The sequence below is a fragment of the Delphinus delphis genome, chromosome 11 (assembly GCF_949987515.2).
Source record: "Delphinus delphis chromosome 11, mDelDel1.2, whole genome shotgun sequence".
NCBI lineage: Eukaryota > Metazoa > Chordata > Mammalia > Artiodactyla > Delphinidae > Delphinus > Delphinus delphis.
The window spans coordinates 70,533,876-70,822,233 of NC_082693.1; the positions used below are offsets into that span (position 1 = coordinate 70,533,876).

Here is a 288,358-nt window from a genome sequence, read left to right on the forward strand (position 1 = left end):
ATATTTGAAAGAATATTATGAGAATTAATAATATAGTTATTAAGAATTAATAATAATAATACATGTAATTCACTTAGCATATGCCTACCATGGAGTAAGCACTCTATAAAGTTTTGCTATTACTGTTGGTGTTATTGCTGTTTTTATTTGCAGAATCACAATCAACATATAACACTTCAATAAAATATAACTTTTGCTAGAGATAAAAGTTATTAATTATAGTATTATGGATTTTATTATAATTTAATATTCAACTTTAGAAAAATACTAAGGCTTGTTAATTATTACATGCTCTAATCTGTTTTTCTCCTTAAAAAACATTTTGTTTCATTTTCTGATAGACTGTAATCTTGTTAAAGACAGAGATTGAGTCTCCTTCATTTGATTCAGCATCCTTATCGCCTACTGTGTGTCAGCCATCATTCTAGGCTCAGAGAAATCAATAATAAACTAAAAAGAAAAAGTCCTTACCTTCATGATGCTTTATTCTTAAGGATAAAAACTGGCAATAAACAAATAAACATACAATATGTATATTATATAGTTAGTGGGATATCACCAATACCTTGAATAGGAACTGGTTCAGAATAGGCACTCAATTAATATGAATTAAATTTAATTTGATTATGTTAAATTATTTTATTATTACATAGAGAATATGCAGAGGTGTGCTGGAGTGAGTGCTTTCCAGCTCAGGAGAGCCAGTTGTGTGCATTCCTTCCTAATTCTGTGTTCAGTGACTTCAATTTGGTAGCTTTAAATCAACCATGGTGAGAGTTTTTACACTACAGAAATCACCAGTGCTACAGACTGAAGCTGTTTTTCCTGAGAATCAGTTGTCAAACATTTATCAGCACATCACTGGATAAAGAATGACAAAGTGTGGAATCTGAATTTTATGCACTTCTGAAAATAAGTAACCCTTAATACATCACATTAATACATTAACATATATTAATATAATAGCACATTAATATGTTAATGTTTCAGAGAGTCAAATTTACAAATTATATAACACAATGCTAGTCTGAAGATGATTCAAAAATATATACTTAGTTAAATGGAGCTATTTTCTCCCAATAATGAGTAACCATCTCTTGATTATTCAGGCCCATGCAAGAAGCAATAATGTGGATAACCCATAAAATCAACCAACTAACAAATGTTCTCTCTATAATTTTAAATATAGCTTTTTGGTAAAACAATTTGCAATTTGAATAAGAATTTATTTAGTATGATGAAAGAAATTTTATATCCTTTAAACATAACCCACTAGCTATGGAGGGAAAAAAGAAGCTTCTAGATGTCAGGAGGGAGCAAATTTGAAATTATTTCCCTGTGGAATGCAGAGCTATAGTGCCCTGGGCTAGAAATGTCCCGGGGCCGCATGCCTGGGGAGTATAAATTATTAAATCATAATTTAAAAAAAACTAAAAAGGAATCTTTTAAAAATTCTCCTACAACTTATGACTTGGTATTTAATTTTTAATGGTATAATGTATCAAATTTATTTCATTCTTATTGTGTTTTATATATATATATTCCTATTAAAATTGGATATAGATTTGGTTTTGAATCAAAAATATAAGAAAGGGAAACATTTCTGCATCCTTAGTTACCAGATCTCATAGGAAAGGAGCAAGTGAGTCTGAGAATTACCATTCTGTTCTCAAAAACAACTTCAAACTGTATTTCTAGCCTATGCTCCAGCAGAAATATACAGATTTTATTATACTAAGTTGCTGTTTAATATCAGGCAAAGTAAATATCACATTAAGTCCTAAGAGTATGGTCACATTATTTCTATTATATTGATCAACAAGTAGTGGTAACCTGTCAGATAATTTCCAGTAATAATAAATGAGTATCATTTATTGAAAACCACCTCTATCCCAGACACAACTCTTAGCACTTCATATATTATCTCTAATGCCCATAACAACTCTATCAGGAAGGTGTTATTACAAATGAGGACATTTATGCACAGAGAGACTAAGTATTTCCTCCTAGGCCAAATGACTAGCAAAAGGCAAAGCCAGGAGCCTAAAAATGTCCTCTGGCTCCAAAGCTCATGTAAGTTTATTGAACTCCTTGGCAATTACCTACTCTTCTTGATAATCACCCTTAATTTGTTCTGTGGCAGTTTTTCCCTGGGGGAAAGAACATAAATATCAACTTGGCAATAGGGACAATTATCTTCACAAACACTACCATCCAAAGCCAACCCAAAGCAGATTGAATTGGAACCAGAAGTTCTCCCAGCCTACTGTGGATGATCTGTTCTGATTAGCTTGCAAATGGTACAAATTGTCCTGAGTTTATGCCAGGAGCAAAGTAGAAGTTGTGGCTTTTATTTTTTCAGGCAGTTTAAACTCCAATTTGTGACAAAATAATTGTAAGTAGAAAGAAACTGATTTCCAGGTCAAATGGCAGCCTCTGGTAAAAGGAGCCAAAATTCATTTTCAAAGGAAATGCTGTCTATAGAAAACTTTTCTTAAAGATAGCATAGATATGTCCTAAGATTAGAAGTGAAAACAAGCTATTTGGATCCCTCAAGTAAATCTAAGAGGATTTAGGTAAAAATGTATAATAGTCCTATTGTAAGATAAGAAGTTATTTACATCAAAGGAATAAAGGCTTTTAAATAAGAGAAATAAAACACAGCCCCTTAAGTGATAAATGCAAGAGGACTAGTGCCTAATTTTTATAAATGTGCCCTTGTTTATTTGGAAAGTATATTTAGGGGGTTCTTGTGACTTTAGGAGTGGAACATGCTTGCCTGTCCCTCTTCCAGCCTTCCTTCCTTTACCCAAATATTGGCAAGCATAGCAGTAAAGAGAGGTTTATCAAACTTTTCATTCAGTGGTACATTTCTAAGTATTCTATGACTCATGTATACATTCAGCAAGCAGTTTTTGTAGAGTTTAGGTTTTGCCTGTGCCATTGTGTTTGACTCATTTGAAATTTACTTGTGTAATATTAGGGATCCATTGTCATTTTTTTCTTTAGGGATACTCAATTTCCCAAAACATTTATTTAATAACCTCTTCTTTCTCTACTGATCTACAATACCATTTCTACCATATGTCAGATTTACATAGATAGGTAGGTTGGTTTTCTAGGCTCTCTGTTCTCTTCGATTTTGCCTCAGATATCATAATAATGTCAATATTATGCTGTAGCAGATATAAAATATAGTTTTATAATATTAGATAGCTTTAGATCAAATCGTGATTATATGACAGGCAAAGCCCCACACTTTATTCTTCTCTGTTGGTAGCATCTTGGTTATTCTTAAGGCTTCGGAATTTCATATTAGTTTCAGAATAAGCTTGTCAAGTTTCATGAAAAAAGCCTGTTAGGATTTTGATTGACATGATATCATGACTAGGTCAATTTGCAGACAATTGACATTTTTTTAACATATTGTGTTTGTCTATAGCATTTCATTTACTTTTTTTAGGTGTTGTTAGAAACTTTCATTAAAGTTTTATAGATTTATGCACAAAATTCTTGCCCATTCACGAGTCAGTTACTTAAAATAAATTTCTCTACACACACACACAGACACACACACACACACACACACACACACACACACACACACACACACACACACACACACACACACACCCTATTGGTCATGTTTCTCTGGAGAACCCTAATAAAAATTTTGGTACTGAGAGTGGCTCTATGGGAACATAACCTAAGGATATGTTTTCTGAATTGGTTCTAGGGTTTCTGCCCTTGGATCTCTAATCTAATTAGTTTTAAAGGCACTAATTACTCTATTTCTAGCAGTAGAGAATTGATAATTAATGGTGTGATGTGGCAACAGAAATATGCAAAAATATCACCATTGGATACTCATAGTCAAACACTTCTACGGGGCAAGGATCTAGGTAACCATGTATATGATACTTCTGAGCATTTTTGTCAAACTAACAAATATAATGAGATGGGCTGGTTGCTCCTAATGTCACTGAACAAAATGAAAAAAGAAAAAAAAATGAACTCAGGAAATTGGATATTTAAAAACAAACAAACAAAAAGGAACAAAGAGTACCACTCACCGTCCAGTTATACTAAGGGTTAAGTCTCAACCCACCGCAGTCACCCACTGACAGAGCATGCCCTGAGAGGAATTCAGGATGGAAGAAACAGGATGAGACATTCTGAGCTTTGGAATAAACAGACCCCTAGATAGTTAGATATATATCTCAGGAAGAATTTCAATAATCCCAGATTCTTGCATCTTCCCATATATAGAAAAGCAGTAAAATCATTTGTTCTTTGTGATTAGCAGTAATCTTTTACTAAGGTATATGCATGATTGATTACATTTTTTCTAGCCAAAAAATTCATATATATATACTGGCTTCTCCCCTACTTCTTCAGAGCTGGTTACTCAGAGGTACTAAGAAGCTATCTCCCAGGTGGTAGTCCTCAGTAAGACCCTGAATAAAACTTAAACTCACAACAGTCATGTGCATTTTTCTTTACATTGACAAATTCCTAGCTCATACATCACATAGAAAGTGAAACCTGAAAGTTTCTATGTCTGCCCCGAAAGAAGGCTCTTTATTTGTCATAGGCACAGGGTTGAGAATGCTGGAAAACAAACCTAAAATCTCATCCTGGAGTGACTGAATTACAATGCAAATTGAATTCACAGGCTCACAGGGTATTTACTGTTACAATTATGGCATTGATTGCGAAGGAACATAATCCTGAAAGTTGAAATAGGAACATATAGGAAGACTTTGATGAAACTGGGAACCATGAGGAAGTATGCTACACTCCAAAGCAACTGCTTGAGTTTTCTAATTTATACAGACAAAAGTCCAAGGAATGTGTGTGGGAATGAATTTTAAAGATGTGGAATAATCACGGAAGGAACATAGAATTGGATCGAGCCAAATTTGTTGATATGGGCCCACTAAGCAGAGATTCTGCACTTAGGTGCAGCTTGGGAAATTAGAAAGTGTTCTAATTGGTTGGTTGGTTGGTTGGTTTAAATATGGACTAAAAGGTAGTCCAGAGTGAGCAAATCCAGAGTGAGTCCAGACCTGCCTTGATTTATTGTAGAGGAAGGGATTTAAATGTTTAGAGAGATTGGAGTGTTAGAGTACATTTGTCACTTAAAATCTACTCACCCACCCTGGAAGGGTCCCAGAGCCACCTTTGTGTCCTCCCAAAATTCATATGTTTTTGAAGGCCTAACCCCCAATGCCTCAGAATGTGACCTTATTTGGATATAAGGTCTATACAGAGGTAATCCAGTTAAAATGAGGTCATTTGAATGGGCCCTAATCCAACATGACTGTGTTCTTATAAAAGAATAAATATGAACACAGAAACACACATTAAGGGAAGATGATACGAAGAGACACAAGGAGAAAACAGTGATCTATAAGCCAAGAAGACAGTCCTGCAATAGATCCTTCAGAAAAAACCAACCCACTGACACCTTGATTTCAGACTTCTAGCCTCCAGATTTGTGAGACAATAAATTTCTGTTGAGTCACTCAGTTTGTGGTACTTTATTATAGCAGCCCTAGCTAACTAACATACTAAACACCCAATAAATGCTATTTTTATTATTACTTTTATTACTGTTGTATTTTGAAAAGAGTAGAATCATTGAACACCAGTGAAATTCATTGAAAGCTTTTGTATGTGCCAGATACGCAACTGCCCAACAGTGGCACTGTGGAATTGAAGCTTAAATGCACTACTTGTATGTTTAGGAGTCAGTAAGCATTGCATCTTGCTGGCTTCCAAATGTTTGGTTGTCCACTTACCTTTGTCATCCCCTATCTTTTCTTATTTTGGGGTTTGTTATCTTCTTCCTTCCTGGTTACTGGTTTACCCCCATTTAAACCAAGTGCCCTTTCTCTAAATCACAAACATTAAAACAAGGTTGATTAATGCCACTGTCTGACTTTGTCCTTTAGACAAAGTTTATCATAATAAAAATGTACATTTGTTCAGGAATTGTACATGTACACTTTCAGAAGAATCACATTCAAGCCTTCCTTTATATTTTCCTCTTTCCTCATTGATTCTTCAGCATTTGGCATGCAATGCAGATACACACTGAGAATCTGTACTTCAAGAAAGAGATCTTGAATTTCCTTCTTTGAACCCCTCCTTCTTCATCACTAGTTGAAGTTTTAGAAGGACACAGGTCTGTCTGTTAAATGGAATTATAGGCTGTTTCCTATCACCTTCCATCTAGACATCTTTTCATCTCAGCTCTTTTCTTACATCCCTCTCAAACTATCTTACCAAGATACTTTGCTGACACAGTTTTCATTTCTATCTGCTCTATCTGTAAAAAAAAACAAAGTGACTATAACCTCAAGTTTTTGCAGGTGTGGAGACAGAGCACCATTAGAAGCCAGAAACTAGGGTTTATTATTCCACAAGCTGGAATCATACCATATAAAATGTTTTAAAATAAAATATTTCTAAGAACCCTGATTGCCTCCCTTCCCCAATAAATATTGAACAAGAAGCTACCAATAACCGCAAGATGCATGCAAATATAAATACAGGGTGTTCTAAACTCTTAGTGAAGTTCTGAGCCTTCATAAACTCAGAAGTATAAGTGTTACAAACTTAGAGAAACATCATTTGAAAGGTTAATTACTTATATTGCTCTCATACTTTTTTTTTAAATTGGGGTATAGTTGTTATATTTGTAAACATTTATACTTCTGGAGTTTACTGAAGCCTTAAAAGCTCACTCTAGACTTTGTGGATACCATGTTATTAATTCACTTTTTTTTTTCCTTTTACAAGTTCTTTTCTCCAGTATGATCATATAATTTTTATTTTCATGGTAGGAAAATGTTCATTTTTCAGTTTTGAATGTAGCACATTTCAGCAGATAGATTTTGTAGTTGTCAATTAAAAGACATTGTTCAGCAACTTCCCTGAATAATAAACCAATCTTTGTCTCTTTCTACAACACACTGAAGTGTATTTCTATTAGAATTCCTCTCATACTCACCACCAAACTGTAATCCTGGGACTTCACTGAATTTGTTTACATTTTATCTGTAACTATCACGGACGCCCAGCTTAAAATCTAGGTAAAGAAAGAAAATGTGAGGTTTCTTCCTTAAAGAATATTGCAAAATAGAAAGCAAAGGCACAGTTTTACTCCTCAGTCTGTGCAATCTTAGTTTACAATTAAAGAATGATTTTAATTGTCAAACTTTTAAATTTTATTAAATGTTTGTGGCAATGCATTGAATGAGTTCCAGACCTATATAAATACACAGGCAGCTGTTTGTAATTTGCATTTTTATCAGTTTTGAAAGAGCACAATGTACTTCCTGCATCTTATTTTCAGAATTTGCAATTATCATATTTGGCTATCCAGTATACAGTATGGACTACTTGAGTATCTCATTCTTGGAATTTTCATTTTGATTGTAAACCAGATGATCTCTGGCACTTTTCTCTTTTCTCATTTTTCAACCTCCAGGTTTACTTCCTCCCATTTCTTCTTGGCTCTAATAATAAAGTAGAAAAAATATTTCAGTTATTTTCTTCTTCAGCGTTTTTCAGGGTACCAAAAATTTGCATTTCTTTTGCTAATCAGTTACCATAAATCTAAAGACAAAACAAAAGCTTATTGTTCTAATTCATAATTCATAAATTTTCAGAATGCCATTCAAACTAATTCCACTTCTTTCTGAAGCTCGCTCGCTGTGATTTGAATTTAGATGGAGGGGTGGAGAGGAATGGAAATAATACTACAGTATGTAGAAGGCTGCACCATGGGGCACCCAGAATGAACAGAATCAATGTCCCCTCCTCTGGAGAAAGGCACCTCCAGTCACACCAGCTGTATGTCTATCAGAAAGGACAAGTGGCCTCAAGGAAAGGCTGACAATGACATCTCTAACTGCCTTTATCTCCTTTCCTTGATTCCTGCAGACACATTTTCCTCTTCTATTGCATTAGCCTTATAGCAGCCAACATTGTCCCAAAGACTCCTCTCACCCAGTTACACTTCTGAGGCCTTGGCTCCAGATATTCCTTAGAGGAGTAGACTAGTGGCTCTCTCTAGCAGTCCACCTGTCCCCTGGGAAACACTGAAATCTCTCCTTTGTGCCCTAGCAGGAAGTGCAGGGGAGGAAACACAAGCTACTCTTTCTCTCCCTATTCTGGTGATGACAACAACAACTGGAAAGGATAAGAGTTTAGGGGTGGGCTTCCCTGGTGGCGCAGTGGTTGAGAGTTCGCCTGCCGGTGCAGGGGACACGGGTTCGTGCCCCGGTCCGGGAAGATCCCACATGCTGCGGAGCAGCTGGGCCCGTGAGCCATGGCCGCTGAGCCTGTGCGTCCGGAGCCTGTGCTCCGCAATGGGAGAGGCCACAACAGTGAGAGGCCCGCGTACCGCAAAAAAAAAAAAAAGAAAAGAAAATTTGCATATAAACTTATTCCCATTCAGTGCTTTCTTAGCTACTTCACATGTATGTCAATCACATTCAGATTTGAAATTCTGAGGGTTTTTCTCCCTCCCCTACCTTCCTGCTGCTTATCCTAATTTCTAGGGTTGGGACTGGGGAGGATGGTTGCTGCTGTGTGACAGGTAGGAAAAGAATGTCCTCTCAACAATCTTGGGTTTCAACAAGGTCTGGGTCCTGTGCTGGTGAACAGTGGCCCAGATAACATAGTCTAAGGTTTCTCAGGCTTTAATGTGTATCCTAATCACCTGCGGATCTTGTTAAAATGCAGATAATGATTCAGTAGGTCTGAGATGGAGATTCCACACTCCTAACAAGCTCCCAGGTGATATCACTGCTGGTGGCCCCCAGACCATACTTCACATAACAGGGGTTTGATCAGTGGATGATGGCTTGGTTTCTAGTCGACTTCCTGGCACAGCAAACAGTTGAGTTTCCAGCTGAGTCCTCCCCGGAATAGCACCCAACCACAAAGGCATCTTTTTGATGCTATCCCTTTAGTCCTAGCCAGAAGACTTTGTGTAGACCTGCTGGTCCTCTCTCCCAGGAACTCACTCTCACTTGAAACTCACAGGGTTATGTGATGCCCTCCCAATCAACCCTGGAGCTCGGCAATCTCAAGAGGCTCTGTCTCCAGCCCTCTTGCGTTAGACGTGCCTCGTCCTCCCCACAACCCCACCACCAGATGGCGTTGAGAAACTCTCTCCAAAGCTTCCCCCCTAGATTGCATCTGGGAAGTACAATGCAGAGCCTCTTTATACTCAGATTCTTAAAAGTTCCAGAGGAATTCTATCATAGACCTTTCTATTCCTGGGCCCTGGCATAGCTGGAAGTGGTTGGAGAAGGGGAGGAGGGAACTAGTACTGTGTAAGTGGCTTCACAGTTTCTGCTCTCCTGCTGTCTCACCATACCCTCCTCCTTACTCTTCAGATTGAAAGAAAAGGGCAGTTTCGTTGGCTCACATCCCCTGTCACATCCCTTTTCCTGTGGCATATGTGGATGGTACATGCTTCATACTCTCAAGTGACCCCTCCTTCCTCCAAATCCTGTAGTGATTCATGTTTCACTGTGTGGGAGGGGAGGGGAGAAGGCTGCTGCAATACAAGAGTAGTCACTGGGACAGGGGCAGGGGGGTGAGAAGCACATCCTTTAATACTTCAAATAACATTCCACCCACAAGGAAACCGTGGGAGAAAAGGATGTGACTTGACAATTGGTAGTTTTATCTAGGATTTTCATTGCCTTTTCACCTCCTTCCCCCCAAAATTAAGTGCAACCCACATGAAGTGAAGAGGAAATATAATCAATTAAGTAGTGCCACAGCAGAGTTTTCTTGCAGTACAATATGATTTGGGAAGAGATGGGAAAAAAGAAAACAACTGACTCCGGTATAAATATATATACAGGTCTGAATACTGCATCACAGTTATAGTCAAGAGTTTATAGGGAAGTACTGCTTTAGAAGATCTTAGCTGTTTATTTTGGAAAGTGTACAGTTTCTAGTCTGGATGTGTTCTGATTCATTCTGGGAACCTCTCATATAAGAGTTTATGGATTTAAGATGATTCTGAAAGTTCTAGGCTACTGATTTAGGTAGGAACTCCCTATCTAGGTCTTTTTCTGAGAGGTTCAGTTTTCCAAGAAATAACTGAAACCATTTTATCCTGTATGGTTTTCCAAACCCACTGAGCCAGCCCCAGAATAAGCTGGGAGAAGACAACAAGCTTTTTAGTAGAAGAACCAGATCCCAAACCTGAGGCCGGATCTGCTACAAACCTTTATGCTGAGGAGGTTCCTGGAATGCCTACACCCTCCCAGAGCACAGAGCACAAGGGGGAGACCATAGTCACTTTGAACCTCCCAGCCTGGAAACTACGTCTTAGATGCCTTGTCAGCCAGCACCAGCCAATATGTGTCCATGGTGGATATAGTAGGGCTTTAATATTTTGCGTCAAAATATGCATTTATATATTGCTTTGTAGTTCAACAAAGAATGCATCTTATATTACATAACTGCTGAAACTGCTATGCTTCTAAGGAGAGAAATATATCAAAAGATTTCTGATAAAATAAAAATAGGCAAAGGAAAACACAATAAAAAAGTAAAATTAAATTGCTAGTAGAGAAGATATCTACTAAACTCCAAGTAATTATGTTCAGGTATATGGTGAAAACTTTCTAAATTTTCTAAAATATGTTCCTTGAGCTTAAAAACTTGTCATTTATTTTCAGAATTGTATGATACATTAAAATCACTAGTAAATACTTACCTGAATATATCTTTTCAGTTTTTGAATATGTTTTTGAAAAAGGAATTCTTTTTTGCCAGGCTGAACCATTATATGATGTTGACATATATTTATCTGAGAGAAAAAGGAAACAGGAATTAAATATTTTACAATGTTAAAATCATATTCCAGGAGCATTTCAAAGTTATAATTATCTCAGAGGTGAAGCTATTCTCTAATAATTCATTTTACCATTTCAAGGCTAAGCCATCAGGGATACAAGTGAGCTTATTAAAACCTTTTAAGTTATCAATGAACACGGTTATACATCTCTTAATTGACTGTTCAGTTCCTCAAATAAGGCTTGCTCCCACGAGGCTAAGCTAGAGAAGAGTATGATATGTGTATGTAATCAAAATGTTTCATTGCCTGGCTTTACCATGATTTTACATAAAATTCTGTTAACATTTGCAGAGCTAAAGAAAGGAAGGAAGAAAGGTAGGTAGGTAGGTAGGTGAGGCCACCTTAACACAAATCTAGACTGTGGCATCAAACTGTTCTGGTAGTTACTGTATTCTTCACAGCTAACCACTCACAGTAAAATTATAATAAAATTAATAATAAAATGTAGTAAATAAAATTAAAAGTCTGTTTCACTTAAGAATATCCTTATTTTTATATATAAATCCATACATCATTCCATTCTAAAACAAATAGAAGAAAATAATTTAAAAGCTAACTTCTATTTAAATTGTAAAAGGAGGACCTAAGAGAGACATAGAGTTTTCACTTATGTTTCAGAAAGTACACAACATTCAGAACTCTACTAACTAGACTGTGCACACAGGAAAATACAAACATGAAATTACAGGGAACTGAGTGACCTTTTGTTAAGTTGAGAAGACAAACCCAACTTTAAAAGAGCCAAATTCATCTGAGGGGAAAAAAAAAAGAGAGATTTGGTTCCCTCCTCCCTTGTGTCCTTGTACTTCCTGAGAAATACTATGACTTTGCCTATTACATGATGAAATGATTTAGAAGCAATCTGGGCATGGGTGGGAGAGATGAGAGGTTGTCAAAAATATTGCAGTTAACCCCCAAACTAACCCTTTCAGAAAGTAATCATGAAGCCCTAAAGAAAAACCACAGCACTAGACAGAAAGTGATAATTGAACAATGCAGTCAGTGGAACAAGAACACGTCAACCATTCAAAAACAATCCTCAAGAGTGAAATAAAGTTATCCAGGGGGAACAAAGTGCAGTGCTCTGAGACAAAATTCTAGAGAGGGTCATGTCAAGGCATCTGCATCCAACATGTTTTCTCCAATATCCTTTAAATCACGTGCACTCCTGCACATGGACAAAAATTCTCTTACTAGTTTTCTAAGATGTTATGGTGGTGATGGCCTGGAAAAAGAAGGGGGTGGATAGCAATTAAGATTAGTTGGACCATCAGGAAATTCCATGGGAATGCAAACCACAGACATGAGTAAAGAGCCTATATAAGTGTAGAACTCCACCTGAACAGAGGTTGAATTTGGGTTCCTTGTTAACATCAACTTTATTGTAGGACCCGTTTGTGGGCCTGCTGCGGGGAGGTGCATTCATTGAGACAGTTCTGACAGCATCTCTCTGACCATGGATATAGGAGGCATTCTCAGAGTTTCTGTTTTTATTATTGCGATGGTAACTCATTTTATTTTTGGGATTTGGAGACTGTACTGCTATAAAAGAAAGAGGGAAGAGAGTGAGGGATAAAACAAGCTGGTTTCACACCCGTAAATAACACATTGCACTTTAAATGTTTGATAGCACAATGGAAGATAATGTAAGCTAAAAGAACTAAGTTTATAAGAACTGGGCTGACATCTAAAATAACATGTTGCATGACAATGACTTGTTTTTCTGCTAGAAAATATTATTTAATCTCTTTTCAAATTACAATTTAGGAATATCAAATACATAGACACTTTACCTCTCTGCATTTCTGGGCCAGGAAAGTTCTTTGGTTCATCATAAATCCATTTTCTTTTTTTCAGGCCTTTAAAATGAGGCTTCCTCACTGGCTGGACATCATTTACTTAAAGAAGATACAAAGTTTTACAGTTTTTAAAGAGACACTTTCATCTGAAAATTACTGTAGGTGATAATTACATATCTGTGCATTCACATGTCAAGCAAGAGAAAAAAATAAATGTACCACCCCAATACATTACTTTCTAGAACAAAGGGTGATTTAATTTTAAGTACCAAAAAAATCTATCTTGGAAATTGATTGATGAGAAAACTTTCAATAAGTAACATTCCTTTGGAGAAAAATGCTTTTCTCCAAAGGAATGTGTGGATCTTTTTAGGTTTAAAAGAACATAAAATTACAATCCAAATATAGTTATATATCTCATTATAATGTTATTTTTAAGTAGTTTTAGAATAGTTATTTTGAACATAAATCTTTTTGTACTTTTTAAGCCTAAACTACTTCTTCTTAAGAAGTTGCATTAGTGTAAAATACTTTAATGACTATTACCTTACTGTTTTAAGATCTTAAGAAGTTGGGGGTATAGATAGTTTGGTGAAACAAGCCTCAATAATCAGAATTTGTAAGTGCTAATATCACTAAGTTATTCACTTCTTGCTTGCATGTTTTTACATGGAAAATTTTATGTGCATGCTCAATTTTCCAGGAATTTCTAAGGTACATTTCTCCAGAGTATCTTAAAACAATCTAGTAAAGAGGAGCATTCTTTATTATTTCTCTGTGTGGAGATCCTAAACATTCGCAAGTAACTACTACACAGAGAAAATGAACATCAAGTTCACTATGTAGATTACATTAGCTCTCTACAGTGGGCTGATAAATCTCTCTTTGCCCTAGCTCTCATCTTCAGCTTCAGCAGTAAACCTTCAGTGAAGCTCTGATTCACCACCTCCTCTCCAAACATCATGCTCCACCCTTACTCTCGTGCTCCCACTCCTAGAACTTGGAAACCATATTTTTCACAAGTGTCACTGAACTAAGCTGCTCTGAGGTAAACCATCACGGTTCCCTTTGTTTCCCAGCTGCGGCTGAAGAATATTATAGGGGTTCAATAAATGAAATAAGGAAAAGGAAGGAAGGAGGGAGGGAAACAGGAAGTTTCATGAGTCTTAATTGTATCAAGAGAAGAAGCTCCACGTACTAAATAGCAAGGAGAAGCCCAATCAAGAAAAGTAATCTGAAACATAATAAAAATTTGTCAACGTATCCCAGCACGGGTTAAATTTAAAATGTACTAATGAAGCTTCAGAGAACAGAGTATATTATTAACTTTAATATCTAAATTAAACTAGTGGGAAAGTGTATAATTTACTAGGATCTACATCACAATTCATTGTCAATTAGAAGAATATTGTGTCTTTAATTCTTAATCCTGAATAGTTTTCAAACCATCCTTTTTTCTTTCCTTTTTAAAATTCTACTGCAAATAAGCAAAATAAATCCACGATAAGGCAAATATATCTAAGGCCAAAAAGTGATAGAGCTGATGTCTCACTTGAAGAAGGGTCCTCTCTGCACTTCACACTGATATTCTCAGTAGCATTTAATACATGCATTGTAGGTACTAGTCGGGTAGTTAGGGAACGCTTTGGATGAGGACTGTCCTTGTTATCTTTTAAAGCAAATTAAGAAAATAGAATGTCACTATTAGTAAAAAGAAGTGTTTCCATTGGTATTTCACTTTGCAAGCATTATATGATGGGCATACCTATTTAAAATATATATACGTATATTAATTTTTAGAACCCACCACTGAAATTCCCTAATTACCACACTGAGTCCCCCAAATTTGTCACTAACAAAACATTAAAAATTCAGAAATAACAGCCATTATCTTCAATATGTAAATTATATATTTGTGGCAATATTTTTAATACCTCTGTATAAAAAAATAAAATACAAAAAAAGAAAAGGTTATCAATTTTACATCAAGTGTGCCAATTTAAACCAAGGATGAAGAAATATCTGTAACAGTCGTCATTTGTTCTAAGCTTTGGAGCAGGGCCATCCAATAGAGTTTTCTACAATGATGGAAACATTCTAAATCTGTGCTGTCTGAAATGATAGCCACTGGTCACATGTGGATATTGAGCACTTGTAATATGGCTGGTGCAACTGATGAGCTGAATTTTAAAATTTTATTTAATTTTAATTAATTTAAACAGCCACATGTGAATGGTGGCTATGGTTATTAGTGTAGTTAGAGGTGTGTGTTTTTTGATGGATTGAGCAAAAGAGAGGAAACAAGATTTACATATAATTTTCCATAAGGAGAATTTGATCACAAGTGTCTTCCTGTTCTTGAGAATATTTATTTAATGGTGGGGAAAACAGTAGATGTAATTGGTTAATATTTAGATGGAGAACATGTGAAGTTCTCTAATTACAGGACAGCTGTACTGTCTGTGACTGAGAGAGCTGCCCAGCAGAGGTCCCAGCTGGGGGATTCTAAGCACAATAAAGGCAGCATAACGCTATAGAGGGTGTATTTTATTATCATATCTCTGGATTATTCACAGACTATAATTAGTAATAATCATAAAGTGGGGAAGTCAGCGTGAGAATTGATACTCTTCTCAGTATATATATCTTCACAAAGCTTTCTAAGAAAATTCAATCACACTGAATATTGGAAGATAAAAAAAAAAAAAAACAACTAAAGAGGACTGGGTATTACCATTTAAGACGACCAATAACTTTAGAGCTAGCAAGACTCCTAGAAATTATGTAGTCCAACAGGCTAATTTTTCAGATAAGGAAACTGAAGCTAAAAAAAAGATGAAGCCCCAAAGGCAAATAATTAGGGATAGAGCCAGGACTGGAAACTTAGGGCTTCTGACTCCTCTCTAGTGTATTTTGTGTATATTTTTATTTATAACCTTGCCTCTACAAAAATAATGCTTTATATTTAACTTGTCTATACAAATTACAAATGGATCAAAATATAGACTGGCTCATTACCTTTAGCATTTGAACATTTCGACATCGTGATTTCTTTCTCTTCAGTTAAAGCTTCATTTTCATCTACTCCAGGAAATATGATCCTCTGTGGAATGTAGCAGTCACCTCCTATGACAATAACTTACTGTCAGTGGCAATGATGGCAGAAAATTGTACAAAACTATCTTTTAATACAGGATAATCCCCCCCTAAAATACCCCTTTTGCACAGTTTTATGTAAATACTTCAGTGATACCATCACCATCTCTATACATATCATATATGTTTCGATTAATACATGTGTATATATATATATATATATATATATATACGTGTGTGTGAAAATACAGTATGTACACTTACAGATAATTGGAAGAAAATTCACACAGTCAACACAATTTTCCATATAACAATCTTTACCACACTTTAGAGATACTCAGAGTAAATATAATTTATCTTCCACACAATATCTTCAGATATATGAAAGCAGTTTTTATGTTCCTTAAAGATCTTCTATATTCCAGGATAAATATCCATAGTTGCTTTAAATATTACTTAAATACTTAATTTCAGATCCTTCACCATACAAGTTACCCTTTCTTAACATAAAATATTTGTTTCAGGTAACCTTGTTTAAAAATGATGCCCAACTTCCCTGGTGGCGCAGTGGTTGAGAGTCCGCCTGCCAATGCAGGGGACACGGGCTCGTGCCCCGGTCTGGGAAGATCCCACATGCCGCAGAACGGCTGGGCCCGTGAGCCATGGCCGCTGAGCCTGTGCATCCGGAGCCTGTGCTCCGCAACGGGAGAGGCCACAACAGTGAGAGGCCCTCATACCGCAAAAAAAAAAAAAAAAAAAGATGCCCAAATGTGAACTACCCTGTGAAGAAATCAGTGGAACTAGTATAATAATAGATGACATTTATGGAGCATCATTCTATAAGTTATACACTCTACTGAGTATTTTAAATGACTTATCACATTTAATTATTTTCCTATACTACTCCTAATAATTCAATGTAAGTTTACCTTAGCTATTCGGTAGCTGACACATGTTACTGAATTATATTGAAACCTTGTGGCCAACAAAAACATTTTTTTTTTCCCTCACAATATATATCATGTCAGGTCTTTCCCAACTTGAAGAGAGCCTACCGGTAATGTCTTGGACTTAAATACAAGAGATTTTGTTTATCACAGTTTGAGTTTACCTTGTTAGATCTGGCTCATTGTTCCAGCATACTAACTTCCAGTCATCTGTAAATTTTATAAACACGTCTCTATACATCTAGTCATTCAATTGTTTAAACGTAAAATCATTTATTCTACAAATATTTACGGAGTGCACATCATGTGCCAGACATTCTACTAGAGATTCGTCCAGAGCAATTTATTATACACAATTCCTGACCTCAAGGAGTTTATCCAAAGCCAATGAATAAAATGCTAAAAAGATGTTGATGAAACAAATCAGTTATGAGAGAGAAAATTCAGACTCATTTATTATATGGTGACATACTCAGAATCAATCAGTAATAAACTAATTCACCTCCATTTTCAAAAGCAGCAGTGTCAGTCCTTGCTTTCCTATCCAGTGATGCTTTTATCTCACCTTGCCTTTCAAATAGGCTGAATTTTGTTGGAACTGTCAGACTGTCCCCTAGGAAAAAAAAAAAATCACTCCAGGAACCATTAGGCGTTTACCTAAGTTTATTATAGAATTTATGATGACAGTAAAAAGCCTAAAAGTTAATGGAAATATTGTTTGCACAGTGATTTGATGAACAATAAATTTATAATTATACAAATTTTAAGCCAATTTATAATTAGGAGGAAAGCGGAAGGCAAGTTTATTTTCCTATGTGGATAATGTATCAAGTGGCGGTTAAAAAAGTTAAGCAATCTGACTCTATAGTGTATGTATATTTAGTTTATTTGATGTGCTTTTCATATAATGAATTTTGTAATATTTGTTTTGTTTTCATCTACTAACCATGAACAAAGTAAAAAGTATTAGGGTCAACTACTGATTAAAAAAATGCGAATTATACTGATAATTAATTCTCACCATTTCCTTATACATCTCTAGCTAATTTTCTCTGAAAATAAAATATTAAAAGGAGAATAAAAGAGCTATGACAATCTGATACAACTTGTGATTCTGGACTGGATTCTAAACCAGGGAAAAAACTTCATTTTGTTATAAAGGACATTGATGGCACAGTTGGTGAAATTTTTTTTAAAAAGTCTTTAAATAATATTGAATCAGTAGTAATTTCCTGATATTGATATTTATACTGCATTTGGGTGAGAGTTATGTAGGGGCATCATGCCTGCAACTAACTCTCAAACAATTTGAAAAAAATAACAACAATGTGTGTGTTGAGAGAGAGAGGGAGAGAGAGTGAAAAATCAAATGTGTAAAATGCTAACATTTGGGGAAATCTGGGTAAAGGATATTCATTAGTTAACTGACATTATTTAAAAATAAAAAGCTTTTTAAAACCATAATATAAAGCAAAAATGCATATAATTGTCTTTAAAATCTGCCATTTTTAATAGTCATTGCTAATGTGTATGTTGTTGTTTTGTTATTGTCTTAATTTTTCTTGTCTCCATAATTCAAGAAATCTGTCCTTTACTAGATGGCTCCCATTTATCAGCTAGGTCTCTTCGATTGTTCTACCATCTGATGGCATGTTGCTGCCACCTACTGCCATATGTTTAAATAGTTTGCCACACATATGTACTTGCAAGACAGGCACTCTACTTTTTATCCTATACTCATATTGATCCTGGGAGACTTTGCCAACTATCTCTTTTTTTTTTTTTTTTTTTAAAGAGGAGAAAAGAATTCAGATCTCTCCTACTCCTGCAAAACTTGTTTTTCAGCTCACCCCAAGGGCAAGAAATCTACTTAAACTCATGGAATCCATGGATTTTTTTCTCAGAGTTCCTTTCTTTTTTTTTTTTTTTGAATTTTATTTAATTTATTTTTTTATACAGCAGATACTTATTAGTCATCAATTTTATACACATTAGTGTATACATGTCAATCCCAATCGCCCGATTCAGCACACCACCACACACACCCATCCGCGGCTTCCCTCCCTTGGTGTCCATACGTTTGTTCTCTACATCTGTGTCTCAATTTCTGCCCTGCAAACTGGTTCATCTGTACTATTTTTCTAGGTTCCACATATATGCGTTAATATATGATTTTTGTTTTTCTCTTTCTGACTTACTTCACTCTGTATGACAGTCTCTAGATCCATCCACATCTCAACAAATGACCCAATATCATTCCTATTTATGGCTGAGTCATATTCCATTGTATATATGTACCACATCTTCTTTATCCATTTGTCTGTCAATGGGCATATAGGTTGCTTCCATGACCTGGCTATTGTAAAGAGTGCTGCAATGAACATTGGGGTGCATGTGTCTTTTTGAATTATGGTTTTCTCTGGGTATATGCCCAGTAGTGGGATTGCTGGATCATATGGTGATTCTATTTTTAGTGTTTTAAGGAACCTCCATACTGTTCTCCATAGTGGCTGTATCAATTTACATTCCCACCAACAGTGCAAGAGGGTTCCCTTTTCTCCACACCCTCTCCAGCATTTGTCGTTTGTAGATTTTCTGATGATGCCCATTCTAACGGGTGTGAGGTGATACCTCACTGTAGTTTTGATTTGCATTTCTCTAATAATTAGTGATGTTGAGCAGCTTTCATGTGCTTCTTGGCCATCTGTATGTCTTCTTTGGAGAAATGTCTACTTAGGTCTTCTGCCCATTTTTGGATTGGGTTGTTTGCTTTTTTAATATTGAGCTGCATGAGCTGTTTATATATTTTGGAGATTAATCCTTTGTTGATTCGTTTGCAAATATTTTCTCCCATTCTGAGGGTTGTCTTTGTGTCTTGTTTATGGTTTCCTTTTCTGTGCAAAAGCTTTGAAGTTGCATTAGGTCCCATTTGTTTAGTTTTGTTTTTATTTCCATTACTCTAGGAGGTGGATCAAAAAAGATCTTGCTGTGATTTATGTCAGAGAGTGTTCTTCCTATGTTTTCCTCTAAGAGTTTTATAGTGTCCGGTCTAAGATTTAGGTCTCTAATCCATTTTGAGTTTATTTTTCTGTATGGTGTTAGGGAGTGTTCTAATTTCACTCTTTTACATGTAGCTGTCCAGTTTTCCCAACACCACTTATTAAAGGGGCTGTCTTTTCTACATTGTATATTCTTGCCTCCTTTGTCATAGATTAGTTGACCGTAGGTGCGTGAGTTTATCTCTGTGCTTTCTATTTGTTCCATTGATCTATGTTTCTGTTTTTGTGCCAGTACCATATTGTCTTGATTACTATAGCTTTGTAGTACAGTCTGAAGTCAGGGAGTCTGATTCCTCCAGCTCCGTTTTTTTCCCTCAAGACTGCTTTGGCTATTTGGGGTCTTTTGTGTCTCCATACAAATTTTAAGATATTTTGGTTCTAGTTCTGTAAAAAATATCATTGGTAATTTGATAGGGATTGTACTGAATCTGTAGATTGCTTTCGGTAGTATAGTCATTTTCACAATATTGATTCTTCCAGTCCAAGAACATGGTACATCTCTATATCTGTTTGTATCATCTTTAATTTCTTTCATCACTGTCTCATAGTTTTCTGCATACAGGTCTTTTGTCTCCCTAGGTAGGTTTATTCCTAGGTATTTTATTCTATTTGTTTCAGTGGTAAATGAGAGTGTTTCCTTAATTTCTCTGTCAGATTTTTCATCATTACTGTATAGGAATGCAAGAGATTTCTGTGCATTAATTTTGTATCCTGCTAATTTACTAAATTCATTGATTAGCTCTAGTAGTTTTCTGGTGGCGTTTTTAGGGCTCTATATGTATAGTATCATGTCATCTGCAAACAGTAACAGTTTTACTTCTTCTTTTCCAATTCATATTCCTTTTATTTCTTTTTCTTCTCTGAATGCTGTGGCTAGGACTTCCAAAACTATGTTGAATAACAGTGGTGAGAGTGGACATCCTTGTCTTGTTCCTGATCTTAGAGGAAAGACTTTCAGTTTTTCACCATTGAGAATGATGTTTGCTGTGGGTTTGTCATGTATGGCCTTTATTATGTTGAGGTAGGTTCCCTCTGTGCCCACTTTCTGGAGAGTTTTTATCATAAAAGGGTGTGGAATTTTGTCCAAAGCTTTTTCTGCATCTATTGAGATGATCATATGGTTTTTATTCTTCAGTTTGTTAATATGGTGTATCACATTGATTGATTTGCATATATTGAAGAATCCTTGCATCCCTGGGATAAATCCCACTTGATCATGGTGTATGATCCTTTTAATGTGTTGTTGGATTCTGTTTGCTAGTATTTTGTTGAGAATTTTTGCAGCTATATTCATCAGTGATACTGGTCTGTAATTTTCTTTTTTATAGTATCTTTGTCTGGTTCCGGTGTAAGGGTGATGGTGGCCTCATAGAATGAGTTTGAGAGTGTTCCTTCCTCTGCAATTTTTGGGAAGAGTTTGAGAAGGATGGGTGTTAGCTCTTCTCTAAATGTTTGATAGAATTCCCCTGTGAAGCCATCTGGTCCTGGACTTCTGTTTGTTGGAAGATTTTTAATCACAGTTTCAATATCATTACTTGTGATTGGTCTGTTCATGTTTTCTATTTCTTCCTGGTTCAGTCTTGGAAGGTTATAACTTTCTAAGAATTTGTCCATTTCTTCCAGGTTGTCAATTTTATTGGCATAGAGTTGCTTATAGTCGTCTCTTGGGATGCTTTGTATTTCTGTGGTGTCTGTTGTAACTTCTCTTTTTTCATTTCTAATTTTATTGATTTGAGTCCTCTCCCTCTTTTTCTTGATGAGTCTGGCTAATGGTTTATCAATTTTGTTTATCTTCTCAAAGCACCAGCTTTTAGTTTTATTGATCTTTGCTATTGTTTTCTTTGTGTCTATTTCATTGATTTCTGCTCTGATCTTTATGATTTCCTTACTTCTGCTAACTTTGAGTTTTGTTTGCTCTACTTTCTCTACTTCCTTTAAGTGTAAAGGTTAGATTGTTTACTTGAGATTTTTCTTGTTTCTTGAGGTAGGCTTGCATACCTATAACCGTCCCTCTTAGAACTGCTTTTGCTGCATCCCATAGGTGTTGGATAGTCCTGTTTTCATTGTCATTTGTTTCTAGGTATTTTTTGATTTCCTCTTTGATTTCTTCAGTGATATCTTGGTTATTTAGTAATGTATTGTTTGGCCTCCATGTGCTTGTGTTTTTTACATTTTTTTCCCTGTAATTCATTTCTAATCTCATAGCGTGTGGTCAGAAAAGACACTTGATATGATTTCAATTTTCTTAAATTTACTGAGGCTTGATTTGTGACCCAAGATGTGATCCATCCTGGAGAATGTTCTGTGCGCACATGAGAAGAAAGTGTAATCTGCTGTTTTTGGATGGAATGTCCTATAAATATCATTAAGTCTATCTGGTGTATTGTGTCATTTAAAGCTTGTGTTTCCTTATTAATTTTCTGTCTGGATGATCTGTCCATTGGTGAAATGAGGTGTTTAAGTCCCCCACTATTATTGTGTTACTCTCGATTTCCTCTTTTATAGCTGTTAGCAGTTGCCGTATGTATTGAGGTGCTCCTATGTTGGGTGCATATATGTTTCTAATTGTTATATCTTCTTCTTGAATTGATCCCTTGATCATTATGTAGTGTCCTTCCTTGTCTCTTGTAACATTCTTTATTTTAAAGTCTATTTTATCTGATATGAGTATTGCTACTCCAGCTTTCTTTTGGTTTCCATTTGCATGGCATATCTTTTTCCATCCCCTCACTTTCAGTCTGTATGTGTCCCTAGGTCTGAAGTGGGTCTCTTTTAGACAGCATATATATGGGTCTTGTTTTTGTATCCATTCAGCAAGCCTGTGTCTTTTGGTTGGAACATTAAATGTGAATTGAATCCATTCACATTTAAGGTAATTATCGATATGTATGTTCCTGTGACCATTTTCTTAATTTGCGGGGGGGGGGTTGTTTTTGTAGGTCCTTTTCTTCTCTTGTGTTTCCCACTTAGAGAAGTTCCTTTAGCATTTGTTGTAGAGCTGGTTTGGTGGTGCTGAATTCTCTTAGCTTTTGCTTGTGTGTAAATCTTTTGATTTCTCCATGGAATCTGAATGAGATCCTTGCTGGGTAGAGTAATTTTGGTTGGAGGTTCTTCCCTTTCATCACTTTCAGTATATCAAGCCACTCTCTTCTGGCTTGTAGAGTTTCTGCTGAGAAATCAGCTGTTAACCTTATGGGAGTTTCCTTATATGTTATTTGTTGTTTTTCCGTTGCTACTTTCAATAATTTTTCTTTGTCTTTAATTTTTGCCAGTTTGATTACTATGTGTCTCAGCGTGTTTCTCCTTGGGTTTATCCTGTATGGGACTCTCTGCACTTCCTGGTCTTGGGTGGCTATTTCCTTTCCCATGTTAGGGAAGTTTTCGACTATAATCTCTTCAAATATTTTTTCTGGTTCTTTCTCTCTCTCTTCTCCTCCTGGGACCCCTATAATGTGAATGTTGTTGCGTTTAATGCTGTCCCAGAGGTCTCTTAGACTGTCTTCATTTCTTTTCATTCATTTTTCTTTACTCTGTTGCGCAGCATTGAATTCCACCATTCTGTCTTCCAGGTCACTTATCCGTTCTTCTGCCTCAGTTATTCTGCTATTGATTCCTTCTAATGTAGTTTTCATTTCAGTTATTGCACTGTTCATCTCTGTTTGTTTGTTTTTTAATTCTTCTAAGTCTTTGTTAAACATTTCTTGCATCTTCTCGATCTTTGCCTTCATTCTTTTTCCGAGGTCCTGGATCATCTTCACTATCATTATTCTGAATTATTTTTCTGGAAGGTTACCTATCTCTACTTCATTTAGTTGTTTTTCTGGGGTTTTATCTTGTTCCTTCATCTGGTACATAGCCATCTGCCTTTTCATCTTGTCTACCTTTCTGTGAATGTGGTTTTGTTCCACAGGCTGCAGGATTGTAATTCTTCTGGCTTCTCGTGAGTTCCTTGTTTTATATGCAGAAAATAACGTTCTTCTTATCTTGCCTTCAAGGGCAAGATGTTCACCAACAGAAAAGTCAGATTCACCAGAACATAAGATCCATAAGATGCACAGCTTTGGAATTATTCCCCTGCTTTGCCCTTGAAATTGGCTGGTACACAGGAGGCACTCATTCAATGAACAAACACCCTTGTTCTGCTGCTAACGTTGTTCTATGATCTCCCTTTTGTCCTTCTAGGGCTAAGTTGTCCCTTCTACTTATAAAGAAAAATCTACACCTGTTTCACAGGGAGATTTATTTTCATAGCCAAATAAAATGGTAAAACCAAATTATTTACAGAATTATTGCATGGGGTGTGTAGTGCTACCATGTGTTTATTAAGTCTATTCATTCTGTGGTTCCTCTGGAAATACAATTACATTAATAGCAGCTTTTCATATTAAATTTAGGTCATCCAATAAAATCACTTCCTTCTCACTCTCAATTCTGATGTATTATCATTTGCCTTCAGTGCATACTTTACTAAATAATTCACAGCCTATCATACCAAGTACCTCTTATTCATCACCTTGAAATGCTTCCTTTTCATTCCTTACCTTCCTGCAATTCACTTCCATTTTCCAAAGGCTTTTCTAACTCTTTTTCCACTGTAGAGGCTATGCTTTTAGATGATAAAATATCTGGAGGAGTATGAAATCTGTAGTATTCACCTAATCTCCCACAAGAAAATTAACAGTTAGTGTACGTCTCACATCAAATATTAGAAAATCCACAAATGTTTGATTCCTTACCAGATTTATAACACATCTCCTTTATTGCTCTTTTTTCTTCAATTTCTTCAGGTGTCTTTGTCCATAAACTAGAAGCATCTATAGGATATATATTTTTTAAGTTAAATTGTCCCAAAACCAAATAATCTGAAAATGTATAAACCACAATGAAACATCCCATACATTGTTCTCATGAATGGATTACTGTTTTAAAAAACATTTAAAATCAATAATTTGCACATTGTCAAATGTTTCTCATTGCTATATTTTACATTTTAGAAATAATCAGTCAAGAGGAAGGAAATGACTATACATTATGTGTCTTGAGATGAGAAGCTGCAGGTACAGATTCACATTTGAGATCATCTTTGTTTGCTTGCTTGCTTGCTTGTTTGTTTGGAGAAGGAAGATGTAAGTATGGGAGACCCAGAGCTACAGAAGAAAAGGACACATCTCCTTCCTCCTCTTCTTCCTCAAAGTTAGTTTTTAAAATTAAAGGATGGTGAATGGGTTGCAATATATCCTCCTGAGGTTTCAGGGGCTCCCAACTCTGGGACAGCGGTGCAATTCCCTCCTGAGTTTGTTTCTGTAGTAAAATACCTACAGAAAATATGTCACATTTCAATTTTTCAATGTGCCCACATCCTGTGTCTCCATGGAAAGACATATTCCAGGGTAGAGACAGACTGAGAGTTTATTTTTCCACATGCCTATCTTGTTTGTACATACTTATTGGCACTGCAGGGCTGTGATGATATGGGAGGAATAGCATGGGCTACACTGCAAAAGACCTGGGTTCTAACCTTGTTTATACTTTGGCAAGGATTACCTGGGATAATGCAGATGATAGTGCTTTATAAATTATAAACTACTCTATTGATCTCTATAACTTGAAGGATTAAATGTGAGACAGATGGATATAATCATGTAATAGATTGACACTCATGTATATCAATGTTAAGTTATATATAAATAATAAAGGTTATATAAATCAATGTTATCAATATTAAGTTATATAAAAGTAAAACAGGTTATTAGTATACCTACAAGCAACTGTGCATATTTAAACATGAGATCTGTCTTCTAGCCATCATACAACAAAAAACTTCCAATCCAAATGATAAGCATATGTGTACCCATAGAACAAATTAGAACATAATGAATTTAATATACTTAATAAAATGAAAGCTATTTTCTCACCCAAATCTGCCTTATATATTATATTATACACTTCTAATAGTTAAACAAATATGTAGAAAATACCATGAGGTTTTTGAATGTGCACTGTAAATCTGAGAAAAGGCTTACTAACCATTTTGTTCATCTTCTTCCTCCTCTTCTTCCTCAAAGTTTGTTTTTAAAACTAAGGGATGGTGAATGGGTCGTGATATATTCTCCTGAGGTTTCAGAGGTTCCTGACTCTGGGTTGGGGGTGGAATGCCTTCCTGAGTTTCTTTCTGCGGTGTGATATCTATAGAGGAAATGCAACATTTCAGTCTTTTCAAGATACACGTTTTGGTGCATGTTCAATGATCAACTGTTGTCCTCCTGATTAACTGCATATTTGTTAAAAGGTGTCTCTTCTTATTTCTGGAAAGGTTATTGAACTAACTTGCAAAAAAATATCAACATTTTGCTGGTAAGGTGTGGAAAATATGCTAATTCATAGACTTTAGATAGTAATTATAACCATGACTTGGTATATATCATACTTTGATATAAATACAAAGTGATCATAAGCATTACTGTATTCTTACATTACATCCGTGGGATAAGAATAACTTAACTAATCACATTACAATAATTTAACAAAGGCAAACTCATATAAGACATAGCTTATAATGGCAGAGTATACGTGTTCAAAAGAGGAAAAAATCCAATGGCTGGGGCTTCCCTGGTGGCGCAGTGGTTGGGGGTCCGCCTGCCGATGCGGGGGACACGGGTTCGTGCCCCGGTCCGGGAGGATCCCGCATGCCGCGGGGTGGCTGGGCCCGTGAGCCATGGCCGCTGGGTCTGCGCGTCCGGAGCCTGTGCTCCGCAACGGGAGAGGCCGCAGCGGTGGGAGGCCCGCGTACCGCAAAAAAAAAAAAAAAATCCAATGGCTGGGGGTTGATAACTTCAAAATGAGAGTAATACTTTCAGATTCCTTTATTGACTCACATGGGTCAGATTGACCAAAGCTCTAGGTCATATTTAAATGTTCTGTAACCTTCAAAACTAACCAGCAAATAATAGAAAAAGCCAGTGAACACATGTATCTTCTATCATTACTTATTCAATTCTCTTGGTTTTTCAAACCAATAGTTATCAAATTTGGCTAATTATCAGAATCAAATTAAAAAATTATTCAAATCATCTTTTGGGTCTCTGTTTTTCAAATTTCTGATTCAGCAGGTCTAAATTAAAGCCTAGAAATATGATACTATTTTTAAATGCCTCAGATAATTACAAAATCAGTCAAGTTTGGAAACCATGGCCCCGAATCAATGATCATCTAGGTGGGGTCCTGGGTCATGGGAAGGCTTTCAGTGGGTTTGCCATCCCAATAATTTGAAAGCAATCTATCGTATTCCAGATCCTTAATTTCCACATCCATTTTCACCCTAAAATTAGTTTGCCTGAGAGCAAGCCTCAGTTCACAGTAGCGTTTTCACCACTTTACAAAATAAAGCTCTACTTTACCCATGCCAAAATTTTCTATAACACATTGCCCGAAAAAGAAATCCTCCTTTACTGATTAATCAAACCACCATGAACTCATAGGGCTTTTTCCATTACCTTGACTTATACACATTTCTACCAGCAGAAAATCATTTTGTGATAGGCAGAATAATGTTCTCCCAAAGATGTCCAAGTCTTAATCGCTGAAGCCTGTGTATACATTAGGTTATACAGGAAAGAGGAATTAAGACTGCTAATCAGCTGACCTCACAATTGGCAGATTATCCTTTATAATTCAGGTGGGCCTTTGAAAGTAAAAGAGAGATGCAGAGGAAAAGAGCCAGGAAAAGAAGTGTAACAGTGGAAGCTAAGTCAGAGTGATACAGTGTCAGAATGGATACATTGCTGACTCCGAGGTGGAGGAAGGGGGACATGAACAAAGGAATACTGAAGACCTCTAGAAACTTGAAAAGGCAAGGCAACAGATTCTCTCCCAGAAATCTCCGAAGGAATGCAGCCCTGGAGACCACCTTAATTTTAATTCAGAGAGATCTCATCAAATTCCTAAACTAGAACTACAAGACAATAAACTTGAGTTGTTGAAGTCACTTAGTTAAGGGTAAATTGTTACAACAGTAACAGAAAATGAATACACGGGGTATTAGAAAAAAGTCCTATCTGGTTGGAATGTTCTGAATTCAAATGCTTAATAGAGTATGTTGCTAGTTAAGAATTTTTGTTGAAAAATTTTGCTTGCTCCATTTCTAGACTATTGTGAAAGAATATGTCACTCTTGAAAAAAAGTCTTGTGGTGTCAATGAAAAGAGAGCACTAGTAAGAAACTGTGAAGGAAAAACATGGCTTTAAACAGAACTTTTTAGCTATTCTCAATACATAGTCCCAAGACTTGTCATTAGCTTCAAAGAAAAGCTTCACTGAACATTCAAAACAATACAAGTTAAAATCACATTTTATAAAAGCTTTATTGAGATATAATTCACATACTATACGATTCCTCATTTAAATGTATAATTCAATGTTTTTTAGTATATTCAGGGAGATGTGCAACCATCACCATGATCAGTTTTAGGATATTTGATCACCCCAAAAAAGGAAACCCATACCAGTTAGCAGTTACTCTTCATGTCCACCCAATGTCCCCAGTCTTACACAAGCACTAGTGTACTTTCTGTTTCTATGGATTTACCTATTCTGGATATTTCATATAAATGGAATTATACAATATGTGGTTCTTATACATGACTTACCGCAGTGTTTTTTATAGCCAAATTATATTTCACTGTATGCATATACCACAATTTATCCATTCATCACATGATGGACACTTCTGTTATTTCCACTTTTTTTGGTTGTTATAAATAATGTTGATATGAATATTGTTGTGCAAGTTTTTGAGAGGACATATCTCTTAGGTATATACTTAGGAGTGAATAAGTAGGACATATAGTGACTCTATGTTTGATCTTTTGAGGAACTGCCAGACTGTTTTCCAAAGCAATTGCACCATTTACATTCCTACCTGAAATGTATGAAGATTCCAATTTCTCTACATCCTCGTCAACTCTTATTATCTTTTTGATTAAACTATTCTAGTAGATGTGAGTGGCATCTCACTGTAGTTTTGATTTACATTTATCTAATGGTTAATGATGATGAGCATCTTTTCATGAGCTTATTAGCCATTTGTATATCTTTGAGAAATGTCTATTCAGAGTCTTTGTCCATTTTGTAATGGGATTGTCTTTATATTATTGAGTTGTAAGAGCTCTTTATATATTCTAGATGTGTCTCTTATCAGATGAAAGATTTGCAAATATTTTCTCCCATTCTGTAGGTTGTCTTTTCATTTTCTTGATGGTATTCTTGAAACACAAAAGTTTATAATTTTGATGAAATCCAATTCATTTTTTTCATTGATTGCTTGTTTTTCTGGTGTCATAACTGAGAGGGGTTTGAGTAACCTACAGTTTCTTATAAGAATTTTATAATTTTAGCTCATATTTAGGTCTTTAGTCTATTTTGAGTTAATTTTTATAGAGTATAAAGAAGTCTAATTTTTTTTTATGGCTATCCAGTTTTCTTAGCACCATTTGTTGAGAATACTGTTCTTTCCCCCATTGAATGGTCTATGCACCCTTTTCAAAAATCAATTGACCAGAAATTGATTTATGGAAAGGTTTAGTTCTGGTCTCTCAATTTTATCTCATTGATCTACATATTGATTTTTATGCCAGTACCAGATGGTCTTGATTACTAGTTTTGTAGTAATTTTTACATTTCAAAATCAGTAAGTATGAGTTCTACACTTTTCTACATGTTTCTACAACATTAAAAAGGTGAGATGATTTATTTTCCCGGTTTTGGTTAATATGAACCTTGGTAGGTAAATGTCCCTGGAAATATTTTAGGAAATATTAGGTCTACAAAAGATCAAATTATACCTTCTGAGGTACTGAAATATTTTTAGAATGAACAGATGATGCAGTAGGTTCAACACATAATTCAAATGAGCTTTGTAGTTTCCTCCAGTCTGGAAATTGAATCCTATTTCCTAGAGCTCAGACATCTGTCTGGGCAGAGAAAAAATATTTACCTTCTTAACATGAATAAATACTTTTCTGGACTTCCTGGGATAGAATTAGCCACTATGTGAAAGGTAGTACTATGTACCTATGTTTCGTGGTTGGGATTCATCAGTAAACAAAATAAAGATTCCTACTCTTACGGAATGTTCATTCTATAGGGAGGAATCAGACAACAAACAATAGATGTAGTGAAGAAATAAATTATATTTTATCTGAGAAAATAAGGGAAATGGCAAAAGAAAGCAGAGCAAGGCCAGGAAGAATGTGTAGGGAGGAAGTGGGAAGGCTGCCACATTTCAAACAGAGTATTCAGGGTAGACCTCATTAACAGATGATATTTGAGTAAGGCCTTGAAGAGGTAAAGGAGTTTACCATAAAGCTGTTGAGAGAAGGGCGTTTCATGCAAAGCCCTTGAAGCAGGAGCCTACTAGCAAGGAGAAGCAGGGAAACTGGTATGGTTGGAGCAGAGTGAGCAAGTAGAACAGCTGCAGGAGATAAATTCAGAGAGGAAACGGGGCACCACATCAAGTACAGTCATTCAGGCCTTTGTCAGGACTCTGATTTTACTCTGAATGAAATGAAAACCAATTGGAGGGGTGATGTCTGATTTATGCATAAGATTATCACTGACTGTGCTTTGAACAGACATAGAGAGGGACAAGAGTTGAAATAGGAAAACCATTTAAGCTATTGCAGTAATCCAGTCCAGAAATGATGTCGGTGTTTTGGCCCAAGGTGGGAATAGTAGAAATAGTGAGAAAAGTCAGATTTTGGATATATTAAATACAGTAGAGTTAACAGGATTTCTGTATGGATTGGATGTGGGATATGAGAGAAACAGAGTTTGAGGATGATTCAGTTGACCTGAAGGATAGAAGGATAGAACTGCCATTAAACCAAGATAGAAAGCCCATGGATATAGCAGGTTTGGGGATATAGGAGTAAAATTGTGAGTTGAGTTTTGAATGTGTTAAGTGGGAAATAGCTACTCAAGTTAAGAGCCCAAGTGAAAAGTTGAATATAAGGATCTTTGAAGTTCAAGAGAGAGGGCTGGAATAGATATGTAAATTTAGGAGTAATTTACATGTGGCTCATAATCAAAGGCATGAGACTGGATGAGATTACCAAGGGAGTAGGCAGAGAAGAAAAGAGAACCAAGAACTAACTCCTAGAACATACCACATGTAAGAGGATGGGGAAAAGAGGAAAAACCAGTGAGGGAGAGCAAAAACAGAATACTAGGTAGATAGGAGTAAAACAAAGAGGTACAGGGTCTTGGAAGCTAGATAAGGAAATTATATCAATGAGGGAGGAGTGATCAAGTCTGTCAAATGCTGCTAATGGTTCCAGTTATGGAAGGACTGAAAATTGACCACTGGATTTAATAATTTGTATATCAATGGTGAAAGAGGCTGAAAAGGATGATTTACATGGGATTAAGAGAGAATGGGTGGGGAGGATTTGATAATACCAAGTCAAGGATAACTATTTTGAGAACTGCTACAAAGAGAAAGAAAAAAATGGGGTGGTAGCTTGTAAGAGGATGGATTAAGACAAAGGAGACATTTTTTCCTCAGTTCAAGTTTAATAGAAACTACAAAAGATCAAAAGTGACACCCTACCACTGTACACATCAGTTGGCCTGTCCCATAATACAGCCCAGGCCATTTCCTCCAGAGGAAGAAAGGCTGGCAATTAGGATTTAGACTATAACTGAGAGAATGACTGAGATGGGGAAGGGTAAGCTCAGTGGAGGAATTGAGTTTGAGGAACTGAGAGGCTGGGGTGGTAGATCATATACTTACATATTGGAATCACCAAGAATTGACACAGGAGTACAGTTAGACTGACTATGAGCCAGGAGTTCATACTTCTGAAAAATGGGGAGGAAGGATGTGGACAGATGTAGACAAAAGCAAAAAGAACAGCAATGCCGAAGGGGGATAATGGCATGAGATACAAACTGGATGGTTTTAAGGAGAAGTGAGAGAGAACAATCTGAAATTGGCAATAGGACCCAAGGAAACCTTCTACCTCATCTCCAGATCAAGTGGTACTTGAGAACTGGGGATAAAAACAGCCACCATTTGGAGAGGGCTGCTGGAGAAGGAGTGGGGAGTGACGCTTACATTCGACTATGAAGACGAAGGGAAAGTTCAGGGAAGAAGTTGAAAAAGAATTCTGCTGATAATGAAGTTTGGGGAGGAGTGGATGAAAGGGGCCAGATAGGGAGAGGAGTGAGTCATTTGAAAGATGGGGGTTCTGATATTGACTGATGTGAAATAATAGAAAATACATTGGTCTCTGCCCCCAGTTCCTGGCACAGAGTTCCTAAAACCTTCGTGATTTCCTAAGTAAAAAGAGCACTGGGAACATCTTTTGTTCTAATATTTGGCCTTTGACCCTGGTTCCTCACACAGAACTCCAAAATCCCTTAGAGTTTCCTCAGTGATGGGAGTGTCCTTTGTTCTAATGAGGTGACTCTGGGTGGGTTCCTGGTAGCTTCATGAGTAGGGTTTGTCACCAGAAAGACCAAGCCAGCATTAGAAGCTTGGAACTCTCAGCCCTGCCCCCATGTCCAGGAAGGGGAGAGGGGCTAGAGGTTGGTTTAATAATCAATCATGCTTACCTGATGAAGCCTCCATAAACATCCCAAAAGTATAGAATTCAGAGAGCTTCCAGCTTCAACACATCCACGTACTGGACGGTGGCACACCCCAACTCCACAGGGACAGAAGTTCCTGTGCTCAGGCCCTTCCAGACCTCACCTTATGTGCCTCTTCATCTGGTTGTTCATCTGTGTGATGAACATCTTCTATTACAGTAGAGGATGCCATCCTCTATGGCATCGTCTGTTACAATAAACTGGTAAAGATAAGGAAGCGTTTCCCTGAGTTCTTTGAGCTGTCTAGCAAATTATTTAATCCAGGGAGAGAGATCATGGAAACCTCCAATATGTACCCAAGTTAGACAGAGGCTGTGGGTAACCTAGGGACCTTCTACTTGCAATTAATATGAAAAGTGTAAGATAATCTTTGGGGATACAGCCATTAATCTGTGGGGTGTGTGCTAACTCTGGTTAGTGTCAGAATTGAATTAAATTATAGGACACCCAGCTAATGTCACAGAGAATTGATTGGTGTGGGAAAAAACCCACTTGTATGGTGTCAGAAGTGTTGTGAGTATGGTACTAGTGTGCAAATAAAGGAGAAACACACAGGAGTATTTTTTTTCCCCTGAAACTGACATAAACAGGAATAAAGGGCAGAATAAAATTAGTCCTGGTGAATTCAAAACACATAAGTGGATTTGTTCCCTGTAGACAGATGAAAGGAGGTTTGAGGAAGTAGGGTATTAGCAGCCTATGAAGCCTGCTTATCCCCTCTCATGATGGAGGTAGAATGGCTAGGGGAAGGATTTGGTCCCAGTGCATGGATCTGGTTTTGACCCTATTGAGAGAGGGGAAACCTTATTCCAAAGTCAGGAGCAGTTTTGACACATGTTGAAGAAATTGAGACTTCCAGAAAAGCTAGAATTTATTTTTGACGTCCAGATTCTATGCCTAATAAATGAGAATAATAAAATGTATCCCTACAGAACTTAGCCCAGGGCATGTCTTATAGTGGGGAGCCCAATAACTGTTACACAGGCACTCTACCTTTCCTTTGCCCAGAGATGGAGTCTTTGTTTTCCTCTAGTCCTAAAAGAATTAGTTTGAAAGATAGCAATTTTATCCATAGAACTTTAGGAAGCAAACTATTACACTAGATATAGGGAATTTAGTACAATGTCCTCATGAAATAAAATCACACTAGATGTAAAACAATGGGATCAAGTTAACCACTTAGTAAGTGTAATAACTTTCATCCCAGTAGGTTACCTTCAGTAGTTATCTATCTATCCCCATCCATCTATCCATACATCCAATTTTATTGAGCATCTGTGCTCCAGACATTGTGCAAAGCATTGGTAAGGAAACTAGTTATGGTCCCCATCCTTGTGATGTTTACAGTCTAGTGAAGAAAAACATTGATCAAGGTACCACATGTATAATGAATGCTATGAGATCGGAGTTTTCCAGAAGACTATAACAAAGAAACATAATTTTTAGTCATTCATTTGCCAAGGATTATCTGAAGCCACGTTTTCAAATCCAAAGGACTGATATTCTGTAAACTCATTCCTAGAATAATTCCATCATAAGAAATATGGTGGCCACAGCAGGAGAGTGGCATAGCTATAGCATCAGGGAAACCTGACAATCCCAACTTCTTAAGCAAGGTTCTTGCCATTCACTGTTATAGGGCGTGGTGTCTTCCCTATCCCCTTCCCAGAACCTAGTTTAAGGTTCATCACATAGTAGAACCTCAGTGTCATTTAGCTGGATTGAAGTATGCCACTTACTCTGCAACAATGGGATTGCATTTTATCCACAAATGAAGTCTTAGGAAGAACCACGCATCTAGCTGTTCTTCTAGAAGCAGAAGTGTGCAAACCAGAGCATGCCCTTGCTCTCCCCACCTATGAGGTAAGGGCACAATGGTGAGGCCAGTCGTGCGATGATTTGCTGAGACAGTTCCTCTCTACCTAGTGAGGTCAGTAGTCCTCTCACTTTTCAGATGAATAAATCCACTTTAGAAACACAGAGAAAGTTTGACTTGCTCTTTGTTCACTACATTTTTGTTGGCTACTTGATGGCTCATTCTAAGCTTCATCTCATGATTCTTGATAGAATCATCCCAAATCATTCAGTGGCTGTTAAACTGCATTACTCACCTTTCGTACTTTATTTAACGTGTCATTCTATGCTGCTACTCCAAAACCAGATTATAATATGGTATATCCATGTTATTCAAAAAAAATACTCACTGCTACTTGGTGGCAAAAATAATCCATTGATATTTCGAGGTTTGCTGTGATAAAAGATACAACTGATCTTCACACAACCAAGAGGCTGAGTTTCCCAGAAGCATGAAATGCTGCAGTTTTGCTAGACAAAGGAGGTGGGGGAAATGTAATGATCAGATGCCATATTCACAATAAATACAATGTGCTACAACACAACACAATGTGACAAAAACTACTGCAATTGCCGATTTAAGATCTCGTGTGTTTCTAGGCTTTGAGTGTTTCTAAGCTTTGCTGTTTAAAAGATGCAATGGATTTCCTAAAATATACTTGCCCATTTCTTTAAGAATTTAAATTGAGCAAAGTGCAAAATGCCTAAAATTAAGTAATGGAAGGAAAAATCATTTCTTCTCAATTGTGTTGTAAGAGTATAGTTCAGTATTATCGAAGGGAGATGCTTTTAACAAACATGATGATGCTGAGTAATTCTACCTGCATTTCCATGTGTCTAAATCTGCAAAGTGGATCTAAACATTTTCCTTCTCTCCATAATGAGCACACAGTGTCACTGCCAAGGGCCTCTTCACAGTGTCGGAATCGGCACTGGGAACCCTAAAAGGAAAAAGTAAACAGTGTAGAAAACTCAATATGTGAATGTTAGTGTTTAACAACAGATTACTAATCAACTAAAGAAAATATGAGGAGATCAAATTAAAATTTAAAAAAAGACTACAAATGCCATAAAGTCTAAATTCTAGCAAAGCAGTCTAATTTTAATGAAAGACACAAGATAATCTAATGATTAAATAGTACAACACGCCATGAGTCACTGATAAAATTCTCCTTGTTATCAGTTAATCCATATGGCTCACTAAGGATAAACATACAAAAGATCAGTGACACTCTTAATCACAATCCAATGACAGAAGGATCTAATTTTTCTTTGTTAAGAAAGCCAGAATTTTTTTTTAAGAATCATCATCCATATTCTAATTGTAGAGATGATCTCTATTAATCATATATTTCATTAGATAATTGTTTTCTTACTTTATGGAGATACTAAGTGTATTTATATAGGGAAAGTGAATGGAGCTTAAACTTTATATTATTGTGGAATTTTAAATAATTGGTACAATGTGCTATGTTACATGTATATGCTATATGCCCTTGGTCTACAATTGTGTCTATACATTTACACATTTACATCATTATATCCCAACAAAAGCAGGTATGGATTATTTTAAAGGGCTGTTGTTTTTTTATTTTATATCTTTTACACATAGATCCACAATTGGGAAAACTTCAGGTCATTGGCTTTTGGGGCAGAGGGTGGGTAACATAGAATAAAAATATCCTATTAAACTCATCCCTTTTTTAGACATGTGTTTCAGGGTTGTTCCTTATTTTTTTTCCCACCCTCTTACTCTCTGTCTTCAGTCTCTCTCCCTTTTAAGGTGGATCTGTAGGTCTCGTAGTCCAGGATAGTAGGCAGGAACCAGATAAACTGGTATTTGAACTCTATTTTGCCCATAATCACAAAGTCAATCTGTTACTCACCCTCTCTGTGCCTCAGTTTCCTCACCTGTAAAAAGGGAATAAAGTGCCCTCCTCACAGATTGTTGTAAAAATTATGGGAGATAAAGTATTGTGATTGCTATTATTATTTTTATTTTTTCATTTATTTATTGAGAACTTACTAAGTATTTGAGGATACAGCAGTGAAATAGACAAAACTCTCTGCCCACATGGAACATAAGTTCCATTATTTCTTATCATCCTAGGGTTTAATCTTAAAGTAACAGGTAAGAGAAGTAGATCTCGTTCTTACAGTCAAGTTGACTCCATTCAGTTGTCCTAGCAGAGATGAAATGCTTTAAACCAGACAACAGCATGTCTTTCACTGGGTTCATTCTGATATGAACATGAAGCTCCAAACTCTGAATTTCTACATTTTTTATTTGGTTTCATTGAGATCCATTAATCCTAATCACTTAGATTAAATATTTTTTCCCATTTTAACTTTATAAACTTCGATTCATGTTTGGCCAATTTGTTTGTATTACTTTCTTTTCCTTTTTCCATGATATTATTTGCTGTTACTTTGACAGCGGAAAATTCAGTAATTTCGTTAATAAATTTCAAAATAGGGGGTAAATTAGATTTATTTAACTGTTTGATAGTGACCTGAATTTAACTATTCGAATTTATATGACTGGAATCACATTAACCAAAACAGTACGATGTATCATATAATGTTTCAATATTAGGAATTTGATGTTTCAAGGAGCCATAATATAGGCAAAAGTGCCACACTGAGGACTAAAAAGCCAGGGGCATATAACTGGCATATAGAAGGGTAGTTTCAAACAATTTTAAGTTATCCCAGATTTTATCAGAGAAATTCAATATATCAAAAATACATGATAAGGGGCTTCTCTGGTGGCGCAGTGGTTGAGAGTCCGCCTGCCGATGCAGGGGACGCGGTTTCGTGCCCCGGTCCGGGAGGATCCCACATGCCACGGAGCGGCTGGGCCCGTGAGCCGTGGCCACTGAGCCTGCGCGTCCGGAGCCTGTGCTCCGCAGCGGGAGAGGCCACAACGGTGAGAGGCCCGCGTACCGCAAAAAAAAAAAAAAAAAAAAATACACGATAAGGATTTACTTCAGATTTTAAATACATAAAGTATTTTGTGGGAAAATAGTAAATTTTGATTCAGCAATGCAAATTATTGCCATATCTTCCTTCATTCTACTAAAAAGCTTAAGCATGTGAAGTACTGTAAATTGTACAATATTTACCTTTATGCATATGGAATTAAAAAAGAAATAGCAGTCATTCCCAACTTCTGCCATTTTCAACTCTCTTGCTACTAATCCTATTTTTTTTAATATAAAAATTGCAGGAATGCAAATATAAGAACTATGAGTGTGTACGGGGAAAAATAATTTCTCTTCCACACTCTTTCAGGCTATCAGTATTTTTAAAACTGATCTCCTGTTGACAGTATATTACACAATAGATAATTCTTAAATAAATTTAAATTAGAAGATACCTTCTCTAGCTTGGCAGAAATGTTGAAAGTGGTTGCTAGTAAGCACACAAACTCAAACTTCCAGAATTTTGCTCACTGTTACCTAATCCATTATTTGCTCATCATAAATGACCTCACATCTAACTGTAGGCTAGGTTACCTTAGTGAATACTGTACAGTAATTTCTCTTACTCAATTCTAGTATATTGACCAGAAAAAGCTAATAAAAATAAAATAGTATGTTTTATCCTTCAATGCTCTGATTGAAATTGGAACAAACTAGCTCATACTTTCATAATTAAGAAGTATTAAGTATTTCACAAGTAAATATTTTCTAAACTCTTATTTCTATACATGATTTGGAAACAAAACTAAAAATTTTAAATAGGTAAATATACTAATCTATATTTCAAGATAAAAGTAAAATTATTTAATTATGTACTCACCGCTATCCACTGATTTGAAAAAAATCATTCAGATTGTGATATTTAATAGATGCCTGAAAATAAATTGGACTACTTATTCATCTTGTAGCTATATTCCATTCACTCTTCATCCATCATTAAAAGGGGAATAGCTTCTTCCTATAGCAGAAAGATTCCAGAATGCTTGCAAATTTTGAGAATTTGTTGAAAGCAAAATGAAGTACTCTGATTCCCAGAATGAGACATTTCAATCAGTAGTTACTGAGGTCTTCATCTTAGTATCTTTACTAAAAGAACTAGAACCTAGCAGAAATTAATAAAAATATCCATAGAAGGTAACTTAGAAAATGCCATAGAGAAGACAAATTACAGTAGGTCAAAATATATTTTTAAATTGCAGTGTACTTTTAATTGTAAATTTAAAAGATCAAGACATATAGATTTTCATTTTGGTTAAGTAAAAAAGACTAAGTTGGTATGAACTTTTTGAATACACTGCTTTAGGATAAAAATCTAGGAAATAAGCTAAAATTTAGAAAAGAGTTATTCACCTATAACTGTAAATAAAAGAAAATAATAAAAAGAACTGTGCATTAGAAGTAAATCAAGTAGAGAATAAAGACTTGACTAAAATCTTGGAAATAATAGCAATGATATATAGAAAATCTAATATCTCAACTTTTGTTTTGCCCTACCTTCTAACTCTAGAATAACAATGTACCCATCTTAAGCACATAGGTTACTGGGAGAAACACCCCTAAGAAATAGCTTTAAGTGGTCTTTGCCTCCAGATAAACTTCCTCTCCACCTATGAACTTTTAGCTGCATTGGACTATTTTCAAATACTGTTACCAAACACCATTGTTGCATGATTACATTAACATCATGATTAAAGCCATTGTGAGAACCCATGTTTTACACAGGGGAAAGCCTGAAGAAATGCTTTTACCTCTTGAAGTTAGTTTTGAACAATTATGTTCCATTAGAAACAGCAAAAACACATCAAACCCAGAAGGGAATTTTTTTTTTTTTTTTTGCCATTGTAAATAGATCTGTGCATTTTGGTAGTGTCTAGAATGCCTGGGACCCTAATTTCTTCTTTTTTTCCAACTCTCTTTTCCTTTCCTTTCTTTCTACCCTTCCTCTCCCCCGCCACACACACCTTTTCCTTATTCTCTTCACTCCTTTCCTGTTGTGAAATTCATTCTAGTTTTTCAGGGAAAGCTATGACTATACCCAGGATGATTTTTTCTCCCTGTAATGAGTAAAGAAGAGTTATGAGAAATTTGCCTGGACAGTTCATGGTAGGCCTGAAAATTCTGTGTTTTTGTGTTGGCCAGAGTACACTCTGCACTGAATCTTTCATTTTGGGTTCATGTCAGAACACTAACACATGAGAGAAAAAAGGCTTTCTTCCAGTTTGTGTTAACACCACTTTAAGTACTGGGGCTGGTAGTCACTCCTTGCTGACTCTTCAGACTTACGAGAATTGGGCAAAGGGGTTGGCTGCTACCCATCAGAGAGAGTAGGGGTCCAGATTGTAACTGTAAATGGGTTCTGTGGCTGTCCCCTGTGTTGGACTCCCCTGTTTCTGCCAGAAGCTTTGCTCCAGGCACTGATGAAATCAAAGCACTAGAAATAGAGTGCTTCCTAAAAAATGGTTAGCTTTGCTGCTACTTTCAAACAGCAAGTGGAATGTTTTGCAAGATGATCTTTTCTCAGAAATGATAGAATGTTGGAACTAAAAGACTGTGGCAGTTTGGGAAATGACAGTTGAGAGTTGTGACGGTTATTTAATTGTTGTCTCCTTGAGACCAATGAAACAAGCTGCTTTTTAGGATTCTTCTGGAGGAACAAAGTCACTGGTTTTTGACTACAAAATGCTAAGACGTTTCTGGTCCCAGGATCTCACATCAGGTGTTTTCGCCCCCAACTCCCTTATTTATTTATTTAATTTATTTTTCCTATGAGAAAATCAAAGACAGCAGAAGAGAAAGTAAATACTTTTATACAGCAAATCTCTTCCATCCCTCCCCTCTGAATCCAGCAATCAAAAACCAGTGAATTTTTCGGAGGGTTATTTTATTCTTTGGGAATTTCCTTATACATGGAAAACTCCAAGTGAGATATAGTCGTTTAATTTCATGAGGGCTAAATCGGGAAACTGCTGGGCAGTCTGATACCTGCAGATAAGACAATTATAGGAATGAGACCTGGGCATTGTCCAGACACATAAAAGATGGCAGTAATCAAAACTCTCCTACTAGGGACTACTAGCTTCAATGAGATAGAAAGGCTACTATTACTAAATATTGAATATTTATTAATTTTTATTCAGTCATTGACTGTCATTACTTACCCTCCAAAGTTCTTTTGAGCAATAAGTCAAAGCTGTTTTTACCTCTGCAGGTGATTGACGACAAGTACTCAAGCCATTCGGACTCTGTTGGAGCTCATACTTAACTAAGGTAAATGAGGTTCCTATGAAAGATGGAGATTGAAAGCTGAATGTTGGTATTCGTGTGGTTTTGGATTGGTCTAAGGCTACACTTTGCATTCACTCTGGAAAAGACACCAGAACCAATTATGACCAAATTATGCCGCACAATGAGGCGTAATACAAACGGTAATTTTTCTTTTTTGGGAGTGTCCTAGATGTTTTAATTGTAGCGTTTTCTAACATTTTTCCAGGGGAATTACTTTTCATTTCGCCTTGAGATGTCTCCGGATATTTCTAAGCTTCTACAGTGCTTCTCCCAGGAACATATTAAAGGGAACAGGCAAATCGGTTTCATCAAAATGGTGTTAAATCGCCACCTAAAATCACTCATTACTTATCACTTCATACATTTAATTTTCATAAATATCATCGGCTACTAATACACACACACCAGAAACGGATCTTTGTGTTTTCAATGTCATCACAACCCTGAGGGACGCTCGCGAGAGCACACACGGAGGTACCTTTTGTTTCCGCACTACAACTTCCAGAAGGCTCCGCGGCCAGGAGGCCGCTTCCGGGCGTGCGTCCCGGCCCACCTCGGTGCCGGGGGACGCGGGAGCGCGGCCGTTGGGCCAGCGCGCGGAACGTGCGTGGCTTGAGCAACTCGGCTGACTGCTGTGGATGTTGTCCTGGTACGGACCCGGCGCTGTTCGTAAGCGCACTTTCCACTCGCACTGCCTGTGGACCCACCATGAGGCGCCTGGGCTCGGTGCAGCGGAAAATGCCGTGTGTGTTTGTGACGGAGGTGAAAGAGGAGCCTTCCACCAAAAGGGAGCATCAGGTACCGAGGAGCGCGGGGCCCGCGGGGCGGCCACGGGTGGGCTGCTCCCCGCGGCGCGGGCTGCGTTTGAATTCGGAGAGGGCTCCCAGGCGCGGTGGAGCCGCCCTGTAGACTGGGGGCGGGGGCGGTTTGCAGGTTTCGCTGGGGCGGTCTAGGGTACGGGTCTTCTACGCCCCGAGCTCCAGGTTCTTGTACCTTCTTAGTTGCAAGGGAGGGAATCTGCGGGAGAATTTTTCTGATCCGGCGATTCAAACTTGCCATCGCATGGAAATTGAAAACCCGCATCTTAAATAACGTTCCTTTCTTCTTGGGTTACCACCTTTTGAGGAAAGTCCCTTAAGTAGTCGTATAGTCACCGCAAAACAAGCTTTCCTACTTTTCACGAGTGTGGTGTCAAAGTGGAGATTTTAGAAGACTTGCTTCACCTGTTCAAACCTGGGAACCGATGACAGTGTTGACAACTAACCTAAATAGGTCACTAAAGATCAGACCTCGTGTATTGTTACCAGTAATTAACTACTTGATTCTAATTTTGGTGTTTCTATCTCAAGGTTTTCTATTCTCGCAGCAACGTGTTTTACACATGGAGAGGGCCCTTAATAAATACTGGTGAATGGTCCTGTATCAGGATAACTCTTTAATACATAGTAAAGTCCTTGATAGCAAAATCACCACTTATCGGTTGGGTGCATTTGACTCCACCTCCACGTCCCGTTAACATCGTTCACACTGGCCTTCTTGTCTCCCAGGCTAAAAGACTTTTAAGGCCAAGACTGCTGTGTTATTTCTAGTCCCAGTTTTTAGGACCTGACACATGGTAGGCACTGGATAAACCCTGGTGTCATTTCATGCCAGCTTTCCATTTACCTTGATGCTTTTTACCTTATAACATCTCACTGCCACCGCTATTATAGTTCTTAATATTTTACGCCCTTCTTGCACTAAATTGTTCTTTCTTGCCACTGAGAATGATCATCATTATTCTTTCCTAGTCAAAACCCTGCAGTTACTACTAAATGTCTGTAGCAGTAGTTGTCAAGATTTTATTTTTTAAGCCCTAACAAACTTAATTCATACGAAACAATGGCATCCTGAATAGTGGTTCGCTCTAGCTGTGATCCTCAACTTTGTATGTTGTGGGTGGGAGGCGAGTAGTTTGTAAAAGCACTCTCCACCAGGAAAATAAGCCCCTTCTCTTGTCCCTCTGCAGTCAAGTATAGCTTATAGTGTTGTTTATAGCATAGCATTCAAATTCTTAACTGCAATTCAAGGATTCTCATTAATCAGGCCCAGTTGTAAAGTTCCTGTTAGGCCCACAGTGAGGTGCCTGAGCTCAGTGTAGTGAAAAATGCCATGTGTGTTTGTGACAGAGGTGCCTACTTAAAGTGACATATCTGTTCTAGCAAAGTCTGTTTCATCCTGTGAACATAGCAAGCAGAATCCTGTCTCTATGCTCAGGCTACGCACCCTGCCTGGATCACTTCCAGGATTTTAAAAATTTAGAATCAGAAGTTCTCTATGAAATCTTTCATCAGCTTACTTATTCTAGTGATTTCCCCTACCAAGAAATTGTAGAGGATCACTCAGTTGATACTAGCTATTACTTTTTATACACACATGCCTTCTGTTTCCAGTCAGAGTTTAAAGATTTAAGTGACAGAGAAGGAGAACTTTGCGTACCCCTTGGTATCTTATGCTGTCCTTTGGACATGTCAGTAGCATGGAGTGGTAGGTAATTCATTCTTATGGAAGGGATATTTGTCCTTATCAAGAACTCCATAAAGTCATCTCCCTAGAATCTTTGATAAATTTAAACACACACACACACGCGGAGAGCTATTGGGCCAAACCTTGGTCCTACTGCCACAGGTTAAATTGATATCCTCTGAACCAGTGTTATAAGTTACTGATAAATCCCTAACCATTCAGCTTTATCTTAAAAATACTGAATCAGTACCAGAGTGGGGCTAATTTCCTAAGTTTGCCAGACTCTGAAACAGTACTTCATTTTTTAGTCTTAAGCCTATCACACCAGTATGTTTATATTGTACAATGTTTTTTCACATTATGTAAGGTGAGTATTACTTTAGATAATTTAGACTGTAAAACAGTGGCATAGTCTTTTCTCATAAATGAAAATAAATTACAGATAAAAAGTTGGTAGGAATCCTAGAAAATGTCTTTTCCTCCATTCTTGATACTCTTGGCTTGTCTTCCTGACAGTAGAAAAACTGTAAGTTAAATATGCAAACAGTTCACTACTGATAAAGCTGAAAGGGTCCCCATTTGTTTTTCTCCTCAGCACTTATCATAGCTAACATTGTACTATATACATTTTGTTGCTGTTATCATCTCCCTCCTTAAAATGAACCTTCCACCAAAGGCAGGTCCTTTTTTGTTCACCTCTATCCCAGTGCTGAGGACAATACTTAACCCATAAGGAGGCATTTAGCAAATAATTGTCAAGTAAATGACTGAACACACTTAACACCTGTGCTAGGGATGCAGCTCTGCATAGGACATGGTTCCTGTTGTCAAGCTTATTATGGTGGATAAAGAAACATGTGAATACAGTTGACCCATGAGCAATGCCAGGGTTAGGGGCTTGGATCATACAGCAGTGGAAAATCCGAGTATAACTTGTGGTTGGCCCTCATATTCGAGTTTCCTCCATAACCAGGGCTCTGCATCCAGGATTCAACCAACCTTGAATGTGTAGTACTGCAGTATTTACTATTGAAAAAAAAATCTGCATATAAGTGGTCTCATGCAGTTCAAACCTGTGTTGTTCAAGTCGACTCTGATTACAAATCTGTGTGGAAAAACATGTATTGCTATGATAGCACAGAAGGGGAGTGGGTGATTTGTAGCAACTTCACAGGAGAAATATTTTGAAGGATAAACTGGTGATCATCCCTTAGAGCTAGTGAAATTAAGAACTTCCAGGTAAGAGTGTGTGTGAAGGTATAGAGGCTATTTATCTTAAACCAGTTTTCTCTTTCTCTTTTTTAAGCCATTTAAAGTTTTGGCAACTGAAACTATAAGTCACAAGGCATTAGATGCAGATATACACAGTGCAATTCCAACAGAAAAAGTGGACGGAACATGTTGTTATGTTACTACTTACAAAGGTAATATAAAACTGTACTACAAATATTACTTACTTTTCTTAGTCACTTAAACTATATATATCTGAAATGGGGCATTGCTCTTCATAAACCCTTGGAAACCTAAGTATAATAGGAAAATAATAAAATCACGATTGGTACATTATACTTATTTATTATATCATTGTATCTTTCTCTTGGGGGAAGAAGGAACGATAACTAATATTTACTTAATACCCATTAAGGGCCAGACAGTATGATAAATGCTTTATATGTGTTATCTCTAATTTGCACAATAAGCCTCTCCATTTCACAGAAACGGAAACTGAAGCTCAGAGAATGTAAATAATTTGTTCGAGACCATATGATTAATGAAGGCTCAACTGGTAATAGGGTTTATCTGACCCTAAAGCTTGTTCTTATTCCACTGGTCCCAGTGCTGATTCCATTGTTTTTATTACTATTGGCAATGTCTCTAATTTATTTCATTTTAATATACTTTAAACTCAAATAGAAATTGTCAACTATGTTAAGGAAAAAAATGCATTGAAAAGAGAGAAATAATCTTTGTGATTTTTTTTCTGGATAGTGAAATTACCTCTCAATTCCAGCAAGAGAAATAGAACAGTTAAATGCATATTGAACACATTCTTTATATCAGGAAATCTCTTCTGAAGTGCATCTTTTTTCATGTTTAATTGTGATAAAATACATATGACATAAAATTTACCATGTTAACCATTTTTAAGTGTACAGTTCAGTGGTGTGTACCGTTCTCATCGTTGTGCTGCTATCGACACATTCATCTCCAGAACTCTTTTCATCTTGCAAGACTGAAACTTCCTACCCATTAAACAACTCAGCATCCCCACCTTCTTCCAGACACCATTCTACTTTGTCTGTAGGGTTTTGACTACTCTAGGTAACTCATATAAGTGGAGTCTTAACAGTAGTTGTCTTTTTGTGGCTGGCTTATTTCACTTAGCATATTGTCCTCAAGAGTCATCCATGTTGTAGTACATGTCAGAATTTCCGTCCTTTATAAAAGGATGAATAATATTTCATTGTATGTATATACCACAAGTTTGTATATACTACATAATTGTGTGTATATACCATTCATCCATCAGTGTGTACTTGGGATGCTTCCATCTGTTGGCTGTTGGGAACAGTGGTGCTATGAACATGGTGTACAAATATCTGAGTCCCTGCTTTCAATTCTTTGGGGTATGTATCAAAAAATGGAACTCCTGGATCATATACTAATTCTTTTTAAAATTTTTTGAGGAACTGTCATACTGTTTTCTGTAGCAGCTGCAGTATTTACATTCCTAGCAGGACTTCAGAAGGGTTCCAGCTTCTCCATATCCTCACCAACACTTGTTTCTTTCTATTTTTTTGATAGTAGCCATCTTAATGGGTGTGAGTGCAGTGCGTTCTTTTATGTTTATTGTGAAAAGAACAAAAGGTCCATTCAACAGAAATGACAATGTAGTTTTAATCTGGTTCTTCATATTATTTATTGGTATAGCTAATGAGTAATATATAGTGCCTAAACCAAACTTTAATCAGTAATTTTTAAGATAAGTCTCTGATTTATATGTTTGAAGAAACTAAAAGATTTTTTTAGACTTATATTAAGAAACTTCAGTGTGCATCATATGTGTAATCATATATAATGGTAGCAGTTAAACAAGATTGGATTGCTAAAGAGAACTTACAGAACCCAGAGTGACAGTGCTTGCAGATTCAGTTTATTACAGGTAAAGGATAGGCAGTGCAGCAAAGGCATTAAAAGGATGCGCGTCACAACTAAAGACTCTCTGACAGCAAAGCATCTGGTGAGACCAGGTGAAAGCTTCTATGGTCCCCCGCCCCGACTCCTCCCCCACCTTCCTGACAAATCCAGGCAGGACACACTTTCTTAAAGCAGGGACCACCACTGATATAGACAGGGAACACCTCAGAAACCAGGAATCTGAAATGGAGTCTCAGCTGGGGATTTTTATATTTTGCTGGCCCTGAAGGTATCTTCCTGCTAAGTAACCAGCCTCAACATCAGCCCTCCAGGAGTCTCACTGAGACCAGGTGCAACTCATTAGCCTCACTGTTGTCAATAAAGAGTGCTGGCACCCTCCCTGAAACTTCTCAGATCCCTGACTGTAAAGCATTGCTATTAATCAATGTTTCTTGCCTTGACCCCAGGGGTCAGAGCCATGCAAAACAGTTTAGCCTCACTCCACATTTTTGGGAATTAACCCTCATAGCACATAGTTCGGTTTCAGGGGAAGTGTGAATACAATTTTCTGGTTATGTTTCCATTTAGTATAGAGGTAGCTTCGGTTTCTCACAGTTGCTAGTTTCTAATAAAATATGGCTGTGGAATGTCCTTATGAAAGAGTCACATTTGCTTTTCATCTCATCCCCATCACTCTCTAACCAAAGACTTAAGTCTTATACATCAGGTACTGTTAGGTAGGATGTCTGTTATACTGCTTATCTCCCTGTGTCTTCTGGGTTGCTTCTCTTAGAGGAGATGACTCCTACCGTTTATTGAAAAATTTTATACGGAAATGTCTTTCAAGATAAATTTTATTGTTTGCCTCTTAAACTTTTTTTTTTCCTTTCATTATTTTTTAGGTCAGCCATACCTTTGGGCTCGGCTAGATAGAAAACCTAACAAACTAGCTGAGAAAAGGTTTAAAAATTTTCTACATTCAAAACAAAACTCTAAAGGTTAGTGGGTCCTTTTTTTTCTTTTTTTTTAAAGCTTTTCATGATTTAAGTTGAAATTTTTGGCTTATTTCTTGCTATGGTGTTCTTTATATTATATGCTTCTTTACAATTTAAGCACTTTGGGAAAAGAAAAAATTACAATTGAATATCTTTATATGTAAAAGCATATTCTTGAAAAATATTTCAAAATATTTTCCTAACACTTCTGTGACTCTTCATTGTAGCATGTCCATTTTATTAAAACATACAAATTATTGTGTGTGTGTATACATACATATACACACACACATATATATATATATAATGAGTGACACATTTTGGTTTTGTCTACCTAAGAGACAAATGGGTAATTTTATAAATCAGGCACAAATCTCAAAGGATTATTAATATTTTTAATTATTACAGTAGATACTTCTAAATATTATATAAGTAGATACATACATTTATTGTTATATATCCACTCATTCATACATATAATCTTTATATATTTATATTCATAGTGCATTAAAAATTTACCATAAATCACACATGCTGGAACATTGGTTGCTTTAGTTAGACTGTTACTACTGTTACAGATAGTGGTGGGTTCAAAATTGAAAATTTAAAGTGTTAGTACCTTAACCCTGAGAAGTAGTCACATTGTGGTGGTAGTGAATGGAGACTAATTATATGATACCTGGCATTATGGGGTTCATTAGCTGTTCCCACTTTGAATTTGTTCAGTGTTATATGTATTTTTTTAAAGTATCGCCACACATAAGATTATTTAACTCTTTTAGAATTTTTTTGGAATGTTGAGGAGGACTTCAAACCTGTTCCAGAGTGCTGGATACCAGCGAAGGAAATAGAACAATTAAATGGGAATCCAATGCCTGATGAAAATGGACACATTCCTGGTATTATTATACATTCAATTGGAAATTACAGAACTTAATTTTAATATGGTTCTTCATGGTATTTATCTGTATAGCACAAATTTTCTAAGTCTAATTTAAGTTTAACGATACCAAAGATGTTTCATATCAAGAACTTCCTCTCAAGTTTAGAATCTTTTCTCAGGTGGACAGTTTACTACCTGTAGTCTGTGAAGATTAATAAAGCATTGAGTGTGGGAATAGCCTTGAAGTGTTGTCACGATGACGGTATGTTCTAATCTGAAATGGGATATTAAGCTTTTTACTTTTTAGACTGGGGATAACAATATGTATATATTTTTTGCAAAGATCCTAGAAGACTGTCTCGAAGGGAAGTGAAAATAGGTGTCTCACAGTAGTTTTTCTGGAGATGAGAAAATTTTGCAGAAGTGTGCTGAGTAGAAGGATGACTCCAGATTAAAAGAACCTATAATGTGCAAAGTACTCTTTGATTCTGGTAATGCAAAAGTGAGGAGGATCAGAACCTTTATCCTTGATGATCTTTGATGATCTTTTAGACAATAGGAAAAATCTACCAATAATAGTATGATTTAAGAACTAAAAGGAAATAATACACAGGGTACAATTGGAGAAAAGAGGAAGAACTCCTAGTTCAACCTGTGGTGGTTAGAGGAGGCTTCTAAGGAGAGTGGACATTGAAACTGAAGCTTAAGAACCAGGAAGTTAGTTGGCGAAGGAAGGGAGAAGGTCAGCTTAGGCAAACTCCCACGAAGGGGAGAGATCATGGAGTCTTTGAGAAATTTTAAATAACACCTTATTGTGGCTGGAATGTTTAGAGTGTATGACACTTGAAGCTATAAAAGTAGAGGCTGGAGATGTGGAATGGGCTCAGATCTTAAAGGGGTTTATATTCCATCTGAAGAAGTTTGAAATTTATCCTGAAGATGATTATTAAGTAGAGCTACAGCATAACTAAATTTAAATTCTTGAAATAGAATTACAAGGGAGATAGTAGATCAGCAAAGAGGTTATTATAGTAATCTGGGTGAATAATGAATGCCAAAGATGTGACGGTCATAGTAGTGTTTATGCCCTAGTTTGTCTGTTTTTTTTTTTTTTTTTCGGTAAGGAATTCTCCACAACAAAGAAGCCTAATCTGCCATCAGTAGTTAGGAAGGGAATAGCAGTAACATTCAATAAATGTAGAATCAATAAATTGTTCAATAAATACTGGAACAATACAGTAAATTGCAGAACACTTGCATCTGTCTATCGTCCCTGAAACTGGAGAGAAGGTAGAGAGAAAACTTAATTTAAAAAAAGGTTTTGGTGCTGTGTCTTAGAATGGTGCTCAATTCTTATTGAAAATGTGAATTTTCTATTAAAATAATGCTGAGTGCTCCGAAGTGACTAATCAAACAGGTTAATTCCTCAGCAGAATCAAGAATGAGACCTTACGATTAAAGAAAAAGATTATGATTTACAAAGTAGTAAAACTGCTAACATTTCCACTGATGTTAAAAGTGATACCTATGTGTGATAGAACATCCAGAAAATACAGAGAATTTGCAACAAAAATTAAAATTACCTTAGGTCTTAATCCAAAGAAAAACAGTGCAATAAAAAACACTTCTTTCTTTAAATGATAGGTTGGGTACCAGTGGAGAAAAACAACAAACAGTATTGCTGGCATTCCTCTGTAGTAAATTATGAATTTGAAATCGCCCTGGTACTGAGGCATCATTCTGATGATCCTGGTCTTTTGGAAATTAGTGCAGTGCCACTCTCAGATCTGTTAGAACAAACACTGGAGCTTATAGGAACCAATATTAATGGAAACCCATATGGTGAGTAAAGCCTTTTTCTTGTTTAGTTACAGTAGTCATTTTTAAAGAAAACTTCCTAGGTTCAACTGAAAAAAAATACACACTAAAGAAATGACTAATAAACTTGAGTTATTTGTTTTGGTTTTTAGATTCCATATATAAGTGAAATCATACAGTATTTGTCTTTTCTTCTTTCATTTAGCATAATATCCTTTAGGTCTATCCATGTTGTTGCAATTGGCAGGATTTCATTCTTTTTTTATGGCTGAGTTTTATTCCATTGTGTGTGTGTGTGTGTGTGTGTGTGTGTGTGTGTGTGTGTGTGTGTGTGTGTGTGTGTGTGTGTGTGTACACACACCCCATATCTTTATCCATTCATCTATTGATGGGCACTTAGGTTCCTTTTCATGGCTAGGTAATTAGTTAGCATTAATTAACAGCTAGGAGTAAAGTAAATAAAAGAATTAGCAATGAATAGCATATCAAGCATTAGAATATACACCATGATGATTTGAGTACAAGTCCTGAGAGCACTATGGAGTATTGTTAACCCAGGGATGAAGACAGACCCAAGGTCATTAAAGCTGGAATAGCAAAATCCTATATAGAGATCAGAAGCAGACTGATTGGCAGGTGAAAAGAATCTAAGACAGTAATTATACAAGTTATCAGATACAGCGTGGCTGTTTGGTAAATACTGAATGATAGTTGAATTGTGGCTAATGGTGTAGAGCAGCAGTTGGTGGACTTTTCTATAAAAGGCTAGACAGTAAATATTTAGGATTTTGGGGCCATATCTCTGAAACAGGCCATAGAGAGTACTTAAATGAATGGGTTGGCTGTGTTCCATTGAAACAATTTACAAAAACAGGCACCTGGCTGGGTTTAGTCGAAGGTCATAGTTTGCCAATTCCTGGTATAGAGCACACAAAGGTGGAATTTAGATTTAATGGGATAAGGTGCCGACTTTTGAGTGAGGGCACTTGTCTCTGTTCAAGGAATTAAACTTTTTGGTAAATTTATTCCTCAATGTTTTAGAGGCTTTTTTTAATTTGGAGGGAGAAATTTCCTCATTCTTTTTGAAACTTCTGTATGGCTAATGGCAAAGTTTTACAATTTTAGGGTTAGGAAGCAAGAAGCATCCGTTACATCTTCTTATACCGCATGGAGCATTTCAAATAAGAAATCTACCTACTTTGAAGCACAATGATCTGTTGTCCTGGTTTGAAGGTTGCAGAGAGGGTAAAATTGAAGGAATAGTGTGGCACTGCAGTGATGGCTGTTTAATCAAGGTAATGGCAGAAAATAATTAGTGGGATTATGTCATTTTATGTTCTTAAAGTAGAAGTAGCACTAAAATGCTCTACAAATTGCAGTAATTCTGATATGCAGTAATTTAATTTCTTCATCTCACATGCCACCATCTTTATATGATAAAGTTGTGTTTCCCAATATGTATTTATTCTGTGGGGCGTTGGTTCTTCTAGATGTGCTTCAGAATTAAAGTGATGAAAATGTCCGGAAAACCCTGCATACTATGTATTGCCTTCTTGGAAATTCATGTTGAACATTAGTGTTCTCTAAGACATCTGTACTAATAACTTAGTTTAACGCAGCATTTCTCAAAGGTACCTGATTATAGAATTCGTTGAGTTAAAAGAGTGCCAAGGTGACAGTTAATATATACAGAATGAATTCTTTTACCCTTTGCACCCTTTCTGTCTCCTGGACTTGTCTGTTTGATTTCACATAGGTTCTAGTTTGTAATGTTCAAAACTGGACCCTAGTCCAGTTTGGACCAACCCCAACTCCAAACAATTCACTGAAGCCAAAAACTTAGATATCATTTTTAACCCCTCTCTCCATCACTTCCTACATCCAATTATCAGTTCTAAAAGAGTCTCATCTCTTGCATCTGTGTACTTCTTACCAACCAGTTGGCTGTTGATTTTAATTTAAAACAAGATTCATGCCTGAATTATTTTGTCACCCTCCTCAGCGTTATCTTTCAGTCTTATCCCTGTCCTGTCCATGCTTCACAAATGAATGAGAATACTACTTCCCTGAGTAAAAGTGTTCAGTGACATTAAGATTTTTCATGATCTGGCCCCAGCTCAGACTTCCAGAACTCTTTACCCCCATCTCCCAAACACACCCACGCTGTGTATGTTCTTAACTAAATGCAACCAGAGCAAAAACACGATTCTATCACATGGTATTTCTTTTGGTTAGAATGCCTTCCGCCCACATTTTTCAATTGGCTAACTTCTGCACTCAGCAATAGACTCTATTATTCATTACATTTTTATGGAGCCCCTGATTATGTTCCTGGCATGTTTCCAGGTACTGGAAATAGAGTCAACAAAACAATGTCTCTGCCTTCATGAAGCTTACATTCTAATGGGGAAGATAGACAATAAGCAAGTAAATATGTAATATGTCAGGAGAACAGCTATGAAAAAAAAAAAGGGTAAGATGACATGGAGCCTTAAATAGTGCCTGGGAGATAGTAGGCACTCAAAAGATTTGTAAGTGAATGAAGATAATACAGGCTAAAAGCTAATGCCCTTTTTTGTTTTTCTTTTCAGGTCCATCGCCATCATCTTGGTTTATGCTGGCCAATCCCAGATACCTATATGAATTCAAAACCAGTTATTATCAACATGAATCTGAACAATTATGTGTATGCCTTTGATGCTAAGTGTTTATTTAATCACTTTTCAAAAATAGATAATCAGAAATTTGGTAGGCTCAAAGATATAATACTCAATGTATAAACTGGAAATGCAATTAAAAACCAGCTTCTTTGTTATTATATTTCAATATTGAATACTCTGCCATGTTTAGAAGGTAAAAATATCTGAGTTTCTATTTATTGTTCACTGTCTAATATAGCATCATGTCTTCTAGCATTTGAAGAAATGAATTTCCCACCTGCAAATATCTATTCAAAATTTTATTGAGAAACAGCAAGTGAGTTTTTAACCTCTGGAATTTAAAATATAATAGTAAGCTGCCCAGCTTGTACAAAGGTTAGATTCAGTCCATTATACATGGGTAGTAGCATAAAAGACAAACCAACAGTTCTGGACCGTTTACTTTAAAAATTAAATAGTTTAAGCTGAATTTAATACTGCTAGACATTTAAGAAAACTTATGGCTCAACTTCATAATGTATTTTTATCTATATATACACACACACACATATATAATTTGAGAATATGTAAGTATATATAAAACCCCCGTTTTAAATGTTTAAGAAACTTAAAACATTATGAATGTATAGGAATTCACCATAGATCATTGCCTATTTGACAAATATAACTTATCCTAAAAGTCTTCAAAAATACACTTTTCTAATACGTTGAAATTTTCGTATAATTTTATTTACTAAAAATTCCAATTTAGGTAAAGGTACAAGGTATTGGGAAGGAAATCATGTAGGTCAGAGACTTGCCTGATTTCCCGATGGAACTTCCAGATGGAATTTTAACTTATAAAGTTAATAAACAGTTAAATAAAACTATAGTTAGAGGTGGCCCTTAGTATGTGGGAAATTAACAGGATTTTCCTCCTCTTCATCTTCAGACTCTTCAGAAGCAGCAACAGGACTAGTTAATTCAACTCCAAATTGTTCAGAAAGCTTTTTTAACTTCTCTTCTAAGAGAATATTTTTTTTCACTTCTTCTTTGTAATTATACTTCAGATCTTCGATTTCTTCAAAAAATGAAGGATCAAAATTTTCCAGTTCTTTTTTCAGCTTTTTTATTTCCTCCTAATAAGAACATATTATCTTTAAAAGGTATATATAGGAAAAAATACATTCCTTAGGTGTGAACTAAAGAGATTAATTACAAACATGAAAGCCAAAGTAACCTGAATAGTCAAATTCACGGCAGAAGTATTTTCTTAAGATTTTATTAATAAGGTTTCATTGTACAGTGTAAGTAACTAACTTGTTAACTGTCAAATTATTTGTTCTCTAAGTTATGTCCTGGTCTTGGACTAAAATTTATCAGCTCTTAAATCAGAGGGGATTTAATCTTTCTCCAAAAGAATATTAAGATACTCTCAATGAGGCAATCAAAAAACTTGGCTATTCACAACATTGAAGTTATTTTGGTTAAGATTCTTTGGTTAGGCTTTACTTGTATTTTCTTTACAAATATCTGATTTTCAATGAATAATGGTCACTTGTTATAAATATATTTATGATCAGGTAAACTGTTGGGCTTCTGCCTGGCTAAAAGTTAGGCATCTGGTAAAGGAACAATTTGAGCTTTAATGACCATGTAGAATAGCCAGTGATCACTAGTTAATTTTCATATTTATGCTCTTTCGTTCTGTTTACAGATTCTTAAAGAGATAAAGCATATCAAATATCTTTCTTTAAGGAAACTATTCCTGAAAAGAATTTCTGAAGGAAATAAAAGACATTTCCCAATGTGACCCAAAACTTAGAAAAATATTAAAATAATGAGCTATATTTGTGACAATTAAAAATAATTTACTCTTTAATCCTATTTGTCTCAATTTTTTGATGGTTCTGTTTTAATAAATATTTTTAATACAGTCAGATGAATATAATCAACTTTGTAATATCAAGGTTAAATGTAAGTTTAAAATGTGATCCCAGGAATATTTAGGATACATACTTAAAACTCAGAGATGGTGAGCATAAAAACAGTTTTCAACAGCTGTTTTCACAAAACATTTATAATACTATAATTAAAATAGTTACCTTCAAATGCTGCTTTTCTAGATCTGAGGTTTTGAGCTGTGTCTCTAGATCTTTGACCTTTTCCTTTAGTTGATCAGGATCTGTCTCCAAAAAAGTGAAAATTAGACTAAGCTTTTCCCACTCTGAATGAGTTCAAGATAAAGGACTTCTTTTAGAGGATAAGGAGGAAATTTATGAAACTAGAGCCTGGAAAATGTTGTCTTTTATTGTTGAAACACTTTTCAGGCTGTGAATTCTGTATGCTACCTCTATATCAGGTATTATAATTCCATAAGCAGACAAAGAGAAGAGGCATACGTTAGATGTTTGTTAGAAGTATAGATCCAGGTTGATTTTTTACATGGAAGAAACCATTATTTTCAGAGAAAAATTCTAGAACCGAGAAAATCTGTTAGGTGCTAATAGTACAACATTAGAATAAGTAGACTGTTAGGGAAGGGGCTACAACCATAAGGTGGCCAAATGCTCCTGTTACCCAACAGCTTTGACTATTCCGTGTACTTCAGTGCGTATTTACTGTAATTATTGGGTTGGCCAAAAAGTTCATTTGGGTTTTTCCGTAAGAGGTTATAGAAAAACCTGAACGAACTTTTTGGCCAACCCAATACTATGTGAAAAATGTGCTGGGCAGGATGGATAACACAAAGATGAATAAGTCCTGATATTTTGGTAGGAAAACATAAAAAGCACAAGGGCTTTAATTTATTGATTTCCCCCAGAGTTAACATATCTCTAATTTTATAATGAGAATCAATGGGCAATAGTATTTTTGCTTTAATTGCCATCTTTGCTAGAAACATACTTTCTTTAAACTGCATATAATGTGTCATGTGGTCATATTTTACATCCATTGAGGGGTAAAATTTTTAAAATAATGCTGAATTTTGAGAAAATAATGGTCAGCAAATACATTTTCATGAATGGGACAGGAAGCATATTCTATTAAGGTGACCTTGGAATGGTCCTCCAATTACTGTAAGTTGGAGACAAATATTTTCCTCATACTTTTCAAAGCTTCCCTCACCTCTGCAGAAAGTACTAATGATTTTTTTAGAGTTCATTTTTGATCACTGGAGTGCTATATTGAGTTGTCTTAATCAGTGGGATGCTATACATTACATAGCTTGGTAATGAAATTATGCAGTAAAAGTGATTATTATGTATAGCACTTTCCAAAAGTTAGCTTAATGATCACGTATACTTAAATAGTGCTTTAAAATTTCCAAAAAAGTTTTGGTTTGATTTTGAGCCTTAACAGTCTTTGGTAGATATCCTTATTTTTAAATAGAAGATGAGGAAATGAGGGTTCAGAAATTCCTTCTCGGGAAACTGAGGTTTAGAAAGAGAACTTGCCTAACATCAACAGCATTAACTGCTCTTTGGTGCTGTGTCTGGTTTAGTACACCAAGCTGGCTGCTGGAAGAGATGTTATCAAGAGAGGTTTACGTATGTACTTATAGTCACCAAGAGAGGAGGCAGTCTAATGGTCAATAGCAGGAAATGGCAAGGAGCTTTGGAGTTTCACAGATTTAGGCTTCATCCTGCCTCTGCCACTTCCTAGCTGCTTTGAATCTGTTTAACACAGGTAGAATGGAGACAGAGGTACTCAAAATTCAGGGCTATAAGAATTAAATTATACAACGCTTGTAAAGCATTTAGCACAGTGTCTGGAATGACTCATACATGACAGCCTTAATACAAAGTAGCAACAAGACTACTTGGTAGGATATTGAAAAGCTATGTGAAATAGTCAAAAACTGTTTAGATATAAATTAGTATAACCCTTTGGAACAGAATTTGGCATTTTCATAAAAGCTATCAAATACAATATGCATACAAACAATCGATTCTTATTATTTGCAGTAGTTATGTTCTATAAAGTCAACATGAACAATGAATTAGTGAATACTGAACCACTGCTCTTAGGGAAAATAAACCTACATACACATACATCTCACATAGATTTCGTAATCTTAAATCCTGGAAACAACTCATCCTGGTAGGTCCTATTTTCTTTGTTATACAGGAGAGAACAAGGTTGGGAAGTATCAAGTGACTCCTGAGGCTGCCCTAATGACAGGCATCAGAGCTGAAATTTAAACCCAGTCCAGCTGGTCCCAGAACCAGAGGTTCCTGCCCTGTGCAGCAGTGCCGCCTGTTGTCTCTTCCTCTGGTCATCCTTGTATGAGAGCTGAAACAATGCAGAGCATCACCTTGCTGAATCTCATCTAGGAAAGTGTGGATCATAGAACTTAAATTTTTCACTGCTCTGTGTGTATGTCTGCAAAAGTACCACACAGTACTGATTTGGGGTTACAAGTAAATTTACTGAGTAGGTGAATATGCAAATACAGAATCTGCAAATAATGAGGATCAACTATTCACTGTATGTGTGTTCACGCATATAAATATACATTACATACCTATGTGTATATGTGCATACCTATGCACACAGGAACAGGGGAATGATTAGTAATCACTTTTGAATGCAAATGGAAGAGGGTAGGATAGACTTTTTTACTTTGTAAAAGGAAAAAAGAAAGGATATAGGCAATGTTTACTTATATACATTTAGTTTTTAAATTAATAACAAGATGAAAGTAACATTTAGAAGAAAATGTTCAAAGGGCTTAAAAGGGCCTATACTGAGAAACTGGAAGCAACAGACCCAATATTTATTACTTAGCATTGTATCATGGTTAAATCCGTAACATCCAGATGGAATACAAGGAGAAAGACACTTGAATACTTGCTACTCAATATTACAGACAACTCAAAGGGCTCAATGGGAATATTGTTTTGTGGAAGACAGAGACAGCTTTAAAAACTTAAATCAAGGATTTGATTTTATAAAAGGAAGACAGTTATCAGAAATGTGTGAACAAACAAGAAAGGCAAACCCTAATTCAAAAACTTGGGTTATCTAACATGCTATGAGTGTGTTAAAAAATATACTACCGGGTATGGTGCTTTGAGGTCCATTCTGGTCTTTGTTAACTTCTATCTGATGGATTAATTCTTCTTTTTCTTTTTCCAGCTGTCTGTTAGCTAATCTAGAACACAATGATAATGTGTTAAAAAAAGACAGACATTGCTCCACAAAATACATGAGCATTTCTTTAATTGTGTGATGTACAGTGCTTAGAACTTGCTGATATTTATAAAGGTAAACATTTGTCCATTTACTCTCCCTGCTGCAATGCTACCATTCTCAGAGATCAGAGAATCAAAATCCTTCATGTTCTTAAAATCTGATCTGATGTCATTTTCAAGAGTAGTTTTTCTCTTGCAGGGAGGAGCCTCACAAAAGTACGCTACACAGAGCCTTGGAAGAATTTTTTTCCTCATTTCAATTAACATTTGCCTTTGGAAGCTAAGGTTTAATATATTCTATGCGATTAAGAAAGTTTAAATTACAAACTTGACACCTATATTAAGATCTGGTTTACCCTTTTTTTAGCATCCATTATATAAAAGAGTGATTGGCATTAGAAGGATGAAATAAGGCTGAAAAACCTATTAGGCAGCAAGGTTGAAAAATCTTAACTGTCTAGATATAGCAAATGTGGTTATATTAAAAAATAATTTTTAAAAAGTAGTCATATGAACAAATAATATACCTAAGAACTTGAAGCTCCCATTGAAGGCCTTGCTCTGTTTCATCACCTTCAGGAACATGTTTGAGAATCTCAATCTTTGGGCACAATGAAAAGTTAGAAGACAAAGTTTGACACAGAAATATGAGGTTTTATAAAGATACTTTCAATGAAGCATAATTTTAAAAGTTGAGTTTTCAAAAGTTCATATGATTTTACATCTATGGTGATCTATCCACTATTTATTCAACAATTATTTATTGAGGAACTACTGCATGCCAGGCATTGTCCTAGGCACACTGGATACAGCAGTGAATAAGCAAAACCCCTTCCTTCATGATCCTGTGGTCCTTACATTTTTAGTGGGGGAAGACAAACAGTGAGCATGTGATGTGACTTGATAACACTTCAAGATGGTGAGAAGGGCTATTAAGAAAAATAACCTAGGGTAAGAGGACAGAGTGATGGAAAGTAGTATAGGTTTGGGAGGGTCTGAGGAGCTTGCATTTAAGCAGAGACATGAAGTGCAGGGGTGAGCTATGAGAATATTTGGGTAAACAGTATTCTAAACAAGGGAAACAAAAGCAAGGCCCAGAAGTTTGGATGAGTTTGGTTTTCCCGAGGATTGAAAGAATGTCAGCGTGGCTAGAGCACTATGAGTGCTGGAGAAAGTAAAGGTGAGGCTAGAGAGGAAACCAGATGCCATACCATGTAGGTCTTTGCAGGCTATGAAAAGAACTTTAGGATTTTGTTCTGGGGTAATGGGAACCACTGGAAGATTCTAAGGATGAGACTGCTATGATTTGCTTTATACCTTTAAAAGGATTACTTGGCAACTATGTGGAAAATAGGTCAGGGATAAGGAGAAGGTGAAACAAGGCAAGAGCGGAAGCAGGGAGACCAGTTAGGAAATTACTGCTATTCAGGTGTGAGAGAATAGCTTAGACTAGACTGGCAGTGTTGGAGGTGCTGAGACATCATCAGATTTGGGATACATCTGAAATAGAGCTGACAGGATTTAATGAAAAAGACACGGAGTATGAGTGAAAAGAAAGGAGTCTATGATCCAAGGTTTTTGACTTAAACAAATAGGTGAATGGTGGGGCCATTCACTTAGATGGAACTTGTAGGAGAGGAATTAGTCCAGAGTTCATTTTTACCTACATAACACAATGAATGCCGAGGGGTGGTTTGAAATACGATGCATTATTTTATCACATAAAGAAAAATGACATTACTTGCCTGTTGCTCAAGATCTTCCGTGTATTTCTTAACTTTTTGTTCCCTCTCTGTTGCTTGTCTTACAAGCTGTTTAAGATCAGTAAGGCTTTTAGTTTTGTTGGCAATATCAGTTTCCAATTCTTTCAACTTGGTTTCATACATTCTAAAAGTATAAAGAAAAAAAAATGGTGTAGACGTGGAAAATAATTTCTCTAATTCATTTAAAAGCTAGTTCAAGTTACTGCGCTAAAAATAAAGAATATCTTATTATACTGTGTCTTCTAGTCAAATCTTTTCCTACATATTTACTTAGCATTAGGTGACAGCAAGGATAAGTACCCCTAATTAACAGGCCAATTAAATAGAGGATTTAGATGTTTCCCAAAGTTATAACAAGGATGGAACCTGAATTTTACCACTGTCAAAGATTAAAATCAATACCTTTTTCAATCACAAATAGAAATTAAATTCATAAGAATATAAAATTCTGTATTATTGAATATTCTTAGGAATATACTTAGAGATAACAAACTAAAGCATTTAATACACACACACACACACACACACACACACACACACACACACACACACACACACACACACACACACACACACACACACACACACACACGTAGGAGGTATCCAGGTAGAGCAAAACCAAAAGAACACTGCTGGGAGAGGGAAAAGAATGTGTAAAAGCAGGGGTAAGAAAAATGGCATAAGATGCGGGAGGGATGAAGCTTGTAAAAATCTAAATACATTTGTAAATTTTCAAGAAATGATCAATAGTTCAAAAAAAAAAATCCAGACTCCAAAAGAAACTTCTAAAACACTGAGCCAAAATGGCTTTACAAACCTATCATACCACCTTAAAGGAGACAATGCTTATAACATTCAAATTTTTCCAGAGAAAAGGAAAGAAGGAACACTTTGGCAACAAAATCAGGTAAGGACAGGATAAAGAAGGAAAATTATTATCTCAGTATTACAACAAAATAATACAATTATTATCAAAGAGCTTGTGATAAACCTTAGGAACCTAGATTAGAAGGCAACGTTCTTAACCTGACAAAAGCCATCGAAGTGGTGAAATATCTTGAAGCTCACTCTGTCATTCAATTCCCAGCTCTAAATGCCACCCAGTCAGAGAGGCCTTCTCTGACCACCCTATCTAAAACAGCTCCTGCATCACCCCGGCCTGTCTCAGCAGTCAGTACTATAAAGCTGGATGTGGAATAGATGTTATCAGTTTGTTGAATAAATAACAGAGCAACTATAAAGATTTCAGTGTGAACATAATGGTTAATGGGTACCAAAAGGTTATCTCCCAAACCACTTTACCGAACTGGGTGTCTAATCCCATCTGCAGACTTTAGCAATTTTTTTGGTGGATTTAGAGAGGCTTGAGGCCAAAGATCAGAATTAGCCTTCTGTCAAGTGGATTCTACTAGGACTTAGTTTTTTTAAAAAATGCTTACTGAAGGCCTACTCTATACTCAGTTATCTGTACAGTTCTCAGATGAAAAACACATAAATGATCTAAAGGGCAAAGTCATTTTCAGTTATGGTTAAAACTCATCACCCCTTCAAATATTTATAAACTTTATAAACCCTTTTCACATTAATAATCTTTTCTGCAGCCCCAAAGAGCCCTTTTTTAGAAAAGAAGAGGACAGGGATTATCATTTCCACAGCTTTAAAAAACCTTAAATTCACAGAAGAACTGTAATTTACTTAAGGGCATAGTGAGAAATAGGTATTTCTAAGCCCTGGAAGCTACCTGGCTCTCTGAAGGAACCTAGTCAAAGCAGGCCTTTTAGAAATACATCTAGGGCTTCCCTGGTGGCGCAGTGGTTGAGAGTCTGCCTGCCGATGCAGGGGACACGGGTTTGTGCCCCGGTCTGGGAAGATCCCATATGCCGCGGAGCAGCTGGGCTCGTGAGCCATGGCCGCTGAGCCTGCACGTCCAGAGCCTGTGCTCCGCAACAGGAAAGACCACAACAGTGAGAGGCCCACATACCGCAAAAAAAAAAAAAAAAAAAAGAAATACATCTAACATAAAGCAGAGTCTGGCATGCAGCAGGTACTGAGTAAATACCTGCTGGATAAATACATCTCGAAGCAACTCAAAATTCTTTGAGTCCACGTGTGATTGTAGAAGGAAATAAAGGGCCAACCAGGAAATCAACTGATAGGGTTGCTGGTTGAGAGCCTCTGCTGGAGTCCAAGCAGGCAAAAGAAGACCCCTTCTCCCCTTTACACTATCACACATATTATTTCATTTAGCCCTCACACCAGCCCTCTGACAGAATTAAGAAACAGTTATGGGGGAAGAGTAGATTCTGAGTACTCTCAGTATGATGTTGGGACAGGAACCAAGGACCCTTCTCCAAGACTGCCTGGCCACCTGGGCCTTCTAATCTACCTGCAAAACCTTTCTCTTTTCTCCTTAGACTTGTCTGACAGGGTCAAGTGAGTGCAACAGGCCCACTGTGGGGCCTGCTGTAGCCTCACAGTGCTAAGATTGCCATCCCAGCTGTAGTGATGGTGGCTGCCAATCCACGTCAAGTCCATTCTCAACAGCAGGTAGGTATCCAAGGGGATGCTGAGATGCACAGACAGAAGCAACTCTAGGAATATGGTAAAATAAAGATATGTTTGCCTTCTGAAATGGGGCCAGTAGATGTCAAGAACACCCCTTCATACAGGATGACTTTATTGGGACAGGACATGGGCAGGATGTCACTGGTCTCTGGCTTCTACATATACTCCTTGAAGCAGCTGCTTAACGTTGGAAGTGAGAATGACACCAAAGCCTTTTACTGACTCATCGGAGTTATGATGAACCACCTCTGGGGACAGTGACAATGAACATATGAATGTTTACTAGTGAATTCCTATCACCTCTTTCATAGCCACAAAGTTGATTTGACAGGCAGGAATTGCACATACTTTCAGAAAAGGCTCAAGGGATGGGAGAAAATCAAGTGCCAGAAAGCAGAGGCCAGTAAGACATTAAAACTGTTTGCTGAATTCATCTGTTGAGGCTATTTGAAGAGCAAGATGCCCAGAACATAACTCCAAAATTGCAGTTGTAGCTGGAGAAAAGCAGCACCCGGGAGAAGCTGGGCACCATCAGTCCAGGCTCATGGCTGACAGCAGCTTCACGATGCCTACCCAGCTCCAACACCCTTAGCCCAGCCCCAGCTCTTCTCTGTCCCATGCCGACACCCCAATTAGTTAAATATTTTAAGGAAGAAAAAGTGAGGATCATGTTAAAACAAACAACCAAACAGTTCTTTATGAAAGAACTAAGTGAATCACTGTCATATTCTTTAAAAACAATAATGGCAGAATTAGAGCTCATTAAACTGTGCAAATTTTAAACTGTTTGTTCCTACCTTGTAACAACAATTGATTTCCATCTCTTGCTGTCAGCACCTTCAAGCTGTGGACCTCTACTTTCTGCCAACTGTAATCTCTTACCAGTCTCTTCTAGTTGAACTGTCATCTTCTCATTTAATATCTCCAAATTATTCTTAGCTATCCGTAATTTTTCTGCAGCTTCAGTTTCCTATCATTAAAAGCTAATTAGTATATTATGCCAAAATGTAATATTGTTCTCATGGATATAGTATATTCAAAATTATCAATCACTACAAACTAGAAAGAAAATAACCTGGAGTTCTAAATGCTGATTAAAATTCCAACAAAAATCCAATGTTTCTTTTACTCTAAAACAGCAATATGGCCATAATAATTAGAACAGATCATGTAAATGAGGTTAGAAAAATACATTTACAATATTTTACTCTAGTGGTTACTTTAAATTTGTCATATTTGTAATAGTTAGAGAAAATGGGATAGTTTATGTCTTTAGATTTTTTTTCATCATTCACTGAGTATTTTAATTTCAATACCATTACCCAAACACAATTTTTCTAAGTATTTAAATAAATTCATAAGGTACATATATCCAGTTAATTAGTTAATGGGATTAGATTTCAAGTTGTTTTAAAATGCCGTGGGGGAAATGTCTTTAGATTTTTAAAAGATGTTTTGACTTTTTAGTACCTGAGAGACATAACTGTAAGTATAAACTATGTGTAATTACCACAGATTATTTCCACTATTAAACATCCACATTCACAGCACAGTACCACTCTGGCCTCACAATACATTCATATACCACTGTAACTAGTTTAAAAATATAATTGCAATTTATTCACTGGATCATCCATATAAATAACAACACCTATTTTTCTGGGGCAAGGAATATATTTTGCCACTTAAATAGAAAGGAATCTTACTGTTTAACAAAATAGTTTCATATACTCTTTTTTTTTTTTTTTTTTGCGGTACGCTGGCCTCTCACTGCCGTGGCCTCTCCCGTTGCGGAGCACAGGCTCCGGACGCGCAGGCTCAGCGGCCATGGTTCACGGGCCCAGGCACTGCGCGGCATGTGGGATCTTCCCGGACCGGGGCAAGTACCCACATCCCCTGCATCGGCAGGTGGACTCTCAACCACTGCGCCACCAGGGAAGCCCCATATACTCTTTACTGTACATCAAGCATTATTCTAAGACATGTGCATAAATATTAACTCATTTAAACCCTGTAGCAGCTCTGTGAAATAGATATACTCAATATTCCCAGTTTTACAGACGAGGAAATTGAGAGGAGAGGGAATAGTAGATTCTCCTAGCTCCCACAGTTAAGAAGTAATAAAGCAGGCTTCCCTGGTGGCGCAGTGGTTAAGAATCCACCTGCCTATGCAGGGGACACGGGTTGAAGCCCTGGTCCAGGAAGATCCCACATGCCGCGGAGCAACTAAGCCCGTGAGCCACAACTACTGAGCCCACGCGCCACATCTACTGAAGCCCACGCGCTCTAGAGCCTGTGCTCTGCAACAAGAGAAACCACTGCAATGAAAAGCCCGTGCACCACAACAAAGAGTAGCCCCCGCTCGCTGCAACTAGAGAAAGCCCGCGCACAGCAACAAAGACCGAACACAGCCAAAAATAAGTAAATTTATTAAAAAAAAAAAGAAGTAATAAAGCTAGGATTTGAATACTGGCTACATTATACTGCCTCTGAATTTATTAATTTTTTATTTTCAATGTTCCTCATAGTGAAAGGATGGTGGGCATAAAAACACAATTCCTGGATGAATTGGGAGATTGGGATTGACATATATACACTAATATGTATAAAATAGATAACTAATGAGAACCTGCTGTATAGCACAGGGAACTCTACTCAGTGCTCTGTGGTGACCTAAATGGGAAGGAAATCCAAAAAAGAGGGGATATATGTACACATATAGCTGCTTCACTTCGCTGTACAGCAGAAATTAACATGACATTGTAAAGCAACTATACCCCAATTAAAAAATAAATAAATAAAAACAAAACAAAACAAAACAGCACAATTCCTAAATCTCTTAATACCTACTCTGAGTAGGTACTCTCATCAACTTTTTCATTGTTTTCCCAAAATGTAGCAGTTAATTAACATAAAAGTAAGTATAGTCAATAATGAAAGCCATACTTTTTTAAGTTCTTTACGAAGCCTTTCATTTTCAGCAACAATTTTCTCTGTGCCTTTGGTCTTGGATTCATAGTGCATGCTCAACTGACGTCCAAGATGAACTCTGAGTTTTTCTAATTCAGCCTAGTAATTAAAAAAACCCTACATTATCAAAACAAGGAAATAAACGATGATCTTGTAAACTCATAAAACTTAGTTTAATGTGGTTTTAGAGACCATATTTGATATAATTAGAATTAAATTCTTCCCTTTAATACTGGTCATCTAGAGTAGAGGTTCCCAATCTTGGCTTAGAATGAGCTGATGACTTTAAAAAAGAATCACAATACCAATGGTAGGACCAATCCCAAAATAATCTGATCAATCTCAAAATTGGGGGCTTAGGCAGATGTATTTTTGAAAATAGATACAGTTAATAATTTTATGCTGCCAGATTGAGAAGCAATGGTCTGGAAATAATAAAATGACCAAGTGGTGCTACTCTAACTACTCTTAGCCTTGTCTCCAACATTTTTTTTTCTGTATGTGTAAAATATCTACTGCATCCATTAAAGCCACTTTATACACTGTATTTTAAATTGTCTTTAAAAATTGTATCAGTAAAACATTCTGTACAAATGACCGCATTAAGAATATTACCTTCAGTTTTCCGTTTTCCATTTCAATATTAGCCATTTTTTCACTGGTTAACATTCCTGATGCTTTTTTCAGCTGTTCATTTTCCCTTTGGACTTTTTCAACTACTTTTTTCATTAAACCAATGGTTTTTTCTAGTTCTGGGATTGTCTTTCCACTTCTACCAGACTAGGAAAAAATGTTAACTTTTTATTTAATCAAATATTTTAGAGAGTATAACATAAAGTACCAAGAATATAAGAGGTTTATTATTAAACTCATTGTTGATTCCTAACATTTGAAGCCAAGGCTTGTACGACTTCAACTCGTTATAATAACCCTGTGAAAGAGGAATTACCCTTACTTTGCATATAAGAAAATCAAGACTCAGAGAATTTGATATTCCTAAAGTCATGCAGCTAATAAGTAACACCTTAAACCCTAGTATACTGGAAAGAACATTAGTATAGTAGCATTATAACTAGGAAGCTGCCATGGATATCATAAAAAAATAATTATAAAATGTTAGAACCAGACCAAGGAGCAGTTAGCAGTTACCTCAATGAACAGATGGAAGATTCCTGGAAGTTAAATGTTTTCAAGGTGTAGAGGGATATGCAATGAAAAAAGAGATGGTATAGAGTCCAAGTGGGATAAAAAGCATGTAAGATGAGACAGATGATAAAATACATTAACTTGAAACAGAGAAAGCTTAATGATGTTTTACATTATAGATGCAGCAGAATAAAATTGAAACTAGAGGCACTAGTAAAGGCATATCAATACTGTTATGACATATCCAAACTTGTTTTTTCATTTCCAGCTTATCACTTCTGAAGCCAAAACAAACATATGGCGTATTCTCACATACTCACCCCTCTAACGTGGCCAAGTTTCCTCTCTACTTCTGCTTTTTCTTTCTTAAGAAATTCACACATTTCCTTCAAATCCCTTACCTGATTCTAAAAGATTAAAGAAAACATGTAACAATTTAACATAGCTATAGCCATTGAAAAGGAAAGGCAAGCAATTCATCTGAACTACCAGTCTCTTCAACTGTATAGCTGAATTAAACAAGTGGGTCTTTACACCAATGAGGAGGATTTTGAACCATGACATATGCTGAGTTAATACAACAGCATTTTGTATATGAATTTCAAGAAATATTTCCTGCATTATTGCCTTAGTATACAATAGAAATTTGAGTTTAGAAGTCCTGATTTCAACTCTCCCAGAGACTACATATGTAGAACCTTACCCACATAGTACAGAGAAAGAGACAACTGATCTTCTGACACTGGTTCTAAGTGTAAAAATCAGAATGAGAGAAGCAGGATATAGCTTAATTATACTGTTACCAGTGGAATTAACAGATTGCTGATATTCTAAGTTAAAAAACACAAATGAAACAGTCAGTCAAGAGAAAAGGACTCCCTTAAATAGGATAAGATTTGGAAAACCAAAAATAAACTTATTATAAACATCAAAATAATTTCTAAAAGAGACAATTATCCTAAAATATTTTAATTTAAAGACTATATTTTTAGAGCTATCCTAATATTTTAAAGTGTGACAACTGTTAATTAAATACACCAACCATCATCTTGCCACACACATGACATTTGAACTTGCTATTTCTGTTGCCTGGAACTCTTTTTCTAGTAACTGTATGACCTACTTCCTTACCTGTCCCCTAGCTCTCTGCTAAAATATCACTTTATTAAGGAAGCCTCCCCTTACTATCCTATTTTAAAGAGCAATCCCATATTCACTTGACCCTTGAACAATGTGGAGGTATAACTTATAGTTGGTCCTCTATATCTGCAGTTCCTTTGCATCCGTGGGTTCAACCAACCATGGAAAAGGCAGTACAGCAGTATCTACTACTGAAAAATATCCCCATATAAGTGGACCCTCGCAGTTCAAGGGTCAGCTATACCCCTATGCAACACACACACACACACACACACACCCTTCACACTAACTGTGCTTTTTCTTCTTAGCACTTTAACCTCAGCTGACATACTACATATTGACTTGCTTACCTATTATGAGCCTTCCCTTACTGGAATGTAAGCTCTACAAGTGCAAGAATTTTTTTGATTGCTGTTTTCCAGCACCTAGAAGAGTACCTCACACAAAAAAGGCCCTCAACAAATAACTGTTAAATGAGCAAATGCAGAAAGTATAACACTACCATGATATTTTATGAATATGAGTTTCTGACTTCTTCATAAGCTAACATGGTAAACATAACAATTAAGTAGGGAGAAAAAGGCATTAGATTTCCTAACTATAATAAAGAATATTAAATTTACCTTTAATCTTGGCAAATCTTTATTTGCTTGTTCAAGCTGAAATTTTAATTCAATATTTTCAGATGACAACTTCAAGTTTTCCCTCTGGAGCTCCTGTTCTCTTTGATAATGATCATCTGACTCTATTCGTGAAGTCTTCAGGAAAATGAAGTTAGGAATATTTTTAAGGTGTAACAAATAAAAGCTACGCTGAAACACTACGCTGAAAGGGAACATTTTTCCTCAAAGGAATGAGAAAATTGGAGACCTCTAGAGAAAACAACCATAAACGAACAAACAAACTCACATGAGAAAAGGTAATCAGTCTGTTGTAATTAATACAGAAAGCAAAGTCAGTGTGATTTAATAATGTCCACACATATAATGCCTCCATATATACTCTCATAATGACTAAACGAATTTGTAGTGGTCCTTCCATCCAAAAATAAAGTACTGTTACCTGTTACAGATTGTCTCATGCCCCAACCCCTACCCAGCCCCAAATTCATATGTGAAGTCCTAACTCTCAGTACCTCAGAATGACCTTATTTGAGGATAGGGCCTTTTCAGAGATAACTAAGTTAAAACAGGGTCATTAGGGTGGGCCTTAATCCAACAAGGTCTGATGTTCTTATACCAAAGGGAAATGTGAACATACAGACATACATAGAAGGGAGACACTGTAGAGATGGGGAGAAGCTAGCCATCTATGAGCCAAGGAGAGAGGCCTGGAACAGATCCTTCCCCCAAGGCCTAAAGAAGCAATCAACTCTGCCGATACCTTGATTTTGGACTTCCGGCTTTCAGAAGTGAGAGAATACATTTCTGTTGTTTAAGCCATCAACTCCGTGGTGTTTTGTTATGGTGGCCCTAGCAAACAAATCTACAAGCCTACAAAAAGTGCCTCAATTCCTCCTCCTTTAGAAAGCTATTCATCATTCCTTGAGCTAAAGTAATCACTCCCTCCTCTGAAATCCAGTAACACTTTATTTGCATTTCTTTTGGCATGAATCCACCTTGGGTTATTATTTATGTTCAATTTCAGTTCTCATTCTAAGCTATAGATTATTTGAAAGAGAAATCTGTGCTCGGTTACTTTTTCCTATAAAGTGGGTAGAATACCCCTTACCCTCATAAACTTGTTAAGAGCATTATATGAGATAATTTTGTGAAAGCACTCAGAACAGCTTTAGTTTTTTTTCTCCCCCATTCCATTCTCTATTGGCTTGATTGACGATCAACTCAATAACTCCACAGACATTATGATGATTATCATATTATTATATAATATATTTATATATTACACATTACATTATTATTAAAGTATAATATTCTATAAATACATTTATTGTACATGGCTCTGTAACATCCTTTTAGTTAGCAGTAGGTTAAATACATTCTGACATATTCACCATTAGGTTAAAAAAAAAGTTTTCTTAGGTAAAACGCAGTAAAAGTAAAGAAATTAGAAAATAGGAGACAGAAATGTAAAGAAATTCTGGGCTGACCTTTGATTCTGACCTGAGGGCATACACTGCATGTATCTACCTGATTTCTAACTGTTTGAGGGAATGTGTGTGCGTATGAACATATACAGTGGCAAGAAAAAGAAGACGGACATATTTCATGGTGTCAGTAAACTATAGCAATATGTTCCTACTTATTCTCTGTCAGATAACCCAAGTATACATTCTGATTCTACTACTATTAAGGTTAACCCCAGGCAAATCATGCCACCTGCAACATCCTCTGTTTTTTGTTTTTTTTTTTTTTTTGCGGTACGTGGGCCTCTCCCGTTGCGGAGCCCAGGCTCCGGACGCGCAGGCTCAGCGGCCATGGCTCACGGGCCCAGCCGCTCCGCGGCATGTGGGAATCTTCCCGGACCGGGGCACGAACCCATGTCCCCTGCATCGGCAGGCGGACTCTCAACCACCAGGGAAGCCCCCGGGTCCTCTGTTTTTGCATCTTACAAATGAAGGCACTAGACAGGATGATTTTTAAGGTCTCTTCAGACATGGAAATCTGTAGTTCCCTATCCCTGAGCTCTTCTGTCTCCCTTACTTCACCTCTTCAGTCTATGATAGCTATTTAATAAGTGATAATAAGTACCCCTGATAGATATAAAGTGTACTAAATTTCATTCACAGAAGAGAATAATTCTATCTGATGATATTACATGAACTGCTGAATGTTCTCAACAGTTCTCACTAAAATATGGATGCAATTCTTTGTGTAAGTGAATGTGGATCATTTTTTTCCTCCTATTCTCAGAAAACAAAACTAAAAGTATTAGTTGAGATTGTCCAAATTTTTGGAAAATAAATTCTAGTGAAACTTCTATAAAAGTAAAATAAATAAAATTCTTGTGTAATCAATTTTGGGGGGACTTCCAAATTGCTCTATAGAAGAAGAATCCTGTTAAAAGGTATACACTGCCAAAAGTCAAATTCTTAGTGGATGAGAGTTAGTGATAACACACAGTGGAAGTCTCAAATTCTCAATTACTTATTATCAAGTGAAAAAAAGAAGCATTATGTACCTGGATAAGGAAACGAAATAAGAATTAAGACATTTTCATCCATTTTCTCTTAATTTAAATGTCTGATTTAATGAGAATGAGGACTTAGGTGACTAGAATATCTGAAGTGGAAAGGAATGAATGAATAAATGAATGCTATTTGATTTCAACTGGGAACAAACTTCTTATTCTGTTGAATAAATTGACCAAACTTAGTGTGTGTATGTAGAAAGTTCATAAACTGTAGAATCAGACCTCCATTTAAATCCTGGTTCTGCATCTTCTTGATCACTAGAGATGTTACTTATTCTCCAAGCTTCCCACATAAAGTAGAAATAATTCTCTGCAGAGTATTGTGAAAACTATACCTAGGCACTACATGTAAGCTTCCTTTTCTCATTATAAAAAAGTATCTGTTACAGGGCAAAAAGACCATTAAAGGAACTTGCTATATATGTTAGAATGTTACACAGCATCATAACAGATTTTTACTGATATTATTCATTGTCGTGAAATTTTACTCGCAGTGAGATTTTTACAGCATGCTGAAGTAGGAATTTCTAAGGCAAAACGAACTCATCTAAAGTGCCTTATTTTCGTTATTCTGTTACCTAATCTAATACTTGGTAAAACAGTGAGTACTAATGGTAATACCAATACCAATGGTAAAACAGTGAGTACTAAAATGAATCGGGAAATGTACAACCACTAAGTTTTTGTAGGAACTAGTCAAATATTAGGGTTTAAGGAGAAGTTTATTAACAATTAATATTCTTTACAAATCCTACACAATTTGTTTCCATTTGCACCATATATGTACACCACTTGCTATGAGAAAACTCAGCCAAGAGAGAAATAAAGGACTGCCATGTACTCAAACCTGGGACGCTTCATTTCTTGGCTGGACTGACACATCAGTTTCAGAGTTTGCCTGTGCATCCTCCTCAGCACACTGCCTCACTGCAGCAGCGCTTGTGGCGTAACCACAGTCCTCCCCAGCAGATTCTTCTGGATCCATGTGGTTGTTGTGACTCACATCTTCAGCTATGTGTCCCTTTTCTTTCTCATTCTTGCCTAGCTCATTCTCTTCCTTGTTTTTATATTCCTGTTTATTATTTTCACAACAGTCTTGATTAATTTTTTCAACTTTACAATCTGGTTCCTTTTCAAAATTGGAGTTAAAATCCGTCAAGGTACCATTAGTTGACCTAAGTGGACTTGATTTATTATTTGGTCTTGACTCAGATTTATTTAACTCCGTAGGATCTACAATATCTTCTGCTTTGTGTTTTTCTTCATTATTGTAACACTGTAGAGTATTCCTAGGTACCTGATGATATAAGTTGTCCCTAACATCTATTCCTTTCCTATTTTTAACTCTGAGTACTGTCATGGGTTTTTTTTGGTTCCTGTGTAAATTGTTCTTTTTGTGAAAAATATTATGCCTGTATTTATTAACACTGGTAGCAAGAGGAGAAAGCGTAGCTGCATCACATAACAGATTCTGCTTGAAGCAGACGAAAGAGAAGAAACAGGAAAAGAAAAGGAAAAAAAATAATAAAAATATACACATGAATGTTTTAAAATAAGATACAACAAATAATTCTACATTAATGAGACTTTATAAAGAAAAACGAGAAATGTATCACATATCTGAATGGAAATAATGTTATAACATACCTTCCTATTTTATCTAACTATATGTTCTTGTCACAGCAAAACTCATAACTACATTTAAAAATCTCCAGAAATCATTTGTAATGACATTTTATGCAAAGCATAAGAATCATAAGTTTACCATTGTTATGTAAAAAGGATTATAGAAGTTAACATACATCATTACCTAGTAAAAATAAAAGTTGGATTTATTGCATTAATATGAATGAGAAGGATCTACTGTTTTTAGCTAGCTAAAGGTAGAAGTTGATTTCACTTTTAAACTTTAGAATACAAAAAATGAAAAGAAAAGACGTGCACTTACTGAAGGCCTAGAATATGCATCCTTTGAAAACTGTTTTTCTAAAGCATGAAGTTTTTCTTGGAGGTATTTATTTTGTAAACGTAAATCTTCTATAACAGAATCTCGAGGAAGAGCCTGATGGGTCCTATGAACAACAATCACAGACTCTTTACTGTTCAAACTTCCAACTTTTTACTGTTTTATCATATTAAAAAATAGAAAAAAATATTTTAACACTGTATTTCTTTTAAATTCTACAAAACTTGAAAACTTTACAAAATTAAATTAAAACACGACTATATTATAAACTGATCCTCTACAGAGGATTCACGGCTGGCCTCCTTTAAACTATGAATTAAAAAGGGTATTTTGATTTTAAAAAAATACATTAATATATGTAAAGAACATGCATCTATTTTGGGGATTGTGTAAAACAGCTGAATAAAAATACCTACTATTTTTAAAACATTATATAATAATTTCATAACATCCATGCGCTTCTCAAGATGGTAAAGCATTTTATAAGGTTCTTAGTGGAGCCAGATAATAATCTATTTCTTCAATCTATACTACTCACCTGCATGGCCTACAAGGCCCTCCGCTATCTGGCACAAGCACACCTGTTCAGCACATTTGTCCAGGACTCTTCCCTTACTTCGGCAAATAAATCCACTCTTACCCACACATGAAAGATTCACTCCTGCCACTATGTCTCTGCTAGGGTTCTGTTTTCTCGGAATGTCCCTTCCACCTTTAAAATCTAGATCTGATTCATAAAATTCGGAAATTCACATTTGAACTGAGAAGACAAGTTCAATCTCTTTTATAAAGTCTTCTCCAATTACTTCAGCCTCCACAGATTCATATTAGAAAAAAAGCTATTAACGAAACTGAGTTATTTGTAGTGAGGTGGATGGACCTAGAGTCTGTCATACAGAGTGAAGTAAGTCAGAAAGAGAAAAACAAATACCATATGTTAACACATATATATGGAATCTGAAAAAAAACAAAAGGTTCTGAAGAACCTAGGGGCAAGACGGGAATAAAGACACAGACCTACTAGAGAAAGGACTTGAGGATATGGGGAGGGGGAAGGGTAAGCTGTGACAAAGTGAGAGAATGGCATGGACATATATACACTACCAAACGTAAAATAGATAGCTAGTGGGAAGCAGCCGCATAGCACAGGGAGATCAGCTCCATGCTTTGTGACCACCTAGAAGGGTGGGATAGGGAGGGTGAGAGGGAGGGAGACGCAAGAGGGAAGAGATATGGGAACATATGTATATGTATAACTGATTCACTTTGTTATAAAGCAGAAACTAACACACCATTGTAAAGTAATTATACTCCAATAAAGATGTTTTAAAAAAGCTATTAAATATCTAAAAGTATTAGAAGGTTTCAAAACTAAAATATTTTGATCCTTGAGAAAACTGCAAAGGAGAATAAAAGGATTCGGTTTTATTCTGAACATATGTTTAGACTAAGAAAAACAGGGAGGCTAGGACCAGACAGTAGCTATAAATAGATGTCAAAACAAAGAAAAATGTTTCATTTTGTTCTTCTCCATCAAGGAAAATTCTGAAGAATTTAAGAAACAATGACTTAGAAGGAAATGAGATGGAACGTAGGTTGAAAGCTCACAAGGACCTTGAAAAGTAAATATTTTACAGATTGGGACAAAACACGAGAATCTGAAATATCAGCAAACAGGTGGTAAATTTACCTTTTCCTTTCCTCTAGTATTTCCTGACCTGAACACAACACAGCTTGAAACCTGAAGATGAGCCTCAGCACAGAGGGAGAGAGCTCCACAGGCAAGGCTTAAAGTTCTAGCTCCAGTAAGGAGAAAGGGTGCTTAACAACTCTCACAGACAGTGCAAAAATCCCTCTTATTTTTCTCTTCTATGCATTCTCTCATATCCCAACCCTCAGGCAATTCCAAGGCAGTGGTGGCAGAGGCTGCAAGGGGAACTCACAGGAGCCAAAATTTTTAGGGAGAGGAATCTTCTTCTCCAATTGGTAGAGCTGTAATTAATAAGGTGGGAAGGCAAAGTAGTGCCCCTCCCCCTCCGCCACGTCCCCTTTCTGCCCTCCAGCTGCTGGCTTAGCTGCAGACAAGATCACAATAGCTGAAGTGCACGGCGCAACAGGGCAACAGATTTGGTTCGAAGTACCAGAAAGGGGAGCCCGAGAGAAACCAAATGTATCAGGGAGATCACAGAAGGAAAGGAGCTCAAGAAAGGAACCTTATAAAGTTGCTTATGAACTTCTGGGCTCACCCCTTGAGCATGAATGTATGGATCTGATCCTAATCAGAATATTAAAGAGTCTGAGAACTGAATAGAAGACAGCCCACATAGCAGACTGTCAATAGGGAGTTGCATAGGCAGAACAGAGCCAAAGAGCATTGTAAAAGCTTTGAAAATAATACCGGAACCATAGCCCACATAAAGCAGGTTAGCACATGGGGCCTGAACCTATCCAGACTTGCTAAAACAAAAATATATCTGCATCTTCCATACAATTTAACCAAGATCCAGAGTCACAGAATATAATATTCAAAAGTTCAAGAATATAATCCATATTTATGTGGCATAAAAAGAAGCAGGAATATCTCAACTCACATAGGAAAAGAATCACCAGAACGCAAGCTTAAGGTGACACACATTTATTATATCAGTTTCTATATTTCCACGTATTAGCTTACCTCATATATGATATGTCATTTTCTAGGTCAAGATTTCTCTTTTTTAATTCTTCTAACTCTTTTTCTGACTCCAATGCTCGCACTTCCATAACATGATCAACAGTCATGCCAGTTGTTTTTAGTTTCCTCTGCAAAGTAAGTTTCTCTTTATCAGCTCTGTGGGATTTAATACAGAATCATGAAAATATACCATTCACTGTTTGGTTTGTTCAATTTATTAAATTGCAGCTTCCTTATTGTAAGGCCAATATACAAAAATTGGATCATTCTGTATTTGCTATGAGCTAACTTATTTCAAAATTATAGGAAACTACACTTATAAATTGTTAAAATATATTTAATACACATTTTAAAGAAAATAAAAATTGAACTATAGATAATAAATGATAATTAAAACTAAAAAATTTTTCATATTATCAAAAAACTAACTTCCAGGTCAATTAAAGACTATACATAATTAATTAGGTTTACATTAAATTTAAACTCACTTGGCAAAAAGATCCTTCAAAGTATTCAATTGCTTTGTTAGAATACAGACTTCCCCCTCTTTCTCTTTTAACCTGTTTCGAATTCCCTCTATTTTGGTTTGCCATTTTTTACCTTCTTCCCACCTAATTACTTCTTCTTTGGCACTCTGTAAATAATAATAAAGGAGGAAGAAAATTACCAATATTGTTTTTTAGAATGATCAATTACAATTTACTAGAACAATGGTAAACCAATACTTCCTAAAGAATATGTAAACAGGTTCATTTTGCTATGTCACTTCTAGAATCTTTAGGCCTGCCAAGCTGTAAGCAAAAATGCCCTTCAGTCTAAGATTCTGTATTTTATAACTTGACAGATAAAATTCTGGGGAACAGTCTGGACTAATGCCAACACTCCTAAAGGAGTCTAATACAAATGGATGATGACTAACGTAAACTTCCAACAAAAAATGTATATGTATAAATGACCAACCCGATCTTGTCAGCCCATAGCAATCTCCTAGTATCACAACTCCTTCAAATCTTCAATGCACATTATTTCTCTTATTCAACAGATATTTACTTAGCATGAATCATGCACCAGGTACTACTCTAAGTACTACGAATAGAAACAATGAATAAACCAGACAAAAAAGGCTTATCTTCATGGGTATTACAGTCTAGTTTATGTTGGTTGGTTGGTTGGTTGGCTGGATTAGGGGAAGGGAGCAAAATACAGACAAAGAACAAGAAAAAAAATTTTTTGAAGTACGTTAGCTGGTGATAAGTGCTTTAAAAAAAAAAAAAGGGGGAAGGAACTAGGATACTTCAGGGCTAGGTGTTATGGTTTGTTATAATTGAGATAAGGTGTCCAAGGAAAGTCTATGTAATGCAGAACAGTCCCATGTACTGAAGAAATATCAAGTGTCCTACTGAACATTCATATAGTTAAAAATTCTGTTCACAATTGTCTGAGCTAAGAATTTATGTCCTTTCCACCAAGCAATTTTTTAACGGTTTTATTATGTACTGAATTTTCTAGGAATACAGCAGTCTTATAAAAGTAAAGACTACAGAAGTCATTTTGCTGAGAACTACAGAAACAACTGTTTACCATTTTGGAAATCAAATTAACAAATGGCAATGCCTTTGTGACATGTGGGGAGCCAACAGACCACATTTGTATTAGTCTGCATTTGTAGCTCTGAATTCACATCGATGTTTCCTAAAGGTGGAAGCACATGACTATTTCATTATGTTTTCTATGAAGCATTTACATGGTGAATTATGAAAAATATATGAATATGTTTATTATTTTTATAAATTATTTTCCTTCCATGTTTCTCCTTCATATTTCATTTAGGGCATTTACGGTGAAATTTTGAAATTATGCACGTAGGTAGTTTATATTAACTAAAAACTTCATTTGGAATAGTAAAGGGGACATTATGAAACACTGTATTTACTATAAAAGAGAATGTTGGGGCTGAAAGGATTAAAAGGCACAGTTTAAAGTCAAATACCCAACTAAGATAAGTAGCCCTATCAAAACGATCTTCTCCCATACTGGCCAATTTTTTACCTTATTTATCTAGTTCAGCTAACATGTATCCTTTAAAAAAATGTAAAAAACTTCAGTAAGTGTTTGATAGTTATTAATTTCTATTTTTTCTAAAATACATACAAGGAATTTTGTGTATTTCCAGAAGTAAGTATTAGTTGAGGGCAAAAGGTATATGTAAACAATTCTGCAGCATGGTGTATTCTGTAGAGATTGGGCAGCTCTATCCCATCTGATATTATTCTCTGAAGTAGGAGTGAAGTAGGGAAACAAGACTGAAGTAATTTAAAAATAAACAGAAAAACAACAAAGGCAAATGTCACCAACGGTCTGATCTTGACTGGGGGAGAAAAGAGGAGAAGAGAGGACGAGAAGTTCTCCTTTTGTATTTTCTGTACCAATAGCTTCTTATCATAAATTTCAGGATAATGTTATTGCATTTTAAAATTTTCATTCATCCAACGAATACTGAACATCTACTACATGACAGGGACTGTTCCCGTGGCTGAGGATACAAAAATAAACAAAACCAGCAAAGTTCCTGCCATCAAAGTTAACAGTCCAAAAGATGAACACATGGATAAGTAAATTTCTAGTATGTCAGATAGTAATAAATGCTACAGAGACAAGCAGAGAAGTGTAAGAAACACAGGAATGCAAGGACTGGGGGTGGGTTTTGTTACCTTATATAGATAGGCCTCAAACATTGTTTCTTTTTTAAATTAATTAATTAATTTTTAAATTAATTAATTAATTTTTAAATTAATTAGTTTATTTTTGGCTGCGTTGGGTCTTCGTTGCTCCGTGCGAGCTTTCTCTAGCTGTGGTGAGCAGGGGCTACTCTTCGTTGCACTGTGTGGGTTTCTCATTGCAGTGGCTTTTCTTGTTGCGGAGCACGGGCTCTAGGTGCGCAGGTTTCAGTAGTTGTGGCACGCAGGCTCTAGAGCACAGCCTCAGTAGTTGTGGCGCACAGGCTTAGTTGCTCCATGGCATGTGGGATCTTTGCGGACCAGAGCTCGAACCCGTGTCTCCTGCATTGGCAGGTGGATTCTTTAACCACTGCGTAACCAGGGAAGCCCCTCAAACATTGTTTACAGAGAAAAAGGTGTTGAAATTTCAATATGAAACCATTTTTTGAGTAAAAAAAAAATTAGAAATGACCAGTGCTGTGGAATCCGAAAGAATAGTCTCATCAAATTCCTGAATATAGATTGTAATGTTATTGTAGCTCTCTGTGTTCTCATTCTTTTTCTAATATCATACCCTGGTATAGACTTGATGGCTTACAAAGACTTTCATATATTATTTCATTTCATGTCAAAATAATCTTGAGAAGCTGGAATTACAAATAGTATTATTTCTATTTTAAGGAGAAATAAACTGAAGCACAGAAGTTAGAGGTCTAGGCAAAGCCACAAGGCTACTGAGGTATTTTGATAGGAATCAGGTTAGGAACTAGTACCCAAGGATTAGACTTATGGCCAAGTAGGGAGGCAGCAAAGAAAGCAATCCTGAAGAGTAAGGACATTTTGACCTTGCAGTTTTCACCAGCAAAGCTTCTGACAAGTATGTTGTGGTTCCATGTATATAAATGCAAACATTTAGATCAAAATTATACTGACAATGATAAATTTTCATAAGGAAAATGTTTTTCTAGAATATACCCTACTAAAACATTTTAATCCCATTACCTATTTTCTATTCAGTGCCATTAAAGATACTTAATTTTCTTTCATGTTATTGAAATTATCTTATAGATATGAATATTTTCTGGGTAAACGTTACAATAAAAATTCTTCCTAACTATGGCTCCTCCACTGAGATTTTCTTCAGGGGCAAACATTACTACTAACACCAATATTTCCAAGGTCACTTTTGATCTGTTCAATGCTACTTATATCTTGTCTCCAGTTTATTATTTACAACATATTTAATTATGTGGATTTTAGCCAGTTTTAGTTTTTCCTTGGATTATGTCTATCAGTAATTTTTATTACAAAATAGCTTACTAGTTAACTTGTAAGAAAATTTTCAGCTATTTTTCTCACATTACAGAATCAATTTATGAGTGGGTTGGTTATTGATTATTACTGCAAATATTGAATATACTCCAAGTCACTTTGTTTACCCTGAAATAATAGTCCAGTTCATTGAAGGATTAAAAAGGACACATGTGGGTCAAGAGAGTAGAATAAAAATGCCCAGCTTTCTTTCCCAAAGGTCTATATAAACCAATCTATATAAACAATTATATTGAGAAAAGTGATAAATACAGCTGGGTATGTATGGTATGAAGGGATTTGGGATGTACTGTAACGTCAGGAAGATGATATAGTAATTTCTGAATAAGAGTTACATTATTGGTGTCTCTTCAAGCAGACCTGTAAATTCCTAAAGGACTGAAACTTGTCTTAAACTTCTCTATGTTATCCAGTACCATTTATGGTATATGTATCAGGTCCTCAGATCAATGAATTATCTGTTCTTCAATTACATATTTAACTAAGTCTATCACTACCTTAAACATATCAGTACATTTCTTCACATACCTTTTCTTTCATAGGTTTTATTTCTACCTCATCCACCTTTTTTTCCAGTTGGCTTTCTAGCTTTTTAATTTTCTTTTGGAGTTCTTCAATTAAACTTTGTTTGTTATCTATCAGAGCTTTGCCCTGAAAAATAAGATGTATTTTTACATTTTACAAATAAAAAAGTATCAAACAAAATACACAACAAATACTCCAGTTGTAGAAACTTTCTGAGACTACAGCTAACCATGCTTTCTAAACGACACTATTGATATTTAAGAATAACATAGTAGCTACTTCTGTATTTTAATAAGATATGCTACCCTGAAACTACAAATACAGTAAAGGTCACTGAGAGAATTAGCAACTACATTAATCAAAGTGATCTGAAAGCTAGTTTCAGCAAATATTATAGACAGAATTAAAAAGTGGGAATAGACTACTACCTGTATATTATAAATCAAAACATTATCACAATTAAATATAAAATTACCTGTAATCCACTGGTTAATCTTTTAATTTGCCTTTTCAGTTCATCATTCTCTTGATCAATTCCATCTTTCTCTCTAAGCATTTTATTATAGGCTTTTTGGTTTTTTTGTAGTTCACTGGTTAGGTCATTCAAATTATCAGTTAGTAAGTTCTCTCTGTTTTTACTTGTTTTAAGAGCTTCTTTAAGTTTTAAAATTTTTTCACATAAATCTTCAACTTGTGACTAATACAAGATAAAGAAAGGTTTAATTCATGAATCTTCAGCAAGTATCAATGATAAAAGCAACAATAATAGAGAAAGTACACCATTAATACTTACTAAAAAGAAAGTTTCAGTCTAAATTTTTAAGCACATACATGCAAAAAAAACCACCACAAACTACATAACTTTTTCTAGCTTCATTTCAAATGAACCAAGTTTACTTTGAGGGGGAAAAAAAAAACAAAACATGAAGAAGCTGTCTAAAGCAATTCATCTTTAACAAACACCTAGCACCAAAATTTTATCATATAAGCAAATGTTTCATTATGGCTGAATTAATTTACTAGAAAAACAAGTACATATCAACGTACACAGCAATTTCTTTTTTGAACACTGAAGCATAAGAGTAGTATAAAACAAAATCTTTTACTCTAAGTAGTTTCTAATCCACTTTGTAAAGACAAGACATAAAAGGGTAGCTCGCAATATTAGACAGTATATATAAGCCACTGGAAAGGAGTTCTTAGCTGTCCCATATAGTAACATTGATGGGAATACTGGTACTTATTATATGTCTTGTTGAATAAATTATTACAGGCCAAAAGGGATTACCAATAGCACTAATAGGAAACTAGTAGTATTATAGTGCAGTTACGAGACAAACAAACTCTCCTGGAGAGTCAAAAAAGGCTTCAAGAAAAATGACTGGAAGAATGTAAAGAATTCAGAGAAGAAATTTCAGGCAAAGAGAAAGGTACTGAAGAAGACATCATCAAAGGGCTATACCTATTTATAAATTTATTACTGAATGGATTTTTACTGTCAACTATGCTAATAATCTTGATAGGCACAAGAGATTTTAAAAATCTGACTAAAATCCAGTCCTTACATGGTTTAATGGCAATGAAGGGTATATGGTTTAATGGCGATGAAGGGTATATACAAATAAACCAAGAGCAAATAAAAATTACAAACAAAACATATACAAAGTAGATTTTTCATTTTACTCAAAATATACTATATGAAACTTTATGTGAAGAAATTTGAAAATCATCATTAAATGTATATGTTTTGGAGAAAAAATTTTATACAGTTCCAAACGTAACAACTGGGTAAGAAAATAATAAAATACATTGTCAAAAAATAATAAATAACTTCAAAAAAAGGCTTTAAAGTTAGGCAGCTCTGTAGATTAAATGTCAAGGACCACATGATTTCCATAAACTATTTCAGGGGCTAAAAAGGGAAAGCTAATTAACTCATATTATGAACTTCGCAAAAACTAAATGGAAAATTCTGAAAAGGCAAAAGAAACAAAACAAAGGAATCTGTACACCTATCTTGCTTATCAATATAGAATTTAAAATCCTAAGAAAAATATTTCTTAAATTTAATTCTGTTAGGAGAAATAGCTTATAATGGCCTATCCTTTGCTAATCCCCAAGATGCTATTCAGTGAGTACAATAAACATGCTTAGTGTTCAAAACTGTGTGTAGGATTTCCCTGGTGGCGCAGTGGTTAAGAATCTGCCTGCCAATGCAGGGGACACAGGTTCGATCCCTGGTCTGGGAAGATCGCACATGCCACAGAGCAACAAAGCCCGTGAGCCACAACTACTGAAGCCCTTGCGCCTAGAGCCCATGCTCCACAAGAGAAGTCACTGCAATGAGAAGTCTGCGCACTGCAATGAAGAGTGGCCCCTGCTCACTGCAACTAGAGAAAGCCTGCCCACAGCAATGAAAACGCAAGCAGTCAAAAATAAATAAATAAAATAAATGAATTTATTTTAAAAAACCCCAACTGTGTGGACATGTGTATATCCACCAATAATTCATTAGAATAAATTCCCTATTCATTATTAAAATTACTATATATCCAAGTGGATTCTCTTCCAATGGGAATTAGCAGGAATTCTGTTATATTAACGCACATGTCGATACGCACCTTTAGCTCTTTAGTATGTTGATCAACAATCTGTTGAACATTGAGATTTGCCTCTTTCTGAGAAGTCATGGAAATAATACGTTCTTCAGCTGCTGCTGTCATTTCTGCCCGAAGTTCCAAAAGTGCCCGACTAAGGGCCTAAAAGTTACAACATACGTAATATTTTTAAAAAATTGGTATTTCATATAAGCAATACAAAATATACATAAGCTTTATTACTTTAAACTGTTTTCCTAAAATACCATGTGTTTAATCAAACAGAATTCACAAACAACCCAACTTTTTCAAATGAATTTCCTTTAGTAAGTGAATTCAATTCTTTCCAAATTGAGTGTGAACTCAAAATCTTGATAATAATAATTGTGAGAACCCAGCATCGAATCAAGCAATCTGTACTACAAAACCCAGGCATGTTTTGTTTTCAAACTTCCAAGTTGAAATATTTATTTAAATTACTCACTTAGTACATACTTCCATGTGAAATTAATTGAATGTAAGTAGACAAGGAAAGTTACAAGATTAGAAGACTTAAAATTTGCCAATAAATTTCATGAGCTAGCACAGAAAAACAGCAGCACCTTCTAAAACAGTTAAGTATATAAAATGAGATAAATAAAAAAACTAATAAATCTGTTAATCCACTGACCAACTCCTTTTCATAACACTATCTCTGCAATCTCCTTCTTTAATCTTTCCTCCTCTTATCCTAACTCCCTCTTAATCCCCAAAGTTACTTAAATTTTTTCAATTATTCAAATTATTCAAAATAGCCTCAGTAACATACAATCCTTATAGGAAAGGAGAGAAAATAAATAATGTAATGAAGATTTCCCTTTATTTCCTACAGCTAACCCACAAATCAGGTTGAAAGCATAAAAAGATAAATTAGACTATATCTGAACTTAAAAACAACACCTATCTATAAAGCTATTTAAAAGAATTATAAAAACCCAACCCTGCTCAAGATAAGGCTTATACTTTTTATTACGAGAGAGATACATGCTATCATCTTCTACAAATCTTTTGTAAAAGCAATCTACCACATGTTTTTCTTAAATATTGATAATTTTCTATTGTTACTTACTTTTTGTTGTTTCTCTTTCAGGGCTAATTGGCTCTTCAGCCTTTCTACTAGATTCCTCATTGTAGTTGTTGGAGCTCTTGAATTTGCTTCTTTTTGAGCCTGAAGTTCAGATTTTAAACTCTGCGACTCTTTTTGTGACTGGGCCAGAAGACACCTCAAATCCTCTACTTGTGCTTTTATTTGTTTCACTTCATCTGCATGATTTTCTTGGAGCCTAATATAAAGCAAACATATGTACTTAATAGAGTAGTTGCTGCAATTAACAATTTGATTGACACAAATTTTACAAAGAACAAATGTTTGGTCCTCAGCATCCTTAAAATCTAAGATTTGATCCAAATCCAAAAGATGAACAATTCTTTATTCTACTTAACTACTCTTAAACTTAACATAAAATAGAGTTTTTTTCTTCCAGTTTCTACTATTTTTTGCAGCAATTGCATCAAGTAATTTGTGGCTCTAGAGGAAATAATATAGAAAATGAACAAAATAACACTTTAAATATTATGGTTCCTGCGAGATGTGACTGCTTCCTTTGTATCAGGGATTTCTCAACCATGGCACTATTGACATTTCTGACTGGATAATTCTTTATTGGGGCGGGGGTTATACTGTCCTATGCATTTTATTTTATTTTATTTTATTTTATTTTTTGCGGTACACGGGCCTCTCACTGTTGTGGCCTCTCCCGTTGCGGAGCACAGGCTCTGGACGCGCAGACTCAGTGGCCATGGCTCACAGGCCCAGCCGCTCCGCGGCATGTGGGATCTTCACGGACTGGGGCACGAACCTGTGTCCCCTGCATCGGCAGGCGGACTCTCAACCACTGCGCCACCAGGGAAGCCCTGTCCTATGCATTTTAAAACATATTTAGCAGCATTCCTTGCTTCTACCAACCAGATGCCAGTAGTACCTCCTAGTTGTTCATCAAAAATGTCTACAGACAATAACAAATGTCCCTGAAGCGGGGAGAGGAGAGCAAAATTACTTCCGCTTGAGAACCACTGCCCTATAACAACATGTTACAAAGACAAAATATAAACCTTCACAGAAATCACATGTATTATGGTTCTAAAGTCACTAGTATTGTATCTATAACTCTATCTATGGCTGTATACTATATAGAAGTAGATACTATCAAAAGACTTAGTTAATTCAATTAATCCTACTGCTCAGTCAGTATTAATTACCCTTATAAACTGAATTATATCCAGTTCACTGTGCTTATATAGACACTGCATTAATAAGGTCACCAATATGGAGATTCAAATGATTAAACTTTGATCAGTGAGAGGAAGGTCTGTTAAACCACGAACAGGTATTAAACACTCTGAGACTTGTTGTTTACAGCAAAAACTTAAGTCACTTTAAATAATCATCAAAGTGTAAAAATACAAGGTTTCACTAAAAAAATGACAAAGAACTATAATTTCTTAAGACACATTAAAATATGTATGCCAATGTGCACACAGAGAATAGAAGTATAATTTTAGGCTAAAATGACATGGTAAGGTACAAAACAACAACTTCAAGTATTTCATGTGGCAAAAAATTATATATACAAGGTAATGTCAAAAAAATGATTATTTTCTACATCCAGGAATTAGATTCAAAATGCAAGAAATTTTATGCTCTAAAATATGACAGAAACTTACTATATCAAAAATAGCATCTCATGTATAAAATTTAACAGAATGGGGAAAATTAGATTGAAAATATACCATATGCTGTTGCTAATTCTCTTTTCTCTTAGAGAATAACTTATTTAAAGTAGCAGCTTCTTAAGCACAAATAGTGTTAGTTTTGTCAGAAGCATCTTGGATAAATGAAAAAAGAAGCAAAGGTTCTAATAAGGGCTTCAGAGATGGAATGGAATTATAAGTTAAGTAGTTAGCTTTCTTATTTTTTTCAGATACGAAACTGACCCTCAGAGAGATAGTTCTACAATGATTACAAAATACCTAAATATAAACTATTTTAGTTTTAAAATACACATTCTGATAAATGGTTGAACAATGTTTAGAATCTCTAATATAGAGAATGCTGTGAGCCCTCTACCGTCACTGTGGTTAATAAAAAAGATTGGTTAATTTTTCATTCAACAAATATTTGAGCCTTTAATGTATGCCAGAAACTGTTATAGGTATGTAAATAAAAGTTTTATATTTATATGTTACTTTACAATTTTCAAATTACTTCCACATACATCATCATTTGGCCTTTATATAACCACCTTGAAAGAGCCAGGGTAAGTACTGTCATTTCACTTTTTAGATAATAAAATGGAAATTTAAAAAGGTTAAAGATGAGATTCTATGTAAGAATCTGAGTTGGCTCTTGAGTCAGACTGACTAGATTCAAATCGTGGCTTTCCCATCTTCTCCTAGGCATGTAACTGAGGCTTCCTACAGCCTAGTTTCCTAACTGCAAAATGGAGTGAATATGCTATGTCACAAGTAGTATAAAATGAGATAATATATTCAACATTTTTAGAACAGTGCATGACATAACAAATGCTTACATTTATCTTTATTATATCATTATTCCCATTTGCCAATATCTACATTTCTAAGACTTACCGTAATTTGATATTTTCAAACTCTTTGACTTTTAATTCAGTGACTTCTCTTTGTCTCTCTAAATCCTGAGATACATTTTTTAGTTTGATCACAAGTGAGGAGAGAGAGTCATCTTGTTCTGCTACTCTCTGTTCCATCTCAGCCAAATGAATAAAATGCTTGTTGGTAGGAACTGGAGTAGGAGACTGTTTTATTAAATCCTATGAAATATGGTTGGTTATATTAGCCATGAGCAGGTACAATGCAATGCCATACTTACTCCATAATTTTAACTTGGTTCCTTAAATGATCAAAATATAATATCAAATCTAAAATGTAATGATTTAATAGGTAATGAAGGCTTAAAGAAGATAGGAAATATAGATCTTATTCTTTGTATTCCCAGTATATGGCAAAGTGCCTACATGTAGTGGGGGATCAATAAATAAATGTTGATTGAATTAATGAGTTAAGGCTTGAGGAAGCTAAGGTTTGCTTAAGGTCATTTTGCACATATAGAATACAATGATCAAAAGAGGCAAGAATGAACTGAATTCAGAACATGGAAAGCAGTTAGACACAGGTAAACTTAATGTGCAGATTTGAAAAGAAAGATTGAGGTCAGATCATGGAAGGCTTTGAGTACGTGGCTAAGAAACATAAACATGATTTTGTAGGCAGCAGTAAGCTACTAACAAATGTCAGTTTAGGGAAAAAAATGATTACAGCTCTGTCTTCAGAAGATTATTCTGGCAAAAAAAAAAAAAAGGTAGGATGGCTTCTAGTCCAAAAAAAAAAAAAAAGGGAGAGCTAAATTTTCAATTGCATGGTCTCAAAAATCAATAAAGAATAGAACAAAGTTCTTAGAATCTTACCCAAGTTGCTTCTTTGAATTTACTGAGTGAACTATCAGCCTGTAATTCTAATTTATGATGAAGAATATGAAGTTCCTCTTCATGTTTCTTAACAATTTCTCTTTGTTCCTGTTTTACAAGAAATCAAAACTATATCTTATATTATGATTCAAATAAATTCACATTCTAAGGGTCTTAAATATTTTCTTATCTTTACCTTCTAAAATCCTTATGAGATAGGGAAGGAACAACATCTGCATGTATTTATTTATACCTGTATACATTTCCCCTAGCACATGTTCAAACTGACAAGCCCAGCCTTAGAGAATAATTTATTATTAATATTAGAATAATATGTATCCATCAGCTTTTAACTTGTTTCTAGCAAATTTTTAAATGTCAGATTTTTTTCCCCTCCAAGTTCTAGCAAATTTGATTTCCACTGATACCTGTGTGACAGATTTCATTCTAACTTACTGCCTCAGTCTTTACCTATTAACTCAAATGATATTTTTCAAAATCACATAGTTTCACCATGAAAGCCTAATTTAGCAATTTAGTCGGTCCATAACACAACTGCCAGTTTTACTGACAGATCTGTAATCCAATCGCGTGAAAGTAACAATACCTGAATAGAATCATTTGAAAACAAGAAATGAAATACCACTTCAGGGCAGAACAGTATTTGGCATTTGTCTAAAAAACATCATAATAAATAAAAGAGCATAACATAATATAATAAAATACCTCTCTGGCTTTTTCTAGAAGATGTTGATACTTCTTTAACACTTCTTCCTTTTGATTTAACCTTGCTTGCATGTTTGCAATGGTCTGATGAGCAAGTTTCAATGTGTGATGAGATTTTGGTTCCACCTCTTTTCTTCCTAGCTCAGCTATAAGCTTTTCTCGTTCTGCAGTGGCAGGCAATCGAAGCCTCAGTTCATTAATTACTTTGTCTCTTGACAGAATATTTTCCTCTGCTAACCGTAAAGCAGATTCTTTTTTTTTTAGCTTCTGCAATGATCAAATCATAAAAAAATACATTTTTCTTTTAAAAATGCTTCATCTGAATTTTAGTGAGATTAGCTATAAGCAAGGAAAGGAGTTTCGTTTTATTTTTCACATCATACTTATAATAGCCAAATGATACTTAATAAGGTTAATCGACTGTATTTCTATGTGACAGCAGTTATCTACATGTATATTTTACTTATTTGTAAGATTATCACATGTGTTAGAAATTTCATTGTTATGATGAAAATGAAATTTACTTACAGTACTTTATTTAGGTCTTATAGATTTAGAACTAGAAATGTGTGGTGGTGATAGATTTAGAAAGAAAATGTAATAAACCATTCCTTTTATTTTGGTCCACTGACTATTAAAGCACTAGAAGAGTAACCTATAAAGTCAACAAAGTATAAAAATTGGAATTTTAGTGGCCTGAGTCAATGGGTCACTATTATAAAATCTGCAGCTTATCAAAACAAAACAGAAGAAAGTGTGTTCTCCTCAACAGAATTAAGGCAGGTATTTAAATTCTAGTAACTCAGCGGCAATACACATAAACAACAAATTTACAATTATAGAAGACAATCTAAGTTTCCTCAGTTGGTTTAAAAGTGCACAATTTAAAAAATTATTTAAAATGTATTTACAGTTAATATGATTTTCATTTTAGTTGACATCTAAACATACTCGGTTTATACTATTTTCTGTAGAATTTAATAAAGAAGACAGATCTAATCATCTATTAACCAAATTTAAGACCTAGATTAAACTAAGAAATAATTTCTAATTTACCTTCAAGCCCTTTAACTATCTACAAAAAGGAATAAACTGAAAATTGATTCAGAGTATAAAACATGCACTTCAAAATAAAACATAAAAATAAACAAGGATGAAAACAATTCTTGATCATAGAGAGGAAAGAAATATATTGCTCATAAAGCTACAGTCAAATGCTCTTTTTGTTTCCTTTCATGCTAGCAACTGAAGAACATGCCCAAAAGTGGCAAATAATGATTAAAAGGAGAGTAATTTCAAATTAGCCATATCTGCTGTTTTTTATCAGCTACTAGAAACATTATAGGAGAATAAAAAAGGAGAACAGAATAAGCAACAGATTCATCATTTTATGCTTCATCCTCATTTAAAAATATTACTTAGAAAATGCCACAAGCATACCTAATAATGCACTAATCAAAATGCAAATTCTTCTAATTACCTCTTCTAGTGATTTGCACGTTGCCCGTGTTTCTAGGATTATTCGAATATTCTCCTTAATTTTTCTTAGAGCAATCTCAAGTTGATTTGGAAGGGGCAAACTAGGGTCTGGCATTGATCCTGTAGCCTCTTCAAACTATTGAGAAATAGAATTTTTTAAAAAAGCAGTTGCAGCATTGAGAAGAACAATATTCATTTTTACAACTATATGACATGACATGGTTAAACTCCACTTACAGTTGAAACATAAAAAGATACCATCAATTAAAATTCCATCCGACCTTAGAAAATATTTCTATTTGTTAACATTATAGGCCGTGCTACAGAGTAGCAAACAAGACTAATCATTCATACCTTTTGTGCTGCATTTAGTATTTCATTTTGCTGACGGTCAAAAACATCTAGTTGACGTTCTAGCTCAACTTCTCTCTGATCCCAGGCCATTTGTCTTTCTTCGTGAAACTGAAAAAGACAGTTTGGGTCAGACACACACAGAGATACTCACCAGGAATTTTTACACACATTTTTCTTATTTAATCCTCACAACAACCCTTTGAGGTCACTATTATTTTCATTTTATGGAAAAAGGAAGTAAATTCAGAGATGAAGTGATTTGCCTAAGATCACAGAGACAGGCAGATATGGAGTCAGGATTTCAATCCATCCATATACCCATCCATCCATTCATCCAAAACATGTTTAATGACACATTCTGTGTGGCAAGCACTATTCAAGACAATGAGAATGCAGCAGTGAACAAAACCAAGTACCTTTCACTACAGAACTTATACACTAGTGAGGTGGAGATAGTCAATAAACAAGTAAGTATGTAATATGTCAGAGGGTGATGAGTGCTATGGAGTAAAATGAAACTAGGTAATCCCTATTCAGGGAATCTTGATGATAAGATTTACTGTTGTAGACTGAGTGGCTAGTGAAGGCCTCACTGATAAGGTAAGACATTTGAGCTAAGACCAGAAGGCAATGAAAGCATTATCAATACGGTTATCTGGGGTAAGAACAATCTAAGCAGAAGGAACAACAGAATTTCTGAAGCAAGCAAGCATGTGCTTAGTGAATATCATCTGCCTCCAAAGCCTTTGTGCTTTATTCTACACCAAGCTGCCTTCTCCTATTCCATCAGTGAGAGCCAGTAGAAACTTGTAACCATGAAAAGTCAAATAACTAATATTGAAATAAAAATTAACTTACCAAATAAGTTTGCTTATGAATTATTCCTTTTCAGACTATTAATGCAACTAAATAAATATGTATTTTTAGAATAGTTTAAAAAATAAGAAACAGAATATTTTATAACAATAATAATGGGAGCTACACTCAATTAGGAAAATAATGTAATCACCCATGCAATGTTGTTATGTTAAAAATCTTAGCAACAAATACGAAAGTAAATATAAAATGAAACCTTATTCTGCTGCACAATATCTTCCTCCAGACTACTGATTGTATGCTCATATTCAGAAATTATATTATTCAAATATTTTATTTCTTCTTTATCTTTGACTAATTCTCGACTGAGTTTAAGCTCTTGAAGACGGAGTTCTTCTATCTTCGTATGCCAAATGATTACCTGAAGATTTACAAATTATACATACAAATGTAAATACTATATAAACAAATATTTCTCCACTGATCTTAATGATTTTAATTCAAATTAATGGACATTCTATAACAAAATAAGATATAAGATTATCCTTGGTTGTTCCACAAGGAAAAGTTTATTTAGAATTTCCAGACTTTTCTAATATGTGGGATCTTAACATAAAACATTTTTCAAATGATGTTGGAATGGATATCACTAACATTCACTTTCATTTATTCATTTACTTTCATATATTTACTGGGTCCTTAGTGTATGTATGTAATTGCAACATTCATTTTACTTTCATAAATAAAAATCCTAAATGTTTCTAGCCTAGAGAATAAAATTTAATTTCAAAATAATTATTTTTCGTTTAATTCCTTCCAAATGAGGGCAAAAACAAATTTATATTAAAAAATAAATGTGGGCCTACTACTTGTAAATAATTTTAAACATAATAATTATGAAGAGTAGAATTCAACTAACCACTATAATGTTTAAGAAAAATTATAATTAGTATTTAATTAATATATAAACTTTCCTAGAGTGTTTAAAATTCTTTGATATTATACAATCTAAGCATTTCTATTGAAACCATGGCTTAGAGGAGTCTCATTTTATTTATAAAAAGATATCCAAATAGCCCAAACTCCTAATTTATAAAACCTGAATTAATAAATTATACACGGAATTTTGTTCATATATTAAGCATTATTCACATAGGCACATATTAACTCAAAGTTATTACATAACTCTTTTGAAAATACTGAACTTAAAATCAATGTTTTACCTTTTGGGCTCCCCTGGCATCCTTTAAAGTGCTTATTAACTCTTCCAGCCCCTTTAACTTTAATTCCATCTCCAGTGTTTTGTTCTTCATATTTCTATGTTCTTGTTGAGAATTTTTCATTTCTTGCATTATCTTCAGTTTGTCGTTTTGTAACTGAATCATTGTTTTAGAGAACGTTTCCTGCTGTGCCAAGGGTAAAGCTCCACTAAATTGCCGTCGTAGAGACTGAATTGTTTGGCGCAGATGTGTTGCTCTGTTTCTCCCCTCCAAACGGGCAGAATAGAGAGCTTGTTCTTTTTCATCAAGTTTCTGCTCTAAGCGCAAATTATGGGCCTCCATCTTCTGCAGCTTAGACGTAACCGACTCCAACTTACCAAGAGCGGTAGCCTCACTAACTTGAAGAGAGACAACGTGTTGGTGCAGCTTGGCAATTAGTGCCTTTTCATCAGACTGTGCCTAATATAAAAAATATATGTTTGTAGGAAGTTTCAAGTTTTCCCAATGAAACTTATCATGGTTTTAAAATCACAATTTACTAAATATAAAATTTAAAACAGGGTGCTACATGAGATCCTACAAAAATCTAACCTTGTTTTAATTGCAAAAGTGTAGAAAACTAGAATCAAACTTATTTAAAATCTAAATCTGGCATCTAACAGTTGGAATATTACTGTTTTTTTGAAAACTTCCATATATTAATAACAGTATTGATAATAATACTAATGCAGACAATGTGGGGTTTTTTAATCCTAAAAGAACTTATAATGTGAGAATATGTGAAAAACTATATATAAATACAAGAGAAAGTATTGTTATGAAAGACATGTTTCTCCTCACTGTCTGGGCTTTGGTCAGCAGCCAGCACAATGCATCTGTAAGCATTTAAATGCTTTTCTGTGTTATGAATGGCATTTCAAATTAACGAGTTTTTCTAATCAACTTACAACTAACAAAAATAGGAGCCTCTATCTGATATATCCTCTGATTAAAACTACAAAATCATCCCAATATCTAATGTAAATTTAGGAAAAAGAAAAGAATCTATATATAAGAGTTAATACTGCACATACCTGATAGTCTAACAGCTGCATTCTGATGGACTCTACTTCCTTTTCCCTGGACTGTTGTTGTGCATTCAAAATTTCAACTTGCCTTTTGGCAATGTCAGAAATCTCTTTTAGTCTAGGAAGTGATAAGATACTTCAGATACAACTGGGTACGTTTTCTAAGTAAATAAATATTAAAATTTCAAATTTCTAGACCCCTGGAAAAGCCATTAGTTTGCAGCATCTCTTCTTTGTATGAAATACTAAAGTTTCCTGAACTGTTTCATGAAACATAATTCCATGAGGAGTTAACAAATGTTCTGTAAAAAATACTCCATTCCCAACATTCCTCTCCCTTGAAGACTCATATACATATCATATCAAATGCTCTGAGAAGTTCTAGAGTAAAAAATTATTTCAACCTGTACATTTTTTGCATATTCCAAATGTATATGGTCAAAGAACTCCTCTCTCACACTTTTTTCATGAGATGCTTATTATCATGGTTTGGTATAGACGGAATAAGGTATTAAGTAGGCTTACTTGATAAACTGTACAGTTAAGAATACAGAAATTTAAAATTGCCAGGTTCCCTAGATCAATTAATGTATGTTTTGATTTGCTTTATTTTAATTTGCTAGTTACCAGAAATGTGAAAAAGAGATTACACAATTACTACAATTGCAAAAAAAGGGTGGAGCTTGATGGTAAGTTATTAAATTTCCTATATGACTATTTTGATAAGATTAAACAGGTAAAATAAAATGCATTTTACTTTGGGCTGGAATAACTTTAGTTCAGCGTAACAGATAAGTCAGGTTTCCTCATATTGATTAGAAGCTCTTACCGCCAGTTATGTAAGTTTTCACCAATTAAAATATAACAAAATGAGTAATTATAAATTAGTTTACTTCAAAAGATGAAGTACATGAGGTGAAAGGAAGAATAAAAAATGGGGTCATTCATAGCGAAAAGGGCTGGGAATAACTGATATTCCCAAAAGGACTATCAAGACTCTAAAACAATGGCTATAACTTTATGGGTAAGCCATAAACCCTTTTTACTAATTATCTGTGCTAGACAGATAAACTCAGGGATCCTCATACTTTTCTAATGAAGTAACACATAATTACAAAAGAGTGATTAGACAGCATCTACCTGGTATACACAGTATTTCCTCCTTACATATATTGATACTTTGAATTCTAAGAGAATAAACTGTTTCCTTATGTAAAATGAAAACAACACTGTTATCAGGGTTATTAAGTGTAATTAGATGAGTCAGTATATGTTTAATAGATGTAAACTGAATCAAAATCCGTATTTTATTTCTACTTTTACAGCAACCTCATGAAATAAGTATTATTACTCCCTTAATAAATTAAGTTTAAACAAATTAAATGGCCACAACCCTTCCCTCCAAAAAAATATTAGTATGTGGAAAAACTAGATCTCAGAGAGTCTTGATTTCAAGTTCAGTGTTTCCTGTAATACTATTCCTGGGCTCTGAAAAATGTAAATCTTGAGAAGTTATTTCCTCTTCAATATTATTACTTATGCTAGTTAAAAACCAATCTTGTTAATATTGTTTAACCCTGTTCTAATAAAAAGAAACCAGTAACAATTGCCACTAAGGATACTACCCCTTTACCACTGTAATTAGAGTTCATAAACACAAATTAGAGTAGACACAGCTAATCAAATGACTAAAAACTCCACATGAACTTACTTTGATACTTCAACTTTTAGTTCCATTTCACTCTTCTCTAATTCTAGAATATGTTGCCTATCAGCGTCACTTACTGTCTTGCTCACACTATCAGCTAATTCATCTCTTAACATCTGTTCCACTTTCTGCGCTTCCAAATTGATTTTGGTAAGCTGAGAAAAAGTAACAAAAACCGTTCAGAAACGTTAGTTTTTGGTGACATTTTCCTTTTATTATACCTTTCAGCACACTGCAGTCCTCTTTACTTTGCATTAGTCCAGATACTGCATTGGGTGTGAAGTATTAAGAATAGATTGACGAAGATAAGGGGAGAAAGAGCCAGGAACAAATTATGAAAACTCTAGTTGTATGTCAACCCACCCAAAGTCATTTATATTAATCAACTCACAATCTAATAAGATATGAATCTCTGATATTCTTAATTTACTTGAAATGCCATATGCTCATTATATTTTACTTCAACTATATCATCTATAAATAAATCTAAATAGTTAATAAAATCTTATTAATATATAATGACATTTAAAATAAACAAAATAACATGAATGATTTGAGAAATACACATTCTCAAGGTACAGGAATATTATGAGTGCTACTTCACCATAAATTATTGAATATTTGCAAACTATATTATTGCCAGCCAATTTAGTAATTTTGACCATATCAAAAGTCTAAAACTTCCTATTAGAATGAAGTCCCTGAAAGGAGAGATTACTGTCTATTTTATTTCATGCTATAACTCCAGTTCCCATACAGCATCTGGCATGTACTAGGCACTCAGAAATAATAACTGTTAAATGAAGGGATGGTAGTGGAAGGCAATTCCATTATTAAGCAAATAACATCTTTTTGCACATTAAATCTAATAATGTAATGCTGGTGAGAAATAAAAACTCAATCACAAAAATACCTGCTTTCTTTTTAAACATTTCAGATTTAAAAATATATCATTTACCCATTACATGAAACACAAGCACTATATTAATATGCTACTTCAGAGTTACAAACAAACCTCTTCCAATAATACAATGGCTACCATGACTGATTTTTTACTCTCTAACTGCATGAAAAAAATTATAATATCAAACCTCAGCAAATTTGGTTTCCAATTCAAAATTACGTTCTTCCACTTGCTTCAATGAAGTCTTCACATGTTCATACATTTTTTGAGAATGTTCAGCCCGCTGCCTTTCATTTAATTCCTTCATCTCCAGCATAGTGATTTTTTTTGAAATAGAAACAATCTCACTATTGGTTATTGATTTCTTTGCCTTATCCATGTTAGATTCATTTCCTAAATGCAACAATACTTCGGTAAATCTCACGCTGTTCTTATCTAAAGTTTATCCCAGATATTTTAGACATTGTATGTAAGGAGGCACTATTGTTATGCGGAAAACACACGAGCCTTTTGAATTATGACAGACCTGGACTCTAGTCTCAGCTCTGTTACTTCTTATCCGTATGCTGCCTATCCTAATCTCTCTGGGATTTACATGTTTTGTCAATCAAATGATAACACAAATTATTCTTCATAGGATTACAGGCATACCTTGTTTCATTGTGCTTTGCTTTATGGAGCTTCGCAAATACTGCATTTTTTTGTTTTTGTTTGTTTTTAAATTGAAGGTCTGTGGCAAACAACGCTGAGTTGAGCAAGTCTGTCGGTGCCATGTTTCCAACAGCATTTGCTCACTTCGTGTCTCGTGTCACACTGGTAATCCTCACAATATTTCAAACTTCTTTATTATATTTGTTATGGTATCTATGATCAGTGATCTTTGATGTTAATATTAAGACAAAATGAAGGTTCAGATGATGGCTAGCATTTTTTAGCAATAAAGTATTTTAAAATTAAGGTATGTACATTTTTTTTAGACATAATACTGTTGCACACTAATAGACTATAGTATAGTGTAAACATAACTTTTATAGGTACTGGGAGACCAAAAAATTCCTGTGACTCATTTATTGCAATATTTGTTTTGTTGTGCCAATCTGGAGCCAAACGTGCAATATGTCCAAGGTATGCCTGAACTGAAATAACAATGTAAAAGATGTAGTGTCGGAGGTGTCACATGTAGATAGTCAAAAAAGGGCAAATAAATATACTTTGTTAACTGAAAGGAGATAAACTGTATTAAGAGGCAATACAGTGAAGCAACACTACTTTGTGAATACAAGTGCAATGACTCAGAGTAAAAAAGTAAAATCTGAAGCCATGTGATTTAGGGATTTCGCCAAGTATCTTCTTTAACCCTGACCTTTATCTGGCCTTTGTATACATCTAATATCAAATATTTTACTTTAAATTATTTTATCAGTTATTATACCCTTATCTCATATATGCAGTTGTATAGCTTATCTTTGGACACAGAAGTTTGTGGCTAAATGAAAAGAGAACGAAAGCCCCCTCATTGACCATGAAAAGGCATCACGTAGGATTATCATTAGTTAGTCACCTTTTAAGAAGAGAAAACTAATACTTTTGCTTTGCATAACAGACATGCTCCAGGAAAAAAAATTTGGTAGTTTTAGTTTTTTTAGAGAGTCAATTAACCATATGTTCAGGGAAGTCAATTATTTTAAGGAACTAATAAGCAGTGATTTACTCTGTAAACAGTCGTAACACCAATAATGCCACCTCCTATCTTTCTAGCTTCACAAGCTTGAGTTTTATAACTGAGTTTGCTCAAAGAAATATATATATTTTTGAAACTAAACTGTTTTGGTGTCTGTCTCAGCTTTAAGAAGTGCTTCATTTTGTTCTGTGTCTTTAAATAGTATATGATTTTAGAATAGCTGCTGCAAGCAGTGATCAAATAGCTAACAGTAATGTTACTGAAAGAAGCTAAAAGTGTTAGGAAACCATTATGGTACAGAGATTCATTCAGGCAACCCTAAGCACCATGAAGGAAAGAAAAAAAAATTGCAGTAAATACAGATATACTAGGAACATAAAAACTCTTCTCCATTCTCTTTAGTGCTAAACTTTGATAATGAAAAGAGGCACATCACAGGGGCTGCAATAGACACTAGTCTACTCTATATTCTTGTGTTTGGAGTGTCCTAGAGAGAGGGTAACAGCCCAACACCAATCAATTCCCGCATGGAAAAAGCTAAAAAAGTGACACTTTTAAACAAAGATATAAGGGCACCAGGAAATAAAAGCTTTTAAACTTCAGTGATTTATTGTGGAGTTCCAGAATTTGGAGCGAATCTTCTCATGTCTCTGTTCAGAATTGAGGGGTTGACATTCGAACCTTGGCTTTGGAAGACAGGCAATGGTGAGGTCATTCCAAGATAAGGAAACACCTTAAACAAAGGTATTTAAACCACCTCAGAGCTGCCTCTCCACAGGACCTTGCTGGAGGCTGTACTCCTTCTCTGGCTTGTCACAGAGCACTACAGGATGCATTCAGTGTGCTTTTCTGGCAGCCCAGTTAACCTTTATTTTTCCTCTACAAGATTTGGACCCTGGAGCCAAACCAGGGAGCTAGCAAGAATAAGGCATGCTTGTAAAATTATAGCCATGTGCAGCTGTACAACAACAGTACTACCACTAGCAGCTGTGTTAAAGTATTTATAGAGAGAAAACTTCAGAACTAAGCTGAGTAATGTAGTGGATAAATATCTGTGAAAAAATTTATTTTTTACTTATTTTTTCTGAGAGGGATCGAAACTGTAAGCCTCATCTGATGGAAGATGTGAATAATTCACCTATGCATGTTTGAGGTTGACAGACTTGTAAAATCTTTTAAAAAATAAAGCTAGACTTTATATTAAAAAAAAAAACTTCAGTGCTATAAAGCCATGTATCGGAGAGATTAAGGTATTTGAAAATTAAGGAATTTCTATAGGGAATTCAGCACTTATTGAAGAAACACAGGATAGAATGAACAAAGAACTTACTAAAACTGTATATAATATCCTTTTCTATATCTTAGTTAAAATGGTATCTTCTTTTATGTAAGAGCTACATGGAAGTCAATTCACTTTTAATCTCTTAATGAATTAAAAAGTACATTTCTAAGAGTAGCTTATTTTAGACTTCCCAATGTTAAGCCTCTCTAAGCTACATGTCTCAGTTACCAATTTAATAGTAACAGAAACTTTGAATAGCATTAGCACTCTAAGGTCTAGAAAACAAATTAAAACATTTTATCCAAAGGGGCAAATTTATTTGAAAATTATAAAGCATAATGCTAGTGAGATAAAATTATTTAAATGTTGTAAACTAGGATAACCATTTGAAAAACTAATATGGAAAATCCTAGCAGAAGCCACAAAGATTTTAATACCCTTTAAGACAATATCTCTGTTAGATGTAAATGAAGATGTTCACTGCAGCACTATAAGCAATAGCAAAAATTAGAAAAGCTAGTGATTTAATCACCCAAACACAGTAACTTACTGCATGAATATTTATAAGTATGATGAATAAAAAATGAAATATTTTGATATCTACTAAATATAGCATATAATGTTTATTATAATTTAAAGTATATAAAATATATAAGCATGTATAAGGTCATACAAAAAAATGATACAGTAGTGGAACTATGAGCAATATAAATTCTTCTCAAATTTTTCTGATGTTCTAGGTGATCTTTTAATTTAAAAATATAAAATGATATATTCCTAATATAACTCTATACAGTAAAAAAACTCATAATACTATCATTAAAATACAGGTATTTCAAAATTATCATCAGTTTTAATTGTTAAATGGTTCAGTATAGCTAATGCTCAGTCATACATTTTTAACATATGATTTCATTAGAAACAAATCCAATTTAATAACTAAAAACCTAACTTTGGTAAAGGTTAGTATGAGATATTATTCATCAACTGCCTGTTAAATTAAACTGTTAGGCAGAGAGTGAATTTTTATCAAAATATTTCCTTTTTATCTGGTATAGAAAGGCACTTTAAATGAAAAATATTCACTATTGGATCTTAATCATTTTATATTATGAGTCATAATACTTACCTAATTTAGTTTCTTGTTCCCAGGCTTGTTCAATAGTGTGAAGTTTTTCCTTGGTAATCTCCAGTTCTTTACTTACAGACTCCATTTGTTCTTTTAGGGATGCATTTTCACACTGAATAAAATAGAAACATCACTGAGCAACTACATTGTAATTCAGATTAATACCACAGATGTGACACTGTCTGAACTTTATATAATAATCTCCTAAAGCTCACAATCTAGTTTTTTTTAACGAATGTAGAAGTTCCTCTGCATGTAATACAGATAGACATACACATAACATATATGTTGTATACACACACATATATTATTTAAAAATAATCATCAAAACCTTGTATATCCGATATGTGGCCCTAAACTCCTGAGTATTAGCTTCTGCCATGTTCACTTTGGCCAACGTGGAACACTCCAGAGTCTCACAATCTTCATAAAGCAGTGCTTACTTCCCTCATTCATACCAAGGGTTACTGAGCATCCACAGCATGCCATCGGTGACAGGTACTGTATGTTCATGATGAAAAGAAACAGACAAACTTCTGGCCTTCATAGGCCTCACCATTTGGTGTCTGTGGATATATGTGTGGTAGGAGTTGGGGAGGAGTGTGGAATGCAGCAGAATGTGAACAGATAATCAAAGAAAAAAATTCACTAAACAGGTCAAGATCTAGAAAGAAACAGAGTACAAAACCAAAGAATAATAAAAAGTAGCATATCCAGATAGAGTGCTTAAAGAAAGTATTAACCACTGAAGAGGTGGTATTTAAGCTGAAACTGATGGTAAGAGAAGGAGCCAATCTTGACAAGAAACCAGCCATGGAAAGAACTGATATACTACTGGTAAACCCAGATGCTCCAAAGCAGGAAAGAGTCTGGAGTATTAGAGGACTTGAACACAGTGAGCAACAATCAGAGTGAAGAGGAATAAAAAAAAAAGTTGGAGAGATTATAGGGGGCCATACCAGGCAAGGCATGGTATGTCAAGACAAGTAACTGGAATGTAACTTAAGGTATAATAGGAAATCATTTAAAGATTTAAAGGAAGAAGTTTTAACAAATCATTCTGAATAAAATGTGGAGAATCAATAAAGGGGTAAATAGAGAAATGAGAAATTAGTCAGGAAGATACTGTAAAGTCCAGATGAGAGATGACACTGGTTTAGATTACAGTTATAGCAGGGAAGATAGAGAAAAGAGGACACATAAGAATTAATTACATTTGGGTGGAAAATGATAAAGGAAAGGAATGACTAGAGAATAATTCTAAGATATCTGCCTTAACTAAATGAGTAGATAATAGTGGCATACACTGAAACAGAAACAACTATGAGAGAAATAGACATCAGGAATTAAATTTGGACACGTTAAATTAGAGATCCCCTTGAAACATGAGTTGTTAAGTAGGTAATTCCATACAGAAGAACAGAGTTCTGAGAAGTCAGGCTGGAAACATAAAATGTAGGAGTTGGCACATAAGTATAATATTTTAAGCTCATTTATTCTTCATTTTAACAAATAGAATGTCTACTACATGCCAGGTATTCTAAGCACTGGACTGCAATGGTAAACAAATTCCATCCTAAAACTTGTATTTTAATGGAGCAATTTGAAAATAAGCCAATATATAACATACTGTCAGGTAATAACCATTATGAAGAAAAATAAAACAGGGTAATGACATTTTTTTTTAAATAAATTTATTTATTTATTTTTGGCTAGGCTGGATCCTCGTTGCTGCATACAGGCTTTCTCTAGTTGCGATGAGCGGAGGCTACTCTTCGTTGCGGTCCACGGGCTTACTCATTGTGGTGACTTTTGTTGCAGAGCACCGGCTCTAGGCGCACGGGCTTCAATAGTTGTGGCGCACGGGCTTCAGTAGTTGTGGTGCATGGGCTTAGCTGCTCCACAGCACGTGAGATCTTCCCGGACCAGAGCTCGAACCCGTGTCCCCTGCATTAGCAGGTGGATTCTTAACCACTGCGCCACCAGGGAAGTCCCGAGATTTTTTTTTTTTTTAAAGGGCGATGTTATAATGAAAAGGAAGATAAGGGAATAAAACATGACTCTCTGGTAACATGCACAATTACAGCCCAGTTCCTAGGTACTGTAAATTCGTAGGAGAAAAACAAAAAAGGGCTTAAGGTGTTTTAAATATCTTGCTACCCTTTTTGCTTCTCTTACTTCCAGACTCTTTCAAAGGATAACTGTGGCCTTACTTCATATCCCATTTTCATACCCCTGCCCTGGTACTGCACCCTCATTTATTACCACTCTTACCTCCAATATTCAATCATTCTCTCCCCTTTAGCTCTAAATTTTCTTTTCCTCTCCTCTCAAACTTCATTGGTCTCCTTATTAAAAAAATTTTTTTGAAAAAACACAGCAAATCCTCTTCTTAATTTTACCTTAGTCCATATCTATTTCTCTTGTCTGCTATTATCAAAATTTCCATTTTTTTAATTGCCTTATCACCCATTCGGTTTTTGTATTTCTTTACCACCCACTCTGTTTTTCATCTTCTAAAATCTGATTTTCATCACCTTTATTCAATCCCTGAAGTTAACATCTATTAGCTCTAACTCTGTGCCAAACAGCAGGTACCAAACCCACAAAAATGAACTAAGTAGAGTTTCTGATATCAAGAGGCTTATATTCCTGTAGGAGAGGCACACATATAAACACATATAATATGATGTGATATAAATAGCAGAACTAGGTACAAAATATAGAAATAACAGAGAGGGTGAGTTTTTTCTATAAAGAAGGATGCTACAGAAAAAAAGGTAGTGTCTGAAAAAAGTTTTGAAACATGAATAGAAATTCACTGAGCAGAAAAACTGGGAGAGGAGGAAGGGCTTTCTAAACAAAGAAAACTGCATGTACAGAAGAACATACGAAACACTGTGGTGGAGAAAACTGGTAGTTCACTTTCTAAAACATTAATTGTGAAACTCCTTAGAATGTCACAGTAGATGACATGAGTTATGTGCGGGCTAATCACAAAAGTCACTTATTCTTTAAGTGACTGGCAACTTTTGAGAGGTTTTAAGCAAGGGAAGGACATGGTCAGATGCAGGTTTAGAATGATCACTTTGGTGGCAGCAAGGAGGATACAACACTGGAGGTAATGGTATGGGTAATGGTTACCACAGTGAAGATAATAAAGAATAAAACTAAGACATTGCCAACAGATAGAGACATATGTTCAGAATTATAACTGAGATACAGGAAGTAAAGGAGAGAAAAGGATATAATACAGAGACAAAATTTTTTAAGGTTTGAGTAGAGATGAAAAATATTATCTGGGAAAATAAGTTTTAAAAGTTAAAAATTACTCATTGATACGCTACCTGCAGGAGATTTCTTATCTATGACTGCCTAATGCTAGAGAAGAGAAGACAACAGACATGAAAGATGGGAAAAAATAAATTTTTATCACACTTAAATATTTAGAATTTTCCATAAAAATTAACATAATCATCTCTCTTCAAAAATAATAAAAAGTAAACTGATCATGATTATTTCTAGTTAATATTAATAAATAATGACTCAGATAATTTTATAGGAGTCATTGAAAGCTATTCAGAATGTTTTCTTGAACGTGTCCCCCTAAGCAAGTGAGAGCTTTTGAGCCAAAAGAATTATATCTCCTTCCATTCCAATGAGAGGATCATAAAAGAGAATGAACCAAAAGACATAAGCCTTTATTTTTCATAAAGATAAACAAAATCAGGAGCTTGTTTTGCCTGCTGTAAAAGGTACGAAGGTCGAGTGGCTAGAAGACAATTACAAAGGGTCTGGGCCACATTCATAGACTCCTTCAATTAAACTAATGATACTCCATCCTATTCTTCTCTCTCTCTACAGTAAGAAAGGATAGGGATTTGCAGAACTCATCCAAGGTCCAGGAAGAACCATGGATATCTCATCTACTCTCTGCTACATCCACCCCAAAGAGCCATGGACCATGAGGGAATAATTTACACTGGGATCAGGGCAAGAGAAAGGAATGGGTACTTAATAATGCTTCCTCTTCTGACTACATTATCCTAACTGTTCCATGTTCTTTTTTCTTTTTTAAGTACCTGATGGAAAGAGATTTCATTCAGCTAAATCACAAAAGTGGGCTAAGGAAGATAACCTGGAAGAAGTCATCCAGAAGTCATTTTGCACCTATAGATAAGATATCACCAAAGAAGAATGGCTAAAATCACAAGGTTTAAGGATCACACATACTTACCTCTAGGTGTTCCAAGTTATTTGTTCTTTGAACAAGCATATTATCTTTTTGCAAGATGTCTCTGTACTTAGCAGTCAGTTCATTGTATTGTTTATTGGCCAATGCTAGTTCAGACAGAGAGACACTATTATCTATAACTTTTTGGAGTGCTGCAATCTTGAAAACAGCCATTTCCTATGTAAATAAAGATACACTGGATTAAGGTGGTGTATTTTTTTCTGGTAAAGGCACTAGCCACTTATGAGGATAAGATAATATAGCTGAAAGCAAAACAGATTTTAGAATAATTTAAAAAATTAGATTTCTCAAGAATTGCATATATTGCATATATTACAATATATTACAATAACTATTAAATACTTTCATACAAGAAATAATATTTGGAAATTTTAAATCATAATAAAAATACAGTGAATCCTTTTATAACTCCTGTCATAGTTAAATGAAATTCAGTTAATTTGAGAAACACGTAATATACAGCAGCAAAAAAAATATCACTTAGGATATATCTTTGGATGGCTTTTCTAAATTTCATAAGATTAAAAAAAAACTTCTTTTAAATGGCAAAATTTGCATCATCACAGGTAACATTTCCAACTTTGCTATTTCTGCTTATTTATAATTAATAACAAACTAGCTTTATAATAAAAGAAAATTTTTTGTTCACAGGAAAGAAACATTATTTAGGGAAAAAAAACTTCTCTGCATCATAGCTATCTGTAACAAATAATATCAAAGGCTTTAAATTACTTGGTTCATCTTCAACTCTTTAGCTACAGAGCTATAAGAGTCACTATTCAAAGATACTGTATTAACACCAAAAAGAAGATACTGAACATGAAACCAAATTTATGAAATGAGGAAGATAAGGAATTTATGAGTTCCCTGGAGGACTCATAAATTGGTTAGGACTCAGTGCTTTCACTGTGGTGGCCTGGGTTCAATCCCCGGTCAGGGAACTACGATCCCACAAACTGTGCGGCTTGGCCAAAAAAATTTTAAAAATAAAAAAATTTAAAAAAAATAAAAAGAATTTATGGTTATAATTCATTCTGAAGTAGAGTAATGAGGGGAAAATATTTGTAATAGTGCTTCAGATCTCAATTTGAAAACTTCTCTATATAAATAAATACACCCTAGTCTACCTTACCCTTGGGATTCAGTTTCACTTTTGCTTTGTGGTGAGGGAAATCATGTTTCCCATCCTTAAAAATATCCCTTTTTTTGGCTTTCCAATTGTTGCAAAAACAAACAAAAAATCCAGGTTGACCAATCAGGTTGAAGAGGAAGAAGATTCTAGTTCTTTCTTCCCTTCTATCTCAAACATTAGCTATATTTGTAATACTCTAAGAAAAGTACATTCTACAAAATCTAACACAAAATAAAAACAAGAACATTTCATATTGAAAATAGGTTTATTAGCATGACAATTTCACCCATTACTATATTTAAAAGGGGGTGGCAAGGAACTCAAGTTCATTCTAATTTTACTTTGAATTCTTCTATTTACATGCTCCTATGTAAATTTAGACATGTCAAATGAACATATACATGCTTAAATAAGGTCTGATCAGATGTAAAGCAAGGTGCAGAAGAGTTGCATGTCATGCAACTTTTTGTATCTTTGTTAATAACTTGCAAAAGGAAACATTAGAAGGATTATCAGTTACCTAAAGGGGGTGAAAGGATGAAGTAGAATGAAGTGAAAGGTACAAGGACAGACATAAGATTTCTCTGCTGACATCTTTTGTACATGTGAATGTTTTATATATTCAAATTTAATTTTTTAAAAAGTTATCCCTAAAACTGAAAACAAATGTAAAATAAATGAACCTAACTATATAGCAATTGTATAGCATAACCACACAAAGAGGAGAATTACTTCAAGTCACTATAGAATATGTTACCATGACGATACATCCCTAGTGAGAGATATTCTAAAGAAAATAAGAACTGTAAAGAAACTTTATATCTAGTAGCACTGGTATTGTTATTGTTAATACCAATACAAGATTACTGTTTTCAAATTAATGTATGAATATTGTAGTATAAAAAATAATTATTTTAATGTTATTTTAATAGATTTCCGTGTTAAAAAAATAAAGTACAAAATCAAAGGTTAGTAAAAACTCCATACTCTTACTTATCCTAAAATGTTAAATTTGAATTAAAAATAACAATATGAACTCATGATTTAAATCTATACATATTTTCCTAACTGGACTAGTAGCAATGACACTCCAAGAGCAATGACACCTAGGACTGGTTTTTGGTATCTAAATGCTGTCCCCACTAAAATGAACCAGGGCTCTTTAGAGAAATGGCTTATTCCAAGCCTGCCTAAGAAGTATACAAGGTACCTCTTGGACATATGTTGTTCCAGAAAACAAACTAAGTTTTGCAGCTTGGTTCAAAGACTAACGTATTTCTGTCAAATAGGATACAAGAACCTTCTTTAAAGGGCTCTCACTGGCCAAAGTTGAGACAAAAGAATAATGACTACACCTGAGTAAAACACACTGAATATTTAAAAGTGGGTGAGTCTGTTATGATACTTAAAGAAGAGAAAGCTGGAGGGTGCAGTGGGTGGGAGGGGATAGGCAGAAGCAGACTATACAAACTCTGTATTCTGAAAACTGGTCAAGAAAAGGAAAGAATGACCAGTTTTTATCTTGCCTTTCTAGTTAGGAACCATACTTCAAGATAACCAAAGAGCTTGGGCTAATGAGGAGAAGCTCTTTATTTTATAAAGAATACCTGCTAGTAAATGAAGAGAACATAATATAATTAGAAAATCATGATTTTTGCAACTCTTAATGAAATAATTGGATCAGGCAACAACAATCACCAGTGGACACTAAAACCATTAGAAGAAATGATGAAGAACTGGTTATTTGCATGGTATCAAAATATCACCAAAGAATTAACTAAATCACTTAATAATAGAGATATATGGCTGTCTCCCCCTTAAGAAAGTAATCAATCATGAAACATGGGACTACCAGACATTCCATCTCTTGAAGTGATACACTATAAAGTATTACTTATAAAGTACAAAACATTACTTATGAAGTGTTCTTGCCAAAAATGTTTAACCTTAATATAACCAAGGCTTCAAAGCTAACTTTTAGTAAATACAATGGATACAGGAACAAGTAAAATTATGAAAGAAAATAATCAGATAAATATTCATTATTTTTCAGAGAGAGGAGGAAAAAAAGGGGGAGATTCTATATTTAAAAGACTTAGGACATGTAACATCCAAATACAATGCAGGGTCCTTGACTGGATCCTGGGACAACTGAGGAAATGTGAATATGATCTGGACGTTAGATAATATAAGGTATTGTTGTCAATTTTGTTAAGTGTGATAAAGTTATTGCGGTTATGTAAACAGAAAAAGACTTTTTTAGAGATGCACACTAAAATATTTAGGGGAGAAATGTCTGCAATTAAAATATTCTTACAAAAAAACAGATGAAGCAATTAGAGTGGAATGTTAATAAATGTTAACTATTAATCCAGGTGATGGGTATTCATCATACTATCCTTTCTTTTTCTTCTTTTTTTTTTTTTTGCGGTATGCGGGCCTCTCACTGTTGTGGCCTCTCCTGTTGCAGAGCACAGGCTCCAGACGCGCAGGCTCAGTGGCCATGGCTCACGGGCCCAGCTGCTCCGCGGCATGTGGGATCCTCCCGGACCAGGGCACGAACCCGTGTCCCCTGCATCGGCAGGCGGACTCTCAACCACTGCGCCACCAGGGAAGCCCTATCCTTTCTTCTTCACGTTTGAAAATTTTCAGAGTTGAAAAAAATCAGACGTACCTTAAAACGTTGCAAACGTCCAATTTTTTCACCAACTTCAGCCTCCATTGATACCAATTCATTCTTCTGTTTCCAATTTTCTTTTCTAAGCTGTCTCTCCATTTCTACTAAAGTAGTATATTGCCTTATGAGTGACTTTTCATTCACTTGTAAGACTGTGAGCTTTCTGCTATTTTCTGAAAGTGTTTTTTTCATTTCATCTGAATCCATCTGAAGAGCACTGAGCAAATTCTGCACAAAGTCACATTTATATAACTTGTTAAATCTAGCTATCTTAGTTTGTACAGTATTATATATTGATCTTAAAAGTGCTTTACTTACATTATATTCTTTTATTTTTATAGCATCTTGTTGGATTTGATCCTCAAGTTTTCTCTTTTCCTCTTTCATTGTTTCAGATTCTGTTTTCCAGGTCTTCTTTTCACTTAAAAAAATAAAAATGACAATACAGTAAACCTAATAAAATATTTAACTATAGGAAGAGATAGCTATAGATTATGGAAATTTAGTTTCTATAAAATAAGAGAAATCATAACTAGTCAATACCTGATAACGTAAGTAGAAATGCCACTTGAAAGGATTTATCCTGAAAGTTATATTTTTATTTAATAAATGAAAGGTAAAGAAATTATTTTATCATTTTCATTTATCTACAAATTATTACTTTACAATTGTTACAATATAACAATTGCAGCTGAATCTTATAAATATTTTATTAAAAACAGAAAACAATTAAGAAAATAATCAATACCCCAAACTAATTCTGGAAATCAAGTCTCAGTATTCTGACCCTACTCTTATAGTAAAATTCTTTTTTTTTTTTCGGTACACGGGCCCCTCACTGTTGTGGCCTCCCTGTTGCGGACCACAGGCTCTGGACATGCAGGCTCAGCGGCCATGGCCCACGGGCCCAGCCGCTCCACGGCATGTGGGATCCTCCCAGACCACGGGCACGAACCCGTGTCCCCTGCATCGGCAGGCGGACTCTCAACCACTGTGCCACCAGGAAAGCCCCTGACTCTACTCTTAAATTTGAGTGTTAAATACTTATAAAATATCTAGAATACAAACAAAATGAGAAATAATTAGACTTAAAAGAAGGTGTATAAGACATTGTTGCCTACCCAGACCTGCAATCTGCTTGGCATAAACCAATTATGGTGTCAGCATTCTCTTTGAACTGAATGATTCAAACCTGGACATATGACTTGGACAGCTCATTAACCCAATTCTGACTCATGAGATCTAAGTCTGCCAGCAGCCTCTGGAAAAAATTTCATGTAAAAATAAAAAGTTATGTGAAAAAAAAATGCCCCTCTTCTTCAATGGTCATGGTTCCATCTTCCTTGAACTCCTTCCTTCAGCTATTTTATAACCAACATAGGAGATAATATGACCTATACTATAAGACTCCCAAACATGACCTATCCTATAATTAGCTTTGGTTTTCTTGTTAGATCAAATTGTAATCACTCTTAGTGTTTAAATCACCTTTAATCAGGTATTCTAACTATTACTAAGGATATTAGTCCATTGGTACAGATGAGATGGCAGAGATAAGCACAAACAGGCTAGTTCCCCATGAAAATATATGAATAATGATGATGGTGATGATGAAGAATGATGCTAACAGCTGACATTTATAAACAGTTCATATGTGCTATAATATTCACAAAATGCTCATATCTGGGCATTTTCACATAATTCATTTAAGTTTCATAATAACCCTATGAAAAAGTATTACTATCACAGAATTTTATAGATACGGAACTAAGACACAAAGCGGAGGTGAAGAGGCAGGAAGAAAAAGTAAAAGAAAATATCTAAATATTTTTTGTTACTTAGCTTTAACACGAATATTCTTCAATTATATTTATAAAGTTTTGCTAACACCTATACCTTAGGTATTCTTTATATAATAAGCTCTGTTGATGACGAATTACTGCGAATTTTCTGTTATAGTCTTCAAGAGAATCTTCTAAATTCTTTAACTTATTTTCTTTATATTCTAGTTCCTAAAAATTGGTTTAAAAATGAGAATGAAAAAAGCATCAGGATATATTTTAAATTTCAAGGTATAAATTCATATTCTGACAAGATTATAGAAAAATATACAAAAGATAATAGCAAATCCATAAGCAGCACAGGTCATTTCTATGATTATTCTGAATACCTCATGGCATATGGAATGAGGTAATATGTGTAAATGAGAAGTGCTATGAAACAGATAAAATTATTTTCATCATACAGAATAGTTACAGTAACCATACAAATGATCAGATACAGTGGTTACAAACTTACCTTTAGCCACTCAGTCCCACATACCCTTTAATGAACATATGCATTCATAGCTCCAGTCAAATTGTCCTTTCCAATTATTTCATTTTGAAGATGAAGAAATTTGAGACTTAGAAAGATCAAGTAACTTACTCAACATTAAAAAATTCATTAATACTACCCTTGGTAACCATTTTCTAAGCACACATGCCAAGCTCAGTGCCAGGTGCTTTACATATTGCAGATCTAACACTTGCAGTCAGGTCTGGCTGACTCCAAAGACCTTGCTACTTCTATCACTCTATGCTGCCTTAGGATTGGGAGTCCAAGTACTTGTTTTGCCACTTTGAACAGGTTTTCAGATTCCAAATTGGTCCTCTAATCTACCACAATGCTTCTCATGTGTTTTTTATATAAAGATGAAAAAAATGAATCTTATCACAAGTAACATGACAATGCAATACTTCTATCACTTATTGACAATGTTCCTGTATTGAAGAAGAATAAATTCATGAAGAATGCTAAAATTATAAATTTAAAAGTAATGATATAACATGAATTATAATGTTCTAATAAGTAAATTCTAATACTCAAAAAATGATTAATTAATATAATATACAAATACAAGCATCTGATAATCATAACTCAAGTATATTCACAAATGGATTATTTAGGAAAGGGAAACAGCAGTGCTTATAATCAAAAACTCACTTTCATTGATTCTGAACACATTTTTGTGATTATATTTGCAATGTATGTGATATTACCGGTATTCACACTCAAATGAAATAATGAAAAGCATCCCTCATTATGCCATTCATAATGACTGTAATATAGACAGCAAAACTGAGAAACAAACACAAGGCAAGCAGTATCCTTTCTAATTTGCTAACAGATTAACTAATACCTTATAGGGTAAAGGGAAGAAAGAGATAAAAGACAATTTTGTTTAAAAGTTTCTTCTTGTAGTTAACACACAAAAAAAGGAACAATTCTAATCACTACACAAAAAGCTGTGTCAGACTTTATTCATGTGAATTGCTTTTCCAACCAGCAATAAATAAAAGAGCTCACCTTATTTATACATTACTACCTTATAGTAGCTGCATGTTATTCTATCTGTCAATCATATATTTCATATGAATGGCACACATGCTTCTCATTCAGATAAATGGAATAAACTGCTTTTATTCATAACATTCCATCTAATATCAAAATCATTAAAAAAACATTTCACTGTTAATATTCTAAGAACGCAAAGGAATATATGATGATTAAATTATAAAACATACTATCAACTATTTTTGTTACTCACATATAAAATTTTCAGTACCTGTAAGATATGTATTAAATATTCATTCTGAGAATTAATGATATTGGCACTAGATGGTGCTACCCCATCAGGTAAGTCTACTCCTTTAAACACAACATTTGATCCTTCTGATTGTCGTAAAAGACTGGTCTCTTTTTCAAGATGATCTATCTGCAAACGAACAGTTCAGAAATGAGAATCTCATCTCTTACACCCAAAGAAAGACAAATTTAAAAGCAGTAACTAACACTTCCTACTGAATATCTTGAACAAGTAGATATATGAATGCTCTGCCAAGTATTAATTAAATTATAATTTAATTTATAATTACTACTACTTAGAAATGTCTAGGAATAGATTTAGAATTTTTGTATCCTTTTATGTTACACAGTACTTATTTTTCCACTAATTTAATTAAAAAAATTCAAACAGAAGGTTTCCGAATGTTGAAAGAATTAATTCAAGGGGCATTTTCTCATTAAATAGTCATTAAAAAAAATTAAATGTTTCATATTAAATCTTTATTCATATGCTTAGCATTTTCTTTTATATAATAGAATTCTCACCTTTAAATTTGCTTTTGTCAACTGCTGAGAATAATTTATAGCCTCCTTCCGAGATTCCCTGAGCTCCTGTCTTAATTCTTCATTCCTTCCAGTAAGTTGATCAACTTGGGCTTTTAAATGCAGATTGGCATCAAATATTCCTTCTGCATTCTTTGATTCTATAGCCTAATATATTTAAATTATATAGAAGAAATGTGAAGAAAAACACTAAAGTCATAGTAAAAAATCTATGTTTAAGTCAAATTCACACTTAAGCATTTTACTATTCCCATGTATAATAAAATATACCAAATATATCTCTTATTTATAAATTTAAATTGATAAAATACCAGTTTAATCTACAACAGTATTACCAAGCATACTAATCACTTCCTTCTAACAATTAACAATATCTAGCTAATCCAAATAGACTGGTAGATCAGAAAAACAACTAGACAGGAACAACATGACTAGGGTTCAAATATTAACCAATCTCTTATTTGCTGGGCAAGTGACTTGAAATTCCTTATACCTTAGCTTCCTTAACTCTAAAGAAGAGGAAATAATGTTAGCTCTGTCAACTTCACAAGGTTTTTATACAGTCAAAATGAGATAATTTATATGTAAATGCTTTGAAACCATGAAGCATCTGAATTTAAAGCATGAGCAAAGGAATGAAATAGCTACTACATTTAATTAATTAAATTTTTCATTGCTTCCTCTCCAGTTGAAGCATACATAATAACAAAGGCAAAGTATGATAAAATAGTTATCCAATTGTTATCCAAGAGTGCTGGATAAGCAAAAATAATCTGTCAAATATTAAAATACTATCCAAGAGGCTTCACTGCTCCTAATTCCCCAATAATGGCCTATATAAATATACCTACCCCCACGTACACATATACACAATACATACGTACCAATAGATCTGGACTTTATGGAACAAAACTGTTAAATGCATGGTAAAGCTTCAGAAATTAAGGCAGAAGACAAAGAAAGTAAGATGAGTAAAATCATATGTAATATCCTATTCAGGAGGGTGATCTGGGATTTAACTCAAGGCAGTAGGTCTGTAAGAGTAAGCCTTTACCCTAAGGAGATGAGAGCAGGCCATGTGGAGTAATAATTTATACTAATTAAAAGGGGATAGCAGAAAGAAGTAGGCAGAAGGAGGTATTCTGACAGATGACAAAGTAGTCTAGTTAGTTGTCTTGCTGAAAAATAGCAACATGCTATCTATAAATCCTTGTGGTAAAATGAAATTGAATTAGATGGTGATTAGGGGCCCTGAAAAACACCCTACAGCAATAGAAAGTGAACTAAAGTGCAGAAGCCGGAATTATCTGATCTAAACTGTCATTGATTCTGATGATTTCTTAGAGGACGTAGTGTTAGGTCATTCAGATGGGGCATATCAGTCAGAAAAAAAAATGACAACCCAGAAGAGAAGCAGACAAAATCGATGGAAACAAGAATCCTAGGAAGGCCACAGGCTGTCAATTAAAATAAAAAAATTTAAAAAATAAATAAATAAAAATAAAAAAACGTAGAATCTTTCTGGGCTATTATTCTGTTTCTATTTGGTCACTAAATAGAGTTTCCCTTGTAGAACAGAGTTTGATCTGAGTATTAGTAGTGGGCAGCATCACAGATAAAAGATATTCACATAAGAAAGTATGAAGAATCATTTTAGATACTTAAAACAGTGGAGAAAAAACAAAGTCACCAACCAGAGAAGAAAAGTCAGAATTATAAAGGGATATATAGGGAACAAAGGGAATCAAAAGGGTTTCATAAATTTTGTTAAATGATTCTCTACCTCAGAAAGATTTTAACATACTAGTATCACTCTCTGCTAATAAAATGGTATTATTATAAAAAAAAACATTCCATGCAAATGGGAATCAAAAGAAAGCTGGAGTAGCAATACTCATATCAGATAAAATAGACTTTAAAATAAAGAATGTTACAAGAGACAAGGAAGGACACCACATAATGATCAAGGGATCAATCCAAGAAGTAGATATAACAATTAGAAATATATATGCACCCAACATAGGAGCACCTCAATACATAAGGCAACAGCTAACAGCTATAAAAGAGGAAATCGACAGTAACACAATAATAGTGGGGGACTTAAACACCTCACTTCACCAATGGACAGATCATCCAGACAGAAAATTAATAAGGAAAGACAAGCTTTAAATGACACAATAGACCAGTTAGATTTAATTGATATTTGTAGGACATTCCATCCCAAAACAGCAGATTACACTTTCTTCTCAAGTGCACACAGAACATTCTCCAGGATGGATCACATCTTGGGTCACAAATCAAGCCTCAGTAAATTTAAGAAAACTGTAATCATATCAAACATCTTTTTCGACCACAATACTATGAGATTAGAAGTCAATTAAAAGGAAAAAAACATAAAAAACACAAACACATGGAGGCTAAACAATATGTTACTAAATAACCAAGAGATCACTGAAGAAATCAAAGACAAAATCAGAAAATACCTAGAGACAAATGACAAAGAAAACACGATGATCCAAAACCTATGGGATGCAGCAAAAACAGTTCTAAGAGGGAAGTTTAGAGCAATACAAGCCTACCTCAAGAAACAAGAAAAATCTCAAATAAACAATCTAACCTTACACCTAAAGGAACTAGAGAAAGAAGAACAAACAAAACCGAAAGTTAGTAGAAGGAAAGAAATAATAAAGATTAGAGCAGACATCAATGAAACAGAAACAAAGAAAACAATAGCAAAGATCAATAAAACTAAAAGCTGGTTCTTTAAGAAGATAAACAAAATTGATAAACCTTTAGCCAGACTTATCAAGAAAAAGAGGGAGAGGACTCCAATCAATAAAATTAGAAATGAAAATGGAGAAGTTACAACTGACACTGTAGAAATACAAAGCATCCTAAGAGACTACTACAAGCAACTCTATGCCAATAAAATGGACAACCTTGAAGAAACAGACAAATTCGTAGAAAGGTATAACCTTCCAAGACTGAACCAGGAAAAAATAGAAAATATGAAGAGACCAATCTCAAGCACTGAAATTGAAACTGTGATTAAAAATCTTCCAACAAACAAAAGTTCCAGGATCAGATGGCTTCACAGGTGAATTCTATCAAATATTTAGAGAAGAGGTAACACCAATTTTCTCAAACTCTTCCAAAAAATTGAAGAAGGAACACCCCCAAACTTATTCTATGAGGCCATCATCACCCTGATACCAAAACCAGACAAAGATACTACAAAAAAAGAAAATTACAGACCAATATCACTGATGAATATAGATGCAAAAATCCTCAACAAAACACTAGCAAACAGAATCCAACAACACATTAAAAGGACCATACACCATGATCAAGTGGGATTTATCCAGGGTATGCAAGGATTCTTCAATATACGCAAATCAATCAATGTGATACACCATATTAACAAATTGAAGAAGAAAAACCATATGATCATCCCAATAGATGCAGAAAAAGCTTTTGACAAAATTCAACACCCCATTTATGATAAAAACTCTCCAGAAAGTGGGCACAGAGGGAACCTACCTCAACATCATAAAGGCCATATACGACAAACCCACAGCAAACATCATTCTCAATGGTAAAAAACTGAAAGCCTTTCCTCTAAGATCAGGAAAAAGACAAGGATTTCCACTCTCGCCACTATTATTCAACATACTTTGTAAGTCCTAGCCACGGCAATCAGAGAAGGAAAAGAAATAAAAGGAATACAAATTGGAAAAGAAGAAGTAAAACTGTCACTGTTTGCAGATGACATGATACTATACATAGAGAATCCTAAAGATGCCACCAGAAAACTACTAGAGCTAATCAATGAATTTGCTAGTTGCAGGAAACAAAATTAATGCACAGAAATCACTTGCATTCCTATACACTAACAACGAAAGATAAGAAAGAGAAATTAAGCAAACAATCCCATTCACCATTGCAACAAAAAGAATAAAATACCTAGGAATAAACCTACCTAAGGAGGTAAAAGACCTGACTCAGAAAACTCTAAGACACTCGTGAAAGACATCAAAAATGATGCAAACAGACGGAGAGATATACCATGTTCTTGGATTGGAAAAATCAATATTGTGAAAATGACTATCCTACTCACAGCAATCTACGGATTCAATGCAATCCCTATCAAATTACCAGTGGCATGTTTTACAGAACTGGAACAAAAAATCTTAAAATGTGTATGGGAGGGAGGAGCTTCAAGATGGCGGAAGAGTAAGACATGGAGATCACCCTCCTCCCCACAAATACATCAGAAATACATCTACATGTGGAACAACTCCTACAGAACACCTACTGAATGCTGGCAGAAGACCTTAGACCTCCGAAAAAGCAAGAAACTCCCCACGTATCAGGGTAGGGCAAAAGGAAAAAAATAAATAAAACAGAGACGAAAGAATAGGGACGGGATCTGCACCAGCGGAAGGGAGCTGTGAAGGAGGAAAAGTTTCCACACACTAGGAAGCCCCTTCGCGGGCGGAGACTGTAGGTGGCAGAGGGGGGAAGCTTTGGCGCCACGGAGGAGAGCACAGCAACAGGGGTGCGGAGGGCAAAGCAGAGAGATTCCTACACAGAGGATCGGTGCCAACCAGCCGGAGAGGCTTGTCTGCTCCCCCGCCGGGGCGGGCGGGGATTGGGAGCCGAGGCTTGGGCTTCAGTCGGATTCCAGGGAGAGGACAGGGGTTGGCTGCGTGAACACAGCCTAAACGGGGCTAGTGCGCCATAGCTATCCAGGAGGGAGTCCGGGAAAATGTCTGGAATGGCCGAAGAGGCAAGAGACTTTTTCTTCCCTCTTTGTTTCCTGGTGCGCGAGGAGAGGGGATTAAGAGCGCTGCTTAAAGGAGCTCCAGAGACTGGCGCGAGCCGCAGCTATCAGTGCGGACCCCAGAGACGGGCATGAGACGCTAAGGCGGCTGCCACCGGCACCAAGAAGCCTGTGTGCGAGCACAGGTCAGTATCCACACCGCCCCTCCCAGGAGCCTGTGCAGCCCGCCACTGCTAGGGTCCCATGATCCAGGGACAACTTCCCTGGAAGAACACAGATCCTCAGGCTGGTGCAACGTCACGTGGTCCTCTGCCGTCGCAGGCTCGCCCCACACTCCGTACCCCTCCCTCCCCGCAGCATTAGTGAGCCAGAGCCCAGAATCAGCAGCTCCTTTAACCCCATCCTGTCTGAGCGAGGAACAGATGCCCTTAGGTGAGCTACACGCAGAGACGGGTACAAATCCAAAGCTAAACCCCAGGAGCTGGACGAACAAAGAGGAGAAAGGGAAATCTCTCCCAGCAGCCTCAGGAGCAGCGGATTAAATCTCCACAATCAATTTGATGTACCCTGCATCTATGGAATACCTGAATAGACAACAAATCATCCCAAATTGAGGACGTGGACTTGGGAAGCAACGATACATATTTTTTCCCTTTTTCTCTGTTTATGAGTGTGTATGTGTATGCTTCTGTGTGTGATTTTGTCTATATAGCTTTGCTTTTACCATTTGTCCTAGGGTTCTGTCTGTCTGTTTTTTCTTTCTTTTTCTCTTAGTATGGTTTTCAGCTCTTTTTATCATTGGTGGATTTATTTTTTGATTTGGTTGCTCACTTCTTTCTTTTTTTGATTACATTAAAAATTTTTAAAATATTTTTATTTTAATAACCATTTCATTTTATTTTATTTCATCTTTTTCATTCTTTCTTTCATCTGTTCTCCCTTTTATTCTGAGCTGTGTGGATAACAGGCTCTTGGTGCCCCACACAGGCATCAGGGCTGTGTCTCTGAGGTGGGAGAGCCAAGTTCAAGACATTGGTCCACCAGAGACCTCTCAGCTCCATGTAATACCAAACGGCGAAAATCTCCCAGAAATCTCCATCTCAGCCAAGACCCAGCTCCACTCAATGACCAGCAAGCTACAGTGCTGGACACCCTATGCCAAACAACTAGCAAGACAGGAACACAACCACACCCATTAGCAGAGAGGCTGCCTATAATCATAATAAGGTCAGAGACACTCCAAAACACACCACCAGACGTGGACCTGCCGACCAGAAAGACAAGATCCAGCCTCATCCACAAGAACATAGGCACTAGTCCCCTCCACCAGGAAGCATACACAACCCACTGAACCAACCTTAGCCACTGAGGGCAGACACCAAAAACAACAGGAACTACGAACCTGCAGCCTGCGAAAAGGAGACCCCAAACACAGTAAGTTAAGCAAAATGAGAAGATAGAGAACCACATAGCAGATGAAGGAGCAAGGCAAAAACCCACCAGATGTAACAAATGAAGAGGAAATAGGCAGTGTACCTGAAAAAGAATTGAGAATATTATTAGTAAAAATGATCCAAAATCTTGGAAATAGATTGGAGAAAATACAAGAAACGTTTAACAAGCACCTAGAAGAACTAAAGAGCAAACAAAATGTGATGAACAACACAATAAATAAATTAAAAATGCTCTAGAAGGGATCAATAGCAGAATAACTGAGGCAGAAGAACGGATAAGTGACCTGGAAGATTAAATAGTGGAAATAACTATTGCAGAGCAGAATAAATAAAAAAGACTGAAAAGAATTGAGGACAGTCTCAGAGACCTCTGGGACAACATTAAATGCAACAACATTCTAATTACAGGGGTCCCAGAAGAAGAGAAAAAGAATGGGACTGAGAAAATATTTGAAGCGATTATAGTTGAAAACTTCCCTGATATGGGAAAGGAAATAGTTAATCAAGTCCAGGAAGCACAGAGAGTCCCATACAGGATAAATTGAAGGAGAAACATGTCAAGACACATATTCATCAAACTATGAAAAATTAAATACAAACAAAAATTATTAAAAGCAGCAAGGGAAAAACAACAAATAACATGCAAGGGAATCCCCATAAGGTTAATAGCTGATCGTTCAGCAGAAACTCTGCAAGCCAGAAGGAAGTGGCAGGACATATTTAAAGTGATGAAAGGGAAAAACCTACAACCAAGATTACTCTACCCAGCAAGGACCTCATTCAGATCTGACGGAGAAATTAAAAACCTTTACAGACAAGCAAAAGCTAAGAGAATTCAGCACCACCAAAAAAGCTTTACAACAAATACTAAAGGAACTTCTCTAGGCAGGAAACTCAAGAGAAGGAAAAGACCTACAATAACAAACCCAAAACAATTAAGAAAATGGTAATAGGAACATACATATTGATAATTACCTTAAATGTAAATGGAGTAAATGCTCCAACCAAAAGACATAGACTGCCTGAATGGATACAAAAACAAGACCTGTATATATGCTGTCTACCCACTTCAGAGAGACCCAGAGACCCACTTCAGACCTAGGGACACATACAGACTGAAAGAGAGGGGATGGAAAAAGATATTCCATGCAAATGGAAATCAAAAGAAAGCTGGAGTAGCAAATCTCATATCAGATAAAATACAGTTTAAAACAAAGACTATTACTAGAGACAAAGAAGGACACTACATAATGATCAAGGGATCAATCCAAGAAGTAGATATAACAACTGTAAATATTTATGCACCCAACAGAGGAGCACCTCAATACATAAGGCAAATACTAATAGCCATAAAAAGGGAAATCGACAGTAACACAATCGACAGTAACACAATCATAGTAGGGGACTTTAACACCCCACTTTCACCAATGGACAGATCATCCAAAATGAAAATAAATAAGAAAACACAAGCTTTAAATGATGCATTAAACAGGATGGACTTAATTGATATTTATAGGACATTCCATCCAAAAACAACAGAATACACTTTCTTCTCAAATGCTCATAGAACATTCTCCAGGATAGATCATATATTAGGTCACAAATCAAACCCTGATAAATTTAAGAAAATTGAAATCATATCAGGTATCTTTTCTGACCACAACGTTATGACTAGAAATCAATTACAGGAAAAAATCTGTAAAAAATATAAACACATGGAGGCTAAACAATACACTACTTAATAACCAAGAAATCAGTGAAGAAATCAAAGAGGAAATCAAAAAATACCTAGAAACAAATGACAATGAAAACACGACGACCAAAACCTATGGGATGAAGCAAAAGCAGTTTTAAGAGTGAAGTATAGGGGCTTCCCTGGTGGCACAGTGCTTGAGAGTCCGCCTGCCGATGCAGGGGGCACAGGTTCGTGCCCTGGTCCGGGAAGATCCCACATGCAGCGGAGCGGCTAGGCCCGTGAGCCATGGCCGTTGAGCCTGCGCATCCGGATCCTGTGCTCCGCAACTGCAGAGGCCACAACAGTGAGAGGCCCACGTACAGCAAAAAAAAAAAAAAAAAAAAAGAGTGAAGTTTATAGCAATACAATCCTACCTTAAAAAACAAGAAACATCTCAAATAAACAAACTAACCTTACACCTAAAGCAGTTAGAGAAAGAAGAACAAAAACACCCCGAAGTTAGCAGAAGGAAAGAAATCATAAAGATCAGATCAGAAATAAATGAAAAAGAAATGAAAGAAATGATAGCAAAGATCAATAAAATTAAAAGCTGGTTCTTTGAGAAGATAAACAAAATTGATAAACCATTAGCCAGACTCATCAAGAAAAAAAGGGAGAAGACTCAAATCACTAGAAGTAGAAATGAAAAAGGAGAAGTAACAACTGACATTGCAGAAATACAAAGGATCATGAGAGACTACTACAAGCAACTCTATGCCAATAAAATGGACAACCTGGAAGAAATGGACAAATTCTTAGAAACGTACAACCTTCCAAGACTAAACCGGGAAGAAATAGAAAATATGAACCGACCAATCACAAGCACTGAAATGCAAACTGTGATTAAAAATCTTCCAACAAGCAAAAGTTCAGGACCAGATGGCTTCACAGGAGAATTCTATCAAACATTTAGAGAAGACTTAACACCTATCCTTCTCAAACACTTCCAAAATATAGCAGAGGGAGGAACACTCCCAAACTCATTCTACGAAGCCACCATCACCCTGATACCAAAACCAGAAAAAGATGTCACAAAGAAAGAAAACTACAGGCCAATATCACTGATGAATATAGATGCAAAAATTCTCAACAAAATACTAGCAAACAGAATCCAACACTACATTAAAAAGATCATACACCATGATCAAGTGGGATTTATCCCAGGAATGCAAGGATTCTTCAGTATATGCAAATCAATCAGTGTGATACACCAAATTAACAAATTGAAGGAGAAAAACCAGATGATCATCTCAATAGATGCAGAGAAAGATTCCGACAAAATTCAACACCAATTTATGAAAAACATCCTCCAGAAAGTAGGCAGAGAGCGAACTTACCTCAACATAATAAAGGCCATATATGACAAACCCACAGTCAACATCGTCCTCAATGGTGAAAAACTGAAACCATTTCCACTAAGATCAGGAACAAGACAAGCTTGCCTACTCTCACCAGTATTATTCAACATAGTTTTGGAAGTTTTAGCCACAGCAACCAGAGAAGAAAAAGAAATAAAAGGAATGCAAATTGGAAAAGAAGAAGTAAAGCTGTCACTGTTTGCAGATGACATGATACTACACGTAGAGAATCCTAAAGAGGCTACCAGAAAACTACTACAGCTAATCAATGAATTTGGCAAAGTAGCAGGATACAAAATTAATGCAGAGAAATCTCTTGAATTATTATACACGAATGATCAAAAATCTGAAAGTGAAATTAAGAAAACACTCCCACTTACCACTGCAACAAAAAGAATAAAATACCTAGGAATAAACCTGCCTAAGGAGACAAAAGACCTGTATGAAGAAAATTATAAGACACTGATGAAAGAAATTAAAGGTGATACAAATAGATGGAGAGATACACCATGTTCTTGGATTGGAAGAATCAACAGTGTGAAAATGACTCTACTACCCAAAGCAATCTATAGGTTCAATGCAATCCCTTTCAAACTACCACTGGCATTTTTCACAGAACAAAAAATTTCACAATTTGTATGGAAACACAAAAACCCCGAACAGCCAAAGCAATCTTGAGAAAGAAAAACGGAGCTTGAGGAATCAGGCTCCCTGACTTCAGACTATACTACAATGCGACAGTAATCAAGACAGTATGGTACTGGCACAAAAACAGAAACATAGATCAATGGAAAATGATAGAAAGCCCAGAGATAAACCACGCACCTATGGTCAACTAATCTATGACAAAGGAGGCAAGGATATACAATGGAGAAAAGACAGTCTCTTCAATAAGTGGTGCTGGGAAAACTGGACAGCTACATGTAAAAGAATGAAATTAGAACACTCCCTAACACCATACACAAAAATAAACTCAAAATGGAATAGACCTAAATGTAAGGCCAGATACTATAAAACTCTTAGAGGAAGACATAGGCAGAACACTGTTTGACATAAATCACAGCAAGATCTTTTTTGATCCACCTCCTAGAGTAATGTAAATAAAAACAAAAATAAACAAATGGGACCTAATGCAACTTTAAAGCTTCTGCAAATCAAAGGAAACTACAAACAAGACAAAAAGAGAACCCTCAGAACGGGAGAAAATATTTGCCAACGAATCAATGCACAAAGGATTAATCTCCGAAATATATAAACAGCTCATGCAGCTCAATATTAAAATAACAAACAACCGAATCCAAAAATGGGCAGAAGACCTAAATAGACATTTCTCCAAAGAAGACATACAGATGGCCAAGAAGCACATGAAAAGCTGCTCAACATCACTAATTATTAGAGAAATGCAAATCAAAACTACAATGAGGTATCTCCTCACATTGGTTAGAATGGGCAGCATCAGAAAATCTACAACAACAAATGCTGGAGAGGGTGTGAAGAAAAGGGAACCCTCTTACACTGTTGGTGGGAATGTAAACTGATTCAGCCACTATGGAGAACAGTATGGAGATTCCTTAAAAAACTAAAAATAGAATTACCATATGACCCAGCAATCCCACTACGGGGCATATACCCAGAGAAAACCATAATTCAAAAAGACATAGGCGCCCCAATGTTCATTGCAGCACTATTTACAATAGCCAGGTCATGGAAGCAACCTAAATGCCCGTCGACAGACGAATGGATAAAGAAGATGTGGTACATATATACAATGGAATATACTCAGCCATGAAAAGGAACGAAATTGGGTCATTTGTTGAGATGTGGATGGATCTAAAGACTGTCATACAGAGTGAAGTAAGTTAGAAAGAGAAAAACAAATATCGTATATTAACACATATATGTGGAACCTAGAAAAATGGTACAGATGAACCGGTTTGCAGGGCAGAAATTGAGACACAGATGTAGAGAACAAACGTATGTACACCAAGGGGGGAAAGTGGCGGGAGTCGGTGGTGGTGGGATGAATTGGGAGATTGGGACTGACATATATACACTAATATATATAAAATAGGTAACTAATAAGAACCTGCTGCATAAAAAAATAAAATAAAATTCAAAAACAAAAGTATTCAACTATTGACTAATCATAAAAAAAGCAATTCAATGAATAAGACTTTTTTCTATATAAATCAAGCATAGTATAATAATGCATGTTAACTATGTTCAGATCATGTAAATGACATAGATTTAAATATTAAGAATCTAAAAATTTATGTTTTATTCAAGTTTATATAACAGACACTCATCAGTACCATAGAACTCTTAAGTCCCTATATGGTAAATATAAATAGAACATCATTTAATGGCTAAAATCTTTCTCATAGTAATTCTTAAGTCTTTAAATATTCAAAATATTCTTACTACATCCTATTACACTTCTAGGTTTGTGGTGTAAGGTCCTAACAGACCTACCCTCCCACATTTAACAAGTGAATACAAAAAACTACTACATAAAAGTTCTAGAAAATGAACAAAAGCAACAGATTTTGGAGGGGACTTGAAACTTGGAAGACAGGACTAGCAAGCAGTAAATTTGTTGTTTTTAAGGCTTAACTGAGAGGGCAAGCTGCAGTTCCAGTGACCTGTCTTCTTTCTGGCCTAAAAACCAGAGGATAGGACCCAAAGCCACAGAATAGTGAGAGGGGAATTCCAGAAGGAAAAGAACCAACAAAAGGGATCTTCAAATTCTTTGTAAAAGCTCTGCCAGGTCTCAAGCTGACCATTAAAACAGAAAAATGGAGATGACAGAAGAAAGTATCAGTGAACTTGAAGATAAATCAATGGGAATTATCCAACTGGGAACAGAAAAGATAAAAAATTAGGAACGAAAAAATGAACAGAGCCTCAAGGAGTTGTGGGACAATATCAAAAGGTCTAACATGTTTCAGTGGCGTCCCAGAGAGAATGAGGCAAAAAAATGATTGAAGAAATTAATGGCAGAAAACTTCCCAATTGTGGTGAATAGCATAAGTGAACAGATTCAAGCTCAGCAAACCCCAAACAAGCTACACACACACATACACACACATACACACCCTTGGCACATTGCAGTCAAACTGGCAAAAACCAAATAAAAAGAGAAAGTTTTGAAAGTAGCCCAAGAAGAACTACACATTTCATACAGGAGAACAATGACTCAAATGACAACAAATGTTTCATCAGAAACTGTGGAGATCAATGAGAGTGGAACAATATCTTTGAAGTGATGAAACAACAAAATAAAACCATTAATATAAAAATAACTTACATTAACTAGTCTTTCAAGACTGGGAATAATTAGAGATGTTTCCCCTCCTTTAACATCAGGATCTTTCTGCATTTCCTTAATAGCTTGCAATATTTCTTTCATACCTTCTTCAAGTTGCTTATTTTCTTCAACTAATTCTTTTACTAAAATGAAATATTTTTTTCATTGAATGAATAGATTTTTTTACAATTTACACTATGCTATATAGATTACAAATATTTCACATACAGTAAAAATAACCCATTTATAAAATGCAAATGCAAGTAAATGTACAAAAAATTCAACTATAAATCCAATGTGTGAATGATGAAGTTAAATCACACACCTATTTAAATCCTGTGCATATATATATATATATCTCATGGCTGAAAGAAATAAATCATAAGCATACTTTGCCTTTATTTTACATTAAAAATTTCTTAAATTTGTTTTTCTAACTGTACTTTCATTAGAGAACAAAAGAGAAAAATAGACTTATTTATCATCACAATAAATTCAGATTAATAACATGCTCTGAAAATGAATATAGCAAGGCAAACCAAATAGATGAATGAGAGACTGAAGTCTATACATTATAGTTAGTTAAGGCTAAAACAGACTAGAAAACAGAATGTAGTGAAGTCCTTTCAATCCCATAATTTTCAGTACAGACTAAATAAATAAGAAAAATAAGAGATAATAGTGACTTACATTTATTCTGAAACTTGGCTATTATTGTTCTACTTCTTTCTAAATCTCTTTCTTTTTCAATTAGTTCTCTTGAAAGAAATTCATTCTAAACAAAACATAAAGAGAAAAAAATTGATTTAAAAAAAATGACAATAGTTTTGAAGTTTAAAGAAGTTTGACCAATTGAGGTTTAACATACCCACAGCAAGCTACAGAAACGTAGCAGCACTCACAAAAATAAAATAAAATCTAAAAGGTAAAACAGATAATGATCCTCCTCCCACCTCCCCCCCGACCCCACACCCATGGCAAAAGGCAAACAGATAAGGAAGGTTTTTGTCTTTGGCACCACAATCATCTCTTTTAATGATCTGCCTTTACACTACCCGTTCTGCCTGGCTTCTATGACGTTCAAGCTCTATTTCTGCATTTCTACTTTGTGCTTCTTTGATCAATAAATCCTGTGCTATGGCTTCATTCTAAAGAAACATTTAATAAATTAGGCAAGTCAATGAGTTCATTTCAGATGTATTGCATTTTTAGATCTTTTAAAAGACAGAATGTGTATAAATTAGTGTTAATGTGCAAACATAAAAGAATTCTTATTATAATTGCTACTTATCGAATTTTGTTAGTCATAAAAAAGAATTAAAAAAAAAATCCCAGGAATGTAATTTGGAGGAGAGCTCACCTGAGATCTAAGAAATACTAGTTCTGTCCATAGCTGTTCTATAAGATTTGCAAGTGGATCTATCTGAGATAATTTTGATTGTGCAGTAATTGGCACAGGGTCCAGAACATTAACTTCAAGATTACTTTTCAAAATCTCTGTCTGTACGGGTACTTCACTTTTTCCTACATCTTCTTTGAAATTGGTATAAGCGTAGTTTATTGGGGTATGAACCTGTTCATCTTCTGATGCTGCTACTTGTGATTTAGCCACGTCAGCTCTATTTTCATGAATTTGTTGACAAAGTATTGCAGATTTTTGCCTAAGTGATAACTTCTGCATTAAGTCTGAAGCTGTTGATAAGGCTTGTAAAGAAGAATCACTTTTTTATGTGAAATTAGTCTTCTCAAGTGCCTGATGGCTTCCTGATACTTTCTTCATAGATTCATCAGAAACAGAGTATAAATGGTCATTTATTTCTTCATGATTCTCCCTACTAAAGGTATTGACTAATGATTCTAGATTTATTAAAGACTATAGACAGGGTGCTTTAAAAATCTCTCTTATTGTAATAGTTTCTAGAGGTGAAATATTATCTTTCACTTGTATAGATGAAGAATGTCTAGTTAAAGAGACAAAAGGATCCACTTCACTTTCTACACTATGACGAATTTCAGATAACATTCTTGATAATGATCCTATGGTCATATTCTCTTCAGGCTCATTCTGACATGACTGTGGAATATTGAATGATGGTTTCCTATGCGGCAGCTCTACTTTATCTGAACTCCTAATCTGTATTCAGAGTAAATAATGTCTCATTAATGATTCTTGGGATTGACAGGTTATTGAAATAAAACATCTTCCTTTTATTTAACAAGTATAAAAAGAAGCAATGTCCAAAATGAGACAATGGGGGCAGAAATGAAAGGCCTGATAATAATATTTTTCTTTATTCTCTTCACCATAGCAGTACCTTACTATTTACCTTTGATTGTGCTTCACTCATATTTTTGAGGCTAATGAAATCAAATTTTCTTCCTTCCATTTTATTCTCTTGAGAAAAGTCTTCAGTTAGGTTCAGGTTCTCAACAGTTAATCCTACATATAAAAGAATTAACAAATGAGAAGCATAAAAATAACTCTGCTATTATTCCAATACTTTAACTCTTAAAAACTAGAATCAAATTTTAACTCAAACAAAATGTAGAATAATTATTTCCAAAATCCTTGATCTATATGTAGCCTCCTATACAACTTCCTGATTTAGCTCACTTTTAATAAGATATTAATAAGTTGTTTATTTTTTGATATTGAGCTCCATGAGCTGTTTGTATATTTTAGAGATTAATCTTTTGTCTGTTGTTTCATCTGCAAATATTTTCTCCCATTCTGAGGGTTGGCTTTTCATCTTGTTTATGGTTTCCTTTGCTGTGCAAAAGCTTTTAAGATACAATGGAATATTACTCAGCCATAAAAAGAAACGAAATTGAGTTATTTGTAGTGAGGTGGATGGACCTAGAGTCTGTCATACAGAGTGAAGTAAGTCAGAAAGAGAAAAACAAATATTGTATGCTAATGCATATGTATGGAATCTAAAAAAAAAATGGTATTGATGAAACTAGTGGCAGGGCAGGAATAAAGATATAGACATAGAGAATGGACTTGAGGACACGGAGGGGGCATGGGGGGAAGCTGGGACAAAGTGAGAGTAGCATTGACATATACACTACCAAATGTAAAATAGATAGCTAGTGGGAAGTGGCTGCATAGCACAGGGAGATCAGCTCAGTGGTTTGCAACGACCTAGAGAGGTGGGATAGGGAGGGTGGGAGGGAGGCTCAAGAGGGAAGGGATATGGGGATATATGTATGCATATGGCTGATTCACTCTGTTGTACAACAGAAACTAACATAGTATTGTGAAGCAATTATACTCCAATAAAGATGTATTCAAAAAAATAAATAAAATAAAATTAAAATAATCTTAAAAAAAGATATTAATGAAAAACAATTACAAATTTTATCTTCGCTATCATTCTTTTCCCATATTAATAAGTACTTAAATAGTTAAAAGACACATATTAAGAAAGTAGATAAGAATCATGAATAATGACTAAATTGCTTAATACACTAATAAATTATGAAGTTTTGCCCTTCTAGAAATTTTTGATGTACTATAGACAGCATAATGCTAAAAAAAAATAAAACAAAAACAAACAAAAAAACCTCTATTATTCATAGATAATTGTGGGCTTGGGCCAAGTTAGAAAAAAAAAAGCCTTCTCTATGGTCTTACAAAAAAGCCCTGTAATAGCTATTAAAAAATAAACCAGCTGTTCTCTTTATACCATGTAAGATAAAACAAAACAAAAAATTGTTAATTTTTATTCAATAAAACATTACTTTCACTTAGTAAAGAATAATGTACAATTAAAGCTTCCAATGCATAGCTTTTATAGAAAAAGAAAATATTAACAGTAACATACATTGACAAAAATTACTGTTTTATCATTACTAATCACAACATACTGGGATTGTCTAGAAATTAATACAGACTATATTGTAAATTTTTCAAAAGTCCATGATTCTGATGTTTGTTTTTTGTTCACTTATTATTCTTTTAACTGTTTAGATTTAGGACTAAACTCAGTGACACTCACTCATACACTCTTCATCAGGCCATTATTTTCATTTATCAAACTTGTAGCAAAACCACAGTAATACAGCAATACTATTTCTCACATACAGAAAATTACAGATCCAGACAATTCATTTTCCAATGATTCTTTTAAAGGCTTGGAATAACAGTATACCTGAAGTTGCAGTTCTTTTTCCTTTTTCTTGAGCCATTTGACGAATTTTTTTCTTCAGATCAAGTCTTTCTTCCTCTAGGCTTTCAATCTACAAAATTAAAATTGTTAGTATTTTTCTTTACTTCAACCAGGAAAATAACCAATTGACTACTGCACTTGCCTCTTTCAAAAGAATCTGGTTTTCAGCTCTGTACTGCTGCTGTTTTAAACTTTTGCTGTTTCTGAATTCAGTTAAATCAATCATTGTCTTTGGTTCAAGGCCTAAAATAAAAAGCAGAATGATTAAAACCTTATTAATATTCAAATGAACTACAAAAACTTCATACGGCAACTGGTTATCATCAAGCAACTGGTTATAATCTATTTAGCCACCATCACTGAAGAATGGGGATTTTTGTGCAAGAATTTTTGAGGTATTTGAACTGTAACCATATAAGCTAAAATTTTATCACAATTATTAATGGAAATCCTGACAAAGACATATTATGATCTGTCTTCCATGTTGGACTGTCAGAGAGGTACTATAATGTACTAAGAACAGAAGCTTTGTAATAAAACAAAGTTGGGTTCAATTCCCACTATCAACTATTAACTGGTTGTAGGGATAATACTATATGTAAGTACATGTGTATGAATGTATACACGTATTTCTTTTTGGCTTGTTGTCAGGTGTATAATAAAATTAACCCAAATAAAGTACTTATAGCAGTGCTTGGCACATAGTAGTCAATATTAATATCAATATCAATTATATTTTGTCATGACTAGACTGACACTCTCAGTGTGCCTCTTTCCTAACTTCCCATTACTAAGCAGCTATGCTCTGAAAACCAGATATCAAGATTGTCTCAAGTAATTATAAAGCAAGATTTGGGGCCTTTAAAAAACAGAAAATCTGGTGTTTGTGACGGCTCAGTCACCTTTAGGAACGTCCATATTGAAGTTGGTCATGATCTGGTAGATCAAGTTGATTAGACTAAGTCTAAATTGAGGTCCTGGCATTACTCTGGGTCCCAGATAGACACTTTTTTACGAATAAATAATATGTATAAAATATTTATTTTTCCTTCCTTTAGAGAATAGTTTTTACAGGTGATCATTTTAACTCTAAGAAAGCATTAACTGGTATTTACCAAGTGTAATGAAATCATGATTTAGATATTTATTTCCATTTTAAAGTAGCAATTTAGATTGGACTGTCGTAACATTCAAACTAGTAATATTCACTAATGAACTATTTATTGATATCAATATATAAACTCTCAAGCTATATTTATTACTTCTTAGAATCAATAGTAACCTTAAAATACTCAACCCAAGTAAAACTTAGTGCCAATTATAAAAGTCAAGTATTTAAAAGTCTTAAAAAGGATTAAACAGTATTTCTAAATGTCCCCATGTATTCATCTGAAACTAGAGCATTTTGCAAACTAACACACTACTTTTGTTGGAAAAAAAAAGCGTAATTTCTAATAGTGGTATTAACTAAGTAGCTTTCCTTTTTTTAAGCATGCAATTATTATTGAGGCGATCTCTGACTGAATATAGCCGTGCTCCAGGTCTGTCCAACCACCATCGCAGCTCCATCAAATCCATGATCCCACTTCAACTGGAACAGCTCCACTTTTACTTGTTTTAAGTATTTTTATAGGAGGAATTATTAAATAAAAAAAGCATCCAAATATCTAAAAATAATCATAAGCCAAAAAAAATGACTTGACAATTAGGTTGAGCAAACTACATATCTTAAAAGATGACTTACCCATACGCTCTTTAAGTGCCTCATTCTCATCAAGGAAATCATTGATCTTCAATTCAAGTTTATTGATTTCCTTTGTCAATACTTCAATCTCTTGATCTCTTATTTTAATTTGGTTTTTACAATTCTTTATTTCAATAACAGCATCTTCTAAGCCATAAACTCCCTGAAAAATACCCAATATAATTTAAATATAACATTGTTTATTTGAATAAACTGTCAAATTCATGAATTTGTTTTCTTATTAAGTCTGAGGGGAAGTACACATATAACTAAGATTTACAACTATAAACTGTGTTTTTTACTGTACTTTTAAAAAACAAATCCAGTAATAATAATAACGGGAAATGGAACAGTTGAAATTTCCCAGTATAGCATCCTAATGGCAAAGTGACTCAGAATATTACACATAAAACACTTAACAAAATACAGAAAAGGAATAGTAAGGGAAAATCAGCAATACCATTAGAATATGTAGGTTATTAGTTGCCTGACTTAGCAGTAATCAGATTTAAAAATATAAAAAGTACAAAGTAAGGCTGTGTTGGCACAGTAGGTGGTAAAACTGCTTCTGTTACAACTTTTAGACAACTCATCAGTGGTGTCACATCTACATGGTGGTACAATGACACAGATTACAAAGAATCTAATCCTGCTGCCTCACCAAAGCTGATTATCTGGGCAAAATGCTTTAATCAAATGGTTTGAAAACAATTCTGCCAAAAAGTAAATGCTGCACAAAAGTTTGAACACTTCAGTATAAATCAATTAGGATAATCTTTATCACGAGATACTTCTGGAATGTTTTTAAATGGTATAAAGAAAATGGCACAGAACAGTCTATAAGTGGCAAGATAATTCTAAGCTCCTTGATTGACAAGATAAAAATACATACCGATTCATAATCTTTTAATCGCTTCAGAGTCTCAACTAGTTCTTTATCCTTTTCCCTAGCATCAGCCTCAGCCAGTTCAGCTGTTCTCTCAGCCTCTTTAGTTCTCTCTTCTAAAATTTGAACCTTAGACTGAATTTTCATATAATGAGTCCGTTGAGAAAGTGCTGAAGCTCCTACAGGGTAAAAATTAAAATCATGAATAAACTGGACTACTTACTCCTATAAAACACTGGTTCCAGTATGGGAAGCAGGAAATGTGGTATGTCACTAAAAAAAGTCCATTTAATATTATAATTTTATATTTGTAAAATAAAGTTTTGATTTGGTTTTATTTATAAAGCTAAAAAGGAAATTTTAATAAAATCTTAGCTGAAAGGGTATGGATTATAAAAGACTGGAAAACACTGCTTTACAAAGAATGATAATTGTGGCAAAGGCTGCTGTTTCTAATAGTTAGCTCACTTTCGTCCACTGTAATAGAACTATGGATTTTTAGACGGACACATGGCCACTTGAAATAACGACTAAATTTCCACTTACATTCCAGTAGCTAGGTGTGGTCATGAGACTAATAGGATATAAACAGAACGACCATGTGCACATTTCAGGAAATGTTTTTAAAGGAGAGGAGTGAAATTTTCTTTTCTCCTTCCTCCTTGCTGCCAGCTGGAATATGGACATTAGGGCTGGAACTCAGTCTTCTTAGAACATGAGATGGAAACCTCATGCTGATAGTCAAAGCAACAAGATACAGGGTCCCTGGTATCTGGTATTTGTACAAGTAGCACACCTACACTAAACTAGTTGCCTCAACTTTGATTATATCACGGAAAAGTACATTTCCATCCTGTTTAAACCATTGTTACATTCGATTTTTTTCTGTCAGTTGCAGCTAAACTTAACTGTAACTAATAGTTAAAAAATTCCCGGGCTTCCCTGGTGGCGCAGTGGTTGAGAGTCCGCCTGCTGATGCAGGGGACACGGGTTCGTGCCCCGGTCTGGGAAGATCCCACATGCCGCAGAGCGGCTGGGCCCGTGAGCCATGGCCACTGAGCCTGCGCGTCCGGAGCCTGTGCTCCGCAACAGGAGAGGCCACAACAGTGAGAGGCCCGCGAACCGGGAAAAAAAAAAAAAAAAAAATTCCTACTTGTACATCTTAACAAACTGTTGCTAAGACCAAAATATAGTATTCGTATCATTCTAAAATTTACTGACAATCATTCTTACACTCATCCATAATAAACATCTACTGATTTATAGGTCATATACTTACATACAGGCACTGGACTAGTGTGGGAGATCACACACGTTTATAAGAAGTGAGTCCTGTTCTCTGGAGTTAACAGCCTAGCTGGAGAATGTGACAGAGGCTCCTGTCCCCAAAATCTATTCTCCCTTTCTTCTGCAAGGCCCTCCACAATATATTACCTGCCTATCCTTCAGTACATGCTCTTTGCTTCTTGCCTCCTCTTCCTCTACCTCGCTGTTTGGGACTGGATGTGAGGGTAAAGTTCCATTTTGCATGAGGCAGATGAAGGCAATACCCTAGACTGCCTAACTAGACCAATACACAAGTGAGAAATAAACTTCTATCTTGATTTTGCCACCATTTTTCAGATGCTTCTACGAGCTAAAACTAATCTTAACCAATGAAAGGAGACCACCATTAACTGTCATGCACAAGTTAAATTCAATATACAGAGTATAGCCTAGTACACACACCTTCTGTGGACTTTAGGAATTACATGACTACGGACTGACAGAAGCGTCACTATATAAGACCTCTTCCTTATTTGACAGCAGAAATCAACCGCCACTTTTTCTCCTGGTGACTGGAATATGCAAACCCCACAACATCAGTGATCCTTTTAAGCAATTTAAGCTACTGTCAAAGAATAATTCTAGTACATACATAATACAGACACATGTAGAAATAAGTATAGCAAGTGGGGCTTGATGCTGCTCAACAGTCACACTATATTTCCCTAGTCTGGTTCATTCTTCCAGATGACCATTTCCCACCTTCTCTTTACTTCTCTCTCCTCAAACTTCTAATATATCTGCCTCTATCCTCACTTTCAGCTGAGAACCTTGCTTCCTCATTCACTGAGAAAACCAAAACTTTTACTGTCAGGACATCTACCCAGCCACATCGGACAGTAACTACACACCCCACCCTTCTTCCTGTTCCTATGGATGAACTCTCTGTGCTCCTAAGCCAACTACTCCACTGAACACTAGATCCCATGCCATTGCCTTCTCAGGAATATTACTCCAGAAGTCCTTCTCTCCCTCCCTTGCCTCATCAATTCATGACTTGCTTCCTCTTTAATGGATCTTTCCTATTAACTTAGAAGCATGATTATTTCTTCCATTTAAAAGAGAAAAACATTTTCTTTATCCCCCTTTCCCCTCAGGCTACCACTCTATTTTTCTCCTTTCCTTTTCCTCAAAAGTCTCTGTATTGGCTCTATTTCATCTCTACCCATTTTCTCTTGAACCAAAAATGACCACTGCTAAATCCAGTGGTCAATTTTTAGTGCTCCTCTTGTCTTATCAGCAGCAATGAATATAGTATGGAACACAGTTGCTTATGCTCTTCCTTGATGACATTCCACATGTGAGTTTCAGGGCTCTACGTGCTCCTGGTTTTCCTCCCATCTCTCTGGTCATTCCTTCTCAGCCTTTTTGGTTGTTCCTTTTCATCTCCCCAAGTTCTAAAATAAAAGCATCCCAAGGCTCAGTCTTAAGATTTTTCTTTTTAACCAACATTTTCTGTTTTGATGATCTCAGCCAGCTTCATGATTTCAAGTACCATTTTTATGCATAAAGTTCCCAAATTAATATGTTTAACCCAGACTGTCCTCATGAACCTCAGACTTCTATATACAAGTACCTACTTAACATTTTCACTCAGATGTCTAATAGCCATCTCACACTTAACATGTCCTGTTTAACTAAGTACCTGACCATCTCTAAACCTGCTCTTTCCACAGCCCTCCCCAGCATTCAGACCAAAAGCTCTGATAACTTTCACATCCTACATCTGATCTGTCAGCAAATTTCATTTCTATCACCTTCAAAATACATCCAGAACTGACTACATATAACTCCACTGCTACCTCCGTGCTTTAAACTACCATCACCTCTCTCCAGGTTATTGCAGTAGTCTTATAACAGGTTCCCTGCTTCTCTCCTTACCACTCCTAGAGTCTATGGCAGACACAGTCCAAGTCAAAATATATCACTCCTTTCTTCAGAAATTTTTTGATGTCCATTCTCACTTAAAAGAAAAGCCGAAGTCCTTACAATGAACTGTAATGCCCCATATGATATGGCCCCTCGTTACCTCTCTGATCTCATCACCTACTACTGCCCACTTGCTCACCCTGCTCCAGCCACAAAGGCTTCTTTATTGTTCCTCAAACATGCTCAGTACACTCCTGCTTCAGGGCCCTGCACTTATTCTCACTGCTTAGGGACATCCACATGGCTCACTCCCTCATCTTCTTTAAGTCTTTGTTCAAATATCTCCTCAGTGAGGCTTTTGCCTCACTACCTAAATTACAACCACACTACCATTATTTCACTTACACACAAACACACACATAGACTCACTCATTATTTCCCCTTTGTGTCTAATTTTTTTTTATCTTCAGCAATTACAATAAATATGTCATGAACTTATTATGAATAGTTTGCATTAATGTGTTCTGGTATATCTACAGTATATAGTCTTTTGGAAATATAAGATCACTAATGTTGTAAGGGCTTACATTCAAAGGATTTGATGAGTTAGGTAAGCTAGCATGACCCAAGGTAGGGAGAATATGATGACATATCAAGTTGGGTAAGGTTAATTCAAATGTTGACAAGTCAATTACTTCTGAAAACTCTCTGCGATGTTGCTACACTGATCAAAATTTTATTTTCTTCCATTCTTTGTTAATTGCAAAAAGGAGGATAAATACAATTATATCACCATTTTTCATTTCTTTTATACAGCCAATCTGGTAATAGGGGTTAATGTAGTTTTCATCAGAGAAAAACTACAGAAAATACTGCCATCATTTACATGTGTAAATACTAATATATATACAGTAGTCAATAATACCTTGTACAGTTTTTTTAAGAATATAAAATTCAAATACAGAAAAATCACTAATATATCTGTTGGCATAATATAATTTCATTTTAATAAAAATAAAATATTTTAAAAACTTAATGGTATATAAAATGACTATATACTTATAAAACATTGAATTACCTTTGTTTCTTTGGAGCTCATTTTTCAAATCTTCAATAATAAAAGTATTTTTTTCCATTTCTTTTGTATATTGCTCTACTTGGTCAGTGAGCATCTTAATTTGACTATCTCGTTCTTGTATACCCTATAAAATATTTTGAATATTACATATTATCACTTCATGAATATTAATCTACATTTTTAAAGTAAGAGAAAAGGTAGGTCTTGTTTTTTTCAACAAGACTATAGAATATATTTCTTGTGAGTCAAAACTGTGCCTTTTACTATTTTGTATACCTCAACTGCACTAATCACTGTAGGAATACTGCTGTCACTCTAGTACTTAAAGATGATATAAGGGCTAGCACTCTCACAAATACGAATTCCAGAACTCTCTAATATTTGTGGCTTCTAATAACTCCTTTTGTGTTACTTTTCCTCATCATCCAATTCTATCTTTTTACCATTTTATGTTTGTGTTTTACCTTGTGCTTTTTCCTTTACTCAACTTAGCTTTCACCCCTGCAGTACTTCATTCAAAAATCTCGTCCCTTGCGATCGTCCTTATTCTCCAAATACTTTCCAAATTTCCTTCTTTCTTTTGGACTATGACTAGAGAGCACAGCTGATGCAAGTGTAACTTCTTTCTATATGAATATATTTGTACTATCAATAAAAACAAAAATTTTATACAGTACAAATTATAGCCATACTTTAGCTTATTTCACATTGTACAGGATATTTCAGCACTAAAACACAACACAATAGACTTTAGTAACAGAGAATTAAGATATTTTTAAAATTTCTAAAAGTTTTTAAAGTTTCTTATTAAATAATTCCCAAGCAAAAAAATAAATGTATTATCTGCATCAATAGAGAAAAATACATAAAATAATTTTATCCCTAACTCTAAACTTAATTCTAATTTTTTCTTGGGACTGGACGGTGTAAGAAACTTCAAAAGACTTTATTATATACCCAAAAGTGCAAGTGACTAGATTAGGCACAGGAAATAAATAAGACATAATTTAGAGTTTCATCACCAACTTTAATAAACCTTGTTGATAAACCAAATTTTGAGAAAGTTTTACCTGTTGTAGAGCCATAATATTACTTTTATCGGCATCAAGCTGGGCATTTTTCAGTTTCTCCCTCAGGTTATGTAACATTTGCTGGTACTCAATAATTTCATCATCTTTAGAAGACAAAATTAACTAGAAATAAACAAAATAGAATCTGTTACATAAGAGCAAAATTAATAAACCATTCCTCATTTATGGTAAATATTTTAATATATACCATTAGCAGATTTAGAGAAAATACAGGAAATAAAATTCTTTGAAGTGAGAAAATAGCAACTATTGGAATGACCACTGTTCTTTTGTGCATACAACCTGAAATTCAAATAAGAAATGATTCAAAAATATACACTGTATTTTTTGCTTTTTAAGAAATTCAATCTTTTAAACAATCTCTAGTTTCCAAAACCCATTCCTAGAACACTAAGCTATAAATAACTCCCTGCAATTACAAAAGGTTTTGTACAACTAATCTTTTATGAAGAAAACATTAAAATGACACTAAGAAGCATAAAATATCTTGAATGAATAAAAGGTATCTTGTTATGTTGCATGAAAGGAAAAGGCTAGCATTCCTCTGGACAAGAATGGAAGAGGGCCTCAGGCTTGACAACATGCATATGGTTAAGGCATTGCCATCCACTTCATGGTCTCTAATCATCATTTTTTTTTTTTTTTTTTTTGCGGTACGCGGGACTCTCACTGCTGTGGCCTCTCCCGTTGTGGAGCACAGGCTCCGGATGCACAGGCTCAGCGGCCGAGGCTCACAGGCCCAGCCGCTCCGTGGCATGTGGGATCTTCCCGGACCGGGGCACAAACCTGTGTCCCCTGCATCGGCAGGCGGACTCTCAACCACTGTGCCAGCAGGGAAGCCCCTAATCATCATTTTTTAATACTGTACTGCATATTTGAAAATAGCTAAGAGAGTGGATCTTCAAAGTTCTCATTACCAGAAAAAAAAAATTGTAACTATGTGTGGTTACAGATGTTAACTGAACTTACTGGGGTAATCATTTTGCAATACATACAAACATCGAATCATTACACTGTATACCTGAAACTAGTATCATGTTATGTCAATTTTACCTCAATTTTAAAAAAATGAAAGGTACCTTGTGTTCTTTGCTAGGACCAAATATCAAAATCAATCTATAAATTAATTTATAAATTTAATATATACCCAATAAAATAACTAAAATATTTTAAAGAACTATTTTTAAAATTTGTATTTAAAAAGCACATTTATAAGAATCTAAAAAACATAAATAATGGGAACAGCTTTTTCAAATATTTAAGCATAATAATTAAAACAATTATTTTTAATAATTGGTGGGGCTTCCCTGGTGGCGCAGTGGTTGAGAGTCCGCCTGCCGATGCAGGGGACACAGGTTCATGCCCCAGTCTGGGAGGATCCCACATGCCGCGGAGCGGCTAGGCCCGTGAGCCATGGCCACCGAGCCTGCGCGTCCGGAGCCTGTGCTCCGCAACGGGAGAGGCCACAGCAGTGAGAGTCCCGCGTACCGCCAAAAAAAAAAAAAAAAAAAAAGTGTACATGATTAGAAAACAGATCAATCAATATAAAGAAGAGAGTCCCAAAATAAATTCAAATTCAACAGTTTTGTATGTAATAAAAATGGAAGTGTATTTTAGTAGGAGAAAAATGAAATGTTCAATAAATGATGTTTAGACAACAGAGTAGCTCGGTTGCACCCATATCTCACTCTTCATACCAAAATAAATAATATATGCTTCAAAGATTTACATGTAAAAGATGAAACTAGAAGATACTAGAGAAAATATGAGAAAATAATTTTATACTCAGAATCCTTTCTAACTATGATACAAAGGCCAAAAGCCATGAAAAACATTAAATTTATGCAATATAAAAAAAATACTTCAGGGGCTTCCCTGGTGGTGCAGTGGTTGAGAGTCCGCCTGCCGATGCAGGGGACACGAGTTCGTGGCCCGGTCCGGGAAGATCCCGCATGCCACGGAGTGGCTGAGCCCTTGAGCCATGGCCGCTGAGCCTGCACATCCGGAGCCTGTGCTCCGCAACGGGAGAGGCCACAACAGTGAGAGGCCCGCGTACCACAAAAAAAAAAAAAAAAAAAAAAATCATAGTAAAAAACACCATAAAGCCAAAAGACAAGTGACCAACTAGAGGAATATATTTGCAATATATATCACAATTACACTTGTAGCATTTATTCTACAGATACACATTTTCAAAATAAATATACAAGGATATTCATTAAAACATTGTTTCTAATAGCAAATATTGGAAACCTCCTAAACGCCACATAATAGGGAATCAATAACATACATAACTACAAAGAAAAATTACATTAAAAAGAACAAAGTAATACCATACATACTGCTATAAACTAAGTAAAAGATACTAAGTAAAAATGAAGTGCAGAAGAATACATTTGCTAACATCTCTCTCCCAAAATTAAACGATTAAAAACAACTCTTTTTTTCCTGGGGTTGGTAAACTATGGCTCATAGGTCAAATTTGGCCTGCTGCCTGCTTCTGTAAAGTTTCATTGGGAAAACAGCCTTGCTCATTTATTTATGTATTGTCTATGGCTGCCTTCATATTATAATAGCAGAGTTGAATAGATACACCAGAAACCAAATATTCTAAAATATTTACTCCCTGACCTTTTACAGAAAGTTTATTGACCTCTGATTGATTCTATAAACTTCATTTCCACTGCTACTGCTCTTGTTTAAAATATAGGTTAGCTGAGATTCCCACATGATAATTTCAAATAGCCAACAAGATTTATGTGAACCTTGTCAGAAACAATGACTATAAAAGTGATAGCTTTTAAAATTAGATTTATTCAGAATCATTTCAGACTTTTTTCAAAATATATAATCATCACAATCCTAACTTCTGATATGGTAAGGCTTGGGGTTGTGGTTGGAGTTAGAGAGTGGTGAGGAGGAACAGACTTTTGAAAAGACTTCTCAGGTGATTCTGAAAGATCCCTTCCCTTACTTCCATTCCTGATCCACTTCCTTACTCCCATTTCCACTGAATGCCAATAGCTTGATTAATCTAACATGGAAGGAGAGTCAGAAAAACTAAAATTAAACCTGGAACTATATAACTAATATATACAAGGTACCTATGGTTTACATGAAAACATTTAAATTTTATTTATAATTATCTATTTTAGATGACATATTATATTTTAGACTTAGATTTCTATCAGAAAACTAAAAATTTTAAATTTAACTCATTGATGTAGAAGAGCTCATTCAACAACAGATAAGCTAGAGGTCTACACACGGTTCTTAGAGTTTTCCAGCTAAAACATCTAATACACTTTTTAAAATGCCTAATAAAAATGTCATTAACTAGTACAAGAACTTTAAAGAAAATTAAGACTAAAAAACTGAAATCTAAAATGAAAATGAACAAGCTATTATAGCAATTGAAAAAAGCACCTTCCATTCTTCTACTTTTGCGTTGACAGCTGCCATGATTGGATCATCTTCTTCATTTTTTGCTTTCAGAAGATTTGTAAGCTCCTGCACCTAAAAGGCAACAACTATTTCAAGAACTGTTGCAAATTAGTGTACTATACATGTATTTGTTGTATATGAATATTTACACACATGATAAGCATACATATGCACATATATACATATACATTACAAATGCATATTCATTATGGGAGCAGTTCTGTAGTTAAGGTGACCTTTAATTGTTTGTGCATCTTTACAGTTGTATAATTATTTTTTGTCATTAGAGAATTGTATTTTTAAGTATTACTCTATTTTTTAAACAAGTTTAATCCCATGTAAGTAGTAAACAATATATTGGTTTCTATGATATTTAGAGTGTATTTATTTTAAGGTATAAAATTAAGCTTGATGGTCCACAGGACTTCTAAGAGGCTTTAGCAGAAAATTTGCAGGATTGTTATCTACATATTCATTCAGGTATCACCCATATACTCTATATGGCAGTAATTACAAGGTATATGTAAGGGGACTAGAGAAACACATAGAGACAAATAATTACCATGGCAACATATTACAGTATAAGATGACATACTAGAGCATAAGACAAAAATTCATACCCTAGAAAGTTAAAAGTACTTTCTAGTTTCAAATAAATAGTAATGAGGCAATATGAAGTTTGCCCAAATAAGTCAAACAAGAATTCTTACTTGAAGCTGGTAATGATCATTTTCTTTTTTTAACTGGTCCATTATATTATCTGTCTGATGCACAATAGCTTTCATCCTATTATATTCATCAGTCATCTTCTCCATTTCCTGTACAGACTCTTCTAGATTTTTTCTCATTTCTTGATTCTGAAGTTCAAGTTTCTCGTTAGCTTCTGTTAAAGTCTAAGAAAGGTAAAGATGCTACAGTTAAAAACAATTTAAGAAACTAAAATTTAAATTAATACTAAATGGAGTCACACGTGTCTGCTGGAGAAAACAGAATTCTTCATAGATATTTAGTATCAATTGCTATTGGTCAATTAAACCAAATTAAATATCAAGAAAAGTGTAAGTAAGTATCTTAGTTCTTAAACAATGCCCAAGATAGGCATATAACAAGAATGAATTTGCAAGATTTGCAACTTCAAAGATGCAATTTATTTCATGTTTTACAAATACATAGTTGCAGATTTATACTAAATATATTGAAATGTAGGGCTAAATACTAATTTTATATATAATGAAATTAAAGCTTTATAAAGATCATTGCTTTGAAATGACTTCTATCCATTTTACCTGAATTTCATCTAGATATTGGACAAGTTCATAGTTTTTTTTAGACAATTGTGACCGGTAGTCACTGTCTTCTCTTCTTGATGAAAGGGTTTCTTTTTGCGAATCTATTTGTTTTTGATAGTCAATAATATCCTGACGAAGCTGTTCATTCTGAAGGCAGATCAAACACAGTATTCTATTAAAAAAACTATCCAAAGAAACAAAATTTCACCCTCTGAATAGTGATCTCAAAACACATCTTTAAAATTCCAAGGTTTCACCACCCTTAAAGCCTCACCTTTTTCTTTAGACGTTTGTTCTCCAGAAGAGGACAGGAAAAAGGTAATTAGAAATAAGAAAGGCAATATATAATTAAATATAATAATTAGAAATTAAAGAAAAAAAATTTTTAGGAGAATGAGATATTATTTTGGATAATCAAAGAAAGCAAGAATATTAATTACCAACCAAAACAAAAAAATATTTTGATTTTGTTAAAAAGACAAGCACTATCAGGATAAACAATGTACAAACATTATTTGGCTCAGAAGAACCAAATAATAATCAGAATTTGTAATATTTAATAAGAAACAAAAGTTTTAAAAGAATGCCAGATAAAGTAAGAGGAAAAAGGGAGAAATCCAGTCATATATTCAGTTAGCAAACTAGCAAAGAACAGCTTAAAAAACAAAGCAAGATTTACCCACATAGACCTAAGAGATGAATGTAGTACTTAACGGCTTCACCTTTCAACTTATTTTCTATTTCCCTAAGACAAAGTCATATCATAAAACATGGTTTGAAAACATCAATTATTTAGACGATTGCAGTTCTGGTTACAGAATTAATTTATGAACACTTTTTTAATAAGTATCTTTGTTGAACCACCACAACTACTAAAATTTTTTACCAACCTCTCTCCTTAATTTGCTGTTTTCATTTTCTGCCTCCTCATTTCGAAGAGCCAACTAAAACAGCAAAAAACAAATAAGATAAAATTCAGCAGTAGTTCTATGTAATGCCAGGTTTTCAGTTCCTTTCCAATAACACAGAGAATGTTTAACTACTGAGGATTTCATGTCAACCCAAGACATGAATAATACGCCAAAATTTTGAAAACTAACTAACTAAGGATTAGGAAGGATGAAGCAGGTTGAGTTTAAAAAATTATAAAACAAAAAACAAAAACCTCTAACCAAAGGATACAGAAAACAAAACATTACCCTCTTCCCCCAGCGTAAAACCTAATAATGAGTAGTCTTCCAACCAAGATCTTCATTATTTTGCAGTTCTATTACCAGAGCTAGAATACTCTTTGCTCTCAGTGAGCATTAAATTACTTAGAAATACAAAGCAGTAGAACATAATGGTTAAAAAGAAGCATGGATGCTTGGATATTGGGTGGGGAGACTAAAAGGACATTATTGGGCCAATAGAGGAAATCTGATTATGGACTACATATTAGACAACAGTACTGAATTGATATTACATTCCTGAGTATGCTAATTATATAAGTAGTTATATTGGAAAATATAACTACTTATATAGTTATAAAGGAAATATAACTATTTCCTTTCAGTGGAAACACACTGAAATATTTAAGAATGAAATATCATGATATTTGCAATATTTAAGTATGAAGTATCATGATATCTGCAATTAACTCTGATGTCTCAGCAAAAAAGAAAGGAGGGGAGGGGAGGGGAGGAGAATAAGTCTGTGTGTACAAAGATAAAGCATATGTGGCACAGTGTTAACAGGTGAATCTATATGAAGACTACGTGTTTACTGTTTTTCTTACCATCTTTATGAAGATAAAGTTTTCAAAAAAAAGTTTAAAGAAACTTCATAATAAAATGCAATGTGCTATACGAATCTTAGAATTTTACCATTATTATTATTATCATCTGGGAGTTAAGAAACAGTCCCATCCTGTTTTGAATTGGAAAATTTTAACAAGAAGAGACATGTCAGGAACTTAAGGCTAAAGCATTTAATACTACTGATGCTCCTTTTCCTTGGTTTTGAAACATCATACTCTTGATATTTGTCCTTTCTTGGTCTATTCCTTGAAGCACCACTTCCTCTTGCATTAGACATTTCTATACCTAGACATCTGCCTTACAATCACTTCTATTGCTTCAGTATGTATGCTGATGACCCACAAATTCTTATCATCTATCCGGTATCTCTGAGTTTCTTATCCAGATATCCTTTCTGAATATGCCCACAGGGACCTCAAACTCAACATGTACAAAACAAATAATAATCATAAGCCTTCTAAACTCCCCTTGTGTCACTTCTAAGTGAATGGCGCTATCTACCTATCCAGTGGCCCAACCCAGAAAATTAGGTGGACTACCCATTCCTCCCTCTTCACCAACAACCAATCATTCATCATATCCAATTACATCTACATCCCTCAAACATGTCTATGTCCCTAATCCCCCTCAGTCACTAATTAGTCCATCGTCACACTGACTTAGCACAAATGTCTCCTTACTAGTCTTGGCCCCCTTCAATCCACTCTCCACAAAGGAGGGTAAACTTGCAAAGTACCGATCTGATCATGATATCCCTGAGTTCAAAATCCTTCATTGGCTCCTTTTTGGAAAAAGGACCAAATTCCTCAGGTACTGGCCTTTGCTTATCTCTCTAGAGGATCATAAATGTTAAAGCTGGAAAGGTAGGGTAGCACAGCAGATAAGAGCACAGAATTTGAGTAAATCTGGATCAAATCCTGGCTTTATCATTTATTAGTTGTGTAACCATGGGCAATTACCTACCCTTTCTGTGTCTGTTTCTTCATCTGTAGCCTGGGGGAAATGTCACCTCTCTCATATAAGTATCAAATGAGGAATAATGAATTAATGCATATAAAGTATCTGGCACATAGTAAGGACTCTACACTAGCTATTTTTACCTATAATTCCAGCCAGAATGAATAACTGTAGTTCCCTGAATACACCATGCTATCTCTTACCTCTAGGTCTTAGTAAACACTGTATTTTCTACCCAGAATGCCTTTTCCTTAACCACCACCTACATCTCATTCCCTCTTCCAGGCTAACTCTTATTTCAGGTCTCAGTTTACAGATCATTTCTTGAACCTCAAGACTGACTCAGGTATACCCCTCCAGAGTACTCCAGAGTATTCTTATATCCTTATGTATCCCCAGACTATCATATTATCTTATGTTACCTTTGTTATTGACAGTGAATAACGTTGAGAAGCAGAATAGTGTTGCCCACTGTATCCTCAGTATTTAGCACAGTCTCTGGCATGCTATAAGTACTCAGTAAAACTGAATGACTGGTTAAGGGCAAAGAAGAAATTGCTAAAGCAACTCATATCCATATTCTACTTCAAGAAATCTAGCAGCTGGAAAGGTACATAAGCCATATATTCAAGTTGTCTGTGTGTGTGCCTATGAATGAAGATAGTAGTCTAAGATATGAATAGACATGGTGGTTCTGATTAGCTAACAGTGTGTGGTATCAATGGTGAGAAGTTGACTAATATATGGGCTAGACAAAAGAACAATAGCCCAGAAAAACACATACACGGCCACCTCCCTAAGCAATTCTATTACTGTATAGCATAGGTTGGACCCTTCATGATTAAGAAATCTATAGATCTGTTATGTTTCACTGAGTCAACTAAACACATAATCCTCTAAGAGCTTATTCCTAACCTTCAGGTGGCATCAATCCATACTTTTTCCACCGCAAAAACTGTACAGATGGCTCACTTTTACGTGACTTCCAAACTATATAATAAAATAGATATATCAAGAATGGGGATGCTTTTCCTTACAAATCAGTCTATGATGAATTCTTTTTAAATAGCAATGTTACCTCATAATCAATGTCATTTACTTAAAATTTATAACCATCTATTTCCAAGAGAACAATGGACAAAATGAGATTATCAGGATGTGATACAATATTGACCTTATAAAGGACACAAAGGTAGAAAAAGCTTCTGGGCACCAGGGATGGGACAGTTAATACATGTAGGCACCAGATTTTGTACTAAGTTCACTGACAGCTGAGGCAAAAAAAGAAAGCATACTATTTTCTGACAGGAAATACAATCTTATCAGCAAAAAAATAATTTTTTCCTCAAACTAAATTTAAGTGAACATTGCATGAGTTATTTTGTAAATAACAAGTATAACGTAAGAGGTAATAATAAACTATGCTTGTATAAAAGATGACATGTCATGGTTTAAAATATGAATTGATTTACAAAATGGTGAGATTAACACTTTTTAAGAATCTACGTATTACATAAAGCGAGGTACACCTGAAAATAAAAAACTTATTATTGAATACATCACTAAAAGATTAATTTCTAAGTCTACTACTAATATAGATACAAATAAATATCTTTTTTCCCAAAATATATTATGAAAAATAAGAAAATCAAAAAATTTTAAAAATTTTATTTATTTATGTTTGGCTGCATTGGGTCTTCATTGCTGTGCACAGGCTTTCTCTAGTTGCAGCGAGCGGGAGCTACTCTTCATTGCGGTGCACAGTCTTCTCATTGTGGTGGCTTCTCTTGTTGTGGAGCATGGGCTCTAGGGCACGGGCTTCAACAGTTGTAGCAAGCGGACTCAGTAGTGTGGCTCACACGCTCTAGAGCGCAGGCTCAATAGTCATGGTGCATGGGCTTAGTTGCTCTGCGACATGTGGGATCTTCCTGGACCAGGGCTCGAACCTGTGTCCTCTGCATTGGCAGGCGGATTCTTAACCATTGTGCCATCAGCGAAGCCCAAATCAATTGTTTCTGAATGCCTATTAATTTCTTCATACCAATATTCCAGATCAAATCATCAACTTTATGTGAAGAATTCTAACACCCGGAGAAAAAGTTACCTCCATGTATAAAGAATTAATCTCTAGGTCATATTCATTCACTAGATGTACCTGATCCATTACATTTTAAAGACATGATGACAACATGAACTGTTATATAAAACCTTATCAATAAGCATACATCAATTCCCACAAATAACATAAAACATAAAAATTGAAACTGTCAGTAATAATTATAAAAAGCATAAACAGGTGGTGTTTTTTTGGTAACTTGAACAGTTAAGAGTCATTAAAAAACTGTGCCTTACTTGCTCATTAACTTTCTTTTCTTTCTCTAACTCTTTTTCCATGTCCTCCAATTCTCTATCTTTTTGTTCCAATTGCTTTTCAAGTTGGCGAATTTCATCACGTAAAAAGCGAGTGTCACGTCCACCTGCAGAGTGCTGTGCCATCTTAAAGTAATAAACCCAAAGTATAAATTAATTCCATTATATCTGGAGATTCAAATGAATCAACAACAAAAATAATTATCTTGACTTTAAATTTTTTCATAATCAGCACGAGATGTTTAAAATCATGTTGCTTAAAAACAATTTTTTAAATTAAGCATATTTAAGCTTTAGTTCACAGGCTGACAACCCCTTAAGCTCTTCCTGAGCCATCCAGAGTATGAAGAATTAACAGTCAATCACTCAGGCTTTGTTATAGCCGCTGAGCCACAGACACCAGGGTAAAGTGCAAAGGCATACAATGATCCTTGAGATGAACTATCTAGGCTTCCCCTGAGTATCAGAGCTCTGAAACCAGGCTACAAATCACCAGAGCCTCCACCCTAGCCACTGAGCCACGGTGCTCTTAACCTGTCCTTTCCCTCATACCACTGACTATTTAGACCAGTGTTAGGATAAAGGAAATGTTCTCTACACTGCCCAATACAGTAGCCACTATCTACATGTGTCTACTGAGCACTTGAAATGTGGCTAGTGAAACTAAAGAACTGAATTCTTAACTTTAATTAATTTAAATGCTAATGGCCACATGTAGCTAGTGCTACCATATTGAACACCCAAAATTAGATTATCTTTAAAATTTTGCAGCAGACTAAATACATTTTGCTTCATTTTCCTGTTACTTTAGGTCATAGTCAAAACATCAAAAATCCTTTAGTCATCTAATCTGTCTCACATTCATCTCCCTAGCATACAGTTCTGTTACTCTTCTACCTTAACTAAACTTTTCTTACTCTTAACCTCCTTCAAAAAGCACTTTCTTACCAACATCTCCAACTGTCCTATCCTTCTATTCTGTAGTAGTTGCCTTGCTAAACACTAACACAGAATCGACCTTACTTCATAACTCACTTAACAAGTATTTATTGAGAATGACTGGTATTTCCCTAGAAGCTGGATATACGACAGGGAATAGAAAATAAACCATCTAAATTCGCAGAGTTAACATGCTAAAAAACCAGGGTTTGAATGTAAACTATCTGACTCCAGATCCTGAAATCTCCAGTTCATTCCCCACTATATTTCTGGTTTTATCTGACTTCTTTAAAATTTGACCACACACCTTTCACTCTTATTTTTAGCAGATGACTTCTCCATCCTCTCAAATTTCAGGCACTAAACCTACAAACATCAAAAGCTTCTGTTCATATCCATTCTTCCTTCCTCCCTTTTACCAAGGAAAAAGGTCCTTCCTCCTTATAAGGGCTAATCCATTTGTATCACATTCTTTCCCACAGTCTCAGTAATCTCAATGTATTCAGTTCCTTAACAATACATTCACATTTTGGCTCTTGGCTTTCTCAAAAGCTACCTCTTCTCCTATACCCTTCTGTCACTGTTCCTCAAATTCCAACATGCCTCATTCCACCTCAGTTATAGTAATCTCTCTGTATATTTCTCTGTACTACAAGCTCCATGAGGTTATTCAATGTTTTTATTTTGTTCACAATTGGATGTGCAATCCTTAGCAGAATTTAAGATACATAAATAGGCGCGTAAAATATATACTGAACAATTATAAACACAATATCATTCCAGTGACTTTTTCCAGCTAATTACAATGAAAAAATTTAAAAATAATAATCGAAAATAATATTTACAATGATTACACCCTAAGGAATACAAAAGAACATACCTCCAGTTCATTTTCCAGTTTCATTACTTTAGTTTTTAATTGATTTTCTATTAAAAAAAGATAAATATTTCAATTGGTCAGATTTATCTCAAAACAAACTTTTCAATAATTTTCAATAAAATAATAAAATTAATTTTTAAAGATTCCATCATGGTTGTAATGATAAGGTAACATAAGAAAATAACTATTTTGTACCTGATCCATGAAATAGGAATTCTAGAAAATATTTCAAAATAAACTGAGTATACACATTTTATAAAATATTGGGTTGGCCAGAAAGTTTGTTTGGATTTGTCCATAAGATCTTACTTTTTGGTCAACCCAATATATTAAAGCTAATTCTTCACTGCTTAGTGAATAAATGAAATCCACTATTTAACACCATAATAATCTTTTCCCCAAGGCATTTACCAAATTTTGCTTGTTCTTCTCCAGCTTTTTCAACTTCTTCCAAAGCTAGCTCTACTTCTTGAGCTTTCATCTAAACGTTAAGAATAAAAAAAGCTATTTCAGTATGCCTTTACACTAGAATGTAAGCACTGAAAATAAGAATTTTGTTTTGTATTTGCTATCCCAGTACTTACGGCCTGCAATGCCTGGCACAAGGAGAGATTCAGCAAACATTTATTGAATGAATAGATGATTTTCTTAAGGCTGTAATTTCTAGATTCCTAAGAGTTTGAAATATCTTTTATTCCTCTTTTCCCTCAAGTCTTACATCTAGTATTGCAACTTTTCTCTTCGTAATGTTTTCAACTATCTCTTTTATTCTATTCTAATTTTCATTATTCTAGTCCATAATTTTGTCTAACTTCCTTCATAAGTTTAACCCTCTTAAGGCATATTTTTGTATCTACCAATTAGAGATCAAAAACCTTTAATGGCTGCTAATTGCTGATATCATAAAATACGTCTTTAAAGGCCCTAGACAGCCTATTCTAAACTATACCCAACATTGTTTCCTCTACAACCTGCTATTATAAACTTTCTGCACTTGTCTCCTTAAATGTAAAGAACATGCATACTTTCTATTCCCAGTTTTTATTTATAGTAACCTCCAGCTCTAGAATCTCCTTAACACTTTACCACTGCCCTCCACTTACCTAAAACTATTCATCAGTCTTTCACCTTTACAGTCTTCTCACACCTAAATCTCTTCCCCTCCTAACAAATCCCAACAGTAGTCAGCTACTGTAACAAGCTGTAACATAATTAACATAGGACCTCCCTATGCTTTTTTAAACATAACCATTCTGTTTCCCCTACACACTCTTTTAGGAACTTTAGAGCAGAAACTAGTAGTGTTTTTCACCTAAAATTCTCAGTTGACATTTGAAGATATCTCATTTTTTAGTGGTCATTTAGATTTTACAAAGTACTTTCACAGAGATTAAATTATCTAAGAAAAGATTCTTACACTTTCTCTAATAGTCAAAGCTATTATTAAAACCTACTGTATACAAACCTTCATTAGAGACTGAGTAATTCTGAAAAGGTGTATCATATTTTCTTGACTTTCACTTTTTAGCTCATTTACTTCCACCTAAGTAAAGAGAAAAGCAACTATTTCATATTTTATAACCCTTAAGCAAAACACAAGAAATCTTCCAGTTGTACCATTCAGTGATTTCAGGGACAACTTAGACTATCATAGTTGTATGTATATATCTATGCATTATTTATCAATTAAGTACCTTAGATAAGGAAATCAATAAATTATCTGCCAATTCTTCTTGACGAGGTAACTCATCTGGGTCAACTTTTCTTATTTCTTTCCAGTTTATATTAGGTGGCATCTTGAATTCTTTCACTGTGCTTTACTTTCTGTAACAATACAAGTGGGTATTAGCATTTTCAAGGTAAACAGCATTACTGTTTTTACAGATTACGCTATTACAACTCTCCACGATGTTAGCAAAGAGGTATGGCTCCTTAACTGTATAACAGATATGTGGGTAAAATAGCCTTGATCAAAATTACAGCAGTTGCGACAAATCATCAGATATTTTATCGGCTAAATTATGACGGCTTCCATGGTTAAACTAATGTAAGCTAGAACTAGGATTCTGTGCCCCCTTCCTCCACGCCCCCTTACCACCAAAGCGTGCGATGCTTGGAAGGCTGAAATTCACTGATTCTGAGAGACAGGAGCTAGGATTAAGAGGGGAAAAAAAAAAAGCGAGAAAGTAAACGATTGAAATGAGTGCAGCTGGGCCGAAGAAACCAGGGCTGAAGCGAGGGTAAGGCAGATGGACTGCAAATCAAAGACTAAGGGGCTGTTGTTTATTTGGGCCGTTAGGCTTAAAGAACCTTTGCGGGAAGAACTCTCTGTCCGCGCTCTCCAGGATCCACCCACCTAAACCAAACCTGGCATCCAGCGGCGGCCCCTCAGCTACCGCACCCACCCAGCCGAGCCCCGCCGCCACGCCTGACGGCTCTCCAGCGCGGTTCCAATCGGACACTGGATACCGCCAACTGATCTCTAGCGAGTAATAGCGGCAGCGGCTGCTAAGCGACGCATTTCCCACCTAGCCAAGGCCGGAACAAGAGCCCGGATGCAAGTGTCGCCTACATTTCACGACCGTGGGCGATGCTTTACGTTTAGATTCCGCAGCGAGGTCCCTGGATTCTGTGTTAAAGGCGGAGAGAAGGCCTGGGATGAGGACTGCAAATCCCAGAGTGCAGTTCTGCTTGGAGGCCGGGGCGTCCTGGACGCTGAAGTCTGAGAAGTGGAGATAGGCCGTTCCCGGCGTGCAGTGCGGGAGGCTGCGACTATACCGGGGTGCGGGGGAACCGCCTCGAGGCGGGAGGCGCGGCGGCCGAGGCGTGTCTGCACTGGTCGGCTGAACGAGGCGGACCATGACTGTGCCTTCGGTGGCGTCTCTCGCCGGACCGCTCTTCCCGAGGTTTCTTTAAGCCATTCCCTGGTGGAACCGCTTCCAGGTGAGGTCGGACTGTCGGTCAGCGGTGGGGGAGGAGTTGAGGTTAGCGATCCCGGCTGAAAGAAGCTCTTAATGTTGGGGCCGGAGTCTGAAGAGGTGGGAAGACCCCGCCCTCTCCTAGGGCGTTTGCCGGCGACGCTCCGGGTGGTGCCCTCTGTAAGAAGAAAAAGTTTTAGCCTTCTTCTGTATCAGAATCTGTCTGTATAGTGGACTGGGGGCCGCGATCATGGTTTGGCGGCGAGTGAGGAATTGGGGACACCGCATCTTCTGACCCTGGTCGCCTTACCTGTAGCGCTATTACCTTCGCGGGTTGAAGGACTTGAAGGTTGAGGAGCTAGTAGGTGTAGAGGGAAGGTTCTAGAGAGGAGAGGTTATAACTTGCCCAGGCCACTGCGGGGGGTGGAGAGAGAAGGGGCCTCAGTACTCACCAGCCCTGTTGCTGTCACTTGTTTGCTGACGGAGAGTGCCTTCCTATGAAAACGCCTTCTCAGGTGTTTACAGCTCTTATTTGTGCAAGTTTTGCTCATCTGGCTGCTCAGCCGTGCTGGAGTATGATACACCACTAGGAAAACTTTCTTAAGAAGATGTAGACTTGAAAACCAAATGACATTTTCAACTCTTTGGAGCAGTGCCTCTCATCTTTATTTATTTATTTATTTATTTATTTATTTTAAGCACTTTCTTGCATTTATTCCCTATAATTGATATTGAAGTTTACTTTTGAAAACAATAGATTTCTTTCCAAACCGTTCAGTAGAAATAGCTCAGTAGAAAATAAAAACAGATATACTGATTTTGTGAGATACATTTAAAGACATTCATCATATTTGTAGGAATTATAATTTTGTCTAGTCCTTTACTGAAAGATGATATGTCACACACTGTTCATTAACATTTTTTTAAACTATATATCCCCAGAAATTATATATCTTTTAAATGAAAGTTTGTACCTGTTGATGGATTTGTTTGTTTCTATGAATTCGGTTTTTTTAGATCCCACATATAAACGAGATCACTCAGTATTTGTCCTTCTTTGTCTGGCATTTCACTTAGCGTAATGCCCTCATGGTCCATCCGTGTTGTCATGGTGTTACAAATGGTAAGATTTATTTTTTGTGGCTGAATAATATTCCATTGTGTGTATGTACTACATTTTCTTTATCCTTTCATCCATCGATTTATACTTAGGTTGTTTCTATGGGTTGGCTGTTGTAAATAATGCTGAATGAATAACACTTTAAAATAGTGATTTTGGTTTTTTTGGATATATACCCAGAAGTGGAATTGCTGGAAAGTATGGTAGTTCTGTTTTTAATTTTTTGAGGAACCCCATACTGTTTTCTGTGATGGCTGCATCAATTTACGTTCCCACCAACAGTGCACAGGTGTTCCCTTTTCTCCACATCCTTGCTGCCAATGCTTGTTATCTCTTTTTGATGATGGCCATTCTTAGCAGGTGTAAAGTAATTGATAATCTCATTGTAATTTTGCTTTGCATTTCACTGATGATTAGTGATGGTGAGCACCTTTTCATGTACCTGTCGGCCATTACGTGTCTTCTTGGGAAGAAGTTCCTGTGCCCATTTTTTAATCAGTTTTTTTTTTTTTTTTTGCTATTCTGTTGTAAGAGTTCTTTATATATTTTGGATATTAACCTGCTTTCATATATATATTTTTGCAAATATTTCCCCTCATTCCATAAGTTGCCTCTTCATTTTGTTGGTGTCCTTTTTTGTGCAGAAGCTTTTTAGTTTGACATAGGCCCACTTATTTATTTTTGCTTTTGTTGCCTTTGCTTTTGGTTTCAAATCCAAAAAATCATTGCCAAGACCAGTGTCAGGGAGCTTACCCCCTTGTTTACTACCAGGAGGTTTATGGTTTTAGGTCTTACGTTCAGTTCTTTAATCCATTTTGAGTTGATTTTTGTGAGTGGTATAAAATAGGGGTTCAGTTTATTCTTTTGCATGTGGTTCTCCAGTTTTCCCAACACTATATATTAAAGAGACTATTCTTTCCCCATTGTATATTCTTGGTTCCTTTGTTTATTTCTGGCCTCCCTATTCTGTTCTGTTGATCTGCGTGTTTGTTTTTATGCTAGCTGCAAGCTATTTTGATTACTATAGCTTTTTCATTATTTAATCTTCATAACAATCCAATGAAATAGCTGCTTAATTTGTCCTCATTTTCCAGCTAAGTCAAGAAAGCAAAGTTTGGAAAGGTTAAATACTCTGCGCAAACTTAAATAGTATGATGGAACACGAATCTTTCTGGCTAAAGGATATGTTCATAACTGCTATATTGCCTTCTCAGGCATGTTGGGAACCAGTACTTGTAACGTGCTTATTCTTCAGTCTTACAATCTACATTAAATATCATTATATTCTAATTAATGTAACTTTGATTACTCAAGAATTTGAATTAGATACTCTTCATGTTCAGTGTTGTTTGTTTGTTTGTTTGTTTTTTGACTACACTGCATGGCTTGTGGGATCTTAGTTCCCCAACCAGGGATCGAACCCACGCCCTTGGCTCTGAGTGTGCAAAGTCCTAATCACTGGACCACCAGGGAATTCCCACATTCATTGTTTTTATTTGTTTTTATTTTTTTTCATTCATTGTTTTTAATTCATAATTTAGCAAGGGAAGGCAGAGATGAAAGCTAATGTTTCTGGAGCACATATTATGTCATTTACTATGCTTAAAATTGCATATTTATTTTTGTAGTAGTAATCTGTTATTTTTATTGCAACACCTTATTTTTCTTCTTGTTTTTTCATTCATTACAACTGTTATTTTCTATTTATTTATTTATTCGTTTCGTTTTGTCTGTGTTGGTCTTTTCTACCCTTACTTCCTTCACCTTCTTATTCACATTTATATTCTCAGGAACTGAAGGCACCTGGCGTAATGGCAAGTTTTATTCATTTTTCTGAAGTGAAAACAGGTTCTGAGAACCTAAGCAATTTCATAATAATTAATGAAGCTAAGGTTGTAAGCCAGGTCTCAATTACAGTCCCGACTAAGTGCAAAATCTTGCTTAAATTTTTTTTTTTTTTTTTTGCGGTACGCGGGCCTCTCACTGTTGTGGCCTCTCCTGTTGCAGAGCACAGGCTCCGGACGCGCAGGCTCAGCAGCCGTGGCTCACGGGCCTAGCCGCTCCGCGGCATGTGGGATCTTCCCGGACCGGGGCACGAACCCGTGTCCCCTGCATCGGCAGGCAGACTCTCAACCACTGCGCCACCAGGGAAGCCCCAAAATCTTGCTTAAATTTTATTACTTTACTCATTCTAACAATATTTTGGGGCTTATACACTGTGCTAGACACCAGGGATGCAGTAGGAAACAAGTTAGCTAGGGTCTAGGCTCTAATGCACTAAAATATGTTTGTATCTAACTGTTAACTAAGAAATTTAACTCAAGTTCTAGTTCAGTTGCTCACTATATATAATTTTGAGAAAATCACTAAAACCCACTATTATTTTTCATGAAGTTTTCTGAATCATTCAGTTTTCACCAAGGGAAGTTATCTGACAATTTTATAAATGGCTTTACTACAGGAACGCTTGCCTGAATCTGCCTTCTTTCATCTCTGTTGTTTTATGAGCAGTATTATCTGACCAAAATCACTTCACAAGAAAGACTTGCTTTTTAAAAGTCTACAAACAATAAATGCTGGAGAGGGTGTGGAGAAAAGGGAACCCTCTTACACTGTTGGTAGGAATGTAAATTGATACAGCCGCCAGGAGAACAGTATGGAGGTTCCTTAAAAAGCTAAAAATAGAACTACCATCCCACCCAGCAATCCCACTACAGGGCATATACCCAGAGAAAAGCATAATTCAAACAGAGTAATGTACCACAATGTTCATTGCAGCACTATTTACAATAGCCAAGACTGGAAGCAACCTAAGTGTCCATCGACAGATGAATGGATAAAGAAGGTGTGGCCCATATATACAATGGAATATTGCTCAGCCATAAAAAGAAACAAAATTGAGTTATTTGTAGTGAGGTGGATGGACCTAGAGTCTGTCATACAGAGTAAAGTAAGTCAGAAAGAGAAAACACACTGTATGCTAACATATATATGGAATCTTAAAAAAAAAAAATGGTTCTGAAGAACCTAGGGGCAGGACAGGAATAAAGATGCAGATGTAGAGGATGGACTTGAGGACACGGGGAGGGGGAAGGGTAAGCTGGGACGAAGTGAGAGAGTGTCATGGACATATATACACTACCAAATGTAAAATAGATAGCTAGTGGGAAGCAGCTGCATGGCACAGGGAGATCAGCTTGGTGCTTTGTGACCACCTGGAGGGGTGGGATATGGAGGGTGGGAGGGAGATGCAACAGGAGGGGATATGGGGATATATGTATACGAGTAGCTGATTCACTTTGTGATACAGCAGAAACTAACACACCATTGTAAAGCAATAATACTCCAGTAAAGAGGTTAAAAAAAAAAAAAGACTTGCCTTTTATAATTGCTACCTCTGTTCTATGTACCAATCAACCTATATTCCAAATGTTAATCTCCATTCCTTTTATGCTGTCTTATCAAGAAAATGAATGGTAGCTTACTTTTCCAGCTTCTAACATAAAGCATGGCCATGAGAAATTTAGTCTCCACTGTGTACAGAAAGTGTTTTGTTTTGCCTTGTTCTTGTGGAGAGGAATCAGTGTGCAGCAAGCAAACACTTGTCTTCTCCCAACATGAGGAGACTGGAAAGATTAGTAGGAGTCATTGTGAATACAGACTTTGCAAACTATGCAAGCCAAAGTTTTACTTATTGAAAAAGATATAATCATGAAATTATTGAGCTGAGAAGACTATCCTTTCCAGACTAAATATTCCCAGATTTCATATAAACTTTTCCTCTAGGCTTGTTTTTTCCATAATTGTACTGTGGGAGTATTAGGAAAAGTGAGCATTCAGTACAATTTTGTTGAAGGAATTATATTGTTTTGTATGCCTGTAATGTGCTCATGAGTGGTCTTCAATTGCGTTTGGATTCTTTGCACATATATAGTGACATCCTTTGACATTGCGGAGCACAGGCTCCGGATGCGCAGGCCCAGCGGCCATGGCTCACAGGCCCAGCCGCTCCACGGCATGTGGGATCTTCCCAGACCGGGGCACGAGTCTGTGTCCCCTGCGTCGGCAGGCGGACTCTCAACCACTGCGCCACCAGGGAAGCCCTGTCTTGACTCTTTATAACCTCTCCCACATCGCTTCTGGGTTTACTTTGCTTGATTGATAGTAAAAATTATGCAGTAAGCAGAGACTTGAAAAGTGCTTGTCCGTTGGGATTTGCCCTCCAGCTCTCCTGAGGACACCATTTAAAGAAGTTTAGGCTACCTGTTGAAGGATATGACCACAAGTAGCAGAGGCTAGCTTTCCAAGCTGAGACTCCCCCCCCCACCCTTTAGATATCCAGCTTTAATCAAACCAGATAACTAAGCATATATCAAATATATATCAAATCAAGACATTTATATGAAAGGATGGACTTAGAGGATTTTGGAACTGGTGAATCCAAAATCCGTAGAGTAGGCTGGCAGGCTAGAAACTCTTCAGCAGGACCTGATAATGCAGTCATGAGGTAGAGTTTCTTCTCAGGGAAACTTCAATTTTGCTTTTAAGGTGATTCAACTGATTGGATGAGTTCCATCCACATTATGGAGTATAATCTCCTTTACGTAAAATCATCAGGCTATAGGTGTTAACCACATCTACAAAATACCTTCAGGGGGCTTCCCTGGTGGCGCAGTGGTTGAGAGTCCGCCTGCCGATGCAGGGTCCACAGGTTCATGCCCTGGTCCGGGAGGATCCCACATGCTGTGGAGCGGCTAGGCCCATGAGCCATTGCCGCTGAGCCTGCGCATCCGGAGCCTGTGCTCTGCAACGGGAGAGGCCACAACAGTGAAAGGCCCGCGTACGGCAAAAAAAACAAAAAACAAAACAAAAAAAAAACCTTCACAACACCTAGATTAGTGTTTGAATACTACTATAGCCTAGGCAAGTTGATACATAAAACTAACCATAATGGTGGTAGTCATGAACAGTAAACATTTTGCGACGCCATTGGCTCAGTGAAGATTAGCACCCCATTGATAAATCTGCTTGGTTCTGCTTAAACACCTCACCCATACCAAGTTTATAAAAGGCCAAGAAAATAGAATTTTAAAACATTACCCCAGGGAGCTTAATAATGAGAGAAAAGGAGAGAGCTAGTTTTAGTGCTTGCTCATGAGGTCAGTTGTGGACTCATCTGAAGTTCTGCCCCAAAAAGCCACTTGTGGGAGTAGAGCTTGGAGGTAGGGGTGGTGGTTGCAAAGGGACCCAGCAAAGAAAAGCTGGATACCACCAGTTTCCAAGGAGGAAGTAGACATAAAGGGAATTTCAGGTGACAGTCCCTAATGATGTGGGGTTTGTCCCCAAAGAACCCTCAAACACCTATAAGAGATTCATCTTGAATATAGTGGTCAAGTAAGCTCTTTTGCTTTCCTTCCTTTCTTCTCTCTCCATTCTGCTCTAACACTATAGTGCTCAGAAATTATGTTTAACAAGAATGTAGGTAAAGAAAGAGAAGAATAAACTGTATCCTCATTCCATAACAACACGCTTCTCCTACGCAGTGATCCCAAGCCTAGAGCAGAGGACAGTGCCCAAAAGTTAAATCAAGTTCAGGGTCTTGATTATTATCTTGGAGTTGAGTATTTCAATTACTGAATGAATTTGCTTTGCAGCTTAAAGTGACTGCATAACTTTTTATTACTTAATTGTATTTAGAAATCATGAGATCAGTCCAAGTTTCTTTAAGTAACATTTTATAACCTTGTGTTCTTTAAGCCTTTAAATTCAACCTACAAATCTTATTCTGTTTATAAAGTAACATACCCCTTTTCAACGTATAACAAATAAATAATGATTGAAAGGACTGAATACCCTTAATCAGCTACATTTAAAACCTAATTAAGTTGCCTGAATTTAAAACTGCATTTATAGTTTTAGTATATTCATTTTTATTTGAGGACTTCAGATGCCTAACTTAACAAGCAAGACTTTCTCAAACAACTTTTATAAAGCTAGTAAACTAAACTTAAAGCCGTAGCAACTCCCAAGGTCTTATAAAAATTTCAGTATTTATTTGTAAACTTGTCTAAATTCTTAATATTTTTCAACTAAAAGTCTTAAATCCAAAAATAGCATGGTCAATAATTTAATATTATGTATGTTACATATATTATTATATAACGTTGTATTTAAAATTACAGTTTTGAAGCTAATATATCAGAATCTCGAGTGTATGTTTATTACTCTTTTTTTTTCCTTTTATTTCTTTTTCTTCTCTGATTGCCGTGGCTGGGACTTCCAAAACTATGTTGAATAACAGTGGCAAGAATGGACATCCTTGTCTTGTTTCTGATCTTAGAGGAAATGCTTTCAGTTTTTCACCATCGAGAATAATGTTTGCTGTGGGTTTGTCATATATGGCCTTTATTATGTTGAAGTAGGTTCCCTCTATGCCCACTTTCTGGAGAGTATTTATCATAAATGGGTGTTGAATTTTGTCAAAAACTTTTTCTGCATCTGTTGAGATGATCATACGGTTTTTCTTCTTCAGTTTGTTAATATGGTGTATCTCATTGATTGATTTACATATATTGAAGAATCCTTGCATCTCTGGGATAAATCCCACTTGATCATGGTGTATGATCCTTTTAATGTGTTGTTAGATTCTGTTTGCTAGTATTTTGTTGAGGATTTTTGCATCTATATTCATCAGTGATACTGGTCTGTAATTTTCTTTTTTTGTAGTATCTTTTTTCTGGTTTTGGTATCAGGGTGATGGTGGCCTCAGAGAATGAGTTTGGGAGTTTTCCTTCCTCTGCAATTTTTGGAAGAGTTTGAGAAGGATGGATGTTAGCTCTTCTCTAAATGTTTGATAGAATTCACCTGTGAAGCCATCTGGTCCTGGACTTTTGTTTGTTGGAAGATTTTTAATCACAGTTTCCATTTCATTACTTGTGATTGGTCTGTTCATATTTTCTATTTCTTCCTGGTTCAGTCTTGGAAGGTTATACCTTTCTAAGAATTTGTCTGTTTCTTCAAGGTTGTCCATTTTATTGGCATGGAGTTGCTTGTAGTAGTCTCTTAGGATGCTTTGTATTTCTGCAATGTCTGTTGTAACTTCTCCTTTTTCATTTCTAATTTTATTGATTTGAGTCCTTTCCCTCTTTTTCTTGATGAGTCTGGCTAATGGTTTATCAGTTTTGTTTATCTTCTCAAAAAACCAGCTTTTAGTTTTATTGATCTTTGCCATTGTTTTCTTTGTTTCTATTTCATTGATTTCTGCTCTGGTCTTTATGATTTCTTTCCTTCTACTAACTTTGGGTTTTGTTTGTTCTTCTTTCTTTAGTTCCTTTAGGTGTAAGGTTAGATTGTTTATTTGAGATTTTTCTTGTTCCTTGAGGTAGGCTTGTATAGCTATAAACTTCCCTCTTATAACTGCTTTTGTTGCATCCCATAGATTTTGGATCGTCGTGTTTTCATTGTCATTTGTCTCTAGGTATTTTTTGATTTCCTCTTTGATTTCTTCAGTGATCACTTCATTATTAAGTAGTGTATTGTTTAGCCTCCATGTGTTTGTGTTTTTTACGTTTTCTTCCCTGTAATTCATTTCTAATCTCATAGAATTGTGGTCAGAAAAGATGCTTGGTATGATTTCAATTTTCTTAAATTTACTGAGGCTTGATTTGTGACCCAAGATGTGATCTATCCTGGAGAATGTTCCATGCGCACTTGAGAAGAAAGTGTAATCTGCTGTTTTGGGATGGAATGTCCTATAAATATTAAATCTGTCTGGTCTATTGTGTCATTTAAAGCTTGTGTTTCCTTATTTATTTTCATTTTGGATGATCTGTCCATTGGTGTAAGTGAGGTGTTAAAGTCCCCCACTATTACTGTGTTACTGTCGATTTCCTCTTTTATAGCTGTTAGCACTTGCCTTATGTATTGAGGTGCTCCTATGTTGGGTGCATATATATTTCTAGTTGTTAAATGTTCTTCTTGGATTGATCCCTTGATCATTACGTAGTGTCCTTTCTTGTCTCTTGTAACATTCTTTATTTTAAAGTCTATTTTATCTGATATGAGTATTGCTACTCCAGCTTTCTTTGGATTTCCATTAGCATGGAATATCTTTTTCCATCCCCTCACTTTCATCCTGTATGAGTCCCTGTGTCTGAAATGGGTCTCTTGTAGACAGCATGTATATGGGTCTTGTTTTTGTATCTATTCAGCAAACCTGTGTCTTTTGGTTGGAGCACTTACTCCATTCACATTTAAGGTAATTATCGATATGTATGTTCCTATTACCATTTTCTTAATTTTGGGGGGTTTGTTTTTGTAGGTCCTTTTCTTCTCTTGTGTTTTCCACTTAGAGAAGTTCCTTTAGCATTTGTTGTAGAGCTGGCTTGGTGGTGCTGAATTCTCTTAGCTTTTGCTTGTCTGTAAAGCTTTTGATTTCCCCATCGAATCTGAATGGGATCCTTGCTGGGTAGAGTAATCTTGGTTGTAGGTACTCCCCTTTCATCACTTTAAGTATATCATGCCACTCCCTTCTGGCTTGTCAAGTTTCTGCTGAGAAATCATCTGTTAACCTTAATGGGAGTTCCCTTGTACGTTATTTATCATTTTTCCCTTGGTGCTTTCAATAATTTTTCTTTGTCTTTAATTTTTGCCAATTTGATTACTATGTGTCTTGGTGTGTTTCTCCTTGTGTTTATCCTGTTTGGGACTCTCTGCGCTTCCTGGACTTGGGTGGCTATTTCCTTTCCCATGTTAGGGAAGTCTTCTGCTATAATCTCTTCAAATATTTTCTCAGGTCCCTTCTCTCTCTCTTCTCCTTCTGGGACCCCTATAATGAGAATGTTGTTGCGTTTAATGTCCCAGAGGTCTCTTAGGCTGTCTTCATTTCTTTTCATTCCTTTTTCTTTATTCTGTTCTGCAGCAGTGAATTCCACCATTCTGTCTTCCAGGTCACTTATCCGTTCTTCTGCCTCAGTTATTCTGCTTTTGATTCCTTCTAGTGCATTTTTCACTTCAGTTATTGTATTGTTCATCTCTGTTTGTTTGTTCTTTATTTCTTCTAGACCTTTGTGAAACATTTCTTGCATCTTCTCAATCTTTGCTTCCATTCTTTTTCCGAGGTCCTGGATCCTCTTCACTATCATTATTCTGAATTCTTTTTCCGGAAGGTTGCCTATCTCTACTTCATTTAGTTGTTTTTCTGGGGTTTTATCTTGTTCATTCTTCTGGTACATAGCCCTCTGCCTTTTCATCTTGTCTGTCTCTCTGTGAATGTGGTTTTTGTTCCACAGGCTGCAGGATTGTAGTTCTTCTTGCTTCTGCTGTCTGCCCTATGTAAATACTCTTAAACATTATAAGTACTCTAAAAATAAAATATATCTTATTCCCAAATATAATTTCAAAGTATTAAAACCATAGTTTTAATTTACTTATTTTTCCTCTATTAATTTTAAAGTTTCTTTTGTGAGAACATTTAACCAAACAGTAGTTTGTCACCCCAACCTGAGAGGTTTCTGACCCCATACACAAGACTTGATTTTCACTACCCGATGGTGGATATCCTGACTTGTTTTGTTTTTCTGAATTACAATTACACACACACAGTTTAAAGGGAAAATAGTTCTTTATGCTGTGTTTAAACACATCACGTGTTCTGTCAGTTATATCCTCTTGGGACTGTCATTCAGGAATGTGCTGACCTATCTCATTGTTGCCTGGGTAGTAGACCTGCTTGCATGGCTATAGTTCTGTGTAGCATCCCTTATCTCCTGATTTCTCTATCTTTATGTTTCTTAGTATACTTCCTCATGTTATTGGGGTATCTCTTCTATTAGTTTCCTGAGAAGAAAAACATTAGAGGTACATTTTTGAGACCTTGAATGTTTTAAAGTATTTTTATTCTACTTTCTACTTGGCAAATTTGGGTTTATTAATATAGAATTTTAAGGTGGAAATTATTATCCATCAGAAATTTGAAGCATTATTCCCTTTTTGTTTTCTGAATTTCACCCCCCCACCCCCCCACCCCCGCCAGCTTCTAACGTTGTTGGTAAAAAAAAAAAGTGATTTATTTGGATTCGTAACCTTTGGTATGGAACCTGCATTATTTCTTTCTGGAAGCTTTTAGTACCCTCTCTTTGTTTCCAGTGTTGTAAAATTTTATAAGATTCTGTTTTCAATTGGTAGAAGATAGCTGGAGGGTCTAAAACTATACTAAGAAGGGTATCAAGGGTTACTCTTCATTGCAGTGCACGGGCTTCTCATTGTGGTGGCTTCTCTTGTGGATCATGGACTCTAGGCATGCCGGCTTCAGTATTTGCAGCACAAGGGCTCAGTAGTTGTGGCACATAGGCTTAGTTGCTCCGTGGCATGTGGGATCTTCCCAGAACAGGGATCAAACCCATGTCCCCTGCATTGGCAGGCAGATTCTTAGCCACTGCCCCACCTGGGAGGTCCATCTGTTCCTAGCCCTACTTCCTGAGATCCTTGGCATCAGTTTTTGAGATGATGCCGGCAGGAGTGCAGAAAACTTTTTAGCTTTTCCCCCTTCAGGTAAGGATTCACTTTCTTGATCTCTATTGAGTCACTTATTAAACATTTTACCTTTCCAGCTTCCAAAATGTGCTGTGGTTTCCTCTCCAATTGTCTTTATCCTTGTGAATTTATAGCCTTCCTTTTTTAAAAAAATATTGACTGTCATTTTACTGTGGTTGAGAAGTTGAGCCAGATCTCTCCAATCTTTAAACACACACCATCAACTTTTTTTTTGATAATAATGTGTACAAGACCATACCATTTAGAGATGCTAAATTTCTTCTGGATTCAAGATAAACTCTTAGGTAATTTTTCTGTTAATTGGAAACCAGACTTCTTCAAAAGGAACAGCTAATTTCCTTTCTGATTTGTTGGTTTCAGTTTAACATTTCTTTTAAAAGTCTAATGTATTCTGAAATTTTTCTGTCTCATTCTAAAGAAACTTCAATACCTTCCCATAGGTGTTTATGTGTGTATATATATATATATATATATACTTATACAGCTTGTATCTTGTTTAAGGTCTCTACCTTATTCTTCTCTGATCTGACAAGAATTCCTGCAGATATATCTCTGGTTCCAGATCTTCTGGCTCTGTGAGTGATATATTAATTTCCTATTGCTCTTATAACAAATTAACACAAATGTAGTAGCTTAAAATAGCAAATTTATTATTTTACAGTTCTGGAAGTCAGAAGTCCAAAATGGATCTCACTAGACTAAAATTGAGATGTCAGTAGGGCTGTGGTCCTTTTAGAAGCTCTAATGAAGAATGTATTTCTTTGTCTTTTCCAGCTTCTAGAGGCTGCTGTCAATCCTTAGCTTGTGGCCCACAGGCAGCCATCATATCACTCTGACCTCTGCTTTTTCAAGTCTCCTGCTTCCCTCATTCATTTGTGAGGTCTCTTATCATTGAATTGGCCCACCCAAGAAAATCTAGGATAATTTCCTTATCTCAAAATCCTCAATTTAATCACACCTATAAAGTTTCTTTTGCTCTGTAAGGTAACATATTCACAGGTTCAGATGATTTACATATTTGGGGGATCATTATTCTTCCCTCCACAAGTGATAACACTAAAGTGATACTAATGACACTACTCAAGCTAGAAAAGTATCTCATCAGCTTGTTTTTTTAGAGTATACCTTCAAACCTTATTTTTATAGTAGGGTTGATTCACCAGTATCCTCCAGTTCATATAGTTCTTTTTACTCTAAACATTCCCTCACTGAATCTTTTCTAAAGCAATGACTTAGTTATGAATTGTCATGTATGAAGACCTGTCTCTAGATTAAAAGCTTTTGTTGCAATGGGAAGAAGAAAAACCATAGTTTATATCTGTTTCATAAACTACTCCTATGCCCCAGGGGCCAAGCAGATAAGATAAGTCCATCAAATAACTCAATCCAGTAAAAGATAAAGGAACAGTAGTTAAACTGGCTAGTATACAGTTAGCATAAAGGCATGCAAGACAAATATTTTTAAAAGGCTTTTGATCAAGCTGAACAGGGCTTCAGGCTACAAGTTTGGACTCCTGATTTAGGTAATAGTTGATCTTTATAGTCATAAGGTACTTAAACAGCTTTATTTACATTTCAGAAAACCCATGATCAGTGTCTTTTTAAGTATGTATTTGTTTTCCCACAAGGATTCATTTAGATACTGCTGGAGCACATCATGCCAGGTTTTTTTTTAGATATCTTATATATATTTGTTTCCCAGGTGACCTGACCTGTGACAGTTGATAAGGAGTTCACTATCTAGTTAGCTAAAGAGATAGGTTTAAAGATTGAGTGATGTGATAAAAGGCTGTATTAGAGGTATGAAAACACATATGAAAGAGCAATTAATTCTGTCTTAGGTTAGGAATATGGAGAGGTGGTCAGCTAATACTCCTTAAGTGGGTGGAATTTGAACTGAGCTTTAAAGAATTAATTCTCTGTGAGAATTAGCATTCTATCTTTATTTTGCTTATTCTTCTATTAAAACTATACTTATTAGAGAAAAAAATGTTGCTTATTTCATTTTATCCTCATGATTTTCCCTTCCAGATTTTGTCCACAAGTGCTTGTGGAAAAGATGGCTGATATTAACCTAAAAGAAGTAACCTTAATAATAGGCGTAGTTGCTGCTTGCTATTGGAACAGCCTCTTTTGTGGTTTTGTTTTTGATGATGTGTCAGCAATACTGGATAATAAAGACCTGCATCCATCTACACCTTTAAAAACTTTATTTCAGAATGATTTCTGGGGAACCCCTATGTCTGAAGTAAGTATATATTACTTATATGTATCTCAGATTTTAAATTATTCCAGTAGTTTAGTACTCCTAATTTTTTATCAACATTGCATTGCCATCATCATAGTAATTATGGATTTTTTTCCTCAAAAATTTTGTACGAGACATGTTTGTAATAAATTAGATAGGAAGTTGAAAATGTGATCATATTTTTTATAGTACTTGATTCTTTCCTTGGTTGTGTACCTTGGCTTAATCTCTTTAAAAATAATATATGTGTGTAAAAACCAAATGTGTTAGAACAGTAGGCGTAACACAAATCTAACTGAATTTATTTCTCTTTTTTCTCTCTTATGAGTCAGGCAGAAGAGATGACTGCTTGTGGTATTTAACCATTTAAAAATATATGTAACTTCAATATAAATAGATTAGACTTTAAGGGTAAAAATGCTAAGTATACATATTGCCTACTTTTCTGCAGAAAAAATGATTTATTAAAAATTTTAATTTGTGCCATATCTCCTACCTAATATTTAATTTGATTTTATATTGAGAACCCAAAAGTTTAGTTCATGTTTATGGAGATATTTTTACTTTGCCAGTAACTTTATTTTGAAGGTCACTGGATTAAATCTTTGTTAGCTTGGGATCATATAGATAGATTCTAATTTTAGCTCTATCATGTAAAAGCTGTGTGAAATAGGTGGGAACACAGCTTTTAGATGACTGAGGCATTTTCCTGATCTATAAAAGAATAATACCTTGAGGATTAATTAATCTGTCTGTAGTACATAGCACATAGTTGTTATGTGCTAACAACTTAACATAACATATAAACATAACATAACGTATAACACTTTTTGTCATTTGTCATTCTTGGCCCCTTTCTGCATTCTCCAAATCTGGAAGCTTCTCAAGGAGGGGTATGGAATCTTTCATTCCTCTCGTCACAAACAAATATTTTTTCTTATTAAATAAGCAGATTATTTATTTTCCTGCAACCTTTCCTATTCTCACCGAATTCTAGCCTTTAGAAGAAATAAGTCTTTTGATAACAAGGGGAAAATATGGTACTATTATAACATATATTCTAGATAATTTATTCCCCTCTACCCATACCCTTTATCCCCAGAGACTCTTAGAAATATGTCCATTCCCCCAATTTATGCTAATATCTATTTTGATTTTAATCATGTCATTAGATTTTGACCTGAAAGGTTTGAAACCAAAAGGTTTCTACAACATTTTTCTGCTTTCTGTTACAAGTCATTTCAGTTCAATACATTGCCTTTAAAAACAATTTTGTATGCTTGGGGTGAAATTCGAAGGATGTACAGGAATTAGCCAAGCAGGAAAATGCATTCTAGGTAGATAGCACTCATGTTGTATATAGTGAATACAGACAGAGTTATTACAATGCTTTTAATTTCAAAATGGGAACTGTTTGTTTCTTGTGCTTCCTAATGTTCCCTATTGGGGATGAGCAGGCTTAAGTCTATAGCTATATACCAGAGTTACAGCAAAATATGGTAAGAGGTAGGAGAGCAAAGAAGGTGAGTATGGATGCCTTTATAAAAAATTACAAGAATAGGGCTTCCCTGGTGGCGCAGTGGTTGAGAATCTGCCTGCTAATGCAGGGGACACAGCTTCGAGCCCTGGTCTGGGAGGATCCCACATGCTGCCTGTGGCCTGTGAGCCACAACTACTGAGCCTGCGCGTCTGGAGCCTGTGCTCTGCAACAAGAGAGGCTGCAATAGTGATAGGCCCGCACACCGTGATGAAGAGTGGCCCCTGCTTGCCACAACTAGAGAAAGCCCTCGCACAGAAACGAAGACCCAACACAGCAAAAATTAATTAATTAATTAATAAACTCCTACCCCCAACATCTTAAAGAAAAATTACAAAAAATAAATAGGATAATATTTTATATCTTTTTAACTTGTGTGTTTTATTCTTAAATCTGGTTTGATTTTGTCTTAGAGTAAAAATATTTCTTGTTAAATATAACTTTTAGTTTATAAAGAAATTCAGTACCTCACATAGAATTTGATTTATTGCCAATAGAGACTGCAATAACAAAGGTATCTATTCTCTAAGAAAGTTTTTGCTCTTGTATTACTCTCTGTGTAGTATGTTTGGTTTAATATATTCAGGTTTATACATTATGGAGGTGTCGTTTCAAAAGACAACTAGACAGTACCTTTTTGAGTCATCATTGTTTAAACTGCACTGGGTAAGCATTCTGTTCTTATGTTTTCTTTTGAAGATCTAGCCAGCAGTTACATGAATGCTTGTATTGGTAATAGTTTGGGTAGCTGGTTTTGGAGAGAAATCCTATGCTACAACTTGATTAATATCACTATTGTCCTACTTTTTTAAATTTGTGTATTGAAGAGGAATTAGTAGTTAGGTCTTCTTTTACTGTTAATTCTTTGACTACTATATATCAGAGATGAAATTGCCTTGTTTTTGTACAAAGGAAATAGGAAAACACAAAAAAAACCCACATAGAGCTATCTTTTATGTTTGTATTATTCTTGGGGCATTTCATTATTTTACTGTTATTTCTCAGCCAAATGTAGTAAAAGCAGTGATTAGTTCATGTACCCAGAAGGACCGAGATACTTTAATAATCAATGATTGATGATTCTTTTTTCCTTTTAGGAGAGAAGCCACAAGTCTTACCGTCCCTTAACAGTATTGACGTTTCGCTTAAATTATTTGTTTAGTGAACTGAAACCTATGTCATATCATCTCCTAAATATGATTTTTCATGCTGTGGTTAGTGTGATATTTCTTAAAGTCTGCAAACTCTTTCTGGATAACCGGAGTAGTGTGATTGCTTCTTTACTTTTTGCAGTGCACCCAATACACACAGAAGCAGTAAGTAAAACTATAAATTGATGTTTTTTGCATTATTCCTATACGTGTCTATAATGGTATATATTTTTAAGGAAAAAAAAAATTAACCATGACTTTAATCCAAGTATTTGAAGACTCCTATTGGTACAGTGTCTTAACTTATTAGTGTAGAGTCTAACTTTCCTACTATGTAAAATTTTTTAAAACAAATTTTGAAACAAACATTTATTCAAGAACATAAGATGTAATCACTCAACTTTAGTGATGTAAAATATAAATGAATACAGTAATTTTCTTTGCTAATTTTTATATGAATAAAGATTTTAAATATTTGTCAACTTGGCATTTTTTTTGTTTCAAAGGACAGAAAATAATAAGAGAAACTTATGTAAGGGATGAAAATTTATCAAAATACATGCAGACATGGACAGATATCGTAACAGATGATGCTCAGTAATTTCTTATTGTCTATTGCCATGTGTTTAAAAATTGTGAGCTGTCTCTACTATTGCCAATATGCTCATCACCAGCACATTCACAAACTATAACTGTATTTTTCTTGGTAATCTTGAGACTCCAGAATTGCCTCTCAGCAGAGCAAAGAGGACTCTATTCAGTTGCTTTGTTACAAGCTTTCAATTTTAAACAAGAGTCTGTATGCTTAAACTCTGCCGGGTGTGTGTGTGTGTGTGTGTGTGTGTGTGTGTGTGTGTGTGTGTGTGTGTGTGTGTGTGTGTGTGTGTGTGTGTGTGTGTGTGTGTGTGTGTGTGTGTGTGTGTGTGTGTGTGTGTGTGTGTTGGAGGGGAGTTGTGCGTCTCTCCCAGTATCTTGAAACTTTTGGTGTCTAAAGGGATTTGGGGGCTTTATATTTAAATTTTTTGAATTTAAAAGGATGTTTTAAAGTTTATTGTCTTTTTAAATTTTAGCTTGCAGGTTTATTTGTGAGCTATAATGTATTGAGTTTATTATATTTTTGTATTTTAAGAACACTTGTATTTTAAGAAAACATGTAAGAACTACATCTAGGTAGTGTACTATAATTGTGTAAGATGTTACCATTAGAGGAAGCTGGGTAAAGGGTAAACAGGACTTCTCTATACTATTTTTGTGACTTCCTCTGAGTCTATAATTACTCCAGAATAATAAAAGAACTGTTACAGTCACTGATAAATTTACTTTTATAGAAGACATACAAATTCACCACATGAGGGCACTCAAAGAATGCTTAAAAAACAGAAATGTGCACTTGAAAAGTTATGGCAGTTTAATTTCTAATTCAACTACTGTTGCAATTATAGTTAAATTTTCAAGATGCTTTTTATTAATATGAACCCCTCTCCTTCCCTTTCTAGGTAACAGGTGTTGTAGGAAGAGCAGAACTTTTGTCATCTATCTTTTTTCTAGCTGCATTTTTGTCATATACCAAATCAAAAGGACCAGATAATTCCATAGGTAAATGTCTAACATTTAACTTTTTACTTTAGCTATAAAACTCGATCAAGTAATTTCTGTTTACTTCAAGTGGTTCTTATAAAACATATGCCATTTTTGGTATTTATCTTTATATATCATGCTATTGTACTTTAGCATCTATGGACATAAGAAAAGTATGTGACATTGTCAATATTAAAAATTACTGTTTGTAGTTTATATTTTATCATGACTAACAGTTTCTATTTGATCTAATTTTTAAAAATTTCCCTAGAATATAAGAGTTTTAGGATCATTCTTAGTTCCATTTGCTGTTACCTGTAAATGATGAAGTACCAATACTCCAGTTGTCTTTATATAGGTAACACATGTGAAGGCTATGAATTGTATTGTTTAGGCAAAGTTAAAAGCCTGTTAGAGTATAACTTTTATTATGTGTTGATCATAGTTCAGCTATTTAATGAGTCCCCTCCATGTAGCCCACCCTGGAAAATGCTTTGTATACATTAACCCATTAGCGCTAATGATGTCAGAAAACAAATTCCAGGCAATAAAATGATTTATTAAGAGTGTGGGCCCAATGTGCATGAAAGGGCACATACTGTGAAGCGCATTATGACCTTAACCTGTACTTGGTTAATCTTAAAATTTAATGCTGAGTTTTTTTTCTGTGTTGTTGGAGAATTTTCTCACTATAAACCCAAGGCACTGATGATAAGGAGCTTAATTTTGTATGTATGAAAACAAAGTTTCAAGAGAGAAGCAATTTAGTTAAACAGCTTCTTAGATTTGTAATATGAGTAGGTTTCCCTCTTGATGCTATATGCACAATGCCTTCTTAAAACAGTTTTGAGTTCAGTATAACATAGTGGTTCAAAGCATGGACTCTGGAGTCTGGTTTCACATTTCAGGTCCACCATTTAGTAGCTCCATTTACTATGTTGGTCAGATTACATAACCTCTCTGTGCTTTAGTTTCTTTATAAAATGTAGATAATAATAGTCCCTACCTGTTGAGAAGGATTAGTTGAGTTAAGCATGTTAAGGGATTTAAAGCAGTACTTGGCTCATAGGAAGTGGTGTCCCTATTTTTCCTGTTGCCTGTAATGCAGTGAGAGGTAGTTCAGTAGCTAATATAGAATTGCAAACTAATATCATCTTTAAATACCATCCTAAGCAAAACATGAATGATAAACTTAGAAAATACTGTGAACTTCAAGACCATGATCAGGCTCCTGCCTATCTCTCTAAACATGTCTCCTGCATTTTTGCCCTAGTCACTTCACTATAGCCAAGCAGACCTTCTTGCTACTCTTAAACAAGTGAAGCACTGGCCTTTATACTTGTTGTACCCTCTTTCTTGAATTTTCTTCTTTTAGATCTTCACATAGTTGTTTCATTTATATTCTTTACATCATCAGGCCTCAGCTCAACGGTCTCCCTCTTAGAGAAGTTCTTCATTCTAACTAAAATATCCTTTCATTTTATTATATTTTTGATCCTTAATAATTTTACTTGGTCCTTTTTAATGATTTCATATTCTTTATAACTCCAGTATCTTTCCTTTAGAATTACTTATTTTAAATTCTTAGTCTTTTCAGTTAATTCTTAATTAGTCATGTATGTTGTTATATTTGTGCTCTCTCTTTTATAACTGTGGTACCCTTCAGGTATCTACTTATTTTGGCTTGTGAGCTCAGGCCACATGTTCTCTGAAAGTTATCAACCACTGTGAGAAAGTGATAAAGAGAAAGACCAGCGCCACTCTGTCCATCTGGTGACTCATTAAAATCCAGGGTGGAGATCTCCAGGTTCCCCAGGGCCACTGTTGATCACTATTGTTACCATTCTACCAACTACCTGCTCTAGTCTCTTAAAGAGAATCAGCGTTAAGAACAGGCCAGTCTACCACCCCCCTGCATTTAGATGCAAGGTCTGTGGGTGGAAGAGACTGCTGAAGAGTGGTTGGTCATTTTGTACCTTTAAAAAAAATCTTACTCCTTATCCCAGCAGGGCTTCGGAAGTATTCTCATTTAATCCCTGGAACACCCACAACCTACCGTAGCTGCAGATTTCTACAGTAAAGGCGCAAATAATGATTTACCCAGGGCAGTCAGGATTGGCTAGGAAAAACGTTTAAAAAAAATCTTCTCACTCTCTGCTTTAGATGTAGTCCCTCGAAACACCCATGCAAACATACATGATGTTTAAGATAACCTTCAATGCCCAGGAATTTCTCTCTTTTTTTGTTTTTAATATCTTAGAAGCCATATTTTCCTCTCACTTAATCTTTCTAGGCTTGATTTTGGGGAAAGGGGCTAACAGATCAACAGGTCATGCTAGTTTACCACTTGACCAAAACAAAAACCAAATCATGTTGCTTTCTATCCCTTTAACCTACATTTCTCATAAAACTCATTTTTAATCTAAAAATACATAATTTTTTTAACCCATTTATTGTTCTCTTACAATAGGATATAACCTTCATTAGAGTAGGTAACTTTCTGTCACTTTCTTATCTCCATTTCCTAGATGGTTCCTGGTATACAGTGAGTGTTCAGTATATATTTGTTGAGGAAATGATTAGGTGAATGAATATAATATATTTTAAATTCTAATTGAAAACATACTGAAACTTGCTCAGGACCTCTCTCTGTCCTCTTTTCCGCTATGGTATTTTGTACGCCACATTTCATTATTTCACTCCTGAGACCACAGTTTTGTCATCATCTTTGTATTCTCCATTCTATCTAAGGTATTTGTCCTATGCAAAGATTTTCAATTTGTAATTATTTAATCACTTCAAATTCTGGGTTATTCATGTCCCATACCCTTTTCACAAGCATCATTCATCTTAGGCCCTTTGCACTTGATTTTTCATTACTTTAGGTTTCTGCTCAAATGTCATCAGTAGCACCACTCATCTTCCCCCCTCCGTTTTATTTCCCTTCACTTTCTGCTTTTCTCTATAATACTTAGGTCACCATTTGACAAAAAATATTTATTTATTGTTTCTCTCCCCTACAAATGCAGTAAATACTTAAAATAACTATTTAAATACATGATTACTGAAGGTGTGTACCTTTACACATGTAAAGTCAGCTTGGAAACATATTTTGAAATTGGAATAGATTTTGATGATTGAAATTGATTCTACACTTATACATGTATTTTTTTTTTCAGTGTCAACTTATTTAGCAGGGGTACTTGTTTTGGACAAAATCACACATGGTAACTTTAGCCACAGAGACCTGATTATAAAAATCAAAGTGTATATGTTCATAAAGTAATTTAGTCACCAAAGAACTAAAGTGACTGGTTTCAGCAAAACGTTTGCCTTTATTAGAACTATTAGTTGCTTACATTGAATCCAGCATCTTGGAAGGCAGCTGTTTGATTTCTCTTCCTTGGAGTGAAAATACAAATTAGTGAGAAGCTCTGAATTTAGTATCAGAAGAACCAAGTTAAAGTCATGGTCTCCTTATTGTGCATGACTCTTTTTAAACCTTCAAAATTCTTTCCTCATCTTAAAAATGAGTATGATTGCACCTGCCCTCATATCCCATAAGGTGATTGAAATGCAATGAAATATGCTAAACTGGTTATATAAACTGTTTAATATACCTATTTTCAAGGCCATTGTTTCCCACTAGTTTTTAATCTGTGCATACCCATTCAGGCATACCATTCTGTATCATCTGTATCATTCATTTGCCAAGCTTATTCCCTCCTCTATTCCTTTATTCATACATACCCCTTTCCCAATTCTTTCATGTCCTGTATATCCTTCAAGGTCCAACTTAGGTTCAACTTGTTTTGTAAATAATCATCTACTAATTTCTTTGCTCTGTGAATTTCTTGGTGACTTTAGCAGGATAGTTCAACCCTTGATATAATCTGTTACATTAATATTGATGGTTTAGGCCTAACTAGAATATGAGATACTTTTTTGAGGAAGGAATACTATTATATCAATACTTAGTATTTCCAATAGTGTTCTCATTTTTTTTTTTTCAGTTGTTTTTCCTTTCGGTAATGTTACTCTATAGAGTATTTTAAAATTGAAAATGATTTCAAAAACAGATGTTTCTATATGAAGCCCAGTGACAAAAGAAAAATGTATTAGATTCATGAATTCTGTTCTTTTTTATACCTGGATTTAAGTCAGTTATTTGAGTTTACTTTGATTAATGTCCTTAATAAAAACTGAGGTTACACAATCAAAGTACCATATATTTCTTAAACTGGAAAAGAATTAGAAATCATATTTGCCAATAAGAAAACTAAAGCTCAGAAAAGTTGCCCAGAATCACAAAGCAAGTTAGTAGTAGATCCAGATTTACTCTCACAATTCATGGTTCTTTAATCAAATTACTACTGAGTAGTAGACATTTACTTAAAATTGATGAAGTAGGTTTTCCACTTAAATAGAACTTGTGAATATTCTGTTACAAATTTTTTAAAGAATAGTATTGATTTAAATGCTTATTGCTAACATGTTTTAGTTTTTATAGTCTTTTTTTAGTAAGAATGGTACTGTAGTTTGCCCAGTATTTTTCACTTTCAAGTTTTTTTTTAATTACTCACAGATATAATAAAGTATATAGGTACCTCTATGATAATTTCAGGTATTTATCTTCATTTCAAATTGATAGTTCATTAATTACCACACTCAACCTTGTAAGTTTCTCTTCTCCAGATTGGCCACTCTACCTTTGTTTTTAAATGTTAGCATTTGGTTAGATAATTTTCCTGTCCACAAAAATTTTTTAGTTCAAATTATATATCTTGATTTTTTTAATATATAAAGCAAAAATTACAGCATTTCAATATGTTTTAAAATATAAAGTATGTCAGTGGAAAATAACAAATGTGAATATAGAATCACAAGTAAAGTTTTTCAGTAATGTCTAATAGTTATCTAACTTAAAATATCCTTTTATGATATTATAAAATTGTTTTGTGTGTTTTTATATTTTTCTGTTCTTAAATTGCAGTGTGGACTCCTATCGCGTTGACAGTGTTTTTAGTGGCTGTTGCAACACTGTGTAAAGAGCAGGGAATAACAGTTGTGGGAATTTGCTGTGTGTATGAAGTATTTATTGCCCAGGGGGTAAGGAGAAATCTAAATTTCCTTGTTGCTATCTTTTATCCTATTTGAATCAGATTATAATAAACTTATTTTCTAAATGTATTATTATATAAATTGGTCTGTTTACCAATTATGATTACTAAAAATTTGCAAGAAACAAGCATGTTTTGCCTTCATACCCACTGAAAATTTCTTAACATTTTATATTATACCTTCAGTTTTTTAAGGAAGTTTCAATAATGAAACCATTAAGCAACTTGGGAAAGCACACAGTAATACTGTACAGTATAATTAATTATTGGATAAGATTATTGGGCTCAGTTTTATTCATTATCAGCTCCACCATTTGCTCCATGTTGGTTTTATAATTTTGGTCAATTTTTATTTAATCTTGCATTTAGAAAGTATGATAATTGTTGAAAAATTACAGTAAAGTGCTATTTGTTACTTAAACATTTTTTTTCTTTTCTAGTATACTTTGCCATTATTATGTACTACTGCTGGACAGTTTCTTTGCGGAAAGGGTAGTATTCCATTTTCTATGCTGCAGACACTAATAAAACTCATTGTTTTGATGTTCAGTACACTATTACTTGTTGTGATTAGAGTCCAGGTTATTCAATCCCAACTTCCAGTATTCACCAGGTATGATATTCTGGTTCTTTTGTTTTCTTCCATCTTTTTTTTTTTTAACTTTGCATTTTAAGTGATTGTAAATGTTCCAGAAAGTCTTTGATTTACATTGAGGTTTTTTAACAGCTTTATTGAGGTATAATTAATACTTTTTTAAAACCTGCATATATATAAAATGTACAAATTAATAGGTTTTGACATACGTGTACACTCATGAAAACATCACAGTCAAGATAATGACCCCCCAAAATTGGTTAAGTCTTCTATATCCTTAGTGAGTTTTGTCTACTTGTTTTATTGATTATTGAGAGAAGGATGTTGAAATCGCTGACTATAGCTGTAGATTTGTCTATTTTGCCTTGCAGTTTTATCAGTTTTTGCTTCATGTTCTTTAAAGCTCTATTATAAAGTGTATCAGTGTTTAGGATTGTGATGTCCTCTTAATGAATTGATCCCTTTATCATTATTAAATGAGCTTCATCTCCAGTAGTAGTCTTTACTAAGACATTCATTTTGCCTTATATTAATGTAACCACTCCAACTATCTTTTGTTCGTGTTACATGGTTTATCTTTTACTTTTTAAATCTATCTATATCTTTATTATTTAAAGTAGATTTCTTGTAGGCTGCATATAGTTGGGTCTTCCTTTTTTGTTTGGTCAGATAATCTGTCTTTTAAATGGGGGGGTTCAACTGTTGATAGTTTGTTGTAAATCTACCATCTTGCTAATCGTTTTCTCTCTGTCTTGTCTGTTCTGTGTTCCCTTTTTTTCTCTCTCTCTCTTCTTTTGAATTGAGTATATTGTAATACTCTGTTCTTAGCTCCTTGTTGGCTTATTAGCTGTATATCTTTGCTGTGTATTTTTAGTGATTGCTTTAGGGTTTTTTGTTTATGTCCTTTGCTTATCACAGTTTATCTGAAAGGCATATTATAATTGCAAGTATATATAGTATAAATGTCAGCATATATAGTACAAATATATACAATAAATTTTTATGTAAATATATAAACTTATTATAAATAAGAACTTAGCCTTGGTGCTATTTGCATACATTTTTATTGAGTATACATTGTAAATCTGACAATACATTGTTAACTTTTGCTTTCAACAATTATCTTTGGAAGAGATTTAAATTTTAAATTCTTTTATGTTACCCCATAGAGTTACCATTTCTAGTGTTCTTCATTTCTTTGTTAGATCAAGATTTTCATCTGGCACCATTTTTCCTTGTGACTGAAGGACTTCCTTTGACATTTCTTGACATGTAGGACTGCTGGTGATGAATTCTTTAAGCTTTTGTATATTAAAAAATCTTTATTTTACCTTCATTTTTGAAAAATATTTCCCGTGAGTGTAGAATTCTACATTGACTGTTTTTCATTCACTAATATAAAAATGTTGCTCTGTATTCTCTGGCTTGTGTTATTTTAAATGGGAAATCTTATCCTTATCTTTATGCTTCTGCATGTAGTATCTTTTTTTTTCTATGCCTGCTTTTAATAGTTTCTCTTTATCATTGTTTCTCTTCTTATATATTTTTTTAAATTGAGACATAATTGACATATAGCATTGTATTAATTTTAGGTGTACAATATAATGGTTTTATACACACACACACACACACAAATGATTATCATAATAAGTTTAGTTAACATCCGTCATCACACATAATTACAAAAATTTTTTTTCCTTTTGATGAGAACTTCTGAGATCTACTTTCTTAGCAGCTTTCAAATATACAATACAGTCTTGTTAACTACAGTCATCATGCTGTACATTACATCCCCAGGACTTATTTATCTTATAACTGGAAGTTTGGGTGAAGATGGGCAAAAGGTACAAACTTTCAGTTAATGTTTCTTTTATCTTCTTGTTTCTTATGCTTAGGTTAATTGAGCTTTTTAGAATCTGTAGGTCTTACTTTATATAAATTTTGGAAATTACTTCTTGAAATATTTTTTACTTTGCTCTCCACTCTTCTTGTAGGACTCTAGTTACATGTATTTTAGGCTTCTTGAAGTCATACTGATGCTCTGTTTATTCCCCTTCCCTCCAAAGCTATTTTCCCCATTTTCATTTTGGATAGTTTCTTTTGTTGTATCTTCAAGTTTACTAATCTTTTTTCTGCATAGTCTAATCTGCCCTTAATTTTTTCTAGTTATTTTTCATCTCAGACATTGTTTTCATCTCTGTTTGAGTTCTTTTGGGGCCTTTTTTGTGTATTCCATGTTTCTGCATGTTCCAGTACTTTAATGTCTTTATCTACTAATTGTATCATTTGTTGGTCAATTTAGATTGTATAGTTTTTCTCCTCATGGATTGTATTTTTCTACTTCTTCACATGCCTGGTAGTTTTTTAATAGGTGCCATATGTGAACTTTACCTTAATGTATTCCTGTATTGTAGACCATTGTTCTGGGATGCATGTAAGTTATTTGAAAAATGTTTCATCTTCAAGTCTTGCTTTTAAGCTTTGTTTTGGGAGACCACAGCAGCATTTAGGATAGGGCTAATTTTGCTTCCTTGCTGACACAAGACCCTTCTGACCACTCTACCAATAGACTATGAATTATGAGGATTTCCACTCTGGCTGCTGAGGAACTATTCCCAGTTGTATTTGATATTTGTGAATGTTTATCTAATCCTTTCAGAAGGTATTTTCCTAACTGTATTAGTTTTCTTAGATATGATTTAACAAATTACCAGAAACAGTGGCTTAAAGCAGCAGGAATTTATTCTCTCACAGTGCTGGAGGCCAGAGTCCAAAATCAAGGTGTCAGGCATAGTTGGTTCCTTCTGAAGGCCCTGGGAAAGAATCTGTTCTGTGCCTCTTTCCTAGCTTCTGGTATTGACATTCCTTGGCATGTTGCTGCATCACTGTAATCTGCTCCATCTTTACCTGGCCTTCTTCCATGTTTGTTTCTCTGTATTTTCTCTTCTTTGTATAAGGACCTCAGTCATTGAATAGTGGGCCCATCCTCATCCAGTATGACCTCACCTTAACTGTAATTACATTGGCAAAGACCCTACTTCCAAATAAAGTCACATTCTGAGGTTTTTGATAGACATGAACTTTGGGGAGACATGAATCAACCCACTACACTGTCCCCTAGGTATTTCCCCACATATGTGTGCTGATCAGTTGTCATTAGTACTGGAAACTGGAGAGAGATCCTCTACAGATCTGAGTTCTTTCTCAGCAGCTTTCTTCTCTCTGATATTCTGCCCACTAATTCTAACCCCCTGGACTTCTAGGGCTCCCAGCTCTATCTTCTCAACTCAGAGATCCAAGTGGATTCCACTCAGGTTCTCTCTTGCTGCACAGACTAAAAACTCTATTGAGGTACTAATCTCTCCAGGTAGGGCTCCCCTCATTTGTTTTTTTTTCCTATCAGGTATTGTCCTTCTTTGCCTGATACTCAGTATATTAAAAGAAGTTTTAGGGCTTCCCTGGTGGCGCAGTGGTTGAGAGTCCGCCTGCCGATGCAGGGGACGCGGGTTCGTGCCCCAGTCCGGGAAGATCCCACATGCCACGGAGCGGCTGGGCCCATGAGCCATGGCCGCTGAGCCTGCGCATCCGGAGCCTGTGCTCCGCAACAGGAGAAGCCGCAACAGTGAGAGGCCTGCGTACCACAAAAAAAAAAAAGAAGTTTTATATATATTGTCTATTTTTTAGTTGTTTAAGGCTAGAAGCAAAAGTTTTACTGAATTTTAACAGTCTTCATATCGTTTTTTTCCCTGCTCTAAGATTAGCATTATTCCATTTCACCTTACTTATCTAAAGTTTAAGAGGAAACTTAGACTAGTTCCCTATTCAGTTTTAAGTGACAGACATTACATGCAAGAACTTTTTTTTTAAACAAAAGCCCAAAATATTGTTCATGTTGCTATCCATGATAGTTCATTTCTGACCCTGGTTAGAATAAATTTTATTCAGATAATTTCTTTTATGCCCAACACATTCTTTGTGATTTTCACATAATTATCCTTTTTTTCTCTCTCTGTCTTTCCTTTTTCTTTTTTAAATTGAGATATAGTTGATTTACAATGTGTTAGTTTTTGGTGTATAGCAAAGTAATTCAGTTTTACATAAATATATATATATATTCTTTTTTAGATTTTTTTCCATTATAGGTTATTACAAGGTATTGAATATAGTTCCCTATGCTATACAGTGGGACCTTGTTTATCTGTTTTATCAGTATATGTAGTAGTGTGTATCTGTTAAACCCAGGCTCCTAATTTATCCCTTTCCCACCTTTTCCCCTTTGGTAACCATAAATTTGTTTCCTATGCCTGTGAGTCTGTTTCTGTTTTATAAATAAGTTCATTTGTATCATTATTTTAGATTCCACATATAAGTGATACCATGTGATACTTGTCTTTCTCTGCCTTACTTCACTAAGTATGATAATCTCGAGGTCGATCCATGTTGCTGCAAATGGCATTATTTCATTGTTTTTTATGGCTGTGTAGTATTCCATTGTGTAATAATTATCCTTCTTAACAGCATTTTTTTTCTTTAAAAAATAATTACTTTTTAACTTCCAGAATTTCTGAGTCTAGCCATGCTAAACTAAACAGCTCATTTAAGCATGATAGTATGGGAAATAAATTGAATTGTAGATAGATATTTTATATTTCCTTTTTCACTAGTTTCAGTGTTTTTGTTCTGTTTATCATTCCTTTCAGAGAATTTGAATCAACTGTTTTCTATCTCTAGTTTTACAATATGAAAATGTGGTTTATAGGTGTGAATGTATTTGTTTTGTATATGTGTGTGTGGATGACTGTATGGGGTATGTTATAAATATATATTTTCCAAATGTAAGCATTTAAAAATGTGTGTGTGTGTATGTATTTGTGTGTGTTATATAAATTTTATTCTGTTACCCTTTGAGGTTGATGGTAATATGATTTGACTTGCTTTGACATGTACTCTTTGACTGCAGTTCAATTATTAAATCACGTATCCTAGATAAACTGTTAATTTTTTAAAATGAACTCTGAAAGTGGATTACAGGGGAAAAGCTTTGTATTCAGTTCTGTTGATTATTTTGAGAATTCAAGTCCTGAGTTTCAAGACTTAGTATTTTTCATATATGTATATATTCAAATATGAAAGTTTAGAAAATATTATTCGTTCAAAAACTGTGTACTTTTTCTCAACCATTTGATATTTTTAAGAAGACCAAGTCAAATAAGTAGTAGAGGTTGATTTTTCATTGGCTTATTCATTTTAAAATGAGAAATAGGGTTTTTAAAGGACTATATGTTAATATAGCCAATACAATTTAGAACATAGCCTAAAGAAATAAAAATCTGAAATGATTCATTTAAATGTACTTTTAAAAAAATGATTTGACTTAATATGCAGAAAATAGACTAAATTAATGAAATGTACATTTAATGTATCATGGCCTATATAAACTAGGCTATAAGCTTATATTAAGTAGAACACAAATAAAATGTTACATAGGTACAGTTACTCCTCTGTACTGGGAATTTGGTTTTTAGCTTTCTAGAAGTCTAAGCAAAGAGGAAAAGCCCATAGGTAATATAGTTTTTTCTGTTCGTGACAAAAAAAAAAACATAGTAATTCTTTCTAGGAAGCGTAAGTTTTATTAGCACTTAGTGGTGAAAGAAACGTCTCATGTAGGAAAACATTGGTTAGTGTTCTCAGAAGCATTCATAAACACATGCAACAATGAATCTTATAAAACTTTTCTTATGACTTTAATCAGAAGGTCATAATTTAATGAAAGTGCTTCTGCAGAATGTCATAATATTATAGAATGCATGTCTGAATCATAATAATAAACTAAAAATAGATCACCTGCTTGCCCTTCAAACAGTTCTTCATAAATATCATTGCTCTCAACTAGGCATTTCATAAAGGTTAGACAGTTTGAACTTTGGCAAGAGTCTGAAATATCCATAAAAATATTTGTCTTCGGTTTAACAAGATTACATGTAGAATATTGCTTTTATTATTATTGTTCAGTACTTTATTTATATCTGTTATATATTAACTTTGTGTTTAAAAAATGTTTTAGTTTAAATAACTTTCTTTTTCATTCTTTACACAGGTTTGATAACCCAGCTGCTGTAAGCCCAACTCCTACAAGGCAGCTAACTTTTAACTACCTCCTTCCTGTGAATGCTTGGCTTCTGTTAAATCCTTCAGAGCTCTGCTGCGATTGGACCATGGGAACAATACCACTTATAGAGTCATTTCTAGATATTCGAAATCTTGCCACATTTATTTTTTTTTGCTTTTTGGGGGCTTTGGGAGTATTCAGTCTCAGATACCCTGGTAATTCCTCCAAGACTGTTTTAATGGTAAGAAAGTTTCTTAAATTTTTAGGTGATATTATATTCAGTTTATTAATTAAGAGTGCCTTTAATTCATCAAAAGCATCTTTAAAGAACTACTGTCTTTCTTTGTTCATGTCATCCTAATTTATGAACTTATTTTAGGTTATCCTAGAACTATATATCAGAATTTGACTAATGCTGCACATTCAGCATATGAAACAAAGAGTGATTATGAATTTCCATAATTTGATGGGAACTCTGAAATCATGAAGCATTCTTTTTAGCATCATTTTTTTTAATATATTTCTTACCTTTACCCAACTAGATTATACACTCTTTAAAGAAATGAGTCATATTATATACTTCTTTGTTTTCTTGGCACAGAGAAGAGTGTCAGGTAAGATAAGCAACTAGAAATACATAGCTCTTTATTTTTCATTAGCAAGACTTTCATTACTCCCTGAGGTTTTTCTTACTGTGTTCAGAGAACTCTGATTAAAGTCTTTTCTTGTTTTTCTGAGATCTGTTTCTTTGTAATTTTCTTAACTCTGCCCTCACATCTTACTCATAATAATTCTGTTGCCTCTTACTTTAAATTATGGAAGAAGATAATAATCTTTAACTTTTCTTGAGCATTTACTATATGCCAAAAAGTGGTTTTAATACTTTGCAAATATATTATTTCTGGCTGCAGTCACTAGATTCACTTATTCATTCAATAAAAATTTTTGATTTTCAGCCTATGTAGCAGGTAGCATTTTAGGCACTGAGTATATGATAATAAAAGGAAATACAGGGTCCCCATTTCTAGAGAACTTGCATTCTAGAGAGATTTGAAAGAATATAGGGTTTGAAAAAAGAATATTTACTATTCTTTTTGGACCTGTTGAGTTTGAGGTACCTATAAAACAATATGATAGAGATTTCGCATAGCACTTTGTGTCTGGAGTTCAGTGGCGAAGACTGAGCTACACGTAAAAATTTGATTGATTACCATAGAGAAACTTGATAATTGCCGTAGAGATAGTAATTGAAACCAGGATGTGGAGAAGAAGGTCTATGGAGAGGTTATAGAGCAGCCTTTCTCAACTGGGATTTTGTCATATTTCTTAGAGATGGTAACTAGCTGGCACCGTTCTAGGTGTACAGAAGTTAATTCATACACATAATGCATGCCTTAGAGTATTTGGTCTTAATTTTCCCTCAATAAATAGTTGAAGGGGCTTTATAGAATGAAAGAGAAGAAGCCTATATCTAAGTCTTGAAAAGCTTCCACATTACATACCATATAAAGGAAAATGAACCTAAATGGGAGGTACACGAAATGTACAGAAAGGAAAGTGTTTCAAGAAAGAATGGTTAACACTAACAGCTGCTGTCAAGTAGAGAAGTGAGATCAGTTGAATTTGACCTCTTTTACGTATATTAGTTACTTAAATGAAATTTATTTCTGTGGAGTGATTTGATTAGGAAGTGAGGAAGTGAAGATTGCTAGTGTAGGTAACCTGTAGGGGTGATTTAACTTTGAATATTTCAAAGGATGAGACAAGCTTGAATTTCCTAACTTAGGAAAGACAGCCAGTCAGGCAAGGGCTTCAAGTATAATAAACTGCTGATCTTCTGTAGGGCTTGGGGGAAGCACAGAGATCTGGAATTGATGGACCTTCAGAGTCTGGAGTGGGTTGATGGTGGGGGAAGACTATTGCTTGGTTGGCATGTAGAATCACTTTCATTGGAGCACTCAGTTGGTTGTCTCTTTTTGACACAAAGAGATATCACTAATGGGTTGGCTTACAAAAACATTCATTGAGTTGAAATGTTTATATCACTAATGGGTTGGCTTACAAAAACATATTCATTGAGTTGAAATGTTGATTAAATGAGGTTACAACCAATTACTTGTTGCCATGGCTCCAAAAATCTTTTCCTAAGAGTGTGGGAACTTGTTTTATACTTAAGGGGCATAATGAATTGGGTAAGATAACTTAAAGATGTGTTGTCAGAAGAGAAGATTTTTAAGGTTGGAGAGGCAAGAGCATTTTTAACATAGGTAGAAAGTTCATAAGAAAGTGATTAAGTAAATGAAAGAAGAGATGATTGATAGTGAGATTAGAGGTATAGAGCTCAGGTTTGGCCTGAGATAGATGGAGACACCACTTATGGTTACAGGAAGGATGGAAATGAACATGAATGTGGATGTTGGTAGGTTTAGTAGCGGAGAATTGAAGGAAATCTTGTTTTATTGTTCTAGTTTTCTCTGAAAATTTGCAAGTGTGGTCACCTGCTGAAAGTGACATGGGTCAAAATTTTGAGAAAGGTAGTCAAGATTCAAAATAGTCAAAGAGAGTGGGAGTGAGCCTACCAAAGAAACCTAGGAATCCTCAGCAGTCTTAAGGATCAATTTGAAGTTGATCACGAGTTTATGATGATATTAATCTATTTTGCTTTGGGACTTTCTAGTAGTGCTTTTGCTGCTCACATAAATAAAGACAAAGCATATATGTGGTAGAATACATCCAAAGCCGGGGTTCTAACTAAAAGAAAGGCAAAAAAGGAGGGGTGGGTAAATACACAGAGTTTTGGCAAATAAAATAATGATTTGTGTAGTTCAAGCTGAATGAAAAATAGGATATTGCCAATGAAATAAACATACTTATATTAATTACATTAATTATGTTTTATATGTATAAAAAAGGAACACTTGTGACCTTGGGTATAACTGCTTTAAGTATAGTCCTAAGCATACTTTTTTTAAACTTTTTTTAATTTGAAATATAGCTGATTTACAGTATTGTGTTAATTTCATAGAAAACAAACTTATGGCTTCCAAAGGGAAAGGGGAGGGAAGGGTGGGATAAATTAGGAGTATAGGATTAACAGATACAAACTACTATACATAAAATAGATAAACAACAGGAAACTATATTCAATATATTGTAATAACCTATAATAGAAAATAATCTGAAAATATGTATAAAACTAAACATGCTGTTTTTTAATGGTGATAATTTTCTGAAGATCTCTGAACAAGATACATAGATCAAAGGAGTATCTCAAGTACCAGATACCACGTTAAGCACTTATTAAATAAGATGTCATATGTATCTCAACAATATTAGTAAGTAGTTATTAATCCCTGATTTATTTATAATGAAATGAAGTCACGAGGTGATATGAATAGTTTTCCTTATGTTATATAACAAGAAGTGAAACAGATTTGCCTCCAAACTCTTGGCTTATTCCACTACCATCCTTCCTTTTTTTTTTTTTTTAATTACTTATTTGTTTTTATTTTTGGCTGTGTTGGGTCTTCTTTGCTTTGCGCGGGCTTTCTCTTGTTGGCGGCGAGCAGGGGCTACTCTTTGTTGTGGTGCCCGGGCTTCTCATTGTCATGGCATCTCGTTGCAGAGCATGGGCTCTAGGTGCGCAGGCTTCAGTAGTTGTGGCACGTGGGCTCAGTAGTTTGCGGGCTTTGCGGGCTCTAGAGCACAGGCTCAGTAGTTGTGGTGCACGGGCTTAGTTGCTCCGCGGCATGAGGGATCTTCCCGGACCAGGGCTCGAACCCATGTCCCCTGCATTGGCAGGCAGATTCATAACCACTGCGCCCCTAGGGAAGCCCCCTCGTTCCTTTTAAGGAGAGTTTACATCACTGGAAGAAGGATATTATGTTCGTTACAGTAAACTTGGTTGGCATACGTTAATAGAGAGCATACTAGAACTTCTGAGTAAGTTAATCATTGAGACATTTCTTATTCAAAAAACAGATTTTTTTGAGAGATGGTTTTTCTTTTTTGTGTAGCTTACGCATCAGTCTGTGATGCATCTTTGGTTGAATTTAAAACTTTTAATTTTTTCCGGTGAAATTGCCTTAGGGCATCCATGAATTAATAGGGAATATATTTTTTTTTAAAGGATCATGTATTTAGAAACAAATCTCTGTTTCACAGCTAGCTGGTTGTTTTTAAATCAAGCATTTCTGGGAAGTGGAAAGTGAATTATGCACTCTTAATGTTTTACCTTTTTGATTAAAAAGAAAACACTAAAATTTCAGACATATAAGTTGATATGATACTGAGCAATTTGATGGTAGTGCTTTTCTTCAGATTCAGTCTTTTGTATTATTATAAGTTATTAATTTGTGATTCATGGAGAAAGTATTCTTTTCACTGTATTTACATTTCTACATCGATTTTTACTAATAAAGTATAAAATAGGCATTCCTTCCTCTCAAACTGTTAGAGGACTCTCAAACTTCTGAAGTTTATTCCATTAGGTACTATAAAACAAATCAGGGTAATGAAATATGGAAGCAGATGTCCATAGAAACAGATGTCCTAATGACAACCAACTTTTTTCTTTCCATAAGTTATTTGTGTGCTAGTTATTTGTGTCTTATCTTTTGTAATGGCTTTGTAATTGGAAACCATATGCCATCCCATTTTCAAATTGGCAAAAAGTCTAAACATTTTGTGATGTTTATTTCTAACACAGTGTACAGCGTTAGAATTTTAGAAATTCTTATAGAATAAAAGACTGTTGATTTAAAGGGACCAGGTTTATTTTTATACATATACTAAGTCTCCGTTAATTGTATGTGACCCATCAGAATACTATGCAAAGTAACGCTGAAGTAATGTATAGAAGTAGTCTACTGTCTTGTCTGAAATGTACCTTATCAATTTCCAGTATTACAGATAGTAGTAAAATAATAAAAACTGATATGTTTGGCTATTTTATCAACCTACAATTTGTAGTTTTATTAAAACCTAATATATTTTACTCTCAATTTATTTTTACCACAAGCACATAAGTTAGATATATAAAAATTACTGTTTTTTATTTTAGATATATTTTCAAAAAATATTTTTTATTTATTGATAATTGAATGAGCCTTAGGTATAAGTTCTAGCATTCAAGAAGTCTTCATTCCACCTTGCTGACATACCTCCTCATGTTTGTTGTTACCATCCTTAAGCATCCTTCTTTATGTTTAAATCAGTATCCATTATAGTATTATTAAAAATGGTCCACCAGTACATTATCCAAATTCAGTGATAAAATATTTGGATTTGACTGTTTATGTGCATATATTTTTTAATTTAATAAAATGTCTTTTTTTTCTTTGTAGGCACTTTGTTTAATGGCATTACCGTTTATTCCTGCATCAAACCTTTTTTTCCCAGTTGGATTTGTTGTTGCTGAGAGAGTATTATATGTTCCTAGCATGGGGTTCTGTATTTTGGTAGCCCATGGATGGCAGAAAATATCAAACAAAAGGTGAATTAAAATGTTAGTGCATTTAATGCTTATTAACTATAGAATTCAGTATGATACATTTAAGTATTTAAAATGTTTATTTAGTTTTTATGTCATATTTTATACCTTCTTGTTTTTCACATTGACAGTCTCCTCATTGTCTGTGATTCAGGTTAGGAAAGCTACATGACCCCTACCTCATCCTGTGGTCTTCCTCATATTTATATAATTTTATTTTACAGCCTGAGACATAACAAACTTTCAGTCAGACCCAAATGCAAAATAGAATATTATTGAGACTAAAGTTTCAGGTGATCATTGCTACTTCCATATGCAGTGAACTCAGATAACAGTCTTCTTCCTTAAGTGAGTTATATCAGGTTAATATATGTAAAATGCATATAGAAGGCAATCTGTAATTTCTTGCTTCATCGTAACCACCATGTCCTAATTACCTTAAACCAATAGTTAAGGAACAGAATAGTCACTATCTCCTTTTTCTTACTTTCCAGTCACCCTTCAACCCACAGAATTCTGACTTCTCTCTACGTCACTTTACTAACATGTAACAAATTTCCTCTCATAGCTAAATCCAGTCAATGCTTTTATTTAAATTTTATTTCCCTGGCATGTATAAAAAGTCTCTGTCCTGATTCTCTTCCACATTTGTTCATTTCTGCTCAGTTTTCAGATTCTCCCTGCTGCACCTGCTCTTTAAATATTTTTTATTTCTCAGAGTTTTACTAATAGCCATTTTCCTCACATTGCATGTTCTCCCTGGATGATCTCATCCATGATTACAATTTTCAATGCCATCTACCAAACCTTTTCTCTTAGCTTCTATCCATATATCCAGTTATACTCACTACCAATTTTGGAGTGCCTATCACGTACCAACTCCAGGATACACTCTTTAGATTTTTCTCATTTAATCTTGACACTCCTTAATTCCATTTTGCACATTTGAAAATTGAAGCTCATACAAGTTACCTGAATTACACAAGACCATGCAGCTAGTCAACAGCAGAGTCTTGATTCAGATTTACACCTGACTACTTCCAATGTCCATGTTCCTTCTGATCCACACACTATTATCCTGGTTAAGTGGATCTATCAAAATGAAAGAAATTGAACTCTGTTACTGAGACAAAAAGCACAGACTCAGAGAACATTAATACTATTAATACTAAATAAGATCATAGGGATTATTGAATTATAACCATCATTTTAATTTTTTTAAATTTTTTTGAATTTTATTTTATTTTTTTATACAGCAGGTTCTTATTAGTTATCCACTTTATAGATATTAGTGTATATATGTCATCGCCAATCTCCCAATTCATCACACCACATCCCCCATCCCCACTCCCCACTGTTTACCCCCTGTTGGTTTCCATATGTTTGTTCTCTATATCTGTGTCTCAGTTTCTGCCCTGCAAACCGGTTCATCTGTGCCATTTTTCTAGGTTCCACATATATGCGTTAATATACGATATTTGTTTTTCTCTTTCTGACTTACGTCACTCTGTATGACAGTCTCTAGATTCATGCACGTCTCTACATATGACCCAATTTCATTTCTTTTTATGGCTGAGTAATATTCCATTGTATATATGTACCACATCTTTATCCATTCATCTGTCGATCGGCATTTAGGTTGCTTCCATGACGTAGCTGTTGTAAATAGTGCTGCAGTGAACATTGGGGTGCATGCGTCTTTTTTTTGTTTTGTTTTAATGCAAATTTAATATACAGTAGTTAAATTAATCATTTTTCTCAGTTTTTTTTAACATCTTTATTGGAGTATAATTGCTTCACATTGCTGTGTTAGTTTCTGCTTTATAACAAAGTGAATCAATTATACATATACATAAGTTCCCATTTCTCTTCCCTCTTGCGTCTCCCTCCCTCCCACCCTCCTATCCCATCCCTCTAGGTGGTCACAGAGCACCAAGCTGATCTCCCTGTGCTGTGCAGCTGCTTGCCACTACCTATCTATTTTACGTTTGGTAGTGTATATGTCCATGCCAGTCTCTCACTTTGTCACAGCTTACCCTTCCCCCTGCCCGTATCCTCAAGTCCATTCTCTAGTAGGTCTGTGTCTTTCTTCCTGTCTTGCCACTAGGTTCTTCATGACCATTTTTTTTCTTAGATTCCATATATATGTGTTAGCGTATGGTATTTGTTTTTCTCTTTCTGACTTATTTCACTCTGTATAACAGACTCTAGGTCCATCCACCTCACTACAAATAACCCAATTTCGTTTCTTTTTATGGCTGAGTAGTATTCCATTGTATATATGTGCCACATCTTCTTTATCCATTCATCTGTTGATGGACACTTAGGTTGCTTCCATGTCCTGGCCAATGTAAATAGAGCTGCAATGAACATTGTGGTACATGTCTCTTGTTGAATTATGGTTTCCTCAGGGTATATGCCCAGTAGTGGGATTGCTGGGTCATATGTTAGTTCTATTTTTAGTTTTTTAAGGAATCTCCATACTGTTCTCCATAGTGGCTGTATCAATTTACATTCCCAACAACAGTGCAAGAGGGTTCCCTTTTCTCCACACCCTCTCCAGCATTTCTTGTTTTTAGCTTTTCTGATGATGCCCATTCTAACTGGTGTGCGGTGATACCTCATTGTAGTTTTGATTTGCATTTCTCTAATAATTTGTGATGTTGAACAGCTTTTCATGTGCTTCTTGGCCATCTGTATGTCTTTTTTGGAGAAATGTCTATTTAGGTGTTCTGCCCATTTTTGGATTGGGTTGTTTGGTTTTTTAATATTGAGCTGCATGAACTGTTTATATATTCTGGAGATTAATCCTTTGTCCGTTGATTCATTTGCAAATATTTTCTCCCATTTTGAGGGTTGTATGTGCATCTTGTTTATGGTTTCCTTTGCTGTGCAAAAGCTTTGAAGTTTCATTAGGTCCCATTTGTTTATTGTTGTTTTTATTGCCATTACTCTAGGAGGTGGATCAAAAAAGATCTTGCTGTGATTTATGACAAAGAGTGTTCTTCCTATGTTTTCCTCTAAGAGTTTTATAGTGTCCGGTCTCACATTTAGGTCTCGAATCCATTTTTTTTTTTTTTTTTTTTTTTTGCGGGCCTCTCACTGTTGTGGCCTCTCCTGTCGTGGAGCACAGGCTCCGGACACGCAGGCTCAGCGGCCATGGCTCACGGGCCCAGCCACTCTGCGGCATGTGGGATCCTTCCGGACCGGGCCATGAACCTGTGTCCCCTGCATCGGCAGGCGGACTCTCAACCACTGCGCCACCAGGGAAGCCCTCTAATCCATTTTGAGTTTATTTTTGTGTATGGTGTTAGGGAGTGTTCTAATTTCACTCTTTTACATGTAGCTGTCCAGTTTTCCCAGCACCACTTATTGAAGAGGCTGTCTTTTCTCCATTGTATATTCTTGCATCCTTTGTCATAGATTAGTTGACCCTAGGTGCGTGGATTTATCTCTGGGCTTTCTGTCCTGTTCCATTGATCTATATTTCTGTTTTTGTGCCATAACCATATTGTCTTGATTACTGTAGCTTTGTAGAATAGTCTGAAGTCAGGGAGTCTGATTCCTCCAGCTCTGTTTTTTTCCCTCAGGACTGCTGTGGCTATTCAGCATCTTTTGTGTCTCCATATAAATTTTAAGATTTTTTTGTTCTAGTTCTAGTAAAAAATGCCAATGGTAATTTGATAGGGATTGCATTGAATCTGTAGATTGCTTTGGATAGTATAGTCATTTTCACAATATTGATTCTTCCAATCCAAGAACATGGTATATCTCTCCATCTGTTGGTATCATCTTTAATTTCTTTCATCAGTGTCTTATAGTCTTCTGAATATGAGTCTTTTGTCTCCCTAGGTAGGTTTATTCCTAGGTGTTGTATTCTTTTTGTTGCAGTGGTAAATGGGATTGTTTCCTTAATTTCTCTTTCAGATTTTTCATCATTAGTGTATCAGAATACAAGAGATTTCTGTGCATTAATTTTGTGTCCTGCAACTTTACCAAATTCATTGATTAGCTCTTGTAGTTTTCTGGTGGCATCTTTAGGATTCTCTATGTATAGTATCATGTCATCTGCAAACAGTGACAGTTTTACTTCGTCTTTTCCAATTTGTATTCCTTTCATTCTTTTTCTTCTCTGATTGCCGTGGCTAGGACTTCCAAAACTATGTTGAATATAGTGGTGAGAGGGGACATCCTTGTCTTGTTCCTGGTCTTGCAGGAAATGCTTTCAGGTTTTCACCATTGAGAATGATGTTTGCTGTGGGTTTGTCGTATATGGCCTTTATGATGTTGAGGTAGGTTCCCTCTGTGCCCACTTTCTGGAGAGTTTTTATCATAAATGGGGTGTTGAATTTTGTCAAATGCTTTTTCTACATCTATTGAGATGATCATATGGTTTTCTTCAATTTGTTAATATGGTGTATCACATTGATTGATTTGCGTATATTGAAGAATCCTTGCATCTCTGGGATATATCCCACTTGATCATGGTGTGTGATCCTTTTAATGTGTTGTTGGATTTTGTTTGCTAGTATTTTGTTGAAGGTTTTTGCATTTATATTCATCAGTGATATTGGCCCGTAATTTTCTTTTTTAGTAGTATCTTTGGTTTTGGTATCAGGGTGATGGTGGCCTCATAGAATGAGTTTGGCAGTGTTCCTTCCTCTGCAATTTTTTGGAAGAGTTTGAGAAGGTTGGGTGTTAGCTCTTCTCTAAATGTTTGATAGAATTCACCTGTGAAGCCATCTGGTCCTGGACTTCTGTTTGTTGGAAGATTTTTCATCACAGTTTCAATTTTATTACTTGTGATTGGTCTGTTCATATTTTCTATTTCTTCCTGGTTCAGTCTTGGAAGGTTATACCTTCCTATGAATTTGTCCATTTCTTCCAGGTTGTCCATTTTATTGGCATAGAGTTGCTTGTAGTTGTCTCGTAGGATGCTTTGTATTTCTGTGGTGTCTGTTGTAACTTCTCCTTTTTCATGTCTAATTTTATTGATTTGAGTCCTCTCCCTCTTTTTCTTTTTTTTTTTTTTTGCGGTACGTGGGCCTCTCACTGTTGTGGCCTCTCCTGTTGCGGAGCACAGGCTGCGGACGCCCAGGCTCAGCGGCCGTGGCTCACGGGCCCAGCCGCTCCGCGGCATGTGGGATCTTCCCAGACTGGGGCACGAACCCGTGTCCCTTGCATTGGCAGGTGGACTCTCAACCACTGTGCCACCTGGGAAGCCCTCCCTCCTTTTCTTGATGAGTCTGGCTAATGGTTTATCAATTTTGTTTATCTTCTCAAAGAACCAGATTTAGCTTTATTGATCTTTGCTATTGTTTTCTTTGTTTCTATTTCATTTATTTCTGCTCTGGTCTTTATGATTTCTTTCCTTCTGCTAAGTTTGGATTTTGTTTGTTCTTCTTTCTCTAGTTCCTTTAAGTGTAAGGTTAGATTATTTATTTGAGATTTTTCTTGTTTCTTGAGGTAGGCTTGCATTGCTATAAACTTCCCTCTTAGACAGCTTTTGCTGCATCCTGTAGTTTTTGGGTCATCCTGTTTTCATTGTCATTTGACTCTAGTTATTTTTTGATTTCCTCTTTGATTTCTTCAGTGATCTCTTGGTTATATAGTAACGTATTGTTTGGCCTCCATGTGTTTGTGTTTTTTACGTTTTTTTCCCCTGTAATTCATTTCTAATCTCATAACGCTGTCGTTAGAAAACATGCTTGATATGATTTCAATTTTCTTAAATTTACTGAGGCTTGATTTGTGACCCAAGATGTGATCTATCCTGGAGAATGTTCCATGCACACTTGAGAAGAATGTGTAATCTGCTGCTTTTGGATGGAATGTCCTATAAATATCAATTAAATCTGTCTGATCTATTGTGTCATTTAAAGCTTGTGTTTCCTTATTAATTTTGTTTGGATGATCTGTCCATTGGTGAAGTGAGGTGTTAAAGTCCCCCTCTATTACTGTGTTACTGTTGATTTCCTCTTTTATAGCTGTTAGCAGTTTCCTTATGTATTGAGGTGCTCTTATGTTGGGTGCATGTATATTTCTAATTGTTATATCTTCTTCTTGGATTCGTCCCTTGATCATTATGTGGTGTCCTTCCTTGCCTCTTGTAACATTCTTCATTTTAAAGTATTTTGTCTGATATGAGTATTGCTACTCCAGCTTTCTTTTGATTTCCATTTACATGGAATATCTTTTTCCATCCCCTCACTTTCAGTCTGTATGTGTCCCTAGGTCTGAAGTGGGTCTCTTGTAGACGGCATATATATGGGTCTTGTTTTTGTATCCATTCAGCAGGCCTATGTCTTTTGGTTGGAGCATTAAATCCATTCACGTTTAAGATAATTATCGATATGTATGTTCCTATTACCATTTTCTTAATTTTGGGGGGTTTGTTTTTGTTGGTCCTTTTCTTCTCTTGTGTTTCCCGCTTAGAGAAGTTCCTTTAGCATTTGTTGTAGAGCTGGTTTGGTGGTGCTGAGTTCTCTTAGCCATTGCTTGTCTGTAAAGCTTTTGATTTCTCCATGGAATCTGAATGAGATCCTTGCTGGGTAGAGTAATCTTGGTTGTAGGTTTTTCCCTTTCATCACTTTAAGTATATCATGCCACTCCCCTCTGGCTTGTAGAGTTTCTGCTCAGAAATCAGCTCTTAAACTTATGGGAGTTCCCTTATATGTTATTTGTTGTTTTTCCCTTCCTGCTTTCAGTAATTTTTCTTTGTCTTTAATTTTTGCCAATTTGATTAATATGTCTCTCGTCTTGTGTCTCCTTGGGTTTATCCTGTATGGGACTCTGCGCTTCCTGGACTTGGGTGGCTATTTTCTTTCCCATGTTAGGGAATTTTTCGACTATAATCTCTTCAAATATTTTCTCAGGTCCCTTCTCTCTCTCTTCTCCTTCTGGCACCCCTGTAATGCGAATGTTGTTGTGTTTAATGTTGTCCCAGAGGTCTCTTAGGCTGTCTTCATTTCTTTTCATTCCTTTTTCTTTATTCTGCTCCACAGCAGTGAATTCCACCATTCTGTCTTCCAGGTCACTTATCCGTTCTTCTGCCTCAGTTATTCTGCTATTGATTCCTTCTAGTGTAGTTTTCATTTCAGTTATTGTATTGTTCATCTCTGTTTGCTTGTTCTTTAATTCTTCTAGGTCTTTGTTAAACATTTCTTGCATCTTCTCGATCTTTGCCTTCATTCTTTTTCCGAGGTCCTGGATCATCTCACTATCATTATTCTGAATTCTTTTTCTGGAAGGTTGCCTATCTCCACTTCATTTAGTTGTTTTTCTGGGGTTTTATCTTGTTTCTTCATCTGGTACATAGCCCTCTGCCTTTTCATTTTGTCTATCTTTCTGTGAATGTGGTTTTTGTTCCACAGGCTGTAGGATTGTAGTTTTTCTTGCTTCTGGTGGATGAGGCTGTCTCAGAGGCTTTGCAAGTTTCCTGATGGGAGAGGCTGGTGATGGGTAGAGTTCAGTAAAACTTTATTCTGCTTCTCTACTGATGGGTGGTGCTGGGTTTCCTCCCTGTTGGTTGTTTGGCCTGAGGCCACCCAACACTGGAGCCTACTCAGCTCTTTGGTGGGGTAATGGCGGTAATGGAGGTCTCCCGCCAAGGGGTACTTCCCAGAACTTCTGCTGCCAGTGTCCTTGTCCTCACGGTGAGCCACAGCCTCACCCTGCCTCTGCAGGAGACCCTCCAGCACTAGCAGATAGGTCTGGTTCAGTCTCCTATGGGGTCACTCCTCCTTCCCCTGTGTCCCAGTGCACACACTACTTCGTGTGTGCCCTCCAAGAGTAGAGTGTCTGTTTCCCTCAGTCGTGTCGGAGTCCTTCAGTCAAATCCCACTAACCTTCAAAGTCTGATGCTCTAGGAATTCCTTTCTCGTTGCTGGATCCCCAGGTTGGGAAGCCTGACGTGGGGCTTAGAACCTTCTCTCCAGTGGGTGGACTTCTGTGGTATAAGTATTCTCTAGTTTGTGAGTCACCTACCCAGCAGTTATGGGATTTGATTTTATTGTGATCGCGCCCCCCCCACTGTCTCATTGGCTTCTCATTTGTCTTTGGATATGGGGTATCTTTTTTGGTGACTTCCAGTGTCTTCCTGTTGGTGATTGTTCAGCAGTTAGTTGTGATTCCAGTGTTCTCACAAGAGGGGGTGAGAGCACATCCTTCTACTCTGCCATCTTGAACTGATCTCTGCATAACCATCATTTTTAACTGAGAAATTCAGTCCCAAATGATTAACCTAAAGCTATATAAGTAATTTACATCTATTTCATAGAGTTAATTTTACTATGACTTTTAATAAATAATTCTACTTTAAAGTGTAAAATTCTTCAAGAATACCGTGATAATCTGTGGTGTTTATTGTAAAACAATAATGTTTTTAAATATAGCCGGGGATAAGATTGACCCTTTATAAACACTACTAATATGGAAGTTATAGGTAAATGGTACAAAAGAACTCTAAATATAAAAATTCACAATTAAAAATTGGTTTTATCAATTTTTTGTCATTAAATCAAAACAAAATTTTTCAAATAAAGGCAAATATTGAAATATTTAATGTAATTGAAGAGTGAAGTATAAGTGTATAAGTGTTCATAATATTTAATTTTTTCGGTGTTGTTCCCTCTCAAGTTGGATGATTATTAGAACAATCCCTAATCTTTAGAATAAATTCAAACATTATATTTAGAGATATTTAGCATATTTCTTACCTCTGTTTTGGTGATGTAGACAATGTTTCTTTTGTTCTGCTTTTTTTTTTCTTAAATAGTGTATTAAAAAAGTTATCCTGGGTTTGTCTGTCTATGGTGATACTCACTCATGCCTTAAAAACACTCCATAGAAATTGGGATTGGGAGTCTGAATATACGCTGTTTATGTCAGCCTTGAAGGTAAAGTATTATTCAGAATATGTCATCAATTATTTCTTATAGCCATCCCTGATACAGTGTTTTAACTTTACTTTTAACTAGGCAGTTAACTGTCAATGTTAAGTACTTCACCACAAAATTAATAAAAAGAATTTTTTCTTTGTATAATATATACCATAACTAGTGCCCTGACTAGTGCTTAGGTGTATGTCTAGAGCATATGTGAATAATTGCACAAATGCTATACCGTTGTTAGACACTCAAATGATAAAATGTTTAAATATGAATGCTTTTGTTTCATTGGTTCTTAAGGTGTACCTTTTTATTTATTTAAACCTTTTAACATCTCTGAAATCAGAATAAATCTTACAGTAAAAGGCATTTTACAATTAATTAGTGACCTTTTTTCTTTCTTAATGGTACCTAAAATAATGGTGAGCCTTATAATTGATGGCATCTTAGATTGAATGAAATAAAATACATGGCAAAAAATGGTGCCCTTCCATATGGAGAATAACCAATGGTTATAATACTGTAGGAAAGGTAGGAACTGACAGAAAGGAGTGATACTGCATTTTTATAGAATGGGCAGCATAAATGAGAATAAGTCACAAAATTTGTTTTCTGCAAAAGTTATAAGCAGTGATTTTTTTTCAGATGCTCCCTGTCTTCAAATCTCTGAATTCTTAACTTCCTTTTGGCTGTTTCTGTGCTCGCCAGGGTTCCCATTACCATAATAGACTACATAAATAGCTTTATGTCGAGCCTCAAAATAAGTCATCAGTGCAGTGTTTAAACATATTCACTTGTTCAAATTCTGTCTTTCCCAAAAGAACATAAATAATAGAGCAGGAGTTTTCAAACAGTTCTATGTTTTGATGAAATAAAAGTTTTAGTAAAATTTTAACATGTAAAGTAGATAAACTGTCGTTTTAGTATTTTAATGTTGAAAGGGAGGAGAGGGTAAACTTCATGAAGCAGTGTTCTTTTGACTTCTTCCTTATCTCCATGGAACACTCCATTCCTAATAATATACCAAACAGATATCCATGTTAATTGGAGTTGTATGTATACATACATAGACACATATATATACACATTTTTTTTCTGGAAGAAATCGGAATGATTATTTTCCAGTTTTATTGAGATATAATTGACATATAACTTTGTCTTTAAGGTGTACAATATAATGATTATATGCGTGTGTGTGTGTGTGTGTATAAAATGACTACCAGAATAAGTTAACATCCATTACCTCATATAGTTACAGTATTGTTAACTATAGTCACCATGCTGTACATTACATCCTCAGACCTTACTTATCTTAAAGCTAGAAGTTGTACCTTTTTACCCACTTCATCTGTTCATGGACATTTCTATGGAGTACTCCATTCCTAATAGTATACCAAACAAAATCTGTGTTAATTAGACTCATTTTTTTTAATTTAACTAATTTCTATCTGTACTTCCATATTTAAGGTAAATAAAAATAATGCCAAATTATGGAATAATGTGGGTCATGCTCTGGAAAATGAAAAGAACTTTGAGAGAGCTTTGAAATACTTCTTACAGGCTACCCATGTTCAGCCAGGTAAGCATTATTAACTAATAAAGCTATTGTGGTAGTTTATTTTCTTTTTAAAAACATGATTATATTTGTGGAAAATAGGTAGAGTTTATTTTCAAGCTTTATTCCAACTGACTGGAATGGTACAGTGTTTGGTGCTGGCTTATTTCTGAAATGGATTTTATGTTAGGGCTATTTATATCAGACATTTAAGGAGTCTTTTTTAAACAGAGTTGTTGGGTGGCATTGATGAGCGGTTTTAGTGAAGGGATAGATGCAAAAGCTTGATAGTGAGTTTAAGAGAGTGGGAGAAGAATAATTGGAGACAGTTGATACTAAAAACTCTTTTAAAGGGTGTTGATAAGAAATGTTGGTGCCGAGTATGGGGTCAAGAGAGGATAGTAGGATGATGTTTTTTTTTTTGTTTTTTGGGAATTTAGGGGTTTTGTTTTAAGGTGAGAGAAACAAAGCATGTGTGTGACTAATCCATTGAAGGTGGGAAAAATAATAATTCAAGGTGGGGAACCGAAGTACTGGGTCAATGTCCTTGAACAGATGGGAATAGATAAATAGGATCTAGTGCTCAGGGTGAGGATTTCATTCAGTCAACTGAACCAATAGTTAACCTATGTTAACAGGGAAAGCAGAGTGTAGAGACATGATATAGGCAGGTGAATAATAGATGAATAGCTTCTGGAAGTTGTCCTTTGTTTGCTTCTGTTTTCTCAGTGAAACAGAAAGTAAAATCAATAGTAGAGTGTGGGGAATGGAGAGGAAGTGCTGGAAATCTAAGACCAGGAGAGGGTCTGAAGTAATCATCTAGGACATAGCTTCACAAACTTTAATGTACCTGTAAATCACCTGGAGATCATATGGTTCATGTTCTGATATATAGAGATTTAGAGTAGGGCTTGAATTTCTGCATTTCTAGTAAGTTCCTAGGTGATACTTAGTCCATGAATCACGTGTTGAGAAACAAAGATCTAGGAAAATGTGTAGAGTAGGAAAATATGGTATGACTGTCAAGCAGCTCTAACACCCTACTTGAGCTTAGCAATACTTAATTACAATTAAACCAGTTGATGTGGTTAAAAGTTTTCTCCCACTACTTTATAAGTGCAGTGGTACAGGCATGGAGAATTTGGTTAAACAGGATTAGAATTTTGTCAGATGTGTATTACTAAACAAAGGGATAAGGGAATATTGAGACACAACCTAAGCTGGTTATGAAGGGATGTGAGAGAGGATGAAAGATGAGGAAAAGGTGATCAGATCAGTTGTTTATAGATCTGAAAATTTGTTGGTGTCTAAGTAAGGTCTAGCTAGAGCATTTTTAGTTTTCAGTGTTCCAGGATATGTACCAAACGTGGCCACCACCTACGAAGTACAATCATTACTTTCCATTCAGTATGATGACCAAAAAGTACTTCCCCACACACGCATTTCTAAATATACTTGGAGGGGTGGGGAGTGGTGGGCAGTGCCCCCTGTATTTCGACTAGATATGACTGTGGCCATTGAACTGACTAGTTAAAGGAGAATGGAGGTGAAAATTATTGGAAGAAAGGATATCAAGGCAACTATTGGAAGATACATCTATATAGATTTTGAAATTACTAAGAATTTTGACAACTGTGTGATGTTGGAAAGAACAAGGAACCAGGAGCTATATATGAGATCGGTGACTGCAATAAGGAAGGGTAGTGGATAATAGAGTTTAATGATCTGAAATTCAGAGTTGAGTGATTTTAAGGAATTACAGAGGTCTGGAAGTGGTAAGGATCAAGGAGGACACCTAACTCCAGGCCCAGTGTTGCAAGAGATAAGAAAAAGACCACAGTCACCACTTGGAAAAGCTGCCAGTGTCCCCAAGGCAAAGCCAAATTCCTGTTAGAGAATGTTGTAGAAATATATAACTGATGGTCTAGCTATCTTTCCAATTTTATCTCTCCTGGCTCTTCATGTAGTTTAGTTTTTCTTGAAATCTAGGATACATGTCATGAGCTTCCTCACCTCTTTGCATTTTTTCGTGTTCTTTCTTGAGCCTAGAATTCCTCCCTTCTCCTTTCCTTCCCATCCACCTACCACACCCTACCGATCTTTTGCAACCCATCTCACATGGCTTCTTTTCTAAACAAAACAAAAAAACCCTCCTATCTTTCCAGTTAGAAGCAAATATTTCTCCTCTTTAAGACTCCTTACAACTTTTGTATCTTTTCTGTGATATTTGTTATTTAAATGTTCGTTTAAAATATTTATTTAAAATATCTATGTATTTAAACTGAGGAGCTTCCTAGGGGCAGCATGAACATCTGATTCATCTTCATAGTCCCTGCGTCATCTAGCATAGTCTTAACACACAGTCAGTGGTCACTAACTGTGGCAGTTTCAATTCATTGCTTTCTGAAGCCTTTTAGGTTCATTCTGGGAGTTTTTAAAAAGAGAAGCAACGTCATCTTTATGTCAGACACACAGGGACCTGGAGACTTAGAAGATGATATTTAGGCCCCTTCTGCCCTATCTTTCCCATTTCTAAGTTGGGACAGTAATTTCTATCTCATTGTATTGTCAGGACAAAATGAAATCGTGTTGGTGGGTGGGTGTGATTGTGGATGTTTGGTTTAAAATCATTTTTCCTCTCGTTGTCAGTTGTCACTTTTGGCTGTTTTTAAGATACTTACTTGGGGCTTCCCTGGTGGCGCAGTGGTTGAGAGTCCGCCTGCCGATGCAGGGGACACGGGTTCGTGCCCCAGTCCGGGAAGATCCCACATGCCGCGGAGCGGCTGGGCCCGTGAGCCATGGCCGCTGAGCCAGCATATCCGGAGCCTGTGCTCCGCAACGGGAGAGGCCACGACAGTGAGAGGCCCGCATACCGCAAAAAAAAAAAAAGATACTTACTTGAACCTATCTCCTTTAGTTAGTATGACTTACCTACCATACTTTCAAAATTGCAGTCTCTAATAAACAGTGGGCTAGGAAAACAGGCAAATCATTTTATTACAATTTATTATGAAAAAGTACATAATCTTGGAAAAATTGAATTTGTCATTCAGAGACTTCTTGGCTCATTCTGTGTTTTTCAGCTGTGTTCTTCATAGATAGATTTGACAGCTAAAACGACATGTAGGGAAGGAAATCAAGAGTCTTTTTTGTCCCTGTTAGATATACAGATGGAGATAGAACTATAAGTCTGAAGATAAGGGGAATGGTCAGGACTAGAGATAAAAATTTGAAGTAACAAGCATATAGATGGTATTTAAAATCCTAGAACAGTAGAGGATCACAGAGAGCAGAGATTCTTAACATTTAAAGTAGCTTAAAAAAAAAAAAAGACATTCAGTCTGAAGGCTTTTTTTGCTTAGCCAGAATAAGAATATAAACTATACAATGGTCGCTGACCAGGCAACATGAATGACATGTTAGACAAACAGTTGATTACAGTCTTTTGTTTGTTTTGGGTTACAAGTTTTTTTTGTTTGTTTTATTTTTATTATTTTTTTTACAACTTTATTGGAGTATAATTGCTTTACAATGATGTGTTAGTTTCTGCTTTATAACAAAGTGAATCAGTTATACATATACATATGTTCCCATATCTCTTCCCTCTTGCGTCTCCCTCCCTCCCACCCTCCCTATCCCACCCCTCCAGGTGGTCACAAAGCACCGAGCTGATCTCCCTGTGCTATGCGGCTGCTTCCCACTAGCTATCTACCTTATGTTTGGTAGTGTATATATGTCCATGCCTCTCTCTCGCTTTGTCACAGCTTACCCTTCCCCCTCCCCATATCCTCAAGTCCATTCTCTCGTAGGTCTGTGTCTTTATTCCTGTCTTACCCCTAGGTTCTTCATGACATTTTTTTTTTCTTAAATTCCATATATATGTGTTAGCATACGGTATTTGTCTTTCTCTTTCTGACTTGCTTCACTCTGTATGACAGACTCTAGGTCTATCCCTCATTACAAATAGCTCAATTTCATTTCTTTTTATGGCTGAGTAATATTCCATTGTGTATATGTGCCACATCTTCTTTATCCATTCATCTGTTGATGGACACTTAGGTTGCTTCCATGTCCTGACTATTGTAAATAGAGCTGCAGTGAACATTGTGGTACATGACTCTTTTTGAATTATGGTTTTCTCAGGGTATATGCCCAGTAGTGGGATTGCTGGGTCATACTGTAGTTCTATTTGTAGTTTTTTAAGGAACCTCCATACTGTTCTCCACAGTGGCTGTATCAATTTACATTCCCACCAACAGTGCAAGAGGGTTCCCTTTTCTCCACACCCTCTCCAGCATTTATTGTTTCTAGATTTTTTGATGATGGCCATTCTGACTGGTGTGAGATGATATCTCATTGTAGTTTTGATTTGCATTTCTCTAATGATTAATGAAGTTGGGCATTCTTTCATGTGTTTGTTGGCAGTCTGTATATCTTCTTTGGAGAAATGTCTATTTAGGTCTTCTGCCCATTTTTGGATTGGGTTGGTTGTTTTTTTGTTACTGAGTTGGATGAGCTGCTTATAAATTTTGGAGATTAATCCTTTGTCAGTTGCTTCATTTGCAAATATTTTCTCCCATTCTGAGGGTTGTCTTTTGGTCTTGTTTATGGTTTCCTTTGCTGTGCAAAAGCTTTGAAGTTTTATTAGGTCCCATTTGTTTATTTTTGTTTTTATTTCCATTTCTCTGGGAGGTGGGTCAAAAAGGATCTTGCTGTGATTTATGTCATAGAGTGTTCTACCTATGTTTTCCTCTAAGAGTTTGAGAGTTTCTGGCCTTACATTTAGGTCTTTAATCCATTTTGAGCTTATTTTTGTGTATGGTGTTAGGGAGTGATCTAGTCTCATACTTTTACATGTACCTGTCCAGTTTTCCCAGCATCACTTATTGAAGAGGCTATCCTTTCTCCACTGTACATTCCTGCCTCCTTTATCAAGGTTACAAGTTTTTTTAAAAAATCAATTCACAAGATAAAATTTTTGTAAATTGAATTACAGTTTCCGTAAACACCTTTATAAGACGAGGGTAGGTTTTTCTCGAGAAACACCAGATTTCTCCAAGGTTAATTTTTGCCTTAAAATCAATGATTTCATTTTTATCTAACTTCAAATCTTTGAAACGAAAATAATCATGGATTTCTAGTTCAACTTTGATGCCATCAAGGTAGAAATGATTTTTAGAGTTTTCAAGAGTTTCCAGATATTTATAAATATATCTTTTTAAATAAATTGACAAATTTGTGAGTAGGAAATAACTGGAAAGCAACACATATGCCTGGGCCATCAGTGTGACAATACTTAACTTCACTGTTGGTGGCTGAAGAATTATTAGGCACAGAGTTGCCTGATATTTGCCAGTCCTCGTTTACATTGAATTAAAGACAGACTGCTAGATTCAGGCTGCTGTTGTTTTGGATAGCGCACTCATAATAGCAAGATTGTTTTTTGAAATTCTGTAGCTTTTTAGTCATTCAAATGTAATTGATTTTTATATCTTGCCTGCTTTCTTACCTTTTTTTTTTTTCGAATATAGATTTGCCTTACCAGTAATGCTGTTTCCTCCTAGAATCTTAAACTTTGTAACTTATTTTAAAAATTGTTTCATTTTATTAGCTGTGTTGTGTAGATTTTTTTGACGCTAAATGCTATCTGATTGCTATCTTTGTTCTTTGAGAAAGTAAGGGTGCCTTACTCTAGTGTCTGTAGTCTTCACTGATGAGAGTATCTCCTTGCCATAGTTCTAAGAACCTGATTAGTAGATAGTAATTTGCCTTGTCTTTCATCCTAATGGATAACCTCTTTTCTAAGGTTGGTTGGGGCTCTTTTCAGTAACATTTTAAATACTTACCTGACATAATTTCACTTTTATTTACTTAAACTTTCAGTTTGTTCTTTTCTTAGATTAAATTTTTACTGTATAAATAATTTTTTCAGGTTCTATATACCCTTAGTTTTTTCTGGGTAACTTTCTGATCTCTGTAGTAAGTGGTATAGATTTATCTGATGTTTAAAAAAAAAGAGCTTAGATAAACAAGGTCCTATTGTATATAGCACAGGGAACTATATTCGATATCCTGTGATAAACCATAATGGAAAAGAATAGGAAAAAGAATGTATATATGTATAACTGAGTCACTTTGCTGTACAGCAGTAATTAACACAATGCTGTAATTCAACTATACTTCAATAAAAAAGTTTTTTTTTAAAGAGCTGTATAAGAGCAAAAACTCTATATACTCTTGGTAATGCAATGTATTTCAACCTTGGATCTACATCAGAATTGCCTCTGAAACTTTTTTAAAACATTTTTGCAATCCTATTCCTGAAGATTCTGTTTTGATTGAGCTGGGTAGGGTAAGGTATCTGAATTTTTCAAAGCTACACAAGTATTCTGAATTGCTGCCAGTATTGGGCCTTTTTTCCTCTTCTTTTCTTTTTTTTTTTTTGGCTTGACCGCCTCCTGAGACCCCATGAGATTCAGCAATATGTCTAAAAACAAGAAATCAACCTCTTTCCCCCAATCCTGTCCCCTAATTCTCTAACTAAACCCATATGGCATCTAACAGTTTTTGTACAGTGCACACAATTGCCAACCTGAAACATAATTTAGCAAGATCTTAGGACTGTTACTCTCCTCCTAGAGGAATGCCTAAAATATATATGCTTGGCCCCTATGTGTCCTGGGAGTTGCAGGCAGAGAACTATTCCACAACTGCAAAATCATCATTGGTGTCACAGGCAAGTAGTAATCATAATTTGAAACCTTGTCATGTCTGTTAGAGATTCATGTTGAGTAAAATTTGTCTAATTTAAGATCTCCCTTCTTTCTATCTTTATTCCAAAGCTTTGAAATATTTACTGGGAATTATATCTTAAAACTAGTGTACAATGAACCCTCATATCTTTTTTATTTTAATTTTATATTTTTCTATCCCTGAATAAATTTGCTGAGGATTTGATATTAAGACAACCTTTTTAAAAGTTTTAATTAAATTATATGGGAATGTATCATCATTTAAGAGATCTGGGCTGCTGCATCTTAAGTAATATTATAGAATCCAGATAACTTGCACTCCAACCACATTCACAAAAATTTTTAAAAACAAAGTCACAAAGTTTTTTTCACGGGCTCTTTGCCGCTATGCCACCATGGATTCATTTTTGTTATTTATAATACTTGAAATAATTCTAGTAATCATGGTGATCCTTTTCACTTGTAAATCCTTTTTGCTTTTGAGTGAATTCCAAAGCTATGAGATTAAGGAAATAAGAGTAAGCCTTAGTATAGGATAGTAAAATATAGTGGAAAAAAAAAGATGTAAATTTAATCATTACCTTTATTTCTCCCCTCTCATATCTTAACCCTTCCAGGAGCCATTCAAATAGTTTTTTCATGTCATATGTGTATTTTCTGTTCTTATGGTACTTTATTTAATAATTTTCTAGTGTAGCCTTGCTCATAAGTTATAATAAGTTGTGTTAGAAGAGCTTTAAGGAGGAAGCAGGACCTATTGCCTCCTTTTACATTCTTTTGCTTTAGTGTGTTTGTTTCTAGAAACATGTCTTCTTAGTAGTTTACATTGAATGCTATTTAGTGTATTTGCCAACAAATGATTTTTTTTTAATTTTAGATGATATTGGTGCCCACATGAATGTAGGAAGAACTTATAAAAATTTAAATAGAACCAAAGCAGCTGAAGAATCTTATATGACAGCTAAGTCGCTGATGCCTCAAGTAAGTAGTCATAAATTATTTCTATTGTGTCATGTCTGCTAGATGTCCATATTGAATAGAATTATCCAAATGGAAAATCTTTATCTATTCTTCAATTTGTTGATATTAAAAGTAAGTTGTCCAGTGAACCATCTATTACTGTAAGTGTTATAAAAGATTACATTCACTTTCATAGCTCACTTAAAATTTATAGTCTGTGAAAACCAAATTATGATATTATGAATTTTAGATATTTTTGATTACAAGTTATTTATGAGTTAAGTGACTTTAAATGAAAAGAATTTTATTTATGTGCAGTAAGCACTAAATTCAACATTACTCCTATCAAGAAATAAATGAAGAAAACAAAGTGATAAAATGAGTGGATACATCTCTGTTGCTGTCCTGTGCCCATCATTTGCTATAATGTCACAAGTACAAGATTTCTTGGATATCCGCAATACAAAGTCAAATTTAGAAAATCTGATACTGCCCTTGGCCAGCTAGCTGTGTGTAATCTGCAAAGATAGTTTACCCTGGGCTACAGTTTTCTCAATTGTGGTTTATATTATTAATACTGTATTAATAACAGTAGTAATATTGAAATGATTTGACAGTTTGCTAAATGTTTTAAAAATAGAGTTGGACCACATGATACATTAAGAATTATTTCAGTCCTAAGATCCTAAAGTTAAATTCTGTTCAATAAAGATTTTTATCAGATATAATTTATTATGTTCATTGAGAATTTGGGTTCATATATATTATATATAATAACCTTTACTTAACCTGAATAATCAGTTAATTAGAGAATTTTATTTCCTAACTCCACCAAACAAGTGAGGGTTTACTATAGCTCTGAAGTAAAATTAACTACCCTGTTATCACAACCAGTAAATATTTTGCTGACAACATGAAAGCTGACATAGTGTAACAAATACAGTAGACTGAGAGAAAAGATCCAAGTTCTATTCCTGGTCTGACTCAAACATACTAAGGGACCTTAGCCTCTAGAAGTTCTGATTTCTATGACTTCATAAAATAATACATATATAAAAATCTAACAGTAATCTGTTGAGCTGGCATGAATGAAAAAATACAACCTTCATTGCTACTAAACATTAATTATTTTACTTACATTTTGTGGATACTGCAGATTATTTCACATTTTTTATGTATTATTTTAGTATTGCAGTGTGTCTTTTTATGTTCTATGTAAATTTTAAATAAAACACTAGGACTACTTACTTCAGATTTTATTTGGTACTGAAATGTCAAATTATAAAAACCCCTTTTTTTTAACAGATTATTCCTGGTAAAAAATATGCAGCCAGAATTGCACCTAACCACTTAAATGTTTACATTAATCTGGCCAACCTGATACGAGCAAATGAGTCCCGACTGGAAGAAGCGGATCAGCTGTACCGACAAGCAATAAGCATGAGACCCGACTTCAAGCAGGCTTACATTAGCAGGTGTTGTAGTTCGCTTTAGGCTTTCACTATAGAAGATTAAAGCTGCACCTGCATATACTTTTAAGCTATTTTGACTAATTTGGCTTTTTTTTCTTCTTCTAGTAAATCTTAGTTAGCAACCAAGAGCGTAGAAATACAGCCTGTTTTAGACTAACAAATTTAATTGATTTCATTTTAAATTGACAAGGAAGTCCATAACTTATAATAGCAAACTTAGGTTTATTTATACAAAAGGAAGGGTAGGAAAAGCTCCTCTTTAATTTCATTTGCTTCTCATTACAAATTCACTTTTATTTAAAACAGCTGAAATTTACCTTTTATAATTCTTAATTATTACAAAATAATTATTTTTACAAGAAGTTATTCTTAATTATTATAGAATAATTAAGAAATCATTGTATAATTAAGAAATCATTATATATAAAATTAATTAAGAAATAATTATATAATATCAAACTCTCAAGAGCTTTCTTAAATTAATACTGAGAATTGACTGGTTATTGTTACTACAAAGAAACTTTTTAGTTGCCAGTAAAAAAATTTTTGTAATATTAGAAGTTGATATATTTTCTCATGTAAGTCTTATCATTTGTATTGTACCTGAGGAAAATTTTATGTTAAACTTTGTTTTGCAGCGTGCTCCAGAAACCTAATTATAATTTGTCACATTGTTTATATGGGGAAAATGCATTCAGAATTTAAGTTTTTGAAATGAAATCCGTTCATAGCTGGAAGCTGTCTTTGTTCAGCCTTATCTAGTACTTGCTGAAATTCACTAAGTTTACTGGGGTTGTTTCTATAAATAAAACGTGTCATATGTTAATTTATAAAGAATTAATAATCTCTGCATTTAAAGAAATCACATTTTGGGGCTTCCCTGGTGGCGCAGTGGTTGAGAGTCCGCCTGCCGATGCAGGGGACACGGGTTCGCGCCCCGGTCCGGGAAGATCCCACATGCCGCGGAGCTGCTGCGCCCATGAGCCATGGCCGCTGAGCCTGCGCGTCCGGAGCCTGTGCTCCGCGACGGGAGAGGCCACAACAGTGAGAGGCCCGTGTAACGCAAAAAAAAATCACATTTTGGACACTTATTCTAGAAATTGGGAATATCAGTTTATTTGATTTCATGCCTATGCTAATACTTCAAGAAAGAGTAGTATTATAATAAAAGTAACTCATTTCAGTACTTAAACTGATTTGCACATATGTAAAAATGACTTTTTTAAGCTCTGTAACAGAAAATGTAACCATATTAGAATGATTTCTAAAATGATTTTCAAACTGTGATCATTAGTTTCAGATGTGTTCCTCAAAAGTATCTACAGGTGGCACTATTGCCCTTCCATCCTACCAGATCGGCTTTTTAAATTCCTTTTCTTTTTAATGAATGGTCATTTTATAAGAATACATCGAAGAAAACTAAGTAATTTTAAGGGGTAAACAATTTCTAATGTTCTTCTTTTTGTATAGTGAGACATTGCTAACAGATTTGAATACTGGAATTTCCCCATCACTACTGTATTTATATTCCTTCTTCAAATGCTGTTACTTCATCTGACAAATTAATCTCCCACTCTAGTTGCTATCATTTTTCTGATGTAGACTAGTCTGCTGTTTTTCAAGATATATTCAAAGAATATATTTTCTCTGTTCCCCTTTCTTTGATACCTCCCGACATCTTACTCTCTAGCGTCAGGCATGCTCTTTCCTTCTTTAAAAATATTTGAAAACGTATCAAGCCAAATTTGCTAAACTAATGTGTTCAGGTTTAAGGACAGTTTGTTATTTTTAAAAGAAAATTTTAAAAACCTAAGTTAAAAGGAAAGCTGTGAATATGTGGAAAAGCTTAAAACTTGTGAAAAATAGTATCTATAGACTGACACAGTAATGTAAGTAAAGCTTGTGTTTGATTTTTCCACAGAGGAGAATTGCTTTTAAAAATGAATAAACCTGTCAAAGCAAAAGAAGCATATCTTAAAGCACTAGAGCTGGACAAAAACAATGCAGATCTTTGGTACAACTTGGCGATTGTTCATATTGAACTTAAAGAACCAAATGAAGCCCTAAAAAACTTTAATCATGCTTTAGAACTAAATCCAAAGCATAAGCTAGCGTTATTCAATTCTGCTATATTAATGCAAGAATCAGGTATGTTTTTTCAAAATATTTCTATATTTAAACATATTCTAGTTTGAAATATAATAAAACCTAATCTTACCCCCAGCAAACATTTTATGAATGGATGGTTTACATCAAAACTGCATAAATAATTTATAAGAAGAATATTTAAAATACTTGAAGTAAACTTTTCAAGTAATAGCCTTAACATATATGACAATACTAATTGTTAGTTCTTCTGGTATATGTTAAAACTGATTTTTCAGACAGTCTATTAAGCAATACCATATTTATCTATTTTGTCATTTTATTCATGGAAATATATCTTATGTATAAATATCATACTATTCAAATAATCTGAATTGGTAAAAATTTTTAGGTAATTATTTCTAGGGAGCCAAGAGCATTATATGTTTTAGACAAAATAGTATTCTATTTTCTCTTGATTTATAAGTCCAAATACTTTTGATATCATTTTGTATCGTTTTACTGTTTTCTGAGACGTTATTATAATTTCCTATATTTTCTATAAATTTAGCAAAACTAAATTATTCATCACAATAAATCAGGATCTTTGATATATTTTAGTACGGCTTCAGAAGGCAATATATATAATTTATAATCTTAATTTTTATGTTTGGAAAAATCTCTATATTAATTGTTAGATACTTTTATAAAACTTTTGCAAAAAATGTAAGAATCATATTTTATAGCTAAAGAGGGCCTTTGAGTTTGTTTTTGCCAGTCATCTGTTTTGTAGATTAGAGAGTCAGGACCAAACAGATGTAATAACTACCCTAACTTTATATGGCTAGGTTAGTAACTAGTCCAAGACAAGAACTTAAGCCTACTGATTTATTTCACATTTTCTTTATTTATCATATTGTCACATAAAAGAATAGAGGAAGATCTTTATGTCTGTTATTCAAAAAAGCTAAGTTTAGGAAACTAATGTTTTTGTAAAGTTAGCTAACCTTAGTAATCATGAAAGGTGCCCATTATCTGACACAAGATTGCACCCTGGGGTGTGTAGTTTTAGAAATTGAATTTTTTTGTATTTATTTGCAATAGAAATTATCTCAATAAAATATTTGTTTCCTAAAACCCGATTTATGTGTAGTGAGACATTGGACATAGGCTTTACATATAATGGTGTATTTTTACCTTTGAAAAGTACTAAAAAATTTTAAATAACATACAGAAAATATCTGATTTAATAAGACTAGAACATTTTGTTTATCCAGTCATAGTTACTATTTACTGAGCATTTTTTATATATCTCATGTAATTATTAGAAAATTCAGTAGGTTAACCCAGACAAGTTAATAATTTGTTTAGTGCATAAAATTAACAGAATCAAGATTGAACATTTGTTTTTGTTGGCAAATCCCATGCCTCTTCCTCTTAATTCTCTACTCTTCGTCTACTCCCAGTTAGAATCTAAACTATCAGGAGATATTTCATCCCTTTTAGTTTGTTTTTTTGTTTGTTTATATGTTTTCGTGTTTTTTTTAAATTTATATTTTATACAGCAGGTTCTTATTAGTTATCTATTTTATACATGTCAATCCCAATCTCCCAATTCATCCCACAACCACCAACCCCCAACTTGCCCCCCTTGGTGTCCATACATTTTTCTCTACATCTCTGTCTCTATTTCTGCCTTGCAAACCAGTTCATCTGTACCATTTTTCTAGATTCCACATATATGTGTTAATATACGATATTTGTTTTTCTCTTTCTGACTTACTTCACTCTGTATCAGTCTCTAGGTCCATCCACATCTCTACAAATGACCCAATTTCATTCCTTTTTATGGCTGAGTAATATTCCATTTTATATATGTAGCACATCTTCTTTATCCATTTGCCGGTTGATGGGCATTTAGGTTGCTTCCATGACCTGGCTATTGTAAATAGTGGTGCAGTGAACATTGGGGCACATGTGTCTTTCTGAATTATGGTTTTCTCTGGGTAAATGCCCAGTAGTGGGATTGCTGGGTCACATGGTAATTCTATTTTTAGTTTTTTAAGGAACCTCCATACTGTTCTCCATAGTGGCTGTATCAATTTACATTCCCACCAACAGTGCAAGAGGCTTCCCTTTTCTGCACACCCTCTCCAGCATTTGTTGTTTGTAGATTTTCTGATAATGCCCATTCTAACCGGTGTGAGATGATACCTCATTGTAGTTTTGATTTGCATTTCTCTAATAATTTGTGATGTTGAGCAGCTTTTCATGTGCCTCTTGGCCATCTGTATGTCTTCTTTGGAGAGATATCTATTTAGGTCTTCTGCCCATTTTTTGATTGGGTTTTTTTTTTAATATTGAGCTGCATGAGCTATTTATATATTTTGGAGATTAATCCTTTATCTGTTGATTCATTGGCAAATATTTTCTCCCATTCTGAGGGTTGTCTTTTCATTTTGTATATAGTTTCCTTTGCTGTGTAAAAGCTTTTAAGTTTCAGTAGGTCCCATCTGTTTATTTTTGGTTGTATTTCCATTTCTCTAGGAGGTGGGTCAAAAAAAGATCTTGCTGTGATTTATGTCAAAGAGTGTTCTTCCTATGTTTTCCTCTAAGAGTTTTATCATGTCCGGTCTTACATTTAGGTCTCTAATCCATTTTGAGTTTATTCTTGTGTATGGTGTTAGGGAGTGTTCTAATTTCATTCTTTTATTCTTGTGTATGGTGTTAGGGAGTGTTCTAATTTCATTCTTTTATGTGTAGCTGTCCAGTTTTCCCAGCACCACTTATTGAAGAGACTGTCTTTTCGCCATTTTTTATCCTTGCCTCCTTTGTTGTAGATTAGTTGACCCTATATGTGTGGGTTTATCTCTCAGCTTTCTATCCTGTTCCACTGATCTATATTTCTGTGTTTGTGACAGTACCATATTGTCTTGATTACTGTGGCTTTGTAATATAGTCTGAAGTCAGGGAGTCTGATTCCTCCAGCTCCGTTTTTTTCCCCTCAAGATTGCTTTGGCTCCCCTTTTAGTTTTTGAGGCACTTTTACTGTTTTAAAGGAAAGGAAATGAGCTACCATTTCAGTGCTTCATATACATCTTTCCTATGAAAACTTTGAGATTTTTTCTTTCTGCTTTTTAATTTAGGCACAGCAATTAATTGTTTTGATGCTGTCTTTTTGTAATCTAGATAAATACTTGCAAGTGGCTTTGTTCCTCAGACTTATTCATTTGCTCATAGTATAATTTTTTTTCTTTTTAAATTCTTAGGTGAGGTTAAACTCAGACCTGAAGCTAGAAAACGACTTCTAAGCTATGTAAATGAGGAGCCACTAGATGCTAATGGTTATTTCAATCTGGGAATGCTTGCCATGGATGACAAAAAGGACACTGAAGCAGAGATGTGGATGAAGAAAGCCATAAAATTACAAGCCGATTTCAGAAGTGCTCTGTTTAATCTGGCTCTCCTGTATTCTCAGACTGCAAAGGAATTAATGGCTTTGCCAATCTTGGAAGAGTTACTCAGATACTATCCTGATCATATCAAAGGTCTCATTTTAAAAGGAGACATTCTGATGAATCAAAAGAAAGATATACTTGGAGCAAAAAAATGTTTTGAAAAGATTTTGGAGATGGATCCAAGCAATGTGCAAGGAAAACACAATCTTTGTGTTGTTTATTTTGAAGAGAAGGACTTATTAAAAGCTGAAAGATGCCTGGTTGAAACATTGGCATTAGCACCACATGAAGAATATATTCAACGCCATTTGAATATAGTCAGGGATAAAATTTCTTCATCTAGTTTTGTAGAACAGCCAGTATTCCCAGCTGGTAAGACTTCAGGTATAGAAGGAGACAAAATTCCAACTGAAAATGAAAAAGAAATCAAAAGTAAACCCAGACCCATACAGATAATAAAAACAAGTGATAATAAAAGTCAGTCGAAATCCAACAAACAGTTAGGAAAAAATACAGACAAAGAAACCGCCCACAAAACAACAAAAGAAATCAAAGAAATTGAGAAGAAAAGAGTTGCTGCTTTAAAAAGACTAGAAGAGATTGAACGTATTTTAAATGGTGAATAGCATTACCCTTTATCACGTGACAGTGGTTTCAAAGAACTTCAGTCTATATCATGTGATTACTTATACTGAGAGCTTTGAAAAATAGCAAGGATACTAACAGTCTATCATAAGCTGCCTCTACGTAGGATCAAAATAAGATTTTCATTAAAGACCCTTTCATTACCCCAGGGTATGTATTATATATGACAGTAGTTTTTAGAGTTTTGGTGACTATAGCAGAAATTACAGGTGGGAAATTTGTATATTTTCTTATAGAAGGAAGATTCTTTCAGCAGAATAACATTGATTACTACCCTCAGTTAAAAATAATCTGAGGCCTGAATGGTAATCCCATGGGGGCAAATCCAACATGTGCTGGTTTATTCTGTGAATTCATATTTATTAGTTAACTTCATTTTTCCTTTAAATATTGCAATTTGACTATGGATTTGAAAACACTTATTGAACACATTCTTTTTCTTCAGTAACCTTCTATTTCCAAGGGACTTTGCACTACAAAAGAATGCTGGCTGGCTTTCTTTATGTTGTATTCTTTTTTTGATTTTTAGAAGGAACGCCAGATTAAACATTTTAAAATAAGTCGTATGACATGTTAGCTTAAGAATGTATTTTCGTAACTGTGTGCTTGTCCTTCACTCTAAATGGCAATTTTTAATCAGGTAAAGTTTTAAATACATATACGCACACACATTTCTGATGGTGCTCATATATACTGTATTTTCATTTTTTTACGTACTGAGGGTTTCACAGCATGAACCACATAATCATGACTCTTTGACTTTTGTTTCCCAAACTATTCCTGTTTATGAGGGTCATAGTCATATTGAGAAGTCCCAGTAGCTATAACTTGATTAAACTTTTGAGCTAAAACATAGTAAGTTTCTCTTTCATCTTAGTGTTATCTTTCTAGTGTTACTTGAATTTTAATTTTGTTTCCAAAAACATACCTTAATTATTCTTAGATACCTTAGGTACCTAAATTGAGTTCTGTTTAACTGAAGGCAAAACAATGTGACAAAGTTTATTTTTAAACACTAAGTTCTTGATATCTTATGGTGTATATTTTTATTAAGTATTTATTTTGACTACTGAGCTTCCACAAAAAACTTAACGCTGTTGGGGCTTCCCTGGTGGCGCAGTGGTTGAGAATCTGCCTGCTGATGCAGGGGACACGGATTCGTGCCCCGGTCTGGGAAGATCCCACATGCCGCGGAGCGGCTAGCCCCCTGAGCCATGGCCGCTGAGCCTGCGTGTCCGGAGCCTGTGCTCCGCAACGGGAGAGGCCGCGACAGTGAGAGGCCCGCGTACAGCAAAAAAAAAAAAAAAAAAAAATTTAATGCTGTTTTAAGTCCATCAAGTATGGAAAATAAATTGCTATTGCATTTTTCTATACATGCATATATTATGGTTGAACCAAAATTTCGTCAGTTTTGGCCTGTTGTCCAGCTAGAAAAAAGATAATTAGCCTAGTATATGATTAATAAATTAATCAGTTGGTTTTAGCAAATTTAAACCTGAAAAATGTTAGTTTGAAGAGTAGATACAAATCAAATTTATTAAATCTGACTTTTTTCATGAGTTAAAATGCATTTTTATAATACCTAATAAAGTTGGCTTTAATTTAAAATGTTAAAGCTCAAGCTATCGTCTTGGGATAGTAACTAATTTCTAATTATGTAGCATTTCAAAAACTATATTTCTGTTCCTTTGAAATAATGAATTTCTAATTATGTTCCAAAACCCATATTCCTGTAACTTTTTTCTTAAAGGGATGTTTTATAAATAGGTCATAAGAAACATGGTCTGTATTAAAGACCTACTCTTACTAGGTTCTCTGAGGCGCTGTCATAGATTATTTTTTAGGCAATATAAAGCAAGCACTGACATCAATGGTAGTACATTTTTGATTCATTAAAGCAATACCTGATTTCAGTTTTTAAATTATAGCTTTGTGACTCCAGATATAAGGTGGAGAATACCTCATATACCATGACTTGAAAAATGAAACTGTTATTGTTACATTCTCTACATATATCTTGAGAAGAAGTTTGAGTTTGATCTATTCTGTTATAATATCAACTGAGGATAGTTCAAAAAAGTAGAAGGAAATCTTTTATGACAGCAGACCGTAATAAAAGCTTTGAGTAATAATTTAATAAAATTATGTAACTATTCAAAAGATAAAAGATATATTAATATCCAATGATTTTTATAGAAAAAAGAATTTTCTCCACATTAGCACTTAGAACAGTGCCTATCATGTAGGAAGTGCTCATATTTTGAATAATTTATTTAAATCAAATTCACCCTGAGTAATCAATAACTTTTCCAAATCAGTTGTTTCTCAACCCTCATTTCATATTAGGATCATCTAGACCCCACCCTACAACAATTAAATCTGAATTTCTTATGGGTAGAGCCATGCTTCAGTTTTTCCAAAGGCTCTCTAATTTGTAGTCAGGGTTAGGGACCACTGTTCTAAATTCATTGAAGAAAATCCTCTTATCTCTCCTGTGTTAACTTTTAAATTAGTGACATAATCCAATTAATTTTGATGTTTTAACTTCCATTAAGGAATATGCTCTTCTGATACCTAGTATTTATTCCATCTTAAGTTCCATCAAGTTTGCTTATGTGTGAGGTGATTATTTTTTCTCTTTAAATTCATAATATAAATTTTATTCAAGCTGTTGAGGTGAAAAAGTCAATGGATAGTTTTTCCTTTGAAGCTGCCATTTGGGGGAAATGGAGGGTAGGGACATTTTAGCCCAATTCACTAACCTGTGTTTCACAGTTGTGAGCATCTGTAAGTTTGAAAAAGAAAGCTTATCATAGGTTTATGTACTAATAAGGGGATGTAGTTTTAGTTCTTGCTGTTTTACAAAAGAAACTTTTTCTCATATTGCTCCTATATGTGTGTCCTTACTAACATTCAGAACTGGGAATTTTATCTTATAATAATTATTCCAGTAAGTAATTTTATGAAGTTGATGACTTGGAGGATAAAGCAAATATGTTTGCAATTTTGTCTTTACTTTTATGTAGATGTTTGGTATGTGAATTACTCAGTTCTATTAAAACCTCATGCCTTTCATCTAATTTGAGCTCTCAACTTCATGTTACAGAATGCTTCTTTAAGGATGCTTTAATGAAAAATATGAAAATATATAGATTTGTATGTCAGTTTATACTTCAGAAATCCATATATTTGTCATATTTATTTTTTTAAAAACCTAATTGCATGACTAAATCATATTTAAAATGAAAACTCAAATATATCTGGTACCTTTGTCTAGAGTTTTATCTGTTGGAAGATGTCAGCCATCCATGTTAAGTTTTCATAAAATAGTTGATAATTGTATGCATTTTATATTACTGTGGTGTCTGTGTGTACCATATTTCTAAATATTCAGTATTAAATTGATACTTTTTAAAACCTTATCCTGAATTGCCTTTTAGTGTTAAAATGAAAAATATAATAGCATATCAAGAAATTTCTTCCCCCACAAAGAACGAAGAGCTGGCCAGTAGTTTTATAAGCAATGACCTGAGAAAGGTACATGTTAACTTAGTTCCTAACAGTGATACATTTCCAACCCAGAGTGACAGAAACTCAGTTAAGAAAATGAGACAAACTCAAATGTGAAATTTTATAGACATACACAGTTGAAAGTCAGTGTAGTGAAATAATTAGGAGTTTAAGTTATGAATCTACTTGGATTCACATACTGGTACCACACTTGCTAGTATAACTTAGGGGAAGTTGTTTAACCTATATGTCCTCAGTTTCCCCATCTGCAGGTTGGGGAAAATACTTTCCTCATAAAGTTATTAAAAGGGGATATATACATATATATGTAAAATGTATGTTACGTATTTATGTGTTATAATAGATATATATATCTCATAACAAATCGGCAAGTATCTTTTTTCTTTTGAAAATTTATTTTTATACAGCAGGTTCTTATTAGTTATCCATTTTACACATATTAGTGTATATATGTCAATCCCAATTGCCCAATTCATCCCACCACCACTACCCCCCAACCCCCGCTTTCCCCCCTTGGTGTCCATATGTTTGTTCTCTGCATCTGTGTCTCAATTTATGCCCTACAAACCGGTTCATCTGTACCATTTTTCTAGATTCCACATATATGTGTTAATATACGATATTTGTTTTTCTCTTTTTGACTTACTTCACCCTGTATCACAGTCTCTAGATCCATCCACGTCTCTACAAATGACCCAATTTCGTTCCTTTTTATGGCTGAATATTCCATTGTATATATGTACCACATCTTTTTTTGGCAAGTATCTTTATAAATAGTGCGTGCTCAGCCATGCACACTGTAAATAGCCTTTACCAGAAGTTTTGACCACAACCATAATTAACATCACTCAGTGAATTGTGATTTTTTTTTAAGCCATGAAAATTATTTGATGTGTTTGGCTTAATTGTTTTTATGTGTCTCCAAGAACTAAACAGTTTTAACAGCTGTAACCAGTGGTACTGATGGATCCATCCAATGTTGTCTTTATTATATTTGATTATAGTTTGGTAGTATTGCATTGTCATACTAGAAAAGCTAAAGAAACAAAATATTTTTAGTTTTGCTGAAGACTAGCCTTATTTATGGACAGCTTTCCAACAAGCAATTATTAACTTTTATCAGGTATCGTCTGTTTCAGGAACATGACAGTATGTTTACATGTCAAGTTGTGTTTAATTCTATGCCATTTCTAAATTGGTTTGTTTAAATAAATTCAGCAAATGGAAATATGTTATATATTTATATTAAATATATTAATAGATTTAAATTGCTTAGGACAGTTCTTGGCACATAGTAAATAATAGATGTTAGTTATTAATGTAATTGCAAGATTTGGGCTTGCATTTGATGTATATTATTTGATTTATATATGTGTTAGCAGAAGTAATGTCAATGATGGTCATGATAGCAAACAAATTATTAGAAATATAATATGAATGCTTGTTCCATAGGCATCAGGTACATAACCTAAAATAATATATATTTATTAAATATTAAGTGTATAAATTTATTTAATAAATTATTAAAATGCACAAATAAGAACTCAAACTAAGACCTTAAAATTGTACTACCTCACTGTTTCTCTTCACTGCCATTAAGAGGTAGCATAAGATGAAATATTAACACCTAAAAGTCTCTGAAGACTCGATACTTTTCTTGATGAATTCTGTGACTATAGTAATGGGTAGCATATTTCCCATTAAGTAGCATATATATTCTGTAAGAACCTGTTACCTTCATGTTTCTGCCTTGAGCGGAATACCCCTTACCAAACCATTCTACTTTGCCCTTTCTTAAAGACTTACATGGTTAAAACTCAGTCTTCTTTACTCCTTCTTTCTCCTGTGGCTTTAGTTTCTGATATTAGGAGCACAGTCTGATTAAATTAATCCTTACTAAAGTGTGGGTGATGGGTGGCCATCTCAACAGTTAATTCAAGTGAACCTCTTGCTTTGTAAAGTTGCAGGCAGTGTAGTAGGATCTATTTGAGGAATATGGAGTTTCTCCCCCATTCTTCCTAAGAATTGAGGGAGGATTCTGCATAGAATTGAAAGAGGCCACAAAAAAGATCTGTAACCACAGCAAGGCCACTCCTGACCAGAGTCCTGTTTTTGATGGGCTCTGGCAGGTGACTGCCCCTTGGAAGTGGAATCAGCATAACTGGGCTGTCAGCAGAATTGCACCTACACCTAATAGCGATATCTGTAAAATTAATTCCTGGGCAGTAGATATAGTGTGTACATTTAAAATGGCCCCTTTATATGACACCATTTCCTTAGGTGGATCTACAGTGTCATTTGCAGGCTTTTTCTCTGCTTATACCTTAAAATCTAGTGTTCTCTCTTCCATCCTTTCTTCCCCCTCTTCTTGGAGCAATGGTTTTAGCTATATGTGATTCCAAATGTCCAGCCCAGATTTTCTCTATGCCCCCGACCTGTGAGTCCAGTGGTCTACTGAACATTACATCCACAGGCATTCATTCCTCCCATCCTCTCTTCCAAATCTCATGCCTACTGGATAATAAGTTTACTCTAAGAAAGAAAATATATCCAGCTTAAAGCAGGGAAGGGAGGTAGAGTCCAAAGGGACATGAGATCTTGATAATGGTATAGTATCTACTCAAATACTCAAAACAAAGTTTAAGACAGCAATAGGGTAAATAAACATGATTATGGGACTTAGGTTAAAAATAGATACTCTAATTATACACTAAAAATTTATGATTTGTAATCCATCAGAAGTAAATTCACTATCCAATGAAATGTAGTAATGAGGACAGGGCAAATAAATAGAAAGTGCAGTACAAAAGAAGGTGTTAAACTAAAGGGCTAATGTAGCAGTAATTAAAGTGAATGTAAATGGGTTAAACCTAACAAAATAGTTTTTTTAAATATTTTAATTATATTCAATTAAATTATATATATATTACATTGAATTATAAATACAAGGTCCAACAATAAAACTATGACAAGAAGTCTACCAGTAAATATGAACTAAAACAAGCTGGGGTAGCAATTTTAATACACAACAAAATAGAATTTAAGGCCAAACAAGAAAAAAAAATAAGGGAAAATGAGTGGTGTATACTGGTAAAAGGAACAATAGAACAACAAGATATGTCCATCACGAATGTACATGTCTCCTAACATTACAATCTAAAAATAAACCAAGCAACAACAAACAACAGTACAGGGAAATAGATAAATTGTAACTGGATATGTTAAAACCCTCTGAGAAACTAATGAATGCAGCAGAGAAAAAAAATAGGCAGCTAAATGCCTAAATAATAAGTTTGAACTACTAAATTTATGTAGAATTACTTGACACATGGAGAATACACATTTCCTAGCACATATGGAATATTTACAGGAGTAGATTATGTATCAGGCTCCAAAGGAAACCTTAATAAATTCCAAAAGATGATGTTCTTTGACCATAATGCAAATGTTCTTAGCGGTTTTATTCATAGTAACACAAAACTGGAAACAAGCCAAATGCTCGTCAGCAAGTAAATGGAAAAAAGGTTGTAATATATTCCAACAATGAATATGTTTCAGCAATTACAAAAAAAAAAAAACTGACACATACAACTACATAGATGAATCTCTGAGCAGATGAAGCCATACACAAGAGTACATTATATACAATTTCATTTATATGAAATCCCATAACAGTTACAACTAATCTATAGCGGCTGTCTAGAACTACAGGGTTGGGGCCAGGAGCAAAGGAGCCCAAGGGAACTTTTTAAGAGTATGTAAATATCCATGACCTAGTATTCCCACTCTGAGTTGCATAGATGAAAGAAATACATATAATGTGCACTAAAAGACAGCTATAAGAATATTCTTAGCAGGATTCTTAGGGCCACAAGAAATAACCAAAATATGCATGAAAAGTGGAATATTTAAGTTGTATAAGCTTTGACACAAATAACACACCTGTGAAAAAATCACCACAGTTATGATAGTGAACTTATTTATCACTGCTCAAAATTTCCTCATGCCCTTTGAAACCTTTCCAGTTCCATCCCTGCCTTCTAGCCCTGTCCCTAAACTACTGATCTGCTTTCTGTCTCTATAGATTAGTTTACCTTTTCTACAGTTTTATATAATGGAATCATACATTTTGTCTGACTTCTTTCACTCTGCAGTGAACTGAATGTGTTTATGCCAAAATCATATGTTGTAGCTCTAACTCTCAATGTGATGGTATTTAGAGGTGGAACCTTTGGGAGGTAATTAGGTTTAGATGAGGTCATGAGGGTGGGGCCCACATGATAGGATTAGTGTCCTTAGAAGAAGAGGAAGAGAGACCAGAGTTCTCTCTCTCCCCCCACCATATGAAGACACAGCAAAAAGGTGGCCGTCTGCATGCCAGGGAGAGGGTTCTCACCAGGAACCAAACGTGCTGACACTTTGATCTTGGACTTCTCAGTCTCCAAAACTGTCGGAAATAAATGTGTATTGTTTAAGCCACCCAGTCTGTGGCATTTTGTTACAGCAGCCCAAAGCTGACTAAGACACACTCAGAATAATTATTCTGAGATTCATCCCAGTTGCTACCTGTATCATTAATTCATTTCTTTTTATTACTAAGTAGTATTCCATATACTACAGTCTTTATTCATTTATCTTTTGATGGACCTGCAAATGTAGATTTTCATCTCTGGTGTAGTGATTTTTATTTTCTCTTTTACGCATTATTTTTCAAATACCAATCAATAGAAGTATTTTAATTCCATTATTTGTAGTGCATATTTTCTGACTGTTAGCTTCAATTACACCATTTCTACAAATGGCCATTTGGGAATTTAGTCCTCATTCACTATTAGTCCATGTGTTTCTGGAGGTGTGGAAGCCAGAGCATATGACTCAGACGTAAGTCATTCAGCACTTGGTATTGACCCATCTACTGTGATTCTTTTGGAAATGGGCATTTGACCAAACCAAAACGAATGGAATTACCCATGATTTTGCTAACATTTTATTGACTTAAACTGAGAGAGAATGTAAGTTTATATTTGTGGCAGCCATCTTCCCACCATAAAAAGAGGTCCTATTAAGAATGGAGTCAGGACAGAGTTAGGCAGATCATTGAGGTAGGAAATTGGGTCACAGAGATATTGTTGGAGACCTGGTCCAACTGCATCTGAAAAGACAATAAAGATAACCAAAGTGGAAGCAACTTGAGCTATATCTGAGTGGTTGTGTGAACTTTTGAACAGGGACTAGACCTTTTATGTAGTCTAGCCAAGCTCATGAAGTCATGTGAAGGGCAGTGTGGGCCACTCAGTCCAAGTCTTGGAAGTTAGCAGTTTTAAGTGTAAGACAACTGGTTAAACTGACTGTCTTGTGCTGAGTAAGGAAACAGGGTGAGAGACCTGGTTTTGAAAAATTCAACTTATTAGAGCCTTTAGGAAGGTCAAACAAGAATGAGAAAGTTTTAAGGTGGATCTGTTCTCTCTGCAAGCGGATCAGAGAATATTATTTTAGTATAACGATCCTTTCTACCTGCAGTCTGAAGTCTGAGACAGCTGCTACTACAGTAGCTGGATTGGCAAGCGTTAGCAAGCCAAAGTCTCTGCCCCAAACTAACATTGACTGAAGCAAAAGCAGAGGTGGGAGACCTAGCAAGAATGGTAGATGAGGAAATTGTAACCTAGTATCTCAGGTCCTTTTCACATTCTTCCATTTAAGCCGACATTGCCCGAGGCAGGGACAAATTACTCCTATTGAGAAGATGCAGTCCAGAGGCACAAATACTAAGGAAAAGGACATTCAGCTCAGGGCCAAAGAGATTGGCGGTGCACTGTGGCTGTATTAGGTTCCTGGGGCTGCTGTAACAACATACATAAACTTGGATGGTTAAAACAACAGAAATGTATTGTCTCACAGTTCCAGAGACTAGAAGTTTGAAATCAAGCTGTTGGCAAGGTTGATTCCTGTGGAAGCACTAAAAGAAAATCTGTTTCATAACTTCCTCCTAGCTTCTGACAGTTGTTGGCAATCCTTTAGAAGACAGAAAATCCAAGGATGATTTCCAGATTTAAAGATCGACTCTTCTTGATATCTCTATCCCTTGATATAGAGTGAATGGAAATAGATTGAAAGTATATCAAGAGTTTAAATAAATTTTATTATTAGAGAAATCCCAAGCCTTACAAACAAGAGGCTAGGGTTGCTCAAACCTTAAAATAGTCCTCAGACTCCAGAACCTGAAGTTAAAGTACACTGATAAAGAATTACAAGAGGCATCTCAGATGTGGTCATGGAAAACAATCGTGTTAACTCAATAGATTGGATTGTCAAAGCAATCTCGTACAAATCATAGATCTTACTTTACACCAACCTTTATATGAAAAGATATAAGCAAACACCAAGTATAGGTAAGAATCCATAAATTTCAGGTTTGCCTACAATAAGAAAAACAGATGGGTCAGAAATATCCTACTAAAACATTTTGTAGGTATCCCTGTGTGCAAGGAGATGTGGTGGAAGTCATTCTTTCCTGTTGTCTCCACTAGGGAAGAAGTGGTTTATTGACCTGTGATTAACCATTTTCTCCTCAACAGTGGAAGAAAGATCCTTCCAGAGAGCAGATCTAGAACAGCCAGACTCGTTGACAAAGGAACTGCATTTCACTTCTAGACTGAGGGGTCCTTGCCTTATACTTCACATAAGATACAATGTAAGTTATATACCAGAAACTGTGTTGTTTTCCTTCCCCAATGGCAGCCTAGGAAAAAAAGTGTGTTTTAGATGTTTGGGGATTCATTAAACTTACTATTTAGCATTAGTTTTCTAGGCCAAGAGGAGTTAGAGAGAAGTCTGACTGAGATGACTGTGCACTAAACAGATATTTTGGGCTTTGAGCTGTATCTGTAAATGAATGGGACTTTAAGTGTTATTGCTTTGGGAAGGTAGAGGAGAGTGTGTTTTCATTGGGACATAGCATAGGTTTATTACGGAGGCAGAGATATTTTTGAAGGTGATTGAATGGGAAGATGGGGTAGACAAATGAATGGATATTTCCTTGGTTGTGTTTGCTTGCTATTCAACACCAATTCACCCTGTTTCTAGTACTACCATTTGGAGATTCGTTCAGGGATGCGCTATTAGAGGGAAGAAAGTGATCCACGCTGAAAGAAATAAGTGTATTTCATCCCCTGGACTATAGCCATTTGTAGCCATGAGTTCAGGAATTTGTATGTGACAGAATAAGTAAGATGCTGGAACTTCCCAAAATCTCTTCCTCTTTTCCATTGGATTTGACTGAGAGACAATCTAAGTTTGGAGTTAGAGCAGCCACCTCCAAAGAGAAGGCATGGAATCTGGCAGTAAAGGAGCATGATGAGTGAACAGAATCGAACAGAAAGAATCTGGGTCCAGGTGACATCATTTGGTCCTCAGTCAAGATGCAGTAGAACCCCAAAACTGGATTTTTTAGATACATGAAGCAATTATTTTCCTTTTGTTCTTAAACCCCCTGGATTGGATATCCTGTTATATGAAATTAAATAAAACCCACTGATACAGTTTTTTAAACATTTAAATACCTTTTCAATGTTTTGTAATCCAAGAAAAACTTTTTTCAAAGCAACATGTTTTTCTGGAGTCAAGTCTGACATTAATCAAAGACAGATTGGAATGGATAAAATTGCTCAACAGGAGGGAATATAAGGATTATTTTGCACATTTTCTGGATTTTGTACCCTCTTTTAAAAATCTGCAAAAAAAATGTCTGATTAATATGCCTTTAAAAGTCCTACATGATCCTCCTCCTGGCTTAATCTCCTGTCTCTCTCCACTTCACCCATTTCACTCCATCTCTACCAGCCTTCTTGCTGAGCTCCCACCCCAGAGCCTTTGCACTTCCCATTCTCTCTGCCTAGAAACACTTCTTCCATGTATCCACATGGGTTCCAAAAGTCATTTAGATTTCTTCTCAAACAAAACTGAACACCAAAAACAATGAAAAATTGAAGAATGCATAAGTGTAAAGACCTATAAAAGAGGTAACAATTGATTATAGCCCAGACTATAATAAATGGAAAACTAAGTTCTTGAAAGAGAATTATTAAAAATGAAAAATGGAAATTATTACCATGGAGGCCATGTCTTCGAAGTCCACAGTTTAGGACACTGCCTGCCTAGAATGTATGTCCTAGGGTCAGAATATACAAGGGTAACTGTGGGAGGTTGTGGAAATTTCAAGGACCAGAGTAAACATATTATGATTCTATAAAATATGTTCTTTTAATAATTCTCTCCTCTACATAATGCTTTCTTCTTTTTGGTATGTTTTGTTTTGATCGGTATTCCTTTGTCCTTAGTTATCTTCCTTCCAAGTTAGCTTATATATGGGATCATATCTAGGAACACTCCTGAGAAGAAGGTCTTTGAAAATCTTGAATAGCCAGAGATGACTGAGGTGTAGCTCAGAGGATAGGGTCTGTGAGGTAGACAACATTTTACTTGCTACTTTTAGGCATAGCTGGAATGATGAGACATACAAATGTAGGCCCAAGTTTCCATGCAGTGGCAAGTAGGAAAGGAGCAAGTAGTCCCTACTCATGCCTTTAAGCAGAAAAAGGCAAAAAAGCCCTTGAGGCTTATACATAGTTTAGAGCTAGGGCATGGGTAGACAGCAGAGGTAGTTATTGAAGTTCTGAAAGCATGCAGACACATTTTGAAGATAGATTTTTTTTTTTTCATTTTGTGGTCAGCATTGCTCCTGGCTGGTATGGATGGGATCAGGGATGAACAGGAGCCAGAGGTAATTTTCCTTTTCTTTTTTTAAATTTATTTTATTGAAGTATAGTTGATTTACAATGTTGTGTTAATTTCTACTCTACAGCGAAGTGTTCAGTTATACTTATATATACATTCTTTTTCATATTCTTTTTCATTATGGTTTATCACAGGATAGTGAATAATTCCCTGTGCTATACAGTAGGACCTTATTGTTTATCTATTTTACATATAGTAGTTCGTATCTGTTAATCCCAAACTCCTAATTTATCCCCCACCCCCCGCCCCTGCTTTCCCCTTTGGTAACCATAAGTTTGTTTTCTATGTCTGTGAGTCTGTTTCTGTTTTGTAAATAAATTCCTTTGTATTATTTTTTTAGATTCCACATGTCAGTGATTTCATATGATATTTGTCTTTGTCTGACTTACTTCACTTAGTATGATAATCTCTAGGTCCATCCATGTTGCTGCAAATGGCGTTATTTAATTCTTTTTTATGGCTGAGTGATATTCCGTTGTTTATATGTGCCACTTCTTCTTTATCCATTCATCTGTCAATGGACATCTAGGTTGTTTCCATGTCTTGGCTGTTGTGAATCAGAGATAATTTTTAAATGACTCAGCAAGAGGAAACTCAAGCACCTTTGTGGTGGCTTGAGTACTTTCCAAATTAAATGTTTGGTGAAAACAGAGAAGTTGAGTCAATCAAGCCACAGTTATTGAATAGAGAGACACTGAGTCCCTTATCTTTAGATCCTACTGCATTTCCCAGTCTCAGAAGATCTAGAACAGGGGTTGACTGTGCTGTTGCTAACATTAAGAACAGTGCTACTAGTATTTCTTTGTATTCTCATAAACCCCTTTATTGAAGGTACATTAGTGATTGTGCATGTGACCTTAAATAGCCTGACCGATACAAGTACTCAAAATCCACTTAGTAATAAACAATTTGTAATGGGCCATAGGTCCTTTAAGTTCATATGCTTCAGAAACCTAGGTGATTAGATGGAATTTAAATAATTCTATTTTGTCTATCTATAATACCTATATTTATTATTCAGAAAGTTGTTTGCTAAATATATTTAAATTAAGAAAATATTTATTTAGGTAATAATAATTATCATTTATTGACAGAAACTATTCTAGGAATCTAAGTACATTTCTCATGTGATCCTCACATCTAAATAGATCAGATTATAATTTCTATTTTTAAAATGATAGATTGAGGTTTAGAGAGGTTAAGGAAAATATCCAAGGAAACAGCTAATGGAAAACTAAGGACTTGAACTCAGATGTATCTGACTTTGAAATTTGTTCATTCCACTAGGCTGTTCTCCCTCAATTACATGTTCCCAGTTTATTGGTGAGCACTTGTTTTTTAAACAAATATTTATGTGCATAATAATTGGTGTCATATATTGAACATCAACTACATGCCAGGTATTGTCTTAAACTAATATTCTTGTCAGGTTTACTTCATAGTGTAAAAACAGACATTTAATGAAGAATTAATTGCAATAATATCTGAAAGAGTACATACATTTAAACAATTGATCTCAAAAGGTTCATGCTATGGGAGGCATGAGAAAATGGAGCCTAACTCAGAAGGAGTAGAAGCAAGTAGTCTATAGTCACTCTTTCATGTGCCCATTGGGTGGAATGATAGGTAGAATGGCATATATTATTTACATTATTTATCTCTCTCTCTTCAAGAATGCAATTCAAGTAATTTCCATGTAACTAGAATGAAATTTCAGTGTACTGCAAACATGCAACAAAAGTATTAAGTGTATTCCTTTTGCCCTCAAGAGTCACTTTTTAGCACAATGCCCACAGTACTCTTATATGATGGAGTGGAAACAGCTTTTTATACACTATGTCATTTAGTCCTCAGAACATCTCTATTATGTAAGTAGGCATTAGTTCCATTTTACAGGTGAAGGACACACAGGGTTCAGAGAACTGGCACTTGCCCAAATGTGCAACCATACAATGAACTGTTTTTTAAAAAGTAGGTTAAATATGAGTAAATAAGTGTGTGGATCAGCTGAGTGTCTTCTCCAGTTAGTTATGAGTTCCCTGCTATAGTGATTGTGGTAGGCTGAATAATGGCCACCAAAAGATGTCCATGTCCTTATCCCTGTAATGCGTAAAGATGTCACTTTATATGGCCAAGAGGGCATTTATAGATATGATTAAATTAAGGATCTTTAGATGGAAGATTAGCCTAGCTTATCTGGGTGGATCCAATATAATCACAAGGGTCCTTATGAGAGGGAGACAGGAAGGTCAGAAGCTGAAAAGGGATTAACAATGGAAGCAGAGGTGGTTGTGATATGCCAAGAAGTGCCACGAGCCAAGGAGTGCCAGCAGCCTTTAGAAACTGGAACAGGCAGAAACCTCCAGAAGGAAGATAGCCTTAGAAACACCTCGATTTTAGACCTTTGACCTCCAGAGCTGTGAAAGAATACATTTGTTTTAAACCACTATGTTTGTGGTAATTTGTTACAGCAGTAGTAAGAAACTTACAGTGATTTTGTCTTATACACCATGGGAATGGATAGACCTGGGGTTCAAAATCCAGATCTGTTTCTTTCCAAGAGTCCATTCCTTTTCAAACGTGATACATTTTCCCTGCTTATATTTGTCCCTCTTGGGCAGTACAGTGTAAATATTGACAAATCCAAATGTTCAATTCCTCTTTTCAAAAATCTATCAGCAAACAAACACATCTGCTTTATGCTGTATGTCAAGTGGTATAATTAAAGTGTTTTTTTTTAAATCGAACATGATTTATTCAAGAAGAGGACTGAATTCCAACCTTGTAAGATATACTCAAGAGTATTGTCATAAGAATATAAAAAAACGTATCCTTTGATACTGTAATCAATAAGTTCAATGTTAAAATGGATGAAATGAGCCATGAGTAGATATAAACTAGATTTAATGATATGTTGCCAAAGATATGTTGCTATTGAACAAAGTTGTCTTCAGAACCAAATAAAAAGTAAAGGGTATCTTAAAAACTTTTATCTTGATAAATAGGTCAGATCCTCAGAAAGATGTGACTGTAGGCTAATTGATCAGGGACCAGTGCTGATTTGCTCAACCATATATTGATACCTTCAGATCCTAGCTGTTAGAGACAAGTAAAAGGCATTCAACAAATATTTTTGAGTGGTTGAATAAAATTGCTCTATTAGATGTTTAAAAGTACTTAATACTACAAAATAATCAAACTATGACATTGATGCAAAAATAGATACACTAATCAGTGAAGAAGATAAAAAATCAAAACCCATACTCTAGTATAAAAGTAACAATGCTATGAACTACTAATGCTTACTGTGAGCCAAGCACTGTGCTTTAAATGCATTATGTAATTTAATACAATAAGCTATTGCTATTTTGCTATTTTCATGTTTCCCTCTCAAGGAAGCTAAGATTTGAAGAGGTCAAAGTGGTAAAAATAGGTTTTCTGTGATGCCAAAGCATATGTGTTCATTTACTCTGTGAAACTGACTTTAATAATCTAAAATGTGATAAAGTTGGTGTTTAAGTTTCATAAGGAAAACTAATTTTTAAATATATGATATTGGGATGACTGTTTAAAACCCTTTGTCATGTCATTTATCAAAATTAATTTCAGATGCAATAAAATCACCAAGTTAAAAACAACTTGATGGATTTTATTATCAAAAAATTAAATTTTTATACTCTAAGAACATCTTAAATAAAAATCAAACATGGAAGAATATTTGGAATATATAATGTATAATATGCTTACATATTATGTATTTATACATTGTATAAAGTTGAAAGTTTACTCAAATATTTAAAGCACTCTTGTAAATAAAAAAGAAAAGCATATGGGATTTCCCTGGTGGCCCAGTGGTTAAAACTCCGTGCTCCCAATGGAGGGGGCCCAGGTGCAATCCCTGGTCAGGCAACTAGATCCCGTATGCCACAACTAAAGATCCCACATGCTGCAATGAAGACCCGGCGCAGCCAAACTAAATAAATATTTTTTAAAAGAAAAGAAAAGAAAAGCATAATCCCTTCAGTAGAAAATGAATGGATAATATCCCCCAAAGATACAAAACAAATATAAAAAATATTTAACCTCAGCAGTAATCAACAAGTGCCAAAGAAAATTACAGTGAAGTCTTCCTCCCAAACAAATTGGCGAGGATTTAAGAAATGATAACACAAAATATTGCAGAAATGGAAGGAACATAGCATTCCTCCCATGAATGCTAACAGAAATGTAAATGGATACAACCTTTTAGAGGGAATAATTAGAAAATGGGAACGTAAGATTTAAAATATGCATGCTCTTTGCTCCACCAATTCTATTTCTGTGAATTAGTCCTAGAAAAATAGATATATAAGAATATAAATACAAAGAACATCATTTCAGGATTGTTTATGATCTTGAAAAATTGAAAATAATGTTCATTTACTGAAAAGATGTTTACAGTATAGTATTAGGTGGAAAAAGTAAATTTTAAAAAGTTTTGTATAATAGGACTCATTAAAATGTATAATTACTTTTAAATATATCATAAGTATATTTATATTTATCCTGATTCATGGGGAAAAGTACTTTATATTAGCTGACAAAACTTTAAGAGATTCATCTCTGAGTGCATAGGACTGTAGTTGATTTTTATTTTCCATGATTTTACTTATCTTTATTTATAATTTTAAACATAAATAGATACTGTTTTCTGATAATAATAAAAGAAGAAAAACCAAAACTGATAAAAAGGTTACACTCACCTCCACTCCAAATCTGATTATGTACTTACTACCCAGCTTAAGAAATCTATACTGACTCATTTACTGCATAAATATCCAAACACTTTATCTTGGCACCCAAAGTTGTTTCACATCTGGTCTTACAAATGATATTGACTTCATTATTCACCTCTGTATCCCATGCGTCCTCCTCTGAATACTTTTGGAAACTGCCAAGCCCTTTTTTTCCCCTCTGCTGAAGAACCTCTAACCTTATTTTTCCATAAAACGTCACCTCTTCTGTGAAGGCTTTCTTTCCCCCCTAAGAAGAGTAAGTGATCTCTCAGCTTTGCTCTTACAGCATATTTTTAAGTGACTTGTCTATTTTAAGTGACTTGTCTATTGTCTTCCTAGCTCCTGCCACTGAGAATCACATATTAGCAACATTCTAGGTAAATGCAAGTACATCCATGGTAGCTATGCTTTCCCTATCTCTTGGGAGTTCAAAGAGTTGGCCCTGGAGGATGCTGCAGATTAGATGAAATAAAGCAGAGATTTGTAAGAAAAAAAAAAAAAAATCACAGCAAAGCCAATATAAGACCATCACAAATGTAATTAGGAATTCTTCACATGTAAACAAAGTTTATACAATATAATTAATTGTATTTTTTCACTCAAATTAGTGAAATTCAAAATGACAATTTTAAGCTCTTTCTAAAACAGTAGCTCACAGGAGCTTGTGCTAAGGAGAAATGTAACAAAAAGTAGATAGATTGATGGAAGGATGGATGGATGGCTAGATGATAGATAGAAAGAAAGAAAGGTAGATAGATATGAGAGATAATAGTGTGCCATTCTTCTTGATTACGGATTCATGAAACTATGGGCATGTACTATTCTGAAAATACATTAAAATAATCCATTTCGAACTCTTTTCCTGGATAACTTTTGAATGTTTGGGGGATGGCGATTTGTTTTCAAATATTTAGCAAGCTAGCTCAGATCAGTTTGTCGTGGATGCCTATAGTCCTACGCTGGCTCATCCCTATTCAGCAGAAAGGAGGAGAATGATCAATGGTAATGGGCAAGGGACAAGGGATTGGCAGTATATCCCATCCCTGGGCATATCAACCTCTGAAACACTTTGATAACGGGAAATTAAGAGTTGCAGGACTGTATAAACTTTCTTCTTTTGCTTTTTCATTCCTTGATTCTTGTCCCTTCTTGCAGGGTCTATGTTCTTGGAAAATATCCCCAAATGATTTTTTTTTCATAGTCAATTCTATATAAATTCATGTTGATGATTAAAGTACCTTTAGTCTTTAGCTACTTCAACATAAGTAAAAAGATTGGATTATCATGGTTCATTTTAATGAGTCAGTAGGTAAAATCACTTAAAGCAATTCATTTTGTGGCTGAATAAGCACAAACTATTTCTCTGCTATTGCTGTAGTTTGGCTACCAGCTTACACTAATGAGCCGTTTTAAGAATAAGAAATTTGGGAAGTTATTTGGCTGGGGTATGCAAAAATAAGATATCATGCTAAGGCTTGTTAAAAGTTCCTCCATGACAAATTCAAAGATACACAATATTATTAACTGTATCTTGGCAGCTCATTTTCTTCTTTTATAAACAGTCCAAAAAGCTGCTCTGGTTTATTTAATTCCCAGAAAAGAAAAATTGGAACCATTTAGCCTGCTTAATATCAAAACCTACCTGACCCAAGGGAGAATCAGGAGGAATTTCACAGAACACTTTATTTTAGTTACATCATCCCATACACAAACTCTCTGACTGCAAATAATATAGAATTTTTTAAAAAGCCCTAATGCAAATTTTATAACATTCATTTCTTCTATAATTTCTTCCTTTAATGCTCTTTCTCTGATTCCTTTTCTTTTCTACCATCCTTTAGGAATTCTCAAGAATTAATGTCTTATTCTTTGCTCCTTTCCTGTAACATTTATTCTTTTCAGAAGCGCCTCCATTCTCATGGTATGAATTACAAACTTTGTATGGATTGATTGCTAAATGTTTACCATAAGTTCCAAACTCTGAATAATTTTCTGTAGATCAATCATGCTAATATCAAATACTAAACTCTTTCTTTACCGAAAGTGATGCCTTTAAAAAATATATTCATCCACTCATTCTCCATTATATTACTACCTATTATCTTTTACCAGAATCATAAAAGTGATCAAGTGCTAGTCATGTCCTGAACTCTTCCCCATCTCTGTCTAAACTTTTCTTAGTTTCACTTCAGCTCTTCTTTTAGGGCCCTGAAAAATTGTTCATTGAATAGTAAATATGAGAAGATGATGAGAATTACGATTTTAGAATATCACTCTGGCAATAGTGTAGAAAATGGATAGTTGGAACATACCTTAAAGGTGATTTTAATTCTTCAGTGAAGTTAGGGGTGAGGGAGGAGAGGAAGGTGCAGGTCATAATTATATGTTAGCATCTGTTAATGACTTTCTATGTTATCTCTTCCTGGGAACAATCATATTTAAAATGGCCCAAAACTGAAAGAAAGGAGGAAGAAAAGAAAATACTTGCGCTGGCACCCATACAACTTGGTGTGTGGTATTCAATAAGTGTTTTCTGGTTAAATGAATAGCTAATGGGTTGGATTAATGGTGAAAATTTAAGTCATCTTGGAGGGCTGGCAGGGGGCATATTTTTTCTCTAAAAGTGGCTTTCTCAGCACATCTCCATTTGCATCATGCACCTGGCAACGCAATTTACTTCTGGGATGGGTGCCCATCTCTTATCTTCCCTGACTAATCACATTTTACTCTTATCAGTCTTCTATGTCATTTTGATATTGTACACTTCTTAATAATTGCCATGTAGTAATTCTCTGTCATTTTGCTTGCACTTATCTTGCCTCCCCGCAAAGAGTATTTAAACTCCTTAATGTCAGAGACTGGATTTTCTGAATCAACCACAATACCTAAAAGAGTCTCTGTACACTGGAGATCTAAATATGCTGGATGCCTTATTATGGAGTTCTAATTAAATATGTTAACAAATACTATGTTATGATAGAAGATATTCAGTTTATTCAGTTACAGGTGTTTCGTTTTGAGTATGTTAGCCTGTTTTATTTTATTCTATTCTGTTTTTGTATTTAATTCGAAACATTTCTCACTTTATAGGAAAATTGCCTTTAGTTTCCAGGAAGCAAACATTTCCAGAAGATTAGTATTTCAATTCCTTTGTTGTCATTACACTATCTCTTCCCATGATTTTAGTTTCCAGATGTTGTTGTGTTTCTTCAACATCTGTGAATCTTGATATTTGGTTTTATTCATACGCAAAAGTCCTGGAATTGAAATGCATCTAGTACAGTCACAAACAGCTTTAATTGAATAATTTATTTAAGCCTTAATAAGAATATTTCATCACTTGGGACTTAGTTATGACTAGTATAGATTCTGAGAGTTAGTAAAGGAAATTAATCCGGTAGTTCCTTTGTGACAGGAGATATTGCATATTATTTTACAATTTATATAATATTAATTCTTTGGTATTATGAAAGCACTTTCTTTTGAATTTTTATATTTTTCCAGTTTTATTGATATATAATTGACATATAACATTGTATTAGTTTAAGGTATACAGTATAATGATTTGATATATGAATATATTGTGAAATGATTACCACAGTAAATTTAGTTAGCATCCATCACTTCACATAGTTACAATTTTTTTCTTGTCATGAGAACTTTTAAGATCTACTCTCTTAGCAACTTTCAAATATGCAATACAGTATTTTTAACTATAGTCATCTTATACATTATATTACCAGAACTTAGTTATCTTATAACTGGAAGTTTCTTTTGAGTTTTAGAACTTACTTGTCATGAAGATAACTGTTTGCCTTCTTGTGAGTAAAGACTTTGCTTTAAAGTCACGCCGCCTTTGCAAGCTGGATCCTGAGCCCCTGGCTTCCTCAGAAAGTAGGAGTGGTGGTATCTGTCTCTCTGGGCACGAAGACGACAGGAGAACACATGAGAAAGGCACACTCTGAGTTCACCTTTAAGACAGCTCAAGGTTATCTTCTCCCTTTTGAGGGACTTTACAGAACAAACAGCTCTGCCTCTCTGGGTCTGTTCTAGACCTGTCATATAAAATACTGAAAATTTTTAATTACTTACTCTTTCTATTATGGAAAATATTTTCACCATGATAATTTCTATTTTAACACAGTTGGAACACTAAAGGAAAGCAAAGATTATAAAATTTATTAAAGTTTGTGTGTTAGTATTCTATTACTGCCATAACATATTACCACCAGTATAATGACGTAAAGCAACGGAAATTTCTTATCTTGCAGTTCTGTGGATCAGAAGTCGAACAGAAGCCTGAGTCTCACTGGGCTAAAATCAAGGTGTTGACAGGGCTGTGTTCCTGTCTGGGGATTCTAGGGAAGAATTCATTTCTTTGCCTTTTCCAGCTTTTAGAGGTCACTGCATTCCGTGCCTTGTACTCCCCTTCCTCCATCCCCAAAGCCAGCAATGTTGGGTTAAGTCCTTCTCATGTTGCATCTCACCGATCCTTCTGTCTGTTGCATCTCTCTCATCACAGCCAAGAAAGGGTCTCCATTTTTGAAAGATTCATGTGATTATATTGGGCCCCCACATCTACAAGACACCAGCTTTGTTTTCACATATGAAACTTTAAAAATTATAGTTTACTGTACTAAAAAACCCCTACCTTCAATCTATTTCTGGTATTAAAAGATAGCAAGCTCGGGCTTCCCTGGTGGCGCAGTGGTTGAGAGTCCGCCTGCCGATGCAGGGGACACGGGTTCGTGTCCCGGTCCAGGAAGATCCCACATGCCGCGGAGCGGCTAGGCCCGTGAGCCATGGCTGCTGATCTACGTCCGGAGCCTGTGCTCCGCAACGGGAGAGGCCACAACAGTGAGAGGCCCGCGTATGGCAAAAAAAAAAAAAAATAGATAGCAAACTCAGTCTCAAACCTGATCCCTTTCCTTGAAGTCTTCAAGCAAATACCTGAACATGATACTGCACATGTTATTCCTGGTCAAGGACTCTTGTGGAAGTTTGCCTGTAGTTCTGAAGATAGATTTAGGCTAAAAGTCCAAAGAAGACCACAGAGAGGAAGAGAGTAGAGTCAATGGAAGAAGCCAGGTGAAGTGTCGGTTCATAACATCAACACTTCATGACACTCAGAAGTTTACCTCAACTATGAATTTTACTCTGTTTTTTCTCTTGGCATAGATCAGCTAGCACTAGTAGAAATGTCTTTGCAATGTGGATGGCAGATATAGTAGGAATTGGTGGCTTCAAAGGTGGAACTTTAGATTCCAGTTCTTCTTTATGTTTCTTGAAGCTAGTGCCGCTTCAAATTGCTCACCTGTACTATACACTATATAATACACTCATACTGAATAGTATATATATACTATATGCACTATATACCTCCCCTATAAAAACAATAAGAATAATAAAATGTACAACTCTTCAGGGTACAAAATATTATGATGGGTAGCCAAATTTAATAACTACCATAGAGCACCATGTTTGAGTGAGGTATTAGATTAAGCACTTGATATTATCTAATTTAGTCCTCACAAAAAACTTATCAGGAAGACATCAGTTGTCTTCACTTTATAAAGGAGGAAATCAAGGCAACTTTCTCTAGGTCTCACAGCTAATAAGTGGCAGAGCCCAAATTGAATCCAGGTTTACTTGGCACCAAAAGTTTTTCCTCTTACATGCTAATCAGTGTGGTTACATTTAATAATAATGAAACTTCTAATAACACATTATTCCAAATTTCACTTTCAGGTCAGCTGGAACACTACTTAAGTTCTACTTTTTTTTGTCACTTTAGTCTTTCACATTTACTCTTTGGTCTCTACTGAAATTTTAACTCAAAATCATCTGATGTGAGCAAATTTTTACTGAGCCTGAGAACAAAAGTGTGAAGGAAATTTCTAGTTAAATATTACAGGTGACTTCTTGTTTGCCCTCTCTGTTTCCAAAACTATTGTAAAGGAATAACAATGTATAAATTAGAAGGGCAAAAGGAATGGGAGATGATGTAACATAAAATATGTCAACAAATTTTTGAATATGGAAAGCTGACAGATGAATTGGTAACTGATTTAATCAAAGAAGAAAAAGCAGAAATCTGTTTTTGTAGAGAGAGATATCAAATGACACAAGAGGATAAGTGTCATAGAACCATAAAGATTCAGGAATCAGAGAAATTAGGTACCCAAGAAGATACAAAGATTGTTTGAAAGTCTCTTTAAGATGTAGTTAGGCATCTTGATTTCATCCTTACCTTTTGCTAGTATCTACCTTCCTGCATCCTGGTATTAAAAATAAAGTTGTTGTCTGGAGAAATTGAATTCAACGGCACTAAACTTAGAGACATATACTAAAGATTTGATGATTAATTGAAAGTATACAGAGTGAACTATGAGACCCCAACCCTCTTCCCATATTTAGCTTCAAGAATACTGACAGCTAAGCCTATGCCATCCATAACATGCATTCCTTAGTCAAAGGTTAGAGCAGTACTTTCTGAGGAAACAGACCAGTCTAAATGGAAAACCCCACAGATACTATGATTTGAGGATCCTAAAAGAAGCATCTACAATCACCACGTGATCTAACCACTCAATCAACACATCTCACCCCTGGACATACAATATCCAGTCAGCATTTTAGGGCTTCATTCTTAAGTATGAATAAATAGCCGAGAAGGAGGAAGAGGCAAGATTTTCTATGACCTTTTGGTGCATATATATTGTGTTCTATTATGTTCATGTATCTCAAAGTGCTCTTATGAGCAAAACAAAAATATCATCAACACACCTGATGCAGACATTGAATGCCTGCCTGAAAGTTGATTATCTAGCTCATTCTGCACTGCGTTTCAAAGAATTGCTTCCTTGTACCTTCTTCCACCATCCACCATTAACTGTCAAGTCTACTCTTCCTCCCTTGGTGAGTACAGTAAATGTTTATTTTATTAATAACATTTTATTAAATGTTTATACTATTGGGTGGGCCAAAAAGTGCCTTCAGTTTTTAAATTAAAAATAAAAGACATTTTTCATTTCACCAAGAACTTTATTGAACAATGTATTCACTCTTTTGTTCCACTACCTTCTGCTATTTTTCAGGCAACTTCATAATTCCATCTTCCCAAAACTTTTTATCTTTTTGAGCAAAGAACTGTTCCAGGGAAGACTTTCAGTCTTCCAGGGAATTGAAATCTTTTCCATTAAGAATTTTGTAAAAACCGAACTAAATTGCAATCCAAAGGTACAATGTCTGGTGAATACGGCGGATGAATCAGAACTTCCCAGCCAAGCTGTAACAGTTTTTGCCTGGTCATCAAAGAAACATGCAGTCTTGTGTTATCCTGATGGAAGATTATGTGTTTTCTGTTGACTGATTCTGGACGCTTTTCATTGAGTGCCGCTTTCAGTTGGTCTAATTGGGAGCAGTATTTTTTGGAATTAATCGTTTGGTTTTCCGGAAGGAGCTCATAATAGAGGACTCCCTTCCAATCCCACCATATACACAACATCACCTTCTTTGGATGAAGACCGGCCTTTGGTGTGGTTGGTGGTGGTTCATTTCCCTTGCCCCACGATCTCTTTCATTCCACATTGTTGTACAATATCCACTTTTCATCACCCATCACAATTTGTTTTAAAAACGGAACGTTTTCATTACGTTTCATTAGAGAATTTTATGCGGAAACATGGTCAAGAAGGTTTTTTTCACTTATGTGGAACTCAAACATCAAAGCGATTCACATAACTAAGCTGGTGCAAATGATTTTCAGTGCTTGATTTGGATATTTTGAATATGTCGGCTATCTCCCATGTGGTATAACACTGATTGTTCTCAATTATTGTTTCAATTTGATCACTATCAACTTCAACTGGTCTACCCAACCAGCAAGAAATCTCCGGCATGAAACTTTGCAAACCACTTTTTTTTTTTTTTTTTTTTTTTTTGCGGTACACGGGCCTCTCACTGTTGTGGCCTCTCCCATTGCGGAGCACAGGCTCCGGACGCGCAGGCTCAGCGGCCATGGCTCACAGGCCCAGCCGCTCCGCGGCATGTGGGATCTTCCCGGACCGGGGCACGAACCCGCGTCCCCTGCATCGGCAGGCGGACTCTCAACCACTGCGCCACCAGGAAAGCCCGCAAACCACTTTTGACACGTTTGATCAGTCACAGCACCTTCTCCATACACTGCACAAATCTTTTTGTGCATTCCAGTTGCATTTTTACCTTTCTTGAAATAATAAAGCATAATATGATGAAAATGTTGCTTTTTTTCTTCCATCTTCAGTATTAAAATGGCTACACAAAAATTCACCAATTTTGATGTCTTTTTTAAAATGCACATTGATATGACAGCTGTCACATACTATCTAACAAAATTGTTTCAAATGAAGTTAAAGACAACTAAGTGCTACTAGAGCCATCTTACGGAAAAAACCGAGCGAACCTTTTGGCCCACCCAATACATTTTACATTTATTCATTTTCAAATTGTTATATTTTAGTTATATAAACATTTTTATTGCTCAATTGATATATCTGTGAAAATCATATGTGTATTTTGGATTGGGAAAGAATGTATCATCATTTTCCCCATTAAATTAATGGGACTAGTTTTTCATTTAACAACTGTTTACTTAGCAACAGGGTTCTCAGAAATAAACTAAAACTGTTAATTGGGGGATAAGTGTATAATAAAGACATTTTCAAATACCCAAGTACTCAAAAACTTTTCCTCCCAAACACCCCTTTTCAAGCTCCAGAAAATATTGAGGATGAAAACAAAGAAATATGGGATTCAAGAAACAAGTGTTCCAACCCAGGGAAAGTGTAAGGAATTCCCAAGATGGTGTTGTAAAGAAGTCTTAGGATAGCTGTGGAGCATGCCTGGCTAGCTTCTGGTCTCAGTTATAGCAGTCTCTGGTCTGTAGGTAATGTAACTCATAAACTAGTACCTCTTGTCTTGGCCAGATTTTGATGGCATTGCCTAGTTGAGTTCATCTCCTGCTGGCTGCAGACCCAAGAGGCACTTGCACGTCCTCTTACTGTCAACCCTAAGCCTCTGCAGGGGTTCTTGTGCCCCTTCCAGCCGACCCCATGGCAAGCCCTCTACTGTCAATGCTCACTCGTGTCATTCAAGCTGGAAAGCAGCTTGAGAACGTTAATCCCTAAGGTCCCTCTCTCTCCTATCTCATAGAACATCAAGGACGTATGGCCCAGCCCCAGACTGGTACAAGAGCATTACACAAGGTAAACCCTTTCTACAACTTAAATAAGAGATTGGGGAACAGCCATGCTATTCCCCTCATGTTGACTTCACTTTTCTAAATCACCTATTCCTCTTTCTTAAACTAAGTCAGGGGCTGGAGGGCGAGGGGAAGTTGTCATACACTCATGCTTACCTTTCTTTCTTACTGCCTCTTCCTGTTCTCCCCTGGGACCAGAAAATGGGCTTTTTGTTTGTTTTCCTTTCCCTGTGTCATATCTCCCTTCTGCTACTGAGCAGCAGCAAGCTTGGTTGCTTTTCTTTTATGGGGCAGAAGTGTCTCTGTACTACAGGAGAGCTCTATGAGACGGTCCTTCAAGCCCTTGATATTCTAATGGAGGAAATGAAGCAACTGAACAATTTTCTGTCTTGACTTGCTCTCTCCGCTGTAGTCTTGCTTCTTGACTAGATGCCTCTTTCTCCAGCCACTCCAGTGGTTGCTCAATGAGCTCACAGGAAAGTGGCCATGGTGACAAGGATAGAGGCTATGCATGGGCTCGACAACCTGAACTTCCTCTGACCAAGGCTGACCTGGCTACTGTTTCTCATTAAGTTCCTACCTATCAACAGCAAACAAACCATTATACTCTTGATAGGGTTATATCTATGTATATAATAAATTATACCAGCTCTTTAGTAGACATAAATTTTATAAATATTTTTTCACATTTTGTATCTTGCCTATTAATTTTCTTAATGATGTCTTTTGATGAGTAGAAATTATTATTTTGATTAGAGCTAAGCTATCATTTTTTTGTTTTACGGTTATTATTGCCTTTTTTGTCTTATCTGAGAAACCTTTGTCTACCCCCAGGTCACAAATATATTTTGTTATATTTCTTTCTAAAAATTTTATAACGTTAGCTTTTACATTTAGATCTTTGATCCATGTCAAATTAATTTTTGTATATGGTGTAAGTTAGGGGTTTTCATATGGATATCTGTTTTTTCTAGCACCATTTGCTGAAAAGACTTTGTCAAAAACCAAAAAAAAGTGTAAGTCTGTTTTTTCTGGGGTTTTTTTTGCGGTACGCGGGCCGCTCACAGCTGTGGCCTCTTCCGCTGCGGAGCACAGGCTCCGGACGCGCAGGCTCAGCGGCCATGGCTCACAGGCCCAGCCGCTCCGCGGCATGTGGGATCTTCCCGGACCGGGGCACGAACCCGCGTCCCCTGCATCGGCAGGGGGACCCCCAACCACTGCGCCACCAGGGAAGCCCGTAAGTCAGTTTTTGAGCTCTCTATTCTGTCATTGATCTACTTGTTGATCCCTATACCAGTATGCTATTTAAATATTGTAGCTTTATATTACATTTTGAAATCAGGTAATATAAGCACTCCAACTTCAGTCTCTCCTTTCTCATGACTGTGTTGGATATGCTGGGTTCTTGCATTTCTATATGTATTTTAAAATCAGCTTCTCAATTTTTACAAAAAAAAGCCAGCTGGGATTGATTGAGATTGATGCTATCCTTAATTTCTTGCTGGTGAATGAGGAGTGCCCTTGTTTTCCTAGTAGGAATAACTGTTTAATTACTGAACGTTATAGGATTTTTAACATTAGAATTCAGTGCTAATCCAGTACATTGTCTACACTGTCACCCTTTCATTATCTGAGGATATCCGTGACAGTGTTGTCTCCTGTGTGTGGCCTAGACTGAAAAGATCAGTGTAATCCCAAACTAATTCTTTATCTTTTGTACCTAGCCAAAATTTTCATAGTTTCCATCTAAACAAATACCAGTAAAAACGCTTCAAGGAGGAAACTATAATAAATGTGCTAGGAACAAATGGTTATAAATACAATAAAAAGGAAAAGCTTGTTTCTGGTCAGTCTAATTATCACCATGTGTTCATGATTATTGGAACTTTCCCACAAGTGAGCTAGGTTTTTGTAAGCAACTTTAATTAGGGTACTTCAAAATAAAGTCACATCAGTAGAAGACTTCAGGACTCCCTGTTGTCAATTGGGCATTATTTAATCACAATATATTCTTTTACAAGGGTTATAAAGATGAACTCCTTTAATAATCAGTAAGAAGCCCTGTAAAACCCTTTATCAGGTATTCAGAAGGACATGACCCATCACGTAAGGTGCTTCAGTAGCTGCTTACATTTTTTTTTTCATTTGTTTGTTAATGGTTGGTTGTTTCTTAATGGTTGATCTGTTTCCTGATAAATCATAGCACTTTTAAATAAAATACAGTTAAAAAGCTTGATCCAGACATATAATCTATTTTATATTACATTTTATAGTTTACTTCCTTAGCTGTAAAAAGGTGTCAAATTCTGAGACTTGCTTAAAGAGCTCTTAACAGAAGGGAAGTCTGTTTAAGTCAGTAGGTATTTTGTCTTTTGGCTGAGCATAATCCACAGAGAATTTTGAAAATAAAGATGCATGTGGAGAATGAACAAAGAGACAAAAGATAAACAATGTAGAATTTTTATGGCTAAAAACTGTTATTAATGGCAGCTGCTGGTATAATCCATGGTCACTTTTTAGTGGAACTAGCTGCATAGCCACCATTCCACCAAACCCCATATTTAATTAGTGACCACTCAGTTTTAGACACTGTATTAAGCACTAAGATAAACATACTAATAAAATGCTGTTCATCCCTTAGATAATTTCACAGCTAGTGGAAAAAGATTATGTAACAACAACTAACTAATAAATTATGACAGTTATGTACAAAGGGTTCTAAGAACCCATGTGGAGAACAGTGAGTACTGCTGGAGAAGGTGTGCGTATTCGCAGAGAGAAGACAAAGACAGCTTCAGCAAAGAGGTGGTACTTGAAATAGTCTTAATTGAGTAAGAGTGGCTAGTACATCTGAAATCAGGAGAAAACAAATGCACCTTAAGTCTAGCACAAATTTTAGGATGTGTTAAATTCTCAGTTCCACCATTGACTTAGCTAATATTTTAAATTAAGGTACTTTTAAAATCTATATTCTGAATCTGTATCTTTTATGATTATGTTAAGTGGTGGTAATTTTTATTACTACCTATTATTCCTTCTCTTACAGTTTTGTTTAGAGAACCAGAAATCCTCTCAGTGACAATGGAGGTACATAAACATTTTAGCTCACTGATAATCCAAATTACTGTACAAAGTTGACTCCTATTGGCCAACTGATCGCAGGATCTATGAAAGGTTGCCGCACAACTCAGTAGGAATCAGTTGTATTAAAACATTATTCTCAGAGGGCTCTGCTTCCCTAGCCATTCAGGACATCTGAATGTTAGCAATTCCTTTGTTTCTATTGGAATACCTAATTGCCTTTAATAAAAATGTAGAATTATTTTACTTGGGACTTTATTAAAAAAGTAAGAATATCTTGAAACTAACCAAATATTCACTGACTTGAAAATATATATAAATTACTATACAATTACATTAAGAATAACCATAAATACAATCTGCTCTAAACAATGAAGTCCTTAGGAACCTCCATCATTAATTCTCTGGTGAAACCCTTAGCCATATGTGGCCAAAGAAAATCTCTAAAGAGATTAAATCTCTTTTAAGATTATTGAATCATTTCATTCATTTCTCCATCTTCCAAGTCTGTGTCGAATCTTGTCTGAATTGGAATAGCCACTTCCTTTGTATCAGGGAGGTGTCTCGGGGCTTTAAATACAATTGCCCAATACTCTCAATGTCCCCATCAGGAATTGTTCATCATTCAGACTTTAAAACAGAGAGTCAGAATCATTTGTTGCTCAGCAATATTTATCTCAGAGATATGGACAAAGATAGAATTGATTGCCTCCTTTCTGTAAAAGCTTGACAGCAGCTTTTTATTACCCAAGAATTTCTTTCAATTAGGTGCTCTGTCTCTCTCTTTCCTCTGTTTGGTTCAACAATGCCATGACTAAGATTTTCTCAAACACTGGATTTCCTTTAATCTTATTCTTTTCAGTAAAGCTAACTTCCCATGCTCTTATCACTTTAGCTTCAGAGAGAGGCTAGTGATATGGAATGGTTTCTTACCAGATACACGGTGTGATCTCTATACTAGGATGGAGTTTTGAGGGGAAGAGAAGAGAGTCAGAGTTCCCTTTCTCCTTGTGATTTATCTTCAACAATGGAATGTTTTGATTGCATTGGTAATTTCTTCTTTGGAAAAGATTCTGTGATAGGAGACTAGTACCTCCCAATAGGATTATAAAATATTCTGGGAGATCCTCAACTCTGGATGGCCATTTGGAGCCAGCATAGGGTCAAGGGGAGATGGACTAGCTGTGAACTAAACTTTAAGGAATAGATTTTTTTAAAAAAGAAAAGTTTGTGTGTGTGTGTGTGTGTGTGTGTGTGTGTGGGCGGTGGGGGGGGAGGTGGAATCTTTGATATTTATGACTTATCCAACCAAACTTGTTATGGAAGGGATTTGGCAAAGGAGCCCTGGCAAGGAATAATGTACACACACTTTGCTGAGGTGTAGCTAGTATCATATAGCTTAGCCATCTTTAGTGGCCAAGCCACGTAACAGGGTACAGATGCAGTGCAGGAATGGGAGCTTTAATATCCTGGAAACCTCACTAACAAAGACAATGAGTTCAATAGAGAAAATGAAATTTAATACAGGATTTCAAAGAAATGTTCCATTGTCAGTTTGTCTACATAAATTCTCTCTCCCTTCACCCCTATCCCTCCCCAGATCATTTTTATAGACAATGAATACATTGTCTCTCTTCATTGGCAATACTCTAAATATAGGAAATACTTCCTCAGGACAAGCTAAATGGCTCTCATCTCTATCTTTTTTCACCAACACTCCCCCCGCCCTTTCTTAATGGCTTTGTAAATCTATTAGCACATTTTGGAGCTGTCTTCATTATAGAAACAGACAAGTTACTAATTGATCTTTTCTGAAGATGCTATCCAGTACAAATGAAGAAATTTTAAGATTCATGAATGTAATGAGGATGTCTTATTTCCATATTTTGGTACTTAATATAAATTTTAATACTTAATACAGTGTCTGTTGAATGTGTGAATGAATGAATGAAAAGAGCTTAGAGATTTGGTCTTCACCAACACGATCAAAAAGACACAACAGTGCTTTTTTAAAAAAAAAATAACATTTTAAGCTTATAGTTCCTAATCATTTCGCCAAAAGACTGTTCTCTTGATTCTCAGAAGTTCCTACCAGTTTGATTCTGATTTAGAAATGGAGAAATCTCTCTTTTTGATGCCTGTGTTTGCCTTACCTGAGTATTTGGAAGTACTCTGACCAAAAGCAGAATGGAATTCAATCTTTCATTGGAGATTTAAAATTACTGAATACTGGTATTAAAGTAATATTTTAGTAAATTCAAAGTCTTCAGTCAGCTGCTGACTGAATTTATCACTTAAGTAAAAAAATATGTTTAGCTTAATAAAAGTTAACAAAGCATGCTGAGTTAAATTGTGTGAGGGAGTAGTGAGAGGGGTTGTGAGCAGAGTGAAGAGTAAGAACCAAGACCTCCTAGGAAGTCACAGCTACTGTCATTTTCTCATATCTGGAGTCAAAATCACTTCAAAGTTAGAAAACATTCAAGGATGTAATTCCTTATTTTACAGATGAGGAAGCTGAAAGTTAAAGTAATCCACACCCTGGTGGGTTTTTAGTAACTAAACTATTCAGAGAGAGGTCGAACTATTCGTATGTTGAGGCTTTAGTTTAACTAATCTGAATGAAATAAACAGGGAAAGTATTGACTGATTCTCATACTGTTATTTTACCACACTCTTCAGCTCTGAGGAAAGGGGCATAAAAACCTTGAATTTTATTCCTGTTGCTCAGTGACAGTGTTCAGAGAAATGTGGCATTTTTGCCATCATTTTGGCAAACTTGGTTATTTTTGTATGGCTGTCTGTCCCTAAACTAGATTATTAAGGATATTCTTAACTTTGTTCTTTTTAATGTAAAAACTAGAAGAAATATTTTAAAAGCACTGAAATGTTTTCCTATGCTATATCCAGGTGAGTAGAGGGGGAAAGTGAAGGAGGGGGAAGGTAAAAGGATATGCTTTAAATATTATTCAATTATAAGATAGGTATTAAAATTTTAACTTTTACAAAGTTAATGCTACTTAAAGGACATAGCACTTTTTAAATTTTTCTGTTAAATCTTCTAAACTACATATAGAGTTCCTGTGATTTGCCTCTTTAAATATTGTACTATTTATTTTTTACTGATATATGCAATGTTAATCTGATTTAGAAAAATACTTTTTTATGAATAATAATTACTTAGTAATATCCTGGCACAAAAGCTATATATCTGCACAAGGTAATTAGACATTACAGATAAGGGGAAAAAAAAGAGAGAAAATAAAAATCACATACAATTCCACCATCTAGAGATATTTCTCTTATAATGTAGATCTTTGCTGTTAAAAATGATGTTTCTGACAACCTGGATCAATTGTCAGCGTGTGAGTGAGCCCCCTGGCACATTCCAGCCCAAATGAGCACCCAGATTGAAACAGGAGGGAAGGGAGCAGGGGACAACTTTTAAAAGAATGACATAGACATAGGACATGACAAAAACTGGTTAGAACTAACTAGATCCAAGATGGGAGAAGATTTGACTTCCAGTAAACCTTGAGCCTCATTATACACGCATTGTAATACATTAGCATGCTAAATGACATGTGCCACATCATGGCCACCAGTGCCATGACAGTTCTTAGGCCAACCAAAAAAGGCCAAAAAGTGGGCAGTGGCCCAGGGGAAATCTCCACCCTTTCCCCAAAATATTGATAGTTGGAGTAATCCTCTCACTCATTAGCCTATGAAATTACCCAGCCCATAAAAACTAACCATCCCATATTAGGGACCGCTTGCCTTCTGAGATGGCCCACACTCTGTCGGTGGAGTGTGTTTCTCTCTAAATAAATCTGCTTCTTACCTATCACTCTGTCTCTCGATGAATTCTTTCTGCATTGAGACATAAGGAACCTGAACTTCATTAAGTTCTGAGACTAGGTGTGTGATCTCAATTAAAAGACCATGGGTTCTGGCTGGTTCGAGTCCCAGCCCATGGGCTCAAGTCCCAATCTGGGTTTCAGCTGAGTTCAAGTCCCAGTACGTGCAATCAAGTCCAATCTGAGGTGTATGGTTTCAGCATGACTGAGGCCACAGTCATCACGATGTAGTCCATTAGAACTTCCCAGCTGAGCCCAGTCAACCCACAGAATTATGAGACACAATAAAATAGTTGCTGCTTTAAGCCATAGTCTTTAAGTTCCTCTGGTGTGCAGTAGTAGATAACTGAAAAAGCTAATAAACACTGTTAGAAAATCAAAGCTCTTAAAGAATAGACTTTGATGATGTGATAAAGTGTCGATTTTAAATATTAAAACAGATGCAAAAGAGACAAGGTGTGATTGATATTGTTTAAAAATGTGTGGTAAAGATACTATAATTTAGTACTTCATTTATATATATAAGATCTTAGATAATCATCTTGGTTTTTCACAATTGTATGACTAGAAGGAAATACAGTATGTTACCAGTGTTTGAATAATTTATTTTCCTAAATCTCTTTACCTTTTACAATTAGCAGGTAACACTAATTGTAACACATTAACAACAGACAGAATAAATTTGGTAGTGTGAAAAAAAGTAATGTATATAACAGTAATTAGATCTCAGTTTGTAAGAGAAATTCAGAGTACTAGATCATACAATGTTATGATATAATTTATGATAACCAAGTATTTATTTAATTTAGAGTGTCAATGGGTAAATAAACACAGCTCTTAATGAGCAGATTATGAGTTTAATCCATGATCAAATAACTTCTGTTTTACAGTTAAAATTATTTTTAGAAAGAGATGTTTTAAAAAAAAAAGTAGTTTGAAATGTTTTATCTTCAATTATATAATTATGCTAGTTAGAATTTCCAAGAGATAATATATTATATAAAATCATAGAGAGTAGGACATGAATGACTTTGTTCCTATCTAGTTAACCTCTTAATTTAGAGAGAGAGTAATGTAAGCTAAGGAATTAGCTTACAGATCCATAATACAAATACAAAGTGGAAACTAAAAAGAGTGTAGCAGAGAGATTAAATTTGATCATCCAAGTTGGATCATGGAATATTATCCAGACTTCCTGAGCTCTTGAAGTGGTTGTTGAGTGGTGGGTAGGGCAAGAGGCAGATCATTCCACTAAGGAGGAGTTTTAGTTAGAAGCAAAGTAAAGCACTGAGAAATAGCAATATATATAGTTTTGCTCATGCAGGTCATCATTTGGAAAACCAATTTATCTAACCTTAGAGGAGAATTTTGAATATTACACTAGGTTATACAACATGCTCATATTAGATAAGTGACATCTTAGGAGGTGAGAACTCTAAATATTTTCCACATAATGCCATATTATCTTCCTGAACACTCGAAGGATTTTTCTAGCATTGAAATAAAATTCATTAGTTCTCTATTATAAGCCAACTATTTACAAGGTACAATAATTTTCTGGAGGGTGAGAATATTCTGGCTCTCAACAACAACTTCTGCTAGGTAAGATAAACAGTATTTCATTCATTTAGTCAAATATTTTTTACTGCTCACGTTTGTATTCCAGTCACTTTAATAGATTCTGGGATACACTAGTAAATAAAACAGAGTCTCTACTTACATGGAACTTATATTATTGAGAGGAAAAAAGGTAAGCATACAAATAAATATAAAATATTAGATAGTCATAAAGTTCTTTAAACAAAAGTAATGTAAGGTAATGGGACTATTTTAAATAGGATGATTTGGGAAAACCTTTTCCAAATGCTTATTTTTGGGTAAAAGCTTAAATGAAGTGAGAAACATATAAATAATAAATAAATAAATGTTTGTTTATGTATTTATTTATATTGAGGTACAAGCAAAGTGAAGGATATATACATATCACATCACTCTTTATTTGACATATAAATATTTCCAAAGATTTATATTCTCTAGCCAACCTCAGTAACTTACTCTAGTGCCAGTCTTCTCTCAACAGAGAAAATCTTGCTTTGTAACTTAGAAAATTTTTCATGTAAGATGAATTAATTTTTTTGCATCTACGATTTGATGTATACTTCACTTAATGAAATATTTGTTATTCCTTAGTTACTTACATATAAATTTTAATTATAAATTAATATTGTCTCACTGACATATAAAAATCAGACGGTTAGAAATGTTCCCACAATGGAAGCAACCTAAGTGTCCCTCAACAGATGAATGGATAAAAAGATGTGGCACATATATACAATGGAATACTACTCAGCCATAAAAAGAAATGAAATTGAGTTATTTGTAGTGAGGTGGATGGACCTAGAGTCTGTCATACAGAGTGAAGTAAGTCAGAAAGAGAAAAACAAATACTATATGCTAACACATATATATGGAATCTGAAAAAAAAAATGGTTCTGGAGAACCTAGGGGCAGGACAGGAATAGAGATGCAGACGTAGAGAATGGTCTTGAGGACACGGGGAGAGGGAAGGGTAAGCTGGGACGAAGTGAGAGAGTGGCATGGACATATATACACTACCAAATGTAAAATAACTAGCTAGTGGGAAGCAACTGTATAGCACAGGGAGATCAGCTCAGTGCTTTGTGACCACCTAGAGGGGTGGGATAGGGAGGGTGGGAGAGAGACACAAGAGGGAGGAGATACGGGGATATATGTATATGTATAGCTGATTCACTTTGTTATAAAGCAGAAACTAACACACCATTGTAAAGCAATTATACTCCAATAAAGATGTTAGAAAAAAAAAATGTTACCATTGAGAAAAATTCACCCAACTCCATAAAATAACATTTACAGGTATAGCATAATTTTATAAATTATACAAAATGAAAGTGTTTTATGATAAGAATGATTACTTTATACTTTTCCATGTTTTCTTTTCTTTTATTTTTGACTTTTAAAATAATAATAGTAGTAGTACCAGAATAATTTAAAATTTCCCCAATAAAAATAACATTCCCACACTGCTTTCCCATGGAAGGTACTTCAAATTGGAAGGGGAAACACCATAAGACTTGCATGTTTCTATAAATGTTTTCCAAGAAATTAGATGCTCTTTTGCCCACACATCTGATTCTGTATCCCAACTAAGTGTATGTTTTAAAAACCTCAAAACTGTGGTGTGTCTTCCATTTATTGTCTATTAGCTTTCAATCTGTATTTAGTTTATGTTAAAAAATTTTTTTATCTAGGTTTGTTTGAGACAACTCTCTACATTTTGTTGGTTTTCTTGAGTCATTTTTTCCAGTTGAATTTTTTCTTAATTAGTGCATAATTAGAGTAAATATTTTCAGATGTTTCTGAAAGCAAGTGTACCTGTTCACATAATTTAGTGAAAACTAAATAAATGGAGCTACAGTGTTTTCATCAGGACAAAGAAGGTCAAGATATCAAGAGGCAGTTCTCCAAAACAATTGTTTTATATCAGATTTTATGAAGAATTACTCTAAAAATTCTCAAACAGTAGGCCAAGAAAATGTCAAAACAAAAATGTTTAACTTTGGCCATACATGTAAACTATTCAAGTCTGTATGACTCAACCTAAGTGTGCCAAATAATGTTCAAATACTTGAAAAATGATTTTTTTTCTTAATAGTTTACAGAATGTTTTTTTCAACTAAACTTTTTCTGTTACTTATGGGAGAAAATGAGATTCTTGTCACTTGGCATGTTTTTTTTTTTTCTCCCCAGACATAACTGACTATTCATTAATTTTATATTGCATAAAGAGATGCAGTATATTTGAATAGAAGCATTTGAAGGCTAAAAATGTACTAAAAATATGAGAAAATTCAGTCCAAATGACTTTACTGATGCAGCTCTGCTAGTTAGCAAATGATACAAACTTGGAGAGGAGCTCTCTTTACTCCTAGATTATTATTTTTTTTTCCACTGCATTGTATCAGAGGAATTAGGAAACTGGACTGAAGAAAGGAAATCATTATCGTCATCAAACTTTTGTTGAGGACTTAACTCAGTCCTTGCTCTTACAGCATCATTTTTATTACATCATTTAATCCTCACAAACACTCCAGAATGTAGGTTGCTATCACTATTCCAATCTTGTGAAGGGGATATCTGAGGCTTCAGGAGATTAAATTACCAGTTTCTAAGTGGCAGACACTTATTGCCTAGACATCTTTGGTATAAGAGCCCTAATCAGAAAAATTAGTAATAAATGTTTCCTTCTCCCTCTTATCCCATTTTTTAGTTTGTTGTCTTTGAATTATATATATATTTATATATACATATTTTTTTTCTTCTTAAATACTACATGGTTGATTTTATCACGTCAACCATACTTAGTGTTAGTATTTGCTCATCTGTTTTCTTTGTGATTCCAAAAGTGTCAGGGCTCAGGACTCAGGATTTAAGTTTTTGTGTGTTTGATTGCTTAAGTTGATTTTTTTTTTTTTTTTTTGGTATGAAAATTGGCTCATCCAGTAAACTCTCATCCAACATACTTAAAATTTTTGTCTTTAGTATTTAGGACCCTGAGGAGGAACAGTGAGCCACTTCTAAGTTTTGACATCTCTAAAAACCTCTTTCTTTTACCTTAGCTGACTCCAGAAATTCTAGAGATATGCTGTTAACTGGATGTAGTTTTATTTTTTCCCATTTTATTGAGGAATAATTGACATATATCACTGTATAAGTTTGAGGCATATGGCATGATGGTTTGATTTACATATATTGTAAAATGATTACCACAATAGGTTCAGCTAACATTTATCTTCTTATATAGATAGAATAAAAAGAAAAGCAAAAAGGAAAAAAATTTTTTTCTCCTTGTGATGAACACTCTTAGGATTAACTCAGTTAACAACTTTACTATGCATCATGCAGGAGTGTTAGCTCTAGTCATCATGTTGTACTCTGTATCCCCAGCTGGAAGTCTCTGCCTTTTGACTCCCTTCTCCAGTTACCCCTTGCCCCACCCTGTGCCTCTGATAACCACAAGTTTGATCTCTTTTTCTATGAGTTTGTTTTTAATTTTTTTTTTTTAGATTCCACATATAAGTGAGATTATACAGTATTTGTCCGTCCATGGCTGACTTATTTCACTTAACACAATGCCTTCAAGCTCCATCCATGTTGTTACAAATGGTAGGATTTCCTCATTTTATATGGCTGAATAATATTCCATTGCATATAGTATTTACCACAACTTCTTTATCCATTCATTCATCAATGGACACTTAGGTTGTTTTCATATGTTGGCTATTGTAAATAATGCTATGAACATGGGGATGTAGATATCTTTTTAAGTTAGTATTTCTGTTTCCTTTGGATATATTCCCAGAAGTAGAATTGCTAATAATATACAGCAGTTCTATCTTTAATTTTTTGAGAACCCTCCATACTGCTTTCTATGGTGGCTGCACCAACTTACAATCCCACCAGCAGTGCACAAGGCTCCCCTTTTCTCCACATCTATGCCAGCATTTACTCTCTCTTGTTTTTTTGAGGATGACCATTCTAACAGGCCTGAGGTGATATCTCATTGTGGTTTTAATTTGCATTTCCTAATGATGAGTGATGCTGAACATCTTTACATGTACCTATTGTCCCTTCGTATATATTTTTTGGAGAAGTGTCTATTCAGGTCCTTTGCCCATTTTTTAATTGAGTTATTTGGGTTTTTGCTATTGAGTTACATGAATTCTTTATATATTTTGGATATTAACCTCATATCAGATATATGGCTTACAAATGTTTTTCCCCATTCCAGGTTGTATTTTCACTTTGTTGATTTTTTTTCTGTGCAGAAGTATTTTAGTATGATTTTTATTTTTTTATTTTGTGGCTTGTGCTTTAGGTGTCATATCCAAAAAATCATTACCAAGACCCATGTAAGGAGCTTTATTCCTGTGTTTTCTTCTAGGAGTTTTGTGGTTTTAGATCTTAAAACCTTTTAGATCTTTAAACCTTTAATCCATTTTGACTTAACTTTTGCAAGTGGTGTAAGGTTATGTAATTTTATTTATCTCTTATATAATAAGTACAGATTTAACTAAAGCACCCTTAGGAACATTTACGAAGCAGTAATTTTGAGAAATAAATAATAGCAATTATTTTAAAACATCTGAAAATCAAATCCATGTTCTAAATATTTTAAAGTAGAGCTTTAATGCTGCCTACCAATCCTATAAATTCCACAGATCACATTTCTTTCTCTCTTAATTCTTTTTCTAATTCGGTCTTTTAGAGAGAATTGGCTATAACTGCTCTTTCTAATAACCAACTGCTATCAGCTTCTGACACACTGAAACTTTTGTCATTACCAGCAACCTTTGACAGTCATATCTAGAGGAAGCATTTCTGTTGGTGTCTTTTACTTCCTCTCTTTTGATCTCTGTCACTGTTGAGCACCCTAATCCTTGCAAGACTCCGTTCTCTTGAAGTCTGTTATATCATTGTTTCCTGGATTGTGTTCTACATAGCTCTCTTGTGTCCGTCACTGTCTTCTCACATTTTACTTAATAGTTATCAGTGTTTCACATAGCAGCATTCTAAGCTTTTAATATTTTTCCTTCTCCTTGTGATAAGTCATCCATATCCACACACTTTATTAATGTTTTATGAGCCAGTAACAACCAAATTTGTATCTTTAACCCAGACCTAATTGTTGAACTCCAAATGATTAATGGACCTCTCTATTTAAAAAAATTTCAAACAAGGATTTACCTCTTATTCCAAGTCTTCTCTTCTTCTGAGTCTATCTTGATGAATGATACCTGCAGATATCTACTCTTTAACCCAAATACCTGGGAATTTTCTTAGTACACATATTCAACACATTTAAGCTAGTGTCATGTTTTTTCTTTTTTTAAAAAATAAATTTATCTATTATATTTATTTACTTTTGGCTGCATTGGGTCTTCGTTGCTGTGTGCAGGCTTTATCTAGTTGCAGTGTGCAGAGGCTACTCTTCATTGCAGTGTGCGGGCTTCTCACTGCTGTGGCTTCTCTTGTTGCGGAGCATGGGCTCTAAGCACGCGGGCTTCAGTAGTTGTAGCACGCGGGCTCCGTAGTTGTGGCTAATGGGCTCTGGAGTGCAGGCTCAATAGTTGTGGCTCACAGGATTAGTTGCTACTCAGCATGTGGGATCTTCCCGGACCAGGGTTCAAACCCGTGTCCCTTGCATTGGCAGGTGATTCTTAACCACTGTGCCACCAGGGAAGCCTAGTGTCAAGTGTTTTCAATTCTCCCTTTTTAATATCTTTTCCAACTGCTCCAAACTCTCCATTACCACTAATACTGCCTTAACTCAGAATGATCAGAGTTTATAAAACACTTTCAAGCCAGGAGAAAACAATTGAAAATAAAATGGCATATGGAAGCCCATATATACCAGATAAAAGCATATTTATTCTGATCACGTAGGAGTGGAAAGAGACTCAAAGTGCTGTTCATTATATATCCCTCTCACCTCCTGCTGGAATTTCTGTGATACCTCTGTATCCTCTGGGGCTTAGTAGAAATACCTTTAAAATGTTATGTTCATTTTGCTTTGTGAAAGAAGCTAGGCTCCAGAAAGACTACAACTGTATGTCCCCTTTATATGGCATTCTTAAGAAGGAAAACTATAGAAGTAGACGACACATGATTAGTTGAAAAAAGGAAGGAAATGACCATGCAGGAGCAACACAATGGAATTTTTGGGGTGATAGAACTGTTCTGTATGGTACTCTTGTTGTGTAAGTTTTCTCACTGTCAGAAAAAAAGAATTTACAAATAAGCAAGTAGGAAGAAGACTAGAAGTGCTGGATTGAAGTTGGAGATAAGGGCATAAGCTCATGTTTACTATAATAGATATACAGATAGATAGATATGAGAAATGAAATATTTCCTGCCATATCAGTAAACAAAGGATGTCACAGTCCTCAGCAATTTCAGCCCTCCAATGTGAGCCAGTGAGCCCTGAGGAAACTCAAGATGTGAAAATACAGGATACTGGCCCCAAATAGTTGAGGTGCATATCAAAGGAATGACTTCAGGCCTTCCCTGGTGGTGCAGTGGTTGAGAGTCTGCCTGCCGATGCAGGGGACACGGGTTCGTTCCCCGGTCCAGGAAGATCTCACATGCCACAGAGCGGCTGGGCCCGTGAGCCATGGCCGCTGGGCCTGTGCGTTCGGAGCCTGTGCTCCACAACGAGAGAGGCCAGAGAGCTCAGACTCTTGCATTTTGCCATATAGAAAAGTGCTAAATTCCTTAACTGAGGATATCTGGTTCAATTAACAATAATCTTTTGATGTTCCCGACTACCTGCCCTTTGTTGCAAAACGTCTATAAAACCTGGCTCCCCGCTTCGCATCCTTGGAGTAGTTTTCTCAGGGTTACCTGAGATGCTGCCTCCCGGGCTTGAAGTCCTAAAAATTCCCACTGAATAAAACATAACTGTCAACTTTTAGGTTGTGAATAATTTTTTAAGTCCACAGTTAGATACAGAAATATGGATATGTGTGCATAGGTAGTTAGTATACAAATACATATTTCCTAGTTCTGTCTGCTGAGAAGGCCTATAAGTAGTAACATCCTAGTAGCAATGAATTCACCTGGTACCTGGATCTTGATTTCTAAATACAGTTCATCAGTAAAAGAGACCTGGGCTCCTTGGAGAAATGGTTGATATTAGGGCTTGTCAGGGAAAATGCAAAATAAGCCTAAAGAATAGTATAATACTAGAAAGTTAGGAACAAACAAAAAAAAGGATGCAGAGATAGAGTCATATCAAAAAGACAAAGGAGCCTACCTGAAAGAGTTCCCAGTGGCCAATGCTGGAACAATTTGAACAAGATAAGTAACAATATTATTGGATTATAACACCTCTCCCCTAAAATATACGGGTATACACTGATATAAGTGAATCATTGAAGAAATAAATAAATAAATAAATGGAGGAAAGGGAAGAGATATATCTTTCTTACAGAAGGATTCCAAATAATAGATGAAGAAGAAATGAGGGAAATAGAAAATCACCATTAGAACATCACAGTAATACTTGCTATAGACAAGATCCACTGATGAATGCTGTATGTATTTAGTGGACAAAACTTTAAGGAGAAACAGGGTATTTACATAGACTCAAATGATTAGGGGATGTTACAGAAATTTTCAGTGTCCTGTGAATGGGTTCTCTAAGAATGTTTTCCAAGATTCAAGTATAGAATTTGTATTATTTTTAGTTACATTTAACTTTATACCTTTAGTTCCTTGATTGTGACTTGCACTACATAGCCCACTAAATATTAGTGTTTCTCATACAATAGTGAAAAATCAAAACAACGTAAATGCCTAATAATAGAGTTTCATCATGTTATATTTATATGTTGAGATGTACAGCCATTAAAAAGCTTTTTTTTTTGCCGAAACTAATAATACTGGGAAATGATCATGGTAAAATGATAAGTGTGTAAAAGCAAACATATAAAATGTATATGTACTATGAAACCATTTTATTTTTAAAAATATGTGTATAAACAAATATATAGAAAAAAGACTGGAAAGAAATACATCAACAGGTTAATAGTGTTTATCTTGAACAATAGAATGGCAGTTGATTTTTCTCTTCTTTTTTATACTTTCCTCCAATGAACATGTGTTTGTTTTATTACCAGAAAAAAATAGCAATAACACAAAAGTCACTTCCATGGTTGACGTTGTCCAAATCCTTCCTCATGTGGATCTGTGTTAGGCTACTCTGGCTATCAACCAATTCTGGCACTGGGAGTAGATCTCAAAGGGCCAAAACAAAGGAGAGCCATCCTACCAGAGACAGTCTAGAGTTGGAAGTGTCACAGGGTTGAGTATATATCAAAAAATTATTAAGGAGGATTAATAACCAAAAATCGGGAAGACTGAATATAGACACCCAAATCCAAAAGGTAAATCATGTAGCTTCAAATAAGAGCCAGGGCTAAGAGTCAGAGCCATACTGAAAATAAGAATGAGAATAGGAGCGGGTTAGAGAGGAATTGATGGGACGCTTGATGATTGTCATGAATTCCCCAAATGGGTCTGTGGCTCATTTTCATTTGGGTTACTGGTTCTAAGGAGTTCAGGCTACCTTAAATGCATAGTGTTAAGATAGCAAGGAAAGAGAAAAAACTGATTTCAAAATATCAATTTCATTTTACAATGTTTAATGTATCTTGAGAAACACATATTTCCAGACTTTTCTTTCTGCCACATCCTTATCTGTCAAAGTTCTTGATGGTCTAGCTCAAGTTCCACCTCCTCTTTAAAATCTTCTTTAGTCCCCCAGTTGGATGTGATTTCTCACTTCCTCCTTTAAAGTCCTGCAGATTCTCTTTATACTATTTGTAAAGAATACAAGTTTGTCAGCACATTGAAATAGCAAACTGGACTTTTGGGTTTGAAAACTTACAGAAGCCTGGGTTGACATATATTATACTGTTTTATGTGACACGTTGTGTGTAACTTTTAGTGAACTAGCTAAATGACAAAGTGCTGCAAACATACACATATTAAGATAAAAATAAGGAAGGTTGTCACCCACTGCAAATATACTCCTCTTAGAAGATATATTTTATCTTAGTAGCTATACTTTCACATACCTACTAGGTACTTTCCTGCTTGCTTTTGAGTCATAAATTATTCTTTAAAACCTGGCATACTTCCCACTGTCAGAGTTTACCCATTAAATTATAATCTCGAACATTTCCTTTACCTAGCCTGGTAAGGTTTTATTTAGGCCTCCAAGACACTGACATTTTCCAGTTAATCATGTAACAGTACTGCTGTTGAGATTAGGGCAGAGGAGGGCAATGGGATAATCTGTCACAGTCTCATTTTAAAGACATATAGATAGCAGCAAATTATTGTCATTGCTGCTTTTTCCCACATTATGCAGATTTTCAAATTAATGAAATGACTTCGATATTTCTGATTCCTAAAATTTTTCTTCTAGGATATGGTAGTCTTTTTATGAGAATATTGCTATTTCTTACTGTGTTGTGTTGCCTCTAATAATCTGGAAATCAACTTTCTTTTCTTGTTGACTTATGAAATATGTATTCTGATATGAATTTTCAGCACCTCACATAACAAGGCTCTTCTTATAACTTCTTACTTGATGTCTCCATACAGAGCCCCACAGATGCCTTGAGCTCAAAGAACAGAATTATGGTATTCTGCCCTTTCTGCCACTTCTGAAAGGTTCTGTTTTAGCATCTGGGAATCATTCTAGTTCTTTCTCCCTCACTTCCCATATCCAACCAACCACCACTTCTCACAGCACACAAAAAATAATTACAAGTGGGATAAAATTACTGGGATTTTAGGTGGTCAGTAACATAGTACCCCCTTTTCTTTGTCCATGGCAGAACCAGTTGAGAAATACAGTGTATCAGAAAGTGGAGATCATAATATTTTTTTTTATACGTAGTAGTTTGTATCTCTTAATCCCCTATTCCTGTATTGCCCCTCCTCCTTTCCCTCTCCCCACCGGTAACCACTAGTTTGTTCTCTGTATCTGTAAGTCTGTTTCTGTTTTGTTATATTTATTCATTTGTTTTATTTTTTAGATTCCACATGTAAATGATAACACAGTATTTATCTTTTTCTATGACTTATTTCACTAAGTATAATATCCTACAGGTCCATCCATGTTGTGGCAAATGGAAAAATTTTATTCTTTTTTACAGCTAAGTAATATTTCAATCTATATATACCACATCTTCTTATCCATTCATCTGTCAATAGACACTGAGGTTGCTTCCGTATCTTGGCTATTGTAAATAACACTGCTACAAACATTGAGGTGCATGTATCTTTTCAAATTAGTGCTTTTGTTTTCTTCAGATGTATACCCAGCAGTGGGATTGCTAGATCATATGGTAGTTGTATTTTCAGTTTTTTGAGGAACCTCCACCCTGTTTTCTGTAATAGCTGCACCATTAAATATTACCTTAATTGCTGCTAAACTCCTGAAGCTGTATGAGCTAAACAGACTGACTAGAAAGTAGTGGTAGCCCCTGGCTCCTCTCATACATCCCATCTATGTCTTAAGAAAGTTCTTCTAGGAGTAAATTTGGTGTTGAAAAACTAACGTAATAAGCTTTCTGCCTCCCACTGGTCTGGTAGAGAAAGAAGAAGAGACATTCAAATCCTCAGTGATAACAGATGATTAACATAAAAGATGGACCACTGACTTTCACCCATAACAGAATCTGCTGTCTTCACAGGGAGGAGTAGTTAATGGGTGAGGCAAGAGGCCAGGAGTTTATGTTAGTGAAGTCCATTCACTGGAAACAAGAAAAATGGAAAATACATATACTCCTCCTCCAAAAAGAGACAGGAGGAAAATAGGGAGAGTTTACAGTCTTGGAAATCAAGAGAAGAGAATGTTTCAAGAGGAAAACTGTTTATCACTGTTCAAATGCCACACTTGCACCTGATACTCTGTGCCTGGAATTCTTTAAGCTCGTGGTCTATCTAACAAGCTCATATTTCTCCTTGCAGACTCAGACAAGTGAGATCTCTGTGAGACCTTCACTGGTAGGCAGAAGGCAGGTAGTTCTGCATCCATCACCTATACTTGCATTGCAGTTGATATTTACCTTTTAAAATTTACCATATGTCAAAGCAATTATTTATACCTCTTCTTTTCCCACCAGAGTAAGAACTCTTTGAAAGCACAGATTATATGTTACACTATAAATGACCTGTACATTTTTTTTATATATAATTTTTATTTATTTATTTTTGCTGTGTTAGGTCTTCGTTTCCGTGCGAGGGCTTTCTCTAGTTGTGGCAAGCGGGGGCTACTCTTCATCGTGATGTGCGGGCCTCTCACTATCGCGGCCTCTCTTGTTGCGGAGCACAGGCTCCAGACGCACAGGCTCAGTAGTTGTGGCTCATGGGCCTAGTTGCTCCACGGCATGTGGGATCCTCCCAGACCAGGGCTCGAACCCGTGTCCCCTGCTTTAGCAGGCAGATTCTCAACCACTGCGCCACCAGGGAAGCCCGACCCGTACATTTTTGCTTTAGGATGTTTATCACTACATGAATATCAAAGATAAACAAAATAAATATTTAGGTTGGAAATAACCTAATATCCATTATATGAGCAGATTTAATGATGCATATTTTAATGTAAATTAATAATATAATATATAATTACAATTATGTTAACATATTAAATTGTTAATGAATATAATTAAATTGATTTGTTATAACCACAATAGAATACTAAATATATTCTAAGTCATGGTTTTAAAAGGATATTCAGTAACATAAGAAAAAAAAACCTGACATCATAACTGGGAAAAAAGAAAGGTGCAAAATATTTTTTAAAAATTATATACCAATATTTAAAATTTACAGACATATTCATATGTAAAAACACATATAATTTTTATTAGAAAACACAGCAAAATGTAAAAACACATATAATTTTTATTAGAAAACACAGCAAAATGTAAAACTATGTTTTTTGTGAGTGATTTTACATTTTCTTTATACTCTTCAATATTTTTCCAAATAATAACTAGAAAAATATTATTGTAAAACAAAATAACTATGTAAACCATGGTTCATTGGCTTCCTGTGGTGCACAGTGCTCTTCACATTGTTAACATTCAATAAATCTTGGTGAATTGCTAGGAATATTGTTTCATTGACATTTTAAAAAAATCTTTCAATCATTATGTTCCTATAAATTCTCTGGTGAATTGATCTGAAAGTGTTTATTTAAAATTTTTTTCCCACATTTCCAAGTAGGGCACCCGTGTATTATTACTGACTTCACCTATCCATTCTTCCTCTTGAAGCAAAACATATAAGAGAGCTTCCTGTCATCTGAAGGGTGAATCTTCAGCGTGGCTAGTGGGGTAGACTATCTGCCAATTCTTAAGAAAAACATGCCATGTTGATTTTAACATCTCCAAATTGGATGTATTAAGTTGTTCTTCCAATGTCTGTTCATTTTCTTTCTCTGTTTACTTCTCAGCTACTCCACCCATCCCAAACAGCATTCATTCTGGGTATGTGTATCAGAGTAGTTCATTAAAAAGATTAGTATATCTAAATATGATCATTCTTATTTCATTGTTAAGGAAATTATTTATCCTCCTTGTTTTTTATTATGAAGAAGTATAATTGGCTAGTCTCCTCTAGAGCTGAAAGAGGCCCATAGATCTTGAACTTCTTTGCCTGAAAATATTTTGCTTTTGTGTTACTGTAAGTTGTTTAAATTGTTGCATTTTTTCTTTCTATAGATCTTTCTTATGTAAGCTTTTCTTGTTAAAATTAATACTTTTTCACATTTTTTTCTTGTGTTGACAAAGTTTTCTCTTACAGGGCATTTCTATATTGCCAATGTCTTTACTCAACTCTTTGTACTGATAAGCACAACTCATGATGGACAGCTACTCTTGTAAAAGGTAACTAGGTGCTAACACTTGTACAGAAATCTATGGCCTAGTGAATCTTTGGAGTAAATGTTTGGTGTAAAATTTCTCATGCTTGTGGATGAAAATCTGTCTTAGCAATCAAACCACTTTCCCTTCTGGTTTATAGAACCATATTAGTAAATGCTTTTCATTTTTATCCAAAGTCTCTCCTCAGTTTTTTGTTTTTTGTTTTTTGTTTTTTGGGGTTTTTTGCGGTACGTGGGACTCTCACTGTTGTGGCCTCTCCCGTTGCGGAGCACAGGCTCCGGAAGCGCAGGCTCAGCGGCCATGGCTCACGGGCCCAGCTGTTCCGCGGCACGTGGGATCTTCCCGGACCGGGGCACGAACCCGTGTGCCCTGCACCGGCAGGCGGACTCTCAACTACTGCGCCACCAGGGAAGCCCTCTCCTCAGTTTTAATGTTCCTTTTTGGGCATTACCTTACCACTTTTCTTCTATTTCCTAAATGTCAGAATATACCTGTAATTCCAATTACAGGAATTACAGATCTGGTTTTCCCTGGTGTAATAAGCAAACTCGAAGAGAGCTTCCAATAATTGTTGCTTCCTGGGATTTGCAACCTTGTGTAATACTTTCCTCTTAAGTGTAGGTTGGATCTAGTGATTCACTTCTAATGAGTAGAATGTAACAGAGATGATGAGGTGTCACTTATGAGATTAGGTTGCAAAAAGACTGTTGTTTCTGTCTTGGCAGTCTCTCTTACTTTCTCACTTGCTTGCTGATAGAAGCCAGATGGCATGCTTTGGGCTGCTCCCTGGAGAGTCTCATGTGGCAAGGGAAAGAGGGAGGTTTCTGGCCATCAGCCAGTAAAGAACTGAGGCCAACGACAGCCCACGAGGAACTAAATCCTGTCAATGACCATACTGAGGGAGCTTGGAAGCAGATCCTCTGCTGGTTGAGCCTTCAAGTGAGATCAGTCTTAGCTGCCGCCCTAACTACAAGCTTATGAAAATCCTTGATCCCAGAGGCACCCAACTAAGCTGTACTTGGATTCCTGACCCACAGAGACAGTGAGATAATAAATGTGTTTTTATACTACTAACTTTTGGGATAATGCATTGTGAACTAATAGATAACAAACATCTGGCCATGTCTCTTTTCTGATATTCCTATTTAAAGGAAGTTTTATAAGTATATTGTTATGACTATCTCACCTTAAAAGAGGAAAAAAATTGAGAATTATAAGCTGTTAGGCTATGCTCAAGTTCAAACTATACCATTTTTCATTAAAAGAGGTAGATATGATACTGCATTTTTTAGGAAATGATTACCACAATATTGACTAATAATTCCTAGCGTGAGCAATGAGCTGACAAGATGTAGTCCTTTCATGTCTAATGAGCTAAACACAGAACTGCATAAGTCAATGAGAAAACAGCTCTCATTTCTTATGAAGCAATCTTGAGAAAAATGAAACAAAGAGAACGTGGCCACTGTTTCTCTCAACAGAAGCTGGAGGAAGTGGAAAGAGGGAGGAATGCTGATATTAAATCTGAGTCATAGGTCAGGGCTGTAGGATTTGGCAAACTACATTCTGCTTATTCAAATCAATTTAAGAGATATAAATCTACTTGGTTTAGTCTTAGAGCAAACCCAACTATGGTCAAGTCACATTCTGAGAGGACTCTTCATGCATCACAATCCACTTCTACCCCAAGAGAACATGTTCTGACCAGGAGGATTACCCATTGCAGTGATACAAATTGGGACAATAGCTCATTTTTCAGTTTTTACCTTGTGGTTGTGTCAATGTCACCACCCTCTGCCCCCAAACACTTGTTTGGCTGATTTATCAAAGACAGAAATGTCTGATCTAAGTTGAGCAAATCCAGTTTTCTTGGAAATATGACACTTGAACAGAGCCACATAGAGAATGAAGGTTACGAGTGTTTGCCGTAGCTAAAATCAACAATCAAGAGAAGATTCAACAGTTTTTGATGCTGAAGACCCAGAGCAGCCTTTGTTCCCAGACTTTGTCAAGGCAGGATGATGGTTCAATACGTTTTACACTTCTGTGTGTTAGCTTAGTAATCTAATAAATTTAACTTTCTTGCTTGTGTTAGTCAGAATAATTTTCAGTTTTTTAATAGTTATGCCTTGACCTACCTTATTTATCTAGTACATCCCTTGTAAATAAACCTCTGCTTTAAGATCGTGGTTATTAAGTCTGTCATTTAGTCTTCCACACAGGTGAGTTATAAAAAAAGACAAATGGACTGTTTTTATGGCTAAATTAGTTATGACTTTTTTGAGTAAGTAAATAAGTATAAATTTATAATAGATTGATGAGAGCAGGGATATGTGGGATATAAAGATGAATAATTAAGCCATTTCTACTTGATATATTGTTGGTTAGTTTTTCTATAATCCCAACTAACACTTTATTCCCACTTATTTTTCTCATTTATTTTGATTTGACTTCTGATGTAATTTTACATTCACACATAATTACAGATGTGGCATAATATATACACACGTGTTTCATGATTCCACTTACATGAAGTATCTAAAGTACTCAAACTCATAGAAGCAGAAAATAGAATGTGGCTGTGAGGGTCTGGGGGAAGGGGAAATGGGAGTTGCTATTGATTAGGTATAAAGTTTCAGTCCTGCAAGACGAAAAAGTCCTAGAGATCCTTTTTATACCATAGTGCCCATCATTAACAATACTGTATCGTACACTTAAAAATCTGTTAAAAGAGTAGATCTCATGTGTTTTTTCCACAATTCAAAAAAAAACAAAACCAAAAACCTACTGTCAAAGTGACATTGACAAATGTGTAACCAAAATAAGTTGCAGTTATTTTTTTTTTAATTTTTTTTTTTTTTGCTGTATGCGGGCCTCTCACTGTTGTGGCCTCTCCCGTTGCAGAGCACAGGCTCCAGACACGCAGGCTCAGTGGCCATGGCTCACGGGCCCAGCTGCTCCGCGGCATGTGGGATCCTCCTGGACCGGGGCACGAACCCGTGTCCCCTGCGTCGGCAGGCGGACTCTCAACCACTGCACCACCAGGGAAGCCCTAAGATGCAGTTATGACTTTTGATGAGCTTGTACCTTCACAACAAATATAGAATAAAGTATGGAAAATATTCTTAGAAGGCAAGGCCATAAAATCTTGAGTCCATTCTAAACCCAGCAGGACGTTGTGACCTCTTGATACCATAGGACACAGCTTGAGACCAGATCTTGGTAAGGTTGCACACTGACTTCCTGTGGGTCTCATGTAGCTTTTGTGCAGTCTCTCAGGAGGTGGTCTGAATCACCAAGTCTTTGATTAAAACTGCATCAGAGAAATTCTCTTATTACTCTAATTAATTTAGGGCCATCTAGAAGAGCAAAGTAATATTTTAGTCTAATGTTATCTTACGACGTCTATTATTATAATTTAGTCGTTGGGAAGATTACTTATATTCTCCTTAGAAAAAGAAGCAGTTCAATGCAGTGGTTAAAAGCATGATATTTCGAGTTATTTCAAATCTTAAGTCTCCTGGATTTCAGCTGTCCCTCCATTTTAGAGAGTACGGTTCAGGTCATCCTAAGATTTCAATATCAGTGTAATGCAGTGTATATCAGTGTAATGCTCGAAGGCTGACAAGATTTTTTACTTGATGGATGAATATTTATTTATGTCTGTTTGGTTAACTTTGCTTTGTGGCTGAGCAGCTGTTTCCTCCTGGATATGAAACTATGTTGGGTAAATTGACTGGCACTGCCATTTTCTTTCTCTTTCCACTGCTGCCATTATGTGGGCAGGAAAACAACGCCAGGCATTTATTCAACAAATATTTATTCAGCCCTTATTATAGTCCAGAAACTGTGGATAAGGTTGCTAACAAAAAAAATTACAGTTCCTGACTTCACAGAGCTTGTGATCTAGAGTATCCCAAATGGTGACACATACTTCTACAACTCACCCAACAAACTACAAGGGATCCTATCTCCAAATAAAGGATTTTTTACTTTCTTCCCCAAACAGCATCGCACTTTTGACTGTGGAAAATGTGTGTCAAACTGAGCCTTTTCCTCTTATTTAGATCAAATATCATTGTAAACAGCAAATATAGATTCTGCTGTATGGGATTTTGGTAATTTACTAACTTCCTTATAAATGGAGATTCTTTTATTGTTCTCTGTTGTGCTTGTTATTTTGGTTAGTGTGCTATGCAAACATATACTCATATAATTATTTTTCCTGGAAATCTAATTTGATTCAAGTTTGCACATTAAAAAAGCAAACTCATGGGCTTCCCTGGTGGCGCAGTGGTTGAGAGTCTGCCTGCCGATGCAGGGGAAGTGGGTTCGTGCCCCGGTCCGGGAAGATCCCACATGCCAAGGAGCGGCTGGGCCCGTGAGCCATGGCCGCTGAGCCTGCGCGTCCGGAGCCTGTGCTCCGCAACGGGAGAGGCCACAACAGTGAGAGGCCCGCGTACCGCAAAAAAAAAAAACAAACAAAAAAAAACCCAACACAAAAGCAAACTCATTCTGCTAATCTTTGCCATCTATTTTGGTTGCTATTTCAACTGCTGTTTAAAAATGATTCATATAGGGCTTCCCTGGTGGAGCAGTGGTTGAGAGTCTGCCTGCCGATGCAGGGGACACGGGTTCGTGCCCCGGTCCGGGAAGATCCCACATGCCGCGGAGCTGCTGGGCCCGTGAGCCATGGCCGCTGAGCCTGTGCGTCCGGAGCCTGTGCGTCTGGAGCCTGTGCTCCGCAATGGGAGAGGCCACAACAGAGAGAGGTCCGCGTACCGCAAAAAAAAAAAAAAGATTCATATAAATGCAGAATCAGATTTTAAATTTTATGAGTAAAATTAACTTTTTTCAACCAGACTATTTTAAAAATAGAAATTGCCTTTTGGCTTTTTCTCTTTGAACTCATAATAAACATATGTTTATAAAATTTTAGATTATGGTAATAATAACAAATAATTTAAAAGAAAAATATCATTGTTAATCCTATCATCCAAAGATGAACAGTATTAACATTTTCATATACATCTTTCCAAAATGTTTAGTAGACATACACACACACAGGGACACACAAAATCTTGCCCTCTACTTTAAATTATATAATTAAACTTATTTAATGCTGTAAAACCACCTTATAAGCAGCTTTTATCACAAAACATATATCATATTTAGACATATTTAGATTTCAAAAAATATAGAGCTATAGCATATTTTAATGGCTGTATTATAGTCCATTTCATGCCATAATTTATTTACCCAACCCTCACATTTAGTTTTCATTAAATTTTTTGTTCTTAGGAAATCTCATTCAGGTACCTGTGGTTCCTTATAAGACTTGATGTCTGTTGTAAATTTTTTGTTTATGTGTAATCTTTTATTAAAGATAAAAGATCGAGATAAAATATGTCTCTACTTAATAGAGACTCATCTAGCCCATGAGTATTTGATTAAGTATGTATAAAATTAGAAATAATTACACATCAGTATTGTATTATGAAGTAACATTGATTTCATACTTTTCCTTTTCCCTATGCAACAGACACTGGTAATTTGGATTTTCCATTTTGCTCTGGTCACTTTCCATTAGTTTCAAACTGCTTTCCTTCCAAATTTAGTAATGTTTATTCCAGAATGAAGGTATTCAAACTGAACTGTTTCATTAAAGCAGCCAACCTCCAAAGTCAGAATAAAGGGAAATGCAAACATACCACTCATCTAAGAGCCAGGGCATTACCAAGGTAATTCTATCATCTGTGTCTTTCTTCCACAATGTGAGTCTCGGCATTCTTGACTACTTGTTTCCCAGGCCACAGCCAGGATAACGAAAGAAGAGAGGTATCTCCCTTACCCCCCATACACACTCAAGCAAGCACACACAAAGGCAAAAGTATTGAGAATTTATCACTGAGTGACATCTAGTCCTGTCTCCCATTCCTGGTACTTTCATTATGGTCTTAGTTTAGGGGGACAGGATTAGAAAACAAGGGAGGCCTTATAAACTCTCCTTAATAAGGCATGTAATAATAATTACCAGTATTTATTTAATTTTTATTTAGTACCAGGAATTGGCCTAAGTCTTCTTTATGTGTTAATCATTCTACAAATCCCATGAAGACGTTATCATTAGCAGTTTATAGATGAGGAAATTGAGGCACAGAGGAATTTAGCAACTAGAGTCAAACAGCTAACAAATGGCAGAACAGGATTCAAATCCAGTCTAATTTTAGAGCCTCCCGTCCCAACCAATTTGGTGTGTCTCTGTCTATAGTTTTATCAAGTCAGCTAAATGAAATGCATGCTTAGCAGCTCAGGAATCTAAATTTGTGACGAGATTGATCTATTTAACTTGGATTAAGAATTTATCTCCTTACCTTGGATTAAGATTAATCATTAGAATCAAGCAACATTTTAAAAATTGATGATTATTAGTCCTCATAAACACTGTTGTAGCTCTATGACCTCAAATTATGTTGTCAGTGCCACCACGCCCTGTGGGGCCAGGGGCATCTTTCCAAATGTTGATGCTCCTTATCTTTCAAAACTCTCAGCTGTTGGTCCTGCCACTGCCAATTCCATTGCATGCTATCGTAAATCCTCCACAGCCACCATTTTGTCCCATTGGTGTAAATGTTGTCATTACCACCACCATCCCTTGCCACAGATTCCAGGCGCCATGCACCAGGATGGGCCCAGTGAGGCCTGAGTCTCACTTGCATACTTCCTGAGGCAAAGCTTTATCTTCCTTTGGAACTGGGGTTTCATGTTGGGGCCACATCTCTAATTTTCCCTTGATACTCCCTCCTCTTGAATAGAGTTTCACCTTCAGCCAGAGAAACTCCATCTTCATTCTTCAATCTTACTTCCTAAGAGTTAACCTCATCCCCCATCTCCAGTCCCACCATTAACCTCTCATCCCCTACTTTGGTTTCCCTATTTTTTTAATAGAGAGGAGGAGAATTTTCTTTAGTAGTTTTATGTCCACATGGACCTAAGCTGTATTATAGGTCCTTTTCCAAACTTGTGTGCTTGGCTTCCGAACATGCACTTAACATATTTAACTTGTAAACTTCACTTTATGATGTTTAGGATGTCCTTTTGTCCTTTAAGGAGCTAATCCTCTTTCAAAACAAAACTAACTATAATTGTTCATGATACAAGGAGATTCGTGTGCTTAGACAAACTTGAGCATGAATATTTTGCCTAAATATCTCAAGCAATACCTTTGTGCCATTCAGAAAAGGTCACACATAAGCAAACAACAAGGTAAGCCCATGCATATCAAGCAGTGAATGTTTGTGCTCTGCTACATTTCTGTTGGCACTTCTCTCAGCTTAAAGTGTCAAGGGACAAAGTAATGAAATAATGCCTGTGTGTTCCGCTGTAGATTTTCCATTTGTATTTAATATTAATTGGAGCCGAGTCAGCAAGAGGTCAATAACCAGTCAGTATGCATCATGTTGTCTAAACTCAGGATACTGGTCAAGGACCAAGAGGAACAAAAGAAAGTTTTGGCTACATTCAATCAGAAGTCCTAATGTGAATGTATTTTTATTTAGAGAATGGCTGAAAATAGAACACTCTTTAAAGATATGCAGTTGAAAAGTCAAGACTAGTTAAACATAATGAAATTAATTAGATCATTAGCTGCTTTGTATCTTTAATTAAGATATATTTTAAGATAAATTTCACCTTTCTAAACTGGCTAAAATAGCACAAGTTGATCTAGTGTAGCAGTTTTCTGTTAGCAATGATATTTTAATGACCAATAGAGCTCATTTTGTTCTGTCTGGTTCCTTCCAGCCAAAAATGCTCTTCAGTTCTCTCCCATACATAGGTATTTAACCAAATCCCAGAGATGTTAGTACACGTGTTTTTAGCTTGTGACACAACTTTACAAACTTTCTGATTGTGGCTTTCCAGAGAGGAGTTGAATTCCACCTTCTAGAATAACCCAATCACTTACTTTCTTCTCTTTTGCTATAGAGCACCATGTAACTATAAATTTAGGGGTTTTATTCTCATCTTGACTTTGGCTACAAGGTAAATCTTTCACTTATACTTGGTAAATTTTCCTTCTCATTCTCCATGTTCAAGTGGTCTCCCCAATCCCTATCCACTTTTCTTAACCTCAGCCTGACCTTACCCTGAACTCAGCAGGTAACAATGCCTCTTCTTATCAGAGGGAGGAAAGTTCCTTAGAGAATTCCTTCAGTTTCCTCACTCTCCACCTCTAGGCTCCTATGTGTACCACTTTCATTTTCAGAGCCAGAAGAACCTCTCCCTGCACACTGGATCATGCATTGGAAAATCAACCACTTGAAATGTCCTCTTTCATTTCTTTAATACCTGTAAAGATACCTAGAATTTAAATTTGCAAAGTAGACATCTTTTTCCTTCCTAAAACTTTCTTAGCTCCTGAAACTACTTGTCTCCTGAATTGTTCATCTAAGTCAATGATGTTGCTTAGGTTTCAAGCTGAAAATCTTCTCAGTCTTCTTGATTCTTACATTTTATTCTTTGTCTCTTGTTATGTTACTCTCCAAACAAACTCACTCATGTCCTAACCAAACTCTACGACTTCTACCCCAGAAATGCTTTTCTATTTTGTCTTCACCTCTTCATTTCCACTGTCACTGCCTTTTTCCAGATGCTTCTTGTTGTTCATTTGAACTTCAGCAACTATCTCCTAGCTGGGTTTTCTCTCCTCTATGTCTCCTTTCACTCCCTTTCATTTTCTACAGAACAGTGGAAGGAAAGAAAGAAGGAAGGGAGGGAGTTATGAGAGGTAGGAAGGAAGGAATGAAGGAAGGAAAGAAGAGAGAGAGAGAGAAAGAGAGAGACAGGGAAAAAGAAAATATTGATCATATTCGTCCTCTGCTTAAATAGTTATTTTGGCTCCCTGCCTACAGGAAAAAGTGCATCTCTTTTCTGACTTATTCCAAATCACCTTTCACATTCTGTAACTAAGCTCTCATTCTGGTGTCATTTACACCACTCCCTGATATGTACCTTACTGTTCTTCTTAGTGTTACCTGCGCAAGTCAGGCTTGTTGACAGATTTATGGCTTCTGATACCTTGTTCCTTCTGTCACCCCCACCTGAATTGTTTTCACCTGGCATATCCTACACAACTTTTCTACCACAGCTCAAATATCACCTTCTCCAGGAAGCCCTCCCTGACTTTTCCAGTAAGTGTTTTGAAGGCCTTTATGCTCCCACATCACATATTTATACTCTTATTGTTGTACTTAATTTTGAATTGCAAATGACCTGTGTGTCAGTGATCAGCTATTTTTCATAGCACCCAGTTAATACCTCCTTAGTGTCTATTAAACCATATGGTAATTGCTTCTTTATATTCTGTGCCCCCACCCAATGCTGAACTTCTTTAAGCTGGGTCTGGGTCTGTCTTCTCCATTTCTTCAACTTCAGAAACTATCATATGTTTAGCACATAGTAAACGTTCAGATGTGTTTGTGGAATTAAAAAATCTGTTCATTTCTCTCCATTCTTTACTAGAGAAAGAAGGGGTCATTCCTTTATTTTTTTCTTTGTGGTATCTAATACTATGCCTGCCATAAGATGCATTCATACATGGTTTTTAAACTAATTAATTCCCTATGGTTATATGATAAATCCATTTCTTTGAGCTGGTTTTCAGAGAAAGTTAATTTAGGAGCTAAGGATCTGAAAAAAAAAATGTTCTCATTGGTTAGACATAGTCAAACTCTACATTATTTACTTTACACATCTGAATTTTTCTGAGTCTTTTCCCAAGGGCAGTCTCTTGATTTTAGAGTCATTGAGATGTCATTAATTTACTCAGATCCTGGCTAGATTAGAATTATATGTCTGAACCCCATTTTTGAGTCATTTTAGGCACAATAAATTCTACGGGGGCACTTAATCTTGAAAGTAACGTACAGGAAAGCAATTGTTATGCTTAGGAGAGGTTAAACATCGGTGACGAAGGAGAGGAGAATGCTCTGACTCATTATCACACTCCTTTTATTAATTATTTTAGCACCTGGAGATCTCCCCTCGATAGCCTGACCTATGAGTTGCCTGAGCTTGGCAGGGTAACCGTGGGTGGATGCTGCATGTACAGCATCAAATGGAACCATCTCACAGGAAAAATATGAGCCCCTTCTGCTGTAGCTTGTGCAACTTTGTGAAAAATACATTATTTTTCTTTTTCATAGCTTGGAATTTCTCTAAAAGAAAACAAAAATCTCCCATATATCTTGTATACTTGATTATTTCTAACAAACAATGTGTATTTGTTGGATGCTTACCACGTACCCACTGCTGGATTCAAAAGCAATGCCATATAAAATTTAGTCCCTGACCTCCTCCAGGAGTTGATAGTTCCCTTGAAGACACAATATCTTGTTATGAAGTTATCTTTTTATCCCCTTAACTTCTCCCTCCCTCCTTCCCTGTATTTTTTCTTTCCCTTTTTTTCTCTCTCTCCCCTTCCTTCTTTCTTTCCTTCCTTCCTTCCTCCCTCCTATTTAGAAAACTCCAGTTGTGTATTAGTATATATTTATCCTCAAGACATCTGAGTAATTTACTTCAACTCCTTTAGTCTTTATCTAACTCCTTATTTTTTTTTCACTTTCACAAAAGAAAATGAATTGACATTTAAGTAAATCAGTTTCCTTCCCATGGGTCCTATAGGCAAGTTCAAATATCCTGCCCCGTTGAAAAATTAACTATCCCTCTATTTACAATTAAGTATGGTCTAAAACCAGGAGATAAAAGCAAGGCAAATAGATACAAAGAGGCGAAATTGTGTATATTCCTTTTTCATGGAATTTCTCAATTTGCAACTTGATCTTTAGAAATAAATATGGTTGAAAAAAATTTCAGATTTCCTAAGAGAGACTGTCAGTAATGTTTGCCTTAGGATGAATCAGCCTAATCAGAATTATTACTATTTTCTCTAATTCACCACTCTTAACTATGCCGTCTTCACACACCGATGTAGTGATCAGTTGAGAAGTATTACAACTTTTGCTACTAGTGATAGTACTACTAATGCTAATGATATACTTTAAAAACCAGAGAGGATTTTTTTTTCTTGGACCCATATCCCTTTCAGTCCTCTGCATCCTGTAATTGTTTCTTGAGAGAAGAAGGAAGAGTCAAATCTCTCATGCTCAGAATGCCCATGGGAGCCTGCTGCAGATGTGAACTTCAACTGTTAGATGTGTCATAGCTGAAAATGCCATAAGTCACAAGCGGAAATCCTTAAACTTTGAAAAGAAAGTATGAAGTTATTTTGGAACTTGGGACAGTGCTTGAATGAGGCAAACTTGGGAGAAGAGAGTAAAGATGGGGGATTAGGATTGATGCCTAGAAAAAGAGAGCAAAAGCAAAAAGAGAAGTAACAAAAGAAGGAATAGGAAGCCTTTGAAAGCAAACTTAATGTATATAATAGCTGTAATTAAAACTGAGCTTGAATGCCTTCAGGAAAAGTTAAGATAATAGATTAGTCCTCACAATACACATGCTTTGTAGGATAGTGGAGTTTTCTGAGTTTTTGTTGTTGCTGTTGTTGTTTTACAGAATTATTTGATAAGTTACCTCAACTCATCATCTTCCTTGTGTGAATGTAATCTTTAAATCCATTAAAATGGAATCTTTCTCCTTCTCACACTTCTAACATGCTATGTTTCCTACCTCACCAAGCAGAAATCAACTTAATTTACCTCCTTCCTTTATTTAGACAAGAGTATATGCTTCAATAGTTAAAGCACAAACTTCTTTAATAAGAATTATACAGAGGCATTGTGATAACAATAAGTCCTTGTCCTACTATAAATAACTTGTTTCAAATATCTGGGGTTACCAGTGAATCTCCATTTTAACTCAAGGGTTTAACCGTGGCTGTGTAGCATCACCAATACCTTAGACACACTGAGATTTGACATAGAGGGAATCGTTTTGCACATGGAGCAGTTAAGGAAAGAAAATGTGATAAACGATTTATATCTTGCATATGTTGTTAACCTTATTTAAACTATCAAGTTTAAGGAAGTTGTCCTCCAAAATGCATTTTAACTATTTCAACAGAAAATAGACTGTGAAATGGAACACTTCCCTTCTTCATTTAGACGGCTCAATACTTCCTAGCTGATTGTGATGAGATTACCCAGGACAGTGGATGGGGTGGATCCAGAGGAGGCCAAGTGTTGTCCAATAAGGCACCTGCCTTGTCTTCCCACCATATAAAACATCATTTTCCCTGCAATCTACAAGTTTAAACTTGGGATATTTTTGTTATCAAATGCTTCAACCTGTTAATTGTTTTAGGCTTTCTCTTTATGATTCCATTTTTATCTAAGCTATATTGCTATATGAAATTGTCCTTTCATCCACGTTTTCAAATATATTGGCTTAGAGTTGTTGCTAAAAATACTCTTATTCTCATTTAACTTTGCATTAATTGGTGGTTTCGATTTATACATTTACTTGCATCTTCTAGTTTTTCTCTTGATTAATCTCACCAGAGATGCATCTACTTGGTTGGTTTCTTGATCCTCTGTATTATTTTCAGTTTCATTGATTTCTGTTCTTTCCCTAGTACCTTCCTACTTCTTTCCTTGGATTTATTGTGTTCGCTTTTTAAACTTATTAAATTGTGCACTTAGCTCACTTCAGGCTCCCTTATACTCTAATAGAAACATCCAAAGCTACAAATTCTTCTCAAAGCACCATCTTCCCTGCATTCCATAGTTTTAAATATGGAATCTTTTTATGATTCAATTCAAAATCTTTCTAATTTACCTACTGATTTCTTTTTTAACCATGAAAAATTAGAAGTATACTTTTAAATGTTCAAATATGTATTTTAAAATTTATTTTTAACTTAATTGAATTGTGGCCAGAAAATGTGTGGCATAGAATACCTTTATTTTGAAATTTGTTAAGACATGTTATAACCCAATCAATCTATGTAAAGTTCCAGGTATGTTTGAAATAGTAAAATTTGCATATTTTGGAGGTTAATTTGACTACTGCTTCCATTTCCATAATGATTGTTGATCTATTAATGTTTCCTGTTTTTAGTTGGGTCAATTTTGATAATGTTTTTTCTGGAACTTTTCTCTAGATTTTAATAGGCAAGTACCATGCTGTTGAAAGTAAGAGTATGGTAGATTAGGAATCTCTGGCAGGAGAGCTGCAGACCAGATCCATTGGCTTCTAGAGCAGGGCCATACTTCTTGTGGCACAGAAAGCAGAACCTATTCAACATTCCAAAATGTTGGAACGTCTTGTGTGTTCCTGAGCATGTTCTTTAACTATTCATGATTTTCTTTATAATATTGGAAAAATACTGGCTAAATCTACTTCATACTTTTTGGGTTGTGTGAACTAGATGTGAAAAAAAATATTATGCTGTTCTTTTTACTTTGATCTATTAATTAAAACATTTAGAATAATTAAAATAATAAATATTACAATAAAACTTCTATAAAAATCCAGGATTTTTATAGAAAAACAAAAGGGGAAAAATAAAGACAGATAAGGAACAAGGTATGCTGTCTCTGCCTCTCTCTAGAAGAGATGAAGGCTAAAGTGGGTGGGAAAGGGATTGTATGTATTATGTCTTTACTTAGACACCTACTGTTCAGCTAAGTAGAGGCTTCATAATTGGTTATTCAGTGATTCTGCTTCTATAACTTGCCAAGAAATTTTATATTATCTGCATGACTAGGTGGTCGAGAAGAAGAATGATTTAGACGGAGACAAATCACTTTAGAAACAACTATAATATTCTAGTGAGAAAGTAACACACACTGATTTGATGAAGGAACGATTTCAGTTGCTCTGAAGAATGTTCCACATTCTAGGTTGTTGGAATGTTTCCTCATCGTATTACCTAAATTTTCTTAAATAGTCTGTTATTTCCAGAGAATTTAGATGTAAGTCTTGGTTAGATTTAGATTCTTTCTTTTTTAAAGTCAGACTATTTCAAAGGTCATTCTGTGCTGATCGTATTGCCTCACATCAGACAGCACTGAGTTTCTGGCTTTTAATGACGCTGAGATTGTTCACTCAGTTCAAATGGTGGAAGCTTGATCTCTTCACTTCAAATTTCCCCATCAACTTTTCATTTATTTTGTTTTAACTGTCCATTAATGATCCTTGCCTGAGTCACTTACTTCTTGCAGGATTGCAAAATGGGGATTTTCTGATGATATCATTTGCTTGCTTGTGTTACCAGGAATTTTTCACTGAAAGAACATTTCCTTCATCTACTAGGGCTATTCGCTTTCCCTATCATATATTTCCTATAAAAAGTCAGGATAAAGTCTTAACATCTTTCCTTAATTATCAATTTACAGAGATAAATTGGTGCCACAGCACCCCCAATGGTAAATGGTTTTGAAAAATTCTCCCTATGGAAGATGAAGGTGAAGCTGTTGGGGACATTTGCTTATCCATTTTTCTTTTTATTCTTAACAATTGGGTTGTAAATTTTTTTTTAAGATGATCTCAAACTCTGCATTTAATTTTGCAAATCTATTTGAAATACTGTTTACATGTATATTTGTGTTTCACTGGTTTCAGTGTTCACTGTTAAAAATATCAAGCAGTGATTTCTACCTTGCTGATTTCTTAATCTGGCTTCACCCATTGCGTTCAGACACAAACAATATTTACATTGTATATTCTTTGTTCCAGAGCATAACACATTCAGGTGCACACACACAAATATATCATACAACTTCAACTTCACTGGTCATACAATTCTTCATTTAATAAGTTATTTTTAGATTCCACATATAAGTGATATCATATATTTGTCTTTCTCTGTCTGACTTACTTCACTCAGTATGACAAATCCTAGGTCCATCCATGTTGTTGCAAATGGCATTATTTCATTCTTTTTTTTTTTTTACTTTTCCCAAGTTTGCATTTATATGTGAGGCTTGTTATATTTTGATTAAAAACATTTGTTGCAAACCTATTACATCTTTTTAAAAAAATTTTTTAAACATCTTTATTGGAGTATAATTGCTTTACAATAGTGTGTTAATTTCTGCTTTATAAAAAAGTGGATCAGTTATACATATACATATATCCCCATATCTCTTCCCTCTTGCATCACCTTCCCTCTCCCCCTCACTATCTCACCCCTCTAGATGGTCACAAAGCACCGAGCTGATCTCCCTGTGCTAGGCGGCTGCTTCCCACTAGCTATCTATTTTACACTTGGTAGTGTATATATGTCCATGCCACTCTCTCACTTTGTCCCAGCTTACCCTTCCCCCACCCCGTATCCTCAAGTCCATTCTCTAGAAGGTCTGCGTCTTTATTACCATCTTGCCGCTAGGTTCTTCATGACCTTTTTTTTGGTTGTTTTTTAGATTCCATATATATGTGTTAGCATACGGTATTTGTCTTTCTCTTTCTGACTTACTTCACTCTGAATGACAAACTCTAGGTCCATCCACCTTACTACAAATAACTCAATTTCGTTTCCATTTATGGCTGAGGAATATTCCATTGTATATATGTGCCACATCTTCTTTATCCATTCATCTGTTGATGGACACCTAGGTTGCTTCCATGTCCTGGCTATTGTAAATAGAGCTGCAATGAACATTGTGGTACATGACTCTTTTTGAATTCTGGTTTTGTCAGGGTATATGCCCAGTAGTGGGATTGCCGGGTCATATGGTAGATCTATTTTTAGTTTTTTAAAAAAACTCCATACTGTTTTCAATAGTGGTTGTATCAGTTTACATTCCCACCAACAGTGCAAGAGGTTCCCTTTTCTCCACACACTCTCCAGCATTTATTGTTTGTAGATTTTTTGATGATGGCCATTCTGACCGGTGTGAGATGATATCTCATTGTACTTTTGATTTAAATTTCTTTAATGATTAATGATGTTGAACGTTCTTTCATGTGTTTGTTGGCAATCTGTATAGCTTCTTTGGAGAAATGTCTATTTAGGTCTTCTGTCCATTTTTGGATTGGGTTATTAGTTTTTTTGATATTGAACTGCATGAGCTGCTTCTAAATTTTGGAGATTGGTCCTTTGTCAGTTGCTTCATTTGCAAATATTTTCTCCCATTCGGAGGGTTGTCTTTTCATCTTGTTTATGGTTTCCTTTGCTGTGCAAAAGCTTTTAAGTTTCATTAGGTCCCATTTGCTTATTTTTGTTTTTATTTCCATTTCTCTAGGAGGTGGGTCAAAAAGGATCTTGCTGTGATTTATATCACAGAGTGTTCTACCTATGTTTTCCTCTAAGAGTTTGATAGTGTCTGGCCTTATATTTAGGTCTTTAATCCATTTTGAGCTTATTTTTGTATATGGTGTTAGGGAGTGTTCTAATTTCACTCTTTTACATGTAGCTGTCCAGTTTTCCCAGCACCACTTATTGAAGAGGCTGTCTTTTCTACATTGTATATTCTAGCCTCCTTTATGAAAAATAAGGTGACCATATGTGTGTGGGTTTACCTCTGGGCTTTCTGGCCTATTCTATTGACCTATATTTCTGTTTTTCTGCCAGTACCATACTGTCTTGATTAATGTAGCTTTGTAGTATAGTCTGAAGTCTGGGAGCCTGATTCCTCCAGCTCCATTTTTCTTTCTCGAGATTGCTATGGCTATTTGGGGTCTTTGTGTTTCCATACAAATTGTGAAATTTTTTATTCTAGTTCTGTGAAAAATACCAGTGGTAGTTTGATAGGGATTGCATTGAATCTGTAGATTGCTTTGGGTAGTATAGTTATTTTCACAATGTTGATTCTTCCAATCCAAGAACATGGTATACTTCTCCATCTGTTTGTATCATCTTTAATTTCTTTCATCAGTGTCTTATAATTTTCTGCATACAGGTGTTTTGTCTCCTTAGTAGGTTTATTCCTAGATATTTTATTCTTTTTGTTGCAATCGTAAATGGGAATGTTTTCTTAAATTCACTTTCAGATTTTTCATCATTAGTATATAGGAATGCAACAGATTTCTGTGCATTAATTTTGTATCCTGCTACTTTACCAAATTCATTGATTAGCTCTAGTTTTCTAGTAGCATCTTTAGGATTCTCTATGTATAGTATCATGTCATCTGCAAACAGTGACAGCTTTACTTCTTTTCTGATTTGGATTCCTTTTATTTCTTTTTCTTCTCTGATTGCTGTGGCTAAAACTTCCAAAACTATGTTGAATAATAGTCATGAGAGTGGGCAGCCTTGTCTTGTTCCTGACCTTAGTGGAAGTGGTTTCAGTTTTTCACCATTGAGGACAATGTTGGCTGTGGGTTTGTCATATATGGCTTTTATTATGTTGAGGAAAGTTCCCTCTATGCCTACTTTCTGGAGGGTTTTTATCATAAATGGGTGTTGAATTTCGTCGAAAGCTTTCTCTGCATCTATTGAGATGATCATATGGTTTTTATTCTTAAATTTGTTAATATGGTGTATTACATTGATTGATTTGCATATATTGAAGAATTCTTGCATTCCTGGGATAAACCCCACTTGATCATGGTGTATGAGCCTTTTAATGTGCTGTTGGACTCTGTTCGCTAGTATTTTGTTGAGGATTTTTGCATCTATATTCATCAGTGATATTGGCCTGTAGTTTTCTTTCTTTGTGACATCCTTGTCTGGTTTTGGTATCAGGGTGATGGTGGCCTCATAGAATGAGTTTGGGTGTGTTCCTCCCTCTGCTATATTTTGGAAGAGTTTGAGAAGGATAGGTGTTAGCTCTTCTCTAAATGTTTGATAGAATTCGCCTGTGAAGCCATCTGGTCCTGGGCTTTTGTTTGTTGGAAGATTTTTAATCACAGTTTCCATTTCGGTGCTTGTGATTGGTCTGTTCATATTTTCTATTTCTTTCTGGTTCAGTCTCAGAAGGTTGTGCATGTCTAAGAATTTGCCAATTTCTTCCAGGTTGTCCATTTTATTGGCATAGAGTTGCTTGTAGTAGTCTCTCATGATCCTTTGTATTTCTGCAGTGTCAGTTGTTACTTCTCCTTTTCATTTCTAATTCTATTGATTTGAGTCTTCTCCCTTTTTTTCTTGATGATTCTAGCTAATGGTTTATCAATTTTGTTTATCTTCTCAAAGAACCAACTTTTAGTTTTATTGATCTTTACTATCGTTTCCTTCATTTCTTTTTCATTTATTTCTGATCTGATCTTTATGATTTCTTTACTTCTGCTAACTTTGGGGGTTTTTTGTTCTACTTTCTCTAATTGCTTTAGGTGTAAGTTTTGGTTGTTTATTTGAGATGTTTGTTTCTTAACGTAGGATTGTATTGCTATAAACTTCCCTCTTAGAACTGCTTTTGCTGCATCCCATAGGTTTTGGGTCATTGTGTTTTCATTGTCATTTGTTTCTAGGTAATTTTTGATTTCCTCTTTGATTTCTTCATTGATCTTTTGGTTATTAAGTAGTGTATGGTTTGGCCTCCATGTGTTTGTATTTTTTACAGATTTTTTTTCCTGTAATTGATATCTAGTCTCATAGCGTTGTGGTTGGAAAAGATACTTGCTATGATTTCAATTTTCTTAAATTTACCAAGGCTTGATTTATGACCCACGATATGATCTACCATAGAGAAAGTTGTGTGAGCACTTGAGAAGAAAGTGTATTTTGTTGCTTTTGGATGGAATGTCCTATAAATATCAATTAAATCTACCTGGTCTCTTGTGTTATTTAAAGCTTGTGTTTACTTATTTATTTTCATTTTGGATGATTTGTCCATTGGTGAAAGTGGGGTGTTAAAGTCCCCTATTATGATTGTGTTACTGTCAGTTCCCTTTTTATGGCTGTTATTTGCCTTATGTATTGAGGTGTTCCTATATTGGGTGCAAAAATATTTAAAATTGTTTTATCTTCTTCTTGGAGTGATCCCTTGATCATTATGTAGTGTCTTTCTTTGTCTCTAGTAATAGTCTTGTTTTAAAGTCTATTTTGTCTGATATGAGAATTGCTACTCCAGCCTTCTTTTGATTTCCATTTGCATGGAATATCTTTTTCCATCCCCTCACTTTCAGTCTGTATGTGTCCCTAGGTCTGAAGTGGGTCTCTTGTAGACAACATATATATGGGTCTTGGTTTTGTATCCATTCAGCCAGTGTATGTCTTTTGGTTGGAGCAGTTACTCCATTTATTTTAAGGTAATTATTGATATGTAGTTCCTATTACAATTTTCTTAATTGTTTTGGGTTTGTTATTGTAGGTCTTTTCCTTCTCTTGTGTTTCCTGCCTAGAGAAGTTCCTTTAGCATTTGTTGTAAAGCTGGTTTGGTGGTGCTAAATTCTCTTAGCTTTTGCTTGTCTGTAAAGGTTTTAATTTCTCCATCAAATCTGAATGAGATCCTTGCTGGGTAGAGAAATCTTGGTTGTAGGTTTTTCCCCTTCATCACTTTAAATATGTCCTGCCACTCCCTTCTGGCTTGCAAAGTTTCTGCTGAAAGATCAGCTGTTAACCTTATGGGGATTTCCTTGTATGTTATTTGTTGTTTCTCTGTTGCTGCTTTTAATATTTTTTCTTTGTTTTTAATTTTTGACCATTTGATTAATATGTGTCTTGGTGTGTTTCTCCTTGGATTTATCCTGTATGGGGCTCTCTGTGCTTCCTGGACTTGATTAACTATTTCCTTTCCCATATTAGGGAAGTTTTCAACTATAATCTCTTCAAATATTTTCTCAGTCCCTTTCTTTTTCTCTTCTTCTTCTGGGACCCCTATACTTCCAGCGTTGGTACGTTTAATGTTGTCCCAGAGGTCTCTGAGACCGTCCTCAATTCTTTTCATTCTTTTTTCTTTATTCTGTGCTGCAGTAGTTATTTCCACTATTTTATCTTCCAGGTCACTTATCTGTTCTTCTACCTCAGTTATTCTGCTATTGGTCTCTTCTAGAGAATTTTTAATTTCATTTATTGTGTTGTTCATCACAGTTTGTTTGCTCTTTAGTTCTTCTAGGTGCTTGTTAAACATTTCTTGTATTTTCTCCATTCTATTTCCAAGATTTTGGATCATCTTTAGTATCATTCTGAATTCTTTTTCAGGTAGACTGCCTATTTCCTCTTCATTTGTTAGGTCTGGTGGGTTTTTACCTTGCTCCTTCATCTGCTGTGTGTTTCTCTGTCTTCTCATTTTGCTTAACTTACTGTGTTTGGGGTCTCCTTTTCACAGGCTGCATGTTCATAGTTCACATCGTTTTTGGTGTCTGCCCCTAGTGGCTAAGGTTGGTTCAGTGGGTTGTGTAGGCTTCCTGGTTGACAGGACTAGTGCCTGTGTTCTTGTGGATGAGGCTGGATCTTGTCTTTCTGGTGGGCAGGTCCATGTCTGGTGTTGTGTTTTGGGGTGTCTGTGGCCTTATTATGGTTTTAGGCAGCCTCTATACTAATGTATGGGGTTGTGTTCCTGGGTTGCTAGTTGTTTGGCATAGGGTGTCCAGCACTGTATCTTGCTGGTCGTTGAGTGGAGCTGGGTCTTGGCATTGAGATGGTAATCTCTGGGAGATTTTTGCCTTTTGATATTACATGGAGCTGGGAGGTCTCTTGTGGACCAATGTCCTGTACTTGGCTCTTCCACCTCAGAGGCACAGCTCTGATGCCTGGCTGGAGCATCAAGAGCCTGTCATTCACACAGCTCAGAATAAAAGGAGAAAAGAAAGAAAGAAAGAAAGAAGAACATAAAACATAATAAAATAAAATTTAAAAGTTATTAAAATAAAAAATAATTATTAAAAAAATTTTTTAAGTAATAAAAAAAAAGAAGAGAGCAACCCAACCAAAACACAAATGCACCAATGATAACAAGTGCTAAAAACTATACTTAAAAAACAAAAACAAAAACGTACAGACAGAACCGTAGGACAAATGGTAAAAGCAAAGCTATACAGACAGAATAACACACAGAAGCGTACACATATACACCCATAAAAAGAGAAAAAGGGGAAAAATATATATATATCCTAGCTCCCAAAGTCCACCTCCTCAATTTGGGATGATTCGTTGTCTATTCAGTTGTTCCACAGATGCAGCGTACAACAAGTTGATTGTGGAGATTTAATCCACTGCTCCTGGAAGAAATTTCCCTTTCTCTTCTTTGTTCGCACAGCTCCTGGGTTCAGCTTTGGATTTGGAACCGCCTCTGCGTGTAGGTCGCCTGAGGGCATCTGTTCTTTGCTCAGGCAGGACGGGGTTAAAGGAGCAGCTGATTTGGGGGCTCTGGCTCACTCAGGCCGGGGGGCAGGGAGGGGTACAGAGTTCGGGGCGAGCCTGTGGCGGCAGAGCCCAGCGTGATGTTGCACTGGCCTGAGGCGCGCCGTGTGTTCTCCTGGGGAAGTTTTCCCTGGATCACGGGACCCTGGCAGTGGCGGGCTGCACAGGTTCCCGGGAGGGACGCTGTGGATAGTGACCTGTGCTTGCACACAGGCTTCTTGGCGGCCGCAGCAGCAGCCTTAGCATCTCATGCCCGTCTCTTGGGTCCACACTGATAGCCGCGGCTCACGCCCGTCTCTCGAGCTCCTTTAAGCAGCGCTCTTAAACCCCTCTCCTCGCGCACCAGGAAGCAAAGAGGCAAGAAAACGTCTTTTGCCTCTTTGGCAGCTCCAGACTTTTTCCTGGACTCCTCCCAGCTAGCCGTGGTGCACTAGCCCCCTTCATGCTGTGTTCACGCAGCCAACCCCAGTCCTCTCCCTGGGGTCTGACCTCTGAAGCCCGAGTCCGCTCCCAGCCCCCACCCGCCCCGGTGGGTGAGCAGACAAGCCTCTCGGGCTGGTGAGTGCTGGTCGGCACCAGTCCCCTGTTCAGGAATCTCTCCGCTTTGCCCTTCGCAGCCCTGTTGCTGTGCTCTCCTCCGTGGCTCTGAAGCTTCCCCCTTCTGCCACACGCAGTCTCCGCCCGCGAAGGGGCTTCCTGGTGTGTGGAAACCTTTCCTCCTTCACAGCTCCCTCCCACTGGTGCAGGTCCCGTCCCTATTTTTTGTCTCTGTTATTTCTTTTTTCTTTTGCCCTACCCAGGTACGTGGGGGGGGGGGGGGGTTCTTGCCTTTTGGGAGGTCTGAGGTCTTCTGCCAGCGTTCAGTAGGTGTTCTGTAGGAGTTGTTCCACATGTAGATGTATTTCTGATGTATTTGTGGCAAGGAAGGTGATCTCCACGTCCTACTCTTCTGCCATCTTGAAGCTCCTCCTCGTTCTTTTTTATGGCTGAGTAATATTCCATGGTATATATGTACCACATCTTCTTTATCCGTTCCTCTGTCAATGGACATTTACGTAAATTCTGTGTCCTGGCTATTTATATAAATAGTGCTGCAATGAACGTTGGGGTGCTTGTATCCTTTTGTATCAACACTGGAGTGTTCATAGTAAATTAGTAAAATACATTATAAGAAGAAGGGGAAGTGGTGGATAGGGATGGGGTGAGAATAAAACTGTATAGTTTTAATTTTTGAATCATGTGGAGGCACTAACCATTTGAAAGTAAAATACAGTATAAAACAATAACAACAAAACATTAACCCCACCTGCTAATACCTCTATATGGTCAAAGAGTTCTTTGGGTTGCTCAGGTGCTTATCACTGTGGCTTAAATTTTCTCTTGATTTCTGACACCTGGGATTTAAATTTTTTTTTTCTTTTTCTTGTGAGCTCAAGTATGTATTTAAAACTTAAAAAAAAAAAGTATTATCCAGCATTATCATGAATTGGTAGCAGGAGAGATGCTACAGTTGGTTGGCTTTCATATCACTGGAGGCCCAGATTATTCATACAGTTAAGCAGCCAAAGATATTTTTCAACAGTCAAAGAGCAGAAGCATTCTAACTCTGTGAACTCACACAAAGCTTATTTATGTGGGTGTGTGGGAGGCTACGTAACTGGCTCTTTGTGATCATCCCTTTCACTTCCCTTCGTAAGTGAAAACGAAAGTCAATGTTGGCTTGCATTTATCATGAAATTCTGAAGTATGATGTTATGTCTATTTTCCCTTGTTAATAGAGAAGAGTTCTACTCCGTGTGCTTAGTTTCAGATAATGAGTGTATTTAAATACACACTACAGGGCTTCCCTGGTGACGCAATGGTTGAGAGTCCACCTGTCAGTGCAGGGGACGCGGGTTCATGCCCCGGTCCAGGAAGATCCCACATGCCGCAGAGTGGCTGGGCCCGTGAGCCATGGCCACTGAGCCTGCGTGTCCAGAGCCTGTGCTCCGCAACGGGAGAGGCTACAATAGTGAGAGGACCGCATACCGCAAAAAAAAAAAAAAAAAAAAAAATACACACTACATCAGAGATCATTAGTTTCATATAGCAAGTTCAAGCCATAAAAATGTTTTAATTCCTGAGTATTATCATCCTAAATAATATAAAGTTGTTGAACCAAGGGTCTTTAAGTATTTCCCTCTTCACATTGGGTTTTAGGAAGTGTTAAGCCCAGTGAAAGATAAGCTTCCACTTCTGATATAAATACACTGTGAGAGAAGTGTCCTTGAGAAGGATGGGGAAGAGCAGCACAAGAAGCCTTGAACCCCATTGGAAACTGAGATTGCTGTGGGATCAACACTGCTGATTCAGCTGCTACACGGATCTGTACATAATTCTTTAGGATTCTTCTCATGGAATAAGCAATTTAAAACGGAGGATCTAAAACAAATCAAGTTGTTGTGGGTTAAATTGTGTCCCACCAAAAACATATGTTGAAGCCCTAACTCCCAGTACCTGTGAATGTGAATTTATTCGGACAGAGTTTTTACCGATGTAATCAAGTTACTATGGAGTCATACTGGATTGGGGCCCACCCTAATCCTCTCTGACTTTTGTAAGAAGGGTACAGTGACAGGCACAGGGGAAAAAGCCATGTAAAGACTGAGGCAAAGATTGGACTGAGCTGCAAGCCAAAGAACGCCAAGGGTTGTGAACAATGACCAGAAGCTAGGAAGAGGCAAGGAAAGATTCTCCCCTAAAGCCTCCAGAGAGAGCATGGCCCTGCCAGCACTTTAATTTTGGACTTCTAATGTCCAGAATTGTGAAAGAATAATTTTTTTGTTGTTTTAACCCACCCAACTTGCAGTAATCTCTTACAGCAGCCCTAGGAAATTTAAAATGCGAGTCAAGATCAAAAGATGTCATTTAGGGCTTCCCTGGTGGCGCAGTGGTTGGGAGTCCGCCTGCCGATGCAGGGGACGCGGGTTCATGCCCCAGTCCGGGAAGATCCCACATGCTGCGGAGCGGCTGGGCCCGTGAGCCATGGCCGCTGAGCCTGCGCGTCCGGAGCCTGTGCTCCGTCCGCAACGGGAGAGGCCACAACAGTGAGAGGCCCGTGTACCGCAAAAAAAAAAAAAAAAAAAAAAAAAAAAAAAAGATGTCATTTACATGATCTCCATTTTCAATTACAGTCATCCTCTAGGGGATGCCTGAACCTTCAGAGGAACCTGCATGGACTCAAGATTGAGAGAGTAGTGGCATGGGAAAGTGGTGCTGGTATTTTCTTCTGGGATCCCTACATCCAGTAAAAATACGTCTTTTCTCTGTTTAGGGGCTTGGTGTTAGGAGTGCTTAATTTTATGAAACTCTTTGGTCAATAACATGGAAAACATATACTAAACTTCTTTTATATATATATATATAAGTCTTTACTGAATTTGTTACAATATTACTTCTGTTTTATGTTTTGTTTTTTTGGCCGGGAGGCATGTGGAATCTTAGCTCCCCGACCAGGGACTGAACCCGCATCCCCTGCATTGGAAGGTGAAGTCTTAACCACTGGACTGCCAGGGAAGTCCCCTAAACTTCTTATTATAAAAATAATACATGGTTAACAATGTCAACCAATGCAGACTTTATACATGAAAAGCATCCTTCCTTCCTCCTACCTCGATCATATTCTCCAGAGATAAGCACTGTAAGCCATATCTTTCATATCCTTCTAGAAATGTTCTATGCACATACAAGCATTTTCAAAGACATACGTTTAAACACAAATGTGATTGTATTATACACAATAATCTATGCCTTGTTTTCTTTAATATATTTTGGATATCTCTTTATAGTGATTCTTACAGAATCTACCTCATTCTTTTTAAAATTGCTTAGTATTCTATTGCAAGGTTGCTAAACTAATATACCAAATGTCTCTTTATGGGCATTTAAACTATTTCCAATATGCCAGTTATGCTGCAATAAATGTGCTTTTGTGTATACCTTTAAGGATTTGTACATGTATATCTAAGGACAAATTCATATAAATAGGAATGCCAGGGCATGCACAATTAAAAATTTGATAAGTACTACCAAATAACTCCTAAGGGGAAATGTTGATACATTTCCATATGACCTAATTCCTACAGCTAATTCAGAGTGCATGAAAGTTTTAAACTATAAAATCATAACAAAATTGATTCAGATAACACTATCAAGGATATATTCAATTTTTAATCAAATTACATAATCATAGAGTAAGTGTTTTAGGGATGAAGAAAGGAAAGTCTTTTCTTTAGATCTTGTCCTTTATGTTCTCTTTCCACCAATAGTCAGAAAAGTCTTTAAGCAACCTTCTAGGAAAGCACTGAGAAATTATTTTGTAACAGATATTTTTCAGAAAATGACTCAGAAGAAAATTAACCTAGTGAAATCCTTGTATTTGCAAAGATCTATGTTGTAGGAAAGAAAGACAGATGCAGCTAAAGCAAGAGAACAACCATTGTTGAAGTCAGTTCTTATGCCTTAAATTTGAACACTTAGGTTTAACTTAGAGACATAGAAATAGTTGTGATTTGTATGTTACCTCTAGTGAAAGGAGTTGACCACTCCAGGATGAATTGTCTCTGTCATTAACATGAGAAGTAGAAGAGAAGGAGTGGATAAGAGTGTCACCAATATCCTTGGGAGGAGTTGATTAGTGACACTAGAATCACACTCTTTTATAGCTCTAAATTATTAGTTGTTTGATATGTATTATGCCCAAGTTTTAGGTGTCTATTAAATAATATATATTCTCTATGTAGTTGTATAGTCACCCTGTATATCATAGACCATCTATGTATATCAGTATCTCTCTTATTCTTCTAAAATTAATTCTTTAATATGGGTTGCACGTTTCACTCAAAATGCTGCATCTTTGTTAAACCTAGAAGGTAAAGATTCCCTTTCAGCTATTGTTCAGAGAGAAATACTCAAGTAGGAAGATCCAATAGAGATTTGCAATTCTCTGAGTTTCAGAATGAAAACTGCTGTTAAGAAACCTGTTTTCCTTATAAAACAGTGCCTGAACAAGATGCATATAGGAAGACTGTGAAGCTACCTGTCCTGTTTTGTCCATCTTTTAAAATTGTGAAAGGACAAGCACATTCCTGCAAAATACACATGCCTGTATATATGTGTGTATGATGGTTATGATGGGGGCCTGTGGGAAATGACATATGTTCCCTTGTGCCAGGTCATCTCACTATCCAGGGTTTCTTTGCTTTTCCAACCCAGAGCACTTGTGGTGGGCAGACATGACTCTGACTCAACCAGTTGGCTTGAGTCTGTGTCCATTTACACTTGTCCTAGACGTATTTTCTAGAGCTGGACCCCATCCATGTTCTCACGTGTCTCATTTCCTGCCATGTGATTCACCTCTGTAGCTCACTTTATCTCCCCTAAATACTCTCTGGCCCATAAATATCCTGCATTTGCTTGAGTTTCTTGGAGACTGTCACTGTTACCTCCCCTCCACCATTAGGGCCACAGCTTTAATCCATGTTTTGCCTCCTACTCATTTTCCTCATATGTACTGATACTAATTCCACTCCAGAAAATAGACCCCATTTCCTTCCCACCAGGCTTTATGGTCTGCAGAGCAAGTGGTGTTAACACCCTGCTGGAAGCTAGAGTTGATTATTATTTTTTTTTTGGTGCATAAATAGCAAAATATTTATTTAATATAAGGGTTTTGTTGTTGTTGTTGTTGTTGTTTTTTTTTTTTTGCGGTAAGCGGGCCTCTCACTGTTGTGGCCTCTCCCGTTGTGGAGCACAGGCTCCGGACGCACCGGCTCAGCGGCCATGGCTCACGGGCCCAGCCGCTCCGTGGCATGTGGGATCCTCCTGGACCGGGGCACGAACCCGTGTCCTCTGCATCGGCAGGCGGACTCTCAACCACTGCGCCACCAGGGAAGCCCTTAGAGTTGATTATTTTATGGTTTGTATAACAAAGGGGTAGGATTCCTAGCATTTCCAGATGGTAGGTAGGGATAGGTGCCCAAACAATACTTTCCTCCAAAGTCCTTCTATCCAGAAGCGTCTGTTTTCCCAAAATTATCAACTCCAGCTATCAAAACAAGTACTTTCAAATGGTAGATTATTGCATAACAAGGAGGAAATGATGGTTCAAATATTTTAATTTTGTAAACAGTTTATCATATATTATGAAAGAGTAGAAAGATTTTCAAGAGTATTGTAACTATTTGCTTTGCCAAACTTTGTCTTTCAGCAAAAGGCAGAATAACAAAGATCTGGAAATGTTATCCTCAGCACAATTCAATTACTGTTTGTATCTGGTTAGGAATTTGCTTAAACGGGCTTCCCTGGCTGTCCAGTGGTTAAGACTTCGCCTTCCAATGCAGGGGGTGCGGGTTCAATCCCTGGTCGGGGAGCTAAGATCCCACATGCCTCGGGGCCAAAAAACCAAAACATAAAGCAATATTGTAACAAATTCAATAAAGGCTTTTAAATGGTCCACATCAAAAAAAAATCTTTAAAAAAAAAAGAATTTGCTTAAAAACAGTACACATAAATGTGAATATGTGAATGGCTTTCATACAGTAAATGTTCATCCTGGTGTGCTGGAAAGACATATAGAGGTTTAGTAATAAAGCATTATTGCCTAAGAGATAGTTTCCACAAATAAAATGCTGTAGCAAGAACTGGAGACTATCAGAAATTCCTAGAAAGAGTATGTCCTAGGAATTGCAGTAATTTATCTAGCTTGTCATTCAGAATAGAAGAGAACAGGAAAATTTCTGTAGGATAAATAGCCACCACAGTGGTACATAGCCGAACTAGACATATTCTTGCAAGAAACTGAGAATTGGCCCAGGAGATGTTTATACCAGCCTTCTCTTCCAGTTGTAGATTTGAAAAAGAGATTTAACCATTATCCAAGAATGTATGAATTGAACCAAGGGTAATCCACACAATTTGTTGGTTGACAAGTATAAAATTTGAAAACATTTGGCTTCATTCAGGGAATTTCTGGCAGTCCAGTGGTTAGGACTCAGCGCTTTCACCACCAAGGCCCAAGTTCAATCCCTGGTCGGGGAATTAAGATCCTGCAAGCCAGGTGGTGCAGTCAAAAAAAAAAAAAAAAAAAAAAAAAAGATTTGGCTTCATTCAATGGTGGCTAGAGAAAAAGAAGCAAGAGAGAGCAATGTAAAACTACTGCAGAGCAAGGGAAAGGAAACTAAAACCTCA

The 288,358-nt window shown here is 35.5% G+C and overlaps 5 protein-coding genes and 1 non-coding gene across 12 annotated transcripts; 3 read left to right on the top strand and 3 right to left on the bottom strand.

The window, feature by feature from the left end:
* Nucleotides 1-7,374: 7,374 nt before the first annotated feature.
* C11H12orf50 (chromosome 11 C12orf50 homolog) lies at nt 7,375-35,200 on the bottom strand. Its single transcript, XM_069541242.1, has 11 exons — nt 35,121-35,200; nt 34,650-34,770; nt 25,826-25,984; nt 24,535-24,612; nt 24,340-24,453; nt 17,242-17,352; nt 15,715-15,822; nt 12,691-12,795; nt 12,236-12,439; nt 10,757-10,849; nt 7,375-7,526 (listed from the first exon to the last, which is right to left on the bottom strand). Exons 1-11 carry the CDS (start codon nt 35,130-35,132, stop codon nt 7,501-7,503), a joined length of 1,131 nt encoding a protein of 376 aa, XP_069397343.1. The 5' UTR covers nt 35,133-35,200; the 3' UTR covers nt 7,375-7,500.
* Nucleotides 35,201-41,099: 5,899 nt separating this feature from the next.
* On the top strand, nt 41,100-52,690 carry RLIG1 (RNA 5'-phosphate and 3'-OH ligase 1). Of its 3 annotated transcripts, XM_060025331.2 has the most exons (7): nt 41,139-41,366; nt 44,380-44,497; nt 47,114-47,209; nt 47,989-48,105; nt 49,734-49,931; nt 51,033-51,202; nt 52,499-52,690. In XM_060025331.2, exons 1-7 carry the CDS (start codon nt 41,277-41,279, stop codon nt 52,685-52,687), a joined length of 978 nt encoding a protein of 325 aa, XP_059881314.1. In that variant the 5' UTR covers nt 41,139-41,276; the 3' UTR covers nt 52,688-52,690. The 3 variants fall into 3 exon arrangements, with proteins under 3 accessions (XP_059881315.1, XP_059881314.1, XP_069397307.1); XM_060025332.2 differs by lacking the exon at nt 44,380-44,497 and having other exon boundaries at nt 41,100-41,366; XM_069541206.1 differs by lacking the exons at nt 41,139-41,366; nt 44,380-44,497 and adding an exon at nt 45,601-45,700.
* A 749-nt stretch (nt 52,691-53,439) lies between these two features.
* CEP290 (centrosomal protein 290) lies at nt 53,440-150,395 on the bottom strand. Of its 5 annotated transcripts, XM_060025327.1 has the most exons (54): nt 150,271-150,395; nt 150,010-150,065; nt 149,609-149,738; nt 149,380-149,457; nt 148,326-148,395; nt 147,915-147,961; nt 146,078-146,221; nt 141,860-141,913; nt 140,967-141,116; nt 140,391-140,573; nt 139,663-139,752; nt 136,216-136,338; nt 135,146-135,269; nt 130,879-131,051; nt 129,987-130,149; nt 128,385-128,485; nt 128,225-128,312; nt 126,398-126,510; nt 124,761-124,845; nt 124,071-124,213; nt 111,416-111,580; nt 110,871-111,020; nt 109,160-109,275; nt 107,582-107,684; nt 107,261-107,491; nt 103,437-103,610; nt 99,200-99,311; nt 95,295-95,500; nt 94,207-94,358; nt 92,502-92,613; nt 91,432-91,887; nt 90,465-90,629; nt 89,393-89,500; nt 89,040-89,174; nt 87,560-87,826; nt 86,834-86,941; nt 85,980-86,179; nt 83,401-83,614; nt 82,317-82,454; nt 80,171-80,392; nt 79,699-79,821; nt 75,610-75,755; nt 75,122-75,277; nt 72,430-72,553; nt 67,952-68,086; nt 66,509-66,595; nt 65,658-65,822; nt 65,019-65,141; nt 62,870-63,042; nt 59,490-59,631; nt 58,272-58,345; nt 57,610-57,704; nt 54,652-54,731; nt 53,440-53,685 (listed from the first exon to the last, which is right to left on the bottom strand). In XM_060025327.1, exons 3-54 carry the CDS (start codon nt 149,708-149,710, stop codon nt 53,440-53,442), a joined length of 7,434 nt encoding a protein of 2,477 aa, XP_059881310.1. In that variant the 5' UTR covers nt 149,711-149,738; nt 150,010-150,065; nt 150,271-150,395. The 5 variants fall into 5 exon arrangements, 4 of the variants coding, with proteins under 4 accessions (XP_059881310.1, XP_059881311.1, XP_059881312.1 ...); XM_060025328.1 differs by lacking the exon at nt 150,010-150,065 and having other exon boundaries at nt 150,271-150,379; XM_060025329.1 differs by lacking the exons at nt 150,010-150,065; nt 150,271-150,395 and having other exon boundaries at nt 149,609-149,943.
* LOC138414210 (uncharacterized) lies at nt 71,258-72,285 on the bottom strand. Its single transcript, XM_069541221.1, has 2 exons — nt 72,247-72,285; nt 71,258-71,952 (listed from the first exon to the last, which is right to left on the bottom strand). The coding sequence occupies exons 1-2, from the start codon at nt 72,283-72,285 to the stop codon at nt 71,323-71,325; spliced, it is 669 nt and encodes a 222-aa protein (XP_069397322.1). The 3' UTR covers nt 71,258-71,322.
* On the top strand, nt 136,749-136,872 carry LOC132434652 (U6atac minor spliceosomal RNA). Its single transcript, XR_009521369.1, has one exon. It is a non-coding gene; the product is annotated as a U6atac minor spliceosomal RNA (small nuclear RNA).
* Nucleotides 150,396-150,692: 297 nt separating the features above from the next.
* Nucleotides 150,693-215,565, top strand: TMTC3 (transmembrane O-mannosyltransferase targeting cadherins 3). Its single transcript, XM_060025333.1, has 14 exons — nt 150,693-150,857; nt 164,538-164,754; nt 167,389-167,607; nt 168,939-169,038; nt 174,014-174,129; nt 174,581-174,753; nt 180,833-181,085; nt 186,190-186,338; nt 195,112-195,232; nt 196,691-196,802; nt 204,408-204,511; nt 205,796-205,965; nt 207,884-208,110; nt 211,317-215,565. The coding sequence occupies exons 2-14, from the start codon at nt 164,566-164,568 to the stop codon at nt 212,129-212,131; spliced, it is 2,748 nt and encodes a 915-aa protein (XP_059881316.1). The 5' UTR covers nt 150,693-150,857; nt 164,538-164,565; the 3' UTR covers nt 212,132-215,565.
* Nucleotides 215,566-288,358: the final 72,793 nt, after the last annotated feature.

What these genes read in the sequence shown, in the direction of transcription:
- C11H12orf50 (XM_069541242.1), bottom strand. An exon ending in TGGAAGTGAATTGCAGGAAG is followed by an intron (nt 17,353 to 24,339) that starts GTAAGGAATGAA and finishes TTTTTTTCCTAG; the next exon opens with GGGACAGTCTGACAGTTCCA. An exon ending in GAAATGTTCAAATGCTAAAG is followed by an intron (nt 12,796 to 15,714) that starts GTAATGAGCCAG and finishes ATCTTCTTTAAG; the next exon opens with TAAATGATGTCCAGCCAGTG.
- RLIG1 (XM_060025331.2), top strand. Translation starts at nt 41,277, where the DNA reads ATGAGGCGCCTGGGCTCGGTGCAGCGGAAAATGCCGTGTGTGTTTGTG. An exon ending in TGAAAATGGACACATTCCTG is followed by an intron (nt 48,106 to 49,733) that starts GTATTATTATAC and finishes TTTAAATGATAG; the next exon opens with GTTGGGTACCAGTGGAGAAA. An exon ending in TATTAATGGAAACCCATATG is followed by an intron (nt 49,932 to 51,032) that starts GTGAGTAAAGCC and finishes TTACAATTTTAG; the next exon opens with GGTTAGGAAGCAAGAAGCAT.
- LOC138414210 (XM_069541221.1), bottom strand. Translation starts at nt 72,285, where the DNA reads ATGTATGTTAACTTCTATAATCCTTTTTACATAACAATG. An exon ending in ATCCTTTTTACATAACAATG is followed by an intron (nt 71,953 to 72,246) that starts GTAAACTTATGA and finishes TGCTTCAAGCAG; the next exon opens with AATCTGTTATGTGATGCAGC.
- CEP290 (XM_060025327.1), bottom strand. Translation starts at nt 149,710, where the DNA reads ATGCCACCTAATATAAACTGGAAAGAAATAAGAAAAGTTGACCCAGAT. An exon ending in AGCCAAGTTTCAGAATAAAT is followed by an intron (nt 124,214 to 124,760) that starts GTAAGTCACTAT and finishes ATTTCATTTTAG; the next exon opens with TAAAAGAATTAGTTGAAGAA. An exon ending in TAAAAATAAAAGAATATAAT is followed by an intron (nt 107,492 to 107,581) that starts GTAAGTAAAGCA and finishes GACTTTGTGCAG; the next exon opens with AATTTGCTCAGTGCTCTTCA.
- TMTC3 (XM_060025333.1), top strand. Translation starts at nt 164,566, where the DNA reads ATGGCTGATATTAACCTAAAAGAAGTAACCTTAATAATAGGCGTAGTT. An exon ending in GGGGAACCCCTATGTCTGAA is followed by an intron (nt 164,755 to 167,388) that starts GTAAGTATATAT and finishes TTTTCCTTTTAG; the next exon opens with GAGAGAAGCCACAAGTCTTA. An exon ending in GGCTACCCATGTTCAGCCAG is followed by an intron (nt 196,803 to 204,407) that starts GTAAGCATTATT and finishes TTTTAATTTTAG; the next exon opens with ATGATATTGGTGCCCACATG.